The 288,358-nt window shown below is 34.6% G+C and overlaps 5 protein-coding genes across 20 annotated transcripts in view; 2 read left to right on the forward strand and 3 right to left on the reverse strand.

Moving 5' to 3' along the window:
- Positions 1-34,097: 34,097 nt before the first annotated feature.
- CTH (cystathionine gamma-lyase) lies at positions 34,098-55,124 on the reverse strand. The gene is made up of 12 exons (XM_010989026.3): positions 54,791-55,124; positions 51,278-51,359; positions 49,311-49,406; positions 48,025-48,134; positions 45,664-45,795; positions 42,693-42,750; positions 42,116-42,193; positions 40,929-41,081; positions 39,502-39,623; positions 38,059-38,111; positions 34,841-34,979; positions 34,098-34,595 (listed from the first exon to the last, which is right to left on the reverse strand). The coding sequence occupies exons 1-12, from the start codon at positions 54,956-54,958 to the stop codon at positions 34,569-34,571; spliced, it is 1,218 nt and encodes a 405-aa protein (XP_010987328.1). The 5' UTR covers positions 54,959-55,124; the 3' UTR covers positions 34,098-34,568.
- Positions 55,125-75,409: 20,285 nt separating this feature from the next.
- Positions 75,410-155,103, forward strand: ANKRD13C (ankyrin repeat domain 13C). Of its 2 annotated transcripts, XM_010989024.3 has the most exons (13): positions 75,410-76,189; positions 99,377-99,418; positions 108,107-108,211; positions 113,594-113,679; positions 114,882-114,927; positions 119,146-119,212; positions 123,586-123,730; positions 129,442-129,573; positions 132,604-132,765; positions 140,582-140,661; positions 141,934-142,032; positions 144,582-144,682; positions 152,344-155,103. In XM_010989024.3, the coding sequence occupies exons 1-13, from the start codon at positions 75,745-75,747 to the stop codon at positions 152,472-152,474; spliced, it is 1,641 nt and encodes a 546-aa protein (XP_010987326.2). In that variant the 5' UTR covers positions 75,410-75,744; the 3' UTR covers positions 152,475-155,103. The 2 variants fall into 2 exon arrangements, with proteins under 2 accessions (XP_010987326.2, XP_031321239.1); XM_031465379.2 differs by lacking the exons at positions 113,594-113,679; positions 114,882-114,927 and having other exon boundaries at positions 75,425-76,189.
- Positions 155,104-158,854: 3,751 nt separating this feature from the next.
- Positions 158,855-197,149, reverse strand: SRSF11 (serine and arginine rich splicing factor 11). Of its 11 annotated transcripts, none has more exons than XM_031465377.2 (15): positions 197,064-197,131; positions 189,023-189,129; positions 186,597-186,812; positions 180,566-180,699; positions 176,699-176,808; positions 174,910-175,002; positions 174,081-174,130; positions 172,485-172,612; positions 170,690-170,771; positions 168,654-168,713; positions 165,515-165,646; positions 163,810-163,899; positions 160,874-160,990; positions 160,357-160,495; positions 158,855-160,251 (listed from the first exon to the last, which is right to left on the reverse strand). In XM_031465377.2, exons 3-15 carry the CDS (start codon positions 186,788-186,790, stop codon positions 160,054-160,056), a joined length of 1,527 nt encoding a protein of 508 aa, XP_031321237.1. In that variant the 5' UTR covers positions 186,791-186,812; positions 189,023-189,129; positions 197,064-197,131; the 3' UTR covers positions 158,855-160,053. The 11 variants fall into 11 exon arrangements, with proteins under 11 accessions (XP_031321237.1, XP_031321236.1, XP_031321234.1 ...); XM_031465376.2 differs by having other exon boundaries at positions 186,597-186,815; XM_031465374.2 differs by lacking the exon at positions 189,023-189,129 and having other exon boundaries at positions 197,064-197,147.
- Positions 197,150-197,239: 90 nt separating this feature from the next.
- LRRC40 (leucine rich repeat containing 40) lies at positions 197,240-241,441 on the forward strand. Of its 2 annotated transcripts, XM_010989018.3 has the most exons (15): positions 197,240-197,437; positions 208,157-208,338; positions 209,456-209,529; positions 211,620-211,749; positions 214,686-214,809; positions 216,433-216,575; positions 217,603-217,775; positions 221,387-221,474; positions 221,591-221,636; positions 227,606-227,714; positions 229,666-229,773; positions 232,409-232,519; positions 234,514-234,591; positions 237,013-237,198; positions 239,492-241,441. In XM_010989018.3, exons 1-15 carry the CDS (start codon positions 197,284-197,286, stop codon positions 239,595-239,597), a joined length of 1,812 nt encoding a protein of 603 aa, XP_010987320.1. In that variant the 5' UTR covers positions 197,240-197,283; the 3' UTR covers positions 239,598-241,441. The 2 variants fall into 2 exon arrangements, with proteins under 2 accessions (XP_010987320.1, XP_031321227.1); XM_031465367.2 differs by lacking the exon at positions 229,666-229,773.
- A 17,498-nt stretch (positions 241,442-258,939) lies between these two features.
- Positions 258,940-288,358, reverse strand: part of LRRC7 (leucine rich repeat containing 7) — a 430,080-nt gene continuing 400,661 nt past the window's right edge. For all 4 annotated transcript variants that reach the window (XM_064493462.1, XM_064493461.1, XM_064493460.1 and 1 more), the window contains 3 exons: positions 271,295-271,369; positions 261,371-261,461; positions 258,940-259,260 (listed from right to left, as the gene is read on the reverse strand). In XM_064493462.1, the coding sequence (XP_064349532.1) occupies positions 259,199-259,260; positions 261,371-261,461; positions 271,295-271,369 (228 nt within the window). In that variant the 3' untranslated portion in view covers positions 258,940-259,198. The remainder of the gene's footprint in view (positions 259,261-261,370; positions 261,462-271,294; positions 271,370-288,358) is intronic.

The raw sequence follows: 288,358 nt of genomic DNA on the forward strand, positions 1-288,358 counted from the left end.
TTGACAATGACAGGAAACACCCTGCCAGGTACTCTGTTTGGGAACTGAGCCAGTGAAGCAGACAGGAGTAAATCTATTTTCTCCCTCAAAACCATCTCACATTCTAATGTAAATAATCAAGTCTGGTATTTAAACAGCCAATACAATAAATTAAAACAATGTGTTTTGTTGGTGTGAAAATTCAAGAACTAACAGGTTAAGCTCTGAAAACTGTCTCTTATCTGTTTAGCTTACTTAACCTCTTACAACGAACAGAAATGATTTCGTTATTCCTAGTGTCATCTGTCTAAGGCTTAGGTTCAGAGTAGGGCTAAGGACCTCTGGGGCTTGAGGAATTTCTGTCTGCAGTGTGACCCGGGGATGTCTCTTCTTCAACATAAGAAATTGCAGTGCTATCCATGTGAAATATACTGATAATAACTCCCATCATTTTCAAACGTCCCAGGTTTGTTCCAGAATCCAAAGAACAATTTTGAAATACAGTCATCTCCCTGTAGAAGGCTTTCTGCAAGCACTAGTTCAACTTACTACTGTTAGACTTTAAGGCACTAGAAATATCACAAGAAACCTGTTTCATCACTAATTTTCGTTATTGATGAAAGGTGAGGCATGAAGTACATAGTGTTGATTAAAAATAGCTGGAGTCACAGAACAGTGCGTCACATACTCAATAAAAATATATTCTTTAATAGATTATATAGATGTAATGGTCCAAGCTACTAAATGCAATTCTGGCAGCTATTTAACATTTCAGAATATAGAATCTATACAATGGTGAGGTATCGTAGAACTATATTTGGCCTTTGTCCCTGGTTCTTGGCACAGAGCCCCTAAAACTCTTGGAATTTCCTGAGTGATAAGATACGTGTGGCTTTTGTTCTAGTGTACTGACTCTTAGCCCCTAGATAACTTCACATGGGGAGGGGAAACTGTTCGCCAGAAAGACCAAGCCTTATTAGAAGCTGGGAACTTTCAGCTGTACCTCCCAACCTCCTGAGAAAGGGGACGGACTGGAAATTGAGTTAGTATCGGTTGTCAATGATTTAACCAATTGTGCCTGTGTAATGAAATCTCCACAAAACCCCCTAAACCACGGGGTTCAGAGAGCTTCCAGGTTGGTGAACACATGGAGGTTCTGGGAGACTGGTAAGTCCAGAGAGGGCACCCAACCACCCTCTCCACACCTTGCCCTCTGCATCTCTTCCATCAGACTGTTCCTGTGTTGTATCCTTTTAAAATAAACTGGTAACAGTAAGTAAAGTGACTTCCCGAATTCAATGAGAAGTTCTAGCAAATTATCAGATCTGAGGAGAGGGCTATGGGAACCCAGTTTTTGCTGGTCAAGTCAGTAGTACAAGTAGCTTGGGACTTGTAAATGGAGTCTACAGTGAGAGCAGCCTTGTGGGATTGAGCACTTAACTTGTGGGATCTGATACCAACTCCAGGTAGACAGTGTCAGAACTGAATTATTAGATACCCAGCTGGTGTCCAGAGAGTTGAAAAATTGGTTAGTGTGAGGGAAAACCCATGCATTTGTTGTCAAAGTGTTATGAATAAAAATAACTTAAGTGGTTAAAAAAATTAAGGGAAAATAAATTTTTAATATTTTAGAGCTTAAAAATAAAGTTAGAAATAAAAATTTACATTCACATGAAAATCTATATATGAATGTTCATAAGAGTTTTATTTTATGAGACCCCCAAATGTCTTTCAGTTGACAAATGATTGAGTAGACTTTGGTATAATCCTATGATGGAATACTATATAGCAATAAAAAATAATGAACTACATATAGATACATGTGACAAGCTAGAACTTCCTCAAGGGAGTTATGCAGAGTGGGAAAATGTCAATTTCAAAAGATTGTTATTCTGTATGATGCCATTTATTAACATTCTCAAAATGATAAAACTATAGCTGATTAGCAGTTTCTTGAGGGCAGGTGTGTGAATGGAGAATTGCAAATACAAAGTAGCATGATTGAGTTCTATGGTGATGGAACAGTTCTGTATCTTAATTGTGGTGGTAGATACATGGATCTAAACATGGGAGTAAGTTGCACAGGACTACACACACACACACAAATGAATGCAGGTTAAAACTTTACAGCTAAGTCAAGTCTGTAGTCTAATTAACAGAAATGTATCAATGTCAGTTTCATGGTTTCGACGTTGTACTATAGCAGTATAAAATGATATCACTGGGGTGAAGGGCACCTGAGATTCTGTACTATTTTCCATGAGCCGATAGTTATTTCAAAATACAAAGTTTAAAAAAAAGTTAATGGTTAAAATAGTATTCAAGTCAACAGAGATTTAGATTTTATCTTTAAGTTTTTGTTAACATTTGCTTTTAATTTCATTAATTTTTAAGAAAACAAGGTGTTTTTCTCCCATATTATCCCTAGATAATATATGCCATTATCTTTCCATGGACTTCTGATTTCACTTCACTCTGACATGAAAGCAGGATTCAACATTTCACTGACTCCCCTATTTAAAAAAAAAAAAAAAGTCCAAACAGAAGGCATTGGTGAACAATACAGATTTTACTAAAATTTTCATTGGCAAATCATTGCAAAATAAACAGCAGTTTTACACACACACACACCCGCGTGCACAACCCTCTTCTCAAATCAGTATTCTCTGCCGTCCTTACTTGCTCACAGCATCTTGTACTCAGCACCTCTTACCACTCTTGCACCCATGACTGTGGTCTAGGCTTGGTTCAGTAAAAGTCAACACATATAGATAGCTTTTTTTCACAAGAAGTCGAGTCATGTGTGAATTTTCTAAATTTCCTACTGCTTAAAAGTTCATAATTTTTATTAAAAGTTGAATTGCTGGAAGGATACTTTTACATGTTACACAATCTCCAGCCAACTCACTGGTTCTGCCCTTTACATTTTTCTGCCTTCCAAAAGCCAAGATTCCCAACACATGCCCTTGCTTGTAACTCGTAATAACCTGAGAAATGTAATCCAGTCATCTCTCTTGACCAAATTAGTTACTCCCCTTTTGGAGAACAACTCTGCCATATGATGTGCTATATCAGCCACTCCTGGACTTAAGGAAACTGCATTTTCTCCATCTTATTTCACACATAAAGCAGGTCTAAAGTATTGATTTATCAATTTAATTTGACAGGAAATATCAAGCCATAATCTCACAGCATTCTGTATCTTGCTGAATAGCTGTATTTAGATAATAATTAATAATAATAATAATAATAATATATGTTTTGTTACTACCTTAACTTCTAAAAATGAGTAAAAAGACATCATTTATTGGAGAAATAACAACAGATTTATTGTACAATGAAGGCTGTGTTAGACACATTGATTTGTGTATCCAAAATCTCCTGCTTTCTTGAGAAATGTTCTTCCATCCACGCAGTTACCATGGGAGCAGTCGTTTTCAGAGCTGCTTCATGTTATCTTGTGAAAGCTGATTGTTAGCATCTCTTCCAAATCCACTTTCAGCGATGCCACATTGGGAGCTTGAAATTGGCCATGCTGAGAGTGTTTACACCTCAGAGACTGGCTATCGCCACAAATTGGTCCCTCCACCTTCCCAAATCCACCCCCCTACGTACCCCCCACACCTCCTCCCGGCCCTGCTCCGAGAGCTAATTGTTAGACATAATCAGCACAACACTGCACTTAGCACACTGGGGCTCTGATAGTCATTTATACAGAGGTGGGCACCTGACTTCCACTGAACCAATCAGTCCTTTTCCTGTAACTTGTGAAACTGGAGTTGAGAGTAAGAACCAATTTCTCTGCAGTGGATGAGACAGTAATACATAAATCTTAGGAGATATTGGGGAGAAAAGGGAAATGCTTATTGGTGTTTAGATCAGAAAAGCAAAGACAAAAGGCCGGCAAAGAGAGAGAGAATTATGAAGTAGATGCACCGAGATGAGCAGTAATAAGAAATGGTGAGATGATTTAGGAATACTTAAACCCCTTCTTCTACTTATTCCTTGAAAACACCTGCATTTCTATCTATCAGTTCCATTAAATACTTCATTTTCATTATAACAAATTATTCTTTGTGTTGTAATTCAGATAAAATTTCTGATCTTAACATGTGGGCCCTCAAATATTTGCTAATTTAATCTGAAAACTTCTGAAAGCCTCTCATGTAGTAGTAACTGATATAAAATGAAAATTAGAAGCCTCAACCTGTGACCAACTTTATTTAAAATTAAAAGGAATCAAAACTCAATGATGGGTGATGAGAAGCACTGAAAAGACAGAAACTAATTCTTCCAACATAAATGTGTTAAGAAATCCTGCTGTGCCATTAATTACCATCTCAGAAAGTTAAAGAAAAGAAAGTTATAAAATATTTATATTTTAGTAATTTCATAAGAATATAACAACCACAGAAAACCTTTGGAAATTTTCCAGGTGAGGCAAAGCTATATTTGACCTGTTTATTGTTACCATGTTAACAAATCTTATCTATGTTTATGGATATTTAATGACAAATTGAAAAACCTATATAACTTTTTAGCAACAAATTTTTGTACAATTTCCCAGAAATTTCACATTTTGTTTTGTGGTTAAACAAAAAAAAAGTTATTTTTTAAAGGTAATTTCATTTGATTCATAATAAATGTTTACTATAGAAAATCAAATTCTCTTAACTTATGAGTAAACTCAGTGTTGTGATAATTCACCATTTCATAACCTTCTATTAATTTCCTTGAAAATAGAAAATGTATGACTGCATATTCGATACTTTCTCACTATAACCCACTTGAAATTAAAAAGTACCACTGGAAAGTACTAATCCAAATTCTACTTGAAGCTTCAGTCTTCAATTTTCACTATCCTTAATTTCATCCTTCATAATTTATAATGTCTATCACACTGTAAGAGGGCAGAGTGGTTAAGATCTCAGATTATAGTCATACTGCCTGGTTTCAAATCCTAGCTTCACATTGACTGGTTGTGTGATTTTAAGCAAGTTGCTTCATCTCTGTATATCTCAGTTTTTATGTCTGTAAAATGGGAATAGACATAGTAACTTACTTTCTAGGGTTATTGTGAGGATTAAATAAATTAACATGTGCTAAGTTTTCAAAACAGTTCCTGATACATTGTAAGATATATAAGAATTTGCTATTATCTGTTTATTCATCCATCATTGGACAATTTTGCATAAACAGATTTCTGAAATTATTCTAACCTAAAATACTAATGAATACTTCTACTTGGTGAGATATTCAGTGGTTTTTTTTTTTTTTGGTAACTTTTTATACTACCTGTTTTTTATAACATTCATATGCTGTTTATGTAAATACAACAAAGTTTTATTTTATACATAAACAATGTAAATAAGTTTATCTGGAAAAAAAACAGGCACATGATAGCAAAGTAAATTTCTATTTTAAAAAAAAAGTGATAAAGGAATGGTTCTTCTGGACATAAAAATATGCTATAAATTTATAGTACAAAAAAGAAAATTAAATTTGTGTAAAAATAGGTAAATAGATCAATTAAAAAAATAAAATGTTCCAACATAGAAGCATTCATACATGAGAATTCAGTGTATGATAAAGTTGGCCTCTCATATCAGCTAGGAAAGAACAGTTATTTAACAAATGGTCCTGGACTCTTTGGGAAAACCTTGTCAGATTTTTCTCTCACATCGCATATAGACATAAAATTTTTAATTGATTAGATTGGCATTTTACAAACAAACATGTAAAAGTCCTAAAAAAAAGACATCATATTAATTTCCTACTACTCCTGTAACAAATTGCCACATAGTTGCTTAATACAACCTTAACATATTCTCTTAAAGTTCTGGAGGTCAGAGTCTGAAACAGGGCTCATGGAACTAAAATTAAGGGCCAGGGTCCTTTCTGAAGGTTCTAGGAGGGAATCTATTTTGTTGGTTTTTCAGCTTCTAGAGGCTTCCTGCACTCCTTGGCTCAGAGCCTCCTTCTATGTTCAAAGTCAGCAATGACCAGTCAAGTCTTATATACTATATCCCTCTGACTCTTCCCCTCTTCTGCTTCCCTCTCTCATTTATAAGAACACTTGTGGTTGTATTTTGATAATCCAGGTTAATCTCCTCATTTTGAAACTAGCTGTTTAGCAACCTTAGTTTCATCTACGGCGTAAATTCTCATTTGTCATAGAAGCTAACATATTCACAGGTTCTGGGAATTAGTACACAGACAGATTTGGGGGATTGTTATTCTGCCCACCACAAAGACATAGAAGAACATTTTTGTAATCTTAGATTATAAAAATTTTCTAAGCAAAACAAAAATTCTAAATAACATAAAGGAAAATTTTGACAGGTTTGACTTCATAAAAATTTGGAAATTTTAATGAGTAAAATACTAGTTTAAGAAACAAATGAAATGCTGTGGTTAAATATTTTTACTACACAGAAGAGAGAAAGAATTTATATACAAATGTTTAAAAATTTCTTTAAATTCTCAATTAGGAAAAAAAGCAGAAAACATGATCCCAAATTAAAAAGGATCAAAGATAGTCAAAAATAAATAAATAACTACTTTTTTGAAGAGACAGTCAAGTTCACTACTAATTCTGTAAATGCAAGTTGCAGCAAAAATGAGATTCTTTTTTACCCATTAAATTGGAAAATTTGAAAGATTAATATTCTATGTTTTTGAACATCTGGACAGTTACTCTTATAATACTGATCCTGGGAAAGAAATTTAATACATTTTTGAAGAATAATTTGGTAGTATCTATCAACATTTTAATTGGACACACCTTTACTTCAATAATTTCATTTCTGGGATCTATCTTACAGAAATATTTGTGAATGTATGTAAACATATGTATTTTAAAATATTCTTTGTAATAATGAGATTCTAGAATTTACTAAAGTGTCCATCAATAGATGAATAATTAAGTTTAGGTATACACATACATATCATGGGAGGTTATAGAACAGAGAATAAGAATTAGGAGAGACTGGATCAAAATGTTGAACTGAAATCATTCATTTACACTCCTACCCACGTAAAATCCCCTAAAATGACAGAAAAGATACTTTTGAAAAGAAAATAATGTTGTAACATTTTCAGAAAAGTAAGAAACTAAGCCATTCACCTGAAATTTTGAGGCATCTCTAGAAGTTAACAAGGAGAAAAGATCAAAGAAAAACACATCCCATAATATGTGAAGGCACTGTTATAAAGGAAGAAACATACAAACCCTTCCAATATAAAGGTCAATGGGTACCAGAAGCAGATGGTCCCTGGAATTTTTATCAGAGTGATTCATAGAAAAGTGTCTTTCAAAGAAGCTGTTAGTTCAACCCAGTATCAGAAGATTTGGCAGAAGAGGTGTGTGCCCAGAGGATAAAGCAGTCAAACTATCTGCATGAAAAAGATGGTAGAAATGAGTTCAAATTTATCAGTAGTGAAAATAAATGTGAATCAATATATTATCTCAGAAAAGTTTTTTAAAAACAAAGAAATTAATCTACATGTTGTTAATGTTATTTCTGCAGACTCTGTGGTTCACCACCCAGATTCCCCTCTAGGATTCCCTCAGCCACTAAAAACACTGCTAGCTGACAGTCTCAGGTGTCCACTCTGTTCAAGAGGTGCCTGGGCCGACCAGAGCTCCAGAAGCAAGGTCACGGCTGCTTCCCAGGCAGCCAGAATCCAATGACTGGTCAACACAGGACTATGAGGTCCTAGTTCCACCCCAACTTGGGACAACTCAGAAGGGCCATAACAGTTCCAAAACGCCTCATGGGGTCACCAGAAGCCTTCTCAAGAGATAACAAGATAGAAAACAAGATTCTCGAGGAAAAAAAAAAAATCCCCATCTGGAAAACATAGAAGGATCCTATTCACAATTTCAACCATACCCATATAATGAACAGAAAAAAATATAACAAGAAATGTATAAAACCTATACAAGCAAAATTATAAAAATCTTAAGACGTAATTGAAAATTTGACTAAATTGACAGAAAAATACAAAATTTCCAGATAAGAGAAGATAAAGTTATAAAGATGCAAGTCTCCCATAATAATCTTCAAAGCCAAAGCAATTACAATCAAAATCAAAGGAAGATTTTTTAGAGAATTTGATAAGATTTTTCCAAGGTTGACATGATAAAGAAAATGCATAATAATAAAAACAATGGCTAAAATTTTTGAGTACTTAATATTTTTTATGCACTGTCACATGAATTATCATATAATCCTCCTTGTAACATTATTGTTATCATTATAGATGAAGAAATTGAGATTTAAAGAGGCTAAAAGACTTGTCCAATATCACAAAATGAGTAAGAGGCAAAGCATTACCTCTGATCTTAGCTGATCTGATCCAGAGTCTCTGCTTTTAACCGCGAAACTCTTCTGCTTCAAAAGATATGCTTCAGTAAATTCTTTTTTTTTAATACATTCTTAAAAAGAAGAATAAAAATGAGGGAACTGGAATTGTAAGTTAATAGTTCTCATAATTAAAGAATGTTGTGTAGGTACACAAATAGACAATACAAAATAGAGTTCAAGAGTGGATTTATAGAAATACACATGGAAACTTAATTTAAGTTAAAGGAAGCATTTCCTATTAGCGGAGAGAAGATAGCATATTCAATACATGGTGTTACTATAGTTGGAAAATACAGTTTCAGAGAAAGTTTGGAAAAACAATGTTTGGGAAAAAAAAAGTATTAGCCCTACCTCATGGCATATACTGAATGCATTAAAGATACAAACCAATTTGAAAGTATTAAACACTTAAAAATATATAAAAGAATATTTTCCTAATATTGTAGTGGAAATGTCTTAAATAAGACATAAATAAAGGAAAAAAAAATAAAGAGATTGGCCTAAAAAAATTAAAAACTTTTGTGTGACAGAAGACACCATAAATTAAATCAAAACATAAGTGACAGATTGGAATAAATATATGTAAGATATATAACAGACAAAGCACCAGTAGCCGATTATGTAAGGCGTTTTTTAAAGGAGTAAGAGAGTCAGACACTCATGAGAAAAATGTGTATGTGTAGGTGTATAGAAAGATGGGTAGATAGATATTTCAGACAAATCTTTTTTAAAAATGTAAATTGCCAATAAAACTTTTTAAAAGATGTTTATCTCATCAATAATCAGAAAAAGTTAATCAAACACAAAAATGGACTATTATTTTTGCCTATTTGAGTGGTATATTTATTACAGATTGATAACAACAGGGATTGGCAGTGCTTTAAGAAAATGAACATTCTTTTTTTATTGAAGTATAGTTGATTTACAGTGTTTCAGGTGTACAGCAAAGTGATTCAGTTATGTTAATATGTATGTATACATGTATATTCTTTTTCAGATTCTTTTCCATTATAGATTATTACAAAATATTGAATATAGTTCCCTGTGCTATACAATAGGTCCTTGTTGCTTATCTATTTTATACATAGTAGTATGTGTATTTGAATCCCGTATTTCTAATTTTTCCTCTCCCCTTACCCCTTTGATAACCATATTTGTTTTCTAGGTCGTGAGTCTGTTTCTGTTTTGTAAATGAGTTCATTTGTATCATTTTTTTAGATTACCATATAAGTGATATCATATGATATTTGTCTGTCTTTCTTACTTCACTTAGTATGATAATCTCTAGTTCTATCCATGTTGCTGTAAATGGCATTATTTCATTCCTATTTATAGCTAATATTCCATTGTGTATATATATATATGTATAACACATCTTCTTTATTCATTCATCTTTTAATGGACATTTAGGTTGCTTCCATGTCTTGGCTATTGTAGATAGTGCTGCTATAAACATTGGGGTGTATGTATCTTTTTGAATTAGAGTTTTCATCTTTTCCAGATATATGCCCAGGAGTGAGATTGCTGGATCATATGGTAAATCTATTTTTAGTTTTTTAAGGAACTTCCATACTGTTCTTCATAGTGGCTGCGTCAATTTACATTCCCACCAACAGTGTAGGAGGGTTCCCTTTTCTCCACACTATCTCCAGCATTTATTATTTGTAGACTCTTTGATGATGGCCATTCTGACCAGTATGAGGTGATATCTAATTATAGTTTTGATTTGCATTTCTCTAATAATTAGCAATGTTGAACATCTAAGAAAATGAGCATTCTTAAGCAGTATAATTCCAGAATAAATTGGAAATGCCTTTCAAAAATGCGTTTTTGGCAATAGCTTTCCAATTTTTTCATGCTCCTTTCCTCTGACCTAACAACCTCATTGTTAGGAATGCTACCTAAAAGAAATACTTGCACTCATGCCCTAAGATCACAGGAATTGTTTAATGCAACATTATGAAGTATGAAAAATGTAAAAACAAACGTGTAAATCTAACACATGTTCCCATCCCCAAAAGCATCCTTCAGAAGAAAAGTCATTTTATAATTGAAATCCGTGAATTCTTTCGCGTTTCTCTGCGCCCTTTCAATCACTTTCGTTTGAATAGCCAAATACTGTTTAAAGATGTATTTACCAAAACAAACTCTAATCAGTTAGCGAGACTAAGAGAAAGACAGAAAAATTTAACACAGATGTCATAGTCATTCCCTCAAATATGACTTACATTTAGAAGAGTTGAATATCATGGTTAGCAAGACTTTTAGAGAAGACTTTTTAAAAAGTAACTCATAAAGTAGATATGTATAGGAATAATGAAAAAAGCAGCTGTCCTAACATTATGCAAATGTCTTCTTCAGGTTTGGCTTGGTATATGATTTCAAGTAATGGCATCATCAGTTGAAAAAGTTAATGTAGAAATGAAAATGATGTGCTCTGAAAAACTGTCAAATGATTCAAAAAATGTTTCAATGACAGATAATGATAAAAAGGCTGCATTATAAAAGTTTGAATTAAATTGATTCGTAGTAATGAAAGAATGACAAAAATCAACTACTAAGTTAATGTATTATTCTATAAATATCCATGGTATTAAATATTTATGGGTAACTAAATCAATATTCTAAGTAAATATTTGATTACTTCATCTTCAGCCTAAGGGTTTATGTAATCAGTGTGACCAACAAGAAATATATATATTTGGAAGCTTTCATTAAAATAATTTGAGATAATGACTTTACCTTACTTTAAAGTAATAACTGTCCATCAATAAGAGAGTCATTAAACAAACTATATCAAAACCATTCTGTAGAATAAAATGCAAATGTTACAAAGAATGTTAGACCTACATGGTATGACTTGGAAATTTCTCCAAGACAGTTAAAAACAAAAGTATACTTAGTGTGTGCATGTGGCCTCTAGAAAGATTCACAACAAAATGTTGTCAGCAGTTAAATCTGGGAAAATACGGTTTGCTCCCATATTTTTTATTTTATAAATCTTACAAATAATATATTTATTGTTCTTACATAAGTTTTAACAGAAAAAATTAGATTGATATATATATATAATGACATGGAAATTTGGCAAAGATAAATTAATTTTTTAAAGTTATTGGACGACTTTTATGTTGAATTGAGTATATGTTTATATAGATAAATATACTGTAGGTGTGTTTGTGTGTGTAAGAGTGTGTGTATGTCTAAACAGATTAACATCACCTCTGGAAAAGGAGTGGGGGCAAATTTGGAAAAATAGAAAAGACAGTTAGTATTCTAGTATTGTTCAAAATTTTATAATATGTATATATTATTTGGTAATTTTTTTTAATTTAGGATAAATCTTCTTTGCTTATAATTCACAGCCCTCCCTGTTTGGCCTCGAACCACATTTCCAAGCTTTTCTTTCGTTTCCAAAATTTGTATAGCCCTTTTGCTCAGCTCAGAACTGCTCTTTACATAAAGCCATACTTAATCACCCCAAGCCTATATTTAGTTGTGCAGGTTGTGCCCTGTTCAAGGCATCTGTCAGGGGAGTAACTGGGGGCCCACCGAGCAGGTGGGGAGCTCACACTCAGACACTGGAATTAGCCTAGCAACCTCCTTGACCCCGGCCAAGAGTGAACTTGCTCTCCTATGAATTCTTGTGACTCATTCGCCATCCTTTATAGCACACCTATTTGTTAACTTTCTACTCTCCCCTATTATACAGTGAAATTTCTTGAGGATGGGAAACTGCATTTTACTATCCTTCCAGGTGCCTAGAATTAATACATATGATCTGACAAGAAATACCTGGTAAATGAAGAATATATTTATAAGTGTACCAAAGTATCATGAACCTTTCAGTGTATTACAGTTTGATTAATTTTTAAACCTAACTTTCACTACAACTGAGGATCTATATATTACAGCAGTATCTACCTGCCAAAACTTTGAGTTAAGTAGGCTATGAAAAGTGGTGTAAGGCAACACCAAACTTAAAAAAGACAAAAAAGTTTTAGTTTAAACCCACACTAAGACTGAAATATAATTTTGTATTAAAACATAAAGTACTTCGCATATAAGCAAGCCAAATAAAAGAAATAAGCATTCTAATCAAATAGCAACACAGGATACAGTAACTTGCATATGAAGGCAAATTAATTCAATAAAATTTCAACAAAAATTCAAAAACGTTCTGTGATCTAAATAGAGACACTTAACCCCGCTACCCATGTGGGTTCTGCTAATAGGCCATTCTCCCTGAACCCTTATGCCATGATTCAGATCAACAAGCATCATGAAGCAAGAGCAGGTTTTAATCTATGATCTACATCCAAACCAGGATGTGTTGATTTAGCTCCAAAGATCGGATTAGTGGGAGTTATATAATTAATAACCTCCAGAGATCATATTTCAGCATCTTGGGCAACTTGAATAATATACTCCGGTGCCAGCTTCCTTGTGTAATGTTTGTGCATGTTTGGTGCATCAGTCACTCTAGGTAGATCTAGATGCTTGATGTTGGTTTTAAAATTCCAGGATTTACTACCAGGATATTAGGTGATTATAGAGTGGTTGGGATGAAAATGATTTGGATAGATGCTAAATCTTCTTGCTATTTCTTGGCAAAAATGCCCATATTGAATAACTGCCATGTATTGATAATGGTTAGAATCTTACTTGATTGCCAGTGAACTTTATTCCTTATTGGCCAATTGCCTAGGAAAGCGGCTCAAAATTTCCAGATAATTTTATTTGACCTCCATAATTTAGTCCCAAGAACTAGCTTGAACCCAGATACACAGAACTAAATGACCTAGTTTGCCTCATGAAATTAGTTCATTGAGAATTAAAGTCCCTGCAGGTGTATCATTTTGATTTCATTATATTTAAAAGCAAATAAGTATATAAAATAAATAATTTTCTAAGCAGAAATGGCAATTTTTTTTTAGAAAAAGGACACTATGATTTCATCCACAAAATAGAAACAGACTTGCAGACATAGTAAACAATCTTATGGTTACTGGGGAAAGGGGGTGGGAAGGTATAAATTTGGGAGTTTGAAATTTACAAATGTTAGCCACTATATATAAAAATAGATTTTAAAAAAGTTTCTTTTGTATAGCACAGGGAACTATGTTCAACATCTTGTAATAACCTTTAGTGAAAAAAATATGAAAACAAATATATGTATGTATATGCATGACTGGGACATTGTGCTGTACACCAGAGATTGACACATTATAATTGACTGTGATTCAGAACAGAAAGTGCCAGGAGATGAGAACTGGCTCTAATCCATGTTCTCTATCCAAAACAAAATTATGGAGATTCTCTTCAAAAGAGCACCCTACTTGAAACTTAGTAGACATAGACCCATGTGGGTCTTTATCTTAGTATAAGAGCCCAGCTAATCAACACCCATAGTTGACACTCAGATGGGTTTGAGAGTACAATGTGTCTGAAATCTGCATTCTTGATCTTCTTGCAGAGCAACAGGATCTAACACCGGATGCAATGGGAATTAAGTAGTGGCTGGAGGGCACACCGGCACATATAAAAATTATTTGGATAGAAACTGAATTCTCACTTGACTCAATAGCTGCACGTTGTTTACTATAATTTCCTAATTTTATTCAAACCTTGTTTTGGCTGCCAATTTTTTTGGTGTAAAATTATTTTTCTTTAATGACAATATTGCCAAGTGGATGGACTCAGAAATTTTACTGACCACAATTTTAGCTTAAGAGCCAGTTCCAACAATTGCACGAAGCTTAACTACACAATTTAAACAATTAAAGTAGTTGGATGAGGATCAGAATTTCTGAAGGGATTCCACATTGATCTGAAGGGATTCATTTTACTTAACGCACATTTCAAAGCAAACGGGCACTGAAAGCAAATCTCTCTACTGGATATTAATTGCCGTTTTCTGCAGAGGTCATTGCTAGGCCCTTAAAGTCGATTGTTTGTCCCTTCCTAGAATGAAATAAAGTGGGAGCCAAGAGCTCAGGAAGCACCACATTTGAAAGAAAGGCTCCCTTTTATCACCGTCCCTCAAGCATTTTCCATCCTTTCCTCAGAAACACCCATGCCCCTTCCTGAGGCTTTTCTTCCTCAGGGGCATCCAGTGCCTTGATGTTGCCTAGAACCCTCACTCCTTGTGTAACAGAATAAAGCATCTGATAATCTATTTCCAACAAAATATTAGTGACTTAAGTACATTAGTGTCATCCTCCTTTTTGCACGGCTAGTTCTGATTTTAACTCACATGTCAGCATATCCAGCCTCCAGCCCAGTCCTGGATCCTTCCTTCCAAGATTTCTGTGCATTCCTACAGCTGACCTTCTCATGTCACTAATGGATCTTGAATTTCTGTTACCAAGAGTTCTTCAGTATCACTTCCCATGACTGAGGCATTCCATCAAGTGGAACTTGGGTTTATTTCCTTGTTTTTTTTGCAGAAGGGAGAATGGGGGAAAAAAAAAACAAACAGACAAATCATTTGTGTGGTAGCCTTTTGTGAAGGTCTGGGGACAACGGATGAGGCTGTATCGCAGCAACACACACAACCAGTTCAATATCATGTCCATCAGTTTTGAGAGAAGCATTTCAAAAATACCACCTCTGGTTTCCATTTTTAAACCCAAAGACTCATCCATATGCTCTGATTAAACAGGTTATTTTGTTGAATCTAATTTTTCTCCCAATCTCCCCAATCTCTAAAGGCAAGGGAGTTGAATGGACATTTATTTACCCACCGAAATGAATTATGTCACACCCTCTACATTATAGAGTGAGCTAGAGTTAATTTTTATTTTAAATAACTATTACTTCATTCTGTAACACAATACATCCTTTCCTGCGGGCTAAGTGTTTCTCCATGTAATACTTTAAAATGATCTCTTTAGATCTCACTTCCCAAGAGACTATAAGCTTTTCAAAGTCAGGAATCAAATCTTATTGTTTTGTTTTCACTGTTTATTATGAAAAATAGGGGGCAGGGTATAGCTCAGTGGTAGAGTGCACACTTAGCATGCATGAAATAATGCATATGATGAAATAATATGAAATAATGAAATAAATGCATGCATTTAAAGAAATAAATAAATATGAAAAATAGTCTCATGACCCCTGGTACTCATCACAGAGCTTCACCAATTATCAATTTATGACTAATCTGGTCATCTATGCCAGCCTCCTTGCTCTCCCCAACATATAATTTTGAAGGAAATCTCAGATACCATCTAATTTTATCTGTAAAAATTTTTGTATGGATCTCTTAAAGACTCACTTAAAAACACATAACCATAATGGCACTACCACAAAAATTATTAAAAACAATTATTTAATCATGATTTGTTTTCTTAGCCTCCTTTTATTACACAGCACCTTGTACATGGAAGTGCCTAATCACTGTCTCCTGAATGACTAAACTTTCTGGAATTGTCGTTTTGAAGAGGCAGTATTCAGTCTCTCCTCTCCCCACAGCCAAGTCTCCAAACTGTTCAAAACTCAGCTCAATATTATCTTCTCTATGAAAACTTCCCTAATTCTTCCAAGCATAGCTAATCACTTCCTTTTGAGGATTCTCATAATACACCATGCATACCTCTGGGATGAATCTAAATATTATATATTGTCATTATTCATTAGTTGTCTGCATCCTCAAAAGTAAGCATTCTTTAAGACAGTAATTGATCCTTGTTTATATCACAGTAACCTCAACTCCCAGAGAGCCTGGTCATAAGAGGGATTCTATAAGTATTTGAGGAAAAGAAGGAGGAGTAGAGGGAGGCCACAAGAAGCTGGGACTCAGTATGCTTCTGTAGTACAATGTCTGCTGGAGCATCCCCATGGCCCCACATACCCCCACTCCACTCCGAAGTAAACATATTTGGTCAAGGATGCTTATCTGCTTCAGATATTGTTCTATCTCTAGCATCTGGAAGAGTGCCTAATAAAACTTAAATAAATATTTGCCAAATGAATGAATGAAGAAAAGGTGTTGTCCTACACAAAAGACTGATGAATTGAATATACATTCACAGGTTAAAATATTCACTATGTTAACATTTTTAATGATTACCTGCTGTCAGAAACTTTTTTGATAGACCAGGTATTTATACAAGCATGTGTCATTTGTATTCAAACCAGGATGCATTCCTCTCAGAAGACATACTATTCATTGCCTTAAAGGAATACCTAACTAATAACCAGTGACCTGCTAGGAATTTTATTTCAGTGTAAAAGCCACCAATGTAGTCAGTGTCTTTGGTTGTCAGATCAAAAAGCACAGGGTATATTTGATCTTTATGCAAATGGTGACTCAACGAACAGAAATCTTATTCTTTCCATCAGGGGAACTGGATCCGTTACCCAGATCTGGCAGGGAGAGCAAGAGGAGGTAGACAGATCTGAATAATTTAATTTACTGAGATGGAAAATACTTTCTCCTTATCCTTGACTCAGGAACTCAGTTTGATTTACTCTGACCTGAAGATATTATCTGCATACTTGTTCGGTTGTCAATGAGCTTTGGGAGGTTGAGTCAGAAACCTGTAATGAATCCTGTTGGTTTCCTTCAGCCTGGCATTAGCTTAAATAGGCACTAAAGGCTAATCACCTCTGTTTACCTTTAAAAAAGACAAATATCCTTAATTTCCAAGATGAAATTGCTAAGTTTCCATCATATCCAGGTATTTAGCCCCCAGCTGTGGATTACTTGGCACTTGGCAGTATGAAGCAAGAAAAGTACAAAGCAGTGAGGGTACAAAACATGAGGAAGAGGTACGTGAGATTCTGTCAAACTTGCCTGTTTGCTACTGTAGTGAGGTACCAATACACAACCTATTAGATTATCTAAAATTAAGAAGACTGACCATAATGTTGGCAAGGATACAGAGTGAACAGAAACTTTATATGCTGGTGGTGGGAAAGTAAAACGGTGCAATCATTTTGGAAAATGATTTGGCAGTTTCTTAAAAAGTTTAACACACACCTGCCATATGAAACAGCCATTCAACACCAAGGCATTTACCCCTGCCTCCAAAAAAATGAAAGCATTACTTAAACAGTTTTATTTCTAATAGCCCCAAACTGGAAACAACAAAAATGTCCATCAAAAAATAGGTAGATAAATAAATTGGGGTATTTCTTTAAGTTGAATGCTCCTCAGCAAAAATAATAATAATAAATGTTAATATACACTAAAACATGAGTTAATTTCAAAATAATTTTGTACACCAACAAAAAAAGCCAAACAAAAACTACATTGTGTATGTCCATATATATAAAAGTCTAAAAAACGCAAAGTAAACTATAATGACAGAAAAATAAACCAGAAGTTATTTAGAGAAGGGGAAAAGGGAAGGGGAAAGGGAAGGGATTATAAAGAAACCATACGAATATGATATAAAATTTAAACTATGATAGAGATTAAAGTTTCCACATCATATTTTTTCTCATTTGGTCTATACATTTTCATCAAGTGAGTCCATTATTTTTTTTCTTAAATGACCCAGCAACCTTTCTGAAAAACAGAGACAATAATAGTCATAGCTACACAATATTGGGCCCAAAATGTCTTATGTATCTTTATTCCTTCTGTGCCTAGCACAGGCAGAGCACATCTGAGGACTGCATTACAGATTGTTAAATTAATCTAAAGACTGAAGGAATTTTAAAAACATGAAAGAATGACTACTGCTGGCATGACATCAGTGACTTTAGATAAGGGCAGAAGGGGCCTATTTTTGATAGAGTCCAAATAGATTTTGCCAAAGCAAATTTAAAATAAACCCCCCACAAACACAGCATGTGGAACAGAAAACTGTAACATCAGGAAGTCATTTTTGTATATAATGAAAATAAATAAGCAGCCAGACGTTTGTAGACCGTATTAGAGGAAAGCACATCCTTTTGTAAAAAGCTATTAATAAACGCTTGATACTTGAAGACTGCGCTTTGAGTAAGTGCATAATCAAGGAGCAGCTTCGTAATAAGAGCCCTGAAGGAGGAAAGAGACATATCACATTATGAGGGACAAGACCCACATGAGACATACAGAACAGAATAAAGATAGGACAAGAATGGAAACTATTTCTCTGCTACAATAGATAATGAATGTCACTAAGTTCTTAGCAAAGGGAATTGGGAGTTATTTCTGAAACCCCTGGGAATCCTTTAAAGTCTGTTATAAGTAAATGAAGTTACATTTCATAAGTAATATTTCTTGTTACAAGGTCTGGGTTTATTTATTCCCAACAATTCATTTTATTATCCTTACTAAGTCCCCAGTTGGAGATAACAAAGTAATGCTAGACTCCTGGCTATGTAGTTGCCATCAGGGAATAGCCTGCCTTGCAGAATTCTCTTGTAATGAAGCCCATTTCAGTCTTGAAAGGCAACGCGTAATGCTAAGATTTTCCAAACTGTATTCTTTGAAAAATTGGACATGGCTGATGCTCCTTGGTTTGGGGGTAGAGGGGTAACAGTCAAAGGAGAAGATGGAGTGTGAGTTCCATGGTTCAAAAATGCTTACTATAGATTTTCTTGGAAATCAGTAAAGTGCATTTGCTCATTAAAGATGAAGAATTGCTGCAGTAAAGAAACCTCTTTCACTTTAACATGGCGTTTCTCAAGTTTACTTGACCAAGGAAAGCTTTTCTCACATAATGTTAAATAACACACCAAAGAGCTAATATATCACAAAACAAGGTTTAGACGCATGCACTACTTTGTGATAATTAAAGATAAGGAGTAAGCTGCCTAAGATATAATAAGACTTCATAAACAGAAACTGTTTTCTCCCACCCCAAATAATAAACCTATTAAAGATACAGACTGATGGCCTAATAACTAAAATCCAGGAACAAAGTATAATTTGAAACATCTTGGCAAGAATGGCTTCTTGGGAAGTCTACCTTCAAGAGTTTAGTTACAGGACAGAAATAGACTCATAGACATAGAATACAGACTTGTGGTTGCCAGGGGGGCGGAGGGTGGGAAGGGATAGACTGGGATTTCAAAATTGTAGGACAGATAAAACAAGATTACACTGTATAGCACAGGGAAATATACACAAAATCTTATGGTAGCTCACAGAGAAAAAAATGTGACAATGAGTGTGTATATGTCCATGTATGACTGAAAAATTGTGCTGAACACTGGAATTTGACACAACATTGTAAAATGATTATAAATCAATAAAAAATGTTTTAAAAAAGTTTAGTCAGGGAGCAACACTGCTGAATTATATTGAAGGAATATGAAAAAATATGATGACTCATATAAAGGGAACAATTCATGAGACATCTAATGTGGTTTTAAAAAGCACAATCTCAGGAAAAAAGGTTTTAAAGGGAAAGAAGTTACTCAAGCCCCAGTAGGAAGTTTCCTGAGAGAAGAAAAAGTATAGAAGTTAAGAATCATAGGCAGGAGATCACTGGAGAAATTAATTCCATTTTATAAATGTATGTTGACAAACTAACCTTATGTCCAAATTTGCACCTGTTGTCAGCATTAATAGCCAATAGCATCCACTTTGGCTCTCAAAAGTGTTTCGATTTGAATAATAAATTATATAGACACTGCCCCCCATCGATAGAATACCTACCATGTGCCAGGTGTACTAAGCAGTAACCAAAAAAATATTTAAAAAAAATACAGCATATGCTTTGCCATCAAAAAAGTGAACAATCTCACTATAGAGGCAAGAATAGTATGTTTGAAAAAATTTGAAAACAATAAAAAGTTTACTAGTTTAAGATCAATGTCTAGTATAGCAAATCAATTGCAGAAGAAAGCAGCCAGGGGAGAGGGCAGAATGCACTAGAGGTGTTGAGGAAGGGAGGTGGGTAAGCTGGTACTTAGAGCCCAAACTTGAATCCCTGCGTCCTTGCCTGGAAAAAGGGCGCCTGCAGACGTGGCTGCCAGACTCCACCCGGGAAGCTTTAGGCTGCGTCTCCTGCAGCAAGGGAACTAAGGCTACATTCCTCAGTGGAGTCTCAGGTTTTTAGACCAGTTTCTTCAGACTAGAAGGCCAGATACTGCTTCTACACCAAACGGGCGACTCCAAGTATAAACTAGGACTTTGTCCCCATCTTTCAGATCGCAAATAAACCAAATTTGGAATTTTATTTCCTTTTCCAGAGAAGACCAGGTTTTTGGCACCCAGAAACCAAACTGGGTTTGGTAGGTAGGATTGTTTTGCTCCCAGAACCCTTTCCATGTGTAGAGGAACCTCTGGCTCTTGGTCTGTGCTTCAATTTTCACCATTTTAGCAATCAGCTACTGAATGTCAACTCCTATGTTCCATTTGCTCCCAGTGCTCCTTGGGGTTGAACTATGCTAGTTTCTAAAGAGTGATTCATTTTAATGGGTCTTACTTCTGAGTGGAGCCGCAGGAGAGTTTTGTGCTAATAAAGGCAGATTTTACTTAACGTTCTGTGAAATGAGGCAGCCTAGGAAGAAGACACGGGTCGAGCATGGTACAGAACCCGACAACCATTCTACACGGGGAAAGAAGATGAAGGACGCACTGCGCTTGTTCCTCTGTGAGCAGCAGACCTAATGAAGAAAAGAACCCTTTCACGTGGGGGCTTCATAAAGGTACTCACTGACTTCACACAGCAACTTCAAAGCCCTTCTCTGTGGAGAGTAATTATCTCCAATTTGCAGAGCAGCACACACAGTCTTTTCACAGATCACACAGTCCCCTTCAGACCTCAGGCCATCTGGATGTGGACACTGGATAGCACTTCATTTCTAGTACCGGAAACAAGTTCCTGATTCAGCCAAGGAGCGAGGAAGTGGAATACTTCCAGTTAAAGGCTTCCTGAAGAGCTGTGTCCTTGGTGTTGGCACACTGCTCACAGTGGTCCAAGAGCCCAAGTAAGCACAACTTGGAATTAAAACAGCCTGAATACTCCGATCACTCAAATAGGAGCCTAGCGCATGGGGCCACTCTTATGACCAAGTCAACCCCAATGTTATAGAAGATAGAATAAACTGATAAAATGAACAAAACAGTGACTTGTGCAACCTTCGCTTAGTCTCTTTAGTTCTATTGCTTCATAAACCATTTCTTCATACAATCAATTTCTGACTGTGGAACAAAATATAATTCACATTTTATTCAGAGCTGTTGATATTTCTTCAACATGAGATTTTTTTTAAAGAACGAATGATGAAATTCGGAAGGACTTCTAGGACCCCATCTTGTTCTAATATGCAATCGTTTACATAGGATTTTTATAATTTTAGTGCATCCTACTGAAAGGTATGAACAGTGTGTGGTGGCCCTTAACCGTTGTGAATTGGCTTTCCTAGGATTTCTAGTGTTTTTTTAGTTATCTAAGGTAACTTTACATCTAAATTCTAGGAATAATTGCTAAATCTCTATGACCATTTCTTTTAGGTTGAACTTATTTGAAACTGGCAAGAATCTACTACACACAGAACCTTTCCCCAATAGATTGTCTTCATTAATTCTAATTTTTAATCTAAGTATTATATTTACAAAAATTTTAGTTGTATATGAAACTAAAAGATTCGTAACAACAACAAAATTGTTACATGTTCTCCTGCCTGCCACTCTTCTTGTCCTGTTTACAGTTTTAAATTTCTTTAATATTTACTTTCAAAACCTTAAATAGTATATGTGTACCATATCTATCAACTCATCATATTTTAAAGTTTTTTACTAACTTTCCAATATGGCAAATAATTTCACATGCTCTCTTTCCTTCCTTCTATTCCTGCCATATAATTATAATATTCTCTCTCTCTCTCTCTCTCTCACTCCATCATATAAAGCAGAATGCACAGTTTTCATTAATTACTTAAATATACATCATTGTTGAGTCAAGTGAGGTGTTACGATTACATTTACTTCCACGTACAAATTTGTTTCCATGAATTGATAACAGCTTCATTTTTTTCTTTTGTTTTTTTTCTAACACACACCAGCAACTTTATAAAATACCTTACAATACAGTTTTCAGTTCAATCAAACATGCCAGACAAGTTCTCAATTAACTCACTCCTCTGTCCCCTGATTCTTGCTTCTATCTGGACTGACTGCTCTTTAGTTCATCCATCATCCTGAAAATTTCCTTTGCTGGCATCTTGAAAATTCCCTTCATCTCTCTTGTTTTGGACTTGCTGTTTCCTGAATCTGAAATTTTTTCTTAGTTTACCATCTTAATTGTTGAAGATATACTTTTTCAGTATCTTTCTGAGGAAGAATGTGTAGGAGATAAAGTTTTGGAAGTTTACATGTCTGACAATAGCTTTGCCCCATTATAATACCTGATTGATAACTTGGTATATATGAAATATATCTTTTAGCTTTTAAATTCCTGTTGAGAGAGCTGATGTTATTCTGTTTTCTGATGCTATCCTTTGTAAGTAAACTTTTTCTATCTAGAAAATTTTGGAGGGTTTTTTTTTCCTAGTATTGAAATGCCTTGGAAAGGGCTGGCCATTATTTTTTGTGCTGGAAGTTTAGTGGACTTTTCAATCTAGAGTCATAAGCGTTTCAATACCAGGGAATTTTCCAGTAATATCAAATTGATAATTTCTTCCTTTCTACTTATTCTCTCCTGCTGGAATTTATGTTAGTAGGATGTTGAGCCTTCAGAAATAAGGTTATCTTTGCTTCCTTACTTAAGAAAATTTTTTTTCTTCTATTACCTATCTCTGTCTTTTTATTTTTCTAGAGATTTTTCTTACCCTTATTTGCTGACTCTTCTTTTGATTCTGTTTTTATTCAGCTATCATAGTTTTAATTTCATGTAGTTCTTTCATAATCTGATTATTCCTTTTTATTGCACCCTGCTCTTGATTAATGGATATCATACTTTTATTATCTCTCTAAGGATAATCACTTCAATTTCTTTGTTTTCTTCTGCTCTCTGCATCATCTCTGTTTTCTCCAATGATTTTCTTTTTCTCTATTGGTTTGTTTTGACGTCTCATGCCGAAGGCTTTATTCACATATCTAGTACTTCTTAGCTGTCATTTTAGGATTAGCAAACTATAGCCCTAGAGGTAAATCCATTCACTACTCGTTTTTGTAAATACCTTGGTTTCACTTTCTTCAGAAATTAAATCTCCAGGCTCCTGTAGGAGTGAAGAGGGGTAGTAACCTAAAAATCCAGCGTGGACGTGGAAAGGCAGTAATCTGACAGCTTCTTTTACAGATTGTTAAATGGTACCCCCGTTTGAGGCCGCTTTGCACATCGCTCACGCCTTCATTGTGGGTCACTTGGTATCTCCAATTTCTGAGCTCTTCCAGTGTTTGACAGGGCAAACTAACTCGCTTGTCCAAAGGGAAATTGCTGTCCGCTCTGGAAGTGAGAAATTCACACAATACACAAGCTCTTGGTTTTTGGAGAGCCTGAAGTAATGTCACCTATACAACCAAGAGCTGGCTTATTTGCTAAAATTACTATCTTGAAGAACCCAACTCAGGATCAATATATTCTGTGATGCAAAGATTTCTTAGAGGCATAATTGTATACTGTAGAAGAACCCCATAAAGAGTAAAGATAGAAAAATAAAAACTGAAAGATAAAAAAAAGAAAAAGAATATGAAAAGGAATATATGTATGTATATGTACGACTGAAACTATGCTGTACACCAGAAATTGACATATTATAAACGATTAAAAAATAAAATATAATAATTTGAAAAAACAACAACAAAAAATTGAAAGATAACCAGAATGAAACCATCTGGTCGTGATACTGTCCAATACAACCTAGAGTGTGATTGGACATCTGCTTAATGACCTTTGAGATTTCAAAGGAATGTTTTTCTGCTGCTGAAGCAAAGATGTCGCTAACCACATTGCAAGTAGCCTGGAGTATGACCAGCGGAATGATTTTCTAGTTAAGCAGAGACCACTTGAGCTTTCACACTAAATTAGACTGCTGCTAGAGAGACTGTGGTAATAGAAGTCTTTGAAAATAAATAGAACATCTAATCCAATTCTGCAAAGACCGACTTATACTTAAATCTCATGTTCACTCTGAAAACTACTCTAAGCTCAAAAGTTTGGCTTCACAGCAAGTAAGGCATTTTACCCTAATTTTAGTTCCAGCTAACCCTGAGACAGAGGAGAAAAAAGAGACAGAGAAAAACAGAGACAGAGAAAAACACAATTTAATAGAAGATGCCTTTTACAAAATGGAGCAGTCATAGACCTCCATTCAAAGACAATTTTCTAAAAAATTTCTAAGTACATAATAAAAGAATAAGACAAGGCCCTTGCTCATATGAAGCTTATAGCCTAGAATAAAGACATAAGATGTATAGATGGGAAATACGGGACCACAGAGGGGAGAAATTATTTCCAGCTAAAAAGAACAGGGATGGCTTTATGGTGGGATGAGTTGAGTTGGCCTGTGATAGATGGGTTAGATTTTGACAGATGGCAATAAAAACAAGGAACGGAAATTCTGATTCAAAGAAAAACAATGCTTCTCAGAGCTCAAGAGACATTTCAGTTTTGAGGCTCTCAAAATACTAAAAAGTAAAGAAACAAAAACGTACAAGGTTGTAAAAGCATGGCATATTTTAAATATTCAATCTTGTGTATGTGTCTCTGTTTCATTTTGATGTAACATTAAAAACTAAATTTAAGACCTTTTTTGAATGAATCTCCCTGGACAGATGGTCTTTTTGCGCATTCCACTGTCACTCACCCCAGCTAGACTCTGGGACACAAAAGGAAAGCGGGGGGGGGGGGGGGCAAAACTACAAAGCATGTTCAGAGGAAATAAATGGGCTCCTGATTACAGAAATATACAAGACAGACTAGGTGGGGTTTTTCTCCTATATCTTTAAGAAATGTTTTTAATGAAATTCTTTCAGGATCAAGAGAACACCAGAAATATGATTTCTTAATGGCTTAAAAGCATTTATCTGTCTCCTTCATGTATCACTCCCCTTGTCAGCAGCAATAATAATGTACCTTCTTTGTAAACCGTCACATAGATTTTCTTGCACATCAAGTTTGATTTTCCAGCAAGAGGAACGTTATCGAAGCACAAGGTGACTTTCCTTGAAGTGGCAGCCACTTTCATGGCATAAACACCAGATGATCGCTTCACCGAGAGTCAGATCAGCCAGAGAAGAAACTGTGTTCTGAGAGAAGGAATTTCATCTTCACAACAACAACATTCAATAAAAATCAGCCTCGATGCCAAAACTCACAAGCTCATAATAAAATCAATAGTTTGCATTTTATGAATCCCTGTGTTTTATCCACTGCATTTCAGACAAAGCTCACTTCCCACAGCTTTTTTCCTAAGAATATTTTCTCAGAATTTAAATCATAGCATTTTAGATGATGTTGGTGAACAAATCAGAGTTTATGAAGCAGAGAAATTAGCAAATTATAATTATTTCTCTAGACCTTAGAGACCATGGGTTGAAAAACACCAGGCAAGAAACTATCAGAGGAACTGGAAGTGGGAAAGGACCAGGGAAGTCACAACCAATAAAATAATCTTTCTTGGCAACTGAGCATATGCTTTTCTAGAAACGAACTTACTGACCATATAATCTGTTGAATGTATTTGCTGAGAACCTTGGTGAAATATCTCTTTTCAGTGGATTGCTCTATCTGCAGTTGGGGGCTTTCTAGCTGGGGAGTGCCCTCAACCCCCTCCCTATTAGCCAATTGTAGTTTGTTATTTCTTATACTATTAATAAGACTCTGAACACCACACCAGATGTCGTTGAAGATTTACCAAAGATTATTGATATAATACGTCTATTTGAAAACAAAGAGCCAGGAAAACACATTCTCACAATTTCTAGCAACTTTAAAAACATCACCAGTTCGAAAAACTTAAAAATCAGAAGACAGAGGGATTTTGAAGTGTCTTTTTTAAGAGCAAAGCAAAAATGTGGTCAAATTTGGTTACAACTTATTTGAGGCATAGAGAGACAAAATGAATACTTCTCTCCTACAAATTTTCCTTCAGACAGGGAGGAAAGAAAATCACCGAATATCAGTGCGTACACAGGCTATGTGGAGGTTCAGAAACAAGAGAGTGGATTAGGATGGAGTCAGGAAGTGGGCCCTGGTCTTGCACCCACCGTAATTGACTGTGTGACCGCTTTCAAGTTCCTTCTCAACACCATGGAGACAGTAACACTGCTCTTTCAGTAATGGGTTCTTATTTCAATTTTTAAAGCAACAATACAATTCTAGTAACAACTGTTACTACGTAGGCGGTTCTTAGTATATGTCAGACACTATGCTAGGCACTTTGCAAGTATTCTACCAGTTACTGTTCAAAACTATCCACAAATAATCCAGAGTGCCATTTTTATCCCTGTTTTAGAGATGAGGAAACAGAGAGGATCTTAAGTAATTTGACTAAAGTCACATGAGCAGTAAAACCAGGACACAAATTCAAGCCGTCAAGCTAGAGTCCATGCTTGCAAACCTGTTCCAATACTTGAAAAAAAAAAAAAGGTATGATGTATTCTAGAGAATTCTGCTAAAAATGACTCAAGCATAGCAAACAAATTAGTAGCTTTGAAAGGTAGTATGGCTTGTTTGTTCAGAGCATGGGCTTTAGAATCATACAACCCAGGTTCATGTCCTGGCTCTAACATCTATTAGCTGTATGGCCTTAGACAATTTTCTTTAAAGTTTAATTTCATCTAGGGCTAGTTCCTAATGAAAAGGAATGACAATTATAGCACCTTCTTAAACTGCCGTATGAGAATTCATTGAAATTATTTCTTTAAAAAGCTTAGCCAGGTACCTACTACATGGGGAGAGCTGAATAAAAATTGGCTATTATTATGATTAGGTATCTGTCTGTGATGGTTAATTTTATGTGTAAACCTGGCTGGGTCACAATGTCCAGGTATTTGATCAAATATTAATCTGAATATTTCTTCAAGGGTGTTTTTGGATGGTATTAATATTGAAAGTGATGTACTTTGAGTAAAGTAGATTGCTCTTTATAATGTGGGTGGGGCGATCCTCATCTAATCAGTTGAAGGCCTGAATAGAACAAAAGATTGACCCCCTCCAAAAAGAAAGAATTCTCCAGCAGATGGCGTTCCAACTTGAATGGCAATATCAGCTTTCCCTGGGTCTCTAATACACACACACACACACACACACACACACACTCACTCACCTTTTTGGTTCTGCTCGTTTGGAGAATTCACACTAATACGATATCAAACCTATAACCTGTAAATATGGTAATATTATTATGTACAACATGTAAAATTAAAAATGTGAAAATAGAAAAAAGTGTGAAGATGAGTAAGATTCATATTACCCATTTTAAGTAAATTTCCCTTCATTTCAATATCAAATGGGACTCTTACACTTAAGAAGAGTAGCAAGAAGAAGACAGCAAAAGAAAAGCTGGCTTAGCCAAAAAAAAAAAAAAAAAAGAAAAGAAAGAAAAAGGAGAAAGAGGATGAGGGATTGGAGGGGTTAGGGGAGAGGGAGGAAGAGGGAGAGGAAGACAAGGAGGAGAACAATGTCTTGGCTCATATAACTGATAGGTACTGGCACAGGTCTAGCCTCTGGGATCACTGGACCCCCATTTCAAAAATATCACCAGCTCCCTTGTTTCTATCCGTCTCTCCGAGATGCCTTCTCCATGGGGTTTCATTCTTAGATAGGTGTTCTCCTCGAAGGGTGAGATGGTGAGAAGGATTACACACTTTTTGTAGACCTTTGTCTCTTTTTTCCTTTTCTTTTCTTTCTTTTTTTTTTTTTTTGTGGGGGGAGGTAATTAGGTATTTATTCATTTATTTATTTTTAATGGAGGTACTGGGAATTGAACCCAGGGCCTCCTGCATGCTAAGCCTGTGCCCTACCACTGAGCTATACCCTCCCCCCGAGCTATACCCTCTCCCCTCCACAGTACATAATTTCAAGGGAATAAGAATGCATCTTTTTTGTTAATTGTCATAAAAATTCGGAGAGTCATTCTAAGTGATCTAGCTTAGGTCAGGTGTTCATCTGGAGCCATCACTGTAGCAGGAAACTAGATAATGTTCATTGGTTTAGGTTAATCTGTGCTCACTGCTAGAGCTCCTCATTAAACCACTAATCAATCACAGGGACAAGAGAAATTCCCCACAGGGTATAGAGATACTGCCTGAAGAAGGTTAGATGGATGCCAGGCTGTCAAAACCAGAGGTGGCCATTCTAACAGTTTAACAAAATCACTCTTTGCAATTTTGGTTATTTTGCCTTTTACAAAGCTATTTGATTTTTGAGAATCAAAAATGCAAAAGGATACCTGGCATTATGTATTTTTTAAACATTCCAGGCTATAAACTCATCCAACATGGAAAATTCTTAACAGTGAATTTCCTTGCTTGGCTCCTTTAAAACAAAAACAATTTCAAACATTTCCATCACATTACGATGATCATTGTTGCTATTTGGTGATGAATAAACTTTTAAACTGGCCCTATATTTTCAAAATATTCTGTTATCATTAGCTATCACATACGGGCTAGCAAGAATCCTCTGGCATTTCTTTCTGCAATATTCAGTTTAAAAAAAAAACAGGGGGAATGGTATAGCTCAGTGGTAGAGCACGTGCTTAGCATGCATGAGGTCCTGGGTTCAGTCCCCAGTACCTCCATTAACATAAATAAATACTTTTTTTTTTAAAATACAGAAACAAAAACAAAAGAAAAAAAATCCTCATTCCAGTTGGTTGAAGCCGGAAGTGGCTGGGCTAAAATGAAAACCACCTCCCCGACACCCTCCAACCAGGATAAGCAGTCTGTAACTTCGTATCAACGGCAGAGTGTTCTAAATGCAAACTACAGCACGAGTTGGATGGATAGTTTTTATGTGCCATGATTCCAATATTCAAAGCACTGTCCACATAATTTAGAGAAAGAACCCGAAGGCATAGACACAGAAATTTTACAATGGTTATTACTGAGCCAAAGGGACAGCTAACACACTGCGTGTGTGCTTTACAAGCATTATATCACCTAATTTTCATAACAACTCTACGAAGCAAACATTACTACCATCTCCATTTTACTTAGGAGAAAAGATACTGAAGATTTGATTGTTTAATTTAAATAAGTTGCTCAAAACAAGGTCAAATAGCTGGTAAGCACTTGAGCTGGTTTTTGAACACAGAAAGTCTGATTTCCACTTTTCTATAGTGGAAGCCTATTTTTAGAAGTCTCATTTTCCCTCTAACTCACTAAATTCTCTAGAAAAAAATTATTTTCAGAAAAGAAAAAAATATGAAAGGAAGGAAGAAAGGAAGGATGGATATGAGGCAACAATTTCATCATAGTTTAATAATCACATTATAGCCACAATAATGTTTTTAACGCTTAGTTAGAGGTTGTTTGGTATTAATGAAAGAAATATTCACATACTGAAATATAGGGAAGTCATTCTGACTTATTCATGATTTAACTTGAATTTTATACTAACTAAAATAACCTGTTTGTAGCCTATCAAACATACATTGTACATCTGCATTAATCATCAAAAAAGAGTACATTGAACAAAAGTAAAAAATGTCCATATTAAAAACAAAAATTAAATGCCTCCTTTCCTGGGACCCAATTCTAGTACTCTTTCGACAATAAGACCCCCTTCCCAGGTGTGAAGGCCATGCTGATTCACTGTGTACATGCTGATCTCTGTGTGTTTTTTGTCTTTCGTTTCAAAGCCTTGAAAGAACGCATCCCTGACTTGTTTGATGTTCTTTGTTCTGACAGGATATAAAACTGTTCTGAAAGCCGTGCTTCTCGGAAGCAGGACCTCAGAGTTACGTAAGAGGCTGTCTCCTGTGCTATGGTCCTCAGTTTGGCTCAAATAGAACTCTCTTGTATTCCTATTATAGTTTGGTCATTGATTACTTGCATTGACAATATAAATGGATGAGGCATGACTTACTACTTGAAGTGGATGCTGCAGTATTGCCCTCATCGGGGTGGAACCACTTCACCAGGGAGGTTACCCAACACTTCTCACCCCTCACCACCACTGTCCCTGCCCCTCCCCATCTCCAATCCATACCTAATGATTGAATAAACAAGGCTATGGAAGTCCAGCCCCTGCCTTTCCCCACCTCTACAGGGCATTTATTTCAGAGACTACCCACAGAGAACCAGGCAAGGCTAGATTTTGCTAGACTCTTACTCAAAATAAATTATGTGAATAAAATACATGTCCATCTTAGAGGGTCACCATCCTCTGACCTTTCCCAACTAAGGACTAGGGTTTTCATTATGACGCCCTGATCATATAATAACAAGTCTTGCAATATCAGGAGAGTTATACATAATCTGCTTAAGAATTCTCTATGCTGGACTAAGAATGGGGCACTGGAACAATGAAATGAAGCTGGAAGACCAGAGTTCTCATACTGGTTCTGCCAGTTATTTTTGTTAGACATGTCACATAACCACTGTGAATCTTCCTTACCCTCTTTGTAGAAGATGGATTATACTTGTACGTTCTAATTCAACTGCTAGGTGTGAGAAAAACTGACCTAATAAATGAAAACAAAAAAACCACAGAAAAATGAGACTGAACTTTTTTTCTAACTGAAGAAGCTGAGATGTAAAGTATTGTAAAATTAGTAATGAACTCAGAAACTTCTAATTCCCCAGTGCTATGCTATCTATGTGTGTTCTGTTAGAGGCACACAACTCAAAAGATCAGGAATGTGTGAAGTATCTGACCGTTCTCACTGCAACAAATGTAGGTTGATTTTGTGAGCAATAAGTCAACATTTAATCCAATGTGGTTATTTGAAAAAGAAATTTGGCAATTCTTTCTTCAGTGAACCTTCACTTTCTATCCCAAAGCAATTACATTTTTTTTAATGGAGGTACTGGGGATTGAACCCAGGATCTTGTACATGTTAACCATGCACTCAACCACTGAGCTATTCCCCACCCCCTACAATTATATTTTTTATTACACTTACTTTTTCTAAGTTTGTAGTTGTATTATGAAGCAAATGGAATCAAGGTTTCTTTTGTAGTGGACCTGGAAAAAACATTTTTAAATACTTACTTGTCTGTGGATCTTGCCTAAGAGAAGTTTCCTTGTTTTGAACAATAAAACTTCTGTTATCCCTTGATGAATTCTGGCCTAGTCATATTTACATTTCTTATTTCTTTTGACATTAGCCTCCTAAGAGGTTTCTTGTGAAGCATTTGTGGTCCCTTTTGTGTTCTTCTAAAGTTCATTACAATCTTTATTCCCTTTTCCCTGAAATTTTCTTTAGGTCCACCTGAGTGAGCGAGTGATAGTACTATTTTTACTTGACAAAAATACAGGGTATTAAATTTCCATCTTTGTGCAAAATCAGTTTGTATTTCCCAACTGTTCCCTGGCTCCTCTGTAGAATTCAGGTCATTTAAGGCTACTCTATTGTTAAAAAGGATGTCTTTTTTTTTTTTTTTTTTTTTACTATTCCAGCTTTCATTGTTACTTTCTTTCTTATTTACCTCTCTCATTTCAGAGCTAGTAGTCTTTGGCACAAAATTCCAAAATAATAGGCCACGTGACGCACCTTACCTGTAACAGAATTCACTAAAAAAAGTAAAAGAAAATGTACATGGATACTGAGTGGAAAAGTGAGTCCCATTTCTCTAATCATGTAAATTGAAAGCAGCCAGAAGTCTGCTATGACTAAGCTCTCAGATACAAATACAAGACTAAACTGAGTCACAAGCCAAATAAATGCACTTGCTGTACTTTGTCATCTCCGAAATAAGCTTTTCTCTTAAGTGTCAGCTAGCTGAATAAAATAAACACAATGCTGTGTACCTTCTTAAGATAGTACCCACTGGCTTTGGTATGAGATATTAATTTCACTCTTAGAATTTCAACAGTGAATGTAGTAAATACAGAGGTAAGATGGGATTTTGAATAACGTGCCCTATAAGGCAACTCAGTGAAAATAGTGTTCTGCAAGCCTGACCTCATGTAACCTGACCAGAGTGTGGCTGTCTGGGTATGTTCCCCACTACAAAGCTAGATGTACTATGAAGGGGACAGGCGTGGGGGTGCTGTGTTTAAACAGTGAATCATCATCTCAGTGTGAACTGTGTTAATAAAGAGAGGAATGCTTGCAGATAAGCAAAAATGGTGGATAAACATCTTAAACCCTAATAAACATTAACCATGTCTTCTCAGGCAGTAAAAAACAGTGACTAGAACATGGTTGTGACAGCTAATTTTATGCATCAGCTTGGTTGAGCTATAATGCCAGCTGTTTGGTCCTATAAACACCAGTCCAGATATTGCTATGAAGATATTTTTCAGATGTGATTAACATTTACATCAGCAGACATTGGGTAAAGGAGACTAGTCTCTCTAACATGGGTGGCCCTCATCCAGTCAGCTGAAGGCTAGCAATTATTCTGCTTCAAGACCACAATATAGACACCCTGTCTGAGATTCCAGCTTGCTGGCCTGCCCTGCAGATTTTGGACTCAAGACTGTAACAGCTCTTATGTGAATCCCCAGCTTGCCTCACACAATTCAGACTTGCCAGCCCCCACAATCACATAATCCAATTCCTTGAAATAAATCTCTCTCAGTCTCTCTCTCTCTCCACACACACACACACACACACACACACACACACCCATACTGGTTCTGTCTCTGGGGAACCTGATGAATAGAATGGCAGTCCCTTATTGCTCACCAGCTCTGAGAGACTGAATATACAAATAGGCAATGGATAGATCATATATGTAAGAACAGAAATTTGACCTACAATCCACAATAACCTCCTCAGAAAATCAACCCCTTATCTACAATAAACAACCCAGGAAGCCAGCTGCTATCAGGCAGACTTGTGGGGAAACCTGATTGCTATCTCTAGTGATAATCCAGGAAGCTAAATGGTAACTTCTGTAATAATAATTTAGTTTCTCATCCACATCAACAGATACTAAAATTTCTACCCTTCCTTATGTTCTGCTTTTCGTTTGAGTCTGACAAAAAGCTAATGACAGTAGCTGACCCCCTTGCAAGTTTAAAATAAGTAGCTTTTGCCTTTCTCATGTAAATGTCTTTTGTTTATTGCCACAGCACGAAGGTACTGAGATGGCAAAAAATCAAGTCTGCCAGAAACCACAGTGGGACATAACTAGCCTCAAAATGCTGCTGCCTATAAAGAGAATTTTTTACAAACTTTATACATATAATTGAGAATATGGACAGTATGTAAGAATATGTATTTTAATGTATTTTCCTCCTAGCCAGCACTATCATTAATCAAGTTCAATGACAGGCTTTTTTAACTGTAACAGGTGGTGATGGCAAACATGACTGAAGTCTTTAGAATAAACAATTTAAAAAATCTAACTGGCTTTGACTTACTGACAATAACTTGATGATTATGCACTTAACTATGAAAGATTTTAAGTGTTTCTTCCTTTAGCCTCAACAAATTTACATTTCAGATAAACATATAAAACATAATATTTCTATCTGTAAAAGTGGCTTTTCACCTGCCACGTACAGATTTTATAACTAATTTGCAAACACTAAGATTTGGGCATCAAATTTACATAACTGAATTTATAAATATCAACATCAGTGGCTGAGATCTCTGAGAATTGGGAATTAAAAGGGCCCAGGAATAAAAATTAATACCACATAATATAGGAATATCACAATAGGATGCATTTGATAATAAGATTTTTTTTTTAAATAGTTAAGTACAACCTTAAATCAGTAGAATTTCACAGTAGATGTTTCAAATATTTTATTTTTGGCTTATGGTAATTAAGTGTAAACCACTGCCTTGAGTGCTGCTTTCAGCAATATAACAAAAATCACTCTTGATTTAACAATAATTTAAATTCCTCAGAAAACATCAAAAATGAATCACCACTATATTGAAAACACGATCAATATAAATCTTAAGCTTGAAAAACCAATACAATCCCCAGTAGAAGCATAAATCTCACCTCCTTCTGAGGTAAATGTACACCAAAATTAACAAAAAGAAGTTAACAGAATTGACCAGTCAATTACAATAAGGGAAAGAAGAAACTGTTTTTAAAAGCGATGATTCCCTGGAAGATTGCAGCTGTGAAAGGGTAATGAGGTGCCTTAAAATCTTCACTTGAAAAATCTGTGAAGGCTCGTTAATGGTCCATCAAATTATCAGAAGATTTGATCTTCTCAGGAAGCAAATTCTAAAAGCAGTGCTGGAATGCTAGTTGTGACTTGCAGTTGGAGGGTGCTGTATTAACAGTGCACAAGAAAAATACGTTATTAAACGTTCAGGCAAAGACTTCACCACCCAAGAATCCTCTTCTGAAGATGACCATCTTTTAAATGTGCACTTCGACTGAGTTCCCTGTGCATTTATACACCCTGCCTATCGTAGCGAGGGAAGAGGAAACCTTTGCAGTTCAGTGAGGCTACTCCATAATTATAAGGCCCCCTGCTCCCAAGATGAAGCACACACACTAAAATAAAGCTTACTGCGGCTTTCAAAGCTTGGTCGAGATCTTCCAGTAGGTCTTGTTTATCCTCTAAGCCAACAGAGAGTCGAATCAATGTGTCACTAATTCCAAGGACTTCTCTGTCACTCTTAGGTACTGACGCATGGGTCATGATTGCCCTGGAAGAAAAAGCAACCAAATTTTTGATCACTATATTGTACCAGTGGAGGCATGTTTCTATCTCATAAATTGCAATTATCTTCAAAATTTTTCTACTCTAAATATCAAATGCTTCACACACCTGTAAATTTTCATAGGCAAATAAATTTTTCAATTGTGAAAATTATCTCTTCTAGTCATGATTTTAAAAAAAAAACCAAGATCTTGTATATTTTTTATACCATCGGGAAGGTATACTCAGTCGGACAGTGGAGGTGCCAGTCAAGGCATCCCCAGGCAGGAGGGCAAGAGACAGCCTCCGGTGTGTGGACTCTAACACCAGCCTGAATGAGGCCCTGGCCGGAAGTCATACACCCTATGACCAACCAGCTGGAATTACAGGACACCTCCTGGACCAAAAGCTGGCCAGAATTAACTCTCTCTGGTTTGAAGGATCAATCCAGAACTGGACCTCCTGAGGCAGATCAGGGAAAGACAAGCCAGGATCACCAGTAGCAATCATGAAGCACTAGGAATTCCAGCACCATCTAGCAACTCATTGTCATCATCAACAAGTGTAAGGCTAAAGCACCTACTGCAGCAAGACTTGGAAAACCAAGAAGAATGATACTTGCTTTACCCTAGATAGCAAAGCAGGAGATAAACACTACAGCGAGTGACAAAACAGAATAGTCTACAGTGGATATCAAACAAGTACGGACAGTAGGAATGGCTGGGCGGAGTTTAGAGCAGGGAGAAATCTCTGCAGGCTGAGCCATCGTGGCAAAGAGGCTGACTGAGCACTAAGATGTACACTGCCACCAATGCTTATCCTTCCTTTCCCTCCCACCATCAGAAGGCAAGCCTAATTGCCTTCTCTTAACTCACTTCAGGCCCATGGGAAGAAAATGATAGTTGTGCTCAAAGTAAATGAACATCTTCCTTTATCACTCTAATGAAGTTTTACGCACAGATGTCCTCCTTGAAATGTTCTGCCTTTTAAGGCTCTTAGTTCCTTAACAGAGACTGAATGCATTGAAACAAGAACTTTAGCCTCTGAGACCAATAGACTTGGGTATGAATCTCAGCCCTTCCACATACTGACTGTGTGGGCTTGTAAAAGTTACCTGTGCTCAGAATTGATTTCCTCATCTGAAATAACAATAGCAGTCATTTATTGTACATTTACCATGAGGCAGGTGCTCAACTAAATCATTTATGTGCACTAATTCATATTTTTAAATGGATAAAAACTGGACACAACACCTATCTCAAAAGTCTGTCACAGTCATTGATGGAAGGAACATTTATGATGCACTTACAAGTACCTGGAATGTAGTAGATGCTCAATAAGAAACAGTAATTCATAATAGTAGTTAACATGTATTGAGTACTTAATATGGATCGAGGCATTAGCTTACAGATTTCTTTCCCTCAAGGTTCTTACAACTTAAGAGCTGCATACAGCATTATCCACATTTCACAACTGAGGAAACTGAGATTGAGAGAGGATAAGTACCTTCTCTAAGGCCACCAGGTTAACACGTGTTGTTAGGCTCGGAGACCAGAGTACACGTTGGCTCTGCTCCCTCCACCCTGATTGCAGTGCTGCGCTGGTTGCAGCACTGTTGAGAGACACAGAGTGAGGCTGATAGAACAGACAAGCCCTGACCTACATTTACTCTCCCACTGGCACTGGGGGTATAGCCTAGCTGGAGGGCCTGCGGGCCACGCAACTTTCAACCAAATCTCTAAATAAATCAGGCCAGGTCTATTTTTAAGAGAGCCTTAAAGTAATACACATTTCATTACTATGAAAAATAAACCAATTTCATATGCTGAGTGTGCCCTCTTGTGCATCCAGACTTACTAGCAAGCATCTTCCTAAAAGACTAACAAAAACCCTCTGTGGGTTATCTTGATTATTTGAATCACTATTTGGACATCATATTTTTTTTAACTTTATGAAATGACTCTGCCTCTCCCCATAAACTACAAACTACTATGAGAGGGCAGGAAATGTGCCTAATTTTTGGTAAACCCTGACATTCCTCAGCACATTGTCATTCCAGAAATGTTCATGAAAATTAAAACACAGGAACACACAATGCATTTAATATGGTTGAAAATTACTAGGTAATAATACTGATTTATGCCTATAATAATTATAATATATGGGCATAGAAACATAATGTAAAATCAGGATGTAACTAAGGAATGTTTGCTGGAACAGGTAATCAATAAATAATAATCACTATGTTAATTATTAATGCCAATGTATAGATGGAAAAATTGAAGCTCAAAAGTTAAGTGATTGATGGAACGAGGTCTCAAATCCAGATCCAGGCTGCTTTAACCTCCCCCACCTCACTGTTTCTGATGCAAAGCCTCAAGAATGAAGTTGCTAACATATTCGTGTATGACATTTGAGTAATCAGCAAGACTTTCTGAATCTTTGTTCCTTTGTCTATAAGATAAGCTGTTGGATGGACTACATATTAGGCTGCTTTGTGTTCTAATATCCTCCAGTACTTTGATAAAATTAGATGATTTGGTGGGGTCAGGTAGTGAAGGACCAGCAATATTAAGTTAGATTGGGGGTTTATCTTGCAGACAACATGGAGCCATTCAAGGTTTACCCCACAGAGAACAGAAAATAAACAGACTTCACGGTAACTAGTAGAGCCTTCCTCTGACAAATGAGCATATAGAGGTGTTTTATCAGAAACACATTCTGTTTCCCTGGGAGCCTTGAACAGCCCTTCCAGTACAAAGTCTCCAACCTCCCTTCCAGGGCAGAGTAGAGCAGAACAAGTAGCCCTGGGTCAGAGGTCAGAGAATTAACTGCTGGAATCTCCTTCAGGCAAATAAGGAAAAAGCAAAATTTGGGAGGACACAGCTTTCTGATTAGCAGCCCCCATTAGATTTCATCAGGATCTCCATTCTATTGAGTTAGAGTCCATTCCAATTTCATAGTAAGGTGCTGCTGTTACTGCTAAATATCTTGAATTATCCCTGATTTTATCCTATGCCTATTCTAAACAATCATTCAAGTTGAAATCAAAGTTAAAATACCGAGAAAAACAGAAATATACTTACGGAAGCTCAGCAAGACTTTCATATCCTCCCAAGCTCTCAGCCAGAGTAAATAACTATGGCAAAGAAAACACTCATTTAGGTCTTCCACAGAAACAAAAATACGAAAATCTAAAAATAAATTTTTTAAATAAAGTGACCCTGGCACGGGGGATGGGAAATGGCGGCAATTATGAATAAACTGCAAATTGGGTAAAACACTTGGAGGAAAAAACGAGAATAAAATCCATAACGATGATTTAAGCAATTAGACATATTATGTAACTTCTAAAGCATTAAGTTTATCAGAGTGACCCTTCTATACCTTCCTTATTTGACCTCATACTTAAATAATATTTAACCTGAGCACTAAAACCTCAGAATTATTACATAAGAGACCTACCTCTGTGGTTACTCTTTAAATAAAAGTCTCTTAATGTCTATCAAGTTATAAAGGCTTACTTGTTAATATGTATCACTTATTAAATTAATACATCTACTTAACTCTTTCCTGGATAGAAGGGAAAAAAACTCAGTTGTATTTAGTGTTATAGTCTCATAAAATTTTACAGATGTATTAAAAATTACTCTCAAAACTGTGTTAAATAAAGTATACACTATTATATTTCTGATTTTAGAAGTAGACAAATTTTAGAACCAGGAGGACTTTCACTAATCTAGCAGCATCCTTTTCTTTAGATTTATAGTATTTAAAACTCAGTCTTTTGGGGGGGAGGGTATAGCTCAGTGGCAGAGTGCATGCTTAGCATGCATGAGATCTTGGGTTCACTCCCCAGCACCTCCATTAAAATAAATAAATAAATAAACTTGATTATCTCCCCTCCCCTCCAAATAACATGAAAAATAATTGACTCAATTAATTAATTAATTAAATGGATAAAACTCAGAGTCTTAAATACATTATTGCATGAGCTCAACGCCAGCCCAGGGTATGGAGTTACACAGGCCTCTCTCGCAGGGCCCCTGAGAGCCTCCTGCCTCTGTGAACTTAGACAAAAGCCTCCTTTCCCTCACTCCAGGCAGATGCAGCCTGGGAGGCACAGGGTTTAGAAAGCCATTCCTAGGCTAGATTTCAGAACAGCCTCTTTAGGCAGTGCACTGACCACACACTACTGAGGCTTCACATAATATTTATCATTTGAAGAGGTGGTTCACTTTTCAATAAATTTAAAAAACCAATGCTTTACAGCATTCTGCCTCTCTCAAACTGATGGCAGTGTCTGGAGAGTTAAGTAAGTGAGCATACTCAGATAGCTGCCACTGCACCTGTTTTTTTTAAGTCATTTTCCAACCCAATGCATTTCATGACCTTTCATGGCTTGTGGGTGTGACCTGTAGGTACAAAAGCCTTAATCTGAGTTGGGTGGAAGTGAGAAATAATGAATATAATAATGCTATAAGAAGGGCTTAATGTCTACAATTTAAAAACCTATTTTGAACTTTTACCTTTATGTTCTTAAGGAAAGTTTCAGCATGCTGAAGGGTGCCCTTGATATAGAAGGTGACCATCCCTGGGCAACCTGTGCACTGACGCTTTGCCAGCTCATGCTGAGGATGGGAAGGCAGCCCTGTAATCATAAGGTATAATGGAAGTCTTGTTTTAGAGTCACACATATACACTCAGAACAACAACAACAAAAATCACCATTCTCTTAAGTAAACTGCAAATAAGCCTAATAATGAGCTTTATGCCATTTTCACATCTGACCTCTTGTTCTGGCCCCTGCCCATCTCTCTAGCTTCATTTTGACTTATCTTTTCTAGCCTCTCCATGCTCTAGTGAAGCCAGTTTTCTTTACACCAGTGGTACCACACTCAACTTTTGTACATGGTGTTCCTTTAACCTGGAATAGTCTCCCCTCTGACTGCCCTCTTCCCTCTGTTAAATATATCCTCTGTAATTTCCTGCTCAATATCTGTCTTATCCATCAGACTAGCTCCACGAGGAGAAAGCTATCTCTTTTGTTAATTAATTGGATCCCAGTTCCTAGTAAAAAGCCTGGCCCACAGTTGGCAATTGATAAACATGTACTGAAAAAATCTGAAGTGCCTCATCCATACCCTCTCTTAACCAAAGCTACCCATTCTTCAGTGCACAGCCCAAAATGTTCCTCCCCCTCTTCGTTCAAAATACACTCCAGTCAACAGCTCTTTACCTAGTGTACATATTAGGGCATTTAATCTCATGTACTTTTGCCTTGATTTATCCAAATTCCTTGAGAGCAGGGGTCAAACCTAATTCTCCTGTACACCCCAAGACTATATGGCTGCATATCTTCAAAGAGTTTAAAATAACTATTTACTTAAAACTACCACAATTTAAAAGATGGTGAAATAAGTTCAAAGAGTAGCATGTAAGTGCTAACTCTGTATGAGCATTTCTAGATGTGAGAGGTGAAGGAATTAAAAAAACAAACAAACAAACAAAAAACCAAGTATGAGAGCTTCCAGGGAAGTTTCAGCTAGGTAAGTATCAAGTCTTAATCCACAGCAGATAAAAGTTAGAGCTAGTGCAAAATAGCAGATTGATAAGATTATAAGCAAATCAACTGGAAAGTACAAGTTTACGATCCTGGAATAGGTATACACAAACCTTCACGCTAAAGACCATCACAGGAACATCTAATATGTAATTTCTTAATATTTAAGCATCCACTAGACCATAGGCAACACTAAGCCAAAGACTACATCTATCTTCTTTACCATCAAACCCATCAAAAAGCCTGACACACAGCAGTGTTCAATGATAAGTGAACAACATAAAAATAGACAAAAGCACCTAACGTAGAAATAAAGTTACACAAACAGGATGCTTAGGATAACTCTTAAAATCCTAGTGTAAACACATGTGCTTAGAAAGCAGGTTGACATACCAGGATAAATAACCTTTTCTACCCGAGGATCCAATTCTAAAAATTGAGCAACTGCCATTCCATTTTCAAAATGCTTCTCCATGCGGATCTGTAGTGTCTTCAGACCTCGAATGCAGAGGTAACAGTCAACAGGAGATGGAACAGCTCCGAGAGCTGCGAAATGAGCATGTCCCAGGTTAGTCTGAAGGTGAGGAGGGACCCAGAAAAGTCTCTCACCACTCTTTTTCATTACAGTGACTCCGAGAAGCTAGTACAAAGCCCAATCTTTGACTTTTAGTGGGAAAAATTAATACATCAAATTAGAAGCGTGAGAACGAAGCATAAAACATGTTTACGGAAATGGGCTTTAAAATGGGAGAGGAAATGAACATCCAGAAAACCAAGTACAAACACAGTGATATGAACTTTCCAATATGAGCACAGATAGCCCTGTGGTTTTAATGAAATGACATAATGCACATAGTTTAATCTTGTATTTCTTTGAAGAAGTATTATAACATATACAGAAAAACAGCAGTTCAGCTCCTCTTATTACTGAATATTCTGCCAACATCTTATTTAGCTTTTGTCTAAAGCAGCCTGTGATTTCCCATGTCTCCAGGATACGTATCTCATTCCTTCTTTTTATAAATGAAAGGAATTTATGAAGCAGTAAATTTTGGTTTCCTTCCTCAGTGCCCCCTTTTATTACTTTAACAATCACAGTGGTTAAATTGCAGCTCTTTAAACAAACCCTTAGCTATACCTGAGGTAACTAAACAATCTAGACAGAAAACAGATGTTTAGACATCTGTTGAAAAATATAACTTTATATCTTAAGTGCTATTTAAAATTAACCACCATTCCAGATATAAAAGGCATAGTATTAGAAAGCCATCATCATTCCAAATGTTAAAAAAAAAATTCTTTAAGTCTTAAAACTAAAAAAGTCATTTGGGCTTTACCAAAATATTATCAAAATTAACATGGATTTGAAAAATAATAAAACTTGTTCCTTGGTAAAGTTGTAAAGCTGTGTTATTTTATACTTGTATTTTTATAATCCAATTTTTCTACTTTTCCCTCTATTTCTCATTTCCTCCTAAATTAGTAGAATGCTATTACTTCACAACATTTAGTGGAAACACAAATACCAAATATAGCCACTTTGAGAGCAGAAAGGGAAATTCAGGCTTTTGAATACTTACAATTTTGTAAGAAACGGAGCCTATCATGAAGGCTCTCAGAATTAAGTGACACTAACCCCATCACAACATCACTGTGGCCTAAAAAAATAAAAACAAAATAAAACAAAACAAAAAAATATAGAATACCTTTAGGTTAAAAATAATGTATGTTTATTTCTCATTTTATAATTTCTAAAATGTGACTTTCAGTTGAAAAAACTCCTGGGAAAAAGCCCTATAGAATAAGTTTAAGGACACTTTATTCAATTTGATAGTAGCAAAAAGTGTACTTAAAACAATAAAATTAAAATCATATAAAAATGACACTTTTTAAGCTGTCAGCAAGATAAAATTATAGCCTTTTAAAGTAAATTTTAACCCTCTTCTGATAAATCATGAGCATAGTTTTGTCTGCTATAAATGAAATGCCATATTTAACCTAATAACTTAATCAAAGTATAACTGTCTTACTTTCTATAGGAGTCACAGAGAAAACTCAAATAACAGCAGAAGAAAAGAGATCCAAATTCCAAGCCTTATGCTACTTTCATCTTTCCATGGAAACGAACACTCAAAGCGTAGACTGTGCATGTCTTACCGTTCATATATTTTGTTGCTGAATACATACAAATATCAGCTCCCAGAGCCAACGGCCGCTGAAAGGAATAGAAGGTTTGTATTTGAAACGGGAAATCACTTGAAAATATGCTTCATAACTGGCCTATTTGCTCCTGTAAAATCCATTCTTTTCTAACTTTTCTAAAATATGTATATACTTTAAAAGTTTCCAGTTATCCGGGATATTACCTTTCCCTTTCCTCCCTCCCACCAAAATAAAAATACAAAGTATTCGACCCCGTATTCAACCCAAAGGCACTTATTTTCTAGAAATAGCAGACAAGCCCAGGTCAACAAGTCTTCTGAACTTGTTTCTTCAGAGCAATTGCTGACTGGCCCCTAAACTTATTACCTACAACAGAGATCTTGGCATTTTATGACTCAGTAAATGCATAGAATAGTTGACATAAACTGTCAGCAATTGCTATGTCAAGTAATAAAACATTTGCTTCAATTTTTAATCATTAAAATATTACAATGTATCTTGTGATTACTCATTCGATTTGTCATGATCTTGACTCAGTTACTCTTTATTTATACTAGTTTTGTCAAGTGTAAAATTACTCATAAAGAAATCTGTTTCTACTGGTTTCCATCACCCAATTTTCCTGAAGAGTAATCCTTTAGTGTTAAACGTCTTTGTTTACAGTGAGAATTAAAGTTATAATCAACTTACTCACTAAACAATACAACATCAACATCTTTCCATTTACATTTTCTTTAAAATAAATTGCGTGTGTGCATGTGTGTGTGAGAGAGAGAGAGAATGCGTGTTTAACCTCACTAACTGGGGGTTATGGGGCTTTTCATTTAGAGTTTCAAAAATAGGATGTTTTAAGTAAGGCATTGTTCAAAGCACTCTCTACATCTCTCTAAAGTTATGGGTCAAACCAGATGATGTGTAAGGTCTCTTCCAGTGCCAACATTCTATAAACTCTATGGTCAGAAGGACAAATAAAAACCAGTAGCAACTATTGACCTCATAAGGCACAGAGAACCATGTTAAACACTTTCCAAAACTCAGTGAAGCACTGTTCAAAATGTATTACCTAACTAATTCAACAAAATCCAATTGTACAGATGGGGAAAAAGGACTAAGGAAAATAAAACAGGTCACTCAGATTAAAAAAATGGGGGAGTCAGGACTCACACCCAGGATTCAGAGGTTCTAATCTGAAACCTTATGCTGATATGTCCATTTTGCCTTTTGTGAGACTTATAGAAAATCCAGAAGACAAAAAGCAGGGAAGAAAGGCTACATCCAGTTTTCATGAGGTTAAAACAATGAGATACCCTTTTCAGAAGATTTGCTTTGTGGAACCAATGCATGTGGTTGCCTAGGGACAATGTAATTCTGATTAATTCGACTGGAATGAATCCAGATTGAAATGAAGCAAACTGCAGTCCCTGGCGTGAGGAATGTGATGTGGGCTTCAGAAAGGTAGAAAAACTGGATCTATTGTAGTGACAGTAATAGGAGAAAAAGGGCCCGGCCTGATGAGTAACCTGGGCAGGCCCAGGCTAAATCAGTCCCCGCGATCTCTTTGGGAATATGCAGGACTCGCTATGACTCAGCTAGAGCAACTTCACACTGAACCAGCTGGCCTGCTGAAGGGGTAACTGGGGGTAAGGAGTTGGGATAAAGACTCCACGGGTGAAAATCACCAGGGACAAACAGATGATGCCAGGAGATTGTCACTTGCAAACAGACTGCTTCACCTGACATAAGAAGCAGCCAAAGATTCAGCATGAGCCCGAGGCAGACAGCTCATCTAACTGCAGTGTAGCCAGGAAATGTGTTCCAGGAAAGGGAAATGCAACATGGTAGTGCCTTCTGAATAAAATGGAGGAGAGTGAAGACCGGTTTGTGTAAGCTCTCAGAGAGCTGGCCACTCACAGGGAAGCAGCAGCCTGGGCCAACTTCAGGGACTCGGAACAGAAGAGGGGGAAGTAAACAGGTGAGCTTGCAAACATCTGCCTAACTGAAGAGCTGGAGAAAGTGAGCCGGGGTTTCAGGAACCGCAGAATAAAGGTGAACTACAAGAAGTGTTATAAGAATGACCACAAGGTACAGACAGGAAGGAAGGGCGGGGAGACGGTAACTCCTAACAGGGAAGGGAAACACAGTTAGGCTACTCATTGGAAAGAGAAGAACGTGGGGGGAAAGGCAGACAACTAGTCAACCATAGAGAGATCCCAAGGTGATCTACCAAAAGGAGCAAAACAGAAAGGAAGAAGAGCCCGGGAAAAAGAGTAGGAGCAAAATGGAAAGGGAATGGAGGATGAGACGGAGGGTTTGAGTGGGGAAGACATGTATGTAGAGGGGTAGGCAGGAAAATAGTTTAAGAGGAGCTGTACTTACACACACAATGTGAAACATGGGGTAGGAATTCATGGTACCAATAAGGTAAAGATACAGAGGGCCAGGCACGGTCTATGAAGCACCGAGGGAAGACAAACTAGGAAGAAGGAAGAAAATGGAGAAATAATATGTGCAATACACATCACTGAGACATCACTGATACAGCTTTTCTTTTCCTTTTATTTGGAAGGTTAGCCAGATATATATGTATGTATATATGTATATGTATATATACACATATGTATATATATATATACACACATACATACATATATATACAGACAGAGAGGGAAGGGGAGAGGGAGAGAGGGGGAGAGAGAGACTAAAAATAAGATAACTTTAGCCAGGTTTCAATATATTAAAACAACACTTAAAACACACGAAGTCCCATACAAGATATTATCCTAGGGTTGAAAAGATATTAACTAATGGTAGAAAAAAAATCCAATTTTAATTCTTTGTCTAATCAATAATTATGATTAGATTTCATGAGTTTGTTCATTAATGTAAAGTAAGTAAGTCCTTCCTTTCCTAATTACAGGTATCTGTGTAGTCTACTCATCATGCCAAAAAAATCATTTTCGCTTACCTGGAAATACGCCGACATAAAAGTATTATCCACGACCATAATAATGTCTCCATGTTTATGGACAATATGAGCACAGGCTTCAATGTCAATCATCTTCAAGTTAGGGTTTGTGGGAGTTTCAATCCAAACAAGCTATAACAATTCAGTAAATGACAATAGTTTGTAAAACATACAGTGTACTAACATACATCTCATATATTGTAACCATCTGGGAGGCGACATTGAAAGACCATGGACGACAAAGTTTAAAGTTTTCAGTCTGAATCCTAACCCCCATGAACTTCTAAGAGGTCATAGCTAAGGAACTAACCCTCTGTATTCCCCCAATTTTTCATCTATACAATAAGATTGATAATATTTACCTTACACAGCTGTTGTAAAGATCAAATGAGATAGTGTACATAGAAGCAGAAAAGTGTTCAAGTTAATCATTATAATTATTTTCCACTAAAAAGGGGATGAATTCCAAAGACATAGTTCAATGTCTGGGAATTTTGCTCTCAAGGATAAATAACACAGATTGCCTAAGGTTACATTCTGGAATTTTCATTAAAGAGAACTATCCCTATGATGCCAAAAACATCCTGAATAGTAACTTAAATGCTGCCAGATGCACTGGAAACCACAAAATAAGTCCCCAGAACTTGAAGAAGAGCATGGGTTTCAGAGTGAGGAAGAGCAATGATACACACAACAGAAAACCTGGCCACAGCTCATTTAAGAAAGAGACAATATCAGGGGGAGGGTATAGCTCATTGGTAGGGTGTCTGCTGAGCATGCACAAGGTCCTGGGTTCAATCCCCAGTACCTCCACTAAGAAAGAAAGAAAGAAAATAAACCTAATTACCTTCCCCCTCCAAAACTACCCCCCTAAAAAAAAAAAAGAAAGAAAGAGACAATATCATAATTATCTGTCTCCCAAAACCTAGCACAATCCAGGCACACTGTGGATGTTTGATAGTTACTGAAAAGGCCAAAGAAAAGAATTGTTTGTTAAACCATTGTCCTGAATGACATTATCTACAGCTTTCTTTTTAAAAGGGTTAATCATTCTCTCTTCATTACCTATATAAATGGGCAAGAGATACTGTTTAATACTCTTCCTACTCCAGAGTTTTACTGTAGAAAAGATAAGGTAGTTAAAAAAAATGCATATTCTACAAGAACAGAACTATTTAAGAAACTAAAAAAAGTATTCCTGGGTAAGAACGTTTCCCATTCACTACAACAACAACAACAACAATTAAAATTAAAATAAGTAAATAAATACAAAGTAGACTTTATATGGATTTTAAAAATCGACTTCAAATGATGAAGCAGATATTTCAGGGAGAAAAATGTACTAAGTTGGTAAAAAGCCACTACATGAAGTTCTGTTGACAAGAATTAATGTACTCACAAGCTGCTTTCTTCCCTTAGAAAGACTCAGATCAGCTATTTTAATATCTTTTCTCCCAAGCAAGATTAAAAAAGAAAAAAAAAAAAGAAAAACAAGTTCCTTTGAAAACAGACCTTAATCACTCAAAGCTCACTCTGTTGTTAATCTTCAAAGTAATTATTTGTGTGAGAAAAGGGTTTAACTTTTTAGCATTCACTGCAACATAATCTTAAGTACAATTCAAACCTTTTAATCATTAGCAAAAAGTTGGAAAAGGCTGACTTATAAAAGACACTGGTCTTTCTTTTACCCATGCAGAATTTCAATGAGGTCTCAAGAAAGAATATCACATATGCCATTCACTCCGGCACAAAACACTTCCAGTGGCACACAAGCTTCCCAGGACGGAGGCTAAGGATTGCTTGTGGCCCATTCTCTACCTCTATTATTTTGCTGAAATAATCCTTAGAACCCTTAAAACTGTGCTAAGTGTTTAGGGATTTGTAAGCTTTCTTTTCTGAAACCCAATCTCTGTGATGACTTTTGTTACCAGTACTAGCTTGGTAAAGCAGTTAAGAATTGTGTGCTTTTGCCGACATATTTTTTAACAGTTATCACATATTGGGCACTGTAATAGGCATTTCATATGTCTTATCGCACTTATTTCACACCTTTTTATAAAGCAGGTGCAATTATTCCCATCTTGCAGATGAAAAAATTGAGACCTTGGTTAAATAACTTCCCCCCAATACTATACTAACTGTGATACAGAATTAGAATCTGAATCCCACTACAGAATACATGTGCCAAACCATTACGTTATAAAACTCAGAAGAAGCCAGAGCTATCTTTCCCTTGATGGTTTCCACTGACTTCGAGTAAAAATTTGTTACTCAGATTTAAGTTATATCCACAAGTAAACAGAAATTATTAAAACAAAACATCATAGGGAAAAAGACAAAACTGAAAGCTGACTGATTTACCTTGGTTTCTGGTGTAATAGCTGCTTCTAGCAATTTGGTTTTGGAACAATCAACAAAAGAAATTTTTAATCCAAATTCAGTTGCCACCTGCCTGAAGTACCTGTTTGTACCTGAGGCAGAAGAAAATCAGACAAAATGGAAAGAACATTGTATTAAGAAATATTCATTCCTTACAGGTATAAACACTTAAAAAATATAAGGAAGTGTCAATCACCGATAAAGAAGAAACTAAAAGCAATTCTACTTTTTTGAATAGTGTAACTATTTTGTATACTAAAAAACATAAGGCTTAAATTTTAAACTGAAAGTTAAAGAGTCAAATAAAATACACTTGATACCCACACCAAGTGGCATGGAGCAGAAAATGTTTCTTCAAACACACTGTCTCTCTTCTTTAAACATTAAGTGGCATGCTCCCTAAAACATCAATATCTTTAACAATTTCTTCCTAGTACTCAAATCTAACATAAATGAACCAATGTCAGTAAAATGTTCAGAATAAATTTTCCATCTGATTATACTTTGATAATAGAAAAGAATTGGTTATTATTTTTTGTACTTTCTCAATCATTTTGCTATGTGGTTCTGAAAGCTTTAATAAATGAGACAACAGAAATCAAACTACTAGAGGTGTATAGTGAAAGAAGATAAATCATTCAACTTTGAATAGTTTCTTTTATAAATACTGTTCTGGACTTGATGTTTATATATGATTTAGAGAAAAATTTGCTGTTATTGATAATGAACCAAAAAAGCAAAAACAATTCCGTCATCAAAGATATACTGGACTTTTGGTAGACTGACCCTCAGTAATACAAGATTGAGGAAGATTGTAAAGAATTGTTAAAAATTAACAGCAATTTTTAAGATTTTGTACCTGTGTTTGCCAAGAGGTTTTTATAAAGCATTTAATAGTAACTAAAGGTTTGATTTTTCCGTAATTTCAAAACAACAAACTGTAATAGGGACCTATGATAAAATACAAAAAATTTTGCAAATTCCTGAGAGGGATAAAATGATCACTAAAAGTAAGTCTCTTCCTTCAAAGAACTTACAAACTTAACTTTTTGTTCAGACAGGAGATGGATAAAATGGTAATAATATTCTAGAAGTCACATTTAATTACTTAGAAGTATTTGAAATATATATATATATATATATATATATCATGCCTTGAAAAGGTAATTAATATCAACAATCCTGGTAACATGATTAACATATTCAGGACCCATTTTATTGTCTTTAAAGTATCAGCCGACACAACACGAACGAGAGAGGTCACCTACCTCCATACACATCATCCATACAAATAATCTGGTCTCCTGCTTTCAAGAGATGGGTGATAGTCACAGTGGCTGCTAAACCAGAAGCAAAGGCCAAACCTAAAGTGAAAACCAAGTTAGAGTAAGTGAAAAGTCAGACCTGTAGGTTAAAAACACCTACAATATTTACTTCCATTATTTTATGTCCTCTCTCTGTGGATAAAAGGACAACCATCACTACTGGTCACCAGAAATCCCCTGATTAACACCATTACAAAATCTCCCTTTCTATTTCAAAGATAAAATATCTTTAAAATAAAAAATATATAATTCTGCTCTAGTTATAACATTCCTCTGAAAAGCTTCAAGGGAGTAATTCTTCACAACATTCTGAGATAAAAGGCCAATTGCCAATTAAATTACAGATTTTTTTCAAATGAAGTACAGTCAGTTATAATGTGTCAATTTCTGGTGTACAGCACAATGTCCCAGTCATGCATATACATATGTATATTTGTTTTCATAATCTTTTTCATTAAAGGTTATTACAAGATATTAAACATAGTTCCCTGTGCTATACAGAAGAAACTTGTTTTTTTTCCAATCTATTTTTATATATAGTGGCTAACATTTGCAAATTTCAAACTCCCAAATTTATTCTTTCCCATCCCCTTTCCCCCAGTAACTATAAGATTGTTTACTATGTCTGTGATAAGTTAGAGTTTAAAAGTATCAAACTCTAAAGAAAATTTCAAATTCTTAAGGAACAGAGCTAAGATGATTCATTCATTAACCATATGGATATGCAACTGAGCAAATGTTTTAACAAAACTCAAAATGAGACCTGACGTGTCTAATAAATTTAATAAATTTTATTTTTAAAAAATTTTTAATGTGGATTCTCTTTTAAACAAATGTGATCCTGAATCTTTTGTTATTGAACAAAAATAATGAAATTGAATAATTTTTTTAAAAAACTGGCCTTGTGCAAATTACACACCGTAAAAGAAAATATCCTGACAAAATCACCTTGACAAAAATCACCTGTGACTAGTAGAATCCAATTAACTTGGAAATGTCATTCTCAGAAAAGTTGAAGTTGGCTTTACAGTTCCCTACTAGGCAAATCTGTGGTCCAAAAATGAATTCATACAGAATGCTAACCCTTACCACCAGTTAAAAAACACCATGTTTTCTGGAGCCCACTTGAAAAAAGTGTCTGGCATATGAACCCTCGGCCTTTATACTTCCTGTGGGAAATAATGTTCCCCATGCAGTACTAAATTTCACGTTTAGTGAAAAAAAAAAAAAAAAAAATCCCCTCATCCAGAACAAAAGAACCCACTCCGCACCCCTGCAAAGTCCCAAACAAACCCTAACTCACATTAACATTTCTGATTCCTATACTCTTACTGTGAGAAAACTCTTAAGATTCTTATTTTCTATTCACTATTCTACCCCCACTTAGTATCATTTGTATAAAATATACGAAGATGATTTAACAGCAAATCATTTCCTTCACGGAAAAAAACACAAGATTCTGAGTTAATCCCTAATCTCTGAGAGCACATTGTCAAGGGCACCTGGCTATTGCAAACGTTCCTTGGTGCTGTTCTCAGGCACAAAACAGCAGGTGCATGAACCAAAGTATAGGAAAGTTTATATTCTCACAGGTAGTGTTGTAAAACTTAATTGATTTTTATTTCTCTATACTGACAGCTTCAGATGAAATGTGCATTTACATGAATACTAAATAACAAATTCTGTCATTTTGCCTCTATTCATATTTATTTTCACCTTATAAATTACACATATGCATATTAAGCCATTTGTGGGACCTTGAGCAAATAATTCAGTATCTTCAAAAAATAAGAGTTTTGAACTAGCTAATCCTTACTTCTTTCCAGTTCTACATTCTGTGCCTGTATGCTTTTCTGTCTGGGTGTAAGAATGGAGTCTAGATTTTACACTCTGAAATGAAAATCACTTACAGTACTTAGCTCCATCCAGTGCTGCCACTGCTTTTTCCAAGCAATTCCTGGTGGGATTTCCAGAACGGCTATACTCAAAACCCTGAAGAAAAGAAGTTATAGTTCATCCTAAGAGATTTAAATTTATCATCAGAGTCTTAGCATCGCTATCTCCTCTATGGGTCCATCATACCATAATGACTTTCTGTTATTTATCTATGGCATATCTTGCCATTAGACAGAAGCAATAACAGTGTTGTGGCCATAGTGGTGTGGAGAGGCTTTAAAGTCAGCCAAACTGGGTTAGAATTCTGTGTCTGCCACTTATGAGCTACATGACAATAGGTAAGTTACTTGACAACTCCCAGAGTCAATTTCCATACCTGTAAAAAGGAAATAAAATACTGATATCTAGTTCATAAAGTTGTTGTGAAGATAAAACGAGATAATGTATAATAAGTTCTCTCCTTGAGGCGTGGCATGTGCTAACCACTAGATAAATAATGGTTTTTATTTTTAGCATCATTATTATGTTAGACTCACCTCTACCCATTAATCTAGGGATATGAGGAAATGGGAACCACCTGAACCAACAAAGTAGACATATTTCTAACCTGCATTTCATTTCCCAAAAGTAAGTGATGCAAGTTCTGTTTAGTATCCAACACGAAGCTATGAACAGATCCTACAAACGCTCGAAGCTCAGATTGTGGCTCTGCAAAAGTGACTCAAAAAAGAGAATAATTCTTGGCAAAGTAGCTTCAGACATTACTTTTTTTTAAATTGCATTATATTCCTTTTACATGTATGGCACTGTACTAGCTGTATTCATCCAGTCATTTTATTTCTTTTTATTGAAATATATAGTTGATGCACCATATGACAAAAGCTTCAGGTTTACAACATAGTGATTCACAATTGTTAAAAGTTATATTCCATTTACAGTCATTATAAAATACTTGCTATTTTTCCTGTGTTGTACTATATATCCTTGTAGCTTATTTATTTTATGCATAGTAGTGTGTAGCTCTCAATCTCCTAACCCTACCTTCCCCTCTCCTTTTCCCTCTCCCCATGGTAACCTCTAGTTTGTTCTCTATATCTGAGTCTGCTTCTTTTTTTGTTATATTCACTAGTTTGTTGTATTTTTTAGATTCCACATATAAATGATATTATGTAGTGTTAGTCACTCTCTCTCTGTATCCACTCGTTTTATTTAATCTTCACAATCTGCTCTGAAGCAAGGAAAGTTAAATCTTCTAGGGAGTGTCAGAGCCAGAATTCAAAGCCAGGATTTCTCTGAAACACAGACTAAAATTCCCCTGTCTAATGTTCTCCCTTTGCCTCATACAGCACATAACAAAACACAACCACTCTTTACGCCTTTGTTTCTGATTCAGGAGCCCCCAGTATCAGTAATTTTATTTTAAGTTTTGTTGCCTGTTTGTTTCCTTGTTTTTGACATACTGAGTAGACATTTTATAGGCTCCAGGATATCCTAACCACTCCCCACCATCATCTTCATGATGGGACCTGTAGCTGTATTCAGACAGGTAAAAAGACTGGATTCATGTGGCTACTGCCACAGAAAGGTAGCCCGTGTCTCTATAAATATTCACTGCAGAGATTTAACTTTGTTGGGGAAGAAAACCTATTTCAGTGGCAAATTCCCACGTTATCACCCATTCAGCGTTTTTCCAAGTGGAACTGGAGAATTAGATGCTTCTCACTCAGCTCCTCAAATTCTCCTTTGTGCTCGTCACTAATTTTTTAAAGGGATTAGGAGGAGTTTGTGGATGTTACCCTCTCTGCTGACTCTCTGAAAACCTTTAGTTATTACTATCATCGCTAAATTAACTTTTGCACTAAATGCAACTACATGTTTGGGCAACTACACATTCACGAAGCCCTACACCAGGAGGAAACTGCATGCTTGGAAGACATGTTGTGTACACATTTTTATTATAAAATAAGGCAGCGAAAAGTATCCTAAACCAGTAGTAGAAATGCCCTTAGAACTCTACCTCACAAAGGGCTACATGGTAAATAATTTTCCTCAACTTATATAACACAACACACTAAAAAGGTTTGAAGTATAATCAAGGTTTTGGGTCTACAAAGTTCATTTAATTATAGTTGACACTTGAACAACTCAGGGGTTAGGGACGCCGACCCTATGCTCAGTCGAAGATCTGTGTTATAACTTGTAGTCGGCCCTCCTTTTCCGTGGTTATGCATCTCTGGATTCAACCAACCGAGGACTGTGTAGCAATGTAGTATTTACTATTGAAAAAAATCCATGTATAAGTAGACCCATGCAGTTCAAATCCCTGTTATTCAAGGGTCAACTGTAATTTCTTCTGAACTTCAACAACTTTTAAATACTCCAAGATCCATCAAGTATTCTACCAAAAAAGAAAAAGCTATCTGATTAACACAAAGGGCTCTTTCACAAACCTCACAAGTCATTCATCTATGACTCTGGGTAGTTCCTTTTCTATAAAAAGTGTATAAAAGTCTATCCTGCCCTCTGACTTGTTTGTTATGAGGCTCAAATGGAAAAAGTGTAAAACTGAACACCACAAAATACCAAACTACTGAACAACTATAATGTATCATACAGCTTAACATATATTTATCAACAATTTACGTGGTAGGTACTATTATTAACCCATTTACAGAAGATCAGTCTGAGGCTTGGATAGTTTAAGTAACTTACCCAAGATCACCCAGCTCAGAAGTGGTGCCAGAATCCAAAACTAGGTCTTCTGACTACATGGTTTATGCTCTTAATCACTAAACCACACTGATGCAATGGGTTAGATTATTATAGCATTATAGCAGTATAGCACAGTGTGTGGTCTACCGCCTAAGAGTGGCTGGGGTCCTACAGCAGACTTGAATCACAGCTCCACCACTTACTAGCCATGTGGCCTTTGACTAGATACTTAACATCCCTAGATCTCAGATTTTTTCATGAGAGAAATAAGAACATAGTTCAGACTAGAATGGTTGTAAGGATTACCTGAGGCAATATATGTAATACATAATACATGTAAGTATGTATCTGGCATATGGTAAGTACTCAATAACTTAATAACTACTAAGAATAATACCGGGAATTAATATCTGTTGGGAATGATTTTGATTCCAGGTGAATTATCAGCCTCAATTATTTTCAACTGACTCCTTACTGTATCTTTATAATTTTTCTTGCTAAAGGTAATTCAAGGAAATTATGACACTCAGTTTTGAACTGTAAACTTGCTAACATCACAGGACCATCAGCCCAAAGCTATATGGCAAGTTGGACAAACTGTTCCTTCCAATCCTGCTTATCAAAATAAATAGAATCACTGTGCCACCCAATACAAAGTTTTACGACAAAGAGGCTTACAGACGTAGTATACATCCTTTCGGGGCGCCTTTCTGATACATAAATTACATCTTACAAATTACTTGAGTGCCTTTTTAATTTATAAGCCATCTCTTTTACCGCCCAACCCTGGACCGCCCCAGACAGACCCAGCTCACCAAGTGCTGGCCAGGAGCCCCTTGCTTGAACGTGGTGGACAGTGAGATGGGGGGCACTAAAGCCTGGGAGGTCCATTGCTCCGGTTCCTGGCCCACATGGATGGCCTGTGTGGCGAAATGTTGGAAGCTAGGCAGGAAACCGCGTGGAGAGGCGTCTTTTTCCTGCATGCTGAGCTTCAAAGGAAGGAAAGAGGAAGAGAGCGAGGAAGATAAAACTAGGAGACTGGGGCGTCAGGGCCTGAAAAAGACACAACTGGGCGAAAGAGAGGTAAAGGAAGGCCACGTAGCCACTCGTACGCGCGCAAAAGCAAGGCTCTGTGACTCTGAGGCTGAGGCTTTATCAGCCGGCCGGGAAGGTTGCGTTCGCCCCGGGCGGAGCCAGCGCGACCCAATGAGCGAAGGCCCCGACGGGGCCCCCGCTCCTCATTGGGCGGCAGCGGAGGCGTTGCCTGGAGCGTCGTCGCCAACCCTCTTCCCGGTGAGGATGTGGAGTGAACCCGGTGTCCCTGTGTCCCCGTGCTGTTGGTCCCCACGGGTGAAATTCCTGAGTCCCGGCCCTGGGGAAGCTGCCGGGCGTCTGTGTGACCTCAAACCGGAGGTTCGCCGGAGACGCGGAAAAAAACAGGTTTCACACTGAAACCGAGTACCCTGTAAACAAGCCGCACAGATGACCCCCTCTCACCGCAGCCCTGGCCCCGACCCCTCCCCACCACGGCTGCTACTCTTTGTCCTGAGGGCGGTGCTGACAGACCCAAGCGACCCAGTGGAGATTGGTTAAGAAAACGGTGGGCCAAGCTGCCAAATGTGCAGCTTGGATTCTCATTAACAGCGAGCAGCCTGCCTTTGAAGGCACGCTGAACTCTGTAATGACCCAGTACTTGCTTTAATTGAAACAGAAGTGAGGGTCATATTTTGCTTAACAGTAAAGCTACTGTAGTGATGATCTCTAAGCGAAACTCTGGCAACTTCCTAGGAGCTATTCAAATGAGCTTTTATCAAACATCATTACCTTCTTTTGAAGTACCTAGAGAAGGTCTCCCTGATGAAAAAAAAGTGTGGCTTTGAAAAACTTACTGGAGTCTCAAATCCTTATACAAAATGCCTTCGTTGTTACACAACTGACAGCAACATCCTTTGTAGGAAAAACAAAGCAGTTCCAATTTACCACTCACCTGCACTCAGAGCCCTACTCTCACAAGGATCACTCCTTGAAAACAAACAATAATCTCCTTGTTCCCTGAACAATACAGACTTGACCTATTTACAATTGTGACTATTTTCTAGGACTAGGGAATTTAGGAATAATTCTGTTCCTACAAAGTATTAGCTAAAGATCTGAAACTTTATTAAGCCAATTAAGAAAGAAGAGAATACAAAATAAACAGCTCTTAAATTTTTCTACTGGAAGGACTGAGGCAATTTGCTTTCAAATTAACTACAGGGACACAGCCAATAATCACTAGGGGAGCAGTGCCTAACAACCTGCAAGCTTTTGAGATCTGGCAAAATTTTTAGCCCTGAGGGAAAAATGGATGCACTCCAAAACACTAATAGGTATTAAAGTATATTTAATTAATATTATTCTGTTAAAAATATAACATGTCAACTGCAACTCACCTCAAGAGCTATATATGGCTGTACATGGTTATGTTTTTATGTGATATAATGCTTAGAGATCAGGAGGGTCTTAAACAACCCTTATTTGTTTTCCTCTTAATATTTGTGAACAAACACTGAGTTGAGTAAATATGAATACTTTATTTAGTATTACTGTAACAAAAGATTCTTTTAAAAAATGATACCAATATAAATGCTCTAAATTAAGCCTTTTTCACTCTCATGAATTGAGAAACCTTTATTAAATGGCAGCTTAGTATTATGTATCAAGTATTCCTATGACTTAGCAACTTCACTTGTAGGAATTTATCCTTCAAATGTATTCCTACGTGTGTGAAGATGAATAAGGATGTTTTTATACCTATTATTGCTATTTTTAATAGCAAAAGAATGGAAAGCAGTTTAGTTATCCATTCATAGGAGACTGTCAGTCTGTTTTGGATACAGCTCTGTGATGTCTACAGTATAGACAAGAAGCGGGAGATTGATATGAGCTGGTATGTCGTGATCTCTAATTCCTGAAACAGCAAAGCAAGATGCAAAGCAATGTATATATTATGCTTCCACTTTTTGAATATATTCTCTCTTCTTCATACCCATTGTAGCATCCTTGATCGGGTGCTGCTGTGTACTCTGACCTGTTCCCTTTTCATTTCACCTTGCATTCTACAGGCAAAATAATTTTACACCTTCACCTAGAATCCAAAGCCCTTGGTTCTTACACCTCTCCAGCCATAGCAAGCTACATCCAGTTCCTTGAATATGCCAATATCCTTTCATGATTATGTGTCTTTATACTTGTTGTTATCCTGGAATTCTTTCCCACTTCATCACCTATTGAGCCAACTCCTATAATTTCTCTAAATCTCAGCTCAAGCTTTTCCTCTTCTGGCAAGATTTATCTGAAGTTACTATCCTCAGAGTTGGTTTCCCTCCCACGGGTGTGGGTTCCACAACATTTCTTGTTGTTTTTGTCTGAAATTGCTTGTTGAAATGTCTTTTGCTAAGTTATATGTTCCTGGAAGGAAGGCAGCAGTACCTGAGTGTCACCAGCACTTAGCTTTGTATCTGGCAGCACAACATGCTTGATAAATGTTTGTTAAATGACTGAATAAATGCCAGGCAATTGAAGGAATACCAAGACTTAGTTTTTCTCCTCAAGGAGTCTAAAAAATACAAGTGGAAGCACACCAGTATTGCCATATTATTTAGTGTATTGTTTATTTATTTTAAATGAAGCTAAGTTCTTTATAAAAGAATGCTATTCCCAGGTGAATTATCAACCAATGTGTTATAAGAAATCTGTAGATATATCCATAAACCTCTTGATGCCTATTGGGGTGATTTTTCTAAAGTACAAATCTAACCATAGAAAGAAATGCATATGAAAATATAGGGACAATTGTTAAGAAATAAGGGAAAATAGGAGAATAGGAAAAGTAAGCTAGCTGATTAAACAGTTCTTCCCATAGTTGCAGTTCAAGAAAAGGAGGAGAAAAGATAAGCATAAAATCTGGTACTGCTCCTCAGTCTTCTATCTTCAGATTGTCATTCATAAACAAGAAATGCTTTGTCTTCTACAAAGACTACCTTATCTAATCATGAGCAAAACAAATTATTCAACCTTAAAGCTGATTGAGCAATTATATTCAGTTATATTTGGGCACTGTTGAGTTCCTAGCACAATTTTTTTTTAAATTTTACTTATTTATGTATTTATTTTACAATATCATATTTTTAAAATTAAAGTGTAGTTGATGATGTGCAATATTACATGTTACAGGTATACGATATAGAGATTCACAATTTTTAAAGATTATACTCCATTTATAGTTATTATAAAATATTGGCTATATTCCCCATTTTGTATAATACATCCCTGTAGCTTATTTTATACCTGATAGTTTGTACCTCTTAATCCTCCACCTCCATCTTGCCCCTCCCCCTTCCCTCTCCCCACTGGTAACCACTAGTTCCTCCTCTACATCTGTGAGTCTGTTTCTTTTCTTATATTCACTAGTTTGTTGTATTTTTTTAGATTCCACATATAAGTGATATCATACAGTATTTTTCTTCTCTGTCTGACTTATTTCACTTAGCATAATGCCCTCCAAGACCATCCATGCTGTGCACCAGAAACTAATACATTTAAAATCAACTCCTAGTACAGTAGTTTTTTTTTTCCATTTTTCAGTTGTATTAGTTAGAATTGTTACAATTTGACTGCACATATACAATACATTGCATATAAATACATATACACAATAGACTGCACATTTTAAAAAATTTATGTATATGCTAGTACAGTATACATTCAGTGAAAAAGAACTGTTGGAGAAGCTAGATATCAACTTAAGTGATAGAGGTACATCCATAAATGTAAGAAATAGTAAAATAATTATGAGACCACTAGCAGTAACTATGGCAACAGATTTGACAAGACAGGAATGGATACTATCCTAACAAAATAAGCATTACCAAAATTGACTTAAGAAAGAGGGAAAATTCGAATAGAACGAATAACAGCGATTAGGAAAGTGACAAAAGTTCTACCACTGAAAAATGGTCTCATACCTAACAGCTCAGATAACTTCATTGTTACTTTAAACAATGCTTTCAAAATATGAATGTTCATAGGAAACTCCTGGGGATCTTATGAACTACAGTTACTAATTACTAGATCTGATGTTATGTCTAAAATTATGAATTTCTGACAAGCTTCCTGTGATGCTAATACTGCTGTTCCATAGCCCACACTTTGAGTAGCAAGGATTTAAACTACTCCAGTTGTAGCAAATTTCTCTATTTTATTTTATGATGCTGACATAACTTTAACATGGAAACATGACAATGATATTATAAAAAGAAAGAAGAGAGAGAGAGGAGGAAGGAGGGAGAAATAAAGCTTAGAACAATATCACTTAATTGAAAATAAACTCCAGCAATATATATATATATATAAAGATAGAGTATGACTTATGACTAAGGGATGAGTGTGGTTTAAGAACAGGAAATTGATCAAACTAATCCATTAAAGCAACAAATTAATGAAAATAATCATATGATTGTAACAACATGTGCTAATTTGAAAAAAATACAGCCATTATTCCTAATAAAACCACCAAGTAAAATAGTAACATAAAGAAACTACTTAAATGTAATAAGAAGTATATCCAAAACCATACTTGAGTATTATCTTCAATGATTAAACCTGAAAACTATTTTACTAAAATTTACCTTATTCTCCTAAATGCTTAAGCCTTAATTTTATTAAAATTTGTTCTGACCGTTTTAGTATGTTAAAAAAAAAATTCAACTGAGTAAATGTGAAGATCTTATTGGCTTTATCAGGTGATTCATGAATCAGGCAGCTCCCCATCTGGCAACTGGAAGGGCATTCCAAGGAGTAGTACAAAATAGAAGGCAAGGGTGGGACAAGAAGTTATAGTAAAAGAAAAGAAAGGGTTATTTGGAGCCAGGACATCTTTCTTGGTGGGGAAGGAAATGCAAGGGTTATATCATGCAGATTGCCTCTTCTTCCTTTTGTGGGAGGGAGTGGGGATGAAAAGGGCCCACCAGACAGATTACCTCTTTGGTGCTGAAAATTCCAATCTGGTTGACTACGTTTCATTTCTGAGGAAGATCAAAACTGCAGTTAGGTTAGGTATTAAATCTAAGTTTGGTATCATGGGCTTTAGCACCACTGACACCATTTTGGGCTTTGGTTTTCCTTTTTAAGAAATGAAATCGAGGTAAGGAAACAAAATAAGAAAATTAAGTAACTGATGGGAACATCAGAAGAGAAAAGAAAAATATCTCTGCCAATAATTTGATGATATTACTAAAAACACATAATACTGGTTAAAAACAAAAACAATCTTCTAGAATTATTAAGGTAATTTGGCAAGGTGGCCAAATAGAAGAAAATACACAAAAGTCAATACCTCATCATCTAAATAGACACCTACAGAGGAAATGGAAAAAGATACTCCGTTCACAATATGAACAGCTATAAAATATAAGATGTGTAGGAGTAGGTATAACAAGAAAAGCACCGAAAGAAAACGAATAAATATTATTTTAAAAAGTCATCATTTTGGATGGGAAGATTTGATAACATAAAAACGTTTTCACAGAATTAATATTGCATTTTAACACAAGTCGAATTAGAACCCCAGTAGTGGATGGGGGAGGGGTGTAGTAGATGTAACACTTTTGGGGGGGTAATTAGGTTTGTTTATTTATTTATTTATTTATTTATTCATTTATTTATTTATTTGAGGATGTACTGGAAATCTAACCCAGGACCTCATGCATGTTAAGCATGCACTTTACCACTTGAGCTATACCCCCTCCCCCGTAATACTTTTTTTAATGTAATAAATTTAAAAGAATGAATGCCTGAAAAGAGCCAAGGAAATTATGAAAAAAGAAAAACAATAAGGGGACACTTGTTTTATTAGACATCAGAACATACCATAAACCTACTGTAAACGGAACAGTGGGTTACATTGAGTACTTCTATGTCTGAAAGGCTTAAAACAATAGGCTCTGAACCTGTTTATGTAGGACAGCGAAAAAGATTACAAAGCCCGTTTTACAGCTAGTAGTCCATCTCCTGCTTGTAAGAGGATTTGAAAAGACTGATCAAGAGGCAGGTAGTAAGGATTTTTTAAAACAAATTTCAATGGTATATTTCATGGGTTTATACTTATCACCCATGTCCTTCCTAAGGGAGAGAAGAGCAAGGTATTTCCCTGATCTGCCATACCTGAGCCCCAAAATTAAGCCTTCAGAGAACCACTGATTTGACATGAATCCCTGATGTTCAGGGTATGTAAGGATTGTTAGCTTCTGATATTCAAAACAATTTAAAGAAGAGTGAATAGTTGGTACTGGACCTGATGGCAGAGCAAAGCAAGAGGGCAGCAGTTGAACCAAACTTCAATTCTACAATAGCTGGGCAAAGGTAAGTATTTTTCAGAGCCTGGTTGAGCCCCAATAAAAAGGGACTGTAATAAGAAATCTTGAAAAGGATCCCACCCAAGAAGCCTATCTAGAAGGATGAGAGTGGGTCTCCATGTAGAGTGAACCACCAGAATCCACAAACTGCAAAGCCATATCTGGCCAGCCAGTGGAAGTCTACATCAGAGAGCAAGGGGACAATCCTTAGCAACATATATATCAGGGGTGATCATAAAAGATCCCGACAAGAGTTAGCATTTAGACTATTCCCAAGGCTGAGTACATTTGACGGCCAAAAGGGAACTAAGAGTGCACCAGTGATGTAACACACACAAAGCCCCTCAAGCCCTGTCGCTTACACCCCACTACCCAAAAGGAATCAGATGTTGGCAAGTGCATGGGAAACACATGCGGGACCCAGAAGAGGAATGAAAAATATCAACCACGCTGCACCCCTGCCTTTTCAGTTCCAAGCCTGAGTCAGGCATGAGTTTGGAGAAACAGGAGGATTTATCGTAGATGAATGATTGGCGCTTTAACACTTACTAATGTAAGAAACTGCCAATCTGTCTTCCAAAGTAGCTGTACCATTTTGTGTTCCCACTGGCAATGAATGAAAGTTTCTGTTGCACCATACCCTCACTAGCATTTGGTGTTGTCAGTATTCTAGAGTTTAGACATTGGAATAGCTTGTAGTAGTATTTCATTGCTTTAATTTACATTTCCCTTTTGACATACAATGTGAAGCATCTTTTCATGTGCTTATTTGCCATTTGTATACATTTTTGGTGAGGTATCTAAGATCTTTGCTCTATTTTTTAATCAGGTTGTTTGTTTTCTTACTGTTGAATTTTAAGGGTTCATTGTATATTTTAGATAACAATCCTTTATCAGATGTATCTTTTGGCAAACGTTTTCAATCCGTCTGTGCTTGTCTTCTCATTCTCTTGACGTTGCCTTTGATAGAACAAAAAATTTTAATTTTAATGAAGTCCAGCTGATTGATTATTTCTTTCGTGGATTGTGCCTTTAGTGTTTGTATCTGAAAAGGTATTACCATTCCCAAGTTCATCAAAGTTTTCTCTTATGTTATCTTCTAGAAGTTTTACAGTTTTGCATTCTATACGTAGGTTTATGATCTAGTTTGAGTTAATCTTTGTGAAGGGTGTAAGATCTGTGTCTAGACTCACTTTTTTGCATGTGGATGTCCAGTTGTTTCAGCATCATTTGTTGAAAAAATTATTGTGGCTTCATTGCATTCCCTTTGCTCCTTAGCCAAAGATCAGTTGACTCTATTGTTGTCAGCCTATTTCTGGGCTCCCTAATCTGTTCCATTGATCTCTTTGTATATTCTTGTGCCAATACCACACTGACATGATTACTGTAGCTTTAAAATTAGCCCTGAAATCAGGTAATGTCAATCCTACATTATCACATGTGTTTCACTCTTTAATTCTCACAATAACCATTGAGATGGAAATATTGTAATTTCTATTTCATAGGTAAGAAACTCTTGGGAACTATTATGCCTCCTATTTTATAGAAAAGGAAACTAAAATATAGAAGGATCAAATAACTTGCCTAGGGGAAGTTATTTTGAGACCAAGCCAGCTGGCTCCAGTGCTACTATTCATAACCAATTATTCACCCTGCTCTTGAGATGATGCCATTTTGTTGTTACTGGATCTGGTCTGATACAAATACTGGAAACTTTTAAAGTCGTATCAGACTATTATTTATAATCCATTGTGTAGGGTCATCTAAAGAACTTCTGAAGGTTTTATTTACTAGAAGATGAGAGATCAACTTTTCAGTTAACTCTTATTTTAGGGATAGTTATTTCATTATTTTGGAACAAATTATTGAATTCTCTTCATATTGATTATTATATCACCAGCGTTAAGTAATTGCCGGATCCACTTTCTGCTTGATCATAATATATTACCAGTGGGGTTGATCAGTCCATTTGATTGTGACATGGTACCTGTTTTTTTTTCTGAAATGGCTTAGTTCACTTAGAGCTCTGTATATAAGTTATATCTTGCATGTACTTAGAAAAAAGTACCTGTCTATACTTTGTAGACACATACTTAATGTAATAAACAAAACACACCTATATATTAATACTTCCTATTTATATTAAAATCAATAAAATTTAACATTTTCTATTATACTCACAATTTTATATTAAAATACCTTTTTGCACATAGTATAAAGTCTGTCTTTTGTCAGTATCATTACTGAGTTCATGGGCTTTATAAACTCAACTTCTTTCAATTAACAAAATCATAATAATAACAATTCTAATGCTCTAATTGTTACATGTTGGTGAATGGGAATCCCTTTAAGATGGCTCCTTTGTCCTTAAACCATGTCCCTGACATTCTTGAAATTATCTTTTCTTTTTAATAATTACAATAGATAAATAAACAAATATAAATTTAAACATTATTTTCAACCACCCTCTATTCAATCTTGTTATCTTTTTCCTAAAACAGGATTAGGGACAAAACTGGATTGTAGGGTTGCCCATGACTTTCAGTGGTAGGTAAATGTGCTGCTGGATCATTTTTAGCACAGAAACAGAAAACAGTATTTCTTTGTAAGTTTATGAATTGACACTGGTTTCTCCAACTCAACATTTTGTGGTACTTTTCTTACTGTGTGAAGTTTCAGCAACCACCAAGGCTTTCAGCTATGCCCTGGCACTCTGTAAACCTCAGCTTTCTTTATTTTCTCATTTGCAAAATTTGTGTATTCAAAGGATTGTTTGGACAATAAATATGTTGGTACGTAGTAAACACACACCCAACCCTGGGTATACTAGGTAAGTCTTTGTTTCTTTGAAAAGCTGTGAGACAATAAATTAGAGTCACTATGAGTTAATAGAAATATATACACTGTAATGATTGATTGTGCTTTTGATTAAAGAATGTGTTGTTAAAAATGTATATAAGAAGTAAAGCTTGTTACTCCAGTGTTTAATGAAAAATTTCTACTTGACTGAATAAAAATAGTATTGTAGTTAAAGTGAAGCAAAGAGGATTTTTAGAGTAGTGAAAATAGTCTGAATGGTGCTATAATGGTGTCAGGTATTTGTTCAAACGGGCAGAATATACAACACCAAGAGTGAACCCTGAAGTAACCTATGTACTTGGAGTGACTCCGATGTGTCAATGAGGGTTCATCAATTGTAACAAATGTACCAGTTGGTGAGGAATGTTGATAATGGGAGAGGCAGTGGCATGTATAGGGCAGGAGGTACGTGAGAAATTTCTGCATCTTCCTCTTAATTTTGTGGTAAACTTAAAAATTCTCTTTAAAAAAAGTACTTAAAAAAAGAAAAAGAAATGATACAACATTTTTGACTTAATGAAAAGAAAAGATTGTTTGCCTTTGCTGCATTTGGAACTTTTATGGTTGTTTGGTAGTACTTTTAAGAACTACTAAGTCTTATTGCAATCCTGAATATTACATTAAAAAATAATTTATACTATTTTTTTTAAAAGGAAGATTTATTACTAAGAACCACAAAGACCAATTATTAATTTTTTATTGAGTTTTATTTGATAAACATATGCAGCTATTTTCTTACATTGAAAAGATTTTGAAAGTTTTAATAACCAATATTAAAATTTTTTGTCCACAGTTAAATACTGTATATACAAATTTCTTAATTATTAATAAGCCAGTGTGTTATGATATCAATAAAAAAATACTATTGTAATTGTATAAATAAAGTATACCCAATCAAAATGTTTTAATTATAAAATGGTCACTCAGAGAGCATATGTGTTGGATAAAATGCTTGAATAAAGAATCTTGAAAAAATAAAGAGGTGCTGAAGTAACATAAATTGGACATTAAAAAAATACAGGTATAGCAAAAGAACCCAAATGATGAATAGCCATAGCATCAGACAAACTGAAATTGCATTTAAAACAAAATTACCTTTGTACAATGAACAATAGAGTATTAAAAGAAACAAGAGCATATATCCAGGATTTGTTGAAAATTTAGGAACACAGAATGATAGGAAATGCCCACAGTATGAAAGGGCACTTGGAAAAGATAGGGTTTTAAAAATTAAATGGTGTTTAAAAATTAGAAATTGATTCCTCGAAATGAAGCTGTACGTAGTCATAACGCTTTGTTTAAAATTAATCTGGATGAGTTTCTTCTCCTTCTGCTTCTTCTTCTCCTCTTCATCCTCTTCTCTGTTCATCCTCCTCAACCTTCTCTTCTTTCTTTTAAAAAAGTACCTATGATTATTTAGAAAGTAATTAGAAAAGCTCTAATTGTCCTATATTGTGTGCATGTGTGCACACACGTGCAGAAGGGTAGTTTTAAAAGTCTAACAAATGTTTTGATTGGTAGATCATATCCATTAGTAATATTCCTAATCCTCTTACTTCCTGAGATGAACCATTAAAAATATTTTGCTTCCATTTTATGTGCTAACTTTGTACAGACATCTCAGTGAGAAATCCCTCTAAAACAGAAAAATAAGTTATGAGTAAGCAGAGTTCACTGAAAGTTAAAATTTGAAATGATCACATAGTGACTTTGAGTAGAGATGTACAAAGTCATCTAAAGCAACATAATGGCTTCGTGGGCCATACTTGACAATAACCACATAGAATGTTTTAATAGACCTAAAAAAAAAAAACGACCAGTGGATGCATATGAGATCAGGGGATAGGGATGTTAGTCATCCAGGAATCTGAAGAAAAAGGAGTCACAGAGGCACAAGTTGGCAGTGGCCATCCAAGCATGGCTTGCTGGTGAGACATGGGCTGTTGCTCCTCGGGTCTCGTGGGTCTCCACCTGCCTCACAGACAGCAATTTCGCTCCTGTGGAACAGGGTACATCAGGCTCACAAATCGCAGTGCCATTAAACATTAGAATCAAATAACTGACTCCTCTTACTCTGATTCCTGCTCACCAAGCAGCCGTCTGCTTATTTGGCTTTGTTTGCAGTGTGGTGTACAGGGGGTTGTGCTGATGAGTAATTGTAGTTCTCTCAATCATTAATTTTAGATTAGAATTCTAATATATGTCTTTTATCTGTGGTTATCTCAAGTTCATTCCTGGAAAATGGACATACTCTCAAGAGGCAGACAAAATTAGATTTCTTTACTTGTCATACCAAGGACCAGCTCACCCACTACGAGGAATCGCTTGTAACAAGTGCCACTATAGAAGCTCTTGACTGTCAGCCAACATTCTCCAAACAGGAGCTCTTTGCGTTCCCTGGGCCAAATGTTCACAATAGTCAGGGAACCACAGTAGGGTAGATTTTAGCAAAAGGGGTCCTCAGTAGTTACATACGCGTTTGACTTATTTTTCCACACTTGACAGTGCCTCAGAATGATCCAGATGATTTTATTTTGGAAGTTGCAAAAGTAGAACGTGAGGATAAGACTTAACTGAGAGCTAAAATTAGAAAGTCTGAGAAGCAGCAATAAATAAAGAGGGTATAGTTGGAGTAAAGGTGGCATCCTCAGGTTACCTGTTTCACATACCATTTTTCCTTGGACCAACTGTTCCAGCCTCAATTCTTCCCCAGTATCTGCCTTTTCTTCTATTAATGAGAATGAGGAAATGCCGAGGAGCAAAGATTCAAAGATCTTCAAACCAGAACAGAAGGAAGAGTATTGGCATAATTAATAAGAGTATCCAGAAAACAAATAAACAGGAGATAGAAAACTCAAGGAGGTATATCCACATAGTAAAGGAAAGCTGTATTATTTTACTAAGGTAATAATGCACTGATTTTTAAATACGGGGTTAGGAACTGTTAGTAAATCAGTTTTAGTTAGCAGCTCGTGAACTTTAAGGGAAACGAAGGAAAAGAGCAGACTGAGCAGAAAATACAGGTAACAACAAAGTTTATATTAGATTCCATAATGCGAGTGGTAAGTACCAATATGTAATACTTACTGTATAATTGAATAATACCTACTATATTCACTAAGTCTGAATGTATAAATATAAAAGGCAATTTTCAAAATATAAAACACCACACATGCCTAAGTGCGGCTTGTACAAGTTGACGGGCACCTGTGTTCATCATAAACAGGAAAGGCAAGACCTAGTTTAGGTGACAGATGGTTTTGAAACCAAAGTTTGCAATATGAATGACAGAAGACAATTTTACTCCAGGTAATGATTTCTAACCTATGCACGATGAGGTGGTAAGATTTTATGATTCCAGGGTTCATATTAAAAGTAAAATTATAGCATGCCTCAAGAATGTTAAATAAAATAGCCCATCATTAATTCACTAATTAATTCCTACAGCAAATACTTATTAAGAGCTCATTAATGCCAGGCACTGGCATGGGCTATGGGTTTTAGACTGAATACAGCATAGTATATATTTTTAGTTAATATTCTATAGGGAGACACAGAGAAGTAAGTTAGCAATTATACCAGGGTGTGAGTAGAAGTGATGGTGAAAGTACTTAATGCTTTGGAAGTACACAGGATAAGGACCCAACCCAGACATAGATATGGTACCGGAGAAGTTTTCCTGAAGATATTGACAATTAATATGAGACGTAATGACAAGAGGAAGAAAGATGGGCCTGAGTTCTTGAGAGAGGAAATTGTATGGACAAAAGCTAAGACATTTTTTGAGGGAAATTGTTCAGCATGACCAGACTGTTGTGTACAAGCTGGCAATGGTACAATTAGAAAGGTAAACAGGGTCAGTGGACCCGTGAAGGTGTTTGTAATCCATGTTCTGTTCTTTGGACTTTATCTAGAGGGCTAATGAAGATTTTAAAAATATTTATTATAAATATTTGAAACACACAAAAAGCATAGTAATATTTTTAAAATGTGTATTTTTACCACTAAGCTTAAGAAATGAAACATAAATACCCTTCATAAGAGAAAACCCCAAATAGCCAAAATTAAAAATACATCCTTAAATGTATATGTGTAACAATCACTTTGTTGTACACTTGAAACTAACATTGTAAATCGACATGTCAGTAAAAACTAAGAATTAAAAAAATATGTACTTAATACAAACACATCTATGATGGAATTTCCTTCTGTATTCCTAACTGATGGCATTTCCCCCTTCAAACTCCGTAGAAAACACTATCCTCAATTTGGTGTTATTATTCCTGTACATTTAGTTTTGTACTTTAACTACACATGTGACTCTAAATAACACAAAAAAAATGGTGGAAAGGTGAGTCATGTTGCCAGATAAAGCTGACCAGTTAAATTTGAATTTCAGATAAAAAATAATATTTTTAGTAAAAGCTTGTCCCAAATATTGAATGAATATTTGTAATATTTGCAATGCTGTTCATGCAATATTTGAGATATACTTAGATTAAAATTGTTTATCGGAAATTCAAATTTAACTGAGTGTCCCATAATTTTATTTGATAAATTTGGCAGTTCAAAGGGTAAGTGGATTTGAAGTTCTGCACATGCTTGTATGCAGGAGTGGGAACTGGGAGTCAGACACAACAGCATGGGGACAGTTTCAAGTGACAGTAGCCTGATCGCAGTTTGGCCAGTGTAAAATTGAGAAACATAGTTCAATTTTAGAGCTATATAGAAGGTAGAAATGTCAAGATTTGGTGACTGGTTGAATGTGTGGCTGAAGAAGAGGAAGGAGTTAAGAATTATAAAAATGATATATAGGTTTGGCTAGTGGGAATGCTGATGGAGGTAAGTTTCATGTTGAGTTAGATACTCTCTTGAGGAATATTTAGACAAATCAATACAGCATGTAGTTGGATGTATCCTGGGACAATAAAGTGCTTTAACGTGAAACAGAACCAAGAAGCCATGGACACAAGTACACTCACCCTAATCTATCTATTCCATTTAATTTGTTACATATTTACCTATTGTGTCTTAACCTTTTCTTTTACTAAAATCCCTATTCATATCCTTGTTCTCTCTCTTGTTCCAAGCCTTAGTTGATGATCTAAAAATAATTTCGTTTACAAATGCTGCTCTTTATCTTCTCCTTTTCATTTCATATTAACTTGTCCTCTCATTATGGACTTGGCATCTTTCCTTCCACTCTCCCCGTAAGTCTGTGTGTTTTATCTGTCCCAGAGGAATTGCTTCCTTCCAGAACTTCCACAACTATTGGCTCTGGTTTCCTTGGCAACCTCAGCCTCTCTTATTTTTTTCTGATTACTTAGGACAAATCTGACTAAATCATTAATAATCACTGACCATAAATAGTAGAAGGAAAAATAGTGCTCAGCATTTCCTCTGCGAAAGGAAGTGTGCAAATTTAGAGGAAACAAAAATACTGAGACCTAGAGAGATGGATGTAAAACGTGTGGAGAAGGTATTGATTTACAAGTTTTGTTACAGCTGTACGATCTATCCAACCCAAATCCTCCAAGGCCTAGCTCAATCAATATGGAGTGTAGGAAATCATATTCTACATTATGATAAAAATATGAAATCCAAACCTTGAGAGGAGGAAAAAAAGATATAGCCTAAACTTGCTCTAATGTTTACATTAGAGAGATACTTGTATACAGTGTAAAGAAGATTGCATAAGATTAATAATTACCAATCTTAACTGTAGGTCTGTTGAAGCATTTATAAACTCTAATAGCAGGGTTTTATTATTTTATACAGCACATTCCATATTTCATGCTGTGCTACTACTGCTTTTATTAAATGAAGACACTAGGATGGATATTAAGTGTTTTTTTAAAGCTAATAATACAAATACACACATTTCCTCCAAAATTTAGAAATACCCATTTTTAGAACCAGGCTTAATCCTCTAGTCATTTTGGGGTGTTAGTGAACAGTAAGGCATTTAACTAAATTCTCATTGGAAAAAGTTGAGACACTCACTTATCATTAGGTACCTATTTCTGCTATTTAAAGCAAATCGATCACTACTGGATTCTTAGCCATACCAGGAGGGAAATTAAGAAGTGTTTGTCTGTAAGACCAGAATATATCTGGTAAATTCAATAGCTGAATTACATAGTTGAGTTGTTGGGTTGAATTCTATTTCTGTAACATTTGAATAAAAAGTAAATATGTTGTTTGATGGTGAAGTTACTCATTACTTACTGATATAATTGATCATCAACATATCTCATCATATGTAGTCCAAGACACTGTGATAACAACAGACCAGTTTTTTGCCTTCCCCCAAAGAAAATCCTACTTCAAGTCCCTGGATTTCTCCTGACTGCTTTTGCGTTTGTCTCCCCATCACCTATCCCACTTCATTCTCATTAAAAAACAGTTTTGCAGTTTGGAGGGCTTGGCCCCACCGCACCCGGCTCAGGGGTGAGTTCTGATTGGGCAAAGCTGATCAGGATAATCTCCTCCGCCACCGGATTTGTTCAGGTAACCCACGCCTGAGCCAATCAACACTCCCCCGGACTTGGGACTGGACAGGGTCCTCTTACGAATGTCAAGCGCCAGACTCGTGCGGTCTCGGGTCCTCCTTCCGGATCTGAAGGAGGAAGCACGAGGCCCCTGTTACCGCTGGCAGCCATCTCATGTCCTTGAGGGAAGCCGGCCTTTGGAAGATGCTCCAAACCTGGAGGTGCCCTGAGTGAGTCACTGAGAAGCTCACATGCGGTTTGGAGGGGCCACTCTTGAAGACGTTATCTCTGTACCTTCTCTTACGTAAATCAATAAATCCCTTTAATTTAAGCCAGTTTCAGTTGAGTTTACTGTTACTTGTGAAAAAAAATTTTTTTAAATGGTATGTTTATTCTTGGGCCTCATATAAGAATCCAAGAAAGTAGTAAACTAAGGTGTAGTCAGATTAGAATTATTTAATACATTTATTTAGCATCTCATCACTTAGTTTACAGTTCTCTTGGTAACTTTTAGAGACTTTGGGGTTTTATGTTCTAATTGATTAATTCAGCAACTATTTATTGTTAATGTTAAGCATCCACTATTTCACTCTCTCTACGAACTGTGCACACAACAGTGATAAACATAATTTCAGTACTGAGAAAGCTCAAAGGGCTAGTTGATGAGGCTGACAGCAGGGATATCAATAAGCCATGCAAAAGTTAAAACGGAAAATCAGAAAGAAGGCAAAGGAGGGACACCTATTCAGAATGGTGGGGTGTTGGATAGGAGAGAAGGGGAGGAAAGTACATGTGTCATTAAAATTCCTAAGAAGGAGTTACTAACTTCCGTTTTTGTGCCATGGACCTCTTTGGCAGTTACAGTGAAGCCCAGGGACCCATTTTTAGAACAGTATTTTTAAGCATGTAAAATACTTTGGATTACAAAGGAAATTTCGTGTATTGAACTAGCTATCAAAATATTTTTTAAAACAAATTTGGGTTATAGTAATATATATGCTTCTTTATTAACTCATTGAAGAATAAGATTTAGTGATGGACATAATTATTAACATAATTTCGAGATAGTGACGAATGTAAATGGTATTTTGAGTTATCTGCTGCAAGTGTAATATGATATGAAAATATCTGTGATTTCTTTTGGTTGCAGAGGCACAAGTACCTCCAATACTATTGTGGTTTGTGGCCTACATTCATAATAGAAGGATGTACTAAATTTTATTTAGAGGTTTCATTCAATGTAATTTCCTGGACCCTTGAATTTGATGCCAAGTTAAAAAAAAAAAAAAAACCCTGTGGGAAGAAGAGAGAAAATTTGAACTAATTCTTGACAGACTGAAGGAGGTATCTAGGTAAATGAAATAGAAATTAATTTAGGACATATGAAATAGCATTAATGAAGGCATGGAGGTATGAGAGAATGTACAGGACTGTCAGCAGATTGCTTTGGTTAGAGTGAAGAATGAATTTGGCATTGTGGTAGGAGGTAAGCTGGAAAGATTGGGAAAATCTCGTATCTTTGGGATATTCACTGGTTGGTTGTACGTTATAGTGCTAAATGTGATTCTGTCTTAATGTGTTTGAAATCCTTTGCAAACTCTCTTTTGCCTAGCATATAGTCCAAGTTTTATAAAACTGCTCCTTATAATCAAGTCCTAGCTTTCCTTTCCAGCCTCATTTACCACCACTTTTCTTGCCACATACTATGTTTCAGTGATTCTCAAATATCATGCTATATTTATACATACTAGTCTCTTCATCTCTATTCATCATTTGGATGATCACTTCCTGTACCTCAGTTGCCTCATCTGTAAAATGGGAATAGTAGGTACCTCACCAATTTGCTGTGGGGATTAAATCAACTAGTTATTGAAACTTGCTTGGAACAATGCCTAACACATGGTAAGCTCTCTATAAATGATAGCTATTATTACTATTATCATAATTATTATTACCTATTATGTCTTTTCTACCTTGCCCAATTGGCCAACTCCTAAACATTCTTAATTATATTCAGTATCTTATAGTAATCTATAATAAAAAAGAATATGAAAAAATGTTTGTATATATATGTATGACTGAAACACCATGTTATACCCTTTCTTGTGTACAACTGACACAACATTGTAAATTGACTATACTTCAATTTAACAAAATGAAAAAAAAAAACAAAACAAAAAATCCAGTATGGACATTACTTCCTCCAGAAAGATTTTCTGATCACCCAACTTTCATTTCCTCCAGATAGATTAATAACTTCCTCTTTTACATTATATTAGGATCTTGTATAGCTTCAATTCTTGTATTTTTCAGAATGTATTGTAATCTTATATTTCTGTATTATTTGTCCCCATTATATTATGAAACTCTTAAAAGTAAGGTCTGAATATTATCTTTGATGTCTATAGGTTTTTATTTTATTGAGGGGACACTTAGGAATTTCCACATTTGTCCGTGGTACTTTTAAATTCTGGATCCAGTGATCACACAGATATAATGGTAGACTATTTGGTATAAGTTTTTGGTATTAATAGGATTCTGGCCACTATTTCTATATACATCCTTTATATATTGGTGTTTTCAAGATTTTGTTCTGGACTGGACCTTAATTTCTCACTCTGTACAATCTTAATTGGGGGAACTCAATGACTTCTGTGGCATCAATTACTGTGTAATGATATCTACTGGTTCTTAACTCAGATTTCTACCTCCTAAGGTTCATTTCCAAATATTCAAAATATATACCATCTAACTCCTTAAGGGTGAGCAACAATAACCTTCAATTCAATATGCCAAAATTGAACTCATTTTTAAAAAAATTCTTTAAACCTTCTCTGGCCTCAATCTTACTAACACGGTTTATGCTCTCATAATCTACCTGAATTACTGCATACTTCTTTTAATTAATTTATTATTTTTTCTAATTAATAAAAAGTAATACTTTCTCTTTGTAAAAGGAAATTCAAGCAATGCAGGGAATATGTGATTTAGCAATCTTATCTTCCAGAGAGAACCACTGTTTCCCGTGTTATGTATATTCTACAAGACTGTTACATGCATATATTAACACATTATTATTTGATTTATGCAGTAGTCTCTCAGTTTCCTTATCTCTAGTGTATTCCCCTTGTAATCTATGCATGATACATACTTTTCTAAAGTATAAGTTAGTAAGTGACTTTTCTAAAAGGCAGATTGCATCATCCTGTTCCCCTGCTAACTTTCCTGAAAGGCTATCCATTTCTGTAGGATAATGTCTAAACATTTGGGATGATGTACAAAATCCTGCGTGATCTGGCCCCATCCTATTTCTCTAGCCCTGGAGTTAGACTTGACTGTGCTACATTCCACTTCGGAGGTATTGGGCCAGTTTTTTCAGCTGTCAAGTGAGGATTGAATATAATACTTATCACAAGGAAATAGCATATGAAGTGCCAAGCCTGCCGATGGTTTAGGGTTAACAATAAATATTGGCTCTTGTGGAGGAACAAAATGTTTTTGGATATGTGTGTTTAGTGTTTCTTGCTTTCTGAGTAGGAGGATCCTTTGAGGCGCAGATTGCTTGATGCTTGAACATAATTGGAACAATCCCCGCCCCCCCAACACAAGAAAGACAGAATAGGAAGAAGGGAAGAATGACATTAATTTGAATAGATTTGAAAGAATTTGGGAGGTGAAACCTGAGTGGCAAGGAAGGGTGAAGAGAGGACAGTTCCCACAGTTATTTTTTTGGACGGATGTATATGTGGGTGTGGGTGATGGAGGTGATAGTAAAGTTGGTTTAAGAAAGAAGAGATTTGAGAGAAGCAGTTATAAGAGTAAATGGATAGATAAGATATAAGACATTTAGGACGTTTTGCTAACTCCTCTCCCCTCTAGTTCCGCACAGCTTTGTGGACGTCAGATTTACGTTCTTTAGAATTTGACGCTGGGTTGAGGTTGGCCACAAGCTAATCCAGTGATATTCCAGTTACACGATTATTGTTTGCCATCCTTCAAGTCCAGTCTCCGTGCTTTTAACTCTGACGCCTGCCCGAAATCCATTTATCCATCAAGTATTTGAGTGACCTCCCGTCTCTCCGTCTGCTGAATAGCCTGTTTTCCAAGGTCAGTCCCTAATCTGTTTTGTGGTGACGTTTCTGACACTCCAGCACTAAAATTTGCTTATCCCTTTTTGTGTGTGCAACCCAGCGCACCTCATTCACTTCATTCAGACACGCAGTTTTATTTTGTACCCGATTTCATGAGAGTCTTTCCTCCTCTAATGAGCACTCTGGAGCCAGGAGTGGCGTTTTAGAAATCTGCTAGCTCAGTGTATGGCACGAAGTAGATGCTTAGCAAATGTTTATTGAATGACTGTCCTGTGCATTTCAGTGACATCACATCCTGCATGCCTTGGGCGGCAGCCTGCACTCCTCAGCGGGAGGCCCAGAGGTCGGAGGGTTTAAGTCATTGTTTATATCATGCATCGAGTAGCTCAAGCTCAGACTATGGTTTCAGACGGTCCACAAGGAACGCGGCCATCAGGAGTGCCGGATCTTAGCTTCCCAGTTCAGAGATTCCACCTTGGGGCACACACGCCGCTTGAGAGGCGCCGGCGCTCGGCTACTCTCCGGGAATAGAACGTGCGAGGGAGGGAGGGGGCAGCTCACTTATCGCGGTGTTTCCTCCCTCCTCCCTCCTCCCTCCCGGGGGAGCTCTCGCGAGAGAAGCCAGGGGAAGATGGCCGTGCTCTGTTTTTCCGTGTGAGGCAGCGGCGGCGGCTGCGGTGGTGGGGACCGGGATCCTGGTATCGTGGGCACCTGAACTCTAGCTCCCCCCAGCGAGCGCGCGTCCCTTGGTGCCTAGGCGAGAGCCGGCTCTTCTTCCTCCGGGAGATGCGTTTGTCCCGGGCTCGGGGGCGCTCTGGGAGTTCATGCTGCGCTGGAGGCTCCTGGCCACCGCTCTAATCGCCTTGTGCCGCCGCAGCGCCAGCTTCGTCGCCCGCGGTGAGCCTCCTGGATCCCCTCTCTGCCCCTGGTGGCAATGACCGGGGAGAAGATCCGCTCACTGCGGAGGGACCACAAGCCCAGCAAAGAAGAGGGGGACCTGCTGGAGCCCGGGGATGAGGAAGCGACGGCTGCCCTCGGCGGCACCTTTACCGGAGGCAGGATTGGCACGGGCGGCAGCAGCAAGGGCGGCAGAGCCTGTCATAAGATCTTCAGTAACCATCACCACCGGCTACAGCTGAAGGCAGCTCCGGCCTCCTCCAATTCCCCCGGCGCCCCAGCCCTGCCGCTGCACAACTCCTCCGTGACTACCGCCTCCCAGTCCCCGGCTCTTCTAGCAGGCACCAACCCCGTTGCTGTCGTCGCAGATGGAGGCAGTTGCCCCGCACACTACCCGGTGCACGAGTGCGTCTTCAAGGGGGATGTGAGGAGACTGTCTTCTCTCATCCGCACGCACAATATCGGGCAGAAAGATAATCACGGTGAGGAGTGCTTGCCCCTCTCCACCTCTCCTAGGTTGTGCTTCCCCAGGGCTCTGGAATCGTAGGCTTCTCTCAAACAGATCCTTCTTTCCTCTCCTTTGCCTATTACCCGAGCCAAATGCTCGTAAATCATGACCGATTCAGTAACAGCATGCCAGTGGTCTGGGGATTGGTTCTTGTGGGTGCAAAGGAATGTTTCTTCCTTGCCCACTTCAAACTGTGAGAAGCTGTTTTGTTTATCTTTGAGTCAGGGCTTCAGTGTGTTGATTCTTGAATATAAGAAATTTTAGGTTGCCACTCTTCTAACCTGGCCTTCTTCCTTTGTTTTTAGAACTATGTCTTTTCTTTTTCTACCCGCCCCCTCCCCCCCCATCTGGAATTTTGAACGTCTAAATTGCCCACCTACCTTCATTACCCAGGTAATCCCAATTAGGCTGCCAACTGGTTGTGATTTCTACATGCCATCATGTTGTCTATTTTTTATTTTCTGCTTTTAGGAAACTTTGATACAAAGTGTCTACACTTTGCAAATGCTTTGGTTTCTGAAAGACAAATTTGTTGGCATTTGATACCTAGAGCAAGTAAAGTGACTGAGAAGCTACGATTTTGTTGGAGTTGAGTTTTTCCACTTGTTTTACATAGATAATTGCTAATAGTAATGTTTCATCTTGATGACGTGTGACTAAAAATAGTATTATGATTTCTCATAGTAACTTCATCATGTCCTATATGACAAAATATAATGTCATTTGTTATTCAAGGACTGTATTTCTACTTTTTGCCTTAATTTATTAGCTGAATTTTTTCAGTTTCTTCTAGAAACATAATGTGATTGAGTTGACATTTAAGCAACAGTGAATTTATTAATGAAAACTAATATAAACACTGACATTTTCGACATTTAATAGGTAGGCCATTTTAAACCGGGTTGTTGGCAAATACTGTTGATAGCTCTGCTTTTAACTGAACATGACTACTGAATACATTCAGTTAGGACACACTCGACTCTACAGAAAATAACGTAACACATTACTGAAATACTTACCTGTGGAGTAAGCTCTCTTAATTACATTGGACTCTAGGCTTCTTATCTAAAATTAGGGCAAAAATTGAGATTAAAAAAATGAGTAAGATTTCTGTTGGTTGTGTAATTCTCTAACGACTGCATTTGTATTATGAATTTACAGTATTGTAATAATATTACTACCTGTTATTTATCAAAATTCAAATCCCCAAAAATGTTCCTGAAAGCTGCACCCAGTTTTTTATTCCTACATTTAATTTATCTAACTATTTTACTATTCTTGCAACGAGCATAATATTGTTTGTTGATGGTAATTATATTATAACCCTTTGGGAAACAGCTTGTAGTGGAAGATGTGTTGTAGCTTTGTGTTATTTAGTTATTAGGAAATTTTTCACATTTTGTCATCGTAGAATGGTTTATTTTATGGCCATTGCCTTTAAAATAGAGTTCAGTTACCTTGAAATATACCTGAAAACAGATAAAACTTTCTTTTGAGAGGTGATTTCCTTTGAAAGGAGAGAGATGACTATGACTGACAAAGTATGATGGTATAGTATGTTAGAACGGATTTTCTTGGTTGATCACATAAGGTACTGAATTGCAGGATTATTTGGATTGCATATCTGTTACCCAGAATTTAGAAGTTGGTTTGTTAAAATAAAAATTGTGTTCAAAGTAATTAGAATCCTAAGTACCCTTAAACTTTTCCTTAGCCCACTGAAATTTTCCTTTTAAATTGTTTTGATATACCAAATGCTTGAATTGTACTTAGCTGCACTTACATTATTGCTATTTTTTTAAATTGAAGTATAGTTGATTTACAATGTTGTGTTAGTTTCTGGTGTACGGTACAGTGATTTAGTTATATATATGTATTTATATATTCTTTTTCATTAGGTTATTACAGGATATTGAATATAGTTCCCTGTGCTATATAGTAGGACCATGTTGTTTATCTATTTCAATATAGTAGTTTGTATCTGCTAGTCCCAGACTCCTAATTTATCCCTCTCCCACCTCTCCCCTTGGTAACCATAAGTTTGTTTTCTATGTCTGTGAGTCTGTTTCTGCTGTGTAAATAAGGTAATTTGTATCATTTTTTAGATTCCACATGTAAATGATATTCTGTGATATTTATCTTTCTCTATCTGATTTACTTCACCTAGTATGATAATCTCTAGGTCCATCCATGTTGTTGCAAATGGCATTTCATTCTTTTTTATGGCTGAGTAGTATCCCAGTGTGTGTGTGTGTGTGTGTGTGTGTGTGTGTGTGTGTGTGTGTGTGTACATTTACCACAACTTCTTTATCCATCCATCTGTTGATGGATATTTAGGTTTGCTTCCATGCCTTGGCTATTGTAAATAGTACTGCTGTAAACATTGGGGTGCATGTATCTTTTTCAATTAGAATTTTCATCTTTTCCAAATATATGCCCAGGAGTGGATCATATGGTAAGTCCATTTTTAGTTTTTAGTGGACTCTCCATACTGTTTTCCATAGTGGCTGCACCAAATTACATTCCCACCAACAGTGTAGAGGGTTCCCTTTTCTCCATACCCTCTGTTGCATTTATCGTTTGTGGACTTTTTAATGATGGCCATTCTGACCAGTGTGAGTTGATACCTCACTGTAGTTTTGATTTGCATTTCTTTGATAATTAGTGATATTGAGCATTTGTTCATTTGCCTGTTGGCCATCTGAATGTCTTCTTTGGAGAAATGTGTATTTAGGTCTTCTGCCCATTTTTTGATTACATTGTTTGGTTTTTTTGTTTGTTATTGAGTTGTATGAGCTGTTTATATATTCTGGAAATTAAGCTCTTGTCAGTTGCATTGTTTGCAAATATTTTCTCCCATTCTTTAGGTTGTCTTTTCATTTTATTTATGGTTTTCTTTGCTGTATAAAAGCTTATGAGTTTGATTAGGTCTCATTTGTTTGTTTTTGCTTTTATTTCTATTGCCTTGGTAGACTGCCCTAGGAAAACATTGCTATGATTTTTTTGCCTATATTCTCTTTTAAGAGATATATGATGTCCTGTCTTATGTTTAACTCTTTAAGCCATTTTGAGTTTATTTTTGTGTATGGTGTAAAGGAGCGATCTAACTTTATTGATTTGCATGTGGCTGTCCAGCTTTCCCAACACCACTTGCTGAAGAGACTGTCTTTTCTCCATTGTGTATTCTTGCCTCCTTTGTCAAAGATTAATTAACCATAGGTGTCATTATTGCTATTTTTGATGAATATAACCAGTGGTTCACATACCTGTGGAAAGTGTAATTGTTGTTTTCCCTGCAATATATGTTCTCATGCTGCAGTGAAGACTCCTAGGAAGAGTAGCTTCTATTTAATGTGCTACTTCTTTAATCTCCTTTTCCTTTGTAGCTGCATAAGTTCTCTGTTAGATTCCATTACTTTACTCTTGAAATTGTATTAACCTGGATACTTTATTTAGACTTTATAAAGACTTTCAAATTACAAAAGATAAATGCTTTTTAGTCAATGAACAAAAACAAGCTATATGTTATATTTGGACTGTTATAACCTGATAAGTACATAGCAGAATCATACACTCGTACAGGTGCATAGCAGAGCCATACAGTTACACCACATCATATCACATAGTTTTATATTCACTAGAAGTTCCTTCCACAATATGATGATATCATCATAGATACAACTTACTAAGTTGGTCAGCACTGTACTGAGTGTTTATGTGCATTATCACATTTAATTCTCACAATAAGCCTACAAGGCAGATGGTTTTATCCTTCAAATAAAGGTGAGGAAAGTGAAGCCTAGAGACACAAGGAAACTTTGCCAAAGTTGTATACTTAGTTTAAGTTCCAAAGCTGGCAAATGAACTAACAGCAAGGACTCCAAAAACCATGATCAACCTCTTTGTAAATATTTGCAAGGTTCAGGACCTACTATTTTGCAAAGTAGTCAGTTCTAATAATGTGTTGTGACAATTTACAACAAAGTTCTTTAATATACATTTTCTCACTTAGTCCTTGTAGAGAGATATTGCTGTTGAACAGCTCTAAGAGATTGTCTGTAGAGCCCAAATCTGTTACTCTTATTTGTTGTTTCTTTTTTAATGTATTGGCACAGATAAATGGGTGGCCTCATTCACACGGTAGTCCTTTATATATTTGACAAGCACTCTTATGTTCTCCTTATCTTCAAGTTAAACATTCCTAACTTTTGTATCCTTCATATGACATGGTTTGTAAAGTGCCAAGAATGGTCCCTGAAACATTGTATATACCGTATGTGTATTAAATAAGTAAATGAAAATCTTAGTCATCTTCTTTTAGTGAAACTCTAGTTAGTTAATTCTTCCCTTTGAGGATATCCAGAACTAATCTTAAGCAAAGACAAAAAAGGAGACTATATTTATTGCTGTATGCAATACACATTTAGTGATGTTTTACTAAAGAGCACACGTTAAATAATGCACTACAAGAGTTTGTGGATTTTTAATACTGTTTTTTCTCAAGTAAGTGGCTGTCTTTCCATTCTATCCCTTCTGGTGCTTACGTTTTTTTAACTTCAAAACAGGCCTTTACATTTATTAAATTTTATCTTGTTAGATTTGATCCTTTATTCTACCTACTTCGAAAGCTTATTGAATCCTAATTTGGTCACTGTTTAGCTCACTGTTCATTAGCTCTCTCAGTTTGCAGTGGTCTCTCAACTGAAGAACTTTTTTTTTTTGGTGTGTGTCTATATGTGTATTTACAAATTATTGTCAAATTGAATAGGAGCAAGGATAGAGCTTTTTCTTCTGTGGTAAAATGTTGGTTGAGTTTGAATTGCTTTTTCTCAGCCATCAGTTATTTTGAGGAATATTGTGTTTGGATCCAAAGATATCTCTTGAAAATAAGTTAAATACAGTAACAGCCATAACATCATATATATCTTGTGTTTAGATATGCGAGTGATTCTGACTCATGGTATATTTAGTAACAACTTTTTTTGGATTGGGGAAAAATTTACATTACATTAAGTGTACTCAAATTGATTAAACCTTTTATCATTAGTATATCTGTAGTTATATACCACTTTTTTTTTAGTATAGAATTAAAATTTAAGTCTAAGCCTTTTTTTTTTTTTTTTTTACATTGAGTTAAAGATTTTTCTGAATCTTTTTGCCATTGGTTGTTAAGCAAAGCATCATGGTGACATACTATTTTTTTTTATAGTTGATACTAATGATTTTTACTTCTTCACTTTTAGAATTGAGAATGCTTATGAAGTATATAGAAGACTTTCTCGATTCTGACTGTATTTTCCATATGTTAAACATGTAATTTTGTTTTTTCCCTTAATTGAGTTAAATATCCTTGGAAGTTAAGCACCTTATTTTGGTCATTAGTTAGACTCTTTCAGGTGCCAGAGTGATGAAATTCCTTGATATGTGAGTTGCTCAAATCAGCCTTTCCTAGATGTAAAAAATTTCTGATCTATTCTGAGATTTGGCAGTTTTCTACTGCTTTCAAGTACAGTGTCTGCCATGTGACAAGCCATCTTCTCTATTCACAGTTAACTTTCATTTTTACTGAGTTGTAGTATAATCTTCTTGAAGCTGTTTCACACAGTCATTAGAGATTTCAAATTTAAGATAAAATTTAGTTGAGAGTATCCCTGCCAATGCAGGTAACTCAATGAAGTGATAAAGAAATTATCTTATGTTATATTGTCTAAAATCTCTGCCTGATGGCTGGCAGGTTTCCTCAGACAGGGATTTTGAAGTATCTTATATTCAGAAAGATTAAAAATGTACATTTGAAAATTGAGGCAATAGGATAATCTATTTGGTGCCCATATAATATGTTTATTTTGGCTTATTCTGTGTAAATTAATTTTTTCGTGTTGTTTTCTCTGCTTTGTTTTTGTCACTAACATCTTTATGATGAGTGATGCAAGAGAATAGTGCACAGTATGTCTGAGACAAGGCGACTATAAAGGTAAACTTTGCATGGCAATAAAAACCTTGAACTAAGTTTCAGGTGAACAGTTTTAGCCAAGAGGCACCTCTGATGTGAAACATCTCTGAAAGAACACTAGTAGTTTTGTATTTATCTGTTCTTGTGTTTTTATGGTCTTTTCTGAATTTTGTTTTTGAAAGGCATACCTCATTTTCCCTAGTAAAAAAAGTGATTTCTGGAGGCCGAAGATAGCCCATTAAAGTTTTCTGTACTGTCACTGGCTTCAAGAGTGATTTGGCTGTGAAATCTGTCACTCCCCTGATCTGTGGGATTGACTCAGTTGATCCTCATGATTATTTGAATGTGACTTTCCTTCTTTCACATCTTCCTGCACGTGCATTTCTGCGTGTGCAACAGAATAGGACTGTCCTGGGGCTAAGTGGCTGTTTCCTGATGACATCATCATTAGCACTATAGAATGTGAACTACAACTTAAAATTGTGATATGAGCACATCTGCAGAGCTACCCCTGCAGACCTACCTACATGAGAGGGACGGAGGAATCCTCTTTTCCCATTCCTTCACTGAACTACAATAGGAGTGGGAATTCTGATCTTCCAACTTTGGCAAAAAAGGAAGCAGAGATGAACATGTATGTTGTGTCTTGGCATCCTCAATAAGGTAGGAGAATTCTGGAGGACTTATTGGAGAATTGACTATGTCTGCTCCAAGTTAATGTCATTCTGAAGTCATAGACATCTAATGAAGAGTACACGGTAGTTGTCAGGATGCTTTGGGTTCTAGAAAATGAGTGTAGATTCTCAAAAGTTGGATGGAAGCTGGGCAGACAATATGTTCCTGTTCATATACCATTTATTTCATTGGGGCAGAGATGGAAGATCAGTTTTCGAGCAAGACTGAAGCATGTCAAATGGGGCTAGGGAAAAGGAAAAAGATCTTTTTTCAAACTGTTGAAAGATGATGAATGGTGTTATCAGGGTATGTGAGGTTTAACCGTGTGGTTTAGTAGCATTTCATCTGTTCCTGAGCCTGTTACTCTTGCTGATATCCCAGAGGTTATCTGCAAAATCAGAAGGTCATCTCTATGTTTGGAATCAGATCTGAGTTTGAAACTATGCTTTTCTACAAGCTGGTTTTTATGAAGTTATACTATTTACGTAACTGCTGACATAAGTAAATATATACCTACCTCTTGGGGGATGATAGTCTCAAATGGCAGACTGCATTTGAAAATATTTTAACTCTGAAAGCTCATATCATAGTAATATCCATTAATATCAATATCTTGCTCTCACTTTTGCTGTGAAGTACCTTCCAGCAGAGGACATTCTAATTTTTTTTATAACAAGATATAACACATTAATGTTTAAATGTGGGTGAAAGGGGCTGAAATTACAGCCCCTGCATCATTAATTGAAAATGTGAGCAAAGTAGGGGGCACCTGGACTTGAACTGGGGACCTCTTGATCTGTAGTCAGATGCCCTGCCCCTGAGCTGTACCCCCAGTACAGTATAGTTTTTGAGGTTTAGATAGGACTTCATTCAATTTTTATCTGATACTTGAATTTATACTGTCCGTCAGTCTGCTAAAAGGTTAGTTTATTTGGTTCTCTTATAAGTCATCTTTAGTCTACTACTGGTGTAACTCAGGTCAGTATATTTGGATTCTTGACTGTAGATACCTATCAAGCATGTTAATTCATCCTCTCTTACTCAGCACTGTGCTGACTTCTGTAAATCTACGTGTGCTGAGTTGCATAGCTTCTTGGATATTGGTTGGCTTTCATAGAGAATCACGTGGAGACCTGCATTGTCCCGGGATAAAATGCTTTTTGGAGAGTAAAAACAGATTTTAACACTACTCTAATGGTTCTTTGTAACTTTTTTTTTTTTTGTTATTGTTCATTTATTCCTTCATTTAACATACACACACACACACACACACACGGATTTAACACAAATCCTAATACTTGATAAACAGTGTTTTAGGTGCTGGGATTATAGCAGTGAATAAAACGAACAAAGTCCCTACTCTCAGGAAGCTTACATTCTAATGGGGAAAGATAAATAATAAACTAACAAATGTATGGTAATGATAAATATTATAGGGTAAAATAAAGCAAGTATTTAAAGTATATATAATAGTATTTAAATAAATAATATTTAAAATAAATAATAGTATTTAAAGACTATTCTGCTCAGATTGGTGTTATTACCAAATGTGATTTTAAAAATTTTGTTTAGTGAAATGTCTTGGCATTTGGAAGCTCTGCATAATTCAGTCAACCAGTATTTTTCAGGTTGATCAATTCATGATGTTTCAAAATCATACATTAGTAAAAGGTCCATTCAAAGTGCAAGGGAAACCAATGGATTTCGGTGTAACATAGTACAAAAAATTTAATAATATGGTTTTAGATTTCATACTGCAGCAAACCTTTAAGAAATGACCACTTACCGAGTTTTGATATAGTATCAAAGAATACATCTGATTATTTGAAAAGCTGTTAAAATACTCCTTCTTTCAACTGCATATCGTCTGAATCTGGATTTTTTTCATATACTTCAAATCAAAACAACATTTATACCAGAAACAGTTATAAAAACCCAGCTATCTTCTATTAAGCCGGACATTAAAGAAATTTAATTTATTTTAATTTTTAATTAAAGAATTTAGTATAGCACCATTTTTGTTGCTCTTTTTTTTTTGTTTGTTTGTTTTTGTTTTGGAAAATTGGAATTGCCTTTTTTCATAAAAAATTTATATTGAAATATCATGGGTTTATTGTAATTTTAAACTTAGTAAAGAAAATTTTAAAACAATTTTAATTTTTAATATGGTAAATGTCAATAAATTTATCCATATAAAGATTTTTGGGATCTTCAGTAATTCTTAAGAGTATAATGGGGTCTTGAGACCAAAAAGTTTGAAATCTGTTGATACAGTAAGAAGAATAATTTATGAGTATTTTAGTGTCATGACTCCCACAATTTCTAAATATGTAATTTTAGGAAATTACTTAACTATTTTTAGATTTATTTTTCTTAGGTGTGAAACAGGAATAATGTTTTTCTCACAGGGTTATGGAACAAATTAAATAAGGTGTATAATGTATACAGCATAGTGCTGGGCACATACTGTGTAATAGACGCCCAGTAATTGCCAGGCATTTGGTTGATCATTTCCATACTTTAACATTATAGTGGACTTAATGTTTCTGGAATGTTTTTCACTCACTGACGAAACAGAGTTAGATTTTTGTTTACTACGTTAGCGCCAAGGCATCCAATTTCAGATTTAAGAGCTATATTTTGAAAAGTTGACAGAGAAGTTTATTTTAAGTTTCTCATATCTATTGTGTAACAAATTAGCTTAAGCAGCAGGTTGAGGACTTAGAAAACTGAGGAGATAATATATGAAGGTTCAAACTAGGATGCTTGAGCACTTGGTTTCATTGTACATTTTGTCAGTAAAGTAAATGTGGTTGGATAGATGATGATGATGATTTTGCATTTAAAATATTGAAATCATAGTATGAAATTTGGCATCCTTAATTGTAGTATGTATTTCAGATTATGTTCTTATCTGTAAAATGAGAATGATTAGATTGTTGAACTCAAAGTCATTTCAAAAATCTTTTGAAATTGTGATTAATTTGGACTTGTAATGGGAAGTTCATTTGTAACTCCAGTAGGTACTGATACTTTTACCCTTTCATCTGTATGTTCTTGGAGGGTTTAAGGAAACAAAGAGTAATTAGGTGTATAAATGCATTGACTTCTTCACCTATATGCTTAGTCTAGTCTCTGGTGGGTTCTACTTAATTTTTGTAATTTTTTGAATAGTTACTACATTCACATGCTATAAAATTATAAAAAGATATAATAGGATACAATGTAAAAGTAAGATTTCCCTCCTGTTCATCTTTACCCACCCAGTTATCCTCTTTGGCAGCAACTAGTGTTACCAGTTCTTTGTTTTCTTTTTCTGTTATCATTTAGACCATGGTACTTTTTTTTTTTTCCCCTTGAAAGATAGAGAAGTGAAGAAAGAGAGCTATTACTACCTTTTCTACTGTTAGGACAGAAAAGGATATTAAGAAATTTACATGTTTGATTTTAAATGTCTTTCTCTTTTTTTTATTGTCAAATTTATATCTCCAGACTAGACTTCTTAGAGTTCCAGATTTTGTAATTATCTCCACTTGGGAATCTTAGAGATATTTCAGAATTTACTTGTCCAAAATGGAGTTGTCATTTTCCACTTCCCACCTGGCCATCCAGTAAATCACATCATTAACTATCCAGTTCTCAAGCCTCAGTCATTGGGATCATTCTTTATCTCACCCCCCCCACCCCCTTTACCCATACACATCTAATTGACAGATTCTTTTGAATCAGTCTACTTTGTCCACTGCTACTGTTGCCGATAGATGCAACCAGTGTTCCAGGTTCTTGTCCCATCCTAGAAAGAATTCAGAGACAAGACTTAGATGTTAAAAAGGTAAAGTGAGGATTTATTAAAGGATGGATAGTACACTCTCAGGGGAGAGCAGGCAGGCTCAGGTGAGCGGCTGCCCTGAGTTTCTTCGGCAACTTAGCTACATAGGGTGTGAAAATGAGTGGGCAGAATATTCATTGGGGAGGCAAAGGTTTGGGGTCGTATTCCCTGATTATCATCCCAACTCCACCTTCCCAAAGGGAGGAGGGATTTTTGTCCTTGTTTAGTCTGGATGGTAAGTGTCATGGCGTCAGTGCATGATTGGTACTTCTGATCTGCAAGGCTAATTTTATTGAAATGAGGGCGTAATGAGTAAAAGGTTACATTTGGACACTGGAAATTCCTGCCTTTTCTGACCTTTCTTTGTTGGTCTCCAGGCCAAAAGGTGTGGCTCCTTAACAGCCCAAAGATTCCAGCTTTTCTTTCTCTGCCCAGGGATCCCTGCTGCTCACATGATGTGTGGTTTCCTGCATTTGGCCTGTGCCCCTCCTTTCTGCCCAATTCCTGCCATTTGGTCTGTGTCCCCCTTTCTCTGTTCATATCTAGCTATCTGCCTGCTGTAACACTACCACTTTGAGATCAACCAATTTTTATTATCTTTCCCCTGGAATACTGCCCCAGACTCATAACTAGTCTCCCTATGTACCTTTCTATCCCATTCTTTGTGTGGTAGCAAGAGTGATCTTAAAATGTAATTTGTATCATTTCATATCCCTGCTCAAGATTGTTTAATGCCTTTTCCACTTAAAAAGTAAGTTCATATTTCTTACCATAGTTATAGAACCCTGCATGATCTGGCCCTTGCCTTCTCTGATATAATCTTGTACAAATCTCTCCTTTTTCCCTATGTCTGGCCATGCTTGTTTTCTTTCAGTTCCTTGAATATGCCAGGTTATTTCTGGCCTCTGCCTATAATGCTTTTCTTCTCATTTTTTGATTTTTTGGTTCCTACTTAGCTTTTAGATCTCATTTTAAACATTATCTTGTTAGATTTTCCTGACTTAAGTATCAGAAAGTATGTCTCCCTTTATTATTTTCAGTCTTAGCCTTTATTTTTTTTTAACACTTAAAATCTGTTTTGTTCCATTTTATATTTATCTTACTCTTCTTTATGAATATTAGCTCCACGAGGGCAAGAATTATTTCTGGCTTGTTAATGGTTGAATCTCTAGTGTCTAGCACTATGCTTCACACATAGTAATGTTCAGTAAATATTTATTGATTGGAAATGAATAGATTTTACTTCTAGGTGAAATGTTGGAGAAATAACAGAACCTATGAACTCTTCTAACTTTATATTAAAATACAATAATGAATCTAGAATCAAGTAAACTATATTATGAGAAATTAACAGTAACATAATATGATTATGTATGGAAATTATATTGATAATTGACAAGTGTTCTGTCCTGGAAGCAATGTAACGTGATAACTGACAGGTGTTCTGTCTTGGAGGCAGTGTAGTGGGACATGAAACCCTTAGTGATTAGAGCATGGGTCTACAAACATTTCATTAAAGAGCAAGATAATAAATACTATAGGCTTGAAGACCATACCATTTGTTGCATGAAAGTAGCCATGAACAATTCATAAACAATCAGCATGTGACTATTCCAAGAAAACTTTATTTATGTCGTGTCCCTGAATTACACAATAAAGACATTTCTAATATAGGAAACAGATGGTAGCAGCAAGTTTGTGCCCTGCAGTAAACTTATCCCTTCCTCTTGTTTTTATTTATTGCTATCATTAGGACTTATAACAGTAGAAAAAAAGTTAAGCTTTTTCTGGTACCTTATTTTGAATAGAGAAATTCACACCAAAGAAGCAAGTGGACAAGAAAGCTTATTTTATTCCAGAGCTAGACTAACCTGGGTGATGGTTGTTAAGGAAAAAATAAGTCTGGCAAAAAGGAAGAGTTTTGCTTCTAAAATTATTGGGAGCATGGTAAGTTTTTACTGCAGTTTTAACAGCCTTACTTATCCCTCACTTCCTAATTTTTAAACAGCTTTATTCCAGTATAATTCACATAGCATACAACTAAACCATTTTAAGGTGTATAGTTAAATGGTTTTTGGTGTATTCAAAGTTGTGCAACCACACCACAATCAATTTGAGAACATTTTTATAACCTTAAAAGGAAACCGTGTATTTCTTACCTTTCATTGCTTCCTCCCCACCATTTCCCCCAGTGTAGGTTATCACTAATCTGCTTTCTGGCTCTTTAGATTTTATTATTCTCAACATTTCATATAAGTGGAGAACACAACATGTCGTCTTTCATTTAGCACATTATTTTTAAGGTTCATTCATGTTGTATGTAGCATGTATCAGTGTTTCATTCCTTTTTATTGCTGATTAATATTACATTGTATGGATATATCACCTTTACACGTTCATCAGTTAGTGGACGTTTGAATTGTTTCTACTTTTTGGCTATTATGAGTAATGCAGCTATGAATACTTGTATATAATTTTTATGTGGACATGTTTTCATTTTCGTGGGTGTATACCTTTTGCTGGGTCTTGTGGTAAATCTTTGTTTACCATTTTGAGGAATTGCCAAAGCACTTTCCAAAGTGGCTGCACTGTTTACTTGTCCAGCAGTGATGTTTGAGGATTTCAGTTTCTCCTCCTTGCCAGCACTTGTTATTACTTCTCTTCGATTACAGCCATCCTAGTGAGTACAAAGTTGTATCTCATTGTGGATTTGATTTGTGTTTCCTTGATATTTACTGATTTTGAACATCTTTTCATGGGCTTTGTGGCCATTTGTATATCTGTGGAGAAATGGTATTCATATTTTCCCATTTTTAAATTGGGTTGCCTTTTTATTATTTAGTTATGAGTTCTCTATATATTCTGGATGTAAGACCCTTATAAGATACATGATTTGTAAAATACTTTCTTCCTCTGTGGATTGTCTTTTCACGTTTCTTGATGGCATCCTTTACAGCTCAAAACATTTTAATTTTGGCAAAATCCAATTATTTTTTATTGCTGTGCTATTGATGTAACCGAGAAGCCATTAACTAATCCAAGGTTACAAAGATTTATTCGCCTCCCCTCCTTTTCCTTTAAAGAGTTTTATGGTTTTAACGCTTATATTTAGGTCTGTGATCTATTTTGAATTAGTTTTTGTGTATGGCACGATTGATTCATTGATTTATACTTCTGTCATTGTGCAAGTATATACTGTATTGATTACTGTGGTTTTTGTAGTAAGTTTTGAAATTGGAAAGTATGAGTCCTCCAACTTTGTTGTTTTTTTAAAGATTATTTTGGATATTCTGGGTCCCTTGAATTCTTATATGACTTTCAGGATCAGCTTGTCAATTTGTGCCAAAAAGCCAGTTAGGTTTTGATGCAGAGTGCTTTGAATTTATTGGGGAGTAATATTGTCTTAATAATATTTAATCCATGAACTTGGAATGTCTTTCCTTTTGTTTAGGTATTATTTTTTGATAATATTTTATGGTTTTGGGGTTGTAAGTCTTGCATCTTTGATTTCCATGAAGAAACTCCTCAATCTCTCAGCCATTTGATTTCTTTGTATTATTTAAAGTATTAGAATAGAGTCTTACAGTAAATTGCTTACATATCAGCTTTTTCTTTTATCTTCAGAGTTTAAAGGGGATTTCTGCTATTCATTCTCTTGAATGAACTGAGAGGAAAGTAACGATAATGTGCTTGTCCTTTCCCATACTAGATCTGAATAAATCATTCCAGGATGGATGAGCAGAAAACAAAAAGTCCATTTGAGGATCTTTGAAATAAAAGAAGCATTGTTATAAGTATCCTGAAGATACTGTTAAGAATACTGTAAGAAAAGTTTAGAAAGTAATTATTTTGTTGTTTAGTAACATATAAAGCAATTTGTTTCTCTAAAATTGTTATATGATGATATGAAGAAAATAGGCCAAATTAAGAAAACACTGGAAATTTTAAAAAATGTAGTCACTTCATGAAAAATATCTAAATTAAATAAGTAAATAAAGTCTTGACAGTATAGAAAATTGAGTGAGTGATGTACAAAATTAATTTGAAAGCAAAGACTGTAGTGGAAAAGGAGACAAAAGAATGGAGGTTATAGATACGTAGTATACCTGTCTAGATTTTATTTTATGAATAATATGTATTTCCAGAGAATAAAACAGAAAAAAATGGATCAGAGGCCATACCCAAAGATATTAAGAAGAAAACATTTTTGATCTAAAATTAGTTATTATTCTGAAGTTAGAGACAGCTCATAATGTGTTCCAGGGAAAATGAATAAAGAGATTTTGCATATCTTGGTGATATTTTAAAATGTAATGAAGCAGCCTACACACAAGTGAAAAGCACAGATTACTATTGAACTAAAATGGGTATCAGTTTGGCCTCAGACCTCTCCAATGGTAGAACATACTTGATATACCATCTTCAACTGTAGAATTCTTTCTAGCCAACTATTCATTTTCGAAAGTAATAGTAACATTATAGAAAATAGGCCAACCACCATGATATTCTTGAAAAATATTATTCAAAATATTATCCCAGATTGTAAGAGAGAAATTTAAATGACTAACCCAAGAAAGGATTTGTGCCAGAAAAGGGCTGATAATGAACATTAAAACCAGTTAAATATACCATAGATCAGTCTACTAATCATAGCAAATGTGGTTATAATCTTGAGAGACGTTCCCCCCAAAAGCCCCTTTGCTTCACATTTTGGAAGACGTGTATCTATAATGGGTAAGAAAAAGATTTATAATCATTGGGTAAATTAGTGAAACAAAAATGTGTATAGAGGAGAAATAAAAGTACTGACCTCTTTACAGTCGCATCAAAAACAGTAAAATACCTAGGAATAAAGCTGCCTAAGGAAGTGAAAGACCTGTACTGAGAAGACTGTAAGACACTGATGAAAGAAACTGAAGATGACGCAGCCATAAAAAATGAAATTTTGCCATTTGTTAAAACATGGATGGATTTGGAGGGTATTACACTAAGTGAAATAAGTCAGGCAAAGTCAGAATCTGTACGATATCACTTATATGTGGAATTGAAAAAATAAAGCAGACTAATGAATATAATGAAAAAGAAACTGACTCACAGATATAAGAGAACAAAGTAGTAGTTACCAGTGAGGAGAGGGAAGGTGGGGCAAAAAAGGGTTAGGGGATTAAGAGGTAAACTACTATTTATAAAATAAATAAGCTGTAAGGATATAAAGTACAATACAGGGAATATAGCCAATATTTTATAACTATAAATGGAATATAACCCTTAAAATTATGAATTACTATGTTGTACATCTGAAACATATAATATTGTACATCAAATATACTTCAATAAAAATGTACTGACCTCTATTTTTGTAAACGTAGAAGAGTGAAAAATGGAAATTTGATTGAGTCAGTGGTAAAGAAAAAGCTGTGAATGGCAAGATTCATTGCTAATAAAATTGAATTTGAGGTAAAATTGGTTTAAAAGTGCTAAGAGTATATTTTGATAAGTTATGATCATTAGTACTCAAATTTTTTTGCATATTTATGCACTAATAGTACCAAAAAATAGAAAACAAAGTGTTACAAAGATGGAGAAAAGTTAACAAAATCAAAATAGAATTTCTGCCTCTTGTAATGATGAGCTAGGTAATTAGGACTAGTCTTTTTTAGAAGCAAGTAAGAACAAAATACTCTACTTTAAGGATATTGGTGATCCAACAAGATAGGACGGAATTACTGGGCCAACATCTGGCAGAAGATGGAAATCTAAAGATGTTGGCCTAGCATCGTATGTTTATTTTTCCTTCAGTAGCTTTTTTTGTGAATCTAGACGAAGTGATTAAGAGGCTGAGTGGTACTTTTGACAACCTCACTGAACTAAGAGGACAAAAAGATAGAGGTGAGGGCCTGCCAGGTGTGGGATATCTCTTAAACACACTGCTCTTTGGAATGAAAACTTGAAGAGCTGCACCTTAGGAATAAGGGTCAACTGCAGGTAAATCAGCTCTGATACAGGCTGAAGCATAGCTCTGAGTCATTTGTGAGGGCCAGAAAAAAGTGTCAATCCCTGCATTCATTGATCTAGTCTAGTACTCCCAGCTATGTGTCAGAAGCAAATGAAAGTATCTACAGGATTTGTTTCTTTAGTTTCAAAAGTTTTACACAGAGGGTTAATTAAATATGTCAAGCATATAGTTAAAGATGACCAGCATTATAGGGAAACTGGACAACATGAATGGAACCACAGAGAAACAAATAAGAAAAACAGACCCATCAGAGGTTCATTTATTGTAATTATTATTAGAGACTTTAAATAACAATATTTATTATGTTCTTGGGGGATAAGAGACAAGGTTGAATATTGAAGTGGAGAACTGGAAACTGTAAAAATTGAAATTATATGTTTGGAAAAGAACTAAATAGAAATTCCTAAGTGGAAAAATATAACTCAATTAAAAACTAAATAAATTGGCTTAATAAAAGTTTACACCCTGAGAAAGGCAGAATTTATGATCTTGGAAATAGGTCAAAAGAAAATATCTACAGTGAAAAATGGAAAGGGAAAGAAATTTTTTAAAAATTAGGGTAAGAGAAATTTTACATTAATTGAACCCCAGGAAAGAAGAGAGAGAATGGAGCTAAAGGAACATTTGAAGAGATAATTGCTGAGAATTATCAAAAATTGATGAAAGACACCAATTCAGAGATTTAAGAACTCCAACCCAAGCGGATTAAAAAGAGGATTCCATGTTGGAATGAAATGGCTGGGGGAAAAAAAAACTTCTGAGTTAACATTACTTCCAAAAGAGCAATAGAAATTCCTATAGCTGACTTCTCAACAAACAGGAAACCGTAAGACCACACAGAATACTGAAGAAAATAACAGCCGATCAAGAATTATATACCCAGTACAATATCCTTCAACACTGAAGTCGAATACACATTTACAAACGAAAACTAAAGGAGATACTGAAGGATGTGTTTCAGAAGAAGGATGATTCTGATGGAAGGTTAGACAGGTAGGAAGGAATGAAGAGCAACAAAAATGGTCATTAAACCTGAATGGATATTGATTCTATAAGGTAAAAATAAAAACTCATGGGGCTAGATAACATCTGGATGAAGGGAATGAAGTTAGTGTTCTAAAGATGCTGACTTGCTCTCAAGAAGAGATGTGCCATTTAACATTTGACTTTGATAAAGGATGCATGTTGTAAACTTTAGAGCTATGCTGACTGATAGAAATACAATGCAAGTTACATTTATAATTAAATTTTCGAATAGCCACATAAAATAAAAAGTAGCTGAAATTGATTTTTAATACTATATTTAACTCAAAGTATCCAAACATCATTTTAATAACATCATGACCAATATAAAACATCATTGAGATCTTTTACATCCTTGTTTTTCATACTAAGTCTTTAAAAATCCCAATTTATGGCACATCTCATTTCAGACTAGCCACATTCCAGATGATCAGTAACTGCATGTAACTTCTATATGGGACAGTGCATCTCTAGAATAACTACTAAAAGAATAGTAAAATAAAAAAAAATATATATATATACTTTCCACCCACAGATAAAAAAAAAATGGAATAATGAAAATAATCAATCTAGAAGAAGGTAAGACAGATGAGAAAAAGGAACACGGAACTGGAAGGACAAATAGAAACTGGATAGTAGATTTAAACCCCAATATATCAGTAAGTAGTATAATATATGAAATTGAATTAAATGCTCCAGTTAAAAGACAGATGCTTTCTTACTGTATGAAAAAATACCTAACCACATGCAGTTGGAAACACATCTGAACTCTAATATGTAAAAGCTGAAAGTGAAAGGATTGAAATATATTTCATATAAATATCAATCCAAAAAACTTGATATAGTTGTATTAACATCCTAGTAGGTTTTAAAGCAGGAAACATCTGAGATGAGAGGTACTTTAAAATGAAAAATCGTTCAATGAACCAAGAAAATATAAAGGTTTGATTTGTACTTAATTACATAGCTTATAACTATATCAAGCAAAAATTGCTAGAACTATAAGAAGACATAGAATCCCCCCAATAGTGGGAAATCTTAACATTTCTCTTTATTTTTACCAACAAGTTCACACACACACACACAAAACCCAGGAAGGATATGAAAGACATGCACAACACAGACTAGATCTAGTAGGTTTAAATGAAATGGTGCACCCAACAACTGCAGGATACATGTTCTATTCAAGGATGCAGAAAGCATTTACAAAAATTGATCAGACTTGACCTTGAAGTATGTCTCAACATTTTCAGAGGACTGAAATTATACTGAGCCTATTCTCTGATCACAGTGCAATTAATCTAGAAATTATTAATAAAAAATAAAGATATATTAGGAAAAAGTGAAAAATCAAGCATCTAAGAATTCAAGAAGAAAAAGGAGAAACTAATTTGCTTAATTTCCCAGTTTGAGTCTATTTTACTCAAATAGCATAGAAGAAAAATAATAAAAGAGTGAGAATTATCAAATAAGAAAAACAGACATTAAGTAGCAATGTGCCAAAACTGTGCCAAAACTTTAAAAAGGTGCATATAATTAATAAGCTTCAGACTGATAAAAAAGAAAATACAAGTAACAAATGTGAATGAAAAATGGGTCATCTGCATAAATTCTGATGTCATTAATCAATTATAAAAGGATATTGTCAACAAACTGTATGCCAGTTAAGTGACAATTTAGATGACATGGAAAGAATCTTAGAAAATTTTAATTTCTTAAAATGAGCTCAAAAAGAAATTAGAGAACACAAGTACTCTTGTCATTATTAAAGGCAATGAATCCATAATAAAAATGTTCACTCAAAGGAAATTAGGGCTAGATGGTTTTACAAGTGTATTCTTATAAACATTAAGGAAAAATAACACCCAAACCTTTACAGTTACATTACCTAATATGGAAACTGAGTTTGCAACCCTTGCCTAAGGTAATGCCTGTTGCATTTTCATGATGAAGTTTCTGTAACTATTGATATTAGTAAGATCTGTTGCTGTATATTCAGAGCTTTTTCTCACGCCTTCATTTACAAACGCTTATTACTGTCTTTCGAATGTCAGACGTGTATGGGAAGCATTTCATATAAGTAAATGGACAAAATATGTATCTTGTTATCCTGAGGTTAACATCTAATGAAGGAGACAGATGTTTACACATTTAAAAATTGAAAGTACAATTTAGTGTTGTGAAAAGTGCTGTAATAAAAAGATAGGTAAAGAGGGCTTTGGGAACAGCAGAGGGACACCTGATTGCCTAGAGAAGACTTCACTGAGGAGGTGATATTTGAGATAAGTCCTAAAAGGTAATTTTTAGTTTACCAGGCAGATGGGGAATATTTAGGAAGGATTAACAAAATATGTGTAAAATATTGAGAATCTGGCTAATTGGATAATTTATTGTATGCAGTTTAGATGAAATACAAGGTAAGGAAGTAAACAGGAGAAAAAAGGAAGGTAAGGACTTATTATCAAAAACCTTTTATGCCATGTTAAAGATAAATATGGAGTACTTTTCAGTCTTTTAAGTGAAACTATAACATGGTCAAGTTTTTGTTTTAAAATTATTATTCTGATATAGAGAGGAGATTGCAATGGGGCAAAACTGGAGGCAGGGAGACTGTTAAGAGGGTCGTTGCAAAAGATACTCAGGTAAGATGATGAGAGCTTAAACTGGAAGAGAGGCAGTGGGAATTAAGAATGATAGTCCAAAGTAAAGGCTTTGGTTTTGGTATAGTTAATGTTGAACTTTTGTTTCTGGTACTAATTTATTAACCCTTTTTTGTTTACTTTTTATGACTACTTTTTAGTTTTGATAAATTGTCATAGAATGTGGTTGCAAACTTATGTAATTATTTCAATATTTAGAAAAGGTGGAAGATGATCTTATTCTAGACCAGTCAAATTGGAAATTGATACTTATACATGTGGATTTTTTTTTTTCTGGCACTGATCAGAAACAAAATAAATGTTTAGAATAACAAGGGGCTGTTTTTAGTAAATTGGAAAATGTGTATTTTCTACAGATCCACCTAGGCTTTAGCATTTTGGGACAGAAGAAATCGCTTTCCTTTGCAGTATACTGTATTCTTTTTTGGGGGGTGTGTAATTGGCATACATTATATTAATTTTAGGTGTATAACATAATGAGTTGATACTTACGTATAGTGAAATGATCACCACAAGTCTAGTTAACATCCGTTACCATACATAGTTCAAAATATTTTTTTCTTGTGATAAGAACTTTTAAGATCTACTCTTAGCAACTTTCAAATTTGCAATATAATATTACTAATATTACTAACTATAGTTGCCATGCCATACATTGCATTCCCATGACTTATTTATTTTTTAATGGAAAGTTTGTACCTTTTGATTTCCTTCACTCCTTTTGCCTACACCCTGCTCTCCATCACTGGCAACCACCAGTCTGTTCTTAGTATATATAAATATAAATATAAATATAAATATAAATATAAATATATATACATATATATTTAAAAGAGTCTACATATAAGTGACATCATACTGTTTTGATTGCTTTAGCTTTGTAATATAGTTTGAAGTCAGGAAGCGTTATGCCTCCAAGTTTGTTGTTCTTTATCAAGACTGCTTTGGCTATTCAGGATCTTACAGGTGTATTTCTTTTACCATGAAGTAAAGACTTTTGCTGAAGACTTTGAAGACACTGAAAAATTTCAGTGACCCACAGATAGTTTCTCATATGGTATCAGTGAATGATTTATCTTTAAACTTTTTCTCAAGCATTTTCATTTAGTGTTTGAGCTGAACATGATGTTAGTTTTTAGTAGAAAAATTATGCCTTACTAAAAGTTCCTTATACAGAAAATTGAGAGTCCCTAACCTTACAGATTTTTTTTGACAATAGAAAAATCACTGACATAATTTTGTTGTTTTTTAGAGTTTTTCTTTAGTGTTTTTATGAAATAGGTATATGATTTCAACATGAGAAGAGAGAAAAATCAGTTTTACTAATTTCATATATGAAAATATCTGTAGTGAAAAACTTTTCTTCATTGCATATTCCATATTGAATTAGCAATCAACAATGTTTAGATACAAATTTTTTTCATTTGCCTTGTCATTTTTATTCTTACCCATGTAAATTTTTAAAAATAATGTAGCATTATGAAAAGATAACTAGTTTACTAAAAGGTGTGAAATTTTGGGGGGATTGAATTTTGTCTTTTTGAAAAATAGTTTATATTGATAACTTGGCAACTATTGAAGCTTACTTGAATAGTATTGTGAGCAAAACTTCTTTTCTGGGGTCATACTTCAAATGCACATATGGTTATTAACAACCTGTATTACAGTGGTTTCCATATCTCTATTAGGTTGAAGTCTGAGGAATGAAAACTGGAATGTATATTGCCTAATCACTAATGGAAATTTGTACTTCAGGTTTTTATTTCTGAAAAACATACTGTAAATTGTGCCCCTAAGTTGTCTTTTGTTTTGTTTTGTTTTAAGACCAAGAAATTTACTTTAATCTAGGCTTTAAAAAATTACTTACAGAGAAAATTTAAATTTAGTGAATTTATTTATGTCTCCTAAATCTTGCACAAAATACTATCTTGTAGATCATATACAAGTTTCTTAGAAAAAGTAATAAAAACTTGTTTTATCCTGTGTATGATTTCTTTATAAATGTATAGATAGCTCTTTTTATTGGCAAAAATTGTTCATTTGGTAAAAATGTAGTATCTGAAAATTAGTATACATACATTTTATTCGGTAGCTTTATTTTCAAATATTACTGTAAGCTTGCTTTATTTTATAATCAAGAGGTTTTTAGGCTATAAGTGTAACTTGGGGTATCATTTTGAAATTAGATTACCATTCTATAATATCAATTATAAGATATAGTTCAAACTCTAGAGCATAACCTACAAGTCCTCGTTAATTTATCTTTGCTCAACTTTCCAATTTCCTTATTGACTTTCTCCTTTAAGCTCTTTACCCCTAACCATAAACATTGTGTTTTATTTTGTTTTGTTTCCCAAATATAGGCTGTTTTTGCATTTGCATGTAATTTGGGGGAACTTTTTTTTGACATGGAATTCTGATCAGGGTTGCTTTGTTTACCTACAAATTTTTAACCCATTCTTCAAGACTCATTTTGGTGTAGTCTAGCTTCAATGTTTAACTCTTTCTGCATAGGCAAAACTAGGTGCTCTGCCCTGTATTCCATTATCATATTATACTCCCTTCTATTCTAGTAAATAATAGCAATTATTTATTTTCATATCAATCTCTAACAAGATGTCTGAACAACTTGAGGACTGGGATTGGATCTTATTTATATTCATCAGCAAGGTGGAGTATATAATAGATGTTTAAACTGTGTTCTGAATGAACAAAGAATGATGTAATAGAGAAGTTAGCAGAAAAGGAATCTGTGAAATGTGGAGAAGAAATCCCAAAAGCAAAATGGATATCTTTTATGAGGGGTAGATGGGAGAGAAGTAAGGACACATTGTGTTTAGAAACCATGGGATCCTCTGACTTTGACTTTGCCACATAAGCAAGATCATTTTGTCGTCACATTATTTTTGTTTAAAGCTTGTCAGTGAAATTTTTGAAGTAGCTTGAAACACTTAAATAATTTTTCTGATGATTTTACACTAATTTATGTATTTTTTTTATTTTAGGAAATACTCCTTTACATCTTGCTGTGATGTTAGGAAATAAAGGTTAGTAAATACTTTATTTTTTATGTTTAACTTCACTCATGTGCAGTCAGTTTTAAAATTTAAGATGATTTTTGTCTTTTGAATTTTAAAAAATTAACCTGATTATTCGATGTGCCAATTGAGTTTAAGATTCAGTATATTAAAAATTACAAATACTTTCTCATCTTCCATAGCACTCTTTTCAGAGAGTTAGTGGAAATCTAATACTAACCTTTATGCCTTTTGAAACTTTTTAGTTGGTTATTTTATCAAGCAAGTATTTATAATTTCAGGAGATTCTTAATTCTGAATATTAAGTTTGATTGATTATTATAATAAACTTAATATTCAAATAATTTTATAAGATTCTTTAATATGGACAGTTTTGTATATCTAAACTCATATTTGTAGCCTTTTTTATAGTAGATGGTTATAAAAACTTAGTACTTGTTTATTCTTCAAAAAAACACACAACTCATAGACAGGTGATTTAAAAGATCTACTCTTTAAGATTATTCCTAGATGCAACAAGTATTAGTTATCTGAATTCCCAGTAATCCTGGAAAGTGAGGATTCCAGATAGCTGATTGGCAACCCTTTGAATGCTAGATTTTTAAATTCTGGATGTGTTCGATAAAAATCTTTGGAAAACATATACTTTTGAATTCTTTTATTTGTTTGTTTGTTTAGGGGGAGATAATTGGGTTATTATTTTTTTAAACTTTTTTTTATTGTGTTATAGTCATTTTATAATATTGTGTCAAATTCCAGTGTTAGAGCACAATTTTTCAGTTATACGTGAACATACGAATATTCATTGTCGCATTTTTTTTCTCTGTGAGCTACCACAAGATCTTGTATATATTTCCCTGTGCTATACAGTATAATCTTGTTTATCTATTCTACATATGCCTATCAGTATCTACAAATTTCGAACTCCCACTCTGTTTCTTCCTACCCACCTCCTCCTTGGCAACCACAAGTTTGTATTCTATGTCTATGAGTCTTTTTCTGTTTTGTATTTATGTTCTTTTTTTTTTTTTAGATTCCACATATGAGCGATCTCATATAGTATTTTTCTTTCTCTTTCTGGCTTACTTCACTTAGAATGACATTCTTCAGGAACATCCATGTTGCTGCAAATGGTGTTGTCTGTTTTTATGGCTGAATAGTATTCCATTGTATAAATATACCACATCTTCTTTATCCAGTCATCTGTTGATGGACATTTAGGCTGTTTCCATGTCTTGGCTATTGTAAATAGTGCTGCTATGAAAATCGGGGTGCAGGTGTCTTTTTGAAGTAGGGTTCCTTCTGGATATATGCCCAGGAGCAGGATTCCTGGGTCATATGGTAAGTCTATTCCTAGTCTTTTGAGGAATCTCCATACTGTTTTCCACAGTGGCTGCACCAAACTACATTCCCACCAGCAGTGTAGGAGGGTTCCCTTTTCTCCACAGCCTCTCCAGCATTTGTCATTTGTGGACTTTTGAATGCTGGCCATTCTGACTGGTGTGAGGTGATACCTCATTGTAGTTTTGATTTGCATTTCTCTGATAATTAGTGATATTGAGCATTTTTTCATGTGCTTTTTGATCATTTGTATTTCTTCCTCGGAGAATTGCTTTTTTAGGTCTTCTGCCCATTTTTGGATTGGGTTGTTTGTTTCTTTCTTGTTAAGTCGTATGAGCTGCCTACGTATTATTTGTTGGTTTCATTTGCAAAAATATTCTCCCATTCCATAGTTTGTCGTTTTGTTTTGCTTATGGTTTCCTTTCCTGTGCAGAAGCTTGTAAGTTTCATTAGGTCCCATTTGTTTATTCTTGCTTTTCTTTCTATTGCTTGAGTAGACTGCACTAGGAGAACATTTCTGAGATGTATGTCAGATAATGTTTTGCCTATATTTTCTTCTAGGAGGTTTATTGTAACTTGTCTCATGTTTAAGTCTTTGATCCATTTTGAGTTTATTTTTGTGTATGGTGTAAGGGAGTGTTCTAGCTTCATTGATTTACGTGCTGCTGTCCAGTTTTCCCAACACCATTTGCTGAAGAGACTGTCTTTATTCCATTGTATATTCTTGCCTCCTTTGTCGAAGATTAGTTGAGCAGCAGTTTGTGGGTTCATTTCTGGGCTCTCTGTTCTTTTCCATTGGTCCATATGTCTGTTTTTGTACCAATACCACGCTGTTTTGATTACTGTAGTCTATTGTCTGAAGTCTGGGAGAGTTATTCCTCCAGCCTTTTTCTTTCTCTTCAGTAATGCTTTGGCAATTCTAGGTCATTTGTGTTTCCATATACATTTTATTATGATTTGTACTAGTTCTGTGAAATATGTCCTGGGTAATTTGATAGGGATTGCATTAAATCTGTAGATTGCCTTGGGCAGTATGACCGTTTTTACAATATTGATTCTTTCAATCCAGGAGCATGGGATATCTTTCCATTTTTTTAAGTCTTCTTTAACTTCCTTCATCAATGGTTTATAGTTTTCCATGTATAAGTCTTTCACCTCCTTGGTTAGATTTATCCTAGGTATTTTATTACTTTGGGAGGTATTTTATTACTTTGGGTGCTATTTTAAAGGGGATTGTTTTCTTTACTTTCTTTTTCTGTTGATTCATCATTAGTGTAAAGAAATGCAACTGATGTTTGAACATTAATCTTGTAACCTTATTTACTTATTTTTAATGGAGGTGCTGGGGATTGAACCCAGGACCTCGTGCTTGCTAGGCATGCATTCTACCACTGAGCTATACCCTCCCCCATGAATTCTTAAACAGGTTAATTTTTGTTAACACTTTTCTTTCTGATGATATAGAAAGTATCATTATTAACATCTGTTATTGTTGTATAGTGTAATATAGCTGTTGTAATATAGTAATATAGCTGTTGCTGTAAACATTTGATATGAATGTATGCTGATCTGAAGGATGTTACTAGAACTTACTTTGTTGAAAAACAAAATTCTTTTGCTAGCTTGGTTTTTAAATTCATATGCTTAAGTGAAACACATGATTTGTAGGAAATTTTATTTTGACTTTAATACTGTATAAATTGGGGACTCAAATCTTTATTTAGTTATGCTTTTTTTTTTTTTCCTTCTTACAAGGAACAGATAGACTCATTCAAGTAACTTCTAAGTAAAGAGAGATCATTAAGAGGCTACATGTTACAGAAATTTAAGATATGGGGACTAACTCTATCTCCAGAAAAGCAGCAACCAAGACAATTTGGGAGATCAGCCTCCTCCCTCCCTTTCTCTTCTCCCTTCCCTTCTTCCCCTCCTTCCCTCCCTCTCTCCCTTCTTCCCTCCCTCACCCTCTCCTTTCCTCCCTTCCTTCTTTCCTTCCTTCCTCCCCCTCTCCATTCCTCCCTCTCTCCCTTTCTCCACCAAACTTCCTCCTCCCTTCCCATCATCTCTCTCTCTCTCTCTCTCTCTCTCTCTCTCTCTCTCTCTCTCTCTCTCATGGTGTGTCTGCTGTTCTTTCTATGTGTGTAATAATCTCCCTTTTCTTGATTGATTTTTCTCTGTTTGCTGAAATTGAGCATATCCCAAAATAACTCTTCTGGGATCCAAAGTCTTCCTGACTTTCTGATTTCACTGTTCACCAAGTAGTTCAGTTTCTTAGGTTCCTGAATTTTTGAACAAAAAGTTTGATTGGTTTATTTCATCTCAGGCCAAGTCACAGTGGATGATTGACAGTCTCATGAATTGTTTTTAGGATATGTATTTACTCTTGTGAAACTAGCTTTGCTATGCTTTGGGGTGAGAGTTGGGGGTAGAAGAGGAAATCAGGAATACAAGAGGAGGAATATGTAGTTTAGCAGGAATATGGGCAGGTCAGGCCATGGTAGTCATCTCTGGTGTTGCTACATTGGTGAAAATATGTCAGGTGCAGTTGGCTAAATCTGACCAATAAAAAGTTTTGCTTTCTTTCAAAGAACATTGATCAGAAATTTAGAAAATAACTGAAATGTATTCCTCATTTACAATATACAAGGTGCTTTTTTTTTATTGCTGTATGTGTACTCATTTAAAGCAACAAACATGTAAGGAAGATACTATTATTATCCCCATTTTACAGATGAAATATGTAGTGGAAGGTAAAACATCTACCTTATGCTTAATTCTGTAGATCAGTTTTACATTATACTCTATTCTCTTTTATTTTAGAGATATAGTATACCGTTAGTGATTTCATTGTTGAAGGGCACTTTCTGTTTGTATACTTGTTTGTAAAAACAGTAAAAATCCCAGGGCATTCAAATATTTGTTGATTGAATTAAAGAGCTATCCTATGACTTGTACACTTTTATTTATTTACTTCTGTTCTCTCACTCATGTTAACCTACTGAATAACCTTGTTTTTCACCATTGAAATCTGAATTTCTGGGTCCATTGACCATGTTGGTCATGTTGACTGGGGAGTTTTTCCAACTATGGCTTTGAGTTGAAATGGAGAAGAACATTATGCTTAAGATTTCAGGAATCTTTGGGAGATGGAATAGAAAAACTAATCTTTAATTCTTATCCTTATGGTTAGGTATCAGAGAAGGGTTCTTCAGACCAATTGCTGCAACTTTTAATATATTCTCAGTCTTTTTTGAATCTGCAGTTTTTCTTTTTCTTTTTTTTTTTTTTTCTGAAATAGCTTTAGGATTAGTATGATTTTTCACTTTCATAAGGATCTCTCTGGATATTCTGTTTTGTTCCCAACTGTCCTATTTATTTTATTGACTCTTTATATTTTATCACCCTTATAGCTCTTGTGCACTTATATGTGATTTCTGTTCATCAGAATTTCTTTTTGTTCAGAATTCTCAAGTCCTGACTTCTTTGTGGCACATTTATACACTCTTTAAGCCTTAGTGTCTGGTTGTTAACTACCTTTTTTTTTTTCTTATTCATTGTTAAAATTACTGAGAGGAGACATTTGATTGATCCAGTTTTTTTTTTTAAATGTGTGAGAATATATCATAGGTCATTGGCATATCTGTGGTTATCTGACTTTTTGTTAGTTGCTCATTTTGTCAGTTGAGTTGTGACTTGTGAGTGAAGGGCCTGTGGCAGGGTCTGTAGAATATCAGAAAACGTAGTTGACATTTCTAGCATATATATAAATCATACCAATCCTGTATCTTAGTTTACACAGTTGAGATATTGCATTAGATACTGTTGTGCATCTTCCTTTTTAATATTTTTAAATTAAATTTTTTTCTTTAATGATTTTTAGGATATTATTACATACTTATTGAAACAACTGAAATAGTACAGTATAAAGATAATATATAAAAGCTTCATTCCTCCTATTTTTTTTTCTGATGTAATTAACATTAATAGCCTAGAGGGTATCCTTGCACACTTTCCTTACTTATAACACAGGGGCTTTGTTTTTCCTGAAATTGAATCACTACGTATAATATTTTACCTTATTTTTCTTTTAACTCAAAAGTTTATCATGAAATACTTTTGAAGTCTCTAGATATCTATCCATGTTTGTTCCCCAGCTTCTTTCTTTATGCGCACATACACACATATTTACATAAAACCCCATTACATAAAACCCTTCTTTAGTGGACGGTCCATTTTATTTATTTAAAAAAATTCTTTTGAACTAGTCTTTCTGTCATCTTCTCTGCTTATTAACTACCTTTTCCCATTAAACACGGTAACCCATGTTAACAGCCTGTTGGATAATCTTCCATTCTTATTATATACAAATGTCTGTGTATGTATCTCAACACACACTCACATATGTAGTTTTTTAGTTATTTCCTTATGAAAATATGGTTGTGTTACACTTCTTTATTGAGCAGATATATCATTTAGCAATACAATGTGGACATTTCTTTCACTCTATAGGGATGGCTTAAATTCATTCCTATTTTAAAAACTTGTGTTTTTTTAATTCCTTTTTTTCTTTCAACACTTTATTATGAGCAATTTCAAATATAGAGAGAAACTGAAAGATCATCACAATGAACATTTCAAATACTCTCCACCTAGTTTCAACAATTGTTAACATTTTATATTTGCTGTATCTTTCTGTTTATTTTAGTATGTTTTGTATATTATTATGTATTGCTATTCCATCTGAAATTAGATGTAGGCATCATGACATTTTTATCACCAAGTACTTCAGCATACATCTCAAAGAATAAGGACTCTCTTCTTCATAACCATAATGTCATTATCACATCTAAGAAAGAGAATAGTATTGTTATAATGTCTGGTATCTAATCCATATTTTAAAATTTCCAGTTCTGAAAATGTCTTTTAAGGGTGTTTCATATTTAAATCAAGGTCTGATTGAGGTTCACGTATTACATTTGGTTGTTATGTCTCAAATGATCTAGAAAAGCTTGCCCACCTTTTTTTTCCTCTCCTTTGCATCTGACTTTTTGAAGAGTTTTGCCCAGTTAATTGATAGAATGTCTCGATCTTACCTGATAATTTTCTCATGATGTTATTTAATTCGTTCCTTATACTCTATCTTTTATGTAAATTGAAAATTATCTATAATGCCTTGATTAGATTCAGGTGAGACATTTCTGGAAAGAATACTGCATAGGCGACATGTTGCATTACATTAGAAAACACATAATTTTAAGCTATCCCACTATCACTGCCACTAAGTTTTGATCCCTTGTTTTAGGTGATGATCCCTAGGTAGCTCTACTATAAAGGAACATTTTTAAACCTTTATTAAGTAATCTTTGGGTGATACTTAATCATCATGTAAATGTCCTATTCCCCAGCACATGGTCTTTTACCTAGTGGCTTTAGCATTTACTGAGGACCTTTGCCTATATCAGTTATTACATTGGGGTTATAATGCGCTGATTTTCTAGTTTTATCATTTCTTTTACATTTGTTAACTTTCAGTCTTTACTATAAAGAACTCACTACCCTCTCTTATTTTCTGATGTTATTATGTGCCTATCAATTATTTTTTGTTTAATGAGTTATAACTAGTCATTGTTTTTGATGCTCAGCTTTTCAGGTTTGGCCAGTAGCTGATCATTCAAGTGTCTCCTTTATCCTTTTGACTATTCTTTAAAGATGCCCGCCTATTACTCCAGTGATGTAGTTGGATCATACTTTAGTCAGTCATTCCTCCATGATGCATATTCATATTTGCCATTATAAATAATGCTAAAATAAACATTCTTGTACACATATTTTTGTAAACTAGGGGTATTTTTTAAACATATCTATGAAATTTCTGCATTTATTTTACTTTTTTCTAATATAACTTCCTGCTGGTATATATATTCCTTTAATTACTAGGAATAGTGCTAGAGTAGTGTGATTTTTCCTCCACCCTAGCTCACTTGCATTACATTATAACTGTCATAACACCCTTATTTCCTTCAGAGCACTTATCATTATCTGTTTTTTTTTAAATTATTAGTTTATTTAATTATATTTTAACATAGGATGTAAGCGCTCTGTTACAAGATCTTATCTTTCTTCTCATGGCTTATATCCAGGACTTAGTACTTAGAAGTGGCATATAATAAGCACTTGATAAATATTTCTTAAAAGGCTGATTGAAAGAATGAATCCTTTGTCTTGGATAGCTATCCTAAATTTCCCAGGAGCCTCAGTTTCAAATTTTTTCTGCCTATTAATATGCTTTTTATTTTTAATTTTTTAAAAAAGATTTCCTCAATCTATACGAGGATCTATACCTTAGACTTTTTTCTTTCGTAGAAAACTTTTATTCTTACTGTCATATATTATGTTCTTATTTTAAGACTAGGCTCAGATTACCAAGTATCCTCAATGTTAAATGTTGGAAATGCCCCAGCCACTGGAGTTGGGAACAATAAATATTATATAAACAAAATAATTAAAACCACAAAGTCCATTGATAAAATACCATGTACAGTAATTTTCCCATGAGTAACTGGAAAAGTTGAGAGCAGTGATTTATACCCACCACCCCTGAACTTATCAGCCAGGATCCAAGAGACCTGAGATCCCTCGGTGCATCTTAAAATAGCCAGTGTTTTAAGATCATTATCCTCAGCATAGATTTTTCTTATATGTAATTATTCTGTCTCTTGTGGCATAGTCTTTAGGGTTCCCCTTAAGTTTCAGTTGTTGACTGTGCCTGGGCTGGGTGGTGAGCCAAGACTCTTTTTGATGACTAGAAAGACTGTCCAGATCTGTCCTTGTGATCGTAAAATAGATTTTTGCCACTTTTGGTTGTTTATCTGAATTAAACGAATTGTAAAATTTGAAAAATAAAGGTTTATGGAAACATTAGTGATCCTTTTTGGAAACACTTTTTTCCCCTGAAATAAATAATGGGCTTTCCATTTGACCATACAGACATACGAATCTTCTTTTGGGTCTTAATAGTAGAAGTTTTTATGTAAATTACTCTTAAAGTTCTTGAGTTTTCTTTTAACGCATGGAAACATTCTCAAAATACACTTGGGAACACTTATTAGGGAACATAATAGTTTCATTGTAGAGAGGCCCAGTTTATTTTTAGGTAATAGATACTTCTTAAATCTAAGGACTAGAAATAACTTGGTTTAGATACATAGGAATTTATAAATTTAATTCTCTGTAGTACAGTATTTATTTCATAGATCTATTTATATTAATCTGATTTCTTGAAATTTTACATGATTTTTTAATTTAGAGATTCAAAAATTGCATGATGTTTGATGTTATTACCATTTTATGTTTCAGAATGTGCCCATTTACTTTTGGCTCACAATGCTCCAGTAAAGGTGAAAAATGCTCAGGGATGGAGCCCGCTGGCGGAAGCCATCAGTTATGGAGATAGACAGATGAGTAAGCAATATAAATTACCATTGTTGATATGTATTCTAAAACTATGAAGTGACACATTTGATATTTTTAATTGAGTGTAATTGTCCATACCAGGAAAGGTTTGAAGTTACTTATTACTTACAAACATATATGAATTATTCATGACTTAGGAACTTAAACAAAAAGAATCATGTTTAAAAGTATGTCTATTACTTTTTCTTCTTTTACAGCATTCTGCCCTACTTATATTTTTCTATTTTTTTATTCATTCAGAATGAAGGACTTTTTAAAAACGTTGAGACCTGACTGTCCTTTCTGGCAGCTGCTTAATTATTTGGAAGATTAATTGAAACTGAAAATAATCACAGTGTTATTACAGTTAGTGTCTGTTTTAATTGCTGGGAATAGTCTTTGTTGAACATGAGGAACAAATTTGTCTCTACTTTGTTTTAGTCTTTAAATGAGAATTTCCCAAAAAGTCACATAATTTTTTATAATTTATAAGTATTCAGTTACTCCACTTTCCCTCCTCCTACCTTTAATTTTTTTTTCAACTTTATAATCTTATTTCAACCTATAGTCTTATTTTTTTCAAGTACCTCTTAATAGTTGAAAAATTTCCAAAATTAAAATCTGGATGAAGGAAAATACCATCTTTCTGGTAATACATTCTTTTTACAATTTGAGGCTGAAAGTGATAAATCTAGTTTTGTAAAAGGAACAATAAAATTTTTTGACAGTTTTATTAAAGAAGAGCATAATGTTGAATACTTCCAGGATGTTACGATGATTTAGTCTTACGTTGATGCTAAGTTTTAGGCTCTTACGGGTCTCTCTTATATTTTAGCTTTATATGTAATCCACATACTATATCTTTGTGGGCTTTCTGAACACTTTGAGCAGCTTCTAATGGTGAAGTTATATTTGGGTTTGAGATTTAATGTGAGATAAAATTGTGATATTTTAACGACTATTTGAGTATATATATATAATTATTATTATTATTATTTTTTTTATTCATTGAGAGTTGTCCTTTCTGGACAAACAACAAGACATCCTTGTGAGATCAAGAAGCCATACCAATCCTAGAATTATTTCAGGGATGAGATAAAGATATACAGATGTAAGAAACTGAGAATGAATTAAAAGTTGCAGCAACTAGTGTGAGGAACTTTCTTTGATGTTTCTAAGCAAATAGCAGAGTAGAGAGGAAATCAAATGGGCTCCTGGGTTTCTGACTCACACTGTGACTTATGTGACTCTCAAAGATTGTTGTATTCAGAATTAGTGAATATTTACTGAGTCCTTACTATAAAGCGTGTGTATGTGGTAAGATGTGGAGAATGAAGACTTGGTGTCTGCTGTTTAGGAATTCAAAATCTATTGGGAGGGTGAAGAAACAGAGTTTTCTTGGAAAATCAGTTGCTAGATATTTAGCAGTAAATTTTAATTAGAGATTGGGACCCATAGTACTTGAGGTCTGCTTTTAGAGTGGTTTTCTTCTATAGACTTATATAAAAATTCTGAATAGTATCCCATTGCCAATCATTATAAAATTATATATCCTAATTATTCAGTGCTTTTATTTTTATTACTTCCCTTCACGTGAAACATTTTAACCTAATTAAAAAATTATTTTCAATTAAAAATTTTTTCTATTTTTTTCTTATTTATTTATTTATTTATTTATTTATTTATTTATTTATTTATTTATTTATTTATTTATAGTCTTTTGAGGGGTGGGAAGGTGGTAATTAGGTTTATTTATTTATTTATTTATTTATTTCTTATTGGAGGTACTGGGGATTGAACCCAGGACCTCTTGCATGCTAAGCATGCATTCTACCACTGAGCTATACCCTGCCCACTAAACTACTAATTTAAAGGATAATTCAACAACTCTTATGGTACATATTTAGAATTATTAATGAGAATGTATTTATAGTAATGTTAAACATGCCTATACTTTGAAATTATTTTAAGCACTATGATTTAAGTTTTTGATTATTTAGCTTATATTACATAAAAATTTTCTGGGCATAGAAAAATCACAATTTTTGAAAAAATAAAATAATCTAATATAACTTATTAGTGAAAACTTTGTGACCTAATTTTTTTTTTTTCAGTCTGATATCTTCTAGTGTTTTTGTGCGGTATAACAGGGAGACAATGCTGAACTACTTGTCAGAATTTAGAATTATTTAGAATTATTTCACTTTAAAATTAATAAAATTCCTACATTATGTTGCTTTTCTGTCTTACAGTGGATACCTGGTGAGCAGTGGTCAGGCCAGGCCAGTATCAGGGAGAGATAAGGATACAACATAAGTCTTTTCCTAACTCATCCCTCACCCATGGTCCCCAGCTATCCTCTGATCTAGACGGCTCTAGTTTCTTTTATACTTTCTCTCCCTGTCTCTGTCTCTCTCTATATATACACACAAACACATATATATAATGTGCACCTAAATAATTATATGTCTACCTAAATAAAAATATACATATAGACATATAACATTATATTAGTTTCAAATATACAACATATTGATTCAGTATTTTTATGTATTGCAAAACGATTACCGCAATAAATCTAGTGAACACCTGTCACCATACAGAGTTATGTGATTTCTATTTTTCTTGTGATGAGATCTTTTAAGATCTGTTTTAGCAACTTTCAAGTATGCAGTACATTACTGTTAACTGGAGTTGGCATGCTGTACATTACATCCTCATGACTTACTTTATAACTGGAAGTGTGTACCTTTTGACTCCCTTTATCTGTTTGTTCCCCTGACTTCATCCCCATTCGTAGGCAGCTCTAGTTTCTTACCTACACTGAGACCCAGCTGTCTTTTGTGTCTCTAGGAGTTACTCATAGTTTATACAGATTTATGTTGTGGTGTATTTATGTTATGATAGTTTTAGGAATTCTGTCAGCCTCTGTCTTATTTTTGTAGCACATCAAAAATTAGTTTGGAGAGAAAGAGATAGTCATGTATGTCAGTTTGCAATGTTATCAGGAACTGACAGTCTTCTTCATTTGGGTCTCAGCTTTATATTTCTTTCCCCAACTTGTGGAGTAGATTAACTTCTCCTCATCCGCTTTCGAAGTGGCCACTCTTCCTTTGCAGTACTCAGCACACTTCTAAATAATTATTCAATGTCTATTACCTACTGTGTATCTTGATATAAGCTTTGTGAAAACTTAAGTCATGAATATCTATCTTATTAATCCTTTCATTTCTGGCTCCTAGAACAGTGCTTGGCACATTTATTTGTTCAGTGAATTAATGAAGAAAATAAAAACTGCGAAGAAAATTTGAAACTAATCAAGAATTACTTTTTCTGAAAATTATTGTATTAGGATTTTTATTTACCATAACTCTCCTGAGTTGTTCAAAACTTTATAATATTTTTCTTATAAGAATGTAATGATATTTGTTGTAGAAAACTAGGAGATTATTAAGGCAAAAAAAAGGAAATAATTTCACCCAGAGATGACCATTATTAATATTTTGTTATATTTTCTTCTATATTTTTCTTCTGGTCATGTTACTCTCCTATTTAAAACTCGTTAAAAATTCCTATTCTTAAGATGAAGACCAAAATCTCTAACTTGGTTTATAAGATCCAGTATGATAATGTCACTTTTTCATCTCCATCCTTATCTTTTTCTTTCCGCATTGTTTCTGTATGTCAACTCTGATTCCTTTTCAGTTTCTCATACTCTCTTCCTCTTTTGCCCCAGCTCCTTATAATTCTTTATATCTCAGCTCAAGTACAAGGAAGCCTTCTCTCCTCCTATACTACGTCAGAGCTCTACCTGTCACTCTCATCAGGCAGGAAGCTTCATTAGGGCAAGGATTGTCTGTCTCCTTATTACCTACCAATGCATCAGAAACGTAGTAGGGATGTACAATTAACTTTCACATTGAGGAACTCATCTTAGTTGGGGTAGAGAGACCAATGAATATTTGCAGTATTCTGAACTATTCACAAAGTACTAGGGGGAAACAGATGAGGGAGAAAGTAATTCTGGTTTTAGCAGGGTGTTTGGTTATTTGAACTGAGTCTCAAAGGATTTTAGGAGTTAATAAGGTAGGTAAAGACATTCTAGCTTTTGGAAGCAGAATTTGTATAAAGTATGGAAATGTAAAGAACAAGGTATATTTTAGAAAACCCGTGGTTAAAAATAAGTATAAATCCTGCTATTTTACATATTCTTCCCTGAGTTTTTCCTAATTTGGCCTATGTGGACAAAACAAAACTAGTCTAAGCTTTTACTACCATCCTCTTTCAGTTATTTTTTTCTCTCCTGCCTTACACTTCTGTATTTCACATAAGGCATTAAGTAGTTTATAAGAATGCATCCTATAAAATAGTAAAACCCCCAATATTTTAATGTATTTATATGTATATATATGTATATGAAAACAGGACCAGGAGGAAATCAGCATGTATTGATGTATGCATTTTTTCCCTCTCCATGTACATTTTTCATCTTATCTTTTGCTAGGCTTATTTTATTCAAGGCCAGTGTTTTTGCTTATCTCAGTAAATGTTAGGGATTGATTGATTTTGCTAGTTAATTTTAGACCTTAATTCTAATAAATAAAACTTACGTTTACCTAATTGCAGGTACAGTAGTAAGCAATTTATGTTACCTTTGTAGTAACTCCGTATAGTAGATTTCACTTTATTCTTGTTTGACAAATGAAAAAAAGAAACTGAAGTTTAGGGAAATTAAATAACTGCTCCAAGTTTACATGCAGCCAATAAGTAGTAAAGCTGTGGCTTATGCTTAGGCAATTTGTCTAAGTTTCCATTTTTTAACTATTGAGAAAACACTGTGGAGGGCTTCAGGTTTTATTAGAGTCAGAAGTACTTTCAGAGATAGAAAAGGATTTATTTTCATATTTTTTTATGCCACGTTGGTGCTATGTGAGAGTACAACCTCAAGTGAAAGAAGAACAAATGAGACTGGTGACAATTGCAGATAATTACACTTTTAGAAAAGTAATACCTAATGGGATTTGTGAGATCTGCTGTCTTTGAGATCTTCTTTTAGATCAGTGTTAACAAAACACTGTATCATCTGACTGAGATTGGTAACTCTTGGCTCAGATAAAACCTTACTCATAATTAAAAACTAGCAAAACTAGTGTGAATATGTTATAAATTGATGTTGAGATATCTCTTAATTTTCCTTGAGGATCATAACAGTTTTGCTAACGGTACTTACTAACTTACTCACAATATCTGTGTCGTATCTCTGTGTAATAAGCCAGTGGCGTTTCCTAGCATGGTGAAGTTTTTTTTAATACATTTTTTATTGAGGTGTAATTGGCAATCTAGCATAGCAAAATTTATTTTAAATTAAAAATTTTTAAATTTGAATTTTAGTTACAGCTCTTTTAAGGAAACTTAAGCAGCAATCCAGGGAAAGTGTTGAAGAAAAACGACCTCGATTATTAAAAGCCCTCAAAGAGGTAGGCTAAATTTCTTTCCTGATTTTGCACCTAAAGACCGATTTTAAGTGTACTTTTAAGCATTTTTTAAAATGCAGCTTAATTTCTCACTAATATTAAGAGTCAAGAAATGGTAAAAATCCATCTTCAATTAAGCAAAAATGACATAATGAAATACTCTGATATTATAATGTATAATGTAATTTTATGGGGAGCACCATTTGCTTTGAACTAGGAAGGCAGATAAAGAATTATTGCTTTCAAAAAACTAGGTAAGAACTCTAAGAAAAAAGGAGGTAAGTCATATCAGTGGCAGTAATTTTCCTTTGTCCTTTGGCTTGAAATATTAGAGCTGACACCACTGCTGCTAGTGGGAGACGTTTGCATTTTCTTTATTTAACAAAACTCTTTTTGTCTGTCCTACTTTATAATGGTAAGAGCTGAATGTGCTGGCACAGAAAGGGAGAAAGGTTTGTTTTCCTCTGTGTTCTTGATGCTTGGAAGAACTGTGGGAGAAAGATCTATTGTCACAGCTATATCGTCTTTTAAGTATGCTTTTTTATTTTGAGATCCCAAGAGAGAAATTTTTTGGAGAATATTTGATCTAATAGTTCCCTTAGCAGTCTTTGGTGAAATAATTGTGAAATAAAAATTTTCTCTATAGATCTCATATGGTGACATTATTTCAGATTTAGTAAACTTGTGTTACCACTTTACAGAAGAAAAGTTCCTATTGCAATGGGTGATTTTATTAGATCATTATGAGCCTACACAAATAATCATTTTGGAAGGTACTTTTTATTATACTTTTTAAGTATAATATTATTATATTAATTATTATTATTAACTATTTTTTACAGTAATACTTATCATTATTTGGGTTATACTAAGAAATAGAATATTTATTGATACAAATTTAAATGCCTATCAGTTCCAGATATTTTATTATGTGAATAAAATGTTCTTGTATAATCTAGAGTAATGTGTATTTTCCTTTGTAGGTAAGTGTAGTAATGTCCGCTGTTGTAATGTTTCATTTTCAGTAATAACCATATATTTAAAATTTTTTTCTCTTTAACTCCATACTTTGAAATTATTCCCTATTCCTGTCTATAGATCTTTAATGATAACAGATTTTTTTTTTTTAAAGCAAACTCTTAAGTTGGTATAAGAGCTGTTAACTAAGGTGTGCATCCAGTAATTGTTTATATTTCATTTCTCAGCTAGGTGACTTTTATCTAGAACTTCACTGGGATTTTCAAAGCTGGGGTAAGAGTATGCTATGTTTTACTATAAAATATGTACACATGCAGAAATGCAAGTACAAAATTAACTATTATATAGAAGTGTTACCCAATACTTGCCCTAAGGAAATACAAATATTTTTCATCACATGGCGTATAATGGTTATAAAACCCAATAGTAATTCTTAATTATCCCAACCTGATCAGTAACTTTCATAATTACTATTTTTAAGATTGAAAATTATCTCTTTTTTTTTTAAACAAAATGCAGGTTCAAATATAATAATACAAGGAATTTTCAGAAGGAAGAGAAGGATAGTTATGGAATTATTAGATTACTGATTTTAAACAAGTTTGAAATAGAATATTTAGATTCCTGAAAGTGAAGAATTTGGTTAACATTATTTGATTTTGTATATTTTGTCATCTTTCAATTACTTTCTCTGCCTTTATTGTACACTTTATAGCCACTGCCTTAACATACTATTTGGTTGCACACTCTCCCACTTACTTATGAAAGACCTTAATTCCTAGATATTTTGCAGTCATTTATTGATTTACCTTAGCAATGTAAGTTTTTTCTCATCTCCGTTTTAAACATGTGTCTACTTAGGGAGATAAACCTTTGTGTTCAAATAGGGAGTTTGATCCTAGTACCTTTTACTTTACTAATTAAATAAATAATTAAACAAACAACCGAATTTTGGGTTAAAAAACTTTTTAAAGTAATCTATATATAGGTTTGGATATAATATGCTTATGCATGTTTTTTAAAGCATCTGAATTAATTTTTATAATATAAAGATTATTGGATGCTTATTGCCCCCAAATAATCATACAAATAAATTATAAAATGATCATAAAAAATCAGATATTGACAACTATAGAAGCCACTATTAATGTCTCATGTGAATACTTTCAAACCCTTTTCAATGCTTACAAATGTGTGTATGTACAGAAATATAAATGTATGTATATATACCCTCAACATTGTTTTTTTAATGGGTTCATACTATTATATCATTATTCAATTGCTCATTTTTACTTAATGTATTTCAGGTATCTTACCATATTAATTCATGAGAAGTACTTCATTTTTCTTAACAGCTACATAATACTGGACTGGGTTATTAAGATTTTCCTAGTGTGTTTAATCTCTAAATGTAAAATTTTAATCCCTAAAATATAATCATTTTTTTCAAACATTATTACAACTTCAGCTCATTAGGCTAGTTGTAGCTCCATCAAAATCACACATGATACTGTTACTCTGATAGATCTACCTTGTCTTTATGCTGTATATATCATTTGGAATTCTGGTGTCCTAGAAAACGGAGAGAAAAAGAGGTTTGTATAATAGCATGGTATATAAAAGAGCTCTAAGTCAGATTAGTCTAAGCCAGAATACTGTTTTTTCACTGTTTCTTTCCTATCTGTAAAGACCCCAGTCATGCTTGGTGATCCTAAACTGAGGTTGTCCCTTGAGTGTATTGGCTCTTTAACTGATTATCTTAGTAACTTTTAGTGGTTTGAATTCTAAAATAGTCAATTTATCTTGCTGAGCAAAATGTTTTAAAATATTTAAAAAGTGACATCTCAGTTATATGAAGAAATGGATGTAATTACTCCTGAAATTGTGCATATTATCTGTAGTTATAAACACAGTATAAATGTTGCAAAATCAAATTCATTATGCAACCACAGAGGTACTTATTCAAAGTAGTGCTTCTTTGAGAACTCGACTTTGATGCAAAAAAGTCAGCATCTGTTTCATCGTTGGTAAAGGATTTTACTAATTTCACATTAAAATTATTAGCACCTATGTTACTTGTCATATGTAATTCTAAGAACTGAGCTCATTCTCTAGATTTAGCCTAGACACTTTGGATTAAAAAACATTGGATCATCTCTATTATTAGATTTGATTATCAAGCTTTTTTATAGAGTTTACACGTTTCTTCCTCTTGTCATAACCCCTGATATTTAAAAAAAAAAGCTAGACGTATGGGGAAGCTAAGAAATACTGAGATCCAAGTTAAGTTTAATTTAGAGATAGTGGAGCATGGAGACTCTACTCTTTCTCCTTCAGTGTTTTGCTGAAAATAGCTTCAGGCTTGGTTAATAGCAAGTCTGATGGCAACTAAATTAAATTATTCCAGCAAGGGTTTTTAGGTATAGAAAACTTTAAATTGAAATCAGAAGTAGAGGCTCCTGTTTGACATGGCAAATTACATCTTTCCTGGACATCAGTTTCTTCATTTTAAAAATGGGAATCATAACTGCCCCATCTGTTTCAAGCTTTTGTGTTGATGTGGATGAAATGAAACCATCTTTTTGAAGGAAGCTCTTTAGATACTCTACAGTGTTAAATAACTTATAATACTATAATCACTGCAAATTTAGCATTATACATGTAGCATGTTTCAACAGAAAAACCAATAGCTTTTTAAAAAAATCTCATAATCTACAGAATATTCATCCTGTATTTGGGACTGTTATTTGCATATTATAGATGGAAAACATTAGGCTTAGAAACTCTTAAAGTCAGGAAGTAAGTGATAGCAAAACCAAAATTAAAATTTAGAGGCTTTTTATTTTTCAATTCAGTGAATTATGGTACCTTTGGAGTACTGTGTTAGACTCTCAGGTCTAAGATATAGAGAGTTTAATTATTCAGTTTACATGGGGGAAGAAAAAGTCATCACAGAATTGGGAAAATGCAAATTTCTCTATTTTTGGAATGTATTAAAATCTAGCAGAAGTCTTTTTCTGCTCAGTGATATACTTTTTTTTTTTTTTTTAACTGTTGCTTTTCAATCCCTAAGCTTCTTATTTTCTCTCTACATTTCCCTCTTCCTCCTTTTCTGATTTTTGGTAAGTGGGTATTGGCATAAGATTCTAAATTTTTGTAGGTTACCCTACTACTTCAAAAGATGTAATAAATTAAGTTAAATTTAAATTAACTTAAGTTAGAGTGTTATCTTCTAATTATCTTTTTTGTGCTACACGAATGCTTATGGACAGGAAAACTGAATCTCAGTTAATGAACATGAAAGAGAAGCTTTGATCATTTATGCAGATTTGTGCTATTATGAGTCTTCTCAGCTTTTGTTGTTTCATATAAGGAAAAACTTTATCAGAAAATACATGTTCTTTACTAGGGTAACTCTGAGTTGATATTGCCTCTGGGTGGTAAACTTTTCTTATTTTTGTAAAATAATGTCTTTTAGAAAACTGTCTTTGCTGGAAATCATTTTGGATTAAATGATCTCTAAGGATTTAAAAAAGACATGGCTATATGTGGTATACCTTTAATGTTAATTAGAAAATATTGATCCTTTTGAAAAAGTTAACTAAAAAACTAGGCTTTAATTTTCTGTTTCTTTATAACAAAGAACAAAGATAGGTTGATTTATGACCCATTTTTTAAAACATTTTACAAAATATTTTTTGTAAAATGTACATGTATCCTACATTCACACACACACTTACATACACAGGTACATGTGATACAGTCTTTAATTTCAAGAATTTTGAGTTTCACATTTCTTTTTTTGGTATGTGATAGTTTACTATATAACCTGTTATGCAGATTTATTTTCATTCATAGAATAACTCATTTCCCCCAAATATAGCAGATAATAAATAATAAAAACAATCAGAATATAGCTTGTGATATGAATGTGAGCAACACTAGAATGTGGAAGTCTATAGGTGAACAGTATGATTGTATTTTATAGGTTTTGAAAATGAATCACAATGAGCCTATGTAACCAAGATCACAGATTTGGGATTCAAACTCAAATTCGACTATTTAGCTCTAAGAATATCTTTCTCCATTACACACATTACTCTTCTGGTATTTAATCCAGTTATATTTAAAGAATCAGATAGGGTCTAGGTTTGTCTTGTTACCCATTTAGGAGGCATTGTTTTCCCACCTTTAATAATATCCTGCAATAGGTATCCCAGAGTAGCATTGTATCAACTCTGCTACTCTTGTATGTGTTTGGTGGGGTTGGAGTGGTTAACTGTACAGTAATTATAATAAAATAGTAGTTATTTGAAGTTGCCCAAATTGCTTTATGTATTACTTTTAAGTGGAAAAATACTGTTTTAAAGGAAATTATTACAATTTTGGTGAAATAGTAAAATGTTTACATTAGTCTTCTTCTAATTAAAAAATTCGTAATGTCTCAGAACTTTAAGTGGTTGTTTTTATCTTTTCTTTTACAAAATACAGTGCCTTTACTTTCCCGAATTCTGCCTTCTGATGCATGTAAAATATACAAACAAGGTATCAATATCAGGTAAGGTGATTTGATTTTTTTCTGAGGAAGGGGTAATTGAGATTTAGAGAAAGCTTTTCTTTCTGTAGTAATAGTTTATGCTTGCATGTAGTATTTTATAACTGAAACTGTGGTAGTATATTCACAATATTTTATCTCATTTGAGACGTACTACAGATAAGGAACCAAAGGCTTAAAATTGTGGCTAAAACAAAGGTATTATTCAACTACAGACAATCTAGAAGGCAAGTAGAGTGAAGATCATGATATAATCATGATATACTACTAAGAATATCTAAGATGGTCATCTCATTCATGCCAGTGTTTTAGGGAATAAGGGACAGATAAGGAAGACCCAACCCTTGTCTTCTCTCCATCCCCCTCATACCACCCTTCCCTCCCTTGTCTACCCATCTGTGCTTCTGTTCGTTCATCTATTCAGTCATCTATCCATTTTAATGAACACTTTAAGGCTAATTTTAATTTTCTTCTGTTCCCTTTTAAAACTAAGATTGATGTTTAGATCTCATGGGGAACCTACTTATTTTACTCATTTCAGAATGTTACTTTTATTATTCTTTACTTCTTTAGCTTTATATTAATCTAGGTATATTTATAAATTATGTATATCTAAGTTATACATAATGCTAGTGAATATGCCAACTTTTACGTATACATATATTAATATATTTATATATAATATATATAATTTTATATGTCTGAATCTCTGTATATCTCCAGAACATTAATTTGAGTATGTATCTAGAACTAGAGATGTCTTAGAAGATTATCTCATATAACCTCTTCATTTTATACATTAGAAAGTTCAGAAAGGTGAATTGATTTTTTTTATAAGAACATTTTGCAAGTTAACAACTGAGTCAAGACTGCTGACTTCCTGTCAGTTCTCACCATGTCACAAGACAGAAATTAAAAAAAACAACTCCTTATGAGATTTATTATGCAATTTATGTTGGATTATAGTGAAGAGATAACCATTAGTTGGGAGTAAATTCTAGGGTAATTATTCTCAAGTAGTAGAATTTGATTAAGGTAGAAGTTTCTGGGTTTTTGTTTTTAAAAAATAACCTCTTTAGATGAAAGTGCTCATGCATATTAAATTCATGATTATTGCAGAAACCTTGAAAAACACAGAAAAACATAGAAGAAAAACTAGGAAAGGATTTGATAATGATGTAGATTTAATTCAGCAGCCTATTGTTAGCAGTATATTATGGTTTCATCTTTAAAAGTGTGTAATATAGGTGTTTGCCAAAGGTAGTGGATAATTTGGGAGAATAGTATTTTCTTCTATGAGCCACTTTAAATAAAGATTAGTTTTAGTTCTGTTTGATTCTTAAAGTTAGGAGAAAAGGAGTTTCTTTCTTTTAAAAAATTATTTCCCATTTTTGTATGACTTTTAAAAGTAAATTACATGATGCATATTACATAATAAATATGGATGATAAAACCACCAAATGGTTAAAATAGAGACATGAGAATAAGAGCTTGAGGGAGAATAACTGTGTCCAAGAATGTAGGTTAAGGGGAAGCTGCTGTAATTTAGCCAGACACTTGAAACCCAGGGCTTCCTAGCAGCTGAGGTTGAAGGAGAACTGTGACAGGTTCTGGAGTGCCCCTTATCGAACAGAATTTACCAGATAAATGGAGAAGCTGGACTTTAGGATGTATGGCAAAGATTTCTTGCAGAGATGAAAAATTATTTTAAAGAGAAAAAAAGTCTGTTAACATTAAATAAAAACTTTGAAATTTAAACGTGAGATTAGTTTTTTTGAGATTGTTTTTGTAAACATTACTTCAAATGAAGCTTATCTGTATGTCATGACAGCCATGTGATCATTTAAAGTATCTTCTTTGGTGTCAAGGAGAAATTAATACTTTAGTAGAAATAGGAAAGTGTGAGCTACTTTATTGTTGAGAATATTAACAAATTTTTCACTGTTAATTATGAGGTGATCTGTAACCACTGACTGAAATGATCATTGCAAACTTTGCTTCATTTCAGACTCTTCCTTTATCAAGGCTAAGCCCTATTTCCTTTTTCATTGTTACTTGGATATTTTTCTAATTTTTATCTGGAAAAGAACATTTGCTATTCAAATCTTTGTATAAATACGAGTTTTTTTGTTCATCATGGTGAATTACATGGCAGAAATATAAAATATTTGGGCTTATAGGCTTAAAGCCAAGGACTAGTTAATAATACATTAAAATACCAGCATGATAAATTGTATCATTATGAGGCATGTATGATAGTTTACTAGTCCATCTGTCTAATATCCAAGATGTACTAGCTAGTTTTCTTTCAGTTGCAAATTATAAAAACATACACAAAATAAAAATTGACTATGACTGTTTTTAGGTGTGGCTAGATTAAAGAGCTCAGATGCTACCATTTCTATCTTTGTCTCTTTCTGTCTCTCTGTGCATCTCTTCCTACACTATTCCCACCCCTAGCCCTGGCAACCTACTACCACTCTCACCCAGGATGGGCAAGAAGGGAATGGAGGCAAAAGATTGTTTTGGCCCATTTCTTCTTTTTCTGTGGGGTATAGAGTCCCTGGTAGCTGAAGCTTGGAGTCCAAATAGGCCACTTACGTAACATGATCTGTTCCTTTTTTGAGACTATCAGTAGTCCACTTCTTAGTGAGGCAGGGGATGACCCTCTTTTACTGGCATTGTTTTCTCTTAGGCCACAGGTACAAATAATAACAGGATGTATTTAGCAGTAGAGGCACCAGTAGTGCAGTAGCAGGCCACTGGAAGTGGCCCAGCAGCTAGGATTCAGCTATAAAGCAGCAAGCAGAGTTCACTCCTACAGGAGTTAGTGACTACTTTTTTTTTAAGACTTCTTGATTTGATTCTGAGGGATGTGTATATTTTGTATGACTCAGAAAAGACCCCTTTATATGTAGGGTAACCATACGTCTCTGTTCATCCCTGTTGTCTTGGTAAAATTAATAATAGTATCACCTTCACTTTTAAAAGTTACCAGTTTTGGTGATAAATTATATGTAACCCTAGTTATCTTTTGATGCAGCATGTGAAATATATTCCTTTTCTCAGCTTTTTCTGTGTAGAGAAACCAGTAATGCCTACTCACTTTGCCTTGTCTGTGGTGAGAACTGAAAAATCTACAGGGTAATGAATTCTTATATTCTGTAGAAACTCAGCAGCCTAGGTGGGTCTTTCACAAAGATTTAAAGGAGTTTCCTTGGGCGTGATCTTTTATGAGCTATAAACCCATTCTTCAATTAAGGACTGTGTTTCAGCAGCCAGTCAGAGAGCTCCTGATGTGGTGATCTATAAAGCCTTGTGCAAGACTGAACCACTTCAGGGTACTTGTGAACTTCTTCACTCTGTTGTTCTCCCTAATTTCAGCAAGTAGTGATTTGTAGAATTTATTTGAGACCAACCCATTGGGTAGACCATGCCACCTCTTGGTTACAAAGAGCAACAATCATACAGGTGTGTGAATCTATGAGTATTTGGCACAAGAATGATCCATAATGTTTTCAGACTGTGGAGATGTGGGAAAAGAGAATGCTGGGAAACAATGCTAATATGAATCTAGGAAGTCAAATAGAAAGGCCAAGACTTTGGAGTAAGTTAAATGGTTTATCAAATTGAAGGATGAAGCAGGGTTTGGTGCCATATGATTAGGCATAAGCATAGGTGCAGATCATAAGGACAAGACTGTGGACACACAGTCTTTAAGAATGTTGTCCATCCATTGCTATACCCCTCTTATATACAGGTGATGGTTAAACAACAGGGGTTTGAACTATGCAGGCCCACTTACAGGCAGACCTTTTCCAATAAATACGTACTATAATACTACGTGACCTGCGATTGGCTGAATCTGAGGATGTGGAATTGTGGGTATGGAGGGCTGACTGGAAAGTTACATGTGGAAGGGGTGGGGGTCAGCACCCCAAACCCCTGTATTCAAGGGTCAGCTGTACTCTGCTGGGCTAGCAACATGGTCTTGAAGGAATCAAGGAATGTTAGGTTGCTTTCCTTTTCTGCCTTTTCCAGTTGAAGTAACATTTATGGAATAGCTACAGTAAGGGTAGAGAAGAAGGGTATAGTAAAAAAAAATACATCAACAGTGGGGAAACAACTTTTTCTTGCTGGATTGATGAAATGTATATTCAGAAAAATGAAATATTGATAAAACAAAATATATATTTAAATATTCTTTTGGTGTTTTTTAATGAGATATTTTCTATTTAGCTTTTATATAAATTTGACTTGGAAATATGGTAGTAGCATCTTGGTTTGAGTTTAGAAGGAACAAAGCTTGTTTAATTAATATGAAGTTTTATTGAAATTTCATTTGTCAGAGTTTCTCATCTACGCATCTTTCACAGGCTTGACACTACTCTCATAGACTTTACTGACATGAAGTGCCAACGAGGGGATTTAAGCTTCATTTTCAATGGGGATGCGGCACCCTCTGAATCTTTTGTAGTATTAGACAATGAACAAAAAGTTTATCAGCGAATACACCATGAGGTGAGCATGTTGCCTTATCCTGTATTCCTGTAAGTAGTTTAAAAAAGGTCTTATGTTTGCAACCATGCCTCAGTGTAATTGTTTTAAAAGGCGTAAGTCGTAACTGAGATGGTTCATTCTCAAAGTCTTCATTTTCTTACCTCTAGTTTTTTAAAGAAGTTTTTGTCATCTGTTCTCCATCCTGACCAGCCCATTGAGTCTGTTTACTCTTAATTCACTGATGATCTCCTTGTTAAATAACTCCAACTTCTCTTATTTCTCATTTGTTGAACCTGTGCTGACCCTTTCATCATTTATTATCTTGCTATCTTAGTTGCTTTTATGTTGCAGATCATCTCTGTCTCCTTAATATGAACATCTCTTTTGTCTGTATGTACCCTTTTGCTTTTCCTAACTCTTTGGCTACCTTTCTTTTCTCTGTCTTTTCCCTCTTAAAGTAAAAAATTATCTTACTTCTCAATATCATATGTCCATGTTGGTATTCCTTCTACAACCACCATTGAAAAACCATATGCACTGTTAGCTTTACCCTGTGTTCCCTGAATGCCCCTTTCCCTGCTATAAACCAATGAAAAACTTTTTCTTGTATCTGTATATCACTGATAACCCTACAAATGTTTTAACTCAACATTTTGTTTTGTCACTGTTGCTTTTACTTTGTTTTCATTTTTCACCACTTCTTTCTCCACGTTGTCATCTGCCACATCTTGTGGCTTCTTCTTCACCATCTCTTAGATTACACCCTCCTACTACCATATCTGTTGACGAGACCTTAGTTACCTTATATACGTACTATTGAAATAAACAATTTTCTAACTGGCAGTGAGCGAGGAAGATTTAGATTTGATGAGAAGAAGAAATAAAGGCATTCCCTGGGGGAGAAACAGGATGAGTAAAGTCAGGGAAGTAGGAATAAGCGTGGTTTATTTGGGAAGCAGAAAAGCAACGTATATGATTGCAGTGAAGGTTTCTCTTATTGATCATAGGAACATGGTTTATGGAACACCTTAACAGCCAGATAAAATAACTTAAGATCTGCTGTAGTTGGCAACAGAGTCATAGATTATTAAACAAGGTATTGATATGACTGAAAAGTAATTTAAGTGAGTTAATATAAGTTAATCTTATATATTTCTTTGACTTTCTCTCCTTTTCTCACCTTCCTCAGACATTCATCAAGGACCTAATAAATGCTAGGCACTGTTAGGTGCTGTGGATAGTGGCATTAATTAACATACGGTTATATTAATAGTATACAGTTGTCCCTTGCTACCTGTGGGGGATTAATTCTAGAAACCCCTAAGAATACCAAAATCCACAAATGCTCAAGTCCCTTGCATATAGTGGTGTAATAACTTACATATATCCTCCCTTGTACTTTAATTCATCTCTAGATTACTTATAATACCTACTACAATGTGAATCCTATGTAAATAGTTGTAAATATAATGTAAATACTATGTAAGTAGTTGACTGCATGACAAATTTAAGCTTTGTTTTATGGAACTTTCCGGAATTGTTTTTAACCAAATGTTTTTGACCCTCAATTGGTTGACTCTGCAGATGTGGAACCCATGAATACAGAGGGCCAGCTGTATATCAGTTACCATCATATATTAACATTAATTGCCAGCATATTGGGACTATAAATACTCTACAGGTCTTCTTATTACATCCTTGAAATAACCTGTCAAAATAAATGGTATCATTATCTCCATTTTATAGATGAGAAAATTGAGGCTTATAACTGTTAAATGATATCTTCAAGATCACACAGCTAGTATGCAATTTGGATTAGAAAAGGGAGAGAGTGGAGGCGGGGAAAATGGGCTTTTATAGTTATAGGCATACCTCGTTTTATTGCACTTCACAGATACTGCATTTTTTTTCTTTTACAAATTGAAGGTTTGTTGCTACTCTGTGTTGAGGAAGTCTGTTGGTGCTGTTATTCCAACAGCATTTGCTTACTTCATGTCTCGCTGTCACATTTTGAAAATTCTCAAAATACTTCAACCCTCAATCAGCAAACAGATTATGACTAGTGGAAGGTTCAGATGATGGTTAGCTTTTTTTTTTTAGCAATAAAGTATTTTTAAATTAAGGTATGTACATTGTTTTTTAGACATTATGCTGTTGCACCCTGAATAGACTACAGTATAGTTTAAACATAACTTTTATATGCACTGGGGAACCAGAAAATTCATGTGACTTTCTTTATTAAGCCGTATTTGCTTTATTGCGATGGTCTGGATTCCAACCTGTAATATCTCCATGTATAGTTGAGAGGTAATGAGAATCTAGACTAGGAAAATGTAGTAAATGATTAAGAAAGAATTAAAATATGATTTATATTTCCAAGAATGAAATAATATGACTTGCAAATAGTTTGTGTAGTGAAATAAGAATTGTAAAGATTTATAAGGGCGAGTATAGTGATTCTGTCTTTGAGAGCGAAATATTGATGGTGCCACTGATAAAATTGGGGCATTTGGAAAAAGAAACAGGTTTGAGGTTTTAGACGATGTTCTTATTGAATCCGTTGCTAAAGTCGGTGTACTTGTTTCAGTCCTCTCTTTAATTAGACTTCTCTGAAATGTTTGCTATCCTCGGTAACGTAGCTCTTTAAATTTTCATTTCCTTGTGATTTAACCTTGGTCGATAGATGTTCTTTTCTCATATCCCCTTCTTCCTTTTTTTGCCTGCTTCTTTTTCTCTGCTCACCTCTTGAATATTGATATGCCCTTGATGTAGTTCTCATTTTTACAAATCGCCAGAATAATCTCTTGCATTCCCACAGCTCTCACTGCCTCCTATTGGTTGATGATTCACGGGTATATATTTGTATCTCAGATCTTCTGAGTGGGGACCTGTCTATTTAAATGCCTGATGGATATCATGTTTGTCTCCCAGGTACTCAAAAGTCAGCTTATTTAAAACTCAACTCATTATTTTCCCTCCAAGGCACCCTTTGCCCATTTTCTTTCTTTTGGTGATTGACATCATTCTTTATTCTGTGAGAAAACTGGGAGTTTTTTGGACATTTTTTCTTGTACTCTCATGTTTCCTAATTAGAGAGCATGTATGATCATTTCTGTCTCCCTCATGTATTATAATTATCCCTTTTATTTATACTGTTACTGCCATAATTTAGATATTCAACATGTCAGCTGAACTGTCACAGAAGTCTCATAAATGATCTTCCTGGCCCACTTCTTGTCTGCTTCTAAATTGTCTCATATATTGGAGATATGTTGAACATTGAAAACAAGTTCATAAAACTTTTCCTCCTTAAAGACACTTGAAAAGTTCCCTGTTCCCTGAAGAGTGAAATCCCAGTTCCTTAGCATTGCATGGTTCTTTCCATGAGCTGGCTTTGGCTCACCTTTCCAGCCTTTTTGTTACCTTGTTTTCATAGATACCTTCATGCTGAGCTCTTTGCAGTTTTTTCCAGGCTATTTAGTGCTTCATTCCTTTGTTTATGTTGTTTCCACTTCCTGGAATACCCTTTTTCTTGCACCCTTACCTCTATAGTGCACCTAGTTAGTATTACTTCCTCTCCTGCCAAGATACCATTGTTTTCTTTATATTCCCAGTAAATCTACTACCAAAGAGCTTGTAATGCTATTTTTGTCTACATAGTTTTCTTCTTTTTGGTTAAGCTCCTCAAGGGTATGGGGTTCTTTTAGTTGTAGTCTCTGTACCTAATACAGCATCAATACATTTAGGCCAGAGTTTGGCAAACTCTTTTTGTAAAGGGAGAGAGAGTAAATATTTTAAATATTTAAATATATTTGCCGATCAAATGATCTCTGTCACAGTTACTCAACTCTACTGTTATTAGCATAAAAACCACCATAGACAAAATATAAATGAATGAATATGATTGTATTCTAGTAAAATTTTACTTATAAAAACAGGTGGTGGACTGGATTTAACCTGTGGCCATAGTTTGCTGACCCATATTCTAGACTCTCAGATATTTACTAAATAATTTGAATTCTTGTGTATAAAATGACAACAGGATACTAACTAGTCAGTAGGTGACTTGGAAGGATGGTATTAAAATAGAAGCCATAAGGCTAGTAGTGTAAGTATTAGTTGATGTTATAGTATCCATGACTACAAGCAAGGGCATTATGTATTTAGGGTAAATGTGTATTTCAGGTCTAAAATAATACAGAAAAGTAGATTTTGAACAATAAACCTCAAGACAGGGCATACTTATTTTTTATCTATCTATATATCTATATATATGTAATAACTGTTCCTTAAATGTTTGTTGAATGAATGTAATTAACAACAGATCTTTTTTAGTGATGTAGTTAGGAAATAGTCCATGATTTTTAGAAGAGTTCTGTTTCAAAAGTTTATTTGATAAAGGGATGTTTGAAACTTAAGGCAAATTTCTTTATAGGTATTATTGTATATTGTGTTGTTGATAAGCTAATACGTTAAATACAGTAAATCCTAATTGGTTTGTAATGTATTTACTGCATGATGTCTAACATTTTTGTAAAGTCATAACAGCCAAAATTTTTCTTTATGAAACAGTGTTCAGAATTAGTTTGTGTTACCAGGAATACATTTTTACCTGTTACAGCCTTAGCATTAATGTCAAGATTTTCTATCCTCCTTCACTTGTAAGGGTGAAGTAAATGGTACTGTCCAAGTCCCAAGATATTACTATTTTTTTCTATAGACTCACAGATTCAGAAATGGGCTATATCTAGGTGAAAGTTTTGTGGTGAAGGATAGAAAATGGGCCTCTTGGGAATCTAGAAATCAGGAGGTATGGAAACTAGAGCCTCTGGTCATTATAAGCCCTGTGGACAGTTCTCATTCTCTAATCAGCTCTCTAGGTTCTGCCTTTTTGATCTCTTTTCTTAGGAGTCCGTGGTCCTAAGTGTCAGTGAACCTCTCTTGGCCTATTATAGACTAGAACCTCATCTAATACCTGCTCACTTACCCTTCTGTACCTGATTACTTAGTTTTGTCCCTGAAGCAAGCACAAAGCTTTCTTTTTTTCTCATTTAAAAAATAATTATTGATCAGTTATTATATGCCAGCACTGGGGAATATGTTGAAGCAAGGCTACTAATTGAGCTTAGAAATCATGGGCTGACATTTATGGATTCCTTTCCTTTCTGTAAGTAACTTAGAGAAGATCCCATGTGGCCTCCTATCCTTTGTTTCCTCCCTTCTCCCCTCTCTCTTTCCCTCCTTCTCTTCCTTCCTTTCACTTAGAACTATTGAGAAATAAAGGCTCAAATGATAATGGTGGGTCTTTAGTTTAAAAAGAATTAAAGTAAGATTCATCTATATTTAAAGGGAAAAAAACTTTCTTATGGACATTTTGTCTCAGACCTGTCTATTTAATTTTTAAAGTAATTTTTTACAATTATTCTACATATTCTATATTTCTATAATGGGTAATCTAATATTATTTCCATCACATATTTGAAAGAGTCTAAGAGTACTATATTTTTGTGTGTCCCATATTTTTAGATTTATAATTAGTCATAATTCTAATTTATTTATGAAGTTTAAACTTCTGTAATTGTTTTTAGAATAAATTGCACCTCATATTTTTTAGAATCTGTCCTTTTTGTTTTTTGAAATCTGTAACATTTTAATTGTTAATATTTTCATATATAATACTAATAACCTTTGAAAACCTATATTCTTATATCTAACTTTTGCCCCTACCCCAGGAATCAGAGATGGAAACAGAAGAAGAGGTTGACATTTTAATGAGCAGCGATATTTACTCTGCAACTTTATCAACCAAATCAATTTCTTTCACACGTGCCCAAACAGGATGGCTTTTTCGGGAAGATAAAACAGTATGTGCAAATCTAGATTTTTACACTTTAGAAATTGTTCAGTATTTAATGTTGCCAAAATGCTGTGATGGAAATGCAGGAAGAAAGAAGTAGCTTACTTAATTGCTTCAACTAGTTTATTCTCTTCTCTTCGAATCCAAATAGGGAATTTTAATAGTTGATTACAGAGTTGGAAGATATTCTTATAGAAGCCAGGAGAGAAACTTCAGCTTATTTAACTTTTGTGTTGAAAAAGATTCTTGGTGTCAACTGGCTTGTTATTTTACAAGGAGCAGTGTCTTCACATGGTTCCATTATATTTCTAATGCTTCATTTCTTAAGAAGATCACAAAAAGGGATACACTTTTGAATTCATTTCCCTGAGCCTTTTTATTTTCTGCTTTTAAACCATTTACTTATCCAATATCTATCTCTCAGTATTCTGTACATTTGATTAAAATTAAGTAAGTTTACATTTCTACAACACTGTTATTAATTTAAATTTCAGTGGTTTCCACATTAGGGAATTGTAGATTCTTTCTGTAATTCCCATTTCATCTGTCAGCAAGAGGTCATATAAGATTGCTTAGAATATATTCAAACATTTAAAAATGGGATTTATGAAGAAGCATTTTATAAAATTTTAAAGTCAAGAATAACACATCAGGTAAGGGTCAAGATTTTAAGAATTATATTTATCTTTGATTATACACAGTAGAAATGAATATATCCTCATTTGAAAGACAGAAATAGCCTATATTAGGGTTCTCTGAGAAGCAAAATCAATAGACCCGTATCTCTGCCTGTGTATATATATATGTATCTACATGTAGATATGTGCACACATATAGAGAGGAGAGAAGGATGAGGGAGAGGTTGATTTATTTTAAAGAAGCAGCTTGCGTTAATGTAGGAGCTGGTAAGTCTGAAACCTATGGAGTCATCTAGGATGCCAGAAATTAAGGGAAGAGTTGATACGGTCTTGAGTTTCAAATCTGCAGGCAGGGTTTCTATGTTTTGGTCTTGGGTTAGAATTGTTTTTTTTTTTTTTTTTGTTTGGGAAACATTAGTCTTTGCTCTTTAAGGTCTGCAGTTGATTGGTTATGGCTACCCACATTTGGAGGGTAATCTGCTTTACTCCAAGTCTACTGATTTAAGTGTTAATTAATCTAAAAAACACCTTCATAGCAACATCTGGACTGGTGTTTCACTGAATAGTTGGGCATCATAGTCTAGCCAAGTTGACATAAAAATTAACCACCACACAATCTTATACATAAAACTGAAAATCTCCTTTAACCATTACTCACTATCTTAGGGCCCTTTGCAGAAGGTTATCCAGTTATATATCCTCCAGACCTTTTTTATGCTTTATGTACATAAATATGTATCTATAATAAAATGTAGCTTTAATTGTGATATATTTTTAGTTTTTTTCATAAGGTGTCATAATATATATTGTTTTGTAACTCATTTTTTTTAATCTTAAGTATATCTTCTAGTGTTTTCTTATCAGTGGTACTACTTCATTCTCTTTAGCAACTGGATAGTATTCCATAATATGTATATATTGTAATTTATTTATTCAGTCTCTTATTTTTGGACATTTAGATAGACACACATTTGTGTCCATTCTTCTCCCATTATAAATGATGTTACATTTACTATCCTTTTATACGCTTTTGCACTGTCTGTTATAGATAGCAAGAAATAGAATGCCTGGTTATGGAGAATATACACTTAAATTTTTAACTGATATGATGATTTATTTTTAATAAATGATTTTTCATTATAAAATTTCAAAAATTGATCTTTATCACCTGAGTGTTTCCAAACCACAGAGAAATTCTCACTGTGAGATCGAGGTTCATCAATTTTCCTCTCTAAGCCTATTTGGCAACAAGTAGTATTATAGGATTCCCAGTTGTGAGATCCTACACTGCAGTCCATTTCTTGGCCTGAAGTCTTATTTGTTTGTACTCTGTTCTTCTGGACAGCATTAGAAGGATCACTTCAAGAGAAGATAAAAATTGAAGCTGCTGTTCATCTAGCGCTACTGCTAAGCAGCTCAAAGCTCTTGAAGAGCATCTAGGTGATCTTCTTAAGCCTTTGACAGGTAAGGAGGGAGTCAGTATTGCTTATGGTTCCCATTTTATAGGTAGAAACAGGTACAGAATGCTTTGCTTTCTGGTTACTGGCAAGGAAGCCACCAAAAGCAAAGTGGAAATGGAAACATCTCTAAACACATAGTTTTGGAATGACAGAAAACAGCAGCAAGATGGAGACCAGGTGATTTTGCATGCAGGTAGAAATAGGAAGCTTGTTTTGAGTAAGTTATTGATCGTATTTTTTGAGGTAAGGTATTTCAAACTCTGACCACCTGTGGGTTTGCAAAGGTGAAGGTTAATGTTGAATGAGGAATCTTTTCTTAATGTCCTTTTATTCCATTTGAGTTTCCCTATCCTCTGTCCATAATGTAAACACATAATTGTATTGGTGAACAAGACTGCACTGTTACTCTCTCTTTGTTGAAAGCAGCAAGCAATTGTGACTTGAAGTTGGCTCCTATTAGAGAATATTGGAACAGGTAGTTTTAGCTGTACTAGAAATTCTTATGTGACTTAGATTGTTTCTTTTTATTCTACTTTTTTTCTGTCTATAAAATGGGAACATTAATTATCCCTGACCCCTCCTTGTTACTCATGATATTTAACCATCAGCTAAATAAAGTTTTCAGATAGCTTTGTGCTACTTGGGAGTAGATTGTAAAGAATACTATGTGGTATTTTTATTTAGTTTTAATTCATTTGCAGATTAACTATCATACATCTTGTGTATTTTAAATTTTCCTTTACAAATTTGAAATGTGTACTTTTGTATATTTTTAACTTAATAGAATGTATAATTTGATAATTTCAAGTATCAAAGGAATATTTATTTTCACCTAAATGTTACGTGCTTATGGAAAAATTGTATATTACTTTGAAACTTTTAAAATCTAAGGTAAACTTAACTTATTTTATTATTTTGAAATATTTGATTTTGTTTTAGGAAAGGGTAGGAAACTTTTTGGCAGACTTTTATCTAGTGAATGGACTTGTTTTAGAATCAAGAAAAAGAAGAGAACATCTCAGTGAAGAAGATATTCTTCGAAATAAGGCCATTATGGAGAGTTTGAGTAAAGGTGGAAACATAATGGAACAGAATTTTGAGGTACAATTTTTACTTTTCTTAGCTGATGATGTTCTAAGGAGAGAGAGGGTGGACTTCATGCCTGGCTCTCCGTGAGTCTGTATAAACACACTCAGAGATTTTGTTTACCATGTACCCCCTTCTCTGTGATATAGCCTTGGTGATTTTTTTGTGAAGCTGTTCTTGGTTTTTGAGTCTTCACTACTGACTGGATTAAAGTCATTTTAAAAGCATAAAATCCATTGTTAATTTTTAATCCACAGACCTTTGCATATATTTTTCCTCCTCCACTAACTGAAATCTGCTGCTGCTTTGTAGGCCTTGCTAAAAATCCACCTACTTTATGAAGTCATTTCTAGCCTATACCTTCCTATAAATTTTTTATTCAGTATGTGTTTGTTGAAAGCATGCTACATGCAAAGAATTGTGTGACGGTAGAGAAAGAGGAGGGGAAATTAAGGAAATACATAGGTATATGAGACATGGTAATTGCCTCTGCAATCTTATTCTCTAATAAGAGATTAATTGGATGGATTCTTAAATTTATTTTTTATTTTAACAATTTTAGACTTTTTAAAAAAGTGCTAAAATAACTCCTTCCAAAGAATTCCTTCATTAAAATTCCACAAATGTTCAATAAAAATGGAAAAAAATGATTCCCAAATGTTAACATTTTACTACATTTTTATAGGGGTGTTTTTTAAATTGTAGGGTGGGGGACCCCTTAGTAGATTATGAAATCAATTTAGTGGGCTATGACCACCCTTTTTTTGTTTGTTTTTTAAGGAAGTAGTATCTAAATAAAGATAATAGAGAAAAACTATAGCACATAGTATGGGCCATTATTACTTCATAAAACAGTAGTGTTAGGGGTATATGCTGTGTATATGTGCATATGTGGGAGTGCTGGGTTATAGTGTAAAATGTGAGTCACAGTTGTAGTAAGATTAAAGGCTGCTATGAGGAAGCTTGAATTCCTTGCATGTTTAATCTCTCCCTGTGGTATTGTGCCAGATTATGTTTTAAGAATAGACACTTTTCAGAATAGTATACCAGGCTTCAGCTAATTCATGGCAATACTGTGTGTGCCAGGAAAATGATATTATTGTTTAGAAAGTTCATGCATTGAGTGAATCAGCATAGTTTAGTTAAATGAGTACAGTATGTAAAGTATTTAAGAATCCTCATTAGATATTTAAAATTGTGATCATCCCAGTTTAGTATGATCCTTTCCCCTTCCTGCCACATCTTTTTTGCAGTCCCATTTTTCTTTTGTCCTTAGGATAGAGCCTCACTAGACTTTATTTTCCAGAAGCCTCCTGGTATTTACTGATCTCTGGATCAGTAGGAGATATAGGACATGATATGCTCAGGAAAAAGAAATGGAGATGAACCGAGAGAGGGAATGATAAGCTTAGTTCTGACAAAGCTGCTACCCTCTCCCATGGTTGACCAGACAGAAAGGCCACTTTTTTGGCATTATAATGTGATTTAAATTTTATTACAGTTAATGATCTTGTTGTAGTGGTGCTTATTGCAACCTTTGTTTAATTTTGGCAGCAAACCATTTTGGGATGAGTACACAAACTTATTTTCTTTAGGGCAGAGATTGTAACCTGATGCACTTGAATTGTTAAAGAGGTCTTTAAATGGCATTTTAATTAAGTATAGTTTTTCACATTGAAATTAAAACATAGTTTAATCCCAGATACCTATATAATAGAACAAAATAATATGAATTAAATTAAATAATTAAGCTTTCGACTTCTGATCAGAAATCAAAAGAAACAGTTCCTTGAACTTTGTATTTCTTGTTGAATGTTTAAATTCAACTTGTCAGTTTCTATGAAAGGTAAAAAACTTGGAGGAATTTTGATTGAGATGGTGTTGAATCTATTGATCAATCAATTTCTACATTAAAAGCCTGCTTGATTTTTTTTTTAATTCAGATTTTTGTTTTGAGATAATTCTAAGTTCACATACATAGTTTAAGAAATAAAACAGAGAGATTCCAAGTATGCTTCACTCCAATCTCACACAACTGTAGTATATTGGCATTTATAGACCAGATACAGATCATTTCTATCACCACAGTACATTTCTGTCATTCTCCTGTTTTCCTGTTATAAGCATACCTACTGCTTATACACATATTGGGGGGTTAGGGTTTCAACACATGAATTTCAGAGGGACATAAACAGTCAGTCTGTAACAGATAGTATGTAGTGCTATCTCATTGTGGTTTTATTGCATTTTCCTAATGGCTAATGATGTTGAATGCTCACCTTTTCATGTGCTTACTTGACATCTGTATATTCTCTTTGATGAAATACCTCATCATGTCTTTTGCCTATTTTCTAGTTGGGTTTTTTTTTTTTTTTTTTTTTTACTACTGAATTCTTGGAGTTTTGTATATTCTAGATCTTTGTCAGATGAGTGTTTTGCGAATATTTTTCCTCCACTCTATAGTCTGTCCTTTCATCCTATGAAACAGGTGTTTTTTAGAGAAAAAATTTTTAATTTTGATGAGTTCTGAATTATTCATTTTTGTTTTATGGCTTGTGCCAAGTTGAACTCTGCCTAGCTCCAGATCCCTGAGATTGTCTCCTTTTTTTTAGTTAAAGTATTATGCCTTCACATTTTACGTAAGTCCATGAACCAGTTAACTTGTATAAGGTATGGTGTTTAAGTCAAGGTTTGCTTTTTTGCCTTGAATGTCCAGTTGATCCAGCATCTTTTTTTGAAAGGGCTATCCTTCCTCCGTTGAATTGCTTGCTGGTATTTTTATTGGGGTTGTGTTGAACTTATGTAGGGAGAACTGATATCTTAAAAATTTAAATCTTATTTTTCGTGAATGTGGTATCTCTCTCCATTTATTTAAATCTTCTGTAGTTTCTCTCAGAAGTGTTGTATAGTTTTCAATGGACAAATCTTACACATATTTTATTAAATTTATCTCAAGTATTTTGTGCTTTTTGGTGCTTTCACATGATAATGTTTTAAAATTTTATTTTCTAGTTCTTTGCTAATATATAGAGGTACACATGGTTTTTCTCTATTGCTAAATTCATGTATTAGTGATACAGTTTTCGGTAGATTCCTAGGATTTTCTACAGATAAAGATAGTTTTATCTTTTCCTTTCCAATTTTTGTGCTGCTTATTTGTTTTTCTTGCCTTATCACACTGGAAAGTAACATTGGTATAATGTTGAATGAAAGTGCTGAAAGTAGCTGCCATTTCTTTTTTCTGATCTTAGAAGGGATTTTTTTTTATACTAGTGTTAATTCAAAAAATTTTTTAAATTAAAAAAATTATTTTTAATCTGGCATAAATAATTCATTAAGAACTACTAAGAGCTATGGCTTTAGTTTTATTTGTTACCTCTATATATCTTTTAAGATTATACTTTTAATTGTTTTAAAATAAAGAAAAAATATATCTCACTATTTATTGCTTGGACTTTTGTTAGAGAAGACTTGAAGAATTATATTTGAGAATCTTTTTGGAGTTTAGTTATAAGTACTTAGAAGAAATTTAAAGAAAATAGTAATTCTATCAGAAATTCTTCTATAGATATAATGTGATTTGGTTGAATCAGGTAAGGTGCAGGATATAAGAATATCAAAATAGAATTGATAAGTCTAATTATAAAAAAGATACAAATAGCTGTCTATTTTTTTTCTCTCTTAGACACAGAATTTACTAACACATGGAAAACAGCATGGAACTGATACCAGTTTAATTATATTCGTCAGTGGGCATTAAAGGAAAAAAGAAATTTTTGTATGTGTTTTGTAGATAACTTTAGGAATATAGTTCCTTTAAACCTAAATAATAAGCTTTTTGGGAAAGGTATATATAAATTAACATGCAAGGTTTAAAAATAGGACGTCAAAGAGTAAAGGAAGGAATGTGTCGAATTCAAGAGACATTCTCATTGTCATGGTGAACTGTGCTTAGAAATCTTAAAAAGAGTCTTAGAAAACATATTATATACCAATATTGAAAAATAATGACTGCTGGGTCACTGTGGGTAATATAAAAACAAATCAAGTGTGGAAATTGACATATGCTATATTAACTTGCAAATCAAGTCAAATATAGGTTAGTATGTATTTTAATTAGTGATCATTATGTATAAAGCATTATATTAAATTGGAGAAAAACAAAGGAATTTTCAGTGGCTTAATCTGAATGGAGTACCCTAAAAATAAATTTGGCTTCTATAGTTTAAAAGTTAAATCCATATTCATTGCAACAAGTTTTTCTTCCCTGTTTATGTTGGTTTAAAACATTGGAGTTTTTGTTGGCCTGGGCATTGTGTTAAGTATTTTTTCATATATTATCTCATTTAATTATTAATTATTACAGTGACCTAATGAGATAATTGTCATTGCCTAATTTTATAGAAAGGAAAATGAGGTTTGAAGAAATTAATATATTTGAAGTCACAAAGCTATAAGTAGCAAAGATGAGTTTTGATTCTAGGACCCTTACCCAAGGTCTTGTTCTTGCTCTAAGTATATTGCTTCCCAGCCTGCCTTTGTTATACTGTCTTCTTTCTGTGTACCCACATGTTTAACATGTCTTAGCAATTCTTTCAAAATTTTGTGAAGTTAAATATAGAAAATGATTGAGGCAACCTTACTATTGGCAAATGTAGTAGAAATCAGTATTGTGCTATTTTTTCAGTGATGTGTATAGAACACATATTAATAAAAATATATTTTTGGCTTTGGAGCATTATTGAAAATTTCAACAACCTGGAAAATATGTATGACTATTATTTTCAGAAGACATGAAAATGTTATTTTTTAGAGCCACATTTTAATAGAATTTCAGTTCTTAAAAATAAATGTCTAGTCCTTTTCAGAATGAATTTATATTCTTTATTCTAAATAAATAGATTTTGGGTTTCTTCTTCCAGCCAAACATTTGTTTTAATTTGTATAAGAAATAGCTTATAGGTAGCATTTAGGAGAAATCATTTGCCATTTAGAACTAACTTTGCTGTGCCATCCTCCTGTTCTCTCTTCTTTCCAAATGTGGTTCTAATATTTGGTACATATTTTTGACAATATTTTTATAGTAAAATTTAAGTGCTCAGAAATTCTTATTTCATGAATACTTGCTCCTATGTTTTTGGTGTTTTTTTCTCTTTGTTCTAACCAATTATTGTTGGAAGAGGGAGCAATGCCTCATTTATACCTTAGACAGTCATTGATAAAAACACTAATAACTTTGTTAAGTTCTACTAGTAATTATGTATGTTTTTTAGTATATAAAATTAAATAGGAATCCATAGATGTAAAATACTTGAATGTCTTACACCTCCAGAAACCTTTGCCATGTAAGATATTAGAATTTGTCAAATCTAGCAGCAGATAGCAAATCTAGCAGTAATTAAAAACTATTTCTTATCTGTTTCTAGGAAAAGAGGCATTAGACATTTGCATTTAATTTGTAGGGAAGATTTGATGTCATTTCAGCTATAAAAAAATATTAGAAAGCCATCTGGTGTCCTATGGCAGCATTCATGTCTTCCTGTTTCATTAGATAGCTTTTGGAGTAGTGTAGAGGGAATATTGACGGCTTCAGCTCAAGTGTCAAATACTGACGTTCATAATGATGTGATAAAGTGCTCAGTAAAACGTTAAATTAGATTCATTACAGTCTCTTTACTGAGATAGGAAATGTATAATGTATAATTTAGAAAGAATTCTATTGGAAATAGTAGAAACTGCTTAGAGAAAAGTTTATTACCTAAAAAAAAAAAAATGACATGCCACAATATCCAATCATGCTAGGAAAATAAGTCTTTACTATGGTAATATACATATGTGTGTGTGTGTGTGTGTGTGTGTGTGTGTGTGTGTGTGTGTGTGTAGGTATATAAAACCAGTTATAGCCAGATATATACAGGTATTAAATAGACTGAAAGCAAGAATAGACAATATTAAGCAGTCTTCTGAAAAGAGAAATTGATCATGATCTGCTTAAGTTGGATAGAGATTTGTGTGGAAGTGGAATTAGCCTTCGCTACGGTTCTAGGTGAGAGCAGCAGTCAGATTTTTTTCAGTCGTTTCCCCTGTTTGTTACAGGTTCTGTTAGCATGTATCTACCTACCTTCTGCAGCATCACAAGACACTGTTTTACCTAGTGTTTTGCCACAGTGTTTATGATAGTGACTACCCATTAAGCCCATTTATCATTCTACTAATAGCCATTGCTACCTGCCATACTACTTTGTGTAGTATTCCGTTTTATATATCGTATTTGGTACTGGTTATGGCATAAATTTGGCTGCTTATTAGAGATTCCAGAATAAAAGTAATTTAAACAAGATAGGAATTTATGTTTCTCTCATGTAGAAAATCTGAGTTTGTGTGGTTTCTTTGCTCTGTGAGTTAATCCCAGACCTAGCCTTTTTGTCTTACTTCTCTGCCATTCCTAGGATCTGAAGAACAGGCGTGTCCTCTCCTTCCTAATTACTATTTGGAATGACTATTCCTAATGGCTGGAAAAATGTGTATAGATTTTAGGACTCAGTCATCAGTCCTCTGTTTTCTTATTTTTTGTTTAGTCAGAGAACTCTTAAGTCATTACCTCTAAATCTGATTTCTTCTTTTTCTTTTTGTAACTGCCCTCTAGGAACTTCCCAGTATAAAATAGTTACTATTTTTCACTACATCCTTTATTCTGTGCCAGGCACTAAACTCCTCCATACATTATCTCCTTGAATTCTTAACTATGAAGTAGGTGGCCATATTCTCATTTTGCAGGAGAGTTAAATTGACAATGATATGAAATAACTTGTCCCAGTTCACACACTACCAGGTAGTGGAGCTGGGTGGGATTTCAGCTCATTTTTGTGTCTTCAAAATCTTTGATTCTAACACCTCTAATGTGTGTTAACATCTTACACTCATTATATCAAAACTGTACTTCTCTGAATGGGATGCTGTCCCAGTGTTACTGTTTATCGTGTTCTTTGTATCATTCTATCATTTATTGCTCTTTTGCTCTACAATTTGTCTTGTTTTTCCTTGCGATTTTCAGTTTCTACTGCTACTTCCTTAGTTCTTCATTGTCAGTTCATCCTACAGTGATCCAGATTCTTATTTAACAAAGACAGGTGTCAGTTTTACAATCTGACATGACCTTTACCACTGTTGTTGCTGCCCCTTTTAACTTCCCTCCATAATTCAAATCAACCTAATGTTTTCATTTTCAATTCTCCCTGTCCAAAATATTATTTTCATTTAAATCTGAGCCTCAATCCCCTAGTCTCAATTTATTGTCCATAGAAGATTGCTCTCTTTTCTACCCCTCTACTACCCAGTTTTTTGTAAGCTCATTTGGCCTTTAGTCATATAATATTTTTGGTTTCTAATTAACTGTTTCTAATTAACTGTTCAATTGTAACTGTTCGTTATATGGGCTTTTTCTTTCCAAATCTTAATTATAAACTCCTTGAAGTCAGGGTTGGTTTTTATACTTCTCTGTAGTCCCTGTGTTCAGCTAGATCTAGCATAATGCCAGGAATATTTTAGATGATTGAAATATTGAATGCATAGATTTTACTACTTTGATACTTTCTGAGATTAAAAAATGGTAATAAATATTACTTATGGAGCTTTATGTCACCATGGAATTATCTCAGAAGTTTTTAAAGCATTATATTGAAAAGATTAAATAGATTATAGCTTATTGTTTTACTTTTATATTTTTAAAAATGTGACAATTTTCTTTCCTCCCTCCCTCTTGGTTTCTCTCTCTCTTTGCTTCTCTCTTTCTCTCTCCCTTTTTCTTTGTTTCCTTTTTATTTTTTGGCAGCCGGTTCGGAGACAGTCCCTTACCCCTCCTCCTCAGAACACAATTACATGGGAAGAATATATATCTGCTGAAAATGGAAAGTAAGTGTTGTTTTGTTTTATTTATATATTCTTTGGTTTTTAGAAAAAACATTCTGTAAAAACATTCATTTGTGAATATTTAGGTGTCAAATTTATTTTACAGAGAATTATTAGTATAGTTTTGTCTAAAGCAATTATTTTACCTTTTAAACGTATGGATGAAGCATGATGAGGGAGAAGTATCCCCAACTACATGCTCTCTTTGAGTAAGTTGTAGAGCCTTCTTTTTACCTCCCTCTTTCCAGTTTATATAACACCAGAAAACCCGCAGGGCATTGTTCTAAGGAAATAAAATGTGAGAAACTGTCCCATGCAGTTGCTTATTTGAGTTTTTCATTGAATGATGAACTTGATATTCTGTCATTATCCTGAGTCTTTAGTAAGGTGTATGAGGTCATTCATTGTTTATCTACTTTTTGCCTTCCCAAGGTCATCTCCTGTCATCCCTTTGTTTCAGTCTATGCCAGGCTATTTCTCACTACCGTTACACAAGACGTTTGCTTTGTGTTAACACTGGCTAATACTTAGTGGAGTACCTAGTACGTAGTTTGTATCCAGTAAATATTTACTGACTGAAAGAATGATGAATGAATAGTTTATTTTGAATGAATAAATACATAAAAAGTTTTTTTTCTGACTGACCATGTAAAAGTTACAGTCCTTTGTAGAAAATATTATTTTCTTCTGGAGGAGAATAAAAAATTACTTGCCCCCCCATGCTTAGGATAAAGTTTTGGTTTTTTTTTTCTTCTTTTGGTGTTGAAAGGTTTACTATGATTATACTTTCCTAACTTCTCTAAAATGTTTCCATCTTACAACATTCTATGATTGATATAAAATTCTTTATTCTTTACATCACTTCTTGGTCATCAGTGCTGAGAACTGTAGAGCGTAAAAGAGATTGAATTGAATAAGTGATTTTAAAGATGTATGATTGTATTTTTAAAGTTTTTTTTTTGTGGTGATTTGTTTTGTTCCTAAAAATAGTGATTATTAAAATTATATTCAATATGAAAATTTCTGGGTTCTGATCATTTTTTTCTAAACTTTTTATGCTTTGCTATTTTCTTTTTCTTGTTACCCTTGTCTTATTTATTATACATGTCTCATTCCTATTTAGCATAATTTTAATTTATTTGTATGCTCAGAGTAAGAAAAATTGAAATATTAATGAATGTCACTGAAAGATGACAGATTCTTCTTAGGAGGATGATAGCATGTGGGAAAGGTTTCCTAATATATTTTTCTCTCTTTTTTTTCCCTTCATTTTAGAGCTCCTCATCTGGGTAGAGAACTGTTGTGCAAGGAGAGTAAGAAAACATTTAAAGCCACAATAGCCATGAGCCAGGAATTTCCCTTGGGAATTGAGTCGTAAGTTTGTTACTAACTGCACAAGTTTATGAAAGAAGCTGTTAAATTCTAAAGGCTATAATAATATTTGCCTCTTAGTGGTGCATTTGAGGCCTTTGAAATGTGAAAAGCATATGGCCATTGCTTTGATAGTGTGTGCACCCTTTTAGAAATTTTCTGGCTCACAGAATATTAACATTTTTATTATTTTAATCAGATACATTTTTGATTAGTCTTTTTAAATTATAAAATAATACCTGAACACATGCTTATTGTAAAAAAGCTAACAGTATGGAAGTTTATAGACTAAAAATAGCAGTTTTTTCCCACCTCACTAGTAGTTAACAGGTAAATAACTGGTGTAATTTTGCCTGGATTTTTCTCTGTGTTTTTGCATTTTATTATTTTTTTTTGTAAAAATGGGGGAATAGTCTACATTTTACATTTTGTTCAGTTTCTTTTTTTTCTTTTAGAAGTGCCAGTGTATCTTAGCATTCTTACAATAATTAAATTAGCGTCTTTTTTTCTTTCCTTGTTACTTTGCAGTATTGATGCATTGTCATTTATTTTATCATCTCGCTACTGTTAAACATTTTTAGTGATTTGTAGTTTGTCACCATTATAAACAATACTCCATTAAACATCTTGAATATATCCTTCCAAACCTGTATTCGTCAGATGCTCATTAAACATCAATTTAGAGAGACGGGTGGAATGGGAGGTGCGTAGCTCGAGGTAGCTCTGACAGAACTGTACCTTCAGGCTTCTCACTAAAGGAGGGGAGGAGTGGAAGCCCTAGGCTTTCCTTCCTAGATCCTTCCACTTCCAGTTTGGCCTAATACAGTAAAAAAAATTCTCATAGAATAGATCTGAACTATTATTTTTCTATAAATTCTGTACACATCTCATAATCCCCATTAGCCAAGCTTTAGAAGAGTAGATAGAATTGGGTCCTCACCTGTTGATCAGAGAGGGAGATAGATAAATAGTTCTCAGAAGATGTGGGAAAGGAATTAGCCATACATACAAATCTGCATAATTTATCATATCTCAGACCCAAATGACTCCAAGATGCACCAGATCTATATGATAATGAAGAAGAAAAATGTGGCATATTATATGATGCTGTTAATTTTAGGAGTTACCTAATTTCAGAGACGTAATATGTGAAAAAAAAATGGGTCTCTTAGAATTTAAGATGTGGCAATTATAACCATTCCCCCTGAAAAAAGTAATATAAGGAACATAGTATGTAAAAGCCAGACAAAGAACTCATTCTAGAGTAAAACCTGTTAAAGAACAGAAGAAAATTCCATATAAATAATATAGAAAAACATAAGAAGAACATGAAATAAGTAAACTAGATCTTTCTAAGATGGGATAAGACAATAGAATGAAATGAAAAGGAAATTGCTGAGCTAAGGAAGTAAATTAAGCACTAAATAGCACTATTGTAAAACAAATACATTAGAAGCAACAATAAACAGAATAGATGTGGCCAAAATTAAGTTTTGATAGTTTTTAGTGAATTCCGTGAAAGAAGAGGTTAAAGGAACTTGAGAGTAATATTTGTGGAGGCCATTGGTTCACTATAAGGATTATTGCTGTTCCGCTTATATAGAAAGCCTCCAAAATGTGAAAAAATAGTGTTCAAAATATGATAGAAGAAAATGTCTCTAAATGGGAGAACTAAATCTGTAGCACAGCATTGGGACCCAAGAAAAAATGATAGAGAGGGATTAGGAACAATGAATATCCTGATTAAACTACTGGGCTTCAATAGTTAATAGAGAGATCTAAAGGCATTCAGGCAGAAAAGGGGTAAAAAACAGCCTGGCTTTACATTTTTTCATGTTTTGATATTTGTGAGGCAAAGCAAGTGTGATCTTACAGTATATATAGATGAGATTTCATTTAAAAATCAAAGAAATTATGAGGAAAACTGAAGAATTCAATAAATATACCAGTCATGGGCCCTTTTTGAAAGAAAAATAATATGACTTGAAAATGAAATTCATCCAACCAAAAAAAAGTGTGAGGACTAATGTAATATTGAATGCTAGGAGACTTTGTGAAATTGTAATTCAGAGGGAAAGAGTATAAATGATATTTTGTGCCAGTCAGATTTCCCTTTAAGTATGCAAAAAAGAAACACTCATTTATCAGACCTGCAGGAAATCAAGGAATACTAACCACATAAGAACCCTTCACACACGAAAAAATTGACAGTGAAATTTAGGCATCCAAACAGTGAGGCTAATTAAAGAATTGAGGAATGTGTAGACTTCAGGAAAAAGACTGGCGTGATCCTTGAATCTGCTGAAATACAGATCTAAAGTCAAATAACTGGAAATTATGGCTACACGATGAAATGTAAAAGTTACAAACTTGACATGGTAAAAAGAATAATAAAAGAGAAAAAATCAAGAAGTGGAAGGAGGTATTATTTCCTCATCTTTGGTATCTGGAAGTCAGTAATACTATGTAAGTTTGCAGCATTTAGTTATAAAACAACATAAGGATACAATGAAACTGATTTGAAATTTTTTTTTTCTCCTTCCATTTTTCAGATTATTGAATGTTTTGGAAGTTATAGCTCCCTTCAAGCACTTTAACAAGCTTAGAGAATTTGTTCAGATGAAGCTTCCTCCAGGCTTTCCTGTAAAACTAGGTAAGAGAAAAATTTACATGTAAGTTCAGTATCTGTTAGAAATATGAAGCTGTTTACTAACATTTAATAAGGAATATGCTTTGAAGGAAAATGGGTTTCCTAGTTGTTTATATTTTTATACAGTTTTCCTATAATTGCATGCATTGATATTCATGTTTTGTCAAAGTAAATGTAAAGTGCCTGATGAAAGTTCTACTTGATTTAAGTTAAATGTAAGAGAGATGCAGGTGTTTCATTCAAGAGGATGTGGGTGAACTTACGATGCACTGTGATAATATTTTTAATGTGAAGTAGGGAGACGGGATTTTAGTGCAAATTTTTAGCAAATTCTGAGCTTCTGAACAGTGGAACTGTTTCTGTAGTCAACAGTCATATTCAAGGATAAAGTAATACTTAAACACATTTTATTTTTCGGTCTTAAATGTTTAAACCTAATTTCATTTTAAACAACGATCTTTAGAAACAGTAAACTCTCATTTTTGTACATATTTCTCTTTCTAACTGTATCAGAAAACTGGGAACAAGACGCTGTTTAAAGGCTCTTTAGGAGTTGAGGCTTGGATTTAGCATTGATATAAGCTTCAAGAGAGCCTTCAATACCATCTGATCCAGCCATCAAATATTTAGTTAGTGCTTGCTGTGTGACAGACCTTTTTCTAGGGATGAGAGACAGCAAAAGTCCCTGCCCTTTTGGTGTTTACATTTTTGGGTGGTGGGTGGGGTATTATATAGTAAATATAATCTTTGTATAATTCCTCAGATATATTTTATCTTTTTTCACTCAATACTACTAAAACCACATCTCAGAATAATTAGGCCAAAATACTTTACTGCCAGAAGTAATGCTTCTGTTGCTAAAAATTAAACCTGACCGCCTCAACTTTCCAAACTTGAGAATACATTTTGTGAATTAAAATGGATTTTAAAACATATTCACAGTCTAGATTCCCTTTGTGATGAAAAGCACTGGGAACCAGTGTGAACCTGAAAAAACCAGTGATGAAAGCCTAGGCAGAAATGGTTAGAAAACTAAAGCGAACAGGAGCCGAGTGTTTGAACTATGGAGAGGGATCATTACATGCGCATTTCTGCAGAGGCTTAAAATCTCACTGTAATTGTCTGTAGCCAGAAAATAGTTCAAGCCTTGGACTCTTTTTCTGTGTGCTGTATTTAAGAGGCACAGTGACAAACTAGAATAGAGAGTAGGGATTCAATATATGAAACTATTACTGTATTCACATTTTTAAAGTCCCAAACCCACATCAAACTCCACAGTACACTATAAATGTATTATGCAGAAGAAATACTTTGATTATATGGAAAGGAAAAAAAGTCTACAATACGTTTTTGTGGGCATTTCTCTGACATACAACCATCTTCTTAACACGGGATTTATAATTTTTGCTTGTGTACTTGGAATTTGCTTCTCTCTCTCTCTCTCATCTCCTTATCCTTCTTTCGAAGTGACCCTGTAAAACTCCAGTCCTAGGTTGGCCTCCATCATTTCTGTTTTTCTATTTAGGCTGGAAGATATAATTGAGGGGAAGAATTTAGAAATTGTTGATAGCACAAATAACATGTTTTCCAAATCAGCCAGAGATTTAAATGCCGAATCTGAATGACCTTTTCTCTGATTTGTTACTCCTCTTATTCTGCTCAAAGGCTAAGTTTGAACCTCTTTACCTAGTCCCTGTCTTCCCCTGCTACTTCCTCTCGCAATCTAAGCAGATGATTTTTTGTTTACTTAGTTAGAAAAAAAGGCCATCAGAAATGATAGCTCCCTCATTACTCCCAGCCTCTCATACAAGCTTTTCTGCCCCAAGCCCTGTCTTTTCCTTCATCTTTGCTATTTCAGTGGAAGTGGTGCCCCCATTTTTTGGCTTTAATAGTCTCTTCATTTGTACTATGGATCTGTTCTCCTCCCCACTTTTTAAAAAAGCTATCAGTTTCCCTCTATTTCTCCTTTGCCTTTCAACTCCCCTTCTGTACTGCGTTCTTCCTCTTAGCTGTTAGGTTTTGTTCAGGTCTGTCTCCTTTTAAAATTCAACCAATCAAAAGTCTTTCTCTTTTTTAAAATACAGCCAATCTAATAAAATAATCCCTTTAACTCCACTCTACCCAGCACTTGCCTTTAATCTTTGCTTGTCATAGCCAAGTTGCTTGACAGTCTACATTTATTTCTCAGTTCTTTCTGTTTACAGTTATATTATCAATGGAGGAAGGTGAAGGGAGATAAAAGGAGGGAAAGTTGTTCTGCTTCATTTGAACTGCTAGAATGATGACACCAGGAGCCTATGATAAGTTAGTTACACGTAATGTATACCTAGAGCAGCCACTAAAGAAACCACACAAACAGACAGACTCAGAAACACTATAGATAAATAAAAATGATGTTCTAAAAAATAGTCACATTCAGGAAGGCAAGAAAAAGAAAACAAGTAAATGAAAAAGAGAGACAACAAACAAAAACCAAAAAATAAAACAGCAGACTTAAGTCTTAGTATATAAATAATTCCGTTAAATGTAAATAGTCTAAATAGACCATTTAAAAGAAATAAATTGGCAAAATGGATTGAAAAAAATGACCCAACTACTTGCTATATTCAAGAAACTCCCTTCAAATATGATACAGGCAAACTGAGGTGAAAGGGTGGAAAAAGATACATCATGCAAACATTAATCAGAGGGTAACATGACTAGCTATATTAATATTAGATAAAGTAGATTTCAGAGCAAAGAAAATTACCAGAATGAGGGGGAAATTATATAATGTTAAAGGGGTCAACCCATGAAAAAAAAATAGCAATCTTAAATGTATGTACACCAAGCAACAGAGCTGCACGATAGGTGAAGCAAAACCTGAAAGAAATTAAAGGAAAAATAGACTCACAATTATATTTGGAGTCTTCAGCACCCTTCTCTCAACAGTTGATAGAGCAACTTGAAAGAAAATCAGCAAGGATATAGAACAGCTCTCTAACACCATAAACCACAGCACCTCATTGGCATTTATAGAACAGTCTGCCCAACACAGAATACACATTTTTTTTTTAAATGCTCATGGAACATATACCAAGATAGGCTATCTTTTGGGCCATAAAACAAACCTCAATAATTGAAAAAGAGTTGAAAACCAACACAGTAGAATCAAATTTAGATATTAATAATAGAAAGATAACAGGAGAATCTCCAGTTTGTGGTATTCTGTTACACACTCTTCTAAATAATTTATAGATCAAAGGTAAAGTCTCAAAGGAAAAGAATATATTGAACTGGGTGAAAGTGAAATTACGAAACTTTGTAGAGTACAGCTGAAACAGTGCCAAGAAGGAAATTTATAGCACTAAATGCATACATACATTAAGAAAAAAGTCTCAAATCAGTAATTTAAACTCCTGCTTCAAGAACTTGGAAGAGCATATAAACCCAAAGCAAACAGAAGGAAGGAAATAATAAAGATAGAAATAAATGAAAGAGAATAAAGAAAACAGAGAAAGTCAGTGAAGCAAAAAGCCGTTGTTTTTGAAAAGATTGATAAAATCAACAAACTTGTACCGAGATTGATTAAAAAAAGAGAGAAAATATAAATGACCAATATATGGAATGAAACAGGATAGCATGACAGACCCTTCAGAAATCTAAAAGATAATAAGTGTAGTAAGAAATGAAAGGGAAAAAAAGGCATTCAGAGCAAAAAGGAAGAAATAAAATCTGTATTTGCAAATGACATGTTTCTGTGAGTGGAAATTCCGAACATTCTACAAACAAACTGGAATTAATGAGCTCTGAAAGATGGTAGGATAGGAGTTAAAGATAGAAGAATCATTATCATTTCTGTATGTTAGCATTGAACACAGACACCAAAATTAAAAATTAAACATTTTTATAATTGCAAAAAAGGGAAAATTCTTAGGTGTCAATCTGACAAAACATTTACAGTATTTGTATGCTGAAAACAATACCATACTGTTGAAAGAAATCAAAGAAGATCTAAACAAATGTAGAGACATACCATGCTTGTGGATTGGAAGACCCAACATAGGAAAGATGTCAGTTCTTCCCTAAGAAATACATGGGTTTAAGACAGTTGTTATCACAATAACAGCAATATTTTTTTGTAGATGTAGATAAGATTATTTTAAATTTTACATGGGAAGGCAAAGAAACTAGAATATTTACATTAGTTTTCTAGGGTTGCATAACAGAATATCACAAACTGTGAGTGTCTTAAACAATAGAAATATATTGTCTCACAGTTCTGCAGATTAGAAATCTGAGATCAAAGTGTCAGCAGTGTCGGTTCCTTCTGTGGACTATGGGAGAAAAATCTAACTTCTGGTGATTTTTCTTGCTCGTAGAAGCATCACCCCAGTCTTTGCCTTCATCCTCATATGATGTGCTTTTCCTGTGTGTGTGTCTCCAAATTTCTCCTTTTTGTAGGGATGTTAGTCATATTGGGTTAAGCATCAGTCTAATGACTCTTAACTTGATTATTTCTGCAAAGACTGTCTCAAAAAACGGTCTTATTCTTAGGTTCTAGGGGTTAGGACTGGAGTGTCTTTTTTTGTAGGGGAAAGAATTCAACTCATAACACCAGCTAAAACAATTTTGAAAAAGAAGAATAAACTGTGAGTATTCAGTCTACTGAATTTCACTATTTATTATATAGCTACAGTCATCAGACTGTTGTACTGGCTGAGATATAAACATGTAAGTCAAATGACAGAACAGAGAATCCAGAAATAGAATGTCGTATATATGCCCAACTGATTTTTGGTAAAGGTACAGAAGCAGTTTAGTGGAGGAAAGACAGCCTTTTCAACAAATGATGCTGGAGCAAGTGGACATGCAAAGGCAAAGAAATGAACCTTCACCTAAATCCTACAGTTTATACAAAAAGTAACTGACAGTGAATCATGGACTTAAATTTAAATCTAAAATAAAACAATAAAACTAAGGAAATAAACATAGAAGAAACTCTTAGGGATCTAAGTTTAAGCAAAGAAGTCTTAGAATTCACACCACAAACATGACCCGTAAAAGAAAAATCAATGAATTTGACTTCTTCAAAAGTAAAAACTCTTTGCTCTGTGAAAGACCCAGTTGAGAGTTAAAAAAAAAAAACAACAAAAACACAACACGAGAACTCCTAAAACTCATCAGTAACAAAACAAACAAGCCAGTTAGAAGAGAGCAAAAGACACAGAGGCATCTCCCTAGAGAGGAAATGGAAATGGAAAATAAGCACAAGAACAGTGCTCAGTATCATTAGCCGCTGGGGAAGTGCCAGTTAAACCGCAGTGTGATGCCAGTGTGCATACCTAACAGGGTGACGAAGATAAAGCATCCTGACAACTGCAAATATCTGTGCAAATGCAGAGAAGCTGGACCTCTCTCATACACTGCTGGCGGTTACGTAGGACAGTACAGCCACTCTGGAAAACGTTTGAGCTGCTTCTTAAAAAACTAACTGCCCAACTTCATGTGATCAAACAATTGCATTTCTAGGCATTTATCCCAGAAAAATAAAGATACATTCACACAAAACTTGTGTACAAGAAGAAAAATGTTTGAAATAGCCTCAAACTAGACACAACCCAGCTGCTTGGTGCAGAGCCTCTTCATCGCTTTCAGGCTGTGTTTATTACTGATATTCATGTTGTTAAGTTTATTGGACACCTTTCTGTTATCTGACTTAATGTCTCCAAGATTCACTCTGTATTTGTGGAGTCCTCGTCCCAGTGAATGCTGGTAGTTTTTCTTCAGGTTTCCTCCAACTTCCTTGATCGAATTCTCTCTCGATCTTCTTCCTGTCTGCTCCTTCTGGAGCAAATGTCTCCTTTTACTTGTCACCCTACGTTAATTCTCATTACATCTGCTAAAACTTAGGCCAAACATGTTACTGCTCTGCTCACAACCATCCACTGGCTTTCCATCTCATTCAGGGTAAATGCCAGAGACTTTTTCCTTGACCTGAACCCGCTTGATCTGACTGCCTGCTTCTCCTCTCACCTCATCTTCTGCTACTCTTTCCCTCACTTTCTGGTCTCCTGGCTGTTCCCAGAGTAAACCGAACATTTTCATTTTAGGGCTTTTCTACTTGTTCCCTCTACTTGGAATTTTCTCCCTCGAGGCGACTGTATGGTTTGTTCTTACGGCAGGTCTTTGCTGAAAGGTAACTTTGAGGTTTTCCTTTGATCACCCTAATCAAGCCCTCTTACCCTCAGCATTGAAACTCCCCGTTCCTCTACTTGCTTCATTTTTGTCTGGATACTTAGTCATAGTTACTTTTTACTTGTTGTTTGTATCTCCTAACCAGAATGATCTCCATTAGTTCATCTTTTGTTGTCTCCTGTTTACTGGTGTATATCCAGTGCCTAAAACAGGGGCAATCCAACTTTTTCTGAAAGACAGTGAATATTTTAGACTTAGCAGACCATATGGTTTCTGTCACAGCTTCTCAACTCTTGTTGGAAAATGAAAGCAGCCATGGACAATAAGTAAACAGTGTGTTCCAATAAAACTTTACTGTGGACACTGAAGTTTCAATTTCATGCAGTTTTATCTGCATGAAATATTGTTCTTTGTGTTTTTAAAAAATCATTAAAAAACGTAAAATCTTTTCTTAGCTCACAGGCCTTGCGAAAACAGTTCAGGCAACAGGCCTTGGCTTGCTGACCTCTGAAATAGAATAGCATCTTCACTTAATAGGCACAATTGAATGATCTTTTTCACCAGAAATAGCTGGAAACTCTGTAATCCTTATGTTCATTTCTTTGGGTTTTTTTTTTTTTTTTGAGAATATTTCTGCAATAAATACTAGGCTTGTAACAGTCAAATTAACATACTCTACAGTATACCTTTATTCTAGACAGACATTCAACTTAGTTTCATAGAATAATTTCAGACTTTTAGGGAAGATTTAGAGTTTATTTATTTTGTAAATGAAATCCCTGAGGCCCATAAGTTAAATGACTTGTAGTAATCAGAATCCAGGATTTATAATTTGTGTTCTTTCCAATAACTTATACTAGGAATAGAATTAAGCAGGGTGATTAAAGTATTTGATCATTTTTAATGTCAGATTTCACTCATAATTTTAGCTAGAAATGTACTTTACTTAGCAGAATATTAGGTTGTGGTGGTATATATCAACTCCAATTCTGATAAGACTGTTTTCATCCCATATAATTAAGTGATGGATTTTTTTAGTGTTTTAAAACAGAAAAGGATTAGTGTATTTCATTTGTGTTAGAATGAAAAAAAAATCAGCTCAGATTCAGAATAATATATACACTATAATCTGAGGAAAAGATACAGAAAAAAAGTACAAACGTAGCCATCCCTTTGCACCACGGAAAAGAGAAAAGTCTAGTGGAGTCTGTCATTATAGTTCTAAGATTGAGAAGCTTGGGACTTGTGTGTCTGATGTAATTCTTGATGCCTTTGTGTCTTCCTCTTTTTATCAGTCGCCAGACTCTTCCCCCAGACACACACTCAGTATTGGACATGTTAGGATTTGTCTGGTCCTTGAATAATGCTCTTTTATGTTATACAGAGTATAGGTATCTCTAATAGTATCTTATAGCATAAAATAGTATTTGTTTTATCAGTAGATTACCATTTCGTTTTACAGTGTTGTCATTGATTGTCCTCTCTAGATATACCCGTGTTTCCTACGATCACAGCCACTGTGACTTTTCAGGAGTTTCGGTATGATGAATTTGATGGCTCCATCTTTACCATCCCTGATGATTACAAGGAAGACCCAAGCCGTTTTCCTGATCTTTAACTGACACGGAAGATGATGCCGTCTGACCAAGGAAAGCAAGAGAATGCAGAGACCCCAGAAGTGAATCCAAATAGAAGGGACAAATGCTTTCATCGAAGAAAAGGGAATTACATTGAACTGACACATCAGTAATAAGATATAATGAAATGGGCCTCTAATAAGAATTTCAGCAAGTTTCCTGATGTGCCATTTTCAGTCTTTTTAAAAATATACATATTATAAGTGTAATAGTTTGACACCTTAATGACCCTAAGTCCTTCTTAATGTAAAACAGCTATGAGTGCTGTGATTTGTTTTTAAAAATTTTTACACTTCTTGTTGAAATATATATGCATATAAATATATCTATATCTTAAACACTCCTGGACCATTAACATAAATTAAATGTCTTAAGAGATATGAAGCCCTTTTAAACTTGTCATCTTATATTCAAGGTGACCTTTATAAATATTCCTTCAAGCTTTGTTTTCATAAAATGTAAAGTATGTAACATTGTGTATAGTTCAGTAATTTGAATGTTTGTTCAGTATAATGAACTAGAAGGAATGCAGTTTTCTGTAGATGAATGAACCAAATGGTAACCATTAAACAATTGCATTTATATGTTGCAATACATTTCAGAAGGAGCGTTCACTCTGCAGGGAATAAGGTACCTCCTTTAGCACCTTAGTGCAATTCATTGTGGTGCTATTTGTTTTTACCTGAATTCTTTCTTCAATGGAAAATGTTTGTTACTAATCTTCCTTTCATAGAACCTCTATTTTTTTTTTTTCTAAACTTGAGTTTAAAAGTCCTTTTTGTGTTCATGATAAGGTATGGTTAGCATGCTTAAAGATATTCTTCCAAATCTGAGCACTTTAAAAAAAATTCCAAATTTTTAAACTTGCTTCCTAATAAGTGCACATCATTCTGAATATTTTGTTTGTTTTTAGTGGAATATGGCTGCATTTGTGTCAGTTTTAAAAAACAACCTGCGTATTTTAGACATCCCTACATATTTAATGCTTTCAAAATAAGGTAAAAACATTTTATATGCTAACAATATATTTGTTACAAGTTAAATTCCAGAAACGTACACAAAATTGATAATTCCTACTGTTTATTTTTTTAAGTCACAGGAAAATATTTATTGATTTTATCTCCAAAGTGTTAAAATCATGCATTATTCATTTTTGCACTTAAAAATTTTCATATTTATTCCAAGATGGTTTGAAGGTCCAGAATGAAAATAAATTAGGGAGAATAATGTATAACAGTCATAAAATGTTATGTTGTATTAAAGAGCTTAGCTAAAGAAATGTTTTTAAAATGTATCCTGATTAATGTGTCAGAATGCATCTGTCAAGTTTTTTAGAGTGACCAGTAATTTAAACTTTTTCCAGAATTTTAAATTTGAATGAGTTTTAGAGACATTTATTGAAGAGATGATTTATTTAAAAATCCAAAGCATCAACCATAAGAAAAATTTTATAATAAACATCTTTAAAGCTGCATCTTCCATGCTGATACATACTACACTGCGTATGTTGACATTTTAATAAGTACATTTTATAATGAAGAAAAATAATCAGTTAAAAATTCAAAGACTACCTTATGTGGATCTGTTGAATTTTGTGGAAAGAGTGGGTAAACCCAGACTAGGTTTATTGAATAGGAGTTTGATCCCTGTTATTTTGGGAATGTTTGTTGATCAGGTGACTTAAAGATTCTATTATCCTATCAATGATTACAAGAGGCTGAGACACTGAAAGGCAGTGGTCACCGTTGCTTTTAGGCTCCCTCACTTTGTGGGAATATGGCATACTTCCAGGAATATACTTCATAACTCAGTGGGAAAAAACATGGTAAATTGCAGCTTGGGATTGACCAGTTTCCTAAAAGCTGTGAATATTTTGCTGGGGTACACTGGAAGTAGGAAGACTACTGAAAACTTTTTGCACTTGGATTTTGTTTTTAACTCTTTTCCTTTCATAAAGAATAGTAGAAAGAGATTATCCATTCCAGAATGTCTTTGATCACAAAGGACAAGTAAATGTCAGTATCTCTTATGATGGTGAAAACAAGGAGTTATTTAATGCAAATAAACTTTTCACAATGTTAGACTTTCCAAAATGTGCCTTTTAATCCAGCTAATGAATGAAGCCATATGCTGTGTTTCAAGTAAGTAGATAAAAACACTATGTATTTTGATAATCTTACATGAAAATCTAGATTTTGTAATGTGGGTCCATAAATTTCTGCCTTCGTGATTGAAGGGATTGTTTAAACTTGGGGGACTATATAAGACGGTCACCTCAAATGGCCGTTTAAGAACTGCTCAATATTCTTGCCACCAGTATGGTTTCGAAAGAATATAGGAGTCTTGTCTCTAAGAAAATTATTCCCTAGAGACAGTTTGCCTCTTTCTGTAGTCATTCATATACAGAGAATTATCAGACTTCGTAAAAGGGAGGCATAAAGCAGATGCTCTGAATACTGTGAGTATAGCTACATATGGTAGTCTGGAAATTAACACATTTCAGAGAAGCTGAGAGCCATCAGAAGTTGAAAAGACCATTTGGTTTCTTTCTTCTGCTTGGAACTGGTATTGAGCCCCACTCACCCTAATAAAAATGTTTTCATAGTGTTATGCAGGCACAGTTTATCATTCACATCTTAGGGGAAGGTGGTGAATGATTGAGTCTTCTCCCTAGTTTTCACTAAGTCTATAGCAAAGAGGTTATTTCGAGGTCATAAAACGGCTGGAGTAAATACTGAATTAAGGGGTGAAAGCTTCCTTTTGCTTATTTACGGTACTTTTATTTACGAACATGGTTGAGAAAAAGCTGTAAAAAACTAGGTGAATATGAAGTCCTACTTGCAGTATGCTGGCCTTTACAACTGAGGGAAAGGATTGCTGGTTACTGTGGACACAGTATACCTCTGCTGTTAACTCCTCCAAAAGGTATCTTAACCATGTTCTCTAAAATTAACAAAATGCATCCTTACCAAAGTTGCTGCATTTGGAAACTTTCAAAGACAACTGACAGGGAAATCTGCCTCAGACACGAGTGAACAGGAGGTATTACATCGCTTGTAAAGGCAGAAAAACTGGTCATAGCTCGTCGTTTGTGTATTAAGAATTAGCAAAAACTGCTTTTGCAAGGTAGTTTGTGTCATGAATCTGGGGCAGTAGTATCTTAGGCTGCCGTCTGAAAATGTCATCTCAAGTACTACATTTTTTACATCATGTGACCATTCTTACAGTACTTACTGCTTGCTGATGAACTTTTAAAATTGTTACAGCTCATTTTAGCATGGTACTTTCAGCCATAATGGCACCTATGGTACATAGAATTATTTTCCTTTTGCCACAGAACCTAAAAAACACCCCAAAACTGAAGCAAATTTCCTAAGGGTTTTAAAGAAAGGTACTTGGCAGTCATTCCTGAATTTGACTGTTTTCCAGGTGATTAGCCTAAAGTAGAAACTTGGAGTAATATAAAAACAGGTAAGACCCACCTGTACGTCCCACAGAATTCTTGGTCACTGAAGAAGGCGGACAGTGACTGGCTGGGGTGTTTTAAATAATGACTACGGGCAGAGTAGTTTTGAAGGATAGAAGTGAAGTGGAAATCAGGTAGCCCACACGCACTGTGGCCCACCTGCTGGGCCCGCAGTTGGCAAAAGACCTCACCTGAGCTTCAGCCCATCCTTGTAGGTTCTAGCTTGTAGTTCCAATTTTTTTACCCCTCCAACTATCCTTCCCTTCTTCACTGCCTGTGGGCTTCACTCTCCAGCATCAGATGAATAGCAGACAACAAACAGCTTTGAGACTATTAAACCAGCTCCCATAATTAAAGTCAAATCTCTGTAGCAGATCTTTTCCAGTGTTCTGCTCCTTTGATTGAATAGACTGATAAGAACAAAACTACAGGATGCTCATCTACATGATGCTTGTCTTCCAATCTTCCAAAACTTGATACTTAAGTAAACAAATTTGTTAACTTGTTCATAGTGAATCAAAAAAAAGTTTTGGCATTTAGTATATTGATAAAATTTCACGTTGAGGTGACTGAACAGTAATACTAAACATCATTTGGAACATTTCACTCTTGAAACTGTGACCCTAGCCTTCAAGTTCCTATGCACAAATCATACTTTAGCTAACTAGCTTTTAAAAAACGGTATGATATTAATTGTAGTGACTGCACTGGGAAAATAACCTTTACAAAGTGAGACTTTTGTAAAGAATGTGAACATGTCACTTCCCCAGTGATTTTTATAAGGACATCATTTAAAAAAGATTATATATTAAGATCCTTTCTCTGTAAACTCTTAGCTTGCTAAGTAACACTATAAACTTTAAGTATATTCTTAAGAATATTCTCACTGGTAAAGAATTAGCATGGTTCACACACAAGTTACTTTGCTAAAGAATGTCTAAATGAATTTCACATATACTTTATATTATAAAGTGAAAATGGGAACAAAAATAAAAGACTCAAAAATCAGCAACTCCAGAATTAGTCTCTTTACCTCTATAATAAAGCCTTAGTAACAGACATATTCTGGATGCTTAGAAGCAGCAGTAGCAGTTCCATTACATCCATATTTAAACAACTACGTGCACTTGAGAAATACTTTAGATAGCACAGGAATGAAATGTATTAGATTTGAGACAAAAGGAACAGAAATCTCAATTCCAACTTAAAGGATGTGTATCAATCTTCAAATGGCATAAACCACTTAATCTGAAGAAAGTGGTATTGTTTGCCAAGGAAAAGTCTTGCGAAGGCTATGATACCCACACCAGAACCTGTTTTAAGATGCAACTCCAAGGTTAATGTAAAGTTAAGTTTTTACTGTTCTAGCAGAAGTCCAGTTTTTCTTTCTTTCCCCAGGTAACTAACATTTTTCTACCCTCCACGTATGAGCACTACCAGGAAGCTTATTATCCAGAACTCAACTTCACAAAAATGTAAAGGGTTACACAGCCTTCTCAAAGCCTTATCTGCATGCAGTTTATCTTGGTGCTTTTTCTAAAACATCCCAAACTAAATTATTGTATAGTTTTGAAAAAGCTCCATAATTAAGTTGCAGGTAACGTTTACTGACCTAGGCACACAGGGCTACGTTTTTTTTCCCTAACTACCAACAACTTTGCAAAGGTAGGTTTCACTCCCACTTAGTACTGACAGGAAAAGGAAGAAGGTAAGAAACAGATGTCTCTGCAGCTGTAAATGAAGCTCAAATTCATGACTGGACTCCTACATAGCCACTACCTCACTTACTCTTGAAGAATATAAGCAAATAAATAGCACAAACATTTTTCTAACAAAACCACTTTTATTTTTTAATCATTTATACTAACAAATACAGAACAAAACTCAGTGTGGAGGCAGTGTTCACTTGATTTTGACTGGTTTTCTGTGTTAAAGGCTCGTGTCCTACTGCAGCCCTACCTTTGTGCATAAATATTCATTGAAAATAAACTAAGTATGGACTCCCTTCACTGTAGCATCTTAGGTAAGTGGCACTGTTTTAAAGCCAAAAAATTCTTAATCCCTTTTGACAAGTTAGCATACTTTTATTCAGATTACAAGTAAGGGAATAGAATTGATTAATACTAGGTTTAACCAAGTGAAACTGCCTATATTTTGTTTTTGACTTACAAAAGTGACGTCATATGGTTCAACCTTCAAATTTTTTTCTAAAATTTTTTTTGTAACTTTAAAGAAATGTCATTTGCATTCAACTTTGTGTTTAAAAATGCAGTGATTAGGACCATTACTACAACTTCTTACTCACTATAGACAAAAATTCCTTTTCATAAAATCTTTAAAAAGTTACTATAAACTGTAAAAACAATGCAGCTTGTCTATATGGCATTTCAATTTTAAAAGTAAAAAAAAAATTTATACTCCAACTTGGATAAAAGCTACAATTCCAAGTCTCATTTTCCCCTTAATCCCAGCCACTCAGACACTACGCATTTCATAAACGAATAAATATACACTATTTAGTCCTGTACAATAGATACAGATCATTGAGTTTCTATACTATTTCAGAAAAGTATGTTCATATTCACCAAAAATATAAATTTACTAGATACAGGTGGGATCATTTGTTCATCCTAAAGTTCACTGCTTTACTCAACCCAAGTCCTACACCCAAAATATAATAAAATTACACTTAGAAAAAGACTGTTTTAGATAGACCTTAAACCAATTTTGACAATTCTGATGGCAACTAATCACTACAGTGATGGATTTCATCTTATTACTATATTAAAATGTGGGTTCAAAGGGGAAAGAACTTGATTTGTAAAATGAATGAGGTAAATGTCATACATTCAACAGCGTAAATAAATACAAATACGGTTTTACAGGAACATAACATAAGTTTAAGGGTTTTATTATCAAAGTCTTGTAAAACAATTTCAGAAACTGTACATCAACATGGCACAGACTGTAGCCTACTTTTGTCTTTACTGCACAAAAGTGAAGCTTGGAAACTCCTGTAAGAAAACAGTTGCCTAACTACTTTGCATTTAACATGGAATCACTGTGTGCATAAGATTACTACTGCAGTAACAGTAACACAAAATTTATTGGTTTTATACAACTTGAGATCAAATAAAAAGTCCATTATCAAGTAGATTTGTCTTATTTTAAAAGCATATGAAGGTCAATTTAAAATGCACTATCCCCTTTTTCCAACACTGAGATTAAAACAAATTAATAAAAGGGTGGAAAATTGAAAATCAGGACAAGAAATAACTTTCTTTTACAGATGGACTTCAGGATAGGCAGATAGCTTTCACTGATGTAGCTGTGGAATAAATTATTTCAGGAAAAAAAAAATTCCCAAACACCTTATGAAAAAGTATACAACTCTACTTCAAAATATGCTATTTAACTTACTGCCAAAGACAGTTTCATTTGAAATCTTGTTTCTGTAATTAAAGCCTAATTATAGCCATCAAAAAAGGTTAGTGCATATATAACCTTTCAAAGTTAAACAAAAGCCACAAAAATTTAGCCACAAGGCTTAAAGGATTATCTATTTCAAATGCTCATTTCCAGATGTAACTATAAGAATGTTAATTTGTCAAGTCAACAAACAAGACCATAAATAGATCCATCATGTTGGAGGACTTTAATGACATTTAGGATATTCCTGCCACAATTAACATGCAATCAGTGCATTCCCTACATGGCCCTATTACGGCAATGAATCAAATTCTAGAAATAGACTATAAGTGAACTTACTTAATAAAGGAGATCATACAACATAAACAACCCATGCCTGCTGTAGATGCATGCAGCCTTTCATCCTTGTCACGAAGCAGCACCAGCACAGGAAGACTGCTTGGCTACTCAATTAGATTTCACCCTGTCAAGAACGGGTCACCCACGTATCATTTTCTAAAAGCTTTGGATGTAAAAACTAGTATCAACACCAGGAGCTTTGTAACCATTTATAACTCAGGGCTGTGTACATCTAAGGTTTGAGATGAACAAATACAGCATTAAGAAATCACACAAAGGAATGACACTGATGCATGTATACAGTTGGATTCCCACAGAGCTGATACTCAGTCACTCATATCCATGTCTTCTTCATGATGATCATCCCCATTCACTTTGGATTCTCTTAGTGAATCACCCGCTCCCTTTTCCACAGAACATTCTTTTGTTTTAGGGGAACCTGGTTCTGTTGTTTTCTTTTCCTCTTTTTTCTCCTTCTCGCTGTCATACCCCTGTTCCTCTTCATCGTAATCCCGTGTAACCTGCTTTGCCAAGGAGAATAACAAAAGTAAACGTCTTCACAGCATAAACACTTCTTTAAAGGAGCAGCACCACCCAAAACACCAAAATAAATTAGTTTGTAAACATACTTTCACATCTTTATCACTTTCTGATTTTCTTTCCCGTTCCTTTTCCTTATCTTTGCTTTTCTTCTTCTTGCTTGTGGATCGTTCTCTTTCATCCCTGCTTCTTTCTTTGTCTTTATCTTTCTTCTTCTCCTTTTTATGTCTAAGATGACAGTAAAATGTTCTTAAAACAAGACACCTGAAAGGAACTGCTCAAGAAGTTTCATCATTAATTAAGTAGTGGTAAGTTTATACTTGTTTAGATGATGAGCTTGACCTAAGTTTGCTCGCTATAAAGAGGACAGCAAAGATTCAGTTTCAAATCACTAGATACAAGCTGTGCACAAGTAACACACGCAGGGAGACTAAAACCTGGTTACAGGTCTAAACTGCCCAGTCCTGGGTGCAGCGTATTAGAACACAGTCTCAGATCATGAAGAACACATCAACATGTCCTTAGCACTTGAATTCCTGAACAGGAAGAAAAACTCTAGGACAGTTTCTGAAAAACAGGATGGATCTAAATGACCAATATTCTTACCTCCTAGGGGATGGTGAGCGAGACAGCTTTCTCTTGGGAGACCTGGGCTTCTTAGGGGACCTTGTGCCGCTTCTGCTTCGTCGTCGTCTCCTCTCTCTAGAACCACAAATGTGCAAGCTAGACTTTAAAATACAGTATTATCCCCAAATCGCAAACACATCATAGCACATGTGTCTACCACGGAGCTCCACTAGGAACAGGCTTCTGATAACTGAAAGATGCTTTTTTCAAATACTGTTTTGAGCTGAAGAATCAAATGAATAATAAAAAACTACAATTCTCTTTGCAAGTATGTGCCTTTAATGCCTTCAAGAAAACCCTAATTTATAGCAATTCTTCTCAAAGACATTATGTCATTATTGTAACATCAGAAATGTTAAGCCTGAGGAAAAACTGATTAACAAAAATTCTAATTTAAGGAGGAACAGTCTGAAGTAAATTATTATTTAAGGAATGTTTAGACTCATTCAGTGGCCAGAACACAGGATGATATGTTGTGACATGAAAGGCTGTTGCTAATAAAATCCAAAGTTAATTTTAAATCATTAAGTAAAATTTAGAGAACTAGAGTTAGTGGTAACAGAGAGCAGACTAACTCCCCGGTGTCCTGCAAACCACGGCCCTACTTCAGCCCCTGCTCTGAGCAATCAGCTTTAAGATGTCCCCGCCACCTCTTTAAATTTTGACTTAAAAAAAATTTCTATTTCTGTCATTATTTTCAAAAACTGTAAGACCTGAAAGATGACTATTATATGACATTGGCACAAAGAAAACAAAAAAATAAAGCCCTACACGTTCAGCTGTCTTCACTGAGCTTCCAAATGGAGCTGAAGACAATAAACACCACCTTACAAGCCCTGTGACCCCTTGTCCTGGAAACATTACAGACAACTGTTCCTTCATCAAGTATTTACTGAGTTTGCCAGGATTGTGTACCTCCTACTTTCTACTACTGCTTTATGTAACCAACACTCCAAACTCCCTATATGGAAAAGATGTTTTCTATACTGTATTTCTGTGCCCCCGATAGACTGTAATACTTGCAAACATATAGTAGGTATTCAATAAAAATGGACAGAATATGCCATAATTTAGAATAATCCAATAATTAAGCAGGATAAGGTACTCATGAGTAAGTCCATTAAATAAGGCAACAAAAATATGCCTCTAGTTTTTAAGACATAAAAATACATACTGCATATCCCACCTTTTATGCCCCCTTGTCCCCTTAGACCTGGTCTGGCATTTCCTTGGGCACTTTTATCTGGTTTCACTTTTTAAATATATATTTAAAGACAATATTCAACACCCCGAAAAGGAACCCCGTATCCTTTAGCTATCATACTGCAACCACTAATCTACTTTGTCTTTACAGATTTACCAATTCTGGACATTTCATATGAACGGAATCATGTAATATGTGGTCCTTTGTGACTGGTTTCTTTCACCTGGCATAATGTTTGTAAGGCTCATCCATATTGTAAAGTGTATCAGTGCTTTTTTGTTCCTTCTTACTGCTGAATAATATTCTGTTGTATGAACGTACAATTTTGTTTACCTGTGTTAGTGAACATTTGGGTTATGAACAATGCTGCTACGAACACCTGTGTACAAGGTTTTGGTTCTCTTGGGCGTATCCCTAGGAGTAAAACTGCTGTGCCAAAAAACTTTTATGTTTTAACTTTTTTAGGAACTGCCAAAACTGTTTTCTAAAGCAGCTGCACAATACACCAGCAATGTAGGGAGTTCCATTTTCTCCACATCCTCACCAACACTAGCTATCATCGCTCCTCGTGGCTGTCACGTGGTTTTGGTTTGCATTTTCCCAGATGACTCATGTGGAACATCTATCTTTTCATTTGCTTACTGAAAGCCTGCATATCTTCCTCAGAGAAATGTCAAATCTTTTGCCCATTTTAAACTGGGTTCTCTCTGTGTGACTGAGTTGTAACAGTTCTTTACATAATCTAGATACAAGTCCCTCATTGGAATATAATTTGCAAATACTTTTCTAGAACTCTGTGAGTTGTCTTCACTTTCTCGACAGTGTTCTTCAAAACACAGATGTTTTTAGTTTTGATTATCCCCAACTTATCTATTTTTATTTTGTTGCTTGTGCTTTTTGGTCATCCAGGGAATCACTGCCAAATTCAAGGTCGTGAAGTTTTACTTGTATGTTTTCTTTTAAGAGGTTCTTAGTTTTAGCTTTTACATTTAAGTCTTTTATCTGTTTTGAGTTAATTTTTATATACAGTGTGAACCTCCTAGTGAATTTAATCAAGATTAAGAAAACAAACACTGCGGTAAAACGTGTAAACTAGATTGGAAGAAAATGGAATTAAGTATGGACAACCCTTACTACTATCATAGGAATTCCATGGTCAGTGTGAAAAATATATTTTCTGAAGAGAAAGTTTGCAACACTGAATTTTCACTACAGCAGGTTAAAGACAGAATAACTATTCTAAGAAAGACACAAATCAGAACCAGCAATGCCTCCAATTATTTTATCAACAAATCACTATGTGTGGGAAAATTTTATTTTGAGCATTAACATGTAGATATTTTAAATATAACTTACTGTAATAAAATAAATTTAATGTAATAATGCAGTATCTTTTAGCCATTAAAACGTAAATGTTTAGGGGGGAAAAAAAACCAAAACACAAACAATTCAAATTAGGATGTGAAATGCACAGACCAAACAGAAAAACTGACCTCTGAATTCCATGTCATTTTAAATACACTCTACACCATTAAATATTAAGTGAAAAAAAAGATGAACTTTAGGTTATTCTTCACAAATTACCTTTGAAAACCTTCACTGCTGAAGCATGTGGCTATGTAATGGAAAACATTTCACGCTCACAGCCTACTGTTATTCTTGCAAACCAAGTTAAAAAAAAAAAAGGCATGAATTCACAATACAACCCTACCTGCTTGCACTTCTGGAACGTCTGGCTGTGCTGTAACTTTTTGGTGGTGTTTTGGAACGTTTCTTTTCTTTGTCTTCTTTCTTTTTGTCTCTAGTAAATGAACACAACTTATGAATGTATTAGAAGATTCAGCTGATATAAATTTATACTGCACTACAAATAAAAACAAAAGTACAACCAAATCTAATCCTACTCTTAAAATTTTATTCTGAGAGAAACTACAGAAATAGTAACCAGTGGCATATTTGTGGTAAGCAACTTAAATAAAAAAAAGATGGCCAGTTCCCTGGAATGTCTGGTAATAAACACTAATAGTTTAAATAATTTTCTGTAGGCTCTTTAGCACTCTTTTTTTCCCTCTCAGCTGATTATCAGTTTCCCAACCATGGCTCTAAGTCCCCTGTCAGGCCAAAACCCATACAGCACTACCAAGATTAATTATCAACATTATCAGTTATTGTACCAAAACATACTCTCCATGTTAACCAACCTCTATCACAGACAAAGCCAGCCTTCTAACTTTTCTCCTGCTGCTACACATTCAGAGCAATTCAATGTTACTAGAAAAAAACATCATAATGGGCTGGCACTACAACCATACTTCAACTCTAAATCTTTTTACGAATCTTCTAAGTTTTCTTTTATTCCCCAAGCATTTTTTTTCTCCCCAAGACCACTATTCTCCCCAAGGTTCCAGGCAAAAGGTAATTAAATAAGTGTAAGTCCCTTATACCCATAAATACAACCTATTTTAAATTATTCTGTAACTATAGAGATTAAAGTATCTCTTTGGAAAGTTCCTTGAGGAAGGCATGCCTAGTTGCTCTTTTATAGTAGATGTTTCATTAAGCTTATTTATTTGACTGACTGAAGAGATGACTAACTCTAAAACATCACTAAAAGCCTCATTAGAGGCTGAACACTCAGTAAAGCTATCTTATAACTTCTGTTCCCAGTTGAGCTAAATGCTTACCAAGAATAAATTTTGTTGCCCCTCCACCCCAGCCAGTGGTCTTTATTATTTTAATTATATAATTAAATATACAAATGGATGAAGTAGTATAAAATACAAAGCTGCTTCTAGAAAATTAAGGCAAATATTTAAAAAAAAAAGATAAAGGACAGATGCTGAAAAAAGTGCTGTGAAACTACTGTGTGACAATTATAAATGGGGAAAAAGAAAAATCTAGGTAGTTTCAAGTGACAAGAGTTTTCTTGACACTTTAAAGGTGGTTCAAATGAAAACACAGTGATTTGGTATGTGTTACTCACAACTAGGCCTACTAATTTAAAAGCGTTTGTCCCTATATGAAAAAGCAGAATACTGAATGAATATTTAAGCTGAAATAAAATGTTACAGTGGAGATGTTTGTTTTTAATGAATCCTCACTTTAACGGCATACTAAGAATGGCTGGTGACACTAAATCCTTAGCAATAGTTTAACAGAAAGGAGGAAGGGAAAGAAGGCAGTAGGCCAGCTAGGAAACTGTACCACAGAGAAATCTTCTCTAGGCCTTCAGCTGTAAGTGGAACCTCAAGTTTACAAAGGAGCATAAGAAAACAAGGCTAGCCTCCTCAAACTGTAGTTTCTCCCTCAGTCTAGTCCTATCTTCTATCACCTCTTTTGTCATTAAGCAGCAGCATCTAGGGGTGTTGAGAACTCTAAAATTTGCCTTCCCACTCGGTGTTAACAGTCTACTATACCTGTTTTTTGATGTGCTCCTTGACCTTCTCCCTCTCTCTCTGGAATGAGATCTTCTCCGTCTTGGACTTTTAGATCGTCGCCTACTCCTTGACTTAGAATGTGATCGCCTTCTTGATCTGCTTCTTGACCGCCTAATAATGTAAAAAGAAGCAAATACACATGTACTAATGTAAAAAGACGAGCTCTGTTTCTGACTATTTCATATAAGCATCAGAGAAAAGACTCAGACATACGGGCTAGCCATCAGTGAGGGTCATTTCCTGCCACTTCCTGCCGTTACTTATTTGTTTCACATAATAAGCATCTGTGATACCCTAGAAATTAGCAACACCTTTTAACATCTTTTAATTCCTCATCTTTTAATCTTTTGCACAACCTATCACACCAGTCCTTCTATGTCCATTGAAATTTCACTTCAAACTTAAAAATACTGTCAGAGAAGGAAAATAAAAAATATCTAACTCATGTGAATCGTTTCACAATTACACAGCATTTCTGTCTTGAGTCCTCATTATTGCAAGTTAAATCTATCAATTATCAAATACTTATTTATACTTCACAAATACCCTCATAATAAACCTAATAAAGTTTTCTCCTTCTCAACAGGAATATTATTCCCATTTAAAAAATAAAAATCACATAGTTTGTTCCCTTCTATGATTTCTAACTGTTGGTCTCTGAAATAAATTCCACTTCTTTAATCATTTAAAAGAAATCTAAGCAATGCGGGCCTTATACAGATTTACACAATTCAGTACAAGCTACCTCTTTTACTCTTATGTGTCTCACTGTCTCTACATGATCATCTCTTTCCTGCCGTGTAAGAGATGTTACTCTTTGTGCCTACCACATACCGCACCCACCCCACCCTCTAACTTTCTATACTTTCTCTAACAGGGCTTAAGAAGCCCCATTAAACTTTTGATGCCATTGATCCTCCTTCCTATATTTTATTCCATTTGATTTTAAGAATAATTAAAAATAAACTGCAGTTCTTTGGTTAGACTTGGTCATTTAACTCCCTATTGAACCATTCAAACTCTTTTCATGAAAAATTTCAAATATAGTCTAAACATTCTGCCTTCACTTTTTCTAAGTGCCAGAGGATGTACATTTTTAGAAATGCACAAAGATTTCTGTTCAAATCTCATTTTTAAGCCAGTTAATAAGACCATTCATTATTTAACCTCTTTGAGCCTATTATTTCAGCAAAGAAAAACAACAGCACCTACAGGACAGAATAGTTGTAATTTAAATGAAATTATGAAGTCCAGCTCAGTGCCTTACTGTAGACATCCATTACTGACTCCCTTCTTTGCTCCTACTGATGTGCTAACACAGCGTCTGTTGCCATCATTCTCCACAACACTTGTTTCAAGACCCATTATTAGGAGTTATCATCAAAGTCAATATTTTTATTTTATTCATCTCATTTTTGACCTTACTTTTGAAACTATTTACTAAAACAATCTTTCTCAATAACATGTCTCTATCCTAGGAAATTTTCATGTAATGCTTACCTACCTTTCTGTAAGCTCCATAAGGACTGGCGTATGTATGTCTATCTTACTACTATAGCCTTGAGCAATTATTATAGTGCCCGACTTCAACAAAAGGTACTACTAACATATTTTGAGTGAAATATTGACCCTATGAAATATCAAAATTATCACTTATTAAGAATTTAAAAAATTTCTGGGAAACCAAAACTGATGCTATTAGAATTAAGTATTAATCATCTTTTGATGATTCTGGTTTTAAGAAAACTTTAAGTCAATAATCATTTTAGCTAAACTGTGTTACACATTTATCCTACCTTTAATGAACATAAAAAAACATAGCTATAGAAGAAGGGAGTCATTAAGCACATTCTTGCAGGTTTCTTTCTAAATACAGTGATTAATACTACAAAATAGCTTAAAAAATCTAATAAGCAGAGGCATTGCATCGATCTGTTTACTGTAAGGTCCTGAAAACAGTTATTTTTCAAAACTATTGTACTGCAAAGCCACTTCCACACATTTACTAGTTTGTATAAGCTTATAAATATTAGACAGATATAGATTATCATATTACATATCTAAGAAAAAAGCTTACTGAAAATGATGGTCATTTTATATGCCAAGATGTGTAAAATACCACAAACTCATAATTATCTTTCTGCTATGATACATTACTACAAGTGTCCAAAAGCACTTTGTTCAGGGAATTAAATGTTTCACTGTTATTTCCCACTGGTCATAATTAAATTAAAATTGGAAAATCTTAGCATTTTCCTAGTATATACAGAAGAACTTAGATATAGGTTCTCCTTTTGAAGTGTTTTTAAGTGTTTAACTAAGCCATGAGAGTACTTGACCTAGAAGGTTAGGATTCTAAAAGCAGGCATAGCTCAGAGATACTGTGGGTTTGCTTCCAAACTACCACAATAAACTGAATATCACAATAAAGTGAGTCACAATGAAATTTGTTTTTCCAGTACATATAAAAGTTATGTTTATACCATAATACAGTCTACTACATGTACAATAGTACTGTCTAAAAAACAGTGTACATGCTTTAATTAAAAAATACTTTATTGTTAAAAACTGCTAAATATCACTGGAGCCTTCAGTAAGCTGTAATCTTTTTGCAATAGTAACATCAAAGATCATGATCACGGATCACCATAAATATAGTATAATGAGGTTAGCAATTTTCAAATGGTAAATGGCAAGTGTGGAAAGATTAAGCCAAGCTGAACAGCAGAGTACCCTGAACACCATTCTGCAGTTTTATGTATCAACTTAAGGCAATAGGGAGCTTCTAAAGGCTTAATAGAGCTGCGACATGTCCTAGATTTGGGTTTCTGAAATACATCTTTAAGAATAAGATGGGCTGGAGGAAGGTGAGTGACAGACATACTAGATAGAACAACGTTGTAACATTCTGCCACAGACTGAATTTTTGTGTCCTCCAATATTTTTATGTGAAACCAACCCCCAATGTAATGACATTATAAGGTAGGGGCCTTTAAGGGTGACTGGATTATGAAGGTGCAGCTTTGATGAGCAGAATTAATGCCCTTATGAAAACAATCTCAGAGACCCCTCACCCATTCCACTATGTGAGGACACAGCAAGGAGACAGTGGACTTACAAATGAGGAGGCAGGTCTTCACCACACAGTAAATTTGCTGGCACACTGATCTTGGACTTCCTAGGCTCCAGAACAGTGAGAAGTAAATTTCAAATGTTTATAAGCCACCTACTCAGTCTGTGGTATTATGTTACAGCAGCCAAATGGACAGTCTAAGAAATGACTTAATGTTATATGGGGAGCATGAGGTCAAAATTATTTCCAAAATAATAACAAGGTATTATTTGCCTTTTCCACTGTTGACATTTACACTAATGTGCAAAAGCAACAGTGGTGTAAAAGTGCTGCATCTCCTTAGATCAAGCTAGTGGCAACTGAACTTCTCTATCACAGTATTCTTCACTGGCACTTAAATGAAAAAAACAAAACAATGAAAAAAAATTTCACCATTTTCATTAAGAATGTCTGATAAAGCACTAAAAACTACTAATTTTATTAAATCTAGTTCCTTGAGTACTATTACAGAATTACTATTGACTCATAATTTTAAATCTAGTCCCTTCAGGAGTATTCTGTGTAATGAAATCCAAGTATCCATAAATCCTTTCTTCTGATACTCACTAAAGTTTGAAGACTATGGAGGAAGACACTTGTGTGACTGAGTGTGAGCTTACCCTATTGCTTTGGCCATGAAATATCACCTTTAATTCAAAGAACTGAACATGGTTGTTCAGACTTAGATATTTGGCAGACATTTTCATGAAAAATGAATAGTTTATCATTTCAAGGAAAACAATCTGATTTGTTGCCAATGATAAAACCTGAGCGTTCAAGAAGAGAAAATTAAAATTTGGAAAACCTGAACCCACCATTGTGAACTTGACAGCTTCCTAATACTTAAAAGGGTGTGGTGATACTACCAAGTCATTTTTTGTTACTGTGTAACATAATGTGTCAACATTTGAAAACTTGAATAATGCAATAGATCAATTACTTTCCAAACCACCAATATATAATCTTACTAAAGCATGCCTGGGAAAAAGATCCGCTCCATGTATAACAAAGATCAATAGATTTTAAAGTAACAGAATATAAAAGATATTTTGGCATATTATTATGGTTTCAGATTCCATACTACTCACAATTACCTGAAAAGACTATAAAAATTACGGTTCCCTCTTCTCACTACATATTTTGTAAAGCCAGATTTTCTACATATATGAACCAAAATACATTGCAGTAAGTTGAACGCAGAATCCTGTACATGTCTTCTATTAAGCTAAAAATGAATGAAACTTGCAAAAAAGTAAAACAAAGCCATTCTTTAAATTTTTTCTTGAAAAGTTTTGTTTCAAAGCTATATTAATATGAATGGGTTTGCTATTGTTATTTCAAATGATGGTTTCAAATTTTAATATAGCCAATACCAAAAGCTGTAACCCACACAAACAAAATAAGCTCACTGGGGGTTCTTGTATTTTCTGTAAGTATAAAGAGGTCCTAATACCAGCAAGTTTCAGAACCACTGCTCTAGAGAACCTTACAAATTTATACAGGGATGTCACGTGAAAAGGAGAATAAACTGATCCTTTTATCCTGTTCAGTCGTACTCTAGGTAGGATAAAAGAATAATGGGTACTATCAATTAGTTTATCCAGTAGTACAAAGAACAATCTCAAAAAAGAGTAACAAGTTGTCATCTGCAAATATTCAAGCTTTAAGATGGGTAATCTGCAGGTCGCACCACGACCTTCCATGTTAAAAGTCTCAGGAGTCTAGTGAAAAGTCAGAAACAGAATTCAAGTCAGAAGTTTCAAGTCCAGTGCTCTTTGCACAGTACTAATTCATTTTAGTGCTCAAATCCTAGTGGCTTCCTCCTATCCCTGGATTTTAAAGTATTAATTATCTATTTAGCCCATACTTTTTCTCTATGTATGTATGTGTGAGCACTGACTCACACACTCTAATAGCAGTAGTTACTAAAACCACTTTAACCAGGAGCTAGGTAGGTTAACAGCTGGGAGATTAAGGCTATGACATAACAGAAATCATCTTTGTCTCAGGTACAACTGACTACCAAAAACCATCCATCTAACCTGTGCCTGGAAGATGAGGGAGTCCTCCTCCTCCTAGAACGTGATCTTGACCTCGAGTGCCTTCGTTTTTCTTCTTTCTTATCTGGATTTAAAAGAAAAGGAATCTGGACTTAGAGATCATCACGTGGGACGAATACTATCATTCTGGAGTCAGTCTAAGAATTTATTATCTTAATTTTTAGCTTTTATACATAATCCTTAAGTTCAGGTAGCCAAAAGTTCCTCTGACTATTCCATTTGTCAGACTTACAGGGCTGTGAAGTGTCATCCGTAAAACAATCTGTGAAAAGAATCAACTTTCTCATTCTTTACTCTCTAGAGGTTTTTAAATCAGGAGTCCCTTTTCCCATTACTTTCCCAAATACAGCTATAATTCACCTAGATTAAAACTTTTAATCTTCACATGTGTATGTATTAATAACATCTCCCCAACCAGCACTTAAGTGTAAAAGATATTTTTAAAATGTTTATAATGAGTAAAAATAAAAAATAAACACTTTAAATTCTTGATCCAGCAAACATTCCTTCTTTCATTCTTCACTTAGCTCTATGCTTCTTTCCTAAGTGTCCAATAAACAGGCTCAATATTTGGGCCTCCAATTCCATAAATTCATGATTCATTCACTCTTTTCACTATGCTTCTGTGACAGACTGAATTTTAGTAAGCTAGCCCTCTTCTTAATTTTCAATTGTGGAAGTACAAGGAACAGAGCCCGAATGATCTGTCACCATTTCCTAGTTTTAAAATACCACAAATTCCTTTAACTTATGATGGAACAAGAGAAATAAGCCATTGCACTCCTCATATATGGACTTACCAAAGTTGAGATTGAGTTCCTTGTTTACATTAAGATCATTTCATTAACAGGATTCAATTTATTGTAAATATTATTATTAATAAATCAACAAAAATCTTGGGACAAAAAAATTCAGAAAGAAATCATTTTCAGTCTTTTCAGTTATGAGTTGTCAACAAAAACAGAAACAGTTACAGCATGGGGTCCTGGCTCTGGAGGTACATAGATCCAGCTGTCTGTTGAAAGTTCTTACTGTATGCCATGTGACCTTGCACTATCTAATATTTTGTTGATTAAATGAGATAATACACATAATACACTTGGTATTAATTTATCCATTATACTTTAAAATTATTTCCCCAATACTATACATAATGAAACCCATCTAATGTATTAAGAAACAGTGGAAAAATGAATAAAAATGATTTTTAATGGGAAAAAGAACTCAAGACCAAAGATCCAAATATATATAGGCAGACAATGGGATAACCATTTCATCTCAAGAAGACAATCTGCAAAAGTGACATATTTGCTTTTCTTTAAACAAATGGCTTAAACAGAAGCATCTTTAGTAGGTTTTCTCAATCACAGAAAAGACTAAAATCAATCAGGCTACCCCAACCTAGGCAAATATAAACAATTAAAAACAACCAAAAAACCATAAATTAAAAATAACCAGAATACCACAGCCAAGTATTAAATGATCCCTGGCACTAAAGTTCTAGAATGAGTCACCCTGTTTGGGGAGTGGGAGGCACCTGTCTTGTGCACTGTAGGGTGTTCAGCAACATCCCTGGCCCCAGTTGCAACTAACGTGGTAACTAAGCGTCTCCAGATATTTCCAAATAAGTCTAGGTGACAACCCTCCCCATACCACCTGCCCACTCCCAAATGAGAATCACTGCACTGCATGATCTTTTATCAAGTATGAAAACTGAGATGACTAGAGTATTACTCAACACGTCTGTGAACAATGTCACTGCACAAATCTACTTCACCTGGTTCTATAGCAGCAGAAATGAGGGACTGTGCTTCTCGTACTCTCTTCATGGCTTCCTCTATCTCTTTACTAGAGGTATCTGATTTCAGACTTGGTGAAACAAGACCAGCAGCTACATGATTCAACCTGGAACAGAACCAAGAAATGAGGTCTGAACTATTTTAAAAGCATACAGTAACATTTCAGATAAAAATGTTTCCTGTATAACCATTTTAGTAAGATACTCCTTGGAAAAAAGGGGGGGATTCCCTGATAATTTTAGTAAAACCATATATAGTGTAGTAACTTCCTGAATATTTACAATGGCATCTGCATTTTAAGAGGCTTAGAGAGAGGGAGGGCTTAGCTCAGTGGCAGAGTGCAGGCTGTTTGCCCGAGGTCCTGGGTTCAATCCCCAGTAGCTCCATCAAAAATAGTCCTAAGTAAGTAACAAATAAATGGTTCAGAGATATGTGGAATAAGGAAAGTCTGATTTCGGTGAACATCCATTAACACATATTAAGAAAAGTTAGCACATGGGAGGATTCTTAATTAACAGAACTTTCCTTCATATGATTTAAAAACTTTCTACATTATCATAATTTTATCGGGGAAGAGTATTACTTTTGAGTTTCCAGATGGGGAAAAACTGAGGCAGAGGTCAACAGCACACTGAAGTTACTCACAAAATTCCTGAGTGGAAAGGTTAGAGATGTACCTTAAGGGTTTATAGAAGCGACAAAATACTGTGGACACCAAATTGAGGATGGTAGCTATTTGTGGGTATAGTGGGAAATGTAAACAAGAATGAGTAGACAGGGAGTTTCAACTGTATTAGTGATATTTTATAAGCTGGGTGGGTAGATACATGCTTGGATTTTTGCCTGATAACTTTTAGGAAAAAACACCACCAACTACAGTTAAATGTTTCTGTCTTGCCCCAACCCATGTTCTCCCACTTACTGACAGTGATTTTCACCAAGTTAAAAATTAGAAGCATTAAGCTCAAATTTAATAACAAGAAATTCCCAATTAAAACAGCTCATGAATTTGTGATTATCTCAGGAACGAAACGTTAACAGTTACAGTGTGAAGAGGACTTTTCAAAGTACCTAAAAGGTGCTATTATTACGTGACATGTGCTACTCCTCTATCTTGGGCGAGTATATCCCTCACTTGTGTCTTCCTTTTTTATTCATCTCCTAGGGCTTAGCCACTCTGACCTTTCAACTAAATTCTCCTCCCTGTAGTAAGTTCCCATAGCTTTACTAGTTAATGTCTCCCTTTCTGACTAGAGTATAAATGCTATGAAGGTAGAGGCTTATAGCAGACACTCTATATACCTTTTTAAACGAAATCAACTAAAGATAACATTTAGTTCTTTTCCTGTCATCTTGGTATAAGCTATATTTACAATGATTTTCAAGGAAATTACACCAAAACAAAACCCTTATAGATGAGCTTACCTATGGATTTCTCCCTTTGTTTCTAGGAAACAGAATTATGTATTGCATGACTTGAGATAACTTTCTTTCAGCTATCAAAAAAAACCTGTTCTCTAGACATTCACATACTGTATCTGTATCACCAATGGAAACAAAGAAAATACCCTTACTTGGGATCAACAGTACTCATAAGTTTCAGCAACTGATCCGCAGCAAGAGACTACAAAAACAAAAATGCAACAGTGAGAACACATAAAACATATGACTGCTATTTAATTTTTTTAGTATGTTGAAATGTCCTAAGACAACCCAGTGAACCTACAAAACTAACACATTCCAGGTACAACGGTGACCAGCAGAAATATAATGCCAGCCTATCATGACGTATTCAGTTTTCTGGTAGTCACATTAAAAAAATAAAAAATAAAGACATTAGTGACTATAGTAATAGATATCCAGAGTTGCTTTATCAGGTTAAATATGCAGATTATGAAGCTGAATAGTTTAGATTTTATAGAATTATCTCTTGGGTTATTTTACCACTAAGGGAAAGGAACATTTAAAACAAAACTCAAAGTGGTTAGTCAGTAAATAATCAAAAGATTTCCATAAAGTAAGGACTTCAGAAAAAAGTTTAGCCAAATTGCAATGAGAGAAAACAAAAATTTCCAAGTGAGTAAGTGGCAAGAAAACAAATTATGAACCCACGTTCCCATCCTTTCATGACTTTTATTCTGACTTTATAACACACTGATGAGATGCTGCCTTCCTGTGAGACTACTTTCTATTTCAAACTTTATAAATTCTTTGATGGCCAAAGGGCAAAAATAATGCTGTGACTTTCAAAATCTCTCATTAACAAGTTTACATTAAGAAAAAATTATTTCTACAATATAACAACCATTTATCTCCTGCTCTTGAAACGTTAAGTAACATTTAATGAAATAAATCCTTTAATTACAAACACGAGCTCGGAGTTGAAGGGCATTAAAGTTATACCTGAGAGTTCAAGTTTGCTCCAGGAAGCCCAAGTGCAGCAAGGGCAGGATCAAGAGTAGGAGCTCCCAAAGCAGCCAATGGAACGGCGCCAATCTGCAAAATTTCAAATTTTATTTAAATCAGTATGCTGTGTGAGCTCTGCTGCAACTAATTTAACTATGCCACTGTAGATCAAAAGCAATTATAGACAATCTATTAACAAATGGGCATGGCTGTGTTCCAAAAAAATTGGCAACAAATGGGGGCCTGGTCCAAGAGCTGTAGTTTGCCTACCCCTGCTATACATGATGGCCTCATTCTTCACTTATTACAGGTCATACATTTATCCCTAAAATGAGAATTTAGAAAATATACAAAGATTCTCAATGCATTCTTGTGCCACTTATAAATATTCATTGCTTCTTAGAGCCAAATCTACCGCTTGTTGCCCTGCTGTAAGATACTGAAGGCAGGACCCTTATAAGCACTTCTCCTCTGACAGCTGGCCTAATGTTAGGCTTTATCTGTCAGGAGAGCTGGAAGGACACTGACTATGGAAGGGGTTTCTCTTCCTGGTTCCTACGTCCTTGTTCTGTTCCTGCAGTGCCACATGGGACACTGACTGGCTTTCACCTCAGTGAGCTGCAGTGCCACTCTCTTAGGTGGCTTCTCAGCAAGTAATGTGGATAGACAGAAAATTTTTACCATCTGTCCTTTTGAAGGAGGTCTAAATCTTAGCCTCAAGGGGGAAGAGGATCCCTCCCATATAAATGTTTTTCTTGTGTTTTCTTCCTCAAGCCTAGAAGCAGTGGTTGATTCCTCTACCTGCAATTCCTGAACCTTGAGCACTCCCCTGGTAATCTCCTGTTACTTGTTAGTAATTCCTTAAACTTTTCTTCTTCAAGTTGTTATTTGACATAATTCTGATTAATTTAATGCACACAAACCACGCAAAATCCTATTGTTTGGAGGCAGTGTGACCTTCTCCACACGCATTATGCTTTAAAGTTCTCCTAGTTTCATTATTATTCAGTAAATACAAGGTACCAAACCTCTTGTAATTTAAGTGTCTACTGAGTACAGCTGAAATACTGTTAAAACAGTTGATCTTAGCACAGGAGCTAGGGGTGCTGACTCTCCGAGTAGAAAATCCATCTATAATTTTAGTGTTACAGTCAGCCCTCCATATCTGTCATTCCACATGCCTGGATTTAGCCAACCTTGGGTTGTACTGTACCATGTCTCAACTGAAAAAATTCCCGTATAAGTGGATCCAAGCAGTTCAAACTCATGTTACTCAAGGATCAGCTGTACTATCATAACAATGGCTTAGTCATTACACAACTTTATACATCAAAGGTATCTACAAATTACCCAGATTCTTGAATTTAAGTCACCTTCTTAACTTAATAACTTAAACCCCAAGATAAGAGCAAAAAAAAGAAAGGAAAGATTAAACTTCACCTTAATTTTTTTTCCTCCCAGGCCAAATGAACATATCATTTTAAACAACATTCTCAACAGAAATCTCATGCCTCAGGAGATTTTTTTCCCCCCCACATACTTATAGGCTATTTTGAGAACTGGTGACAAAACTGATAAAATATAATTTTCAGAATGTTCTTAAGATGCAAACTTCCAAGAGATTCTTTTTAATATTTATGATTACAGTACAGCCTTTTACAGTGCTGTAACCACATGATAACATGTTATGACCGAGAATCACAAGAGCACTTAAAAAGCTCAAGTATTTTTAGCTTTATCCACAATTCTGTGTTCCTCTCCACCCTCTAAGAATTCAACAGAATACCTGGGTAAGTGGGTTAGGTGTAGGCAGGAGTCCACCACCAGGCAGAAGACCTGCCACTGCGTTAGCTGGTGCCAACAGAGACAAAGCCTTAGTCTCATCAGGAATAACTCCTGCAGAGAAACATCCCTGCATTAGAACACACTCTTTTGCAAGACAGAAAACACACAAAAACACCCAGAAAATGTCTCCCTGAAACACCACCTGAGTTTGTTGAAAGTACTTATGTTCGCTAAAATATAAAGCTTGATTTCTATGATTTATCATTAATTTTATGTCAGAATGAAACTTCAATGTGTGAAAATCTGTTTCCTTTTTCTCTATAAATGGTTAAGTTTCTAGAGTAAAAAAAAAATAGCACAATACACACTACTTTTTTGTTAACACTGCCAAGATTTCATCACCTGTACTCGATTTTTAAGTCATGAACCAAACGTAAGCAAGCACAGTCGGTTCTCCAGGGGTGTGCTCTCAACTTTCAAAAGCTGTTTTATGAACAACGACTCGTGTCGGCTGCTTCACTATAAAGCACACAGAAAAATCAAGATACACAAGACAAAAAAAGTTTGATTTAGGGGTTAATAATATGGTACAGTTACTATGATTTTCTTTTACACCTACCATACAAATTTCGTAAAAATTAAGAGAAGAAAAGTATGTAAAGGAAATATTCTGTTGGAATCAAGCGTAGGGCTTTTGCTGACTCATGAAAATGAACATGAATGCTTCTGAAGGTCTCTGAATACACACAGGATGTGTGTGCGGGAGTGAGAGAGAGAGAGAGAATAGGTAAAACAACATGGCACATTCCTTACCTGTACAGTAAAATGCTTTATGCTCCAGTATGTGCCATGCTAACCAAACCAAAAATACTGCTACATAGTGTCAGTTCAAAAGCTAACTTAGCCAAACTCCTAAAGCCAAAAATGACATGTATGTCTGTTTTTAAAGCCTAATCTGTGTATTCAGATAAAATCTAAGGGTCCTAAGACAAATATTTATGTAGACAATTTAAATTCTATCCAACAGCAAAAGCCCTATATAGATGGATTAATCTGTTAATGTGCCCAAGCCCCCAAAATGAGAGTTCAATATACAATTAAACTACATATTTGCAAATACCAGTAGTATTTCTGTAATACATATTAAGAAACTGCATCTCATCATAAAACATACAATATGTACAGGGCACTTAAGAGAAACTGGATAAGCTGCAGAAGAAAACTGTTGGGTGGTATTTTCAGCAGGGCCTGGTATATAGTTCAGGCTGAACCAGGGAAAAGAACTGTAAAACACAACAACAAAAAAGAAAAACCACTGTTAAATAAAGGTAATGGTTCCTTCCACCTAAACTGAGAAGTGCCGATAATATAAACAAATGTATACTACACAGCACTGTTATCTTGCTTGTGTCAGAGCTGTCATCAATTTAGATACCAAGAGTTATGGAGGGGGGAAGGGGAGAAGATCATTTAGATATAGGGCATTAATGCATTATTAACAAACCTACAAAGATTATGGGATAATTTTGCATGCAAAATTATGTCTCAAGAGGATATTATTAAGTATCAACATCTTACTCAAATTAGTGCATTTGTAACATTTCTGGCAAACTAAAATCCTCTTGAATTTACTGTGAGACACCTGATAGAAGATCTGCATCCATTAAAAAAAAAAGTCATGCATCTGATCCTCTGATTAAAAAAACTATTTAAAAATAAATCTACAATTTAAAAATAGCAATGAGGCCCCTCACCAGTTAATTTTCATGCGTCAAGAGTATATTTTTTACTGCTGCTTTGATAGAACCATGAAATACTGCATGAATGTGTAGAAACGAAAGAAAAAGAAACAGACAAAAGAAACAAACATTAACCAAGGAACCTAAATAATCCCCAAATCCATTACTATTAAGAGTTCCTTCCAAATCCAGCTATCTCAGTTTTACCAATTAAGACTATTCCTTACCGTAGACCTTGTCTCTATTGTTCTAAAACACTGACCAAGAGTCAACACCAACATGTAAGAGCTAAAACCAGGGTGAATGGTGACAAAGGGATTGAGTACATCAGTTGTTTAGTGGAGGTTATCAACATTAATACAGCATACCATACCAGTAATTAAGTACACCAAAAATAGATTCTGGAACTAAATGCTTCTGTAATTCTATATATATTCCTAAATATTTCACTTTCAAAACAGATCCAGAAAAATTACCATGACATAAAAATACTTATGAAAGCCAGTTATATGATATACTGTATTATGTTCAGGGCTTGGGAACTATGACATAACACTTACTCAGTAAGAATTCTTTAAATTTAAAAGCTAACTAATATTTTGCACATTACTCACATGATTTGACCCTTGTTCCAAAAGCTAAGTTCTACATTTGACTTATCCTAAATTTGAATTCTGTAAATTTTCTCTTGGTGGTTAAGTCTTATCCAACAGGCACACTGATATAAAACACACTAACTCATAAGTCTATCAGCATATATATATATTTTAAACTATTAAAATTGGGTTCATACACTTTAATATTATGGAGATAGATGTAGTTATTATATAGCATGCCTTAACCCACCTATGAATGCAATTTAATTTCTTTAGAAAACCACAGAGGCAATTTTTCTAAGTTTTAAGGACTAGACATTTCACAACGTTTACAAGGAATGGTGTAAATGTTCACATCAGTATTCAAAGATCTAAGATAGCATCTAAAGTCAACAATATCAAGATTCTGCTTCCACTGACCAGTTCACCAAGGAAAGGGGAAAGCATTTAAATCCTGGTCAGAATATACGTTAATAAAATTCAGTAATTTTAACATATTTCAGTGATTTCCTTGAATAAAATTTATAGTTACCAAAAAGCAAACGAAGTAGCAATACACTGGGAACAAACTGATTATAAGACTTAGAAAATTTTACAAAATGGAATTAAGAGTGCTGTCTCGTCACAGTGGCTTTTTTAGATCCAAAAACCCTGCTCATTATTTTTCTGTCAAATTACTTTAACAGCCTAAAATGTAAAAAGAGAGAAAATGTAGTTAACAAATGGTTACACCAGGAAAACACTTGGGGGACTTGAGTGCTTGCTGGCCTTTAGTTAATGTCTAGAATCCCCTGTAGCTGCAGAGGACCCACTGTTTTTCAGTCATCTGGAAGAGTTTTGCATTTGCCTTCTCCACTACAAAAATCACACACACAAATAACAGAGAGAAGAATTTATTATTTAGAGATATTCTAGAAAATATAGCAAGAATGAACAAGAAATTTTGGCATAAAAACAAAACACCCAGTGCCCATCTGGCACCTAAGCTATAGAAAATCTTGAACTTTCATAAAAACCAGTATCATTGCGACCCTTGGTATACTGGAATTCAATGTGGGTTATATACATTTTTTAAGTTATCAGTGAGTGAAATCACTAAGAGGAATCACTAAGGAAATAAAACTAACCTAGTCACATTTATTCAAAACAGAAATAACATCATGCATTTATTTGAAGGTTTCTGTGAAAATGTGCATGGAGTGAACCATTCACCTTCAGGACTTTTACATAAAACTTAACATTAAATTAACTAGAGGTATCTTAAGGAATTACAATTAGGGATACGGTTTAAATGAACTTACTAATGTTTTAAAAGAATACAAAAGGTTAAATATCTTATAATAAACACCTGATTTTTTAATTCTTAGAATTAAAAAAAAATCTTCAAGTAAAAATATGGACTGCAGTATAACAAGGGTTTCAAAATGTTAATAGCTTAAATTTTTAACATGCTACTAACTCTCTCTCTAAAACTATACTGAGGTAGATGGTCATCATAGGATGCCCACATAGGTAGTTAAACAAAGCACAAACCTTCTGCATATGGTACGACTATCAAAGCTCTGTCAACGAATACAGTGTTTGTCAGATGCTGTGCCACAACTGCTGAGTCCGGATCATGAAACTTAACAAAGCAGACACGGGATGAGACTGGCAAAGGCGAATCACTAAAAAATAAACAGATAACATAAAAGAAGAGAAAAATATCAGCTGAAACACGAATGATTCACAAACAACATTTGCATTCCAGAAGTAAAAGAGGCACATAAAAATACATGATAATACGTATATTACTTTAGTCAACCAGTTAAAAAAAAAAGACACTTCCAATACAGTATTACCCACAGAACTGACAAGAAATTGCACTTAGACAAAAACAATCACTGTTTAAATTTACAATGTATTAAGTTAAAAACAGACACCAACCTCTCAGAGTTTGAGCAGACCACAAAAAAGTTAACATTTATTTCATAATACAAGTAATAGCCACTTTAAAATACAGGTACCAGGTACTTAGTTTCAACTTAAAAAAACTTTTCATTATGGCTAACTTTTCAGAGTTAAAATGAAAAATTTCCACTCCAGAGACAAAAGAATATTGTGGGAAAGTACATCTGTTTGATAGCCAATGAGTTTTCTTGACTAAATTCCCTGTCCTTTCACCTATAGCATATTAGAACTCCTAGACATTATAATTAAGGCTCTCTCACTTAGAGCACTTCCACAGAAGCAAAAATATTAAGTACACGTGGGGGTAATACTCAACAGCACCCTTCCCCTTACTATTAGGCAAAATTTCAATAAACAATAAAAGATCACTTTCCTCAGCAATTGCTTTCTTATGTAAAACAAAAACAAGTTGCTAAGGTGCAAGCAATGGCAGCTCTAAGTAAGACAGAATAGGTAGGGAGCACGGTTGTTCTTTTTTAAAATATAGGATGGTTAAAATTTTTGCCACTAAACTCTCGGTGAAGGAAAAGATTTAAATAAAAGCATCGGTTGCTCTCCAACACCAAACCAAAAGCTATTTGAAAATCAATGTCCTAAGGCAGTAGTAATCATGTCATCCCTGTTTTACATTAGAATCATCAGTGGGATGATTCCAATTAAGATTCCAATTAAATCAAGATCGCTGATGAATGAAGTACTGAGCGCAGCCTCCTTCTTTAATTCTCCCTGGCAGTTTAATATGTGCCCTTGGTAAAGAATCACTGCTTTATTATAACAAGCCAATCACATCTTGAGACTTAATAAATGAAGAGGGAAATCCTGTAATATTTTTGAATGTTATCAGAAGGGGGTCTTTGTTAACTTTTCTAAGCAAATAAGCTTTTCATGTGTATATAAAAATTTAATTACATCAGATTTGGTCACATTAAGTATTTCAGATAAAAGTATTTGCTGATGAAAAGAAAAATTCTTATTAATTTGGACACAACACGAAAATAAAAAATTCTTATAATGTGAAGACTAACAGGAAACTATACAACCTGAGAACCCTAACCCATTCCAGTGTCTAATGTAAGTTTCCCTAAGGGCACTATCCACAAGCACAGATTCCCATCAAGGTTCAAAGCAAAGCTGTCAACATGTATATCCAAATGGTTTACTACATCTTATAGAAGTTTACTGCTGAATGTTTCTGAAAGCATCACTGGTCTAAAATTTAACTACGCTGCCCCAGCATAGTGGAAAAACGCTGCTTCCTTAGTCTTAGCACTAAAGCTACACAGCCCTTTGTCTTTCTTTTATGACATATACATTAACCACTAAATTAGAAAACTCTATTTAAATGCTGCTATCACTTTATGTTAACACCTAATGTAAGTAGTAAGCACTTAAGTTTCTTAAAAAGTAACGTCTACCATTTCTTTGACACCATCTATTGTCATCTAACTAAAAGAAAAAAAAGATAATCAAATATTAGGTTGTTAAAATTAGGAAAGTATGCCTACGTGCTCCCAAAGTATTTCTATTTACAAGGATATCTTAAATACTCACATGTCTTTTCTACCCACTCATGTATGTGCAGCAGTTATTTAGCTCTATCAAACCTGTAAGTGGTCGTGAGGTAAAGATACAATATGAACAATTTTAATATCATAGAAAAGAGAGTCACAGTAAGACAACTTAGAAGGGCAAATAATTCTTCCCTCCTCAATTTAAATGGCTGTTTAAAACCACTGCTATTTGGTCCCATGATTATATTGTTGCATTTCCTAGTTAAAATCAGTAAAAAACACGTTAGGAAAAATGATTGTCTTTACTCCTTTAAGAATTAAAATAGAAGAGGCAGTGCAGTTGAAAACCACCAAGGAGTAAGACAGGGAAAAGTGAGCCTTGTGTGATGCTCCTGTCCTTTACCTAAGAGTGGTGGTGGACTGTTTCTAATGTTTCTTAAAGTGTTTTCTAAGGGTTGTTTCAGAATCCTCTGCGGTGAACAAAGAAATTCAGATTTCTCTTTTCCTTCTCAAGCCCTGAAAACCCTTTTTTAAATAGGAGGGCTCTGATTCTTAACAAGATCCCTACTTGATGTTTGTGCCTGCTGAAGAGGGACTTCTGGTTTGGGCTAATTCTTTCAACTCCCACTGTAACACTGTGCTAACCATTTCTCAGTAGAGAATTTTGAGCTTATAAACAAAGCATATACTAAGCCTAACAAAACGGCAAGTGTGTGACAAAGGTAATGACTCCGTTGACCTCACAGCCCTTCCCCTCATTGTCTTATTTAGTTCTAAAAAATTCAGCAGAATGCTGCATTGATTAAAAAAATGTTTAAAGGTAAACCAAGTTCTCTCCCATACCTAACTTATACTGAGTTACTTAAATGATCGTTAAAGTGTTTACTTTTCGTCACTGAAAAATTAATGAATTTAAATTTATCTGTAGCATTAACAGTAGCCTTCAGTTACTGCATAACTAACATGTGGTTCTTTGGGATCATTATCTGCTAAGAGCTCTGGTTATATTCTCCATTCTGAAATCCCATGAAAACCAAACATTTGAATAATACCTAGTAGGTGCAAAAGAATGATTCCACTCACAAGTTGCTTGGCTAATCAAGGAAATTCTGTTCAACTGGTAAAGAAGAATCACAACACTGGGATTCAAATACTAGCTTTGACACTGGTAGAGGGGTGTGGGTATACAAAACAACCTATGTGAATTTCAGTTCACTCACTTGTAAAACAGGGTAAAATGCCTTCCTCCTCTGATTTGTAAGGACTGAGCAAGATAAAATAGGAAGCATCTAGCATACAATAGAGAAACAACGTTGAATTTCCAATATGCATTTTAGCAAAAACTAGAATCCAAAGTAACTTTTTCTTTTAAAAAGGAAGAATGAGGGAACACTGACAGATGCTTTCAGATAGCTGTAGGTAGGGTTAGTAACACTGAAGAGGGGTATAGAATACTATTTCTTGTGAAGACAGAGCATATTACTACTGGGTGAAATCACATTCCAACAATTTCTGGCTTAAAAGAACCAAGAAATAGATGGATTTAATAATGAAACAAAGGGAGAAACCTTCTTGAAGAGGTTGTCACTGCAATGTCTGAAAATACCAGATTCCAGGAATTTCTCCCCTGAAACAGGTATTTAGAACTGACATTAGAGTTTCAGTTGGTGTGGTCTGGGGCTTAGTCATATAAGGTACTTTAAAAATGCACCTCAGGTGATGGCGATAACCCCAAGCGAATTCATATTCTAGAAGAGGAAGTTAAACTTGTCAGTTGGTGACAGAGGAAAAGCAGTTAAGTTGAACAGAGAAGGCAGGGAGCAGGGGTGTTGTATTTTTGTATAGGGTGATTAGGTGATATTGGAGTAACAAAAGGAAGCAAGCACGCCAGGGGCATATCTAGGGATAAGAGTTCCAGGTGGATATGAATGACTTTTGGGAAAAACATACCCACGCACCCGTAAAAAACTCAAATAGTAAATGTGCTTACAATTAGTAGAATTTTACATAATCCGAGCTATTCAATCTTACTCTGTAAGAGTAAATTTTTGGAAAAAATTTTGGAATGATGAACCAACCCCTTTAGACTATTAGGACTCTACAGTACATTGGCCCCAGCAAGCTACCATTGAAAACTGTAGCCACCTTAAATAAACTGTCACATAGTATTTCCAAATTGTGCAGGTCAGATAAGCTATTGAGATTTAAATTAGTAAAAACAAAACAAAACCAAAAGCCAACATTAAATGAAAAGTAAGCATCTACACTCATACTATTCAAACTGGAAAAGTCACTGAGGTAATGCAACATTCACTATCTTGTAACTTTGTACATTTTCAGAAGAGAAAATGATCTTTACGTGGGAGCATATATGAAGGAATCAAAGAACAAAAATGTGTCAATATTTATCTCTTCCTCCCAATATAGGGAAAGGAATCCTCTTAATGCACAGCACCCAGATCACACTGCCTGGTGCATACAGCGATCCTGGTTATTGATGGAACCACTCCTTTCCCTACAGAGCAAAATGCCAGACTCTGGTTCACGACTCCCTCTAAAGCATGGACCATACATTAATGTAAAAGAATAACCAGTAAATTACCTACACCTTTCTTTGTCATCTATTTATAAAAGCATAAAGAGAACATTTTCAAAATAAAACATTTTAAAGTCAGCAACTATATTCTTAACGACTTGTAGGATTGGAAATTTTTTTTCTTAAGTAAGTCTAATATCTCAAATACTGTAACAGGATTACAATTAAGTAAACAATAATAATCAGATGTGTCATTTTTGTTTTCTGCCATTTCACTGTTTATTAATTTTACTAACAGTTTAACAAATGGTATGTTGAGAGAAAATAACAGCCAAAAGCCATTTCTGTGTGTTCCTATTATGAAGGCTATTTGTCCTTCATTCTCAAAGTAAATTTCTGTTCAAAATAACTGTAACAAAAGCATGTTTGGTCCCAGAATTCTACACTTCATGTAAATTAATAACTCTGAAACCTCTCTCCACGTGCATATTACCACCAAAATTAAAGACAATACAACATTTGAAAACACTAACAATCATTTGAAATTCTTTTAAAGTAGAAACTGATAAAATATGGTAACACTTAACAAATAACACAGTTATGATCAATTTCTATTAATTATTTGAGAGAAGTGTACAGAGATTAATGATTTATTACATCTACAACAGTGGATTCCTTGAGGATTCCAATTTCCTGTTTAGTACTTAAGTGACATCATAAAAGTCTCATAATTCAGCGGATACTGAATATCCACTGACAATAAAATTTGAATTTTCACTCTCTCCAGAGAGCACACAACTGTTTTATCGTTTCAAATTTTTGTTCTAATATATATCACATCTTGTCACAGCTTCTATAAATTTTCTCTTCACGATTGTTACACTCATTTAATACTTCTGTGATTAAAAAAAGAAATGAGACAATAGGATAAAAACAAAAAGACATATACTCTAAATTTTAAAATTTAACACTATAAAATTCCCTCGGAGGAGCAATTCTGAAATCTCACAAATGTGTACATTATTTAAACAAAGGAAAACCCTAGGTTTCAGCTGTAACTCATTTTGTCATTATAAAAACTACTAAAGCTCACTGAATTGTCTGTCAAAGAGTATTAACTCTGAATTATGTTCACCGGGCCAGGATCACTGAACAATATTTATCAATAAGCGAACAGCAGCCCACAAAGTTCCACATAAAGTTAACACAGAAATGAATAATCTTCGAAGAACTCAAAGAAACATTTCATTTTTTAAAAAGGAGATGAACCTTTCCAAAAAATACATACAGTGGGTAGTCTGTATTGGTTTAAGAGCCCATAGAACGACCACGCTGGAGCACTTTAAGGGAAAAAAAATCCCAAGATGAGAAGTCACTGTCTCCTTATCCCCCAAACGCTGCCCCTGCCCCTTTGCATTATTAGTAGGCCGCCTACCCAGACTTAAACCGCCAGCCTTCACTAAAGCAACCTAACGCAGGGTAGCACGGACAACGGCCTAGGAAACGGTGTGGTTAGGCCCACGCTGGGGAGGAGTTAGCAAAAATGGTGATGGTGGACGATACTCACTCAGGCGGGAAGAGGCGCAGTTCGTCGATCTTGCCTAGGAAACCGAAGAGGGTCCGCATTTGCTCGGAGCTAGCGCTCGGGGAGACATTAGTCACCTGGATCACCTCGGTGCCACCGCCGCCGCCGCCTCCGCCGCCGGGCCCGCCGCTGGGGCCCGGGCCTGCAGTGCTGGGGACGACGGTAGTGTTGCTCATGGCGCTGCTCGCGTTCTCGCTCCTGCTTTAACACATCAAACACACAACAAACAGTGAGAGGGAGGGGGAAGAGGAACCGGTTCGCCGGAAAGGAACAGGACGGTGTCCGAAGCTGCAGCCGCTGCTGCCGTCGCCGCCGTTTCTCCGCCCCGCCGCTCGCCGGGGGGAAGGAAGACAGCGCGCGAGTTCGAGACCACGAGAAAACAAACGGCCGCCCCCACCTCGCCTCCAACCACCGCACTCGCGGCCCAAGCTCCCCACAATGCCTTGCGGCGCGCGGGCGCGTCACCGGCGGCCCCGCCCAGCAAGCCACGCTCGCAACGAGACCCGCAGCGAGAGAAACGCGAGAAGGACCGCGGTCCCGGGAAGGCGTCATCCCCGTCCCTTTCCGCTCGTATTTTTTGCTTTATTTTGTTTTTTAATGCGAAGAGTGGAAGCCGTTAACTTTGTTTTTCTTTAACGCAAGTCTTTACTCCTCGGCAAAAAACTGCACACTTTGGCAACTATTCTTATTAAAAATGCCCACGATATTTCTTTATAAGTATCTTCTACAGATTTGTCCAGCTGCTGATGAAATTTACACCCCTAGCTGTCAAGATTTTCCTCCCCACGACTATAAAATTTTCTTAATCTTTACACACATCTTGATAACATTAAATTTGTAACCAATTTGCTTTGTCAATAAAATCTTCATACTTACTAGTGCTTTATAAGCTAATTTCACAAGTTTACTCTTTAAAGAACATTTTACACCTAAAAATATATTCAAGTATATGATCTAAAATTTCTACAGAAAAACTTGATTTACATGCACATTTTTGCATAAAATAATTTTGAAGCTTTTAATTAAAGATCCTTGCCTAATTTTTCAACCTCATGTGAAATATTCTTCCACTTTCATCCAGTGTTATCCGATGACTTGCAGTTCCCTAAACCTGATAATCTTTCATTTCACCGTGCCGTTACACAAGTTATTAATGACCTCCCTCATTTTATCTAACTGCTATCCTCCACAGGGCCTTTTCCTTGCCTCACTGCCACAACTTCTGCAGTGAGGGCTTCCTCCTTTCTGCTCAACAAGAGGTACATATATTTGTTACTTTGGCATGTATCTCTTACAAAGCTGTGAGTTTTCTGGGTCAGTTTAAGACCTAGCACTATGTCTGTCACATAGTCATTGCTCAATAAACGTGCTGAAAACATGCACAATGTGTCTTAATGACAGTGTCATTTATTCTAAGGCAATTATTAAATAATTTACTTGACCCTGAATATTTCTGGATGCCAAAACCTGAGGCCTTGTAGAATATTTTGAGTAATAAATACCTCTATGGAATAATGCAACAGAGGGCATAATTTGTGAAAGAATAGAAACCGAAGTTACTGAGATTTGGATGTAGATCCAATTGGCTAGGTTTACTTACTAGTTAAGTCATTTCTGCTAGTTCTTATACAGACAAATGGGTTGGATGACTGTAAGCCTAGCAAAATTACAAACTAAAACTAACTGCATGTCATTCATAAATCTGTAACTGTGAATATAAAACACATCAGATAATTTATTTTCTTATTTTGAATCAGACACATGTAACTGACAAATGGAGGCCACCAGAGTGGCCCAGCCCACATAACAAATCTAAACACAAATCAACCTGCATTTACAGGAAACACCTGTTAAGGAAACCTAACATACACAAATTGCAATCTCCCAACTCAGCTTAAGCAAGTTTACCTTGTTCTAGAAAATAGGACCCGCTAGGCTGATTAGGAAATTCATTACTTCCTGACCAATGCCTCTTCTATCACTCTATAAAACTCCCTCATGCCCAAAATCCCTTGGGAAGAGTGCTCCATTGCTTGTCAGGTGCTTTACTCTCCCAATTCATGTATTGTTTTCCCTTGAATAAACAGCTTCAAACTCCTTACTAAATTGTTTTAGTTTTGTCACTTGACAAGGTGAACACTTACTAGAAGTGCCTACTATGTGCTAAGCATGTTTCAAAGTTCTATGGTAAAAGGGCAAATAATACATGGGCAGGATTCATGCCTGTCATTAAAAAATAGTTAACACCTTTTTATTTTCTGTGCTAGATGCACAAAAATCTTTTTATTCCACACTTTTCTGTATGTTTGACATATTACATAATTAAAACTATAAATCCAAACCAAAGAAAAACATAGTTCCAAGATAAATCTTTTAAATCATCAGAAGCCAGGTTATATACAACTTACTGAAATTCAAGTAGATGATGATCCCATATGGAGAAACGGAGTGGCAAAAAAGAATCTTATTCTAACAAGGAGGATTTCTGAGTATTTTCTTTTCAAATCATTAGCAGCTAAAAAACAAAAATAAAAACACACAAACAAACAAAACAATGTGACTTAGAGCCAGAAGACTGTCTTAAAATACAACCCTGTCATTAAGTGTGATCTGAGGAAATTTCACTTCATTTCTAAGAATCTATTTCACTCAGAAGCTGAGTGCGGAGCTGAATCATAATTTTGAAGATCCTTTTAGGTCTAGTAAATAGATTAAATAAGTAACTACCTTGCATGATTATTGTCTGTTTCCCATAAAAATGAAATAGCTAAAGTCAAGTGACAAATATATCAAAACAAATTAACAAATATATCCAATCTACACTAGTCTTAAATCACTTTAGATTCATTTAGGCTCCCAATTAAGACTATAAAAAGTACAGGACCTGGAGACAAGTATTACGCCTATCTTATTTACTTTAACCCCAGTATCATGAGAATTTTTTTTTAAGAAAAAAACTCACAAATTCCTTCAAATATTCTGCACCAAGTATGTTTCAGGATTTTCCTAGCCACTAAAATATAGCAGAAAAAAAAAAAGACAGGCAATGTTCTTGATCTCATGAAATTCCAGGTCCAATATGGCAAACTCAACAAACAGAAACAAAGATGTGAAAATAGACAGGTACAGGAGACAAGGGAAGTGTTATCTGAGCTGAGACCTTATTAAAAGGAGGAAGCAAGCCATTTGAATTTCTAGGGGAAGAGCAATCTAAGCAAAGTAAATAGTCAATCAGAAAGGTCCTGGGAGTAAGAGTAACTTTGAAGCTTTCAAGGAAAGTAGGAAGACCATTCTTTGTAGATTAAACACTTCCCAGTTAATATATCAGAGAGAGACTTCTAAGAAGATCCTGTCAGTGTCATGTGGAAAGTGAAGTGAAAGAAGCATGCACAGGGAAGAGCCACAGTTCATTCTGGGGAGTGGGTTTGAGAAGGCTTTCAGTTATATTTGACTAATGAATACTACCAGTCTTACTAATAATGGTCAATGCTATTTCTAATGTAAAGCATAAAATAAGCTGTCATTTTGGCCTTTGTAGTCATACTCTGGCCTGTTAAGTCATATTTGGCCTATACATGCAAATTACAGTGCATGACTTCTGATAGACTTTTGAAATATGGAAAATAACAAATTCCCCATAGTAGGGCCCTACTGCTCATGGGTGAGGAACTGTAACTACCACCACACTGCTAAGAAAAATTTAAAGTGGAGCTTGATATTGGAAGGAAAGTCTGTCAAAGAATATTAGAAAATTACACTTTATGCAAATCCTGAAGAACAATACCAATCCTCTCAGTCATAATGAACAAGGTTTAGTTCTTTCCAGTCTCAAGGTTCTAAAAGATCTCATGTATAAAAGAATGAAGCTAAACCTCTGTCTTACACTACTCACAAAAACTAACTTGAAATGGACTAAATCCTTAAAATGTAACACCTGAAATGATAAAACTCCTAAAAGAAAATACAGGATAAAAGCTCCTTGACGTAGGACTTGGCAATGATTTTTGGGTGTCTAAAGTATAAGAAACAAAATTAAAAATAAGCAAGTGGGACTACATCTAACGAAAAAGCTTCTGGATGGCAAAGAACATGATCAATAAAGTGAAAAGATAACCTATGGAATGGGAGAAAATATTTATAAACTATGTATCTGGTTAGGGGTTACTATCTAAAATATACAGGGAACTTCAAAACACCTCACACCTGTTAGAATGACTAGCATCAAAAAGGCAAAGAGATACATACTGAGGATGTGGAGAAAAGGGAACCCTTGTGCATTCCTGGTGGGAATGTAAATTTGTGCAGTCACAATGGAAATGGAAACACTACGTCAAAGAGGTATCTGTATCCCCATGTTCAAAGCAGCATTATATACAATAGCCAAGACATGGAAACAACCTGAGTGTTCACTGACAGATGAATAGACAAAGAAGTTGTGGTATACATACATATAAAACAGAATATTACTCAGCCATAAAAAATGAGAAAACCCTGCCATTTGTGACAACATAGGACCTTGAGGGCATTATGCTAAGTGAAATAGGTCAGATAGAGCAAGACAAATACTGTATAATCTCACTGAAATGTGGACTCTAAAAAACAAACCAAAAAACCCCCAAACTCATAGAAAACAAGAACAGATTTGTGGTTATCAGAGGTGGTGGTGGGACTAGGAGAAATGAAGGCCAAAAGGTACAAACTTCCAATTATAAGATAACTAAGTAATAGGGATGTAATGTATGATATAACTAAACAGTGCTGTATGATATACATGAAAGTTGTTAAGAGAGTAAATCCTAAGTGTTCTTACCACAAAGCTTTTTTTCTTCTTATTGTCTATCTATGAGATGATGGACATAAACTAATCCTGTGGTAATTATTTCAAGACGCATTTAAGTGTAATTGTTATGGTGTACACTTAAATTTATATAGTGCTGTATGTCAATTATCTTTCAATAAAACTGGAAAAAAGAACAACTGCAATAAAGGTATTTCTAAGGAAAAGAAAAAGATCTCATGTATTTAGATGGAAGTTCTTCAATTAAAAGATACAATAGACACAGGTATGTATAATAACTCACTGGACAACATGCTCCCAGTTGGATAAGTTAAGTTACCTTTTACTGTTAGCCACCTTTGTTCAAGCTATGGAAAAGACGCTAGAGTCCTCCAAATAGACATAATTTTGCAAATCTGTACAAGCAACAGGTCTTTTATCAAGTCAATTGTTAAGCAGCTCTTTCCCTCTAGCAAATAAACTTTTTGAAGACAGGGAAGGCAATGTATTAATCTCTGTGTTTCTCCCCTTTCTGCTGCTCCATCTAAATGAAGGCGAGAGACTAACAGATGAGTTACCATTAAGGGATTGATGGACAGATAGATGGAAGGACACAATGCAGGACAGAAAAAAAGTCTACTTAATTTTATTTTCAAACACTTGTTTTGTTAACTAATATTGTCTATCAATAGCAGAGATTCTATATTTTTTTAAAATTGACGGCATAGGGTCTGTGAATACCTTGAAATTGTAGGGAAAAATCCATACATGCCCATTTTTCAAAAATTTGTTTTTATGATTAACATACAGGGAAAAGTAGATTGAGCATTAAGATATTGTTGCCCATATCTGTGTGCACAGTACACTCAGCCATGGTCCATATGTATGACTTGGAAAATCAGTCAATTTATTTGTCACAGATTTGTTTGGCTTTTGGACTGAATGGGGTCAACAGAAATATCTGGAGGGGGAAGGTCCAGGTACTAAGTACTCACTACTATCCTCTATGTTACGTAGGTTTCTTTTGGAGCCTCAACTGAGAAAAGACCATTTGAGGGACTGCTTCATAACCTTAAAAAAAATCTGGTAATTATATGTATCTTTAAATAAATAGTTTCAAGCATTTTAATATTAAAGAATGTTCCCTAATCAAGGAATTAGACATTTGTACCATTTGAGTTCTTTTTTTTCCCCTTACGCTATAAAATTAACTATCTTCATGAAGGAAAGTTATTTCTAAAGAGTCTTATAAAACTGGTAAAACTGAAAGTGTACTCAGCTCAGTAATTAGAAGAGCTACATTAAATGAATGCTTTTAAAATGTCCTTTAATCTTCCCAGCACTTAAAGGTGCCACAGTGATTGAGAATGCAGGCCTACAGTCTAACTGAAGTGGCTCTACCACCAATTAAGGTATTTGCGATCTTACTGTGGCTCATTACTTTGTACTTCAATTCTCTTATCTGAAAAATGGGTATAAAATAATGCCCACCTCACTGGGCTATTTTTAGGATGAAGTGAGAATACTAATACAAATGCTTAGAAAACATAAATATCAATTACTATTATCATCCCTACTCTACAAATTAAAAATCTTTCACTTTTCAATAAAGTGAATAGTTAGCTCAACTGGGTTCCATTTTATACCATCACTCTATTTTAGGCTAACACCTTGGGGTATTCCTACTTCACCATTCAAATAAAAGATATGAATCAGAAGTATCGATTTACATAGTGAGAAGAGTTTCTTACTTAAGATCCCCACAATTTAATGATAGGGTTTTTTTGTGGCATATTTTTTAAAAAGGTTATAAAATGATAAATGTAAAATGTTAAATATTCAAATTATATGAGTGTAAAAAGTAGAGATTCTTCATCCCACTCCCCTGTGCATGTTCTCAACCACTATAATAGGTGCTGGCTATAATTAGCCAATGTGAGCCCCAATTTCCTTATGTGATACGTGATTCTTATATCATATAAAGTTTTTAAGATTAGAAGTAGTAAGGATATGAAGTACCTTGCACAGTGCCCAGCACACAGGTATTCAATAAATGATACGTATCATTACAAGAAAGTCTGTATTCAACTTCCTCTTCTTTTCAATGAATGAATAATACTTCTGTCTAACCTTAGAGCATTATTGTCAAATGTGAAAATACTTTGTAAACTGTTAAGTGGTAAGAAACATGTGAAAAATACTTTTATTAGATGCCCCTTCTTTAAGCTGCTGCTGCAAAGGAAGCATGATGACAGATTTCAGATTTTCATGTTCATTTTGTTCCTTTTTGTAAGAGGGAAATGAAAATGATATATTCCTAAAGCTAGTGGACCATAATTCTTTTGCACTGAAAGTAAAAATAGAAGACTAACAATTTATATCAAATATTAAACCTCCTAGAGCAAGCTCACTGCTTCCTGACTCAAAAGTAAGAAACAGAAGCACAGGGAACATACAAAGGATATACAAATGAATAATCTAAAATAAAATGCACTGTCTCCAGAAGAAATTACCACATACAAACCCAACAACAAAATACAATTCAAAGCTGCATTCGAAACTATGTATAAATATGCAAAATATGTTCTGTCTTCCAGGAAATGGTATAGATGTCTTCTACTGAATACTTTTAAAAGTTGGCAGTTATATGCCTAAGTGGAAAATACACGTGCAAAATGAAATTTTTAAAGGAAACTAAAGATATGTAACAAAAACCTTTACAGATGAATATTTAAAACATGAAAAGACCATATCCGATATAATCTTGCCCTCAATTTTGATAATTCAAAGCAACTTATTGATAGACCAAGGACAAACAGAAAGAAAACTTGAGTAGTAAGTATATAAGAATGTAAAAAATTCAACTCAAAAAATATTTGATAAGCAATATATGTTAGGTCTAACAATTCCAGTCAATGACAGTGTTAAAAAGCAAAATGTTCTCTCAATAGGTAACTTTAGCATAAAATAGCCCATCTCATGGATAGGGCAATATTCTGAAAGATAAACATTATACTGATTCAATATAGGCTAAATCTAAATCTGTTATTTTACAGAAAAAGAAAACTTCCTAGAAATGTCTGCCATCAAATTCACCTGGCTCTTGATAACATTAAAAAGTGCTTGAAAAATCAGCACAAATGCCTTCTTCCCTTACAATTTCTTGATTTGTCTGAATAAATTCATCTTATCAATTGTACCTTTTGACTTGAAAATATCTAACATGTAGCAATGTCCATAAAAATAACACAGCCATGTTTGAAGACCTTACTAAATTTTAATGGTAGTGCTAAGCCACTCTTTCTTTCCATTCTGAAATACAACAGCATTCTTTGGTCAATGTAATTCTTAGGCTCAGTATACTTTTGGTTTCTTCACTTTCTGTCTTCATTAAGCAAAGCTAGAAGAGTGAAAACTTCCGTATACTCTAATAGATGAATATGATAAGTTATAGCTAGACAAATTCTGCTACAAAAGGTAGCTATGCAGTAAGCGCCAATCCCTACACAGGAGATACCCATTTTATACTATTGTAATAGTTCAGTTTTTTAAAAAAAGCAAATACTTTACCTGAAATGCTCATGTTGAAAAAACAGTTGGGTTTTTTGTTTGTAATGCATTCTTTTGAAAGTTATACAATGCTAATTCCCATGAATATAACTATACACAACTACAGTTTCTCATAAAGCTCAATTCAAGCTGATAAGCTTTCAGTTTCCATCAATTTGAGATAAAACACATAATTTTCCCGATTGCATGAGGTAATAATTCTCACCCTCACTTGCTCCATCTGCACTTGCTACACAGGTACAATACACAGTGTACTATAGATACATACTTGTAAATTTTTTACACGCCAGTTTATATCTATTGACGTTTACCACAAGTGCAGGCTCCTGGATTTTTCAGAATTACTTTGCTATTAAACAGGATATACTTCTCTTATATGAAGTGCAACAATATTTCAACACAATGCTATAATTAAATGTCAATAATGAAATATTTAACGTTAGGTAGAAGCACAGATGAAAAAAACTACACCTTGCCTGTAATTAAAAAAAAAAAAATGTTGAACGAAAGAAGAATCTATTGTGGGGGAGAAGTGGCTACTGTAAAATTTTATACTTAGGCAGTTAATCCTCCAAAGGTACGCTGTCACATCCTACAAAAGAGAAAAAGGGTTTTCTCGAATAAATAAGTATCTTTTAAAACATAACTGAAATGTCTCTTAAACGGTTCAGGGACAAGAGCAAGTTGAAAATGATGAAATAAAAGCCACTATACAAATCATAATTATCAGGAAAGGTTTTAGAGAGATCTAGGTTCAAATGTCAGGTCATATCACTTATAGAGAAATTTGTGACCTTCGGCAAGTTTCTTAATCCTTCTTAGCCTCAATTTCTTCATCTGTAAAATTGGTCACTGTGCTAATTAAGAGATAGTAAAAGATGTATTATCAGCACTGAGCCTGGCACTTAGGGGTCAATAAAGTAAATACAATGTTTATTATCAAGTCAAACTTGGGGGGTGGTATTAGTGACCTTGCAAAAACTGGTATGGTCCTTACTTTACTATCAACTTTTTGCGTGACTGGTAGTGTAATTACTGGTACTCCTCTGCTGTTCATTTTTAATGCAAAGGTCTCTACAGAACTAAGGAAAAAAAGACCTAGGGTGGGGTTACAAACCGAATTTTTCGGTTGGCAAGAACCCGGACTCAGCCAAAACTGCGTGTGCTGCAGAATTAGTCTGTGGGTCGTCATCTTACATTTCAAATACCCAAACGACCCCCGCAGCCGGCTTGATGAAGGGTTAGAAGGATAATTCCCAGTGTATGCTTTTTAAAAGAAAACCACTTTTTCAGGCAAAAGAAAACTCTAGCACCCAAGATAATACTAAAGATGATGAGTTATTAATTGTTAAGTGACTCATTAAAGCCGTACATTTCTGACAAAAACTAACTTTCCAAGATAATCGATTTACTGAACAAGATTTTCATCTTCTACTTTAAGCTGAATATTTAAAACTTCATCTGCATTTAATTATTTAAAAAGCCAAATGACACAGGAATGATTATCCCTAAATTAATTAAAAAGGAGTGAGCTTTAAAAATGGTCAAGTAAACTGCCCAAAGTTACATGGCTTGTAAGATACAGAGAAGCTGGGATTCGAACTTCTATCGTTCCAGCTCCGAAGTACAAGCTGTTTTCGCTACTCTAAGGCTCGCGCTTCCACTTGTCTCCCCTAAACGGTCGGGTAGAGAGAACATTTATTATAAAACTTCTTTTTTTCCCTTCTCTGTTGCCAATCCTTCCATGTCACACTACCTCCTATGCTGGGATATAAACTCCATACAACAAGCAAGGCGCACTAATTCTAGGAGTCGGAGCATAGGGCCGGAGAACAGAAAATTGCTTTTACTTCCTACGCGGAACGGAGGTCGGGCGCCAGTACCACAAGCGACAAACCTAGGCTGGGGTCCAGAGAGGCTGCAGACCGCGCCCAGGTCTCAAGTTTTAGTCAAGGCCCACGTTCCGGCCAGGCGAGGGGAGCAGAAAAGGTTATCCTTTCCTGGCAGCCTGGCCGCGGCGGGAGCACATTCAAGGTTGGAGTCGCAGTAACAGTGCACACAGTAAACTCAAAATCCCTCTTCCGCTCGTTAAACGCACTTACTTGAGCGAAGTAATTCCAGGACACAAGGCCGGCACCGGCAACGGGAAGGGCTCCTCTGTCCTCCTGCCCCAGGCGCTGGCGGTGACGACATCTGAGCCGCGCCGCCACAGCGAAGGCCCGGCGCACGGAGCGCGCGCTCCCGGCAGGGGCGGGGCGGCCCAGCGGCGCCGCCTTTAAGCGTCACGGGCGGAGCTCTGCTTCTAGTCTCCGGGGTTTGAACATGTCGCGGCGGCTGAATCGAGCAACCGAGCGGGAACCCCGAGCGGGTTTCCGAGCTGAGAGGAGAGACTGTGGTGCCTCGGTACCCCAGGGACTGTTAAAGGCGGCGAGGAAGAGCGGCCAGTTAAACCTGTCGGGCCGCAACCTCAGTGAAGGTAAGATCCAGAGGTACGCCCCTGATTGTGCGTCCTTTCAGAAAGCACTTGCCCTGGGTAGCCTCCCTTTCCTCTGGCTTTGGCCCCCTTTGCCCCAGGCTGCTAGCCCGGATCGCCGTGCTCAGACTCAGGCACTCATCACACTTCCACTGCGTCGGCCAGCTGGTTTGGTTCCTACTTTCGCTCCCGGAATCTTTGATGCAGGGACTCTGCTAGGAATATGGCCAAAATTTAAACGGGACACTTTCTGGGATTTCCACATTCTATGGGATAAACAACATAATGTGTGACTGAATTAGCTATCAAATGAAGAGCAAATGCCTTTCTTTGGCCCTCTGTTCCCCCTCTTAGTTTAATCTCTTTGGGCACTTACCCACGCTAAAATTCTGTATTTTATCTGCTCCTTTGTGAATTTAGAGTGAATGCCGCTGTTCGCTGTCAAGACTCTTTTCTGTTTGCAACTGGACAGAATCCTAAATACAAGGAGTAATGATCATATTTCCTAAATTGAGGGTCAAGGTAGAGATCATACAATGAATTTGGGACCATCTTGAAAAATCTAGTGAGATCAAAATCAACAATCTGGATACCATGAATGAATAATTGTCAGATGCTCTTCCAATTATCTGTTGTGTAATGGAGGGCGTGGCAAGCAGGGGAGAGAGAGAGAATATGCCATTCTTCCTGTAACGTTTTCCTCTTCTTATATTCAGGTTTTAAACTATCTGGGATTAAAAGTTTCCATTACCTTCTAAGGATTGCTTTTTTATTGTGCCATGTATAGAATTGACCATGCAAACAAATACTGATTGAATGAATGAAAGAATATATGATAAAAATCTCTGCTCTACCGGGAAAAGCTTTTAATCAGTGAGAATGTATATATACACTTACTTTTCCCAAAGCATGGAACTCGTTATCTGATACCTGATTAAGTTTCACTCCTTACTTCCTGTTGGACTCTGCTCGGATAGGCCCTTCCTAACTACCCTATGTAAATACCATTGTGAATATTGTATTCTCTAACCTGTTTTTTAACTGCATTTATCACTATCAGAACTTATGTATTTGTTTTCTCTGCACTCCGCTAGGATATTAGTTCCATGAGCTCAGGGAACTTTGTTTTGTTCATTGTTATATCCCTAGCATTCAAAATGCGTTTGGTACATAGTAGATTCTTATTAAACATTTGTGGAAGGCATAAGTAAATGAATATTCCCAGATACTAAGTGGGTGCTGGAATGTACTTAATGATTGGACCTGTTGGTTTAGTCTATTAAAGTTTCAGGGAGCAAATGAATTTTGACTCTTAACTCCATGATCACGTGGATTAGGGCTGTTTAGGTTATTATTGTATAAACAGAGCCTAACACAATATCTGGTACATACTAGGTACTCAGTAAATGATGTCGAAGGAGAGAAAAGATGTAAATGGGAGAGACACATGATATTTATATGGTATTTATAACTTATATCTCAAAAAGGAATCCTTGTTACCATAAGATAAAAGATTTTTTTTTAATCTAATTGTAACCTTCAATTTCATCTGTCACTCAGCCTTTGATATTCAAACCGCTGTAATTCTGAACTATTCACATGGTCCATTATGGCAGTCATGCTTCTTATCTCCATATCTTTGCTCATGTAACTTTGAGATGCTTACCGTCCTGCGTTTTATTTTCTCATTTATAACGTGATAATAATAATAGGATCTACTAAAGTTTAAATGAGATAATACACATAAAATGCTTGGTACATAAAAAATACACAGTAAAAATTGGCTATTGCGTTCTTGCAGTAGCCTCCTAAGTGGTTTCCTGGATTTCTTTTTTTAAATCTCACCCTCTAAATCAATGTTGTTATCAAAAATTACCTTTCCAAAACATAGATCTTATAATGTCACTCATATTTAACGATTCTCCATATCCCATAAGATTCAGTATAAAGTTCTTAGTACAACATACAAAAGCTTTTTGAAATTTTCCCCTAAGTGTCTACAATAAGGCCTCCCGTCTCTTTTCGGAATCCCATAGTTTAACATCAATGACAATAAGAAAAAGTTGTCTTTCCCGCAAACAAGCATACTTTAAAATCTCTTTAAAACAGTTTTAGGTTTACAGAAAATTGAACGGATAGTACAGAGTTCTCATATACCGCCTCCCTAGCTTATATTTTTCCCTATTATTAACATCTTGCATTATGTAGTACATTTTTTACAACTGATCAACCAATATTGATACATTGTTATTAATTAAAGTCCACTTTTTTACATTACTGATCACTTATAGTCTTACACAGTTTGCTGAGTTTTGACAAATACGTAATGACATGTATCCACCATGCCTTAAAAATCACCTGAGCTCTACCTATTTATTCCTTACCCTGTTCCCCCTGAAGTCCTGGCAGCCACTCATCTTTTTACTCTTTCTGTAGTTTTGCCATTTCCAACATGTCATATAATTGGAGTCAAACAGTATGTAGCTTTATCACTGAATAACATTCTATGGTATGAATGTACCATTTTATTTCTCTATTTACCTTTCGAAGGAGATCTTGGTTGCTTCCAGTTTTTGGCAGTATGAATGAAGCTGCTGTTCATTTTCAGGTTTTTGTATGGACATAAGTTTTCAATTCATTTGGGTAAAAATCTAGTAGTGCTTTTTTTTTTTTTTTTTTTTTTTTTTGCTTTTAGAAACTTTGTGGATTTTTCCTCCCTAAATATTTTTGATCTGCAGTCAGTTGGATCCGCAGATGCAGAACCCAAGGATACAGAGGGCTGATTGTATACTCCAAGTCTTTCTTTCCTCCTTCGTATTTTACTATCATATAAATGTATTTGTAAAGTGTAGTCATGTCCATTATTTCTACACTGGAAAAATAGAACCTTGCCTTTAATTTTGGTGTATATAACAAGAAACAGTTAAAATTCTGTTGATTCTTATTCTTAAATGATTGCCTCCTGGAATGGATTCTTAATGTTGTCACTTCTAAAAGCAGTGAGATGTTTTATTAACCAGATGGGGTTGTTAACTGATAAGCAGTGCAGATTTATTTTTATTATAACTGAAATCTGTGTACTCTTGAGGGTTTTTAGATGCTTTCTTTTCTAGTTACTTTGTGAAGGAACTAGGTCCTAGTTCTTTTGTGAAAATACTATTTATTTTTTTCCTCATTATAAAACCTTTATGTCTACTATAGAAAAAGTAGAATCTATAGAAAGCATAAAAAATTGAAAGTAACTATTCAAGGTTATCACTATTGATATTTTGTAGGTTTTTTAATCTTTTTTTTTGGTTTGTGAATATGTACATTTATTTGCCTTCTGTTTTTTATTTTTAACAAATTTGGAATTGTACTGAGTCCTTTTTAGGCTTCTATTTGTACATCTTTAAAGGTCACTTGAAAAATCTGATTATTTTTAATGACTCTTTAATAGTCTGTCTTATGAATACTGTAATTTACTTAAATATGCAAATATTGTTGGCTGTTTTAAAGTCATCATTCTGAGTTTCAGTTCCATAGCTTACTTAGAAAGGTATACCTAAACAAAATAATTAATAATAACCAACTTCAAAGAAGAATATTAGAAATATTCTGGAAATTTTTAAGTGACAGCTCTTTTTATGAGCAACAACATGGGGATATATCATTGTTTGTTCAACATAGATATTGCAGCTCTTTTTCATTGCACCAGATAAAATGAAAGTAGAATTGAAGACGAAGTATTGATTGTTGCCTTGTGCTTGCATGATCATGGCAGTACAGTCGTGTAGGAATGTTTTGCGGTGATTCATCAAAAAATGAGTGAGAGTAAGAGATGCCAGAGTTTGGAACAAAAGTATACTCTAAAATTCTAAAGGAAACCGCATTGTTGACTGACAGGAAAATAGTTAAGTGGTTAATTTATTAAATAAGCCAATTAATTTGGCTTGAAAACCATCTTATTTGGAAGAGAATTATGTGTGTAAGGCTATCCTTCCTTATCTTGAAGAGAGCAGTTTGGTTAGTTTCCATTTATGGAATTAAGTAAATAGGTCTAGGACTCCTAGCCCTCAAGATGTCATGTTGTCTGTTGTAGGATAATGAGAATTTGCAATATTCAGTATGTACAGTTTGTTGTGACAGGATAAAAAGTGTAACATAAACTATGTATTTACCAAGATTTTAAATAACCATCCTTATACCTATATTAACCATGTTCTGCTTTACTATTTAGCTTAACTCTGTGTTTTGACTCCTGCTTGTCTTAGTGCAATTTACTGTCATATTCTAAACAGCTAATAAGAATTAACCAGTGTCCAGATTTTAATAACAAATAATTTCAGAAAGAAACTGGGTTTCCAGGTGAGTAGACCATCAAAACAAGCCTACCTCTTAAACAGTTCTTAGGAATGAAAGCACAAGAAACATGCCTTGATTCATATGTAATGGCAGAATCTTGAGGTAAACACTTAATTTTTAGTATGCTGAAATCCAGGGAAGTCTATTTGTTTGTATTATAAAACAAGGAACTAGGTGGTTAATTGAAAATCCCATTCCTATTTCTTAATCTTTAAAATTGTTCTAAGTATTAGTGTTTTAATTTCTTGAGGTGTGTATCTCAGGGTATTACCTATGCCAAAGTTTGTTTAATAAATTAGTGCAAATTTAAACTTATCCCTATATTAATATCATGTTCACTCACTTCCATTTTAATATGTTTTCTTGAGTAGGAGAGAAAAAATACAGAGGGGGAAAAATGGAATTATAGTTTCAGTGAGGTTTATCTTCACTATAAAACTGAATGTACCCTCAAGTTAAAGTAATAAATTCAAGCACAGTTTTCTCTTAAAGTGATTGGTAAACATGTTTCCTTTTTTATGTGTTTAACATTATTTCTTTTTTTTTTTGCAGTATCCTGGACTTCAGGAAGAATAGTTAGTTCTCTTCATGCATTCTAACACAACATAGCAGTAGTTATCTAACATCTAACATTAACATCTAGCATAATATCTAACATCTAACATCTGACATCACAATGGTTCAAGTGTTCTAAACCACAAAGATACATCTCTTTGAATCAACCTAAAGCTGCAACTGAGTTAATGCCTTCTATATAACTTTTTAATTTTACTCTGGGGCTGTTGTGTGTGTGTGTATTTTTTTTCTTATTAAACTTTAGAGATAGCTTGAAAGTGACACTAATACTGTGGTTTGTCAATGTGGAATTTTTTCTTTACTGTAATGAGGCCATTGGTGGCCATGAATAAATTACTGTGGAGAAAATTGGGAAGTTTATCAATGAGCTTTCCTTAATCCTTTATATAGAGACTTGATTTACAGGTTTATTATAAATAACTGGGTAGACAGTTTAGTGAATGGTATTTGTAGGATAAGGTGTTATCAGAATATTACCCTGTACCTAGCAAAAGCCTTTTTGTACTGCTATTGTTAGATCCTCACATTTAAGTGACAGTAGGGCCCTCTCATTTAATTAACAAGGAAATTGGGGACCAGAGATGCTAGGTTACTGGCCAGTTTGATTATACAGTTTAAACTAGAGCTCTAGGATCCTTGACTGGTCAGTGGTATATCCATAATGTTACAGTGTGTATCATAGTTTAATATGTTTACAATTTTTGGAAGTTGGGAATCAACCTAGACTAGGATGTAGACCTTAATGGGAATGATTATGGTTGTCTACCTTAAGTAAATGGTTATTTTTGTATACTGTGGATGATCATTATATTTATGAAACTGTGCAAAGAAGTTAAAAAAGATTTTTAAATCTCATGATTTATTGCTCCTATAGTTTACTGGCTACACATTCTTTGATTCATCCATGTAAACACTATTTTAAACGTGTTTTTTATTTCTTCTCTGTTTCTTCACCTAGTCACTTGTATCTTCCTCAAAGTAGACAGTTCTCTGCCATCAACCCATTTGTGAGTCCCCTTTTTTTGTAATTAGCTGTTGTCAATGGAAGAAAGAATGATATGCCCAAAAAACATGTAAAGAAGCCTTGTTTCAGTGCTTGTTAAGGGTCATGCTGTCCATTGTGGAAGTCTCTAGTCACATGTGGTTATTTAAATTTTAATTAACCAAAATTAAATGAAATTAAAAATCAAGTTCTTCAGTCACTTTAGCCACATTATAAGTGCTCATTGGCCATGTGCAGCTAATGGCTACCACAGTGGGTAGAGCAGATATAGGATATTTCCATCATGGCTGAAAGTTCTGTTGACAGTGCTGCTTAAGGGTATTATCTACACTGTGAGAAATATGTATGTGTATATACACAAACACACATACTTCAATTTTTCTTCATTTATTGATATATGTATATATAAACTTTCATAAGATTATCTTGGTATGTTATATCACCTGTTTTTAAAAAATTGATACTCTTATTTTTTGTTAACTATACTGGGGGATAATTTACAAACAATGCATGCATCCTTTTTAAGTGTACATTTCAATGAGTTTTGACAAATATATACACTTGTGTAACCACTACCAAAATCAAGATAAAGAACATTTCCAACACTTGAAAAGTTCCCCTTGCTGTCAGTCCACCCCTACTGCTAGCTCCACAGAACCAGTGATCTGCTCTTTGTCAACATAGATTAGCCTCTTCTAGAGTTTCGTTCAAATGGAATTTTACGTTTGCAATTTTTTGTTTTAGGCTTTTCCTTAGTAGAATGTTGTTTTGAGGTTCATCCATATTGTTTGTATCACTAGTTCATTTTTATTGTTAAATAATAATAGTCCATTGTATGTATATATCTCAGTTTGTTTATCCATTCACCTGTTGAGCTGGTTTCTAGTTTTTGGCTATTATGAATACAACTGTTTATGAGCTCTGAAGTACAGTCTTTGTGTAGGCATATATTATCATTTCCATTGGGTTTAATACCTGAGACTGGAATTGCTGGACATATAGTAAAAGTGCATGCTTAACTTTATAAGAGTTCACCAAACTGTCCCTGGTAACACGAGAGACTCAGTTGCTCCACGTCATTACCTACACTTTGTATTGTAATTCTTTTTAACATTCGCCATTCTTGTGGTCGAATTGTAGCATCTCCTTATGGTTTTATTTACATTTCCTTGATGAATAGTGATGTTAAGCATCTTTTCAACTGCTCATTAGTTTTTTTGTATATCTTTTGCCAAGTGTTCAGATTTTTTTGTCTTTTTAGTTGGGCTGTTTGTCTTTCAGAGTTTTAAGATTTTTTATATTTTGGACATATAAGTCATCAGATACCTATCTATATTGGTATCTATCTAATATAGTCTTCCAGTCTGAGACTGGCCTAATTTTCTTAACAGTCTCTTTAGGAAAACATAAATTTTTAATTTTGATGAAGTCGATTTTATCCATTTTTTCCTTTTATGATTTGTACTTTTTCTGTACTGAGAAATTTTATCCATTCAGAGGCTGTGAAGACTTTCTAGTCTACTTTCTTTTAGAATTTTTACAGTTTTATCTTTTACATTTAAGTCTGTGATTTACTTGGCATTAATTTTAGAATGTGTCACAAGGTAAAGTTTGAAGTTCATTTTTTCATCTATATGAACATTTGTTTACAGACTATTCCTTTCTCATTAAATTATTTTGGCACCTTCATTGAGAATCAATTGACACTATTTTATTGGCTGGAATTTTTTCTGAACTCTTTTCCTGTTGATCTATATGTCTGTCCTTATGTTAATACCACACTGTCTTGATAAGCTTTATGGTAAAAATTAAAATCAAGTACTGTTAAGTCATACAGCTTTCTTCTGTATCAAAATTGTTTGATCTATTTTAGCTCTTTGACATTTCAGTATACATTTTAGAATTAGCTTGTTTATTTCTACAGGAAAAACTTATGGGATTTTGATTAGAATTGTACTGAGTCTATAAGTCACTTTGGGGAGAAGTGACATCCTACCAATACTGAGTCCTCAAGCTGTAGCATGGTATATTTCTCTGCTTATCTAGGTCTTCTCTAAGTTTTCACAGCAATATTTTGTAATTTCATACCACAATTCTTGCATGTATTTGTTGTATACACTTGAGTATTTCATGGTTTTAAATGTTATGTCATGTAAATCTTTAAACACTTACGAATGTTTTCAGTTACTGATTACTAATCTGTAGAAACAATTGATTTTTGTACATTAAGCTTGAATTCTGTAACCTTTCTAAACTCATTATATATATTTTTTGTAGATTTCTTAGTATTTTCTATATAGATGATTATGTTGTTTGCTGTTAGAGACGGTTTTACTTCTTCCTTTCAATCTGAATGCCATTGATTGATTGATTGATTGCCTTATTGCATTGGTTAGGACTGCTAGTAAAATATTGATATAGTGAGAATGGGCATCCTCACCTTGTAACCAATTTTAGAGAGTAAGCACTGAGTCCTTCACCATTAATAATGATCCTAGCCATAGAGTTTTCATAGATACCCTTTATCTGGTTGAAGGAGTTTCCTTTCATACCCAGTTTTTTGAGTTTTTTATCTTAAATGACTAAATTTTGTCAGATGCTTTTTTGTTTTGTTTCTTAACAATCATATGGTGTTTCTCTTTTTCTGTTCATATGGTAGATTATTGATTGATTTTCAAATGTTAAAGCAGCTTTATACTCCTGATATAATTTCCACTTGGTTTTGATGTTTAGATGTACCTTTTTATTTTTTGGGTTTTTGTTGTTGTTGTTATTGTTCTTTCCTCCCCTTTTAATGTCTTTGAATTTGGTTTCAGAATAATGGTGGCTTTGTCAACTAAATGGGAGTGTTTCTTTCCTCTGTTTTCTGAAAAGGTCTGTAGGATTAATATCATTTCTACTCCAAATGTCTGCTAGAATTCATCAATGAAACCATCTGGGCCTTCAGTTTTCTTTATGGGAGTGTTTTAAATAGCAAGTTCAATTTAAAAAAAAAATAAATGCAATGTGCAAAATTGTGATTTGTAAGAAATATACATTCAGATGACCAAAATATATTTCTCAGATATATTTGGTCTTCATCCAAAGTTTCTGGTTCACAGCTCCCGAAAACCCTTGGAATTTCCTGAGTGATAAGAGCAATGGGAGCATCTTTTGTTATATTTGGTTTCTTGTCCTCAATTCCTGAAAAACAAAACAAAACAAAACAAAACAAAAAACAAATAAAAAAACCTGCTTCAGAGCCATAAAGATGAAATGAGTATATTGTTAATAAGCCCTTAACATCACAAGTGAGTTTATGTTCATGAAGGGACTTTCACAAAGCACCTAAAGATGGTGGCTGGTTGCAGGGAGAACCAACCACGAACAGAATCAGAATCGAAACCCTGATTTCTGGGGAGAAGGGAAGGGATAGAGGTTGAATCAATCACCAATGGCAAGTGAGTTAATCAGTCATGCCTATGTAATGACACCTCCATAAAAACCAAAAAAGGAGGAGGTTCAGAGAGCTTTCATGTTAGGGAACCAGAATGATTCCAAGTGCCACCATGATGGACCCCAAGCTCCATGAGGACAGAAGCTCCCTTTTTTGGACCTCACCCTTTATATCTCTTCATCTGGCTGTTGACTTGTATCATTTAATATCCTCTGTAATGAATCTGTAATCTAGTGAGTAAATGGGTTTTCCTGAGTTCTGTGAGCTCTTCTAGCAAATTAATTGAACCTGAGGAGGAGGTTGTGGGAACCTCTGATTTATAGTCAGTTGATCAAAAGTACTGATAACAACCATTCATACCTTTCCATTTAATCTCATTTCATAATGATAGTAACTGCAAGGGATAACTAATGGTTGCCCTGGTTAATATTTGCTCAAGTTCTAAGTCATGCCCATTTGTAGTCCTACTTTTATGAAGGAATGAAGGACTATTTAAAATAGTTTTGCTATAACACTGGAGCAAGTAAATACCTTCTAGAGCTTCAAGTTTTATAGTGATAAACCTGAACTCTTTCTGTTTAACTTGTGCAGTCTTATTTGCTATGTTTAAGGAATTAATACTTGCTGCAACAGAACACAATGCTGTGTGATGGGATAAGAGATAAAATTGTACATCAGATAAAATAGAGAGAGCTACCAGAGTCGGATATGCCTTCCAAATATTCACTGAGAAGCAGGATAGGATAGTTTAGCTTTGCCAGGGTTTGAATCCCATCTAGCTATATAACCCTGGGTAAATGATACAGTCTGTGTCCTATTTTTCTCATCTATAAAAGAATATAACACCTACCTCACAGAGCTGTTATGAGATTTAAATGAGTTAGTTTGTTAGAAAATTACCTGGTATTTGTAAATGTTAGCTGCTGTTATTATTAGCTGTTATTATCAGCCCTTTCCCAGACTTAATATATATTTATGTTATAAAAGTTATAACTTTACCTTATAAATGTTGATTTCCATACCTTTTCTGTTATGGTAGCATAATGGTAGAGTCCATTCTTTATTTGTCTTGTGTATCTATGACTTTGTGCTGTGCAGGCAATATACGTAATAAAGTATATATGTAATAAATATTTTCTAATGTGTAAAATACTCACTCTGCTTTGGAATAAAATCAGCTTTCACTCTAATTAGTTGTAATTCATTGCTATTTGACTTATTTGAAAGTTTTTTAAAAATGTTTTAGAAATTTCTTTTCAGTAGATAAGCTGAATAGTTACTATAAACATATGTACTTAGTATATCTCACTTTGTGTTTTCTTTTTTTTTCTTTCTTCTTTTTTTGGTGTAATGTTGGAAATAGTGCCTCAGTGTGTTTGGAGAATAAATGTGGATATCCCTGAGGAGGCTAATCAGAATCTTTCATTCAGTGCTACTGAGCGATGGTGGGAACAGACAGATTTGACCAAACTAATCATATCAAATAATAAACTTCAGTCACTTACAGATGACCTCCGGCTGCTGCCTGCACTCACTCTTCTTGATGTAAGTTGGCTGATTATAAAAATGGATCTTTAGTTGAAGAGACTCTAATGCTAAATTTAGGCTTTGAGAAGCAGAAAATCCATGTTCAATTGATAGAGTACAAGGAAGAATAACATATTATTGTTAGGCATAGCATAATGATTAAGAGTGCAGATTCAGAACATCCCGCTTCAAATTCTGACTGCCACTTGATAGGTCTATGATCTCAAAAAAAGTTACTTCTTTGTGCTTCAGTTTCCATATCTATAATTCAGTTCTGATTCTACTGCCTATTTTTAAAAATTATTCTTTGAATTAAATGAGTTAATGCATTCAAACAGAAACGGTATTTAACAAGTGGTTGCTGCTTCTCTTCTTTTTTTATTGCTATTATTTTTATCATTATTATTCTAGATATTAAAGCAAATATTTAAGATTGATTTTTTAACTTATCTCCAACACTGACTTAAATTATTAGACTTAAATTTTTGTGTGTTTATCCAGGGGCTATGTTTTTAGTCTCTAGTTGCTTTGTCCTGTGGTTAAAGTAAAGCATGAGTAATTTATTTCACATGTCCACAGACTTCTAATGTACTTCACTTAGGATTATCAAAAATATCGCAGATTATGTCTAAAAAAGTTGAATGTAGTCAGATTTTTAGGGAAGTTTTATTTTCTTCAATTGTAAAATGAATGGATTGGCTTAAGTATTCTCTTAAGGTTCCTTATACCTTGAAAACAGTATGATTTTGTAAGACCATAAGAGAAGTTCCCCATCTCATTTATTTTTTGTAAATGTTGACATAAACCATACTATCAGAGGGCTGTTAGTTTCTAATCCTCTCACCTCTCATTTCAGATTGAAATTCCATTCAGTGAAGTGAAGTTTTTTTTTTTATTGTAATATTTAAAAATTTTAATTGTAATATTTAAAATTGATGTCTTATCACTTCATGATTTCTGAACAGCTGTTTGGTCAGTTTCAAACTCTTTTTTTTCTCAGAAAAAATCACCAATAGCCCAGCAATGCTATTGAATTAGAAGAATGAGATTATCACTGAAGAATTTTGTATAATGGCAAAGCTCATGGTTAATTATAAGACTGAGATATTGACTGTGTCTTTTTAACAATTTTTAGATACATGATAATCAGCTGACATCCCTCCCTTCTGCTATAAAAGAGTTAGAAAATCTTCAGAAACTTAATGTCAGGTAAAATTTAAGCTTATTTTGATATTGCTAGTACAAGGGTATAAATCTAATATTTAAAAAAATTTTTTTTTCTAACACTAGAAAATATTTTTGTATTATCTCAGAAAGTGGTTAAAGCAGAATAAGAGTTTCAGGTTTTAATTTTCAGATTATTTTATTTTTTGTTTTAGAATTGTCTACATGTTTCCTGATTTTACATATTTAAGGCCATTTGATTTTTTAAAAATTTATTTTTTAATTTTTATGAAACAATATTTAGTGACTATCTTCAAAATCTTCATTGTTGACATTTCAAGTTTTAAGTTCCTTTAATTTTCTAAAATATATATCTAGATGTTAAACAATAGGAAGAAATTTAAAACAGTTTTTTCATTAGTGAGGAAAATATCATGTTTTTGATATTTGTAGTTTTTAAACTTTTCTGAGGACTTCTAAGTTTCCATGGATATATTTCTGGTACTCATTGATAGGTACTTGAGAGGCCAAGTGGCTGACTTTGCCCTTCAGTACACACCCAGCCTTTCAAGAAAAACTGTCTTTGAGGGGAGGATATAGCTCAGTGGTAAAGCTGCTGCTTAGCATTCACGAGGTCCTGAGTTCAATCCCAATACCTGTGTTAGAAAATAAATAAATGAAAATAAAATAAAACAATATAAAATAAACCTAATTACCCCCCACCCCCAAAAAGAATAACTGCCTTATGTTAGGGGAATTAGGGGAACAATTAGGGGAAAAGGGATTAGGGAAGATTTAATTTAGGATAAAAAACAAAAAGATTTAAGTGTTCGAAACATAGTTTGAAAAACTGTGGGTTATAAAATAGATTTGATTATAGATGTATATACATAACGTAATCAGGTCTCAGTTTTCTGGAGTTAATTGGTTTGAGGGAGAACAGTCCTCAAATAGGAGTCTTTACCTGGTGAAGAACTTAAAATTACCATAAGTTACCAAAAAAAAAAATCTATACACAGAAATTATTCAGAACATTTCTGCTAATTGCTTAGAACTACATCAGAACCTCTTCCCCTTACAAGCCAAAGGCATAGATGTGGCCTGAAAAGGCAAGAATGGGGAGGATTGAAAGGAAGAGGAAAGGGAGGGGGTATGGAGTGGGTGTGGCTTTAGCTTCTAGCATTTGAGAGTATGAGCATTAGGGTGGAGGAAATAGGTGATGAAAGGAAATGAAGCAAATATATAGCTAGAATTATATATCTGCCCAACAAGATCTCTGTCAAATATACGAAGATTTCAATTAAATAATTGACAATAGCAACCTATTTTTCACAGTTTTTGGTGGTTCATATTTTAGAAGACATCTTTTGGCATTTTTGTTACAACAGGTTTTACTTTAATATAATTTAAGGTCATTGTTACACCTTTATATTTCTCATTTCCTCCCTCTTATTTGTGAAGTAACTGTATATGGCATGACAATAGAGTAGAATTCCTAAGTAAATAGTTAAGTTGGCACGAACCTGCGAATGAGTTAAGTCATCTCTTAATTATCAGGGAATGTATCATTCTCAGTGACTTGGGACTTCTACACCAGTAAGCTGAATATCTCTTTAGAAGGACTAAGCTGAACAGTTAAGACCAAGTACAGATAAATTTGGAGTTGCATATTATATTCAGCTGGACATGCCAGGCCCTCAAACAGAAATAGCCATTTTTGTCTCGAGTGCTAAATCGAAACTTAATCCCCATATAAGATGTGACTTTATTATAATGTTTGTATGCATATATCTTTGTCAAAATTCTAAAACTCAGAAGCAGTATAAAAATTTAGAGTCCAACGTACTTTTTTCACATTACATGTAAAATCAAGTTGATTAAAAGGAAACAGTCAAAAGTTCACAAATTATTTGTTTGGTTAAAAATCTTTATTTCTTTGAAACCATTTGATTACTTTAGATTACTGTCATTTTAATGGATGTATATTTTTAGGATATGAAGTTTGGTAAGTACTTAAAATTAGTAACTATATTTCATTTTTAAAATGAGCCCATGTAGTTGGTTAGCAAAATGCCTTTATAAATATTTAATGTGCTGTCACCAAATTGATCAGCATTTATTTTATCAATCAAAAGCCATAACAAGCTGAAAATACTCCCTGAAGAAATTGCAAATCTAAGAAACCTGAAGGGACTATATCTCCAGCATAATGAACTAACTTGCATACCAGAGGGATTTGAACAACTTTTCAACTTGGAAGATTTAGTAAGTTGATATCCCAATTTTTATATAATTTGGGGCTGGTGAGGCTTTTCACCAGACTAAGAAATAGGATGTATAATTGAAATCATGGGTACATGGACAGCTGATTGTATATCTGGATTATAAGGAATTGTGCATTACAATTAGATTTGAAATTTATAGTTGTAAATTTGTTTTTCCTGCCTTTTTCTTATGAAGGAAATCACCTTAGGTTTTAATTTAAGAATAGAGTTTGGCAAAGGGTCAGATGAAGGTGATTTTGTCATTCAGAGACTTTTATGGCTTCGGAGAATAGAGGAAAAATGTTTTTAGTAATTCCCTTTTTTATGTCCATTTCCACTTCCTCCTCTGTAGGCCTTATGGCCTCTCTGTCCTCTGAGTGTCCAGATAATGCCTTCAGGACCTGCCTTTTCTTCCCTATTTTTCAAAATGGCCACATTTCCTGGTAAAATTTTCATTCCAACTGTTTTTCATCTTAAATTGAGATAGCCATAAAGCAATTCAAATATTATTTTAATCATACTATTTGAAGAAGAATAATAGGCCCTTTACATATAGCAAAGTAGATAAGTTTTATCCCCTGATGCAAATAAGAAAATAAGACTTATGTAAAAAAATAACTTATCCGAATCATGCAAATAATAAGTAAGGAATTCAAGATTTTAACATAAGATTATTTGACTTCGAAGTGTATCCTTTTTCCCCCCACTTTACCAACAGGAGTGAGACTCCTCTGTAAGGCATCCTATCTGAAAGATTTTAGCTATATTAGATAAGAAGTTCTAATATATAATCTCTACTCCACAGAGTTATTTCATACTATATTCTTGTTCTTTTCTTTGTAACATGTTTTGAAAAACTCGATGTCATTTTAGCCTTAAAGTTTATTTTTTTTTTAAAGGAAAAATTACTTACTTAACTTATTTTTTCTTGGTATTTCCCAGCTGCTATAGTGTTTGAAATTAAAATATATAATCTCCTCAGTCATTTCTTCCAGTATCTCTTTGTTTTTCAATCTGATCAGATTGGAAATAAGGTTTGGAAAATGAAAGGCATAGGTAGATTAAATGAATGGCAAATGAGGGAGTCATCAGATTTTCTTATAAAATTTAGTGGTAACGGTAGCAGTTGATTAAAAAAATAAAGTCTAGTAGAAAGCTGAAAGGAAACCCAGTAAACTACAGCAGTTTCCAGTTATTTCCTTAGGGATTCCCAGATAGTTATTTGCATAATAAAAAGAAGTTCCAGCTGAGAATTGTGTCCTTAAGGACTCATTATCAAACAAATCATAAATGTAAGCAACAATATATTAAATCTTTATATATCTTTATATCCTTATATATCTTTATATATCTTATATATCTTTATATATCTTATATAAAGATATAAGCATCTGTCATAATTTAAGCTAGTAATATTTCTTAAAGTTATATAAAACTGTTTAGCACAACTGGAGTAAGTATTTATTAAAGAAATGACCTAGCATTAAATAATGATTAATTTGTATGCACTGTGCTTATTTTGTATCAATTTAATCATTAACTGTAATAATTAAAATATTTAATTATTAGTAACTGTTGTTTTGAGTTCTTTAAAATTTCTTAAGACTTTGTGAATTAATATTTTTTCTTTATCAGAAACTTTTTTTTTAATTTTTAGCTTTTGACTTTGGAATAATTTTATATTTACAGAAAAGTTGTAAAGATAGTACTGAGTTCCCCTATACCTTTCACCCAGCTTTCCTTAATGTTAACATTTTACATAACTATGGGACATTTGTAAAAATTAAGAAATTAACATTGGTATAATATTACTAACTAAAGTACAGATTATATTAAGATTTTCCCAGTTTTTCTGCTTATGTCCTTTTCTTTGTTCCAGGATACAATCCAGAATACTACATTGTATTTAGTGTCAGTAACTTTTGATATTATAAGATATTTATTTATTAGTAATCTGTTAATTCTTAGAGCCTCTAGTATTTGAGTTGTAGATTGTTATATTGTATGTTGTAGTTTATGGTAATATGTTATTATGATAACTTTATACACTTTTAAAAAAATATGCTGATCTAACATTTTTTCTTTTTCTATCTTAATTTATTTAGAGTTAGAATGCAATTATTTAATGTTAGACTAAGTCAAAGTCCTTAGAGAACAGTTCTTTTAAGTCATTTTTTCTCATTTATTGTTGCCACTGAACAGTTTGATGAAAGCTAGTGGAGTACTTATTCCTATTTTCAATGTCTTAAGAAAACCTGATTCATAACATTGTCTTTTAAAGATAGTTTCAAAAAAAAAAGTCTATCATAACTATTTAAAGAAAAAAACAGAAACAAAACTTAAAGCAATGAGGGGTAGTGACTAGGCAAACCTGAGTGAATGAAAACTAGAGTAGACTTCTATACTTAGTTATAGCAAACTTGCTGAGGTCAGCAGAGGAACCAAGAGAGAATATTTTTTCCTCCAAAATTAAAATGGTCACTCTTTTCAGCCTTATTTTCTTTTTCTTTCAAGATTTTTTTTTCTTGTAAAGATGTTTCATTTCATATTACAATTTAACCATTGCCTGATTTATCTTGGATCCTCAACAAATATTGGACGAACAAATGGATATTTTTTGAAAAGATGATGCATGATATAGCATAACTTAGTATGAATAAAAACCTTTATGTAAAATATTTTTAAAGTCAGAATTCATTTTAATTACTCCCTGCTACATTATTGGGTACATAGTGGGCCCACAGAATATACTGAGGTAATGAATTAATTAATGATTTGTGAAATTGTCAGTGAATGAAGATTACAAAATGTATCACCTACATAGTTTTTGTTTTATTTTTAATGTTGCAGCGCCCTCAATATTGTGAAATTCCCTTTAAGGATTTTTTTTTTTAATTTATTAATTCACTCATTTGTTTTATCTTTCTCTTTTTAAAGGATCTTTCGAATAATCGTCTTACAACTCTTCCTACTAGTTTTTCTTCTCTGTTCAGCCTGGTGCGACTCAATCTTTCCAGTAATCAACTGAAGAGTTTGCCAGCAGAAATAAGTGGAATGAAAAGTAAATCTTCTCTATTAAAAAAAAAAACCATGAATTTCTAATTAGTGCAATTTACATTTAGAAAAATAAATTTTAATATAGTTAGTTACAGAGAAGTAAAATAATAGATTTTTGTGGTAGTAAATGCAAACAATAACAACTAGTCAGTTATTTGTCATTATTAACAGGAATGTTTAAATTAAATCTGCCATAAATTAGAATTGACATTTTAGGGGAGCCTTTACTTATGATACTATAGTTGACTCTACTTACCTTTGCCATTTTTCAATAAAGGTATTAAAAAGTAGAGTTAAACATAAAATGTGATATCTGGAGTAAGAAGCATAGTTTTTGTTTTTGTTTTTTCATAAATTGAATAGGAATATTGAGAGAGAGAAATAGATAGGGAAATCAACAGAAAAATACCTGGAACTTAAAGCAGGATTTGCATCCTCTTACTCCATCTCCATTGCTCTTTCTACTACATACTGCTTGTATTCTCCATCACTGCTCTTTGATGGAAACACTTGTAAAAACTCGTTTCTAACTTGAAAACAAACTTGCTTTATAGCATTTACTGGATTTGGAGTGGACCAGATTATGATGTTTTCTCAGTGCTTTAGCCAAATATATAGATTTTTATAAGTTGAAAGTAGTACTATTGACCTCTTTTGAAAAGCAGTTAGCTTCTTTAAACACTGAAAGATATAGTCTAACACAATACATCAATTCAGTCTTGAATTATGTTAAAAACTGACAGGGAAAAAGTTGTAAAATGTATATTGCCAATCAAACTACAGGGGTTGAGAGTGAATTGTGGAAAATATGTGGTGGCCTTCATAAGTGGAAGAATCTAAATATGGATTAGGGAGAAAACTGCTTATGGGAAGTCTTAAGAGAAAGAAGACCTTTACTTTTCCATTTTTGTTTTCTGTTCTGCCTTTTAAGAAAGAAAGATCCAGGAGGTAAGAGAGAGATGCTGCAAGTAAGAACATTCTTCTTAAACTATATTTCACATTCTTGTCAAGAGTGTTAGCTAAGGTGTTAAAGAACGCATGTAATTTAAAAGAAAAAGTAGAAGAAGGAAAGAAGATAGGGAAAGAGGCAGTATGAATGGATGGAAGAATAATAGGGAATATATAAAGATCAAAGGTTTTTGACAGAACTTTAACTTGCCTATTTTAAATACAGATGTGTCTAAGCTACTGCTAGCCAGAGTTATTTGACATTCATTCATTCAACTAAAATGCATGTATATTTATGTCTTGAAATACCTTAAGTTTTTTCCTTTTAAAAATGTATAATTACTGAGGGAAATACTTTCTCATAGTGTACAGCTTATAAGAGTACTTTAAAAGAGTACTACTTTGTTTAAATCTTTACAAAGATGACCTGGACTGTTATTAAACGTTAATTTTAATATCATTATTTCTCTTTAATTATAATTAAATGTAAAAAAAATTTTCATTTACATTTATATAATTTAGTGATATTCTAGGATTCTTGATTATTGTAGCAGTATACAACGTCACAGGTTCCTAAGTCCTCATGATTATGTATACATTCTTTGGCTGTATGTACAATTATAAGCCAGTTTTTTTCTCTATTGAAGTATTTTTGTGTTTCACTACAAATGTTTTACAGGATTAAAGCATTTGGATTGTAACTCAAATCTCTTGGAAACTATACCTCCTGAATTGGCTAGCATGGAATCACTAGAATTGCTTTATTTGCGAAGAAATAAATTACGTTTTCTACCAGAATTTCCTTCTTGTAAATTATTAAAGGTACTATTTAGTTGTCTATTGAATAACTATATATTTTCTGAAAGTTAATCATGAAAATGAAAATTTTAGTTATTTTACATAAGGAATATGTGTTAGTTATGTTTTTTTCTATATATTTTTCAGAATTTTAACGTGACTAAATAGTATTAATATTACTATTGGTAATAGACTTGTTTTAAATAAAGGAATAATTGATTTAAAAATTAAGAATTTGTCTATTTCATTTGAAGAGTAGTTTATAACTGGAGAAATAGTAGATGATGAAGCTAACAAAGTAAAGTTGGGACTGTAGTATAGGAAACCTGCAATATCCAGAAGGAATATGAATCTATTTCTGTAAGTTGCCAGCTCATGTTTACTTGATGATAAGGTCTATTTAAAATACTTTCTTTTGATTTTAAGTTTATAGCGTTAACACTGTGTTTTAAATTTGCCACACTTTTCTTTCCCTTAGGTATACTTTTATACATTAATGCTAAAAGAATTTCTTTTAAACAAAATGATGACAGTGATATAGAGAAATGAAAAAGTTATTTAATAAGATTAATTATCTGATAATTATAGATTCTGTTAATGGGAAATCAGTATATATAATAATCACTAATAAAAATGTTGAGTAACAAACTTATTATAATATAAATAACTTTTTAAATTTACACTGACCTGTTTTAAAACTTTAATTTTTTTGTCATTATAGTTCTTGGATTTGTACTTTTATTAATTCTATTAATGTAACCACTAAATCATTTCTTTGCTTTGGTTTTATAAGCTTTGAACTTTCTGCGAGATTAAACCTTTAAGTATTTAAAAATAACTAGAAAATTGTTGAAAATTTTCTTTTTCGCCATTTTTCTTTAGTTGTAAGATAGCTTAAATGTAATTGAAAATTTAAGCACCTTAGTGATTAGAAAAGTGTGTTCTTTCCATGTATTTTTCAGTGGTTTGAAATTAAGGTTTCAATTTTATATTCACTGTCTAGTGTAAAATTGAATACAAAAATACACATGATTGGTCTTTGGTTTTGTAGGAATTACATGTAGGTGAAAACCAGATTGAAATGTTAGGGGCACAACACCTTAAGCATCTGAATTCTATCCTTGTGCTAGACCTGCGGGATAATAAGTTAAAATCTGTTCCAGATGAAATTACACTACTGCAGTCTTTGGAAAGACTTGACCTAAGCAACAATGATATTAGTAGGTAAGTCTAAAGATGGGATGAATAAGAAATCATATCTGTATTTGGTTATAATTCGTAAGATAAAATATTTGTAAAAAGCATATAAATTGAATTCGATAAACTTTATTGAGTAGGTACCATGTGCAGGCTGACAAAGAGTAATTAGATTTTGTCCTTGGCAGCAAGCTTAATATGCTTAAAGAATCAGATGTATTTACAGTTACTCCAACCCACTAAGAACATAAACTCTAAGAAGGCTGGATTTTATCTATTTTGTTCACTGTACTATCTCTAACTCCTAGATCAGTGCCTGGGTACATAGAAGTTGCCTGATAAATATTTGATGAATTTGTTAAATGAATGTAAAGCCTTGGGAGAGATATAAAATGCTTTAGGGACCTAAAGGAGGTACAGGAACCACCGTTTATTTAATGAGACTTAACAGGGCAGACTTTGTGGAAGAAGTAACATTTTTAAATGATACTTAGAACTGAGACCAGGGTGAATCTAGTTAATTGCCTAAGAGCACAATATTTAAAATCATACTCACTTACAGGGTTATGCCTCATTCTAGTCCCACCACGTCATCTTTGAAGGATGACAGTGATTTTCATGTGCACATATAAGGTGGTCAGAATGATTCACTTGGTAGGAGGAAATTGTGCAAAAAAAGCTTCAAAGGTTAAAATTGTAGGCATATATTCAGAGAATAGCAAGGAATTGAATTGTAAATAGGTGCAAGTAAGGAGATTGTGAGAATTTAGGTCGTGAAAGCTAAGTTGAGGCCAAGTGAAAGAGGTCCCTTGAAATGCCCATGAAAAACCAGTTTTCGTTCAACAGGTGGGAAGATTAATAACAAAACCAACTTGATTGTAATCTCATTAAAAAATAAATTGGTGATAGTGGGTTGGATACATTGGATAGAGGTAGTTTTGTAGATGGGAAATCTAAATAAATTCTGTTAGATTAATCTAGTAATTTTTATAACTAAATGGCACTTTCTATATCCAGTTCACTGTATTGACAGCTTTGTAGATTTCTCTGTTACATAATAAGATCGTAAACTGTAGTGAGAATGGGATGGAAAGAAGAGGAAAGATGTGAGAGGTATGATGACTTAGAATTAGTATTCTCAGTTGATTGCCTGTTGGAGATGCAGAGGAAGAAGGTAGTGGGCAAAGGATCATAAAAAGTTGTAGAACTATAATATTTAGAGAAGGAATTATTTTATGGATATTAAAAAAAAAGACTCAGACTTACTTAGGATCATGTACCCATTAGATGTCTGAGGTTTTGTGCTTGGATGTCAGAAACATGGTTTGCTATTCACAGGAAGAGAAAGGTTTAGCAAGGGACACTTTCTTCTATATGTATATTTCAATAACTATTTTTAAAAATCAAAATTGTTTTCACAGTGTACATATGGCATATAGTATGCCTTGACCATAGATTTGAATGCTTGGACAGTGACCATTCTTTCTACTCACTTCTGTTTATGACTATATTAGTAAGTGACTTGGATATTCCTAAAAATGCTTATAACAAATGAATGAAATAATTTCTTGCCTCATTAATATTGGCATACATATTTTGTCTCATAGCAGTTTTGTTTTGGCTAATATGTAAAAACCTTAGAAAACAAATATTTAAAACAAAAACAATGACAATATTAAATAAATAAAGTAATCAGTACAAATATTTCTAATATATATGCTTCTCTTTCTCCAGAGCTCTGGATATAAAGTGTGAATATATCACAAGGAAGACCTAGAACATAATGAAACTAATATTAGTTTCTTACCTTTCCTCTAACCCCATGCCTCCTTGATATCAGACAATTCTATTCATTTTGTACCCCTCCAAAATCTCCTGTAACCAAAATATTTATTCCTCACAACACTACCAGAGTACCAGAGTAGTTTTTTAAAAATATAAATTATCGGGTTGTGCTTCTACTAAAAACTTTTGATGACTCTCCATTTGTTATAGCATTATGTATCAGAACCAAATGAGAAGCTTTAAAGAAGAAAATTCTGAGGCAACAATGAATCAGAAACTCTAACAGTAGTACTGTAGAATTGTTTTGTGTTTTGTCTTAAAAATTCCTAGGAGATTTTGATGCCTCTGGTTTTCCAGCCAGCAATTGGGAACCACTGTCTTGCAAGATAAAGTCAGACATTTTAGCATAACTTTTGAGGACATTTCACAGACCTCATTCATTCACTCTTTTGTCATCTTTCACTCCGACAGGTATCCTACTCTCTGAGTGCACTAAAGTGTAAATGTACCAACTTCCTTTGTTTCTGTACCTTAGAATGCTGTTTTATTACCTGACTGCCTGATGGAATTCTGTTGTTTTAGGCCCAAATCCAGGCTTTGCTACTCCCTTATCCCCTTAGTCTCCTTGCTCATTTCTACTTTTCTACTCTTAGAACAATTTGTTTAGTGTTTGTCATATATATATATATGACATATGTTATATATAATGTCATTCACTTGCTGATGTATAATTTACATGCAATAATATTTACCAATCAGTGTAGTTTGATGTTTTTTGACAAATGTATATGTTTGTGTAACCATTGTCACATTCATGTAGAACATTTTGGTTTCCCTTTGCAGTCAGTTTCCTTTTCATAACCCCAACCTGTAGCAACCACTGATGTGCTGTCACTGTAGTTTTGCTTTTTCAAAAAATCATAAACGAAATCACACAGAATATAGTTTTTGTGTCTGTCTTCATTCATGTAAGTATGAAGCTTTCTTGATTCATTCATGTGCTATTGTGTATCAGTAGTTCATTCATTTTTATTATTGAGTGTTATTCCATTATACAGATATACCACAATTTATTCATCTCTTCACTAGTTAGTTGATGGACATTTTGATTGCTTTCAGTTTTTTGATTACATGTAAAAGTCTCTGGTTGGATATTATTTTCACTTCTCTTGGGCAAATATGTAGGAGTAGGATTGCTTAGTCATATGGTAAGTGTACGTTTAAATTTTAAAGACTCTGTTTTCCAAAGTGGCTGTACTCTGTTATATGCTCACTAGCAACATAAGATAATTCCTATTTATTATATTTTTAGTTATATATGTGTGTCTTTTTCCTTTGTTCAGCTAAAAACTCCTTAAGGGCAAGGATCCTGATACCCCTATGCCAATGCCTAGTGTATTATAGATCCTTAATAAATTTTAAGATTGAATATGTATGTGTTTAAACAGGTTATCTTTTTGTGTACCAAAGATAAAAATGACTTTCCTTGTTGAATGAAAATATGAATTGTGTGGTTGAAAATTATGGGGGTTTTTTGTCATTTTTTTCTTTTAGGAAGAATTTTGTTTGCCGTTACTTTTTAGCACTGAATACAGTTTAGCAAATGTTTTATAGCTTACACTCTTTTATAGCAATCACAATATAACAATATTGAAACACATTTTTTTTTAACATGTTTGGCATCTGTCTTGAAGGAAAATATTTTAAGCTTACATTACTTCATTATTTGGACTTTCTTTGACACTATTTTATGATGTATTGTTTGTCATATATTGATGGTTCTATAATCACCTATTTGGTTGAATTATACTTACACTTAATGTTTTCCCTGAAATTAATTCAATCTCTTGTAGTCTGCCCTATTCGTTAGGAAAACTTCATTTGAAATTCTTGGCACTGGAAGGAAATCCTTTGAGAACCATTCGAAGAGAAATTATAAATGTAAGCATATTTAGAATTCAGCTCTGGTTTTTAAATTTGATATTTAAACATACATGTTGATCTATAAACCTGCAGTGTTTGTCTTGGTGAATATATCTTTCTCTCCATCTTTTCAGAAAGGAACCCAAGAAGTCTTAAAGTATCTACGAAGCAAGATTAAAGGTACTTTCGTATTTTCTCCTGTATTTTGAAGGATAATATGAAAAGTTATGAATTATTAATAGTATATAAACTTCAGATATAAATATTTAGAGGAAATGGTCCCTGGAAGGTGGCTCTTCTGAATCTATTTAGACTATAAATATGCTGAAATTTATAAGCATCCTTAAATTCACAACAATAATGTTTTATTCTTAATCTCTTTGATTTGTGTTATACTGTACCAATTAGAAAATATAACAAAGATTCTATAAGCACCTAATGCTTTATCTTTGAAAAAAGAGCAAAACTTGACCATTATATTATAACATATGGGTTCTGTTGACTAGGAAGAATGTTAACAGGGATTTGAGTATCTACTGCATTCATACTTTTGGTGAGTTCTGACAAAAATAAAGACAAAACACATTTTTCAGGGTATGTTAATTTAGCATATACATGCATCAAAAAAGAAAATGATACTGTAAAGTTAATTTTTAATACTTCACTAAAATTGTGATGTACCCCAATTTCTATTTTCACGTTTTGTCATTGTAGCGTACACCAGAACATTAAGAAAAAAGTTAGTTGTGCCAATGTACTCCTGCATAACAAACCACTGCAAACCTTAGTGACTGACTACAACAGCTGTTAATTTAGCTCTCAGCTCTGTTGGCTGCATGCAACCTAGCTTAGCACCATATTGCCAGTCAGTATACGTTAAGTAAGATAATTGTATAATTTAGCAATTCCTATTTTCCACTTTGCCCTTATAATAAATTATTAACATAATTTTCTAAGACTTTAATTTCCTGACAATCAGAGAGTTTTCTTTCTTCTCCAGATATACTTTCTCCTCGAGAAAAATTTGATTATTCTGATATAAATAAAGAAAGCCATGTCAGAATAATAAAAAAAATTTTTAAGACTTTTTTTAGACTAGTTTTATGTTCACAACAAAATTGAGAGGAAAGTACAGAGATTTCCCATATATCCTCTGCCTGCATACATGCATAGCTTCCCCCAATATCAGCATCTCTCACCAGAATAGTGCGTTTTTTACAAGGATGGACCTACGTTGACATATCATAATCACCCAAAGTGCATGATTACCTTAGGGTTCACTCTTGATATTGTATATTCTATGGGTTTAGACAAATGTATAATGACAAATATTCAAAGTTGTAACATACAAAGTATTTTCACTACCCTAAATCCTCTATGATCTGTGTGCTCATCCTCCCACTCCCCTTATCCTTCCCCCATCCCTGGCAACCACTGATCTTTTTCTTGTCTCTGTAGTTATGCTTTTTCCAGAATATCACATAATTAGAATCATAGAGTCTGTGATCTTTTCAGATTGGCTTCTTTCACTTAGTAATATTCATGTAAGCTTCCCCCAAGTCTTTCCATGGCTTGAGAGCTTTTTTCTTTTTAGCACTAAATGATCTTTCATTGTCTGGATGTACCACAGTTTATTTATCTATTCACCTACTGAAAGACATCTTGGTTGCTTCCGAATTTTGACAGTTATGGATAAATCTGTTTTTTTGCATATGTACGTCCTGTTGTTTCAGTATCATTTGTGGAAAAGACTATCTTTGCTCCATTGTATTGCCTTTATTCCTTTGTTGAAGATCAGTTGACTACCTTTATGGGGATTTATTTACAGATACTCTGTTCTGTTTATTGATCTATGTGTTCTTTGCCAGTATCACACTATCTTGATTACTGAAGCTTTATAGTTAAGTCTTAAAGTTGGATAGCATCAGTCTTCCAATTTTATTCTTTTCCTTCAATGTTGTGTCGCCTATTCTGGGTCTTTTGCCTTTCCATATAAACTTTAGAATTAGTTTGTTGATATTGACAAAGTAACTTGCTGGGATTTTGATTGAGATTGCATTGAATACATAGATCAAGTAGGGAAGAACTGACATCTTGTCAACATTGAATCTTTCTATCCATGAACATGGACTATCTCTCCATTTATTTAGATCTTTTATTTTATTCAGCAAAGTTTTGTAGTTTTCTTCAAATAGTTCTTGTTCATATTTTATTAAATTTATACCTGAGTATTTCAGTTTTGGATACTAATGTAAATGGTATTGTGTTTTTGATTTCAAATTCTACTTGTTTATTCTTGATATTGAGGAAAGCAAGTTAGTTTTACATATTAATCTTGTATCCTGCAACCTTACTATAATCACTTATACCAGGAGAGTATTTTTGTCAATTCTTTTGATTTTTCTAATGCGTCCTCTGTGAGCAAAGATAGTTTTATGTCCTCCTTCCCAACCTGTGTACTTTTTATCTCTTTTTCTTATCTTTTTGCATTAACAAGAGCTTCTGTCAGTGCAGTGTTGAAGAGGAATGGTGAGAGGGGACATCCTTGCCTTGTACATGATCTTAAGGGGGAAGCTTCAAGTTTCTCAATATTAATTATGATGTTAGCTATAGGGTTGTTTTGGTCTTTATCAAGTTGAGAAAGTTCCCCGATTTTCTCGTTTAGTGAGAGTTTTTATCATGAAAGGCTATTGGATTTTATCAAACACTTTTTGTGCATCTACTGATACAACCATGTAATTTTTCTTTTTTAACCTGTTGATGTGAAAGATTACATTAGTTGATTTATGAATGTTGAACTAGTTTGGCATATTTGGGTTAAATCCCAGTTGGTTGTGGTGTATAATTCTTTTTATACTTTTTAGTTTCTATTTGCAAGTAATTTGTTGAGGGTTTTTGCATGTGTGTTCATGGGAGATACTGCTTTCTAGTTTTCTTTTCTTGTAGTGTCTTTGTCCTGTTTGGTATTATTGGCCTCATAGAATAAGTTAGGAAGTATTCTCTCTTGCTTCTATCCTCAGAAAATGATTGTAGAGAATTAGTATAATTTCTTTCTTAAATGTTTGGTAAAATTTACCAGTCAACCCAACTGGACCTGGTGCTTTCCGTTTTGGAAGGTTATTAATTATTGATTAAATTTATTTAATAGATATAGGCCTATTTGGGTTGTCTGTTTTTCTTGTGTGAGTTTGGAAAATTATGTACTTCAAGGAATTGATTCATTTCATCTAGGTTATCAAAATTGTGAGCATAAAGTTGTTCTTAGTGTTCTTTTATCATCCTTTTCTTGTCCATGGAAACTACAGTGATGTCTTCACTTTCATTTCTGATATTAGTAATTTTTGTTCTCTCTCTTTTTTGCTTAGGTAGCCTGGCATACAGGCATATTGATTTCATCAACCTTTAAAAAAATCAGACTTTGGTTTTATTTATTTTTCTCTATTGATTTCCTGTTTTCAATTTCATCAGTATCTGTTTTAATTCTTATTATTTATTTTCTACTCTTTCGATTTAATTTTCTTTTCTTTTTGTAATTTCCTAAGGTAGAAAATTAGATTATGGATTTTAGATCTTCTTTTCTTGTATATGCATTCAGTACTATAAATGTCCCTCTAAACACTGCTTTCACTGTATCCATCAAATTTTAATAAGTTTTGTTTTTATTTCTATGTAGTTCAAAGTATTTTAAAATTTTTCTTTAGATTTTTTTCTTTAAGTTGTGTGTTATTTAGAAATACGTCATTTAATCTCCATATATTTTAGGAATTTCCAGTTATCTTTCTGTTATTGATTTCTAATTTAATTCCATTGTGGTCTGAGAACAGACATTGAATACTTTCTGTATTTTTACATTTTTAAAGGTATGTTTTATGGCATTTTAAGGTATAAGGACAATTAAATATATTAGGATATATACTAAGCTGTTATATTGTATATCACGTCTCATGTCTTTAGTCAGAAACTTATATTATGGTCACTCATGTAAATGTGACTGGGAGCTTTTCTTTTTAGACAAAAACAGCTTTATTACTGTGTAATTCACATGCCACACAATTCTCCCATTAAAACTGAACAATTAAATGTTTTTTTGCTGTATTAACAAATATGTGCAACTCTTGCTGTGTCAATTTTAAACATTTTCATCACCTCAAAAAACATTGCAGTGCCTTTTGTCTATTGTGGATAATGCTGTGGTAAACATTTATTTACAAGTTTCAGCGTGAACACATTTTCATTTCTCTTGCGTATATATCTAGCACGTGGTAACTTTATATTTAGCCATTTGAGAACTGCCAGACTTTTACAAAGCAGCTGCACCAGTTTACATTCTGATTAGCATTGTATGGAGGTTCTCATTCTTCCACATCCTCACCAACACTTGTTGTTTTCTGACTTTCTGATTCTAGCCATCCTGGTGGGTCTGAAGTGGTTTCTCACTGTAGATTTGATTTCATTTCCCTGATGAATAATAATATTGAGCATCATTTGCTTGTTAGCCATTTGTATGTCTCTGGAGAAATGTCCATTGAGATTCTTTGCCCAATTTTTAATTTTTTTATTATTGAGTTGTAACAGTTCTTTATGTATTCTAGATGATATAAACTTCTTGTCAGACATATGATTGGCAAATATTTTCTAGCCCTGGCAGGGCTGTCTTTTCATCTTCTTGATAATGTCCTTTGAAACACTAGTTTTTAAAATTTTGATGAAGTCAGTTTCTTTCTCTTTTTGCTTATGCTTTTGGTTTCATATCTAAAAATCCTTTGCAAAATCCTGTTTTATGAAGATTGTCCCCTGTGTTTTCTCCTAAGAGTTTTAAATTTTTGCTCTTACATTTAAGTCTTTGACCCACTTAGAGTTAATTTTTATATATGGTGTGAGATAAGGGTTCAATTTCATTCATTTATATATGGCTCTCCAGTTTCCCTGCATCATTTGTTAAAAAGTTTTTCTCATTGAATGGTCTTGGTATTTTTCTTGAAAATCAGCTGACCATAAATGTAGGGTTTATTCTGGACTTTGAATTTTACTCCATTGATCTGTATGTCTATCCTGTGTCAGTACTACACTATCTTGAATACCATTGCTTTGTAGTAAATTTTGAAATCAGGAAGTGTAAATCTTCCTTCTTTATTCTTCTTTCTCAGGCTTGTTTTGCTATTCTGGGTTTCTTGCAATCCTGTACAAATTTTAGAATGAGTTTGTTGATTTTTACAAAGAAGCCAGTTGGGAATCTGATAGAGATTGCATTGAATTTGTAAATCAGTTTATGGAATATTGCCATCTTAGGTTTTTTAATCAAAAAGTCAATAAATGTATACGGTAAAAAAATTTCAAGCAACATACAAGGATATATAATGAAAAGTAAATCTATTTCTCACACTAGTGCACTCCTAAGAGATAAATCTCCCTCTTTACATTCTCCATGATGCTGATTATTAAAAGTAACTCTTTGGAAAGTGTTCAGAACACTCTATTTCAGTATATAATCATGGTAGTATACATGTATGTTTAAAAATAATGCTAGGTTTTATTGCTGGTTTAATATTGTCTCTCTGCCTTTGTAATTTATCAGACTGGAAATATCAAAAGTAAAGTCTTAAATTTGCTAAGGAAAAAAATCTTAACGTAAATAATGTACCAAAAGCTTACTTGATTATGCAGATCACCAGATTTTAAGTGACTGGGGATAATTGGCTTTGTTGTGTCCTAAACTGAGAAGATAGGCATGTGCCTTTTTGGTAAACATTTTGGGGAAATAATACTTTTCCTTTGCTAAAAAATTCCTTCTAATGGACCATATTATTTTGTTTAAGAGGAAGGGTTGCTTGTCATTGTTTCTTCTGAGACATTGTAGTTATTCTTTAAAGATTCTTTTCCTGCAATTCTAATTTTACTCCTCAGTTTCCTTATGGTAGGAATATTAAAAGGTTTTGAAGGCATCTTATAGAACTATATCTATTTTCTATTAAATAGATATTAAATTCTAGACCTAGATTTGAATTACTGGAAATAAAACATATGACTAACAATATTCTCACCAATAATAGCTAGAAATCATACATACTATTTTTATGTATTTTCAGGAATTCTTTTTTAAATGACTTCATAGTATAACTGTTGGTTTCATATAACCTTTCTTTTGCTAGATGATGAACCTAACCAAAGTGACTCTGTCGTTGAGACTGCCATGACACTACCAAGTGAATCGAGAATCAATGTACATGCCATCGTCACATTAAAAATGTTAGACTATAGGTATGTAATTCATTTTTTAAATATTGCAAAACACATAAGAAACTTTCAGAAATAATCCTTCAGAAAAAGACAATTGACAAGGAAGAATTAGTCAGATTGCATTAGTCCTTAGGATAATAGCAATTGCAGAAACAATGATGAGATAAAAGCATATTAAAAGCACAGTGAACTTCCATGCCCATTCCTTAGGTGATTTATGTTAATTATACATAAGAGATAGATAAATAGTTATTCACAGTGAAATTTTTATAATGAACATTTTATTAGTATAAAAATTAAGAGTGACAACATTATTTGGTAAATAAAATTTCCTGACTCAGTAACCAGCATCCAGAGAGAATTTTATATTAGAGTGGGGGTCCTATATTGGTAACTAAGAAATAAGTATCATTTAGTTAATGAACACCTCAAGCAGGCAAAGCTTGAGAAGCTGTACTCTGTTTATGTATCTGAGTCCAAGTCAAATAATGTGTCATAATATGAATATATGATCTGTTAGCACATACATTAAGCCTGAAACAATTACAATGTTGGTATATAAATTAAGACAGAAGTCTAATAATTATATGTATTATGGGCGTGTGTTTGATTAGAGAAAGAAGATACCTATGCAGAGATTGAAAGTGGTTGTCAAGTATTCTTCAGAACTATCTAAGGCAACAATGATAAAAACAGCCAATACTGTCAAAGCTCTTGGCTGATGTTTGTATATTATAATGAAAATGCAGAACAATACAGACTCAAGTCAGGTAGTGACTAGATTGGAGTATCTTATTTAAAGTATAAATTAATTCCCAATCTTAAAGGATAAATACCTCCAACTAAAGTCTTAAAAATAGCATTAATCTTTAAAGTTTGATTAGAATAAATCACTTCCCCATGACTTGAACATTCCTGATTGAAAAGATAAAAGTGCTCCATCTGCACAGTGGAAAAATGGGACCAGAAGACAGAAGTAGAAGTCATACTAACTGTGAAATTTAGACATTTATCTTAACGTATTCGAGTGCTTTTCTTAACGGTTCTCTCATATTGCACATTACATGTAATATTGTTTTCTCGTTCATTCAGTCATTCATTTGGCATTCCATTGAGGATTCTTTTAAATAGATATATGTTAGGCATTAAAAATTGCAAAAAAAAAAAAGAAAAAGAACATAAACGTAAGAGCTAATTATAACATCAAATTGTTAAATCTGCAAATATTAGTGTTCTACTGTACCTTCATTTAAGATTCTATTTTACTAAAAATCTTACTGAAAGGGAAAATGAAATTTATTTATGTTTATATTTGCAAAAGATCTGTCATAAATCATAATGGATAACTCTTTAGATTCTAATTTCATAGAAATGAGGTTCAGGGAAGGTAAACTACAAAGCTTATTAATGGTAGGACCAGGAACAGTTTAGTCCACAGCCACGACCTCATGTACCTTGTCGGATGCTAAAGGAGAGAGAAATTGGTTTAGGTTATGAGGAAACCAGTTTAGTATAGTGTTGAACTTTTATAAATTATCTTGTAGTTAACTGTATACCCAAAGAAAGTTGACAGATAACCCCTGTTAGAAATTTGTAAGAAAGTACAAGAATCCTTTTTTAAATTAAAGATGCAGTTCTACTCTGAGGCAGAGGAATCTATTTACTGTTCATTTACTGTATGACTTCTAGACATCTTAGGCTCTGAAGATATCTCTGTCTTTATTCACATTGAATATATAACCTCCCAGAAGGTGTGGCACAACGTGTTGTGACACAATATGTTGTTTGAATTCCTAACAGTTAACACTCTGTGGGTTGGCAGTTTTTTGTGGCATTCTCTACAGAACTTTTTAATCTACTACGTTTGAAAAAGCTCCTTATGAAATCTTTAAAGGCATTTGAAAATGAAAAGCATAATTATTTCTTTCCAGACTGCTTAGAATGATGTATTTTTAAACCACTTTTTATTTAGTGATAAACAAACAACTTTGATTCCTGATGAAGTGTTTGATGCAGTAAAAAGCAATATTATCACTTCTGTTAACTTCAGTAAGAATCAGTTATGTGAAATTCCCAAAAGGTAAGAACTGTTCACAATGCCATTTTTATTGAGTTGTGACTCATTCTCAGGTGTGCTTGCATTTTAGTTGTAAAATAATTATTTTTTTATAGTTTTTTAATTAGAAAGTATATGTAAAATTTTTTGCATTGTTAATATTTGAGGGATTCAGCAAAATTGGCTTAAAGTATTATTCCCAGAGACACTTTTTAACGTTTGTTCTGAGAGGTATGTAGGTTTTTTACAATTTTCTTTTTCTATTTTAAACTTAGAAAATAGGTATTAGAATTATTAAAAGTATTAAATTACTTTTTCCTATATAATGAGGTATCAGAGGAAAAGTTTTAAGAGACGATCTAAAGCCAACTCCATGTAGATTAGCAGGAATTTGGGGCTTTATATTAACAAATTGCCAAGCCACTGAATTTCTCCACTGATAGTAAAAGTAAAGTTGACTGAACTCTGTTAATGTTTTCCTCCCAGAAAAGGATTCTTTATAGATATTAGAGGTTGTTTGCATTGTACTCTGTACTGTTAATACATCTTCCTAGATGTTAACTATAGCAAAATCTTTAGGTTATGAGAGAAAATTAATTTAGTATAGTGTTGAACTTTTAGAAATGATTGTTATCTTGCAGTTAACTATATATCCAAAGAAACTTGACAGATAACCTTGCATTTAAAACAATAGTATGAGAGACAGGAAGAGTAATGGTAAAGAACTTGGGCAATAGAGTCAATTGCTTGTATCTGTACTCCTGATCTACGAGCTTTGTGGCTTTGGACTGGTTAACTAGCTGTTCTTAGTTTCCTCAACTGGGAAGTAGAGATAAAAATGGATCTATTTACCAGAATTAAATTAAATGACATAATCTGCATAAAACTTTAACACATAAGCCTAGCACTTAGTAAGAACTTTAGTACTTAAAATAAAAAAAGATGATGTATTGGAAAAATAGAATGGCTTTCATCTGACTTCCAAAAATTCTTCTTAGATGTTTAAAATTTTTAAAAAGTCAGACAAACTATTATTTGCTTTCTGTTTTACAGGACATAGTTTGGGGAATATAGATCTTGAAAGATGATAACTTTAAGAGGTTCCACTGCAAAAGGAGATCTAGTCCATCTTTTCTTTCTCTCTTGTTTAAAGGGAGTCAAGATATTTGATAGAATAGTTGAGCATTTAGATTTGCTCTCAGATAGGATATGTTTGCCTTGAGAATCCTGAATCAAAGAGGCTGATTGGGGATGAAGATGGATGGAGTTAAAAGATATTATGTTTTTACTTAATTTCTCATTTTACGCCATAATCTGGTTATTCTTATGCAAAACAATAAGTTATTCTGTTGCCACAGTTATTTCTTCATGTTTTTAGTAATTCAGAATGACCATGAAGAGAGATAGTAAAGACATACCTTGCTGCAGAGAATTTTTGAACTACTTTCCCTCTTTCTTAAATTTTTATTTCACAAGTCACATTTTTCACCATATTACATAATGATGGCAAAAATAATACTTATTTATAAAATATTGGACTAAATGAAGGGACAGATCATTTAGTGTCATCACTGATTTATTCTGTTAGCTTCCTGGCGTATTTTATTTCAAGCTACCACCCATTTAGAATTATACATATAATTTGTACCTTGACTAGATTATTTATCATAAGCATTTTCCTACCTTGTAAATGATACTTTTAAAATCTAATTTATCTTTATTACCATAAGCTTGATTATGACAGTAGATTAAACAAAATATTGTTTCTTTAGGCCAGATTTTCAAAAGGATTACTGAATCAGAGTATGGCTCTCAATACATATACCCAAAAACTTTCCAAAAAAGTTTTATCAGTTACATATCTAAACTCATTGTATCTTTCACTGTATCTTCTTTAGCATAGCATTTGATGTTCTTTTTTTTTTCTTTCCTAATATGATAGACAAAAATGATTTATAGTTTAACTTCCATTTTTTTGGCAAATCATATATGATGTTTGTTGTTCTTATAGTTAAATTAATATCATACTTTCAAACTATTAAGCATGATTAGGCCTACTTAGAAATATTTAATTCTTCCTCTTTAAATCTTTGGTTTAAGTTGCTTAGTAGTAACACTTACCAAATGTAGGAATTAATGTTTTCCTGCAATCATGATTAAATGTAATGATAATTTGGGTAACAAATACTATACTTTTTAAATGTTGACATACATTTTAAAAACATTTTGAAGTACTAGATACAGATGGTATTATATCATGGAGCTAAAGGGAAAACTGCTATGTAATAGAATACATGTCTAACAATGTATTTTATGGATTCATGTCATTAACAGAATATGTTACAAACATTGCCTGGGTTTGTTTTTTTTTTTTTGTGCCCATAATTGGTTTAAATATAAAATGAATGGTTTCTTAAATTAAGAATACATTTAAGGTCAAATAGAAATTCTTGAACAGATAATATTACCGCTATTTTAAAAAATATTTTTATCAGTTACGCATGCAAGTTGATTGAAATTTTTGTGAGAAAAGTAAATGTTACTGAAGATCTTAATTAGCAAAAATAATGTAAGTTTTTTCCCTCCGTGGTCAGCTTGTAGTTTTGAAGTTCCAACAGTGAATTCAAGTGTTAACATTTAAAAATTATTTTTGTTTCAGGATTGTGGAACTGAAGGAAATGGTTTCTGATGTCAACCTCAGCTTTAATAAGCTTTCCTTTATATCCTTGGAACTATGTATGCTTCAGAAATTGACTTTTTTAGATCTCAGGTATTATATATGATTGCTTAACTTTTTAAATTATAACTTATCTTTGAGTTTTACCTAACTTTTGCCCTATTCCTCATGACTTTCTAAGAAAAGAAATTGGTCTTTAGTTAGTTAATAATATATTAAAGGATATCTAAAATTAAGCGTTTAGGGGAGTATTTTAAACATGTCATTTGTAGGCAATTTACAAGTTTTATGATAAGACAATAATTTAAAGTATTAGAAAGCATTAACACATTGTTTAGATTCATGCTTAAGCAGAATTAAAAATACTAGATGGTAAGTGTTTGCTTCACATTGTTTCTTTCCTTTTTAGCATAAAACTATCAAAACCCTATGTTGACACAGCCGCTAGTATGGCTTCTCTTAAAAAGAACCTGTTTGGTTTTAAAATATTATATTAGGTAAGAAGTAAAGAAAAAGAGCACTACGAGTGGCAACAAAAAGAAAGAAACTATTTAAGGCTCTGCAGAGGTAATAGGAAGTTTAATTTAAATATGTCCTAAGCTAAAGTGACAGAATCAGAAGTGTCACAGTTCTTTGAGTGTATAATAGGTGTCTCAGGGTTAGATAGTCATTTGTTTGCTTGGGCTTTAAAACTTGATTTGTAAAATACATCTCTATTACTTGGGCTTCCTACTGCTCATAATTGTTACTAGGTGTGTTTTTGGTTTATTTAAAGTATAGCTGCTCTTCCTCTGCTCAAACATTAGTCACTTTACAATAAGCTAAGTCGTATCTGTTTGAGGATTTATTCTTCCTATAGAGACAAAAGTCTTACAGGATTAAAGCAAAGATACTACTACTCTGCTCCTACTAAATGTGGAAATACTTCTATTTTCCAGGAGCAATTACAGTGACAAGACTGTTTAAAGCCACATTTTACTTCAGTATTAATGGAGCAGTGAGAATGAATTCATGCCCCCATTGACACTCTCTTTATTTCTTTTCATCTCATTCTCGTGTGTGTGTGTGTGTGTGTGTGTGTGTGTGTATGCCTCTATCTATAGCTATACCTGAAAGCTTCAAATTAAGTCACTAAAATACAATTTTATGTGTGATATCAGAAGGTATAAGACTCTAGGCAAAGGATAGAAGAAACCAGCATGGGTTATTCAGCACAAATTAATAAAGACTATTACAGGGGAAAAGTACAGAGAAGAGAAAAAAGAACATGCCATAGAAAGTATGATTCATATGCTAGACTTGACTTCTGAATGCAGAGAAATAGGTTAGAGAGAAGTATTCAATTGTGATAGATAGCTATCTAGTTGGATATAATTTTCTCACAAACATATTCTGTTATTAGTAGTTATACGGCCTCAGAATGCTCCTTCCTTCTTCTTAACCTTTCTTCTAACATCGTTCGCAGATTCTTCCAACAGTAAATGATATTACTTCCCTGTTTCATTGTACAATCTAAAAAACCTACACATTGTGCAAATTGAAATTCTAAACTTAGAGTAGAAATGGACTTACTTAATGCCTATGTAGTAGAAAGCTCCAAGTTTCCCACTGTATAGAATCTCTTTACTTTCCTGTTTCATTGTTTTCATATAATTTTTCAGTTCTTCTTGGAGTAGAATTCCATATCTATATGTGAGATATATATATATTAGTCAAATACTTACCAAATATTTGAGGCATCAAATAATGTGATCTAAAGGGCTTTGACTGTTGGAAATGTTGTTCTCAACTTAAAAGAGATGAGGGGTCAGTAGTGTTTACCCTGTTAAATCTATCATTAAAGAGTTGACTGCATTATCAATTGGTTGCATGTTGGTATTAAGATTTGGCATACTAATCAAATACTGAGGCAACTTGACTGATTCAGAATCCTCAGGACACAGCCTTAATGATATCAAGAATTGACAGACTGAGCCATATAATTTTTTATCTGATCAACACTTTAATTATAAATTAAAGTACAAATTTTCATTCTTTGTAAATCTTTCATCTTTGTTCATACTTTCATCTTTTTCTTTCTAATTTAGGAATAATTTTTTAAATTCTTTGCCTGAAGAAATGGAATCATTGATAAGACTACAAACAATCAATCTTTCCTTTAATAGGTAAGAAACAGAACAGACAAATCTGAATATCATTTATTCAATGGAAAATTTGTAGGTGTTCCTAGCAAATACAGCTAAAGAGCCAAAAAACCAAAAGGCCCTATGTTTTTACTTTATTTAAATATCCAGGTTTATTTTCTCTTTAGTTCTACCTGAAAGTGATGTTGCTTTCTTATAATTTTCAAAACGAATGTCTAAGAGATTGTTTTTGTTCCTTTCAACCATTTTAAGAACCCTGAAGCCTAGTAGGAAGACAACACACAAATAAGTAATTATAATTGCTGACGTGGAAGCACAGTGCATCGACACAGGTGTTTCCTAGATTACTTGAAGGTAGAAGAGGTAGGTTTGAAACTGAAACTTGAAAAGTAGACTTTGCCAGACACACTAGCATGTACTAAACAAGGGTGTGAGGAAATGGTGCGTTTGGGACCCTTCAATAAGTTCAGTATGGCTCGGACCATAAAGTGAGGAAGTAGAAGAGGAGAAGTAACAAATGAAGTTGGGCATTTAAGCAGTAGCCAGCCCTTTAAGAGCTTTTTACGCCTAATGAAATTTAGATTTTATTCTGGAAACACTATAAAAATACTACTAAAAATTAAGAATAGCTAATATTATTAATATTTATCATCTGTTGACCCTGGACTAAGTATGTTTCATGTATTACCTCATTTAATCCTCACAAAAGCCCTACATGGTAGATTCTGTTATGTCCATTTAAAGATCAAGGATTAGGAATTAAGTGACTCACCTAAGGTTCACATAGATTATAGATCTGGGACTTCAGCCCAGGTGGTTTGACCCCAGAAGTTGGGCCCTTAACAACTATATCATATTGCTGCTTATGATAAAAGTTGACTCTGCTAACAATTTAATATAAATGTTAATAGGTGACATTTATCATATTACAGATACTGTCCTAAGGTCTTCATATACAGTCACTCAATCCTTATAAGAAGTACATAAATTTAGTACTGTTGTTATTCCTTATTGACAGATGAGGACTCTGTGGCACAGTGATGTTAAATACTACCTATTTAAGCTTTTGTTCTGTCTGCTGTTATTTGTGTTTTCTCATGTGTAGGATATACCATTGTTGTTATTATTTAAAAATATGTGTAATTCTCAAATCTCTCCTAATTTTTACTTGTAAATTGAATTATCAGTTCTCTATTGAATTTTCTATTGAACTATTGATTGCATTGTTAAGTAATGTCTCTGGTGGGTGGCAAAAGCTAACCCCAATTTCTTTTAACTGGTGAGCAACATCTTTTTTAATTACCTTGCTTATGGATTGTGGGAGCAGATGAGGGACTACTTAGCGGTGGTTTGGTTCATCTGTACTCCTGGTTTTTCAGAGCTGCCTCTTTTTTTTTTTTTAACATTTTTTATTGAGTTATAGTCGTTTTTCAATGTTGTGTCAAATTTCAGTGTAGAGCACAATTTTTCAGTTATACATGAACATACATATATTCATTGTCACACTTTTTTTTTCACTGTGAGCTACCACAAGATCGTGTATATATTTCCCTGTGCTATACAGTATAATCTTGTTTATCTATTCTGCATATGCCTGTCAGTATCTACAAATTTTGAACTCCCAGTCTGTCCCTTCCCATCCCCCTCTCCCTTGGCAACCACAAGTTTGTATTCTATGTCTATGAGTCTGCCTTGAGTTTACCCTTCATCATTGCTTTTTTTCAACATTAAGGCAGCAAAGGAAGGTAGTATGGGGAAGTGAAAAGGCCACAGCTGTAAAACTCTCCTTCAGCCCATCCTTGTCTTTTCTAGTTGGGGCAGCAGTTAGCCTCATACTAAAACCATGCCAACCTCTGTCCCCCAAGAGATCCTCCAGGATTTTGTGTTAATTACTGAGTATCAGCCTTCCCATCTCACTTGTGGCATCTTCAGTTTTGTTTTGGATAAGGAAGTCAGCAGCCTATGCAAGTTCTGTCATTTTTTCAGGAACCAAACAATGCACTTATTTTGGAAGCTTAAAGCAAAGCAAAGTATAATCTCTAGTTTTTATTTAAGATATTGTCAATGATTCTGTTTCATAAGAAGTAAAAGTAAACTAAGGAAGAATACCTAAGGAAAAAGAGCATCTCAGGAGGATTTCCTTGTCTCCTGAATAGGAAAAAAAAAAAAAAAGGAGAATTTACTCCAAATTTTGCTTGATCTTTTTACACTAAATAAAAACTGTTACAGGTATGTCCACTTAATGTATATTTCAAGGTTTCCAAAATTAAGTCCATTTTTTAAATTTTTCTGGAAAATTTGAATACAGAACTTATACCAAATATAAAATAACTTACATTAAGAAAACTACCTCATGGTATCAAACTTAGGATCATCAATTTGAAAGAATGATTTTTGCCCCTGATTCTAGTATATTTAGGTGTTCTCTTCATATTTTAACAGATTCAAAATACTACCTGAAGTTCTGTATCGAATTTCCACACTTGAAACAATTTTGATTAGTAACAATCAGGTTGGATCTGTGGACCCTCAGAAAATGAAGACAATGGAAAATCTGATCACATTGGACCTTCAAAACAATGATCTCCTACAAATTCCACCAGAGCTTGGTAATTGTGTCAGCCTAAGGTAACCACAGCATTCTTTTAAGTTTTCCCATTTATTTGATTTGTTCGAGCATTATTTTTTATTTTGTTTCTGTTTTTGTTGAGGTACTCTAGTGGGCAAGTTGAAGTAAAAAATTTAATGTCTTGTTAAAAATAACCGGTAACAAAACTCAGAATTCCAATTCCATTTTTCAAGTTTTACCAAATATATATTTAGTTTTATTTATATAGTATAATATATGTGTAAATACAGCAACTGGTTGTTTCTAGTGATACTTTTCTCATCACTGTGTATGTGTATAACCTGAACCTCTATTGCATAAAAATGTCAGGGGAATATGAATGTATTAGCTGTGCATATGGGGTTTTTCAAAATCTGATTACAGACTACCACAGTTTAATTCACTCCTGGCATGGTGGTCTTCCTTACTCTGTTGTTACCTCAGCCTCAAATGCCTTCACCCTGCTTTTATCAGTCATCGACTTAACTATCAGCTCTGAAAACCTTCCCTACACTCGAGGCAGAGTTAGTCCCTCCTCTTATTTCCCAACCTGGTTTATTTGGACACATTTATACTATTTCTTTGTCCTTCTTTAAAAAAGAGTTATCCCAGTGCCTAGAACATAGTAAGCACCCAGTAAGTGCTTGTTAAGTGAATATAAAGTTAAGTAACTTTGAGATGTGAGCGGGAAGTCAGTAGTTAAACAGAATGTGTCAGAATAATTTAATTATTGAAAACTGCATGTTATGGTTTAGCATATTTTACTTCACCAGAGCAGCACTGGCATCTGCTCTAGTACCTCGTATTATTGAACTATAGGAAACAGGTGAGTTGATTCTTGTTCTGTGCAGTAGTTGTATTCTGTAAAGTCTCCGTGAACACCAGATTAGCAAATACTGGACCATTGCTCCCTAGGAGAAGTACAGAGTTAGGCTCTTTCAAGCTTCTGGTCACATTGTCATCAACCAATCAACGCATAACCTTGTGTTGTGTGTGTTTCTGTATTATGACAGCTTATTTAATATTGTTGATTCATTAACACTGAGCTATGGCCAAAATGGCACTATGATTTGTCTGAATGAAGCTTACTTATCTAATGTTTTCTCTATAAGGTACATGACATCCTTCCTTTGTTTGGGAAAACTAGACAACACTTCAGCATTATGCTTGTGGACTATATTAAACAGTGAAATTTGTACCAATAAAAAATACAAAAATAGAAAAAAAGTCACTCTAAGTAAACCATGGAAAGGACACTAGTTTATAGAGCATGAGAGCTATAAAGGCAAAACATTGCCTTATTTGACCTCAGCTGGGAATGTGCCTGGCAAGTGAGTCAAGATTTTTTGCTGCTCTTTGCATGCCCCAAAGTGACCTTCAAAGTGCCACATGTGTCAATTTGGTGGTTCCAAATAAAGTTTTAGTGAGTAGGCAAATTAGCAAACTTGGAGTCTGTGAATAATGAGGAGTGACTGTAATTAATTTCTTTTTCTATAAATTAAGAAAATCATTCTTTAAAAGAATTCCCAAGGCATATAGAAATATTTGAAGATATAATTTAGATCTACTGTATAATATGTTCTGAATCCTTTGACTTTTGTTTAAACACTTAAGATATTGAAAATTAATATAAAAGCCTCTATCTTACAACTTAAGATATTTCATTAATTGTATAAACAAACAAATCAGCCAGCCCTTAAATCTTAAACTGAACCTTATTTCAGAATATTTAAATAGATTTTATATGTGTATATGGTCAAGGGCAGGAGGGAGAGGGCAGACGTCCATGCTGACGTTTCCCGTGTGGAGGAGGCTGTGGTGACTATATGATAGCCTTTGGTGTGAGTATTTGTCGGTATGCTTATTCTAACACTTACGTAAACAGAAATCAGCCATTTAGTATATGGTCATAGACTGAGAAGATGATGGGTAAAATGATGGTTCAAACAGAGCTCTTCTATTTAATAGCTATGTGATCTCAGACAAGTTGTACTTAATCTTCCTGAACTTGTGTTTCTTTATCTATAAAATAGGAATATTAATGGTGCTTATATCACAGGGTTGTTAAGATGATTAAGAGAGTCAGTGAATGTAAATTGCTTAAAATAGTACCTTTCACATGATAAGTATTCAATTTAATGTTGTTTTGGTTATTGTTTGTAGTTACAATTCCAACTGTTTAAATGCTTTGACTTGAAAAGGGACAAATTTTACAAAATATACAAATTTTATTTATAAAATAGAGATTGAAATTAGAAGAAAAGCCTCCCTAACGGAAAATGTTAAAATTCTTAATTTCTCTCTTTTGTTCAGAACATTACTACTAGATGGAAATCCATTCCGTGTTCCTCGAGCAGCCATATTAATGAAAGGAACAGCTGCTATTCTGGAATATTTGCGAGACCGAATTCCTACTTAAAATGGAGTTGTTATATAATGTTGGTCATGCTAATTTTTAGCATTATTAAATTGATAACATTTTTCTAAGGTATTGTGTACATTTAGAATGGTGTAACGACATATAGTGTTCATGCATTTGTTCTGAATGTTTTGCATGAGATTTGTCCTACTCATTTTCATTCCCTTATAATATAGCAAACAGTTTCTTCAAAAGTGAATTTTTATTTATCATAGTTTAAGATTTTTATAATGACAGAGCATTTTTGAGGAATTTTTTTCCTCATTTTTGTTTGTGTTATATATATTATGACCAACTGACGATATGATGATCCAATTTCTACCTTTTTATTGGATGTAGAATTGAAGTGAATTTTATTTAATACTGTTGTTTGGCATTTAAGACTTTTCATTACCCATAATAGGTCTTTTGTGATGCGGTTGTTCTCAGGATAAGTTTTAAATTAATATTTACTGTTTTGTTTTTGTTTTAATATAGTCAAAATGTTTTTTCTAGCATTTTCTCCGTGTTTTATGAAATCATTTTGTGAGAGTTTCTAATGCCTTAGAAATGCTACAGAAGATACAGTTATTGGTGGGGAAAAGAGTGAAAGTGTTGTAATTGCTATCACAACTTTGAATTTAAAACTTAACAGGTTTTTTTTTTTTTAAGAAGTCTTAGTATTAAGTTTCCATACAATACACTAGTACTTCTAGATTCAAAAAATTTAAAGAAATTGGATCTATTTTTCCCTCAGAGTGTGAGTGAGCATTTTAAAAATACCTTTTGTTCTTTCAAAACAAGTATTGAAATTCTACAGATAACAGCAACAGAAAATAATAGCATATACGGCACAGAAATCTTGAAAAGTGCTTTGTTTAAATACTTACTAAGCAAGTATTTGTATAATCTACTTGTTTGATGTGTTCTAATCCAATCTTGTGCATTTTTTTTTTTAATTTCTAGGGCCTTAATTTTTAAATTTGTTTGTAATCTTAATGACTAAATTTGTAGTCATTCAATAATTTTCTAAAAGGGAATTTGTTATAGGTGAACTTGATTTAATAAAAATCAAATATAAACATTTGTATTTATACCAAAAATATCAGAAGTAGACTGATCAGTCATTGTAAAACATACCATGTGATTCTATTAAGTAGCCAATTAATAGAATGTGTATTAGTTTATATAAATAGATGGGTGGATAGGTAGTTAGGTAGATAGATAAATGGATAGCTTTTAGATGATTGAAGCATGCTCACATCATAATAAAAATCATTACTAATGAAGATAAATACTACATGTTCATTAAAAAGTTACATTTTTCAAATATTGATTACAATATTTGTGTTTTTGGTTTAAAAGAAACCACATAGCAACTCTGTGTCTGCCTAAGAAATCTGCTTTGATGTTAAATGAAAAGACACATCACAATAAGGTGACATTTTATTATTTATACAATAAAGAGACTTTTATGTTATTCAAAACACTTTTTTAAATACTGAAAAAGTTGAGTACACCAAAGCCGAAAAATGGCTCTGCTATACACTGCACAGCGTTATTTTAGTCCCTGTATTTTGTATCTGTACAGAAAGCATCTTCAAAATGCATTCTAATCACATTGTAACCTTTACTGATTAGTGTCAATACGTAAAATAAAACTGGAGGATACAGCTTGCATTTGCAAATTAACTGACAAAGTAATTAATTTCACTGATTCAGTAAATTTAAAATATAGATTCATAGGACTTCTTTGCACATAAAATGAAGCAGCTTTCAAGGTTGTCATGGTCTCATACTGCAAAAAAAACCATTAAGTACATTCACAATCTATGTTAATAAAGTAATAAATATGTCTTCATTCAGTTTTATTTACATCAATATGTAGTTCAACTAAAAAGTACTGTTAATTGTGATACAGTAGTTTTTAACACATACAAAAATGACAATTTTTATATATAATTTAAGCTCAAAATCACAATTATCTCAAAATATTAATTACAATACAGCCATTTCAATTAAACATGTCATGATTTAATTTTTTATAAAATGGTAAAATTTTTTATTAAAGTAAGCAATTTGTTTTGAATTGGCTAGAGTTCACCCATGTAGAAAACCTTAAATGGTAAGAGGTGTTTCCAGCCCCCTCCCACCCAAATTTGTATACAGCCACCTAGACTAGCAAAGAGACAGAAAAGGCCCCAATTTATAAAGATTAAGCCTCTTTTGCTATACTGCTGTGGCTTGTTACGTCTTCCATAAAAGCTTTACAAGGGGAGTGTCAATAAACTATGCAGTGAAATGCATGCATTAATATACAATATGCCTATGTAAAATGTTAGTATTTACTCTAGTGCACATTAGAATGTTCGCAAAGACTGCAAAAGAAGTCATAAATAAAGAAGCACTTATAAAGATATACCAACTGCAAATTGTAAACTTGAAAATTACTTGATAATATAGTGGAATTTCTTTGAAAACAGATCCCAAATCAAGTTCTTTCTCTGGCTAAAGGAGCTCTAGTCACTTGGCCTTAAGATGTCACTATTTTGCTGCACATATGGTAGTGAAGTCAGATGTCAAAAAAGAATGAGTCTAGAGACTGTCTTCATTTTACTGAAATAGTGGCCCAATGTTGCATCACTGCTTAGGAATTTTTTTTTAAACTTACAGAAGAGTGAAATATTTCACTAACTGAATTATATGACCTCAAATGAAAAATGGAAAATGTGTGTGCATGCATGTATGTTTAGTATATGGAAAAATATTGATATAGATAGGTGGAAATAGAGGTTCATATGCAGTAATGAAAGGTTTATACCCCAAAATAAATGAGGTCAAAAGAAATCAATTATCAACTAGTTTAGGAATGGAAGAATTTTCATGGTTACTTAAAAAAAAAAATCCTAAAAACATAGTATCTAGTATCCTTTTAATTCTTAACAAACCAGTTAAAATCTTGTCACTATCATTGTTTAGAATTGATGTTGTTAATTTAATATTTCTCTGAATAGAAAGAGACCATAGCTCATATTATGATTAATATACATCTGGGTGGTAGGAGGGGCCCTTGGGTGGTTATAAATTGGGGAAAAATGAAACTACAATACTTACAAACCTCACTTTTGCAGGGTTATTTGTGATGGTCTTTGAAATTTACAAACAGAGTTCAGTAGATTTTTTACCTCTGATTTTCAAGTAGGCAAAAATTACTCCTTCATATGAAGACAATGTCATTGTCCGTAAGCTTCCTTTAGTCCTTTCTATATACTGAGTACGAAGAGGAACTTGATTGGCTCTAGAGATAAAAATATCTGGTTTATTTGTCTATCAATTATCTTTCTCTTCATTCCAACAGAAAATACTAAAGCTTGCATTTTTGAGAAGGAAAGCATGGTTGAGGATGTTCAAGGGAAATACCTAAACATCGTAAAGCAGTATTAAACATTTATTGCATTCCATTGACACTAGGTGTCATCAAAGCTAAAACAAATTTTCTAGAGTAAAATTTAACATAGAACATTACTTTGTGTTCTGAACAGATGCCTTTTCCACTTACAAGACCAGTAAGAGTCCTCTGAGTGGAAAGACTGCAAGTATTGAAAATAAAATTTATTTCAGTACTACATTCTGAAAATAAATTACCGTAGCAAATATGAGAACTGCTTTATGTTCTATCTGCCTGAGAGTTTCATCTTGGTTTTCCTATGGACTTACTAAAAAATTACATAAGATTTCCTGACTAAATAAGAGGCGGAGAAAAGGGATAGAAAGATACAAAGAAATATAATGTGATTTCTCTTTTCCATTCATCAAATGCTTTCCCTAACCTAGCTATCATAAAGGTCAGTTGACCTGCATACCACTCATTATTCAACCTCATTACTTTACCTGTGCAAAACAGGTGTGCAAAGAAAAACACCTATGTGTGTCTATATAGAGACATAAAACCTGAGTCACAATAAAAAGGTTTTAATATAAGAAAACTTTTCTTAATGTAGGAAAATAACTTTTAAAGGGCCAAAAATACCTTTGTACAATATAATCTGCTAACTTTAAAACTTCAACGTGCTTAAGCATCACCTATTTTATAAGACCCAACAAAAAAAGAAATCATTTACAATTTTCTTAACGATAGCTTAGATACCCATATTTTAATTTCTAATATCTATTTTCATTCCCCTGAATCATTAACTTTTCTTTAAAAAAAGTTAAAAGCACATTCAAATACGAGGACTCCTTAATTTCTAATGAACAGTACCTGCTTTTTGCTAAATATTGAGGACATAGGAGGAGATGTGGGGTTGCTAGGCATATAACTTAGTGCCAAGCCACAAAGGAATTCTAAAATTCAAAACCCAATATATAATTTATTTTTAAAGGAAACATTACTGGGAAAAATATTTTATGAATAGAGTTAGGCCAAAGTCTGCATGAAGCCATTCTCATTCCGTTTCTGAGGACAATCAAGTCTTAAAAACTCCCTTCTCTACACTCCATTCCCTTAGCTTTCATTTGACATCATCTCCTTAGCTTTCCATACTTGAACCCTGAATTGTCCCTACTGAAGCTCCCTTGTTCACATTCAGCCACCAGTTATAATGTTCTCTTCACTTATCTTTGTTATCTCTTCCTCTTCAGGAGCTCAGTTTTCTGGGATGACTCCTTGGCCTCCCCTCAGGCGCCACTTAACTCTTATTAGAAGAAAATCTGTTTAAATGTCCCCAATGTATTATCATTAGACACTGATTTAAGGCTCGATCCAGGACATGCTTAGTCCCTGGGCTTTATACATTTCAGATGCAGACAGGAAATTTTACAGAAAAATGAGTGCATGTTGCTTCCCCATGCTGCCCCCAGATGGCACTGTCATTAGCTATGCCTTTATGTCAGTTAGGTCACTGACACTTAGAAGAGGAAGCCATCTGAACCAGAAGGTTCAATCCTTGCATCTGTAGTTGCTTGTAAGGCCCTTTGAATACTTGTATGGACAGGTGAGGGGATTCTGGGCAGTATCCTGGAATGCTGACTTTCCTCTCTGGGGTCCCTGGGCCTGTCTGGGGACAGGGTGGGGAATGCATGCATTAGGTTTAGGGATTAGAGGCATTAGCCTAGGGACCTGCAGTCTCTTGCTGCCTTTTTATTTGACACTTGCCCGAGGATCGCTGGAAGGATTTTGTATTGTGCAGAAGGCTAAAAGCAGAGTCACACTTTCTCTACCAACAAACAGACTTGTTACCATGGGAACCACTGCAGAAAAGTGAAAATATGACAAGAAGCTGAGACTTAAATGTGGAGAAAATTGATAGGGAGTTGGTTTCTGTATGGCAATTTGAGCACTTGAGATTTAAAGAAACAGGATGTTCCTTATGTGGCCAGACCAGTGAAAAAGGACTTGTCTGTGGCTGGTCCTGGAGGCTGTGTGGGGAATGCAGGAAGAAAGCTGTAAGCATGCTGTAGCTTGATAAGGGGGACTGTAAAATCCAGGTCCGTCCCTGGTGATGTTAAACTCTGAAGCCCAAATGTGAAATTAACCGTATGATCAAAGGTGCCCTTCAAAGGGTATTGTCCATGTTTGGCTTGATAAATGAAAGCATCCTGCCATAACAGTTCTCACCTTTCCAAAAATCAGCACACACTACCTGACAAGAGTATTGGACACCTAATGTGTTATTGCTTGAAACATCTTCCAAATATTAAAAACCAAAAAAAAAAAAAAAAACAAACCCCAAAACCCTCCACAACTTTCGTATCTGTGGTCCCCATCCCCTCAACAAAACAGCTATTGTAAGTAACCTGGAATTTATATTAGTTTTTCATTTAGAAAACGATTATTTCACTTTACCTGATACAAGTCCTCCTGTGCACCTACCTGTGTCATTCTGGGGCTAATAATAAACCGATCAAACCAGACTAGGATTCCAGGACAATCTGTAACAAGGACTTGGAGTTTCAGCCTAATATGAGAAAGCAGACCTACACATCACACTTTCAGAGGCCTCAGGGAGACCGCACCCGACTTGTTACTTTGCTTCCCAAAAAGCTATTTTCTGAAATCTATGAGTAATGCCTCACTCCTGTGACCTACGCCTTTGGCCCATGTTTAAATGTAATTGCCCTGAGGAGTTGAGGAAAAGTCACCCCATAGATGACTAGATTTCACCCTTGCTGGAGGTCCAGTTTGCAAGTAGTAGTGACACCCTTCACCTGTCCCATCCTTCCAACACACGAAAACTAAAAACACTACCCAAGAAGCAGGAGACAAGCCATTACTGTAGTTGTCTTCAGGTACATCTAACTGCAAATGGTCTGAATAGACTATGCTCCTTGTGCAGTGTTAAAGCACACTGGACATAGATTTCACTAGAAATGCTTATTTCTCACTGGCGACTTGCGGTTCTGTTAGAATTTCTCACCGAATCCTTTGACAGTCTCAGCAGTGAGTTCTTGAAATGCTAGAAGCCCGTTAAGTTTCTATTTCTCTAAGAGTGCATACGGAGTTCTGAAAACCAACAAAACACCTGGTTTTCTACTACTTGCAGAATTTGAAGACAAACTTGATAATAAACAGAAATTTGAGTGCAGTGCTCTAATGATAAAATAACACACCAGTATTTCAGTGAGTTTAGGGACCTGAGGCTTCCAAGCTTGCTTTCTACAGGTAGGATGCATTAGAATAGGTGGATGTAAGCTAATCTTTAAACCTACATGGAGCACTGCCTTTGTACTAAGGACAGGTAAGCAAATCTCTTCCTGGGACAGACAAATAAAGCAGAATAGGGTCTTCATAAGCAGTTATGCCTTTGAATTTGACATATGATAAATAAGAGGGCTTCTTTTCATTTCTGTTGTGGTCTCTAAAATCAGGCAGGAGAAGCCTGGAGGAAGACTGACTGGTCTGCCTTAAACTAAAGAGTGATCAGCTTTTTCTGTGAGATAATTGTGCTGGTTCTCTCACTGGTAGATCATACCTTGAACAAACCTGAGTTCCTCCAGGCTGAGGGACCACCTAATGCTACTGTATTTAACAGCTCTACAACATCTGTTCATTCTTCAGACAAGAATTTAAAACTTACAACACATCTCATAATGTACTGAGAATTTAAATCTGACTCCCTCAAATTTTTTAAACAATTTGATTTCTCCTCTCAAGTTTTTTGAGGTCGTGTAAGTGATTCCCTGCTCTATCATGTACCTTAAGGAGTTGTAGACTTAGCTTTTACATAATTTTCTCTAGTTTATCATACAGTTCAGTATATAGTTCACAAATAACCAGTATTGCCAGCATTAGGACACCTATTGCTTTCAACTACCGTAAGTATTTGAAAATCAAAAAAGCTTATTTCTAAGTAGAATGATGATGTCTGTGTGTTAGGCTTATGACGAATAAGTCTAGAGAGCTAATGGACAGCATGATGACTGTAGTTAACAGTATTATTGTATTGAATACTGGAAATTTGCTAAAAGAGTAGATTTCAGGTGCTCTTACCACACACAAAATGTTAACTATGTGAAGAGATGAGATGTTAATTAGATTGACTGTAGTAATCATTTCACTATGTATTTGTATATCAAACCACCATGTTGTACACCTTAATTATATATATAGTTTTTAGTTAAAAAAAAAAAAGAAGAAAAATGAAACAAGGGTATTACACTCCAAAACTGTTCTTTCTGGATTGAGGTGAAGTGTTAAATAATTAAACAGATGGTTCAATTTAATAGCACACACACACACAAAAGGTGGCTTTTTCATACTGACCACTGACTATATGTAGATACCAGGCTTTTTTCAGTACCTTTCCTTGATTATCAGCAATATGTCCAAAGTGATATCTGAGGGTCAGGATCCCTTTTACTACGTATTTAAGAAGCATGTTCTCATTTTCAAATGCAAGCATGCAGCACAGTTCATTGCAAATACTTTTAATAAATTCATTTTCTCAGTTTATGCACAAAGACATCGTGGGCAACTAAATTGCTCCAAAGTAAAACCCAGTATTTTTTCACCAAATGGCAGCTAATTTTCCAGACCATAGTTGAACTCGCATACCTTTCGAACCCTTCTCTGTTATACAGTTGCTGTCTCACTTCTCGGCTAATCCAAACCTGAGTTTTAAAATGCTTGACTTCAACCTCAAAGAGCACACAAAAACTCTGGGGTTTTGTTGGATTAAAAACCCTACCTGCTACTTCTCTTGCCAGTGTAATCTCAGAGGAGATTCTTCCCTCAGAATAAATTGTGAGACTTTAGATGGCTTCTGCCTTTTAGTGCTTAAGAGATGTTGCCAGGGCAGCTGAAACGGTCAACCCCGGAGAACCCTTAGAGAAGAGTCTGGGAATTGGCCACGCAGGCATTTCAGCTGTCCATCTGAATGGCATGCATGAGACCTGGTCTGCATCCGCATAGTTCTAGGCACTCCTTAGTTTTCTACCTTCTAGAACTATTCATGTTGCATTTCTTACTGAACAGTAATGGGTCCTGTTCTGTTCCTAAACACAAAGCATCTTCGTAATGGGAGAGTGTTTATGAGTAGTAAAAAGTACGATCTTTTCCTTGCATGTACTAGTTACAATATGCAAGTCTACATGTACATGTTTTAAGGTGTTTAAATCAAATTATTTTAAATAAAGATTTCAAGAGACACCAAAGGTTAGCTGCTCTGCTCTCTCCTCTCCTGAGGTTGCTCTCTACAAGTGGAACAGTAGGCCTTTGTCATCAGGAGTCAGTGCCCTCCCTCCAGGTGGAGGAGCCGCCCCTGATTTCTGACTTTGACCCCCGAAGGGGCAACCCTTTTGCAAGGACAAAGCCAAATGAAAGAGGAAAGCGAGAACGTGGCTAGCCTAGTGACCATCCTCCCCGGACGTGGTTCACTCAAGGCGATGCTGAAGCTATTTACATTCTCACTGTCGCCTGAGACTTTGTCCTTTTTGAAAAAGAACATGTGTGAGCGACAGAAGCCTGACTTTCTAAGGGAATAGAAAAAGACTCCTCATCCACATTAGAAAAAGAATAAAGCTGAAAGGAAGCATTTGCCATTTTATTACACTGGGAGGAAAAGTGATAATACACTATTCTCCGTTCTCCCCGCGTATTTCCTGCCTACACAGTCGCATCTGTCTCCCCATCAGATTGTGTTTCTTGAGGGGAGGGACCATGGCTTATTTATATTTGTATCTTCCACAGTTCTCAAAATCCTTTGCTTATTAACATGTTTGTTAAATTGAATGTACAGCAAGAAAAAGATACATTATTTTAATCACTGATAATTTTTCTTAAAGGATAAACACATTGGCTAGAGGACAAATCTTAGGATGGGTCAGGGGAACACTTAGGAGAGAATTACTTAACTACCTCTCAAACCTACATGCAGGCCTGGATGAATATTATGAATGTGAGTATATATTGTTGTGGGGGTGTAGGTGAACACGCTGGAGATATTTATAGAAAGTTTAAAAAGAAAAAAAAAAGGGCGATATAGTCCTTTGCCTTTGAGTAGTTTATGATGACCTAGGTCCCTAGGTCACAGGGATAGTAATTATCATTGTTGGGAAATATGCGAAAACCTACCAAAAAAATAAATAAATAAAGCCTGATATTGTGTGTGTGTGAGAGAGAGAGTGGGAGAGGGAGACTTAAGTTTGAATTTCTCTGAGAAATGGTCACACACAAATCTGTAATGTTTGCTAGCAACATTGGTGGTTGTATAAAGAACACAGTAGAGTGCCAATGGCCTACTGGGGAATCTGTCTTGATAACAACAACACTGTGATTCTATCGAGTGCAAAATACTTAGTGCTAAGTTGAACGACACCACAAGTATGGCTGGAAATTATGTCCAAAGACTGGCTATCAAAGATGGATAATTTAAAACAAACAGAAGGATAGAAAGTAAAGACACATGTTACAAGTCAAGAACAATTTGTGTAATAACAGAGGGAAAATCAAATCAGGAGAATGAGACTTGCCTACTGTCTAACAACCTTTTCTTTTACAGATGATTTCTGGCTCAATGGTCATCAAGAGAAGTTAAGTGGAGTCCTGAGTGTGTCCATCATTCACTTACTTTGCAGGGAGGTGACACTATTGGATAATCAGCATCCTGGTGGGAGGGGGGAGGTGTGCAAGGAGTGTTTCAAAGGCATCCAGGCATTATAAGCAACAGTTCCTCACTGCCTTCTTCTGATTCCTCAGCTGCTTAGGGCCCCACACCCCAAGCTGCCTTAGTGATTTTCCCATTTGTCGTTACCTAAAAATGTCTTAACATCATTGTCACAGATAGAAAATGATTATGTTCGTTCTGCATAATGGGGTACAGGTGGGTAAAACAGATAAGTCCTCTCGAAGCCCCAAGTGGAAGCAGTAAGACACAAGTCCCTGTGGTCGGGGGGGATCAGTATCTCAGTACTTGGGGAACTAAGATGGCTGCTGAATAGAAAACACTGACCTAGAGATTGCTCCCCACATGACAAAAAAGGAAAAAAAAAAAACAACTTTAGGTAGTGGTTGATGCCAAACATCTAGAGGTAATACCGTACCACTAGCATTAACAAAACAAAACAAAAACACCATAGGAGTACAGAGAGAGCTTTCAAGTACCTTTCCTCATCATTCTCAGTACAAATTCTTCCTAATTTTCATTGTCATATTTAGTTCCACGTTCTCCATCCAAACCTGTCATGAAAAGCTTTCGGAAGACGGACAGGGAGTGAAAAAGAAAATAAAATAGAAAATAAGGCAAACAAAAAGGTCAAAAGCTGTATGCAGAAGAACGAAGCCATGGCGGACACCTCCTGTATTTGCTTTAAAATGTGTGCCCATGTTGTGTACAATTTAAATCTGTTTAGGAGATATTTTTCTTTTCTTAAAACAGAGGAAGCACACTTAGTAAGCAAATCTAAAATCGGCCGACTTGAGGTCATAGAGAAGTTATAAAACACCAACCTCCAAAGAAGTTTGAATTTGCTAAGAACACACTGGGTTAGTAACTGGTGATCATGTGGCTAGAAGGAAACTATTTCCTTTGGAGGAAAGCACCAGAGGGCTTAAGTAGTTTTACACAGACTTCAGGAAAGAACACCATGTTTTCTTTCTACTTTTGCTTGGGAAAGAAGAAACAGAGATTAAACAGTTGGCAGAGAAACACCATGAACCCACAAATAAGTAAGCCTTTGATGGGATAAGTAAAGTGGAGACCCAAACAAGGGTGCTGGCTAGGCTGTGAGAGTGAGGATATAATTAGCTTAGAAGCAAACAGAAACACTTGGTTTTTAAAACTACCATCTAACCACTAGAGGCCCTGAAGTTCCAAATGGCTAGGAACCAAAGTAGCTTGAGGACACATGTCACCAGAGTTGCTCGAGGCTCTGGGCCTTCAACACCGAGACGTTCCGACTGAAAGATCAGTTAGGGAGGTTGGGGAGTGTAAACAACCCCTTGAATCTGATGATCACTTTATGAGATTTATTTTGAAATACATTCCTTATTCACTTTATAATTAGGAGGTTATACAAGATACCTCCTTACTGCCAGGTGTTAGCTGGAAGTAAAGCCATATGCAGATACACACATATTCAGATTGGACTAATTTTAGAATCATATAAGCAAGGCTATGCTAGGCATGCTTCATTCCTGATATTTAAGTTTTTGGAGGGCTTATTATATATTTTAAATAATTTATGACAAATATCTTTCCACATATTTGGAATAAGCATATCTGAAGGAAGCTGTGGTTAAAATAATGGCAGATAGGCACAAAATATTTGGAAAACAGAAGCAAGTTAGATAACTATTAAACTGGTAGATGTAATAATTAAATTGAACAATTCGAACATCAAAACTTTAAATAACCCAAGGCTTAGAGAAAAGAGTGAAGTCTCTCTCTCTCTCTCTCTCTCAGTGTCTGGGTCAATACAAGTTCAGAGGTTTAGTCAAAAAATATAGAAACTGCTTAAAGTAAGCTCAAAGCTCTTAATTTTTTTCTTTATATTGTTAAAATTTAGAGCAAATTAATTCTCTCAAAAGAATATGGGAGGGGTGTTAACAATTTTATCAGCAGTTTACTGAGAGTGATTTATTAACAGTTATTATCAGCACTACAGATAGGAAAATGGGCTGTCTAGAGTGTGTATCATCCGAGACAGATTTGCCAAGACTCGGATGATATAATATAGATATCAGGGCTCCATCTAGTGGCAGCTCTTCCTAACTGCAGACGTGTCTCTAAAAAGTGGATCAGTCCAACTATGCAGGAAGACAATATAAGTCAGATTTGAATCTAGTAATTTAAACGGAGTCTTATTGGGATGAAACACATGATTTGTTGCTTTCTCAAGGCGGGTTACTAAGGGAAGTAGTATCCTCTTCTTTGGAGGAGTTTAAAAATAACATCAATTCTTCCCTGAAGCTAGATAGATGAGCCAGATCCTTTCAAGGTCCTTTTCCGTCTTACAACAGAACAATAATAATCTTTCTCACTTCCCTGCAGAAATTCTACCTATGGCCTTATTCTTTGATATTGGCCTTTATTTCAGGAAAGCACTCTGTTAATATTCTTTATAACTTTTGGTGATTTATTTTTCCTTTACTGAGAAGTTACATGACTAAAAAATCACTACATCACAAAAATTGTTTCTAGTCATAAATAGCGATTAAATGAAATAAATTTCCAGTATATGCCTTATTTTTCACTTTGAATCCCTTCTTCCAATTCTGGAAGGGTATCGGGGATTCCAGACACCAAGAAGCGCGGAAAGATCACTCTTCTGGCCAGGAGAGAGGGGAGGGAGCGGAAGGGAATTCTGAGGCAGTCTGATGGAGGGTCCTGGTCACCCAGAGACTGGAGGGTGTGTCTGAATTTGGATCTGATCTCCATCATCCAGTTTCTGTTCCCTTACATCAGCTTTTTATCTCCATTTGTTTCCCTTTCTCATTCTTGCTCCTTTAATAACTTAATTTCTCTCCTTCATCCAGCCTGTTTCCTACTCTTACTCACTATTCTAAAATACTCTTACCCACTTGCTCTAAAATAATGCTATTCTCTCTATTAATGTTTCATTTTTCATCTTCACGTCACTTTTATTCAAACTGAAATTGGCATTCTTTTCCTCATGTAAATATATAGACATGGGGCTTTCAGACCAAAAGGTAGGCCTCTGGATAGTTTGAGGCACATTCTATCAAAGCAAATTATGGAAGTCTCCTTCAAGGTATACTTACAACTTCTAGATACAAAATTTCATGAAAAGAAGCCATAAGCAGGCTGTTAGCAAATTCTCCTAATACAAAGAAATTAAAAGGCAAAGGGAGATGGAGTAATTAGCATTATTAGTGGAAGCAAAATAATAAATTAAAAATGGATTTAATGTTTGAGACTATATCACTCAGTTCTGTATTCAATTTCCTTTGAAACCCAAATAGAAAAGTGTGGGGAATAGTGCTGAGAGAAAGCTAAGAAAGAAATGCTTTACTTGCAAGGAAAGCAAGATCCTACAAGATAATAAAGAACTCTGGTTAGGAGCTTACCAACCTAGTGTTCTCCTCACATAAACATTTCTTTTTTTCCCCCAGGGGCTGGATTCCATTTTTTTTTCCCCTACAGGGGAAGTATCTAATAAAGCCAATGGCATTATAAATAGTCTTTCTACTTTGAGATCAACAGGCCAGATTCTGACTGCTATAAAAGTTCAGGAGAAGGTATGTGGTTTTACCAAGGTAACCAGATTTTCTGTGATCTATGTAAATAATCACGTTAATGCTATAGCTTTTGCAGTGGCCTGAGAATTCTGGCTGAATGGATGACATTTTCACTTCAGGGATGCAAATAGTGAAATCTGTCCATGAAATGATTCAAAACGCAGTGTAAATACGCTGTCATGATGAGCATGGCCAAAGGCCTGTGGACAGGCCTCTTTATTCTAGAATAGGCAGCGTAAGGCAGTAATCACATTACATTTTAGAGCTAAAATAGGGCTGGGGATTCCTTCTCCCCAACTGCCTTTCCCTAGCCCCATCCCCATCACAACTCCCTTCACTATTGCCTTTTCTATTGCAAATTTTAAAGACAGCTTTGGCAAATTAATCTACCAAGTCACAGTGTACAGGTAGAAGAACTTTGAAAAGGGGCCTAAAACCACATCTAACCATGTACTTTTGTCTCCTTAGTTCGCAGAGTCACTTCACCTCTCCAGGCCTTGGGCCACCAGTAAAATGAGGGAACTGGGTTTAATTATCTGTAAGGTGCCTATAAGACCAAAACCACAGCTCTGTAATTTCAACCTTACACGTTCATTTCTCTGAGAGATTTCTGGCATCTATCTGCATGACTTCTTCCAAGAAGAGAAATAAAACCCAAACAAATCAAAAGGATAGATATGATATACTCCAATTAAATGAACAAAAGGCATTTCTTAAACTTTTTGTATAGTGTGAAGGTCCTTAGAACACATAAAAGAGAAATTCAATGCAAGTGTTGAAACACAGCACGAGAGACTAAAAGATGTTAGGAGAAATGCTGAGGGTGGGAAGGGGAATGGGTTAAAAGGAAGAATTTAGAAGAAGAAAAGTTAGGAATGAACCGGGAAAGTAAAAGTTTCAGGGTTTGAAGTTATTATGCAAATTGAACATGAACTTCCTATTTAATTCAATATTTACTAACTGTGTTTATGTGCCAGGCCTGTCATCCATTTAATCACTGTACAAATATTTATTGAGCACCTACTATGCTTCTGACAGGCACTAAGGATACATAGTAAGCAAAACCCCATGTGCCCTCTTGAAGCTCCTCTGTCTAGGATGCTGCTTTTAAGTACTGTCTGATTCTCTCAAGGGGCATATAGATGACAGGAGAGAAGGAACAAATATCAAGCCGCTATGACCTATAGCGGAATGTGGTAAGTCATATAAAACATACAAAAGTAATATGATGGTATTAATATGAAGAAGAGAAATTTCTTCCAATTAAAATTAGGGAGAGCTTCCTGGTGGTGATGTTTGAGCTGGACCCTGAAGACTGCATATAATTTTGATAACCTCGAGTAGGACTGGGGAGAGGAAGACATTCCAGTAGAGGGACCACTGTGGGTAAAGGGTGAGATCGGACAGTACTCAGTGAAAGGTGAAGATTTTCAGGCGTTTAAAACACTGAGTGTGCATAGACTGGGTGAAGAAAGACAAGCGATTCCTAGGTTCAGATAACCAGACTCCTCGGAAGAATGGATGTCTGTGATAGTATGAGTATGTGTGATCCAACCGCATGTGAAGAGTACTTGCAAGGGCTGAATAGCATGCAGTGAAAACACTCTTCAGCACACTGAAGGAAGTGAAGTAAACAACCATGAAATGCAGCCGGCTGCATGAATGTTCCACTCCGCACTCCTGAGTGCGTCATTCTAATATTGGATCCTATGGACCCGCGTGCTCCCCGATAGCCTAAAAGAAGCAGTGGTCATAGGAGGGCACCTCTGGGGACATTCAACATGGGAGAACCAAGCCTTTTAAAACACTGACTTCCTTCTCTTTCCGCCATCACGTCAGAGGCACACGGAGGCAGTGCTGCGCCAGGTCGAGGGACATCATTTTTTTCTAATAGTCTCTCTCTTCTTTGGAACGAACAAACTGGCAATATTCCCTCTCATGGACTCGAGGGGTTCCAGTTGCTATTTATCTTGTCCAGTAAGGCATTCACTCTTGCCACTTGTAGCTCATCAAATATTGTCCTAAGTCTTAGGAAACATTCATAATGGCCTCCCAAAGGCCACAGGACCCAGTTGGGAGACCTACCGGTACCTCCAAATGGAACAACCACGCTCAAACCCAAAAGATATCTGACTAGGTGAAGACACTGCTTCCTTTTGCAACACATGGGCTGAGGGCAGGGACAAAGGGACTCACCACAGTGCCTCGTACTGCCTTTGATCTGGAAGTTCTCTCATCTTCCCACTTGACTGTGAGGTTCTGTGCAGAGAAGACCACGTTACAGCCCTTGCAATGCCTGGGGTGTAGCCGATGCTCAACAAGTATTTATAAACATTGCATTTAGTATTTCTGTTATTTTACTCGATAAAATGGCCCCCCAACGTTTTGAATTTATGAATGACATACCTTCCACACCTGCAACTCAGCGACACTAACTATTTTCCTATGGAGGAAATAGGGACTTGGCTGATGAAAATAAAAGTCACTGAACTAAGATATTTAATGCTAGGTATAGATATACGTGACAATTTGTAGGCTGCTGACCCATCCTAGTATTTTAAAGAAGGAAAGAAAGTAGCATAAATAATACAATTATGCAGTAGTGATGGTTTTAAGAAAAAATACATATTTGCAAAACTAGAGAAAGACTGGATGATTCCTTTAACTTTCTTCTCAATACCCATTACTACACACATTGAAAATTACAGTAGCTTAAAGAGTGAAAAAAATTTAAAGCCCCATTTTTTTTTTTTTTTTTTAAGGAGAAAAGAAAATGATGCTGGGTTTGAAAATCACACCTGTGGAAATCTGACCCGTGGCTTTTTTGGTGGGTGAGGCCTACACTGGTTCTAACCCCAACTAATAAGAGTCACAGGATTTCAGAGCTTTCTACAGAAGCACTGCTTGAATTCTGTAATCTTCCATTCTGAGGTGCTGCTATTAACAAAAGCAAAATTAGGCAAAAAAAGGGGATTTTGCAGCCCAGGATGATTTGAGGAGGTACTGGCACAACTGCAGAGATATCCTTCTCACCTGTGCCTGCCTCACACCCAGGCCCATTTCTTACCTTAGTGCTCAGTGAAGTGTTACAAAACGTGAGCTGTTATATATACAGTAAATCCAACAGGGGAAGGACTACCAGATGAAGTAATGCTTCTAAAGTTGGAGCCAGTGAATTTTTTCCCATCTCTCTTTTTCTCTCTTTCCTTCCCATAGAACTGCTCTCAGAGAAGATTATGACAATCACCTAGTTAAAAGCCCAAAGGCTTCCATATTCCTAGGTTTTCATTTATTCTTTTTAATCAAAACCAAGAGTGGACTTTCCCCCTCCATTTGCCAGAAATCCCCGAATTCTCCAAAGCAGAAGTGGTGCAATTCATACCCTCACGAGATAGTGTTTCCAAATCATTCTCTTGCAGACAGTGTTAAAGGCGAGGAAGACTGGAAGCTGTCCCCATGACAATCAGCTGGAAGGCTCAGAGAGAGTCCTCAGGATGATAAAATCCAACATTTGAAAAACAGAAGCGGAAACACAGTTCTGTTAAGGCACTGCCACCCTCACCCTTGCACACGGGCTTTGTCTGATGCTGTGAGAGACATGATAAGTGCTCCACCTTTGAGCCTTGGTTAACGCTACTACTCCAGGATCCTCATCACCCAAGAAAGGTCCTCCCAAACCGGAAGCTGGAGCCAGCAGTTGATACTCAGGGGTTTCCAAACAGAACTCTAAGGGGTCTCTTATCCTTGCGTCAGCAGAATTAGAAGCAGCCATCCACTGCCTTTGGAACATCATGGGAGTTGGAAGAATGGATCTATAGCAGCAGCAGCAGCAATGAGAAGTCAGCATACTAGGAACAGAAATACCCCCAGAAGGTCCAGAATATAACTAGAAAACTTATTTGCATCTGCCTTAGTTTTTGTACAATCGGTTGTTTCAAAAAATATACTCTCTGAATAGTTTAGATCAAAGGAAGCTGAAAGGACACACGGGAAAGCTGACACCCAGGATCTCCTATAATACTAAGCACTGCATGCTTTCTGTAGTGCACATCTGTTTTTCCACAGCCCACATTCTCTTTCCTGGCTACAATGTATACTTGGGGGATGGTCCTGCTGAGTGACGGGGAAATACGCTGGGCCAAGGCAGGATGCTCTTCCTAATGGAAGGTGTATTGTTAAGGAAAAGAAGTTCATGCAAGTGATCTCGAATCTGAAGATCTCTCCCCAGTCCCCAGATGATCAGGTAACTACACCATAAGAGAGGGCACATCATGAACCCAGTGTTTGAACATTTTATTAAGCCTCAGAATGATTTAGCATTTCTGTGAGAGGGACCTTACTGGCAACTCAACCCTGGCTTTACTAAATAAGGGACGCATCTTCTTAACAGATTTCACTACTTGCATAACTTTTTACTGACTTAGTCTGATAACTTTTTACTGACTCAGTGTTCCGTCAGCATGCTGTATGGTTAGTATATCAGGAATCAGTCAAACGTGTTGTCTGAATGAATTTACCAGAGACTTAGAGTGGTCGTCCACTCGTTCTACTGTAATGCTTTTTGATAAGAGCGTATTCATCAGAATAGACATTCTTACTCTGCGTGCCCGTGAGGGGCAGAAATTTACTGAGGACAGCATTAAGAGCCAATTGAAAGACAAGTTGGCAAACACACTATGTTTTCCAAAGCTCTCAATTGTGGTGGAGATATTAAATCGATTTTATGATTAAAAGTAAAATTTTTTTTCTGCCTTCCTTCGTCAATCATTTTGGCAAATTGGGATACTTCTCACTTAATATTTGAATATATAAAACTAATTTCTTCAAAGTGTTTCTCTTTCTGAATATCCTCTCTCCTTAGCTCACCTGGTAAAGAATATTTCAGTCCTACTTTTAAAAAGTCACTATGTTTGTGATATGTGTGTAATCATCCTTAAGATTAAGAACAAATTAATGCTGACTTGTCACCCCCTCTTTAAAACTGCTTTCGATCTTGGAGGTGGTAATCCAACATAAGCCCCAGAAACAACCAAGATAATCTGACATTTTATGTAATTACAGTTCTTACTACCTCGGGCACATATATTTTATAGGTTTCAATGAGCAATAAATTAGCCTGATGGAAATATTTGTATGTCATATTGACTTTCAATATTCCTTGTCAAAAGTGCCTTTATACTTTGAAATTGTTTTGTTTGTTTAGGTAGCTTGTGTTGTCTGGAAGGCTAGAATTATCATAAGAGAGCTTTTGTCACTATGAGTGATAAACCGTGTAAATAGTTTTAAAAGTTGTCCCCTAATGTCTATTTGTTTTGCAAATCTGCAGCAATTCTACTAATAATTTTCAATCCTTATTCCTTCCACCTTTGATTTTTCTCATTCTCCTCTGTTCTGTCTTACTGAGCTGTCAGGTACAGAGAGCTTCCTCAGCTAAAAGATCCCAATAAAAATCAAAGACTAAGCTGAGTCTATTGGAGTCATCATGAATTCCACTCCTTTTTTGTGGTTATTGAATTTCCTTTTTTTAAACGCACACCTTTAACTTTTGTGTTGTTTTTGTTAACATAAACCAGATTCTAAAATTTCAGACAGCAAAACCAGTTATTCCAAAAAAGCCAATACTGAGAAATCAGTGAATCATTGGTTTTGGTTCACCTGTGGAATGAATTATGTTTTTTCCCTATTAACTGATTAGTGATTTTTCATTTTTTAGTCAATCTAAAAAAAAATGCCTCTTTTCATTATTACCTGCCTTTTCTCAGTACGCAGCATGGCAGTACAATTGACAATGAGGGGCTTTGGCACATTTCTTTCCCAGTTGGTCAGAGATCCCTTTTCTCTTTTCCTCATCCTGAGAACAAGAAGCATTAAAGCATGGCCCAAGACAATGCTGTCACATCAGGAGTGGCAGAGGTGTTTACTAGGATCACGATCCTCTCAGCTTGGCCTCAGAAGCATCTTCTGAAGCCCTGGGTTGGATGTGGAGACCTGACATAAGAAAAAAGACTTGGGAAGTCCTTTATCTGGCTCTGCTCCCACCTCTCCCACAAAAGATTAAACAAAACTAATGGGATACTCTGAGGTGCTTCATTGCCACTAAACTACACCCATGAGTTTGTTTTTCCTCTGCTTGATCTTGTGAGGCCGGTGAGGGCCTCTAACTTGATTAATGATGATCATCCTATAATAGTGACTGGGTATGGTGGTTTAGTGTGAGTTTTTGACAAAGAAAATTAGGCTCTGAAAGACATTTCTCATCAGAAGCTATCTAAATATTTAAATGCATTTAAAAGTTACTTCTGGGAAGCATATTAAATTGGCCAGTCATTTAATCATTTGCTAAATGTCAAAGCCTATAAAATCATGGTATAATGTCACCCTGACATAAAGCAACATCAAAATTAGTGCATCATCTATAAAGTGAAGTATCATTTAGCTTAAGTGACAAATTCTATTGCCAAAAAAATACCACTGTACTTCTAATAAGTGACACTCATTTTAATAGACCCTACAAAAATACAGTATTTTCAATGTCCCCATAAAACAGTTAACTTACAAATATTACTCTCAGAGCTTTGGTGACATCACTATGTGACACTATTGTGAAAATCCTAACAAAACAATTGGGACAGTAGCATGTAAATTCATTATAAATATTTAAAAAAAAGAGCTATGTGAAAATATGAGAGAGAATGCATACAATGAACTCTGGGAAATTATTCTGGAATTTCAAATGAACATTTTAATCAAATTAATGACTAATATATAAAAGAAATATTTTTAAAGGATTATAAAATTAATTTTGATCATTTACAGAGGAAAACAGTTCCAATGTAAAAATAACTAATTCTATATTGAATATGCTTGTCTTCCTCTTCAGTGAGACAGAATTTGATATTATAGACTTTGAAACTTTTTGGGGAAAAAAGTATTTTCTCTATTTCTGCTCACAAAAACAGGCACTGAAATTAATAATACAGATAGACCATGGCTCTGAGAAATTATATTTGAAGTTTCATATTTAAATACCAAAGTTTGTTTTATCACCCACCATAGCTTTCTCTAACAACAGTTTTTCTTAATGATAAATTTTATCAATCCCCCGAACTCATTTAAAATGATTTAAAAGTAGCAAATTAGATAAAGCAACACACAAATAAATTCCACATTTACAAGTAAAGAAATCACAGGGGCTACAGTTTATAATCAACATAAACTTGAAAGAAATAAAGCAATACCTTTCCTGCCACCCATCATTCACTGCTTAAATTTGTGGTGAAAAAGATTTATCTACAATGACCTTTAGTCTGCTTCTTAACTCTTCATATGTTGTAATTAACTAAAGGCATTGAACAAATTAGTTTGTACTATTTTTATTCAGGTCCCAGAGATAAATGGCTAATTTATGAAATATTTCACTCTGTGTTATGAGAATTTAGCAAATGAATATGGAACCAAATATAAACACTTTATACCATATGTACAGTTACTCTCATAAGGCATTATCATGTAATTTTTATTGAAAAAGATTCAATATAGTAAAGTCTTATTTTAAGATATATTTTCTTTCTCAATCCGAGATGTTTAGTTTATGAAAATATTGTTTTTCTCTATACTCTTTTTGTATATATGCCAACATATACCTTGTGCTAGAAATATTTTATGGGAATTATAACTCTTCATATTTGTGTTTTCTATATAAAGGCATATACAACTTTGAGGCAGTGTTTCTGATGGAGAGCAGAATTCGTAAAGAGCTTGTGTGTGCTTCCGTGCTCCGAAATTATATGAAATCCACTTCAAGAAGAAACTTATTTGATTAAAAACAAAAACAGAAACAAAAACAAAACTGCACCAATGCACAGCCAGAGGCTGACAATTAAAACTAATACATAACCACATGAACATCATATTTATATAGTTAACATTTTTAAGGATGATCAGTGCTAACATATAGTCTTATACATTTGGCACTAATGTTTGCCATTGGTCCAGCAATTGGCAAAATTTGTTTCTATGTATAAATTTATTTTTGAACATTAGGTCTGGCTAGACGTATCTTCACTATTTATAAAAAATATTTAGACAGTAAGCTCACGTTGAATAACTAGGTCTACTGTGTTCTGGAAACTCTTCAGTAGTAATACAGCTTTTTCATGTTCCATATGTACAAAACTATGTCCATTTGCCTGTAAACACACAAATAAAACAGGACAATCAATACAGGATACTTGTTTATCACTTTATCATTGTTTTAATAATAAGATTCAAGGGAGTACTGAGCAACCAAAAGTTACGTGTTTTTAAAATTCACAATAGTATTATAACTATGGAAACAACTAATTAATCTCACCCAGTTTCAACTCAATTTATTAATTCAACAAATATTTATCAAGTATCTAGTATTTCCTACCTAGGGTCATCCTGGTACAGTCCCAGCCATGTGCTAATCATGGAGATACACTGGTGATGAACAGATAGATACACTTGAAATATGGTAGCTGTTCTGTTGTTGTTCTAATTTGTTTTGTTTTTGCAGGAACTTAATGGAGATGGTTCGTAAGTGTCCATAGGACCATTGCCTTTTTTGTCATATAATCACTGTTGTAAATCCATCATCTTTATGGATGATGTCAAATATTTCACTCATGCAAAACATATACTATAGTTAAATGTTATTTTTGACTCACTGAAAATTTCTTAATTTATACACTTTTATATTAAAAAATACTATTTTTATTTCCCTCATTGCTAAATGCAAATATATTCATTATTTAAACCGGTGGTTCCCAATTCCATCTGGAAATGAATTAATTTCTGTGTGGTCTAGGCTAATCCTGTTATTTTATAAATGAAAGAGTTGCACCTCAGAGAGGCCAAGCAACGTGAGTGAGAACATACAGGGAGGGCCGACTCATCTGATACCATAATATTCCTTCTTATTTCTCACAATGCTTCACTGAAATAACAACTCTGCAATTGCTTCCAGTGATCTGAACTGATGTTTCACTGATCATGGTAAAATATGGGACTGACGCGCTACCTACTGCGCTAACAATGCACCTCATGGTAAAATAATGAACATTTTTCCCTTAAAAATTATTGCTATATCACCTACTAGCTTAACCCCTATATGAGCTTTCTCTTTAAAAAATAGAAAGACCGGTCAGACTACCTGGTAGGGCTGTGCTAGGAGCCCTGAGAGGGAATAGGTTAAAAAGGAGAAAACTTTTAGGGTAGAATCTATAAATTTGTCAACTGATTGGATAAGGGTGTAAGGAACAAGCAAGAATCAAACTGTCCTGCCATGAATGGAAAGTGGAAACCTCAGCGAAACAACAGGCTTAGTTGGCGAGACAGCAGAGTTAGTGGTACTGGCAACACAAGCAAGGAAAATGTTGATCGTGCATTTAGAAATAAGAGACTGGAGTTCAGGAAGGAGGGCAGAGGGGCAGCATCGCAACAGCGGTTAGCTTTGACTGTAGTCTGGTATTTACCACACAGAACACCGAGAGGGTTATCAGAACATACCTTTCAAAGGGAGCATTGTGGAAGAAGGGAAATCTAGCTAGAGGGGCAGGATGGGGTTGCGGTTTGGATGTGTAGAGCAGAACTGACCTGCCAACCTGGGCATCTAGGAAAATCTGTCAGAAGTGAGGGAAGGAAAGGTGAAACAGAGCCAACTCCTTCCTGCTAGAGGATGGCAGAAAGCTGGCTCTAGCCTGACGACTGAACTAAAGAACAAAGATTCTCCCGAGAACAATGCGTTGAGGGGCTAGAGGGACAGGAAAACTGGGAGGAGGAGAAATAGAAAGGGTCATCCTGAAGGGGATCAGGGTAGAGTGCTCACAAAGGGAGCAAGAAATCCAAGGGGATCAAGTATTTTCTAGGTGTTCCAATTAACCTAGCTTTCTGCAGCACAGAGGAAAGAACAGGGAAAAGGTATAGCTAGATTGATTCTGGTCTCGAATCTGGGTCTGTTTCCACATTTCCAATAAACCAGGCTTCAAGATGTCAAACCCAAAGTCCAGGTTCCAATTCAAGGCTAGAGAGACCCCTTGTATAAATTAGCTTTTAACATCGCTTTAAAACATCAGCTTTTAGTTTTCATGCTTTGTAAGTACAAATGAGAGTTATGTAGTTGGAAACACAAATAAAGATCCGATTTCCCAGTAGGAAATAAGCAGGTTGGTAAATTAGATCACTGAGTCAAATAAACATTAGGACTCTACCTGTAATTCTAGTCCCCAGAAATGTTTTGGATCTAAATCAGAGCTTTGGTGAATCTCAAGAGACCTATTTAAAAGACCACAACTAGGGGCTGCCTGGGAACCTACATTTATGCATTTGATATTTTGAATATACATTTAGTATAAATGCAAAGATGATCTGAAGAATAAATGCTAAATTAGTAACATTTTAAAATATATTGCCACATTTGGCTACATACATGTTTTATATAAACACAGGGTCTATCATGGATTATAATAAAACATGTGCAATTTTGAGGAAATAGCAACTTTATGAAAAATGAGAAATAAATGGCTTATTAAGTCAAAATGAAGCTAATAAGAAAACAATCTAGGAAAGAAAAGATATCCTGAAAATTTTATGCTTCAAGAATATATAATTAATGAGTTTCTGGCTTTAGCTGATTTCAAAGTACAGATGATCATATTACTATAATTTTTATGTTATTTCCAGAATATATCCTTTGTTGTTTTAATTCCACTTGACATCTGTGCCACAAAATGTTTTTTTAATTTTAATTGCCCTTTTTCATGATTTGGACATGAAAAGATGGAGGGTTAATGAAAATAATATTTGCAATTCCAACAAAAAGTAGAGCTTTGCAGTTACAGCTCATCAATTTACTGTAAAACATACTTGGCTTCTGGATTTCATCCTCTTGTTCCTTCCTGGATTTATCTTTCATTTTCTTCTGGTAAATGTTTGGTTAAGTGGATAAATTATGAGTGTTTATACTACAGATTTCTCCAGAGGACGCTGTAATTCTCCCAGGAATTTTGTTGTATTCTTATTATTCAAAGCTTTATATTAAAAAAGTAGTTTCTGAGAAGGCTTGGCCACAAAATTGGTGGGATTATCCAGTCAAGACAGCAGGATTCTTTTTTAGAATCCAGAAGAAAAATGGGATTAGAGACTTGGTATGTGATTTGAGGATGATTTGAACTCACCTTAAAGGACAAATATTTAAAGGGCCAGGACACATGTATTTTATATGTTAGATATACATTAGTAACCTTGTATTTTGAATGTCTATAGTCCTTGGGATGAGGGAAAACAGAAAAGTACCAGCAACCAAATCAGAGCTGCAGGGAAAGTCTTCATCTCTTCTAACCCTGACAGACAGACATTATTAGACCAAACAGTGAGAATCTTAGGTAATTATAATTATGTTTCACATTAGCTTCCTGGAATTAATTCCCACTGCAGAATTTTGATCTGCCAGAGCACTCTCATTAAATATTAGGATATTTTTAGAGCTGAGCACACTGTATAATCAATACTACATTGACTGTATGCCAAGTCACTTGAAAATTTTTCCTTTCTATTAAGAATCTGAACTACAGGCCTTAAATTCTTACAGTTCCCAAGAAAAATTTACTTTGCACTTTTTAAATGTGAGAAAGTTTGAAGTCTTAGTGACTTTTACTGCAGTATTAAAAACCTTCATGGAATAAAACATAGATAAGAATTTTTCTTCTGTCTGGTGCACACATGTACTGTAGTTTGAATGTTTCATGAATTTAGGCTCAAAAAAAAAAAAAAACAAGAGATGGCAAGATAGAAAAGACTGAACTGAAGACTTTGTCTATTATTTATATAGAAATTCAGGCATGGAACTGATAATACATAGTAATCCAGAAGATAGTTACCTTTCTTGTCTGCTTTGATTTTAAAATGACTGTTTTCTTCTTATCAAATGTATTGAATGAACATCTCTAACAAATGAATTCCCTATCTTGGTTTGCAAGCAGTTCTCCAATAAACTACACTTTATTTCTTTTATTTTACCACGAAAAGAACTGCACAATCAACCTCTCATTTTCAGGGGACTCTTTTCAGCCAGGTTGGTCTCTATTTTGGTGGAGAACTTGCTGTTAAAAGAAGGCAGACTGGGAATTGATTTTTAACTACGTGTTTGAATTCAGTATTTTTCCTGTCTCTGCTCTGTGCAGTTTTGGACATGTCTACTCCCCGAGCTAGAATGAGTGAAGGCAGAAACAGTTACATTCCCTATTACACTGTTCACACTGCTTGGCACAACACTTTGTACATAGTGGGCATTTAACCCATGTTTTCCAAATCAGTAAATAGTAAATGGGATGAATATGATGCTATCAGTAAAATTTGCTCCAATCAAATCAGTATTCCATAATGGAAGAAGCTGAAATAAATTATTTAACTTCTGTCAACAACAAATACCTCGCGTGGTCACTGTGTGTTATAAGTGACAGAACATGGGTGCTTAAGTAATGTTATTTTTATTTCAGCCAAATTATGGAAGTTAGAACCAGCTTAATGAACTTGTATTTATTGGCTTTTATGTTTTACTTAGTACCTCAATATTATTTTTTTTGATTTGCAGAAGTATTTGCTCAATCACTGTTAGTTATCTGTGCTGAACTGTATACATTATGAATAAACCAACTGGAAATAGATATGCAGTGAAACTCTAGTGTATAAAACCATACACATTAAAAAAATTATTTTTGGTTGTCTTCTAACTAAACTATTTAAATTTTTTTCAAATATATCATTATAAGCAATAATGTCTCTGAACACCGAGTTACATGATACTGAATCCCCCCGCCCCCAACCTACTCCCCCTGCCCACCTTTCCCTCAGCCTTTCCGATGTTTTTGATTTTCAACCACCAAATAAGATCAACTGTAGAGAAGTGTTCACTTTTTTAGCCTTTTTGGGAAATGTTTTAGTGAAGTTTCCAAATATTTTAAGTTCATTTCTTTAGGGGTCCCACACTTCATTCTAACCATAACCTGGCTTTTGGTTGTCCTCTTGGGGAGAAATTTTTTAAAATTTAGAGAAATAAACATCCTGTAACCCATTCTTAATGACTCATGATAATAATTATGAACATGAACAATCTTTGGGATAAAGCTGTGAACCTAGTTAGTTGCTTTGATAAGAAACAGTTCCCAAAGTGTGTTCCGTGGAAGTGTTTGATTGATGTTGCTTAAGAGGGTTGTATGCTTAAACATATTGGGAAATATAAGTTTGTAAGATTTCCCAGGCTCTTCTTACAGCCACAGACTAGACTTAGAATATTGTGAAATTCTGAAACAAGAGATAGAATCTGAGGTGGCCTTGCAACTTATTTGAGTAAGAAATTCTATTTCAAAAAGATATCTTAAGGGATTCCATTGGGAAACACTGTACTGAATGACCCTGCTGTACTTTTTGAATTTTTTTTTTTTTTTAAAGATGTTCCTCTCTTTTCCTGGACAGTGAAGCTGTTGGCTATGACTTCTTGCTTCTGGCAATGTGTCTGGATCCAGAGGCTTTCTTCTTGGTGGTCTGGAAAACTAGGCAAAAGACTGCAAGTATGAAATAAAGTCTCTCTTACTAATTAAAGGCATGCGATTTACTGCGTGGGTTTTGTGACAGTAATTATGGCTTCTCAAAAGCATTTTGTTTGTTTGAAGTTGTTGGGTAAATAAACTTTAGCTAAGTAAGATAATATTGTTAGCAGCTAACCACAGCACTGGTCATTTAAAGAGGTGTAAAACTCCCATTCAGACCAGGAAGATGTAATTCAGTGGTTGTATACAGATATGGCACCGTATGTCTGTACACAACTGACCCAGCCATCCACGGACACATTTCATTTAGACTTCTGGGAAGTCTAAACTTTCTTTTCACATTCTGTGCCTTGAAAGCTGTAACTCACTATCTCCTTCTCCATCGCATCCCTATGCCAAGCCACGTGCATGTCTGAATTCTGCATCTCAGTGAGAAACTTTAAAACCGTAGGGTTTTCCTTCTTCACCCCTGTGATCCCTCTCCCCTCTCAGACTCCATACTCCCCGGTTCCAAGCCTCTCACCTCTGCCCCGAAAGTCTAGCCCACAGGCACTCCTCCTCTTAGTCAGCCTCCTTTTCTCTCTGTTTAGCCTGGAGCAACTCCTGCTCCACCAAGGGGAAACCCTCTTGATGTCCTGCTCTGACCCAACCTACCAGCAATGAACTGAAACTTGACAGATGTATTTGTTGATAGTGGTTTCTTGACTTGTCTATATGAATTGCAGGACCAAGGTATTTCAAGAGTAGATAAAAAGGGAAATATCTGGTTTGTCTGAATTATCATCTCTTTGATTATTCTATTTTGGTATCTTAAAGATATAGCCACAGACTAGGAATAGATTTTGGATTAGAAATTCCAAGACAGATGAAATTATCTTCAACTGGGTATCATATTAATATACTTTATATTAGAAAAGTCTATTTTGATGACTGGTAAAATATGGATGTCATAAACTGATTATAAATCATTTGATTTCTCTTCTGCCAAAGCTAGGCTCTTGTCTAGGGAAGGGGGCAGGTAAATGAGGAGGAGGAGGAGGTTGACTACCATGATAAAATAGAACACAACGTATTTACAAGTGAACTGTAGGCTGTAACTGTGAGTCATGTTAACTCTCAAGTACAGTATATTCTTTTTTTTCCAGTCTATTCATCTTTTCGGCAGAGGTACTGTAATTAAGAGTTTCCTATATTTAAAGATGTTTTAAATTGTAAACTGTATAAGGAATTAGACTGAATTTTTTTAACTGGAAAGAATGTTAATAAAAAGAGACTATGATGTTAACCAACAAAACTTCCACTTAAAATTGGTCAAATATCAGCAGATTCACATGGTTAAGCTGAATAACATTATTATTTATGGTCCATGTGCCTTCACTTGTTCTCTCTCACTCTTCTAGAATTCTGCTTAAGGCAAGGCTGTGAGAGGTCAGTTCCCCCAGCACAGATTTCAAGCCATAGTTTCTTAAAGCAAAATGACTTCCTGTGCTAAGCATGAGAATATGCTCATTAGTTATAGTATCTATTCTAGGAAAATGAAGAGTAAAATGACAGAAGAATTATGTGAATATGTTTTAATTAACACCATCCCTTCCTGTATTCAAATAACATGCTCAGAATACCATAGCAGAATAAGAAGAGACTAGTAGGTAAAAAGAGTTACAGAAAAAGAAAGATGGCTCTTACATAATATATTCTGGGTTTGAAGGAAATTTGGGGAGGGTCTGTCTCTTTTGCTGTTGCTACTACTGAGTTAGATCAAACCGAGTAACTGCCATCACTTAAATAGGCGCTCAATCGTTGTTTTTTTAGTTTTTTCCCTTTTCCCTTGATTTTCCAGGTTTTAAATTGTCATTATATTTTGTAAGTAAATTTTCTCCAGGAAGGATATATTCTAACGATCTTGTAAGTGACAGATAACTCAACGTTGCAAACTCATTTTTCCCAGTGCTCTTTAAACTGAAAGTCCCAGTGTTATCAAGAGACAAGAATATAATTTGCTTTCTTAGCATCTGATATTGGCAATGATTTCAGCTTTGAATTATTAGCCATTTTTGTTTCCTTCAGAGAGTACAATTGGCCACTTGTGCTTTTTGACTGGTATGAATGAAACTGTAAATACAGCCATTTAGTTGACTAAGGCCTATGTGTATTTTTCTTTCACTGAAAATGGACTTTGATTTTATTGTATTAGACACAAATGAGTTCTGTTGCCAAAAATAAAAGGTTACATCCTTGATAGTCGTTTGTGGAGAGAAGAGACAAGCAGGTGCAGCTCTTCTGCAGTTTCTGTGGCTTTTAACCGACAGGCTTATAGTTTCTCCTTAGTTCTTGCGTTAGGAGTTCGTTCCTCTGTGCCCCTTGCTGTTGCTCGCTACCTCTCACGGACTAGAAACACTAAAGCCCAGTTTCCCCACACTGCACCCTTCTGGAATTTCACAGCCAGGAGTGTTCTAACCCTGCAACTAGATATTACCTTCATTCTCCTTCCCCTTCTGCAGGATATCTACATCTGTATCTACATCATCTATGTCCGTGTAACATTTTTTATAGCCATTTAAGTATATTTATTTCCTGAATCTGGAGGGGAAAATCTTTCTTTTATTCTATCATGGATGAAGGCAACTCCCCAAACTTGTCTCAAGCTCTGGAATGCTTCTCTACTCAGCCTGGCATTCTAAGACATCAGAGATCTGAGATTAACCGGCTTCACTTTTTACAGACTCAAGATGATCTCTTTGAAATTCAGTAGAGAGGAAAACAAAAACAAAAAAACTAAAAAAACTAGCCATTTCCTTTGCTAAACAGAAGCATGTGTCAAGTGTTAAGGAGTTACATTGTCAATTTGTTCTAGGCTGTTTTCCACGGAAATTGATAAAATTGAATTTTTGAGCAGGAAGATCTCAGATGTAGTATAAACCACAGTTCATTCTACACATAATGAGTGTGAGTTCTACAGACATGATATAAAATGCTTAAGCTCAAAGGGCTAGCTAGGCAGTTAAAAATATAGAACTTTGATAAAGTGGTAGAGAAATTTTAAAAATTACTTTATATGTCTTTTTTTGTTTCAATGTTTTGACTCCAAAGAACTACTGCTGGCTTGGTTTTCTGCCTGAATGGAATGGACTTGGACGTTTTGGATGGTATTTCTACTGATATTGCCACAGGCTGGGGCAACTCTTAGTCTTTTCAGATAATTACTATTTTTGAAGACTTGAATTTTCATGATCTTGCTAATTAGTTTAAAATATTTGTGAGAATAAAAGTTAAGGCAGTTTATCTATCATCTATCTATATTATATATAGGGCTTCTACTTTTCTAGGATTTTTTGAGACAGTTCAATAAATATGAGGTAAAAGATCTCAGAGATGAGCTGAGTGGAGCCTTTGGAACCACCTGACTAGAAGGCTACTTTCTCACGCATCCTGTCTTCCCAGTGTCCTTACATCTTGTTTATTATGTTGAACCATTTTTATAATTTCTGCAGATGATCAAATCTCTACAATGTTAGACAGTTCCAACCAGTTACATAATGGGAAATTTCTGCGGGGGGGTGGGGAGGTTAAGTCAAAATATTCAATCTTAAATAAATTGACGGTACTTAAGAGCCTTTCCCTGTGATGTAGGAAATGATTAAGTGGAATTGAATTCAGAAAGGACAAAGAATGCAAAATGGATGAGGCTATAGTAAGCATCTATAACTAACTGTGCACTGGAGCGACCCTTTTCTGATATGCAGAGCTTTAAGTTAGAGAAACATCTTTTCCCATCACATAATACATCTGTTTATTTATTTACTTTTGTGGTGGGGGGTTAATTAGGTTTATTTATTTATTTTTATATTTTATTATTATTGTTAACAGAGGTACTGGGAATTGAACTCAGGACCTTGTGCGTGCTAAACACACACTCTACCACTGAGCTACACCCTCCCCACCAGCACACAAAACATTTAAAAAGACCACCTTATATACAGCTGAACTTGTGTTCAAACATCTGAACAGGGAGATTGGAGAGCTATAACCACGTATTTCATATTATTCAAACAGCAATAAGCTTACTTGTAAGAAATTACATATGGATCAGTCCTTTCTCCCTTATCTAAAATCACATACATACTCTATTTGGGTACTTCGATATTCTTACTTATACTTGATAACTATGCATAGATTCTTGTATGTATCGATTCTTCTTACATTATCAAATAATACCATTCATTTAAACAAAAATATGCAGGACATCTGCCATGTGCCAAGTACTGGGAATACAGGATTGTAGCAGACTGAATTGGTTTCTGATCTGACTCTCAACCTCCAAATAATAAGGGCAAATAAGAAATGTAAGAAGAACTTACTTTCAATCGTTTAAGTCAAGTCATTCAACTTAATAACATGTGTGCATATTTGCTGCAGTGTTGGCACTGGAAAGCACTGCTTTTAATATGTCTTACCTGAAGGATCTTATCACCGGGCTGCAGCAGGTTGGATGCTGGTCCATCAGGCTGAACCCTAGTAACAAAGATACCCTATAAGTCAGAAGTAACAGAGGTTAGGATTATATTTTCAAGACCTAGGCTTACTTACAAAACTTTTCATTCACACAGAAAACAGTGAAACCATTAAAAAGTTTACACATGCAAGCTTCAAAGATTATTATAGTAAGATTATTATAGTATTTTAAGCAAGGCACCACTCTCTAAGTTTAAGACAAGCAACATCTTTACTTGCATTAAAAAAGCTCATTTTGTTTTTAAAGTGTACTTCTGATTTATAAATTAATTTCATGGCATATTCTTAATTTTTTAAATAATTTGAAATATGATGCTAAACCATCTTTTGTACAACTTTCGAAACTTTCCTAAGTTACCCATCATTGAAAATGTCTCCTATTTGATAGATTGTAAATTCAATGTACACTTTAAAAACTTTACTAGAATTACATATAATACTGGTTTATTTTAATGATTATTATTTCATATGTTACTGAGAATTTTAAAATAGAATGAACAAATTAAACATAAGAAAATTCAGACATGAATTTTAAATATAAAGTTTATGTATACATAGTTACAAAATTCCAAAATTGATTTAGTTTATAGAAAAGTCAAATTAATTTTGCTGGCCATGTATACAAAGCAAACATTTATTGAAGGTCTACCATATGGTAGGCATTGAATGCTAGTGTTATTGAGATATACAGAGTATAATTTTTGGCTTCAATGAGCTCACAATATGGTAGGATAAAAGTCAAGAAGACCAACAATTATAAAATGATGGGACAAGTGTTGTAATATATATTTGAAAAGTTGCATCCAGTTTATCTTTAGTGTCAGGGCTTCTAATTATGACAGAAGTATAACAGATTATTTAAAATGTTGCATTCAGCTTATCTTTAATGTGTTGGGGCTTCCAAGAGGAGGAGATGTCTGGCAGCTGAATCATAAAGGACAAGCAAAAGGCATCCACACAGATAAGGAAGGGAATTCTGCATACAAGGGACAGCACATACAAAAGTCCTGCTCCACTCAGGACACTGCAAGTAGTCCTATTATGACTGCAGTGGTTGTGGAAGGATTTGAGCAGAAGGGGTTGGGAGATCAGATCAACCCCCCCCCCAAAGTAGTTATGGCCAGGTCAAGATGGGCTTTTAATAGACAACCTTATCAGTTTGGGGAGCCACTGAAGTATTTTAAACATGATGGGGACAAGATATTAATTGACATTCTAAGAATGAACTGAGGAGTGGATACACAAAATGTGTATCTATTCAGTGGAATATTATTTGGCAATAGAAAGAATGAAGCACTGAGGACACTGACGAACCTTGAAAACACTATGCTAAGTGAAAGAAGCCAGTCACAAAAGGCTACACGTTGTATGATTCCATTTATGTGAAATATCAAGAAGAGGCAAATACATAGAAACAGAAAGCAGATTAGTGTCTGCTAGGGGCTGGAAGCAGGGGACCAGGAAATGACAACATGTACATATTTCTTTTTGAGGTAATAAAAGGGATTTGAAATTAGATAGTGGCTATGGTTGCACAATTCTGTGAATATATGAAAAACCATTTAATTGTACACTTTAAAAGAGTGAATTTTACGGTATGTGAATTATACCAATACAGCTCTTATTACTATTTTAAATTCCTAAGTATTAATAGAAGATAGTATTTTAATGTCTCTGCCTGTTATTTAGAAAATAATTTCATTTGTTGATCTGTAAACTTAATGACTCTCACTTCAGCTGATAACTTTGTGTATGTATATGTGTGTGTGAATGTGTAAATGGTTTAACAAACAAAACCTCATTAAAATATTTCTATATGTTTTAATTTAGCATTTCAGATTTTTATGAAACATTAATTTAAGGCTGCTGAATGATGTTTATCTTTCTGATTTTAATGTTTTCCTTCTCAAAATTGAAACTACAGATAGGCATCAACATGTTAAGAAAACTGCACAACTTTAACGAGTAATTAGACTTCTGGAATTTATCTTAAGGAAATAACTGCGTAAGTGTGCAATATATATTTACTAATATATTCATCATAGAATTATTTGTAATAATAAAACTTACAAACCACACCTAAATAATAACAGGGAATTGATTAAATAAATGATGGTAAATCTATACAATAGAATGTTATGTGGTCATTTAAAATGGAGTTCTGGATGGCGATATAAAAGTACTCTAGTGCTTAGCAAAACAAGCTAGTTATGAAACAGTGTGTGTTATATAATACTATTTTTGCTGAAATATGTTTATCTGTGTATTTGTATGGGGAAGTATCTGAAAGGATATACTCCTAAACATGAGCAGTGGTTGTACTGGGTAATGAGACATTATATATACACATATATGTATATAATTTATTTATTTTTGCTGATCTGTGTTTTCTAATTTTTCTACAATAATTAGACACTACTTATAGCATTAAGAAAACAGTAACAAAAAGTTAAGAAATTTAGATTAATGGTGCTACTATTTGTAGTGCTGTTCAAACAGCTAGTTTAGTCAGTTCAGTTGTACAAATGGTCAGTTCAGAAGGAAAACTGGTTGTTTGAAAAAGACAGTTAAATAAGGCACAATGTTGAAACCACTGGACAGTGAATGGCACTGACTATGAAAATGAATAGAATCTCAACAGCCCTTTTCAAGCTGGGCACATAACTCTCATACTCCATCAATCCAGGACACCGTATGTGTATGCAGTCCCCCTGGTGGTCCCCCCTTTGCTCCTGGGGTCTCTGTACACAGGGCAATTGACACTATTGCCCAAAACAAGCTCTGCATCTCTGGGTGCTGAAGGTGATGTTGTTCTGACTATTACTTTATCCCAGCAGTCAGTCTGTGCTACCTAGTTAATTTTGATTGCCTTTCATCAACTCATTTTATGGCAACAGTTTTAATAATGTTTGTATGAATCCAGACCATAGGAGCTAAATTATGGTCCTCATATCTGCAGTGCTGAGAGGAACTAGCAACACTCCACAACCTGACTGCTGAAAGAATACAAATGTAGCGTCTGTGGCAGGTTTAATTTCATCCATCACAAAGCTCTGCGGGATTCAACCGCTGTTCCGAGGGCTCGCTTTGAAGCTTACCCTTATGGTGACCTGAGTCTTCTGGAGCATTTATTGCTATTTTCTAAAGCTTTAATATTTCTTTTCAATCAATAAATTTTATCAACAAAGAAATTGCTACTGCCCATTTGGTATGGTTTCCTTTTTTTCTATATGTATGTCCTATCAGCCAGCATATGGCCACATTAGTCGAAATGGATAGGAAGCAATGAGTGTGTTACGTTTGATAAGGGTCCGTAGCATTCATTATCTGTGGAGGTGGAATGCTTCCCAAAAGACTGCCTGAAAAGGCCAGTGCCCTGATTTTGCACTGTATTTATGTATATAAACAGTGCCATATGAAACAGACTAAATAACTCTGAACCCATTTTGTGGTTTCTGTTATGATGAATATTGATGAGAAATAATGAAAACTTTGACACTGTTTTGAAAAAGTTCATTGTAGCACTGTGTCACCCTTCAGCAAATCATTTTATTCTGACACTTCAAAGCATACTTTGACACTAGTGACAGATTTTGGTGAGAAATCGTTATCATTAGACTATTCATATTCTGAAAATTAGAACAATAACATCCTTCTGTTTGGTAAAAAGCCATCTCCTAACTTCCAAACAGCAGTGAGCCATCTTGTGTGTATCAAAGATCCAAACCATGGCATCTGATCAATTTTATAACTGTTGGCAAGATCTACCATATGCTCATTTCTTGTAACGTCTGGCAGAATGTTAAATGTGGGACAGGCTATCATGCAATACATTCAAACTGGTGAAACCACCTATGTACCTAAGGCTATTGCAAAACCATTTTGCCCAAGGAAAGGAAATACCTCAGTAACTCTTTCCCAGTGAGTAGTGTGTATTAGATGTTTTTTTTTCTTGTTTGTTTGTATTTTTGCTGCTGCTGTAATAAGTTACCACAAACTTAGGTTAGACATCTAAGTCAGTTCTCACTGGGCTACAACAAAGGTGTGGTTGGCAGGGCTGCATTATTTCCGGGAATTTCCTGGGGAAACTGCTTCCTTGCCTTTTTCAGCTTTTTAGGAAGTGTCCACATTCCTAGGCTCATGGTTCCCTTTTTCCATCTTCAAAGTCAGCAATCGTGTGTCTCTCTGACCATTCTTCTACATTCACATCTCCTTCTGACAATGGCCTCTGACCACGGCCAACAAAAGATTCTGTTTTTAAGGACCCGTGTGATTAGATTGGCCCTACCTGGATCCAGGAAAATCTCATCTCAAATTTCGCAATTTAATCTCACCTGTAAATCCCCTTTGCCATGTAACGTAACACATTCACAGGTGCTAGGGTTAGGATGTGGCTAACACATCTTGCTTACTATGTAGTGTAAGAAGTGAGTAAGAGCATAGCTCTGGAGTTAGCCTGTCTGTGTTCACCATTTATAAATTGGTGACCTTGGGCAAGTTAAGTTTGGGTACTTAACTTTTCCTCATCCATAAAGTGGGTATAATAATGGTTTATACCTCATAGTTTTTAGATTGAATACATACAAGATGCTTAGTACAGCGGAGGGTCTTCAGGATAGGGTCAATAAATGTAACCATAATTATTCAAAGTCTGAAGGTTGAGCTACAATCCAAGGTCTTTCTACCCAGCAAAGCCCTCATGGAGGGATTTCTAAGTCTTCCAACTGTACCAGATTTATTGTTAGGAAATTCTTCTTTACTCTTAGTCTAGAGTATGTGCAAAGGCCAATGTTTATCTTTCCCTTGAATTCCCAGCAGATAAGAGGATTTGAATCTTTTATTTGGGTAAGAGGAGGGAAAGAGGGCTGGAAAATCTCTCCTATATCATCTGTGGTTTCCTAGTGGTAGCTCTCAGTGACGGTGGCCCCAATTATTGTTTACTCTCAGTAGTGGACTTGGGCCCCAATAAGAGGGTTTTCTGATTGTTCTTAGTGACTTTTAGAGGCTAATTCCTTTGGTAGCTCCAAATCAGGAGCATCAGTACTATAGCAATGGGCTAGAATCTAGTTAATGGCTTATGGCATTTCTGGGTATATTTTTCTAACGTGTTGCACCTCACGACCAGCTTTCATGTTCCTCAGTGGTTTGACAGAATAATTGTCTTCCCTGAGCACCATCTCTAGAGGGCCTCTCACAAGAGAACAAGATAAATGTTGTATTCCTTTCCAAAGAATGCAAGTCTTTCCTCCCCTCGGACACCAATATCTGGGTGTGACTGAGATGGACACAGACCTCGTGGACTCATTCATCACAGAGTGACCCCCATGGTTTGAACCAAAACTAATTCAGAGAGCGCTGGCTGGAGGCTACAGACGGGCATGAGCTGTTGCTGTTTCACATTTCTTCTCCATTTTTCAAACCAGTCTTCATGCAAGTCATAAAGGGTTTTTCCAAAAGTACTCATGATAGGTTTTTTTTTAAAAGTTTTACTTTTCACAAGTAATTCTGAAAAAGGATGAGTATGGGAAGTTTTCACAGTGTTAAGATCTGAACTTGTCTTACTGGTTGCCTAGCCTCTATACCTCTGGACATAAACCTTGAAGGACTCAGAAAGTTAGCCTACAAGACCAACATTTAACTTTCTAACTTTAGAGGAGAAAGGAACTTTATATGGCTTTTTAACGATGAAGGTGAATGACTGTGACAGTCTCAGCTATTGTAAATGTAGACACCAAAATAGAACTTGTCTTAAGGGAATTGCAGCTTCAATGTGTGAAATATGCTTTTCTTTAAAATTCTGAAAAACCTTGGCTTTAGTCGACGCTAAGAAATTGGTTTCTAGGAAAGCCATACTTCAAATAAAAATTGCATACTATTACAGTTGCAATTCAAAACACACTGGTTAAATATTATAGAATATGATATCCCAGGTTTTCATATAATTATAAAAGTTCAAAGAGTGTTTCTGGAGAAGAGACTAACTCATAAAAATAGCAAACACAGCCATCGATTTAATAGCTTGTAAGGGGAAACTTATTTTTTGCCAAAAATGTGGCAAATATTTTTTTTCATGAATTGGGCAAAGTTAATATGAAGCTGTGTGGTGGCTCACAGAAGCAGCGTTATACACACACAGTAGACTGTATTTATTTAATCCCTGTGATTATTAGATGACTTGGCAAATCAAGAATAAAGGGATTATTGATAGTTTTCCTCTTTATGAATTAAAAGTGTGATGCTGAAATATTTCAAGGTAATTGCTGAGTGTCAAATCATAGACTTTGAAAGATTTGCTACCTTAACTGAGGAATTTACATGCAGTAAGAGAAGAGGTTTATCTTACGGCCATTAGAAACTAAAGGAGAAGAGAGAGGGAGAAAAGGGGAGAGGGAAAGATAGGAGAGAAAGAGGGAAAAAACGGGGCAATGGCAGCTGAATACGATGCATCAATGTACGACTAACTTTAGCTGATGAAACAATGACGTGTAAAAACCACAGAAGATGAGCAGAAGGTAGAATTGCTTTAGAAACTTACAGTATTTGAGCCTCAAAAGACAGAGGTATAAATAAAAATTGTACAACTGTACAACCTCTAAAAATTTCACAAAAATTTTATGCACAGATATTTAGAGGGATTCCAAACTCTCTTTCACAAATATTCCAGTGACAATAACGTGGAGTGATCCTAACAGAAGAAATACACTTGCATCATTCCTTTATGTCACTGCAAAGGTTTGTTTAGTGGCCAAAAAATATAATATGCATATATGTATACACACATACATATATAGTTTTTAAGGCACAGCCTGTCTGATTTGATAAAAGCATTCCAAAAGTGAGTGGTTTATTCCCTTTTATCTGAGAGTCCTGTTAGAAATCACAAGTTGACTATTTTTTGTCAAACAGATTTTTTTTTTTTTATACGGTTTGATGCTGATCATCATGCACTATTTTCTTTTGGGAAATCTGAATATAAGAGCTAGAATTATGTTTGGATTTGGTCACTTTATAAAGGCAAAACTCACTTCACTTTATTGAACTTTGCAGTTACTGCATATTTTTTAACACATTGAAAGTCTGTGGCAATGCTGTGTCAAGCAAGTCTATCAGTGCCATTTTTCCAACAGTATTTGCTCACTTCGTGTTTCTGTGTCACAATTTGTTAATTCTTGCAATATTTAAAGCTTTTCCTTTATTATTCTATTTGTATGGTGATCTGTGATCAGTGACCTTTGATGTTCCTACTGCAACTTGCTGAAGTCTCGGATGATGGTTAGTATTTTTTCAGCAATAAAATATTTTTAATTAAGGTATGTACATTGTTTTTTAGACATAATGCTATCGCACACTTAATAAACTACAATATAGTGTAAACATAACTAGGAAACCACAAAATTTGTAGGACTCGCTTTATTGCACTATTTGCTTTATTGCAGCGAGAACTGAACTCCAGGATCTCTGAGGTAGTCCTGTAGGAATTATAATTATAATTTTCCTTTTATTAACTGTCCAGGATTCCAGTTATTACTGAACAATTAAAAATCTCTGAGAGTCTGTATCTTGTGACTGAAAGTACCTTTGCTTCCTATTTGTTTCTTGGTAAAATTCTTAAGCTTAAAAAAGTTTTCTCTCATTTGATTTTCATATTTCTTTTTAAAAGTAAAGGATCACACTCTTTCACATACTGTCTTTCCAGATGTCTTGCCTCTTTGGAAGAAACAGAATAAATATTTTCCATTTCTTTTATTTAATGAACTCGTTAAAGCCTGTATTTAATAGAAGACCTCAACTGGCGGTGAATATTCAGATTGCTGAGCTTCCTACGGTTTTCTGATTCTCTCAGAGCCCCTACTGGCTTTTCTTCTTAGCTTCATACATAGCATAAAATAGTAGAAACCATTAAAAACAGGAGTCGGCAACTGTAGGTGGCTGTGAATTCTCCTTCCTAGCTGTTCCTAAAATAGTACCAGTAATCAGCTTTCTGATTATCATCCCCGCAGGCTCCCTCAAAGCCCCTTCAGTTATAGAATTTTTTTGACACTATCTGTACCATTTCAAAATAATGAATTGCAAAGTGAAGAATTCAGTCAAACCTCTTTTTGTCACTTTTGCTAAAATAAGTTTTTTTAAAATGAAAAATTATTCTGTTGTAAGCTATACTCAGAGTATGGTTCGTTTAGATTCAATATGGTTTTATTTAATGGCCAACACACTGCGGAGTCAGACCACGCTGGAAGTGTTGCTTAGGGATGGTAGTGAAATCAGGAGGTCAAAAAGGCCAGTGGCAAAATGCCCAGAAGACATTCGTGTTGTGAATTCCTGATACGCTGACTGACAAAGTGGCCAAGGCTGTGCCCTGGCAGTGCAGGGTAGAGCGAAAGGGAGTTCTCCCCTCTTCGTTTTAGTCTTTATATTTCTACGTTATTTGAATGTTTATAGTGACAATGTTTACATTTATTATCTGTCTAATTCTGTAAGAGGTATAAGTTAAAGAAGAAAGACTTTGTGGTGTACACATCTGAGACTAAGAATGCATGACAATTTTAAAGGATGGTGATCAGGTTGCCCAGAGCAAGAGCACTGAGATCATCATCTGGCTGATGAATGAAAGGAAAGCAGCTCACAATCAGCAGAAGGTACCTAACTGAAAGTGGCTCTTGAGTCTCTCTCTGACCACTCTCATCTTATGACTCAGAGATGGACACTTTCAGAGAACTGGCACCACCCCAGCTGGTGTGTGCAAGTCATACAAAACCAAACATATTGTGGGGTCTTCCTTGCAGTATAGGAATACGCAAATCTTACACTTTAGTCGAGGTATCCTACTAAGTCATTCAGAGTCAAGGTAGAAACATTTCTTTACAGTAAGGAATAAAATGAATGTGTGATTTTTATCTCTCAGTAAACAAAGAGATCTTAGTGTGCTTCAGTAAGCAAAGAGACAAACACAAATTTGAGATAGGATTCTTTATTCATTTTAATGTTGAGGCCAACACTTCCCATTTTCTATTAATAAATGTCCTCAGAGGTTAAATGATGGTGCTTTGTTATGGGTATACGGTTTGTGTCTGGTGATGGGGTTTGATTAACTAGGTTTCAAATATAGGAGGTAATTTCTACTCCACTGTACTTAAAACAAATAGAATTGGTTACTAAGACCATGCATAACACCACAAATTATATTATAAAGATTATAGGCAATTAAACAGATGTATATTTGTAATTTTGTACCTTATGCAGTAATCCTAAACTGTTATTACTGCTTAATATAACTCTGGCTTTATTTTAAAAATATATTAAAAATATATTTTATTATATTTAATTTCATATATATATATATATAATTTAAAAAAATAACACACTATAAATTCTGATCTAAGAGTGCAACTTTCCAGCATAGTTCTAGATTAACTTGGTGTCTGGAAATCTATTCTCATCTATTTGTGGCTTTCCCTCAACTCATTCAAAGGATCTTAGGGAGGATTTAAGTTGGAATTTACAGAACTTAAGAATCAGCTCTTTGAGTTCTCCTGACTTCTTCACACACCCGAAAGAGAAAAATGACACAATAATATTGTTTCGCAGTTACTTTAGTTTCTTTTTTATTTGTCTTACATTTCTCTGATTTTACCTATCGTTACCTGGCTTTCTTTTATTTTCTCATCTAGGGGTGTTCACTCTATCTCTGCTCCTGATCAATCTCATTTTGTAAACCACTTTCTTTAGCTACCCAAGAACCCAGATTTAACTCAGTGATTACTATTTGCAGAACAGAGCAGTGTCTTTTTTTTTTTTTTAAAGAAAAGTTAATCAGAAAATCAGAAGGATTTAAAAAAAGATTTAAATGTCAGAAAAAAAAGACCTGACACAGCCAATTTCAGCCCCACACTGAAGTATCAGGTGCTTTGGCAGTCCCGCTCCGTTAGATGCTGCAGTGGAAAGCACTTGGGCTCCAGGGCAGTTCTTCTCATAGATAAAAGCGTACCAGAACTGCTGGTACTGAAGTACTTTCAGTTTGAAAGATGAAAAAAAAATCCATTGTTTTCATGGTAGTATCCCGGACACCTCTGGGGACCTGCCCCGATTCCCTTCATCGGATTGGTGCTCTCATCCTGCACGAGCTGCTGACAGCTCACATCTAACGCATCTTTTGAAAATTACCCTCAGCCTGGAGCCTTCTTACTGGGAAATGCTGGGAAGGTTATGCTCCTCCCCCTGCAGCCAATGACGGATACCAGGGCCCAAAAGGCTGCTTTCCTGTTCAAGGTGAGACAACTCTGTGGTACCACGAGCACCCTGTGTGACCAGGTTTTCACTAAATCCCTATCCTTGCCCAATTTCTTCGCCTGCTCTTCCTGGAGTCCTCATTCCCTTATAGATTTTACCTGAGCACAATTCTTCAATTAACCACTTGTACAAAAATCCTCTCTCTGGTTCTGCATTTAGAAGAACTGACTTTATAGACAAACATAAACTACAAAAATTGAAGCCCTGCTGTCTGCCTGCCTGGAAGGGATATGTAGATTCTATGTTTTGCTTACTAGTGACTTTTTGGAAGCCAGTACGAGGAGACAAAATGCACCTCTCCTCCCCCAGCATAGAGCAACGTTGGGGGTGAAATGGGGAAAAAATGGGTAAATTGTTATTAAAAACATATAATTGAGATATAGCTCAAATGTTATATGGGCAAAGTTTAAAAAGTTAAACTATATTGCTATAGGCACAGAAAAGGAAGATATTACTTTTTATTTATTTTCATTTTGTTTTATTTCTGTTAATTTGGCTTCATAATATTTTCATGAATTCTAGTTGGTTACAACATTTTCAAGCAGAAACTAGAAATACTATGAGGTCCCTGGAATACCACTTTAAAACTTATGGTAGTAACTTTATAAATGGAATACGAAAGATTTCACACTTTTCCCAATGATCTTTTTGACCCTCAGTAATTAACTTTCCCTCATTGATGGACCTGTCAATTCTTGTTAGTTAGTACATAGGATATTATTTATAAACTAATTTCAGTGCTTTCATATTTTGATCAAAAAGTCTCACATTTTTCCAATGAATAGCAACAAACCTAAAAAGTCTCTAAATCCTTTCCCACACGAGTTTCTGTCAGATGTTCAGCTTATTTTGTTCCATGCTAAGTGGCTAAAATGATGCAGCAGACAGAATATAAGTAATATTTAACTCTAGCAACTAATATAGTTCTCTATGCATTTGGGCTTTAATTTTATTGAAAGATATTTTACTGATTGTTAAAAAATATCACAAAGTGATAGCAATCTCAATTCTAGTGGTTTTCTTTATTGTTGAATTAAAATGTCCTGATATTCTTATTATTTAAAGTGGTACTTTTTAATTGCCTTACTTTTTCATATGCATGATGGAGTGATATTTTCATAAAAAACCAAGCCTGGGTTGAGTTATATTTTATTATATTCTTTCACAAGCTGAAATCTTTATATGTCATCTTTATACTAAATGTGTTGACATCGAAATTATGCAATTGACTAAAAAGCATACTGCCATGCCTTCTTAAAAGGCCTCACGTAAGTTGTCATACCTGTAGGAGTCCTATTAATAGGAGACTGTGAAGACTACTTTTCTATCAATGTTTCTGAATAGACTTAGGATTTTTTTCCACATAGAAGACAAAGAACAGAATAAGCAAAAATACATTTTTTATTATGTCCTCAACCAACCAAGTGGCATTCTGAACCTTAAATTACAATGTGACTAAGATGCAGCTGAAATAATTCTGTTGTAAATTAATTTATGCTTGTTATTTATTTTTAAAAGTTCAGTTATAATATATATATAAAAGATCTGTTTGAATCCCTTCCTAAATTTAGTACAAAATGCAGTGTATAAAAAATATTATCTCTGCCCTTACTCCTGAATGCTACTTTCATATCATTAATAGATTCTCCAAATTACTTTGCATTACAAAATCACTTGAAGTAGAAATAAGAATGGGACAGATACGTGAATTATGTTGTAGAATTAATTTAGAAATAAATAAAATAAATCATACTTGTCTAGTAGTTGTACAGAGTGAAGAAAATGTGTTATATGTAGTTTAATATATATGTAGTAAATATAAATCTTACGTTGTGTGGAGTTCTAGACAAATGTGTTTGCTATTCTTGCTTTTTATATCCATGGAGAATACGTGACAAGAAATAGACATATGGTCTGTACCTTTTTCGTAAGTCAGGAGCATATCTTTTGCAACCTTTTATTTATGAATCACCCAATGTCATGAGCCTGAGCAAACCCGGAAAATTATTCTTGTGCATTTTCAAATTTGCCACTGCCACACATGCTTCTGGGTATTGTTATCCCTGGGTAAAGGTATCAAATAAATGCTTTGAATCTACAGTCTAACCTTTCTTCTCTTCTTTTTTTTTTTATAAGGGAGTAAATTTTATTTATAAACCAATAGATGTTAGCCAGTATTTTTGATTAAAAACATACAAAATATTATGTAATTTACTGAAACAACAATTTCAGGTTTCTCACTGTTACTAGAACAGGTAACAGCTATCTACTGCCCAAGTCAATTGAATTCATATTTCTCATCTACTTTCTTCCATAATTTGCTCTTCTCTTCTTAATATTCATCATATAGAAACTTTTATTTGATGCAATACCCATCTCCACACAAAGAACAAAGTCTAATATTTTTTCTAAGGAAGGGGTGGAAAGTGAGGTATAAATAGGAAGAACCTAAGTCCTGTTGCAGGTGGTTTAGCATCTGGGGGTCAATCTTTTAGAATTTAAGTAGAATAAGATACAGTCATTTATTCTGAAATTGCACACCATTTATTTAGAGTTTCCTTGTGGTTACAGTGTTTTACATTTGCCACGCATCCAGTACTCTTCCTGGGCTTGGGACTGTACCAGTATTACAGGCAAATTAAGACATTTGAAAAAGAACATGGATTGTTTCTTCTGTTGTTTATGTGTCTACCTGCAGATTGCCCAAATCAGTGGAAATGTGGGTGGGCTCTTGGGCATTTGCAGAGCATGAATGTTTATGATAAAACTGTAGAGAATAAGTGATTCTTTGGTCCCAACGTCCCAGTATATTTTCTGCTGTCCAGTGATTTGAGGATATCCATAATATAGCTTCTTTTTTGATCCTGTGACTAGGTAATTGTTTATGGGATTGTTCAGTGCTATACTTTTAGAGTACATAGAAAAAGGGACTATGAGTTTTCTTTAATATCTTTAAAATTAAGAAGCTTAACCTTTCCTTCTCAAATGAGGCTAGGAGGGATATCAGTCCCTGAATGCTGAGTTTATGTGAAGGCAACATTAAAAATTCATTCATTTTTCAAAGTCTGGAGCTACCTTACAGAAATCACACAACAACATGGTATCAGTTATCCATTAATCCAGTCCCTTCTTCCCAACAACATCTGGTGGAAATTGTATTGTCATATTACTTGAATTTTGCAATCATGAATTATTATTTTATGAACATTTAAATATAGACTAAGATTATTGTGATTTGTTCCACTGGCAGAATCACCACTGTAATAATATCTTAGTCTAAAAGTTACAATGCTTAGCAATCCACTGCGTACAATATACTTCTAATTATCTAGCTTCAACAGAGAATACCTGCTGACTTCCAAGGACTTGTTGAAGCAAATATCTAGACTATAACTAATTATAATGTTTTGTAATTCTTTATATTAGGTTGTTATATTAGTCTCAATTCTACAGGGTATAAATTTGTCATGTGGGTCTTCTACTAAGTGGCATTTGCAGACAGAGGTGTGCATTTTAGTGCGTATTAAGAGAAAAGGATTTGGAATCAGATCAATTTGGATTCAAATCTTATCTGCCACAGGTCAGCTGAATGACCTTGGGCAAGTTAATTAACCCCTCTGGGCCTCAACAAAATAGGGACTAATAATACTCAACAAACACAAGTTGTTACGAAGATCAGGTGAGTTCATGTACATAAAGAGCCTAGCACGGTGACTGGCACATTATAGATACTCAATACAAAGCTATTATTTTTATTACTTTTATGATTATCATCAGATTTTTTAGATCAAAACCTTTTATCTCTCTGGAACATCTTGCCATCTTGACAGCAGTGTTTCTCTATAATAATAAACTAGATAAAGGCGTCCATCCACTTTATTGGAAGGGGAAAGGCAGCCATTATGTGAGGCCATTTTTGTCTGGTTTTCTTTCCAAGTACATCAAAGTTTTCATCTGGCAGTCAGCCCCAAATAATGAACTCCATGATGAGTAAATTGAGTTGTTCAGCTACTAAACATCGTTCTGACAGTGATATGAACTGCACGACTAATCGTGCTTCATCATTTAACCTGAGGAGAGCATATTTGATTGGGACTAACCTGGGGTTTTTGAGAGGAGTTAAATTTGCAAGACCAGATGCTGTTCTAAGCTTTCAAAGTCTGTACAAAACATTCCTCATACCTGGCTTAATCCTGAATTCTCCCTAAAGCCTCCGTTAACTTTTGGGCTGTACCAAGAGTTTTTCTCCAATAGTCTCAGACTACAACAGAATTTAAATTGGAACTTCCGCCAGGCTGAACAACACAATTCACTTTTGTCCCAGTTCCATACTCTCAGCCCTGTGGGATAACTACTCCATGTTTTCCCTATCTGACTTTGTACCAGGTAATCAGTCAGTTTGGATGCTGTTTCACATTGGTCCTTGGCATTTGACTGAAGCAGTGGTTTTTAGCAATCATAATGAAGAGAATGGAACAAGTTGATTGGCTGCTTTACTACAGAAAGTCTTCAGTGACTCTAAGACATTCAGATATCTTGGATACTTAAAATTGTGAGTGGCATTACAAAACATGTAAACATTCACGAACAGTAAGTAAAATAATATAGTATGCTTCTGAGACTATTTCTAATCCATAACTTGTTTATTGGGAGAGGGAATGTATAATATTAAAGTTTAAACTTTTGCATGACTAGCATTCCTTATAAAGCATCTACCTCTGACCCTGGTACTATCTGCTAGTTAAAACATCCGTTCAGTTTAGTTCTCCACACCCTCAGCTGTAAATCCGCCAACTCATGAAAGAACAATCTGTTTTCAGCATTGGAGAGAGGAGTATTTTTTAAGTTTGTTTTCATTTTCTTACTGTTTGATATTTTTCAGTTAGAATAGGCACTGGATCCTACTTTAAATTTTATGCATCCACTACAAGAATAGGGCCCTGGGGCTAAAGTTGAATTTCCTAGAGATTAATTCCTTTCCTTGTGAGTGGGTTAAATTCTTAGAGAAATTGTCAGAACCAATGTCTTTAGATCCTCTCAACACTTTTAACTAAGTATCTACCATATGTTTGATGTGACACCAAAAGTGGTCAATAAATTAAGGGCAGCCTGAGTGTCTTCTGCAGATTTAGAACTTCTAATTACTCCCATCAATTATGCAGTAAAAGAGATCCACTTTTCAGATTTTGAAGTGTTTTAGAGAGTAATCAGGCAAAGAAAAGTGCTTTTGAGGGGAAATCTTTCAGTGGACACATTTTATAATTAAAGCTCCATATCAGTGGCATTTAACCCAAAGATAAAGTAAGATCATAGAAATAGTTCAGTCTCACTAGAGTCATTAAAATGTTACAAATGAGAAATGAAATTAATAGTTTTAAAGTGTTCATATGCATCATAGTGGAAGAATTACAATGACTTGAAAGCCTCACATCTATTGTTCCCTTCAGTTGAAAATACTAGAAAAGCAACAGCATTCAGACTTCTTGACTATTTAGCAATTTGTGCATCCTTAAAAATTTTTTTTACCCTATGCCTTCCGAATATATAGTGAAGAGATGTACATGTAGTGAAAAAGGAGAGAAAACCATGTTTTTTGAATTTCAACTATCTTATGAATGATAAAGTTATTAACTTTCCATTAAAAAACTTATGGAGGAGATATAAAACCAGAGACAAAGAAGAGGGGTCAAGATGAATAAGACAATGATTTGAGGCTTTTAAAAATATCATCATATATTTCTGATAATTTTGAACTTTCATACTTTTGTCTTAAGACATATTAATAATTTATTAAAATTCAGTAAACACTTAGTTCCATTGTAAGCCATGAATACTGAAATTCTACTAGGTCAGTGATTATCCCCCAAATAATTTCAAATTGGAAATGCAGAAGCTTCCTGTGTACAGACATTTCTAACTAGAATTCCCCTAATTATGTAGGGCTGCTTCATACACATTCCTTTTGTATGAATAGCTGCTCCAACCAGTTGACCAAAGGACTTCTATCTGTGGCCACGGGGATTTCTTTCTAGTGCCTTCCATCCTAATGTATACAGTATGGACAATTCTTCCTCTTAGTCCAACCTCTTCCTTTCTTCTCAGAAAAGAAAGGAAGAAGGGCATAATGACTGGTGGGAAACCAGAAGGTTGGGAAGAAGTGAAGGAAAAGATGGGATTCAAAGCTACAGAAATCGCCAGAGGAGGGGCATCTACATTTTTTCAAAAATATGTCTTTTGATCATAAATTGATATAATAGTGGTGAGTCGATAAGATTTGCACCAGCTTGTGACTCAAAGGTAAATCAAAAGCCTGCTGAGGTTTTATTCATATCTAATTTCTGTCTTTCTTCATCATCCCAAGGTTTTATGATGTCACTTAATGCAATTAAATTTGATAAGGTCAAAAGAAGAGTTTCAGTTATCATCAAATTATAATTACTAATTGATTAAAAGCTGAGAGTATAAAAACCCTGATGGTAGAGGGCAGGCTATGTAGCTTAGGCTAAACTTTTTTTAATAAAAATGTCAAATGGTCCACAATGGGGTCAGACAGGTGAGATGTAAGCATGGTGGATGGTCTTTCAATTCTATGGTCCTATTAGTGAAATACTTTACAACATGATGGATTAAAGAGATGTCAGTCACTGGCCCTGGCATTGAATCATTAGTTAATCATTCTGTTACTATAAGAAAACATTTTCCCAAATAAGTGATCTACA

Source organism: Camelus dromedarius, chromosome 14 (genome assembly GCF_036321535.1).
Source record: "Camelus dromedarius isolate mCamDro1 chromosome 14, mCamDro1.pat, whole genome shotgun sequence".
Taxonomy (NCBI): Eukaryota; Metazoa; Chordata; class Mammalia; order Artiodactyla; family Camelidae; genus Camelus; species Camelus dromedarius.

Coding starts and splice junctions, on each gene's coding strand:
- CTH (XM_010989026.3), bottom strand. CDS start 54,958: ATGCAGGAAAAAGACGCCTCTCCACGCGGTTTCCTGCCTAGCTTCCAA. Junction 39,624..40,928: donor AGAAAAGGTTATTTATCCTG/GTATGTCAACCT, acceptor TTATGATTACAG/GGCTGCCTTCCCATCCTCAG. Junction 38,112..39,501: donor CTTTCCTTAAGAACATAAAG/GTAAAAGTTCAA, acceptor TCTTTGCCATAG/TTATTTACTCTGGCTGAGAG.
- ANKRD13C (XM_010989024.3), top strand. CDS start 75,745: ATGACCGGGGAGAAGATCCGCTCACTGCGGAGGGACCACAAGCCCAGC. Junction 123,731..129,441: donor ATCAGCGAATACACCATGAG/GTGAGCATGTTG, acceptor CCCCTACCCCAG/GAATCAGAGATGGAAACAGA. Junction 129,574..132,603: donor TTTTTCGGGAAGATAAAACA/GTATGTGCAAAT, acceptor ATTTTGTTTTAG/GAAAGGGTAGGAAACTTTTT.
- SRSF11 (XM_031465374.2), bottom strand. CDS start 186,790: ATGAGCAACACTACCGTCGTCCCCAGCACTGCAGGCCCGGGCCCCAGC. Junction 172,613..174,080: donor ATGAGTACTGTTGATCCCAA/GTAAGGGTATTT, acceptor GTTCTGTTCCAG/GTTGAATCATGTAGCTGCTG. Junction 160,991..163,809: donor CGTTCCAGAAGTGCAAGCAG/GTAGGGTTGTAT, acceptor TTTAAAGTCTAG/CTTGCACATTTGTGGTTCTA.
- LRRC40 (XM_010989018.3), top strand. CDS start 197,284: ATGTCGCGGCGGCTGAATCGAGCAACCGAGCGGGAACCCCGAGCGGGT. Junction 221,475..221,590: donor TTCGAAGAGAAATTATAAAT/GTAAGCATATTT, acceptor CCATCTTTTCAG/AAAGGAACCCAAGAAGTCTT. Junction 227,715..229,665: donor TTAAAAATGTTAGACTATAG/GTATGTAATTCA, acceptor CTTTTTATTTAG/TGATAAACAAACAACTTTGA.